General features: G+C 37.5%; 1 protein-coding gene, 1 long non-coding RNA gene and 1 other non-coding gene across 4 annotated transcripts; 1 reads left to right on the forward strand and 2 right to left on the reverse strand.

Moving 5' to 3' along the window:
* The first annotated feature begins 4,855 nt into the window (after positions 1 to 4,855).
* On the forward strand, positions 4,856 to 159,536 carry LOC137757134 (uncharacterized). 2 transcript variants are annotated; one of them, XR_011072299.1, is made up of 6 exons: positions 4,856 to 5,012; positions 16,469 to 16,568; positions 20,861 to 20,922; positions 158,144 to 158,292; positions 158,701 to 158,781; positions 159,214 to 159,536. It is a non-coding gene; the product is annotated as an uncharacterized lncRNA (long non-coding RNA). The 2 variants fall into 2 exon arrangements; XR_011072300.1 differs by having other exon boundaries at positions 16,469 to 16,554.
* LOC137760387 (U6 spliceosomal RNA) lies at positions 13,339 to 13,445 on the reverse strand. Its single transcript, XR_011073333.1, has one exon. It is a non-coding gene; the product is annotated as a U6 spliceosomal RNA (small nuclear RNA).
* On the reverse strand, positions 108,423 to 131,616 carry LOC137755198 (protein RER1-like). Its single transcript, XM_068531224.1, has 3 exons — positions 131,415 to 131,616; positions 116,719 to 116,827; positions 108,423 to 109,137 (listed from the first exon to the last, which is right to left on the reverse strand). The coding sequence occupies exons 1-3, from the start codon at positions 131,614 to 131,616 to the stop codon at positions 108,423 to 108,425; spliced, it is 1,026 nt and encodes a 341-aa protein (XP_068387325.1).
* Positions 159,537 to 288,358: the final 128,822 nt, after the last annotated feature.

The following is a 288,358-nucleotide window of genomic DNA, read 5'->3' on the forward strand; positions in this document are numbered from 1 at the left end:
AGGCTGGAGGGCTAGAAAGGGAGCCGAAACGCTTCTCAAGTGTTAGTAATGTACAAAATAATAAAAGGATTACCAGTATTTGAACTCTCGACTTCATCTCGGGGCCATGAACTTTCTAATCAGGTTGGAAATATTTACCGAGGCGGCAGCTTCCTCGGAGATTTCCCCCTCCCTTCTCCCACAGTATCTCTTCCACACCTTACTGGATTTTATCCAAGGCATTAACATGTAAACTAAACCAACTTCCCAAATGCATTAGGCTTCCCTATCCGATAGCTGATGACTTCACTTATCCTGAAGAGTTTCAGCTGCACAGGAAGCAGCAATAGAGACTGATGAGGAAGATACTTATATTAAGGTTTAAGCCCAGTAAATACTTTTCCTTATCAAAAAAAAAAAAAAAAGGTTAATATTCAAGATTTAGGAAAAGCTACTAGGGATTGAGCACCTCCCCTCCCTAGCCAATGACACCACGCCCAATAAAGCCAAAGATAAAATATACCAACTAGTACACAAACCATGAAAAGCTAAGATTACATGCCAGTAGAACTATAGACTATATAAAATGTTTAAACCAAGTTAAAAATTTTTAATATTGTGAAAAGAAGAAGAGAAAATACATTGGGGAGATAAAAATACTGAATGTACCAGAGTACACAATAGTAGTATACTGAAATATCTAGCTAATTAAAGATATTTCCTCACTTTAAAAAAATTCCTCTCAGCACTATGTGTTTGACTCAATGACTAGTTCCATTTCCCGTTAAATTCTGCACTGTGCCTCCAGACTATTTTAATGCATGAGGGCAGTGTGAATCAAAAAGCCTCCTTCTTCATTATAGGGGCTATTTGATCCGAGTAGCTTTTCTCAGAAGAGTGGGCTTAACATTTAGGTGTCTGCCCCAAGGCTTCACTTGAAAGGGGAAGGTTGATTTTACAGGCAAGTACAACTAGATCTGAATAATCTTCAGGCTTCTGGCTCATCACCATTGTGACTATCAGCCCAGAATCGATGAATCTTTTGCCATTGTTATAGGAGAGCATGGCAAACTGTCACAAAGCAAAAACTATCTGAAATACTACTATTTCTTGCAGATTAGTATCTACAATATATTTGTTTGCCTGTTTACTTTTCATCTGGTGAGTTTGCTACTACCATGAATTCATTTTAATAATATGGCAGAGATAATCTGTATCAGGTTTTCATTTAAAGTACAACTTCAAAAAAAAAATGCAAAAATTTAAAGGTGCATTGACATTTTGAATACTAAGATATGTCTATACAGGGTGGAAGTTAATTTTTCGAGATTCACAAACGTCCTGACAAAGCAAATTGTTTGTAGGAACATTTGTTTATTGCCATAATGTCTGAAATTAACATAATGAATTGTAACAGCTTATTTTACATGAGCAAATAAGACATAGGCAATACATGACTTTCACCACAGTACTCTTTAGTTTTATTTTCCTTCAAAAAGAAAACTGTTTTACCTGTTAACATTTTTAAGAATTATTTAATAATAAACATTATAACAAACCCATAACTACCAATGATAATACAAGCATTCTAATGTATGTATAACCCCACATTGTGGATAGTTTGAAAATAATTTAGATCTGGATTATACCACAGTTGGCCTTTTAAAATATAAGATATTCCCCTCAGCACATTTAGCTTCTTAATTATGTGTGACCTAAGTTAATATTAGCATTTGTTTCCCTCCCATGAGCCTTTATAGTTGAAGTGGAACAGAAGTGTGCAGAAATATACATTAGAAGAAAGCCACCTGAGACTTAAAATTATTCACTGGTAATCCACAAAGTGGTTAATCCAAGACATGCTTTGTGTTCATCTTTAAATACTTCTGAATTTTTTTTTATTTAAACCAAAATCATCCTGATCCTTGCCACCAAATGGTACTTGGCTAGGATGAGAGTATTTTCTGGTGTCAGGAGAAGCATGTACTAGGTGTTAGGAGGCCTGGATTCTCCGGTTCAAGATTTGTGCCTAACTAACGAGCGTGTCCTTTCTGGGCTTCAGTTTGCTTACGCGTTAAATGATTTCTCCAATCTATCCCAGTTCTATGATTGGAAAGTAGAAAATTCTTATACCCTTTAAGCCAATTGGAAGCTAGTGGCCTATCCTGTTAAATAAAAGGTGACACTTCCTGTAAGAGAAAATGATGTCTGGGACTGATGTACTATTTAAACCAGCTTTTTTTCTTCCCAATCACCAAATATTTCCTTCATTAAATAAGTATCATAAGTGCTTTATGAAACATGTAAATATATATTAACTTGTTTTTTCCCCCCAAAGAATCGTTTAGCAATACATGTAACTAAAGTGCCACAGAAGTTACAGAGAGCACGACTCTCAGGATTTAACTCCAGGGAAAGCTCATTTCTAATTTCTGTGCAGGGTTGCATATCATCTTACCCCACCCTCCACTTCTTACTACTTCCCTACATTAAATCAGCAGTCTACCTGTGCTCTGGGTCTGCCTGCTTTTAAGCTTGGCCCACGCTGGGTGTAGCTCTTGAAGTGAGCTTTAAAAAATTATTCTAAAGTAAGCTGGGGCGGTTGCCACAGCAACCCACCCTAAAATGAAGCAAGTCTATAGATTAATCTACCCCTCAATATTATTCAACTGTATAGTATCTGTTCTTCAGCCAGAATACTTTCAACACAAACATGATAACTGAACATGTAAGTTCTGATATAAAAAGTAGAAAGATACAAATTCCAAGAGCATAAAAAAATGTTGTATCTTTTTATAGTTATAGTAGAGATGACATACAAAACTTGCCCTGAAATGGATTAATTGTAAAACAGACTTGCAAAGGTATGCCCTGAAAGGTGACATGAGAGCTTTAAGCAAAGTGATGTAGTATCGCTATATAATAAATCACCTGATGGTTATGCAAGACTCTATCACTTTTATACATGTTAACATTATAAATACCTAATGACAAAGAGTTTGGCAGTTTTACCTTTATGAATTAACTTTGTGATGGGTGATAACAAACGTGAAGCACTTACCACATACACATACAGTCATTTGCCTTCCATTCTTCACTTCATCTCTTCATAGAAGTTACTTCACAGTTTGCAACTCTTCTTTGGCACCTTAAAATGCAGAAGTACAAGGTAAATAGTTAAAAAAGTTTTTTTAAAGAATGTTGATCTCAAAATACATTCAGATTAATTTATTTCTAAAACTTCTAATCTGAACTAACATTAATGTTAATTCCAATTTTAAACCAAATGAATGTGTATTGAATATAAAATAATTAAAATGATCATTAATTGCGATAATACCTATAACCTGCAATATAAATAGTGCCAAATAGTTAAATTTCAAAAATTCTTTAGGTACGGCCTCAGTCCATGCACAGTATACACCATATGGACTGCTTGTGATTGAGAATCTGCAATATGAAATGGATTTGTTATTCCAAGCCAAGGTTCAATCATATCCTTTATCTCATATCTAAAGATCCTATATCTACCTTTATTTTTGTATATTTTAATATCTGATGAAGAATTGTACGGAAGAAAGTCAAATCCATCATATTCCAGGCTAACAAAATTTGTCTAGTTGGGATACTGAAGTTGCAACTAAAGTTGCTGAAAGGGCTTTTTTATATGCTTAAAAGCCAATTTTAATACTTTGGGATTAATGATGTCAATTCAGTACACTTAATGAATTCTATTACCAATAATACCTGATTCCTCCAAGGAGTGTTTAACTGTTCTGAGCACAGACAAGTGCTCTTGTGTTCTAGTCTCCGTTTGAAGCCAGCTTTCAATGACTTTGAGCACACAAATGGACTTTTCCTTGGTTTCAGAATGGTCTAGTCCTCCCAACCTTGAGACATATCAGACCATGAAGGTCAATAACCATTTTCCCATTTGCATTAGCAAGAAGACTTTTCATAGTCAAGAGTCATTAAGACTTACAAAGCCTCTATATTTGGGTTGACATTCTTAAGTTTATTTTTATTTTTAAGTTGCTTCACAGTCAAGGAGAAATGAAGAATTTTGGCCACTTTTATTTTAGGGGTGTTAGCTGAGTTTAGTCTTTTAGACTCAGGCCCACAGTGAGTTAGTCTCAACTTGGTAGTCAGTACTAGGTGACCCGGTGAATTACCATTCTCCCAGCTCTGCTTGGTTTTACAGTCTATTAAGTAGGAATCATAATACACATCTCCCAGGGCCTTTTCACCTTACAGAAATGCAGTCTTCATGAAATAATGTCTGAAAGCTATGTTAAAGCTTTTTAAAATGCCACTACAAATTATGATACATTTATTCCTTTTCCTAGCTCAGTATGCCCAAATAAGGCTTGATCACTAATTTTCTTGCGAATGTGTAGCTCTTTAAAAAGTATCCATATGCATGGCTAAATTTAATAGACTTTACCTTTTATTTACAAAATTGTTAAATGTTCTTCAGAACATTGACTCTAACCCATTTCTTGAAATATCACAGAACCCTTCAATTCAAAGAAAGGATTTTCACACTTCCCCCTTTAACTGTTTTTTCTAGATACCTCTATGTGTGTGCCCTTTAATTTTAAAAGATCTTTACATGGGATCGGGGTAGGGATGGGGGTTAAAAATACCGCCCTGGGTTTTGGCGCCCACTCCTTTGTCTGGGAAGAACAAGGCTGGGATTCAGTCCGGACAGCCCCTTTTAAAGACCCAGACCCGGGACGCCTCTGGTTTCAGCAGCTCAGTCCGCTGAGTTATTGACTGCGGGCAGCAGCAGTCCCTCAGGTTGATTTGTGTGGAAAGTGAATCCTCGCTGGCTAGGCGTTCAGCAGAAGCGCAGCAGCCGCAAAGCCAGCCAATTATTGTCGGTCCTCCCCTCTAACACCGCTCTCACCACCTATACCCTCCTTTCTGTGTCGGTCTCCACTTACCCCCACCCACTTTTCCCCGCGCGGACGGAGCTGAGCGGGGGCTCCCTCCCGGGAGCGTGTCTAGAGCTCGGAGGCAGCTGGTAGGGGGTGAGTGCGCCACGTGCGAGCGCCCCAGGCGAGGAGGAAGCGGGCTCCGGCCCTTCTGGGGGCCTGCTGGGCCTGGGCGCGCGGAGGGGAGGCCGAGCTGTCTCGGCGGGGCGTGCACCGGGTGGCGTCTAGAGCGGGGAAGTCACCGCTTGGGAGCGGGTTGGCGGGGGAGGCAAACGGCCGGTGGCTTGGCGAGGAGGCCGCGTGGCGGGCTCCCGGGAACGGAGGAGGACGCAACGGTGGTGGGTGGGTTTTGGAAACGGGCGGTGGCGGCCTCAGGGGAGGTGCCTTACTGGTCTGGTGGGGGGACCTGGAGGATATTTACCCTCGGTTGGCGAAAGACGACCCCGCAGCTCTGGGCGCAAGCGCCGAGCCACGCACAGAGTGAGCCCACCCACGCACGTGCACAAAGCGCTGGCACGCGGTCGGCGGCCGGCGGCACAGGCGACCCGAGCGCTCCGCTGCAGCACTTCGCAAGCCTGGGAGAGCGAGGGGGTGGTGCGCGCAGGTCGGGCCGCCGCCCGGGTCCAGCGCCAGCCAGCCTGCTTTCTCACCTGGCACACCGGGAGGAAAGGACGGGGGTCCCCGAGCTGGATTTATTAGCCCAAGCTCTCGGGGGGTCCATAGGACTGTTTTAAAAAACCAGCAACCAACCGTTGGCTCTAGCAGTGAAGCTCCCTCAGTGGATATGTACGCATCTTGGCTAGAGAAAGGCCACAAACTACAAGGAGAAATGGGATACGAGGGAGAAAACACAAAAAATCCCCCAAATTTCCTTTCCTCTTCCATCTCTCTTTATTGGTTTGCACGTGAGAACAGTACGGGGATCTCTTGCCAAATTATCATCACGAAGTGGAAATGCCTGTGCTGTTTTTCTGTCTATGGAGCTCTGGGAAGATTAGTGCTCCAAAGGCGTAGTGCTGTACCTGGCTGAATAAATCAAAGATGTAGAATGTTTATCTTGTCATGTTCTTGAAGCTATAAGCTGCTACCAATATGGCAGTCCCTGGCCCCATTGTGGTTCTTTGAGTTAAATAAACTTAAATAAAATTTAAAATCGGTTCCTCAGATACACTAGTCACGTTTCAGGTGCTCAATAGCCACAGGCGGCTAGTGGCTACCTTATTTGACTGCCCGATTTTAACGTTTCCATCATTACATAGAGTTCTGGTGGCATGTGCTGCTATAGAGTTTTAAATGAATATGGTTAAAAAAAGAAAGAAAGAACCTGCTTTATGATACCAGTAAATTTTAGGACACTCTTGGCATTTGTATTTCTTGGCACTAGTGTGAAAAGTTGTAAAGTCAGAATTTCAGTATCTTCCTGCTGAAAGAGGTCTTAGGGAACACTTTATGCAGTAACTAATTTTTTACAAGGAAGGGAAGTTAAGAGATGTGCCCCCAAATCATGACATCGATTTGAAAAGAAGATAAGGTCACCTGACAGGGTATAGTACACTTTGTGCCAGCCCAGGGCAGTTGCCTGGAGTTAGTGAAGCAAATTAACTCTCCAGAAAGGTGACCTGACAGAAGATTTTAGACAACAGTACCCTTTTACAAGAGAAAAATATTTCTAAGTATTCTTCCAGGAAGAAATTCCATTTAATAAAGAATAAGGTGTATGGGGAATGATGCTATCTCCCAAACTAAAAATTTATTATTGGTAGTGCCATGGATTTGTATAATGCCGTTTTAAAGAGACTAATTGGTATAACATTGTACTTACTTCTATTTAAAAAATTCTGAGGGAATGGAATTATCCTTTTAAAGTAACAGCTGAAAGCACTCTTAAGGGCAGGGAAGAAAGGTGTTACATAAGGTGAGAATTGTTAGCAAAGCATAATCTTCCTCAAATTCGATGAAGGTGTTATCAGGTATATTGATTATGTCTTGGACTGATATCACTAGGGTGGCATTTGACTGGAAATGTTTATAACATGAACAAAACTTAATTACAAATTACACTATTTGAGACATGAAAGACAACAGCAGACATCATACAGATTTAGAGGCAAAGCACAAACTTTCTAACTTCAATGCTTTGGTTGGTTGGTTGGTTTTGCCATGATTATCCCCTATATTTCTTATTGCTATTTTGGGGTGAAATGTTGGTATTAATTCTGGCCATTTATGGTAATTAGCTTTTAAGTTAACCCTTAGTGAAGGACCCCTAAGTGTTCAGATAAGAGTACTCATGAATGGTAAATACTTTTTAAAAATAACAAGAAAATGTGTTTTAAAGCTTGAATTTCTCCTGAGCTGATGCATATTTGAATTAATGTCTTATTTCTCTTACAAATTTACCATTTGCATGTGGTTCATGGTAGAAAGCATTCTTCCCATTCTCCCTGAAATCTGATAGCCTAAGAGAAAATCTTTTAAATTCTTCAAGTGCTTGCAGTGTACTAGAAACCTCAACCTCTCCATGGCTGACTACTGAAAGGCTAGTCTGACTAGGGAGAATCTATGTGATCAAAAGCCAGTTGGCTCTATCCCGTGGTAACCATATGGTTATGCACAACTTACTGATCCTCCCTTTGCCTCAGTTTCCTCATGGATAAAATGTGGAACATAAAGTGCTTACCCTCAAAACTTTGTTATGAGGATTCAATGAGCTATTCAGTGTGAAGCACAGAGCTAGGAAAGTGGTAAACTGCAGTAAAAGTTAGCCATTCTTATTCTCCTGCAAAGGATTTCTACTTCTCCACCATTAAGTTCCATCTTCACCCATACTGGGCTGTCACAGTAGGAAAGGTTGGAGAAGTAGGTTGTAAGAGAGGTGGGGATTAGTTCTGGATGAGATCTGTTTGTGAGTTTTACCTTCAAGAGATAGAGATCTCTTTAAGCCTAAAATTTCCTGACTCAGTGGCTATAGGTTGCCTTATTTCCCTTTCACAGGAATGGTGCCTCTAGGATACTTTTGGGCTTCCTTTGTCTTTATTTATTTATTTGTTTTCCTGAGGTATGCTTCCTTATACTTGTTAGCTGCTTGGTTGTTGAAAAGGCTCTGGAAACTCCACGTCCATCCTTTTTTCACCCTGGTTGACCTTTTTATGCTGTTGTCAGCCAAGAAGACATTGATATCTCTGGTCTCCCGCTAGCTTGAATTCTTTAGGGCAGAGCTTGCTCAGATTATCTCCTGATGTCATTCCAAATGTCTGATGGCCATCTATGGCAACGGGGCTCAGCAGAGGCCTGCTGGAAAGCAGGGAACTACTAGAAGTAGTTCTGTGTTGGACACACAATCAACTTTACAGCTATGTCTAGGAGACTGTTTACCACTTCTTGAAAAACAGAAACCATAGCATTTTGCATTTTTTTGTTTATTTAATAAAGTCCCACTTGGGATGTGTATGATTCCTGTTGATGTCATGATAGGTATAAATATGCACTACAGGAAAAAAAACAGACTCAAAGATCGTTAATAAGCCTTTTATATGTGGTATTCATGTTAGCTCTCCTCACTAAGAACGCCAAGTTAAGACAAAAGATTCTTGAAAGGAGAGAATAAAGCTACCACATTACCTTGTTTCCTCTCTCTGGGTAATTTTCCAAATGATGGTTTCTTACTTAGCTGAGAACTTAAATATTATTTCTAAAATATATCATTTATAAGCTAAAATTTTAAACCAAACCAAACAATATAAAATTGTATTTTTTCAAGAAGGCAAGATCACGTATAGATTTATATGCTTCCAATACTCACTAGATTTAAAAACAAGGAGATACATAATTATATCTATATTCTAATTTACTAGGTAGAGAGAGAATTAATTTTCATTATTTGGGATAAAGTTTCTCTAAATTATTTTGGAATATGATGAGAACTAAAAGTAAAATGCCATAAAACTTTAAAATTTAAGTCAGTGATTAAAACCAGTTTGTTTTCCCAGTGGACACTAGTTCATTGGGTCAAAGACCCAAACCAAAGAGGTCTGATTTCTTATAGGAGGTTTTTAAAATAAATTGTAGCTAAATATTTCTATATAAATAATATTCACATTATTAATACAAATATATTTGCAGTGTATGTGCGAAAATAACACTATCTTATTAGAATGTGGGTTGAAATAAGTAAGTTCAAAGTGCATAATATTTAATGGCCACTCACTAATCAGTGTTGGATTAATACTGTATTAACTGCTTTATAAGCTTTATTTCTTTTTATCTAAACAACAACCTTTTAGAAGGTACTACTGTTCTCTCCATTTTATATAGGTTTAAAACTAAAACTTAGAGAGGTAACATTACCTGCCCCAGGTCACATAGCTCTTAAGTGCCAAAGGATGTGGAACTATGTTGGTTTGTTTCCAATAGATGCCTTTAGCTCCAATGCCATACTGATTCATTATACTCATAAACTTTGCTCACTTACAGGGATGATGAGAGCAGGAGATGATATAATCGATATTTTTTCCCCAACAGAAAAGATTTCACAAACATGTGTCTAACCCTGTGTCATCCTCTTCAAGGTAGATGCTTCAGGAGGTTATTTACTTATTTCAGTAATGACGTCTTTGCATTTAAGTCTCAACAGAAATATCCTTAGGAATTTGCTCTGCAGTCTTAACAGTCTGATTGTTGGCAAATCATTATCGTTAAGGATGAATTTGTTGCTGAAACTAAATCCAAACCAAATGTAATGAACAAGGTGCTTGATAGAAACTGTGATGTGATTATAAAGCAGCAGATTATTTGATATCTGCCTCATAAATTGATACTAATCGCAGATACAAAAGGGAAATTTCAAGGGTGTCCCTAATATGAATGTGGTGTAGCCTTTAAGGAGACATTTTAGTGAGTAACACTCATGAAAGGTCTGATCACTTTTTAAAAAGTCAGTTTCACTAATGAAAAGTTGTGCATCATTGTATGAACATTGTGGGAAATACCTTTTCAGAGAATGTACAACAGACAGGAAAGAGTAAATCAGAGACCCTGGGTTAAAATCCAGGCTCAGATGCTTAATAACTGTTTGACCTTAATTTTCTAAATGTCCTCATTGTAAAATGGGGAAAGTGGCGGAACCTCCCCTGGATGATAATTTTGCTGACAAGAGGACATGAAATTGTATTTCTGTAGCCGCTTAGTGCTTGGCATGTAGAAAATGCTCAATAAATGTTAGCTATCATTATACTATTTCATTTTCGAGGGCTATCACATATTCTTGAAAAACATCTCAATGTCAGTTATCTAACAAATTTTAGAAGCTGACTTCTTTTCTATCAGCTTTCGTGTTTCAAAGCAGTTTTATTTCATATTAGAGCATTTCATATTTGAAATAAATATAAAACATTTATGACAGTATGTTGATCAAACCAATATACATTATATCAAGAAGTCTTATGTTTTGGGGTGACCAATTTATATTATCCTCGTCAGTGTTCCATATAATATTCTTCTCAGAGAATTTTTTTTGTATTCATATTTGATTTTATCAGACTTATGAAAATAATTATATATCCATTTGCCCAGAATAAGGCTACATCAGACATCTTCTAAATTGCTTATTGATTACATAATCTTACTCTTAAATTTAAGGAAACTTAACATAAATGTAGAATTAGTGGCTTCCTATTAAATCTGAGTTTTTAAGTCCTTTCGAATCAACATTATCTCTGTGGTAAGGCTGCTGAGGCTTGCCTTTGTGTCACCATCTTCCCTCTACTCACCTTCAGCTTGTCCTCCTTTCACTCTGGCATGCTCCACTCACCCAGCAGCAATTCTTAAAATCAATAATAGCTCTTTACTGAGCACGGCCTTTCCCTGATGTGACCCACAAGGTCCTTTCCTTCCTCAGAAGTCTCTTTATGTTCCAGAATTCTCTTGGACTGTGTTCTACCAGAGGAGACAGGCACTCCAACCCCATTTACTTAGTGATGCAGTAGAAGTGTGTTACTCCTTTAAATGAACTTCTCTTCAAAAGTTTTCTGAAAAAAAGTTTATAATCCAAAGGAGTATCTGTGATTACACACAGATTCCCCAAATTCCCTGCTGTGTTGGTCAGGAGATGCTTTGGGGAGGAGACTCTCGGTATGTCTCAGCTCCCTCCTGCCCGCTGCCATTTCATTTGCTGACATAGGTATGTCCTGGGTGCAAATCAGTGGGAAGCCTGGCTCTTACTTGAGGAAGAAATTTCATTGTTCTTGAAAAGGTTGGGATTGGAAAACGTGTTCTCTATCAGCAAAATATCCTGATCCTTGAAAAGTTGTCTACTTATTATTTTAAAAAAAATTGGTGCTCTTTAGTACCTGTTGTTCTGGTCACCTTTTCTGTTCCCTCTTTGCATAGGAGGCACACAGTTACTGCAGGTCCCATGGGCCACAGCCTACCGTGTTGTCACTTGGTCTCACTCTGTGTGCACTCCCTTCAAGTATCCCCACTCCAAAAGCTACCAGAGGTGTAATTAGTGATTATTCTTCCAGAAACATCTTGAAGGGGGTATAAGAACCCTGTGATGAGAATAGTGTTACTACCTGGATGAGGGAAGAATTTGGAAGTGCTGGGGAGAGATACAAGCTTGGAGGGAAAAATGCATTCTGCCCTTTATCTCCTCCGTGAAATCACTGATAAAGCATCTTCCTATGTGCAAAGATGGGGCACATAAATATTTCCCAACCTTGTATACAAGGCATTAAACCTGTAAATATGGAGTATCCATATCAAATGGAATCACTTTATTCAGAAATGAAGAAATATGATTCTAAGTAAATAATTTTGAACGCTACTTAAAGAGGGATGCATAAGAAACATTCTACAATTTTTCTGTTCCTTTTGACCCCTTCAGATATAGTTAAATAGCTCATCAATAGATTTACTCCCATCTTTTCCATTTCCTTCCTCTTCCCCTTCTTTCGCCTTTCCTTCATCTTTTCTGCTCCATCTCTTTGCTTTCAGCTGTAAATCTTTTATTTTCAGTTGTAAACTCAGCAAAGCCCCCCTACCCCTGACACAACTGGTTATTAACAGTTAATCAGATTTTTTTCCATTGCTTTGGAAAGCTACATTTTTTTGTGTCACAACCATAGGGTTTCTTTAATAATATTTTTCTATTTCTCTGAATCACTTCAAAATAAAATACCACTAACAAAGGAGCTTACTTCTAAACAGTCGATGATGTATACTGTAGACAATATGGTCATAGAAGAGTTTCTATGATTATTTTTGTTATTAATCACTATAATTACTCTTTGATTACAATGGTGATTAACTCACAGTGAATAAAGCACATGCTTATCTTGTTTATCTAGTATTTGCGAAGGATTTGTGTTCATCCATCCATACATTCTCACCTCACCTTATGTAGCTGTGAGACTCTAGTTTGTGTAGCCTATGGCCACAAAAATGACTTGCACATGGGAGACTGAAGCCTGTGGTTTCCTTACATTATCACTAGGCTGTAACCTCTTAAACTCCATAGGTCAGCGATGATTAATTGAGTATTCCAAAACTTGAATGCGTATGCATACATACTTATAATAAGCACTATCTGTGCTGTTTTTACATGACTTCCCCGAAGCGTCAGTTCAAGCCATTTTTCAGATTTCAAGCTATACTATCTAGTGCCTGAAACTTAAGTAGAACTTGAGAATGATTTTTGGCTTATCACTAGTATTGGGAGAACCTTATCATTTGCCAATCCACATGCAAATAAGTAAAATAAATAAACTACTTAAGCACAATTATATCAGACAGTAAGTAACAGTGGACATATAACATCTGTAGCTGTATCCACATGTTCGCTTTGATCTTTCAGGACCTGAGATCCCTAGTTTCTAGTTTTCTTGCTACTGTAGAGCAGAACTGACCTCTTTTTTTTTTAACATCTTTATTGGAGTATAATTGCTTTACAATGGTGTGTTAGTTTCTGCTTTATAACAAAGTGAATCAGCTATACATATACATATACATATATCCCCATATCGCCTCCCTCTTGCGTCTCCCTCCCACCCCCCCATCCCACCCCTCCAGGTGGTCACAAAGCACCGAGCTGATCTCCCTGTGCTATGCAGCTGCTTCCCACTAGGTATCTATTTTACATTTGGTAGTGTATATATTATATGTCCATGCCACTCTCTTACTTCGTCCCAGCTTACCCTTCCCCCTCCCCGTGTCCTCAAGTCCATTCTCTAGTAGGTCTGCGTCTTTATTCCCGTCTTGCCCCTAGGTTCTTCATGACCTTTTTTTTTTTTTTTTTTTTTTTTTTACATTCCATATATATGTGTTAGCATACGGTATTTGTTTTTCTCTTTCTGACTTACTTCAACTCTGTATAACAGTCTCTATGTCCATCCACCTCACCACAAATAACTCAGTTTCGTTCCCTAAAAATATGGAACGCTTCACGAATTTGCGTGTCATCCTTGCGCAGGGGCCATGCTAATCTTCTCTGTATCGTTCCAATTTTAGTATATGTGCTGCCGAAGCGAGCACCAGAACTGCCCTCTTAAAGAAGAGAAGGCTCTAGTGAGGACTGAACAATCGAGCACAGAGAACAGTTTATCAGAGTGCCCAGATTTCTGGCCCCCACTGCAGGCCCGCTGAGCCTCAGCCGCAGGAATCTGCATTTTAACTAGCTCCTCTGCTGTCTCTTAATGTACGTTTTCTTTGCAAGCCACTGCCTTAATGTAAGGGTAAGCGTAAGATCTGTGAAGTCCTAATGCCATAACCTTCCCTTTTCTCCATTATTCGTTCCTGTTCTCCCAACTTATCTTAACAAGTTTTATGGAGCTTTTAAGTTAGTGAATGCCTGTCAAAATAGTAAGAATGAGAGTTCAAAATGGTACGAATCTTTCCATTGCCTGTCTTGGTTCATATTATAAACAAGCAAAAAAAAAGACGTGTGTCACATCTACTCTGCCCATGGTAATTAGAAAACTAATTAAACAGTGTGAGGGCCTAATTCTCTTAAATTTCTGTTCACTTCTTCATCTTCACTTATCTAAGGGGTAGTGCTTATCTTTTCTTGGGTGGAATATGCTCCTGGGATTCCAGAATCTCCGCAAAACCTGTAAAATGAGCTTTGGCTCCAGGAACCTCTACCTTTAGTGACAACTAGCCTACAAACACGTGCATGCTTCAGTGACTGCCAGCTGCTGTGAGCCTAGATTCCCTAAACCCAGAACTAGCATTGTTCTTGATCACTTAAGAAATGTGACTTTTCACGAAAGAGGCGTTCAATCAATACAAATGTTCCTTATGTCCTTGTAATTACCTCTGTCTGCCGAGTAATTACTAGGCATGAGGGGCCTTTACAACACAGGCATCCCAGGCAACACAGGGATCCACACTCCCAGCCTTTGAACCTCTCTTCATACCCAGCTGCTTCCAGCTTTCTCTTGGATCCAGATATTTATAACACTTCAGATTAGGGGTTCTCTGCCACGCCTGTTTCTTGTACCGATGTTTTTCTGACGTGAACAAACATATTCACATGCTGGCTTACAGCAGTGAGTGTAGTGAATGTTTTTTTGGTTAAAAAACGTCTCCCTACTGTATAGCACAGGGAACTATGTTCAATATCTTGTAATAACTTATAATGGAAAAGAATCTGAAAAAGAATATATATGTATGTATAACTGAATCACTTTGTTGTACACTTGTAACACAACATTGTAAGTCAACTATACTTCAATAAAAAAATTTTTAAAGTCTCCCATTTCATAAAACTGAAAACATTAAATGACCATTAAGTCCTTTGTGTCAACTCAGCCTTATAGAATACACTGAAAAGTTCAAAGCTATGAGTGATATTATCATTTTGAGGCGAAGACCTTTCATGTTCCATTTACCCAAGTGGGAAAAATATGGCCAGCCGAACAGTAGTGTATTACAAAGTGATTTTGTTTTGCCTGCTGATTTCATAGGTTAATACTGGTGTTTTAAGTATTTGGAATGCTGACATGGTGGGCTACTTACAGCAATAGGGAGAGGGCAGGGCATGCCATTGCAGGCAGAATCCCACCAGTATGTCCTAGAATACTTTTGGGACTTCACACCCAGCAGAGGAAACCCCTTCTATTGGATAACTAAAACTTCCTTTCCTATGATTTACACACAGCCGAGCAAAGAGTCTCATCTATTCAATAGCCTCACAGAGGTTACAGGAGTTGTTTCCAGTTACAAAATGACTTAAGTCGTGAAACAGAGACTGCAGTTTAGCTGCCTACTTCTGCTCTGGTGCTCTTTGGACAGCAGTCTTCAGCTCTAAGGGGAAAACATTTATGATCCTTCAAAGGCAGATGAGGGAAAAGTCATTCAGTTTCACTAACACCCCTTTGAGATGCAGGGAGATGATTGAATTTATTTGAAAGTCTTGTGATTTTGCATATTTTGCTATGACACCCCTGTCTTTCCCAGTTGTTAGAAATGGATATTATTGTACTGATTATTTTGCTTGCAATTGATTTGCATACTGTTATTGCATATTGTTAAATGGTTTGCTGATTAATGACTAATGTTGATTTGGACTAAATGTAATAGAATAAGCAAATTCATTTGTAAATTTAGATATATAATTTAGTTGCTAAATGGTATCATAGAGCTGTTGGAGATTATTTTAGATGAATTCCTTGCAGGGAAACCCTGCCCACATTTTCCTCCCGTATCCTATATCAATGTTTTAAGCTCCCCACTCCTTTTTAAAAAAATTCATTTCCAAGTCTGGATTTTAAGCAAACACTTCTCAAAGGCAAATATTTCTCCAAAGCCCGGGGTTAATATAAATTACTTTAAATTCAGAACGTGGTAGGTATCTCCTAAACAATTTCTTTTCTGAAGGGTCAGAAAAAATTCGAATATATTTTCATGACCTTGAATCAGTGTGTTGTGCAACATTATCAAAAAATTATAGCAATATAAATTTTTATTAATATAATTAATAATTATATGAATAAGTATCAGATACTTATATTAATACAGGATTATTGAGTTATAGAATTTCTTAGCTGTTAGGAAACACTTGCTGATGAAGCCTCTGGGGTCCAGAGAGGTTTAGTAATTAACACACATACATACACAAGCTAGTTAGTTGTTGAGTCAGTTATGTGAAGGTTTAATATATTCTGCACTTCAGTATTATACATATGCTTATACTTTGGTATATTTGGTATTTTTAATTATCCCCTAATATATAAAATAAATTTCAACCAGACTTTTCATTTCTGCATTCATCTTCTAAACATATATGTTGCCATTGATTATATTTTATTTCTGCTACTTCATATACACCATAAATATTTTCAGTTTGGAAATCAGTTTAAATGGTAAAGAGAAACTAAAAAAGAATTTATACCATAGATATTTTAACGTATTTTTGCTCTTTGTTAAAACTACATTTTAATATGCTCTGATAAAATTGTATCTCTCTAGTGAGGTATTAAATTTGGTAACTGAAAATGGTTCTCCAAAGAAATGTAACTCACATTAATTTTCCATGTGCTCTTTTTTACTTATAGTTTTACAGTCCACATGTTTTAAGTCTAACAGAAAAAAAAAATCATGAAGTTGTGAGACAGGTCCAAGTCTACATCTACATCCTCAGGTTGGTGACCTTGGGTAAATATCATTTTTGTGCTTCTGTTTCATTTTCTTTAAAATGAGTAGTTGAAAGCTTCAAAGACTCTTTCAAAGATTCCATGAGCTTAAAAGGAGATTTGATTGAAAGAAATGTGTGGCCATCATTACCTGGCTGCTTAGTATTTTCATGGACACATACTTGTTCTTACATCTGAAGTTTCCTTAAGGAAATTAACTCTTTGTAGGTGTGATATATGGACATTGAGAGAAATGGGATAATAAGAAAAAGAAGGGGAAACAAGTTAGTGACAAAGGAGGCATGGTAGGCAATTAAAATGATTCCTCTTTTACCTCTTTATATCTACAGTCTAGTTATTCCTATTTGAAAACCTACTGGCACCAGGTATTATCAACAGGGATGAGTAATATGTAATTTTTATCTTTACTGGGTTACATTTGGCCCACAGACAGTTGACAGCTGTCAGTCAGGTGGCTGGTCAATGAGGAGATACATATAAAGCTGCCAAAATATTTTTGTTTCTTTAAATACTTACAAGTAAACCATTTTAGCTGGAAACTTCTTTGTCCTGAAATTAAATAGATTGATATTCAGAATAAAATTTATTGACGTTAGTTGCCGGGAGAACCAAGATTTTCCCTATGAATATACAAGGTAAACAAAATGGTTTTCAAATGTCTTTCTGAAAGGGGAGAATAATTAATTTTTCTCCACTATAAGCTGTCCTTAAGATATGAAGATGTATTGCAAATCATGCTTAAAGTGCATGTGTTTTACAATTAAACTTTTAGTCATTGCAACTTTAAGCCAAGTTTCTAACTAAGGCTTATTAGAAGAAACCATTCCCATACATTGCGGGCGTTGGCATAGGTATTTTACTGACATGAAAGTCGAAAGTTTATCAGAAAGGACAAACATGTAGTTGCATGTCGAACTAGGAGTTAAAGCTTTTTCTCATAAGTAAAAGAAAATATCATAGAATTTTAGATTAAGCCAACAATTTAGGGCAGGGTTAAAATTATAAATTTTAGTTACTTAGAAATATTTGGGCTATACCTAACATTGTTTCTAATAGGTTCAGTCACACTTAAATAATTCACAAGAGTCATAAAAAATAATTTGGAAGAAGCTTTTGTATTGTTTATACTTAGTGTTAATGACAAACAGTATTTATAATTATAGCCAATTGTATTGCACACAAAAACTTAACAAATGTAATTTCGAAGTTGACTTAAAAGTGTATGTTCAGTTTTGCAGTACTTAGTCATCTTTAAAATCGAGTACTTTGATTCTTTCAGAATATAGTATTTAACAGACCAGGTAAATAAAAAAAATTATGAACTGCGTGGAATACATATTCATTCTTTAAGAGACTAATGAAGTTATCTAAAAATTTCAGTGACCATGGTTACTCAGGTGCCAGAATCAATAGAACAAGGATGACAAAATATCACATAAAAATAGTTTGAAACCACAATAAGTACACTCCTTTTTAAAAAATAAAATATGCTTTAATCTTCTGAACCATATTCTACATGTCATAATTTTAATGAAAATCAGATTTGAGTTTTGAGGTTTCAAAATATGGTTTCATTAAAATGTAGATAAGATTGTGTTTTAAAAATATTAGATTTTTTTGGTGGGGTGGATAATTTCTGGTAACTTTTTAAACCACAAATATTTCATAATTTTAAACAGCAATTAGGTTAGTCTGAAAGAGTATGATACGTATAAATTTGTGACATATCTGTGTCATCATTGATACAAAAGTTGTTTTAGATAACAGTGGTCATTAAAAAAAATCAGATCTTATTATTTTCCCACTATGCGACAATGTGTTAAGCATGTAGATTGAAAATTATTTATGGGATTGTCCGAATAAAACAATTGCCTCATAGCGTTAATTTATATTGGTAGGAACATTTCTCTTCTTAAGCACCAGTTTTGCCCCCCACAGCCCAGAAAATTGATTTTATGCATAATAATTTATAGCATCCTTAATCAAGGTATGCTGCGCATCCTTTACATTCATTAGTCCGTGTTACTTGTGAATATGGATTTTGGTTATTAAAATGGTTTCATATGTTTACTATGTATAGTCCCTAGCTTTAAGCTCCCTACTTGCTTAAATGTTTTCAATTTGCTATAATACAACAATTTGTAGAGAAATGCTGTGAAGCATAGTTAAAAGAATGAGTCCTTGAAATAGAATCACTTCTTAAAAATATGTCCTAACATGTGGTCTCATTTTTCCATATTTTGCATTAATTAAAATCCTATTCTGAAAAAAATATTTTTGCCTAGACTTTTGAATTCACAAAATAAAAATACCAATTATATAAATGTACTAATTTTGGAAATCAATGACGTAAAAACATGCTTTAGTAGTGTGTTGATTGTTTATTCTGAAGATTTTTCCCTGAAGAAACTCTTTGTAATGAGAAAATGTTGCCACTTCTAATTATTAAATATTCTGTGCAATACATGTTTTAAAATTGTATTAAAAATAAAATTAATTTCATATTCTCTCTAATCATATTCCTGTCACATGTATGCATAAAAAATTCTAGCCCATGAAACTTTTGAAAAGAGCATGTACCATTTCACATTTTTACTTGGAGATATATTGAAAAATAACATTTTATTTAGAATGAGTAGATTATGACAGAATTAGATAAAAAGGAGACGAAATGATATTTGTGTATTTATTTGAATAGTCTAGTATCATATATATAATTAATTCTTCATCTTTCAGATACTGAAGATAGTAATGAAAGAGACCAACATTTAAAATATGAAGTATTTTCTTTTAAAAAAAAATTTTTTTTTTTTTTTCCACTCTAAAAAATTGTCAAATGGTAACAGCCCTACTTTCTACACCAGGAAAACCCACTGTTGAGTTAGTTGGCTCTGATTCCAGTGGTCTCATCAGCTTTCTGAATGTAGGTACCTCAGCAGTGCCTCTTCCAACATAACAATATCAACTTTTAGAGATTAAAAAATATATTTTGGCAATTGAAACTCACCAGCGCCTTTCTGCTTCTCCAGGAAGTTGTACCCGTCAGCACCTGCTGAGGGCTTTGTTGTCCAAACTCTGACAGGTAAAAAAATTCCTGTAGAATAAAGCCAGACCAGCTGGCTTTGAAGAGAAACCCCCCAGTTTGGGCTTCCTTTGCCTCCTCTCCTTTTCTATGAGGACCCAGGCTTTCCCCCCTTGATCGTCAAGCCGTAAGATGCGTGATCCCTGTGCACAAGTGTCTGGCAGGCCGAGGTGCACCTGTTCCTGTCACTCTGGAGTAAATTTAGCTGTAAAGGTATCACTGACAACCAGACCTTTGTCAGTGCTGGCAAAAGAACACAGAATTGCTTTCCTCTCCTCCCCCCTTACTAGCCCCTTCGCTGCTAGCTCAAATGGAAAATATCAAATCGGAAGTCTATCCAAAAATCATTCCTGAAAAATGAGATTGCTTTCATATGGTAAAAAGTAAGGTTCTTATTTCACACAGACTTTAAAATTACATTTCCAAGAAAAATCTTGGAAGAAGATGAGTTTTTGTTCAATTAATTGTGGCTGGAAACTTTTTAATGGAAGCATAACACACATTTACTTCATTTCAGGTTATTAAATTGTGTTAAGCATTAAAGTTAGTTGCCATTCTTTGCTGTAGCTCATTTGTTCTTTTTGATCCAAAGAAATATTAGAAGGTTAAAACTCATCACATAGGGGGGATTAATCATGCTACCAAAATTAGAAAGCATGTAGTTCTGAGAGACTGAATGTCAAAATTGTATGCTCATAGCACTTAAACGATTGGGACTCGGGGATCCCACTACGACATTTAAAATGGCAGCTAATGTCTGTGGAAACTTGGGTGTTTAGGAGTGGGCTAAAGCTAGAGTTCTCTTACTCTTTGATTACGGTAAGGACATTTATCATTTATGTGAATTTTTTAGAGTAATTTCCTTATTGACGCTTTGAGAGCAATTCCTCTTGAAGGAAAAGAGAGAGGCAGGCAGTGTTCATTGATACATCTGACATAAATATAGTAGTCAAGATATATAAAGCAGCCCAAGGAGTAATGTGTTTAGCCATGGCATTCGGAGCTTTTGCTTTATTAATTATGATTCCTTAAGTGGTGTTAAAAAGAGTTGTGCAAAGTACCTGTTCTACCATATTTTTATTGCCGTTTACCAGGGTTGGGTGTGATGAGAAGAAGAAATCTGGGTCAAAATCAAAAGTGCTTTGTAAAATAAAGTTCTTATTTACTTGCTATGTGTAAACAGCCACTCACCAAGCCTAATTTCTCCACAGGGCCCCACTTTCAGATAAAAACATAGACCTGAATGGCATCATCCAGTATCCAAGGAAACCATGTAAGTACCTCTCTCACTGTGTACTTCTCTTATTCAGAGTTTAAAAGCTCGCTGAGTACTGCATAAGTGAGTGTTTTTATTTAATAATTATATGGGAGGTACTTTTTAGGAGCTTGCTAAAAAGAAGCAGGTTCTTGATTGTTACATGCATCATAACAAAACCCTTACGTTTTCATCATATTTGATAAAATTATGTGTGTAGTCCCAACTTCTCCATCAATTCTCATTCTTAGGTACAAAACAGCTACTCAAAGTCTTAATGAATTAAGAGTTTCAAACTTTTCCAAGACCCATTAGTGTCTGAGAAACAATGTTTCAGAGGCCTTGTGCCAGGAGTAGTTACCTAATTGTAATAAAACTTTTTAAATTTCAAAAATTAAGAAAAATGACTTGGAAAATAATACTTTGTTGGTAAACATTTATAGCAATTTATTTGGTTTTAGACTTGCTTGGGGAGTGAGCAAGTGAGCAAAGAGATGAGGTTAAGTATTTAAATGACCCAAAGAATCTTGAAAGCAAGTGTAATTTCTAAGATGCAAAAATCTGTTGGCAGAACGGTTTGGGAGGTTGGCATATTATTTTCATTCATTCTTTTTTTTTTGTCCCCAAACTAAGGTACATTTCTGTAGCTAATTTCAAGGCTCTAATTAATTTTCAGGAACTATGGAATCTACTATGGAAATTTAGTTTCGAAACAATATGCTATTCTGGAGAAAGATCCATTTCTAAAATAATTGGATTGTTCTTTCAAGTACTTCTTTACCTGGACTTTATTATGTTTTTCATATTTGACCTTTCTACTTTTAAAATCAAATTATTTTCAATGCTAAATGATTATTCATTATAGTTTACTTTTTAATGAAATACTTAAAAGTATACTCATGTAATTATAGATCTTTTTTACCATTTGCATCAGCTATGTGGTTTAACTAGTCTTTTAAACACAGACATATTACTTTTCATCAAGGTTTTCAGGAGTTGCATTTAAATGCAGCTGGTTTAGCCCTGTGGTTTGGGAGTTTTTCATATTATTTGTATTTACTTTTGTTACTGTTGTATTTCTGACTTTGCTCTGCAGCCTGGTTCCTTGCTAAGCATGAATGACAGAGATGATCTCACTCACAGTTTCTCTGCTAAATTAGACATACCCTTCACCTGGTCGGAGAACCTGGCTAGGCTGTGAGGGTTTTTTTTTTTTTTTTTTTTATGCTAGTTACAAACTTCAAAAGTGTGGAGTTGGAGGCCTGAAGTACTGCCCGCTAAACTAGGAATTCCTTTCCACAAAATAAAGGTAATTGGTGGCAATTGCTGGGTAAACTCGGAAGCAGTGCATGGTTAGAATAGATCATTATAAAGAAAGAAAATGCAAATAGGGAAAACTAGCTAATGTTATAATTCCTTATCTTGAGGAAATGGAATTTTAAAAAATTCCATTCTCCTTATAGCAAGAGGAAGAAGAAAATCTACACTGCAGTGCCTGTGGCACAGTTTTAAATATTTACATTAGAATATAGATTTTCCAGAAAAATCATTTAAATTTGATAGGTTTAATTCAACCTCCTATACCAAAGAGAAAATGACAATAGAAATAAATTGATATATGCACATCAGTTCATCAGTAGTGGCCTCTCTAACAAAGACCATCATTATTCAATAGAACTTTTCTGTGATGATGGACATGTTCTCTATCTGCACTGTCCAGTATGGTAACCAGTGGCCACATGTGTCCGTTGAGCACTTGAAATTGGCTTGTGCAATGGAGAAACTGAATTTTAAATTTTATTTAAATTTAATTACTTTAAATTTACATAGGTCATATGTGACTAGTGGTTACTGTACTATATTTTGCTTTTATCAGAAATTAAAATACCCTCTCGCAAAGAATTTTTAATCCTTTGGTATTCTATCACACAATATCATTTTTTATATTTGCTTTAATATTTAAATTATCATTGTAATGAAATTTTTTATAACATTTCCCAAAGATAAGTGTTTTTAATACAGTTGATGGGAAGACATTATAATATTGTTTTATAAGCTCAGACTAGCAACTTTTAAAATGGCCATTGTAAACAAGACTGTGTCTAAAAAGAAAAACACTTTAATAAAACTTCTAACTGTGGTGATAAATATTTTGAAAAGTTCACTTACAATTTCTGCAATACATCCTTGCAAATATTTCCCAAAATGTAACCAGCCTACACAAATGCTCACTGGCCTTGATCCCCCAAAGTTGATTCTGCTCCCAAAGCACACATCAGGTTTTAAGTCTGTTCCCAGGGCCTTTTCAGACATTTAATGAAGATAAACATTAGGATACATGATGATATTTTAATAATAGTACTACACTAGTATTATAGACAGAATAATTACCTAAAATACTGAGAATTTAAAAATTACATTTAAAAAAAATCAGTAAATCAACTCATTTCTTGCATATATGTAGCATATTGGTTATTTGTAGGATATTGAACTATAGACCATGAGGAATTTTTTTAAATGGAAGATATAAGACTCATCCTCTTAGGAGCTCCCTTTATTGGGCTCGGGCATATCCTTTTGGAGGGTAGGATTCAGATAAGGTAAGAAGAGAGAGGAGATTTCTTTTGGCAGAACCTTGGACAAGCTACTCAAAATATCCCTCCTACCGTCAAAAAAAAAAAAAAAGAAAAAGAAAAACAGTTTGTAGATAAAACATACTTTCTAATGAATTATTTGACTTGAGAAAGAATTTTGGACATCTCCAAAGATTCCTTTCCCCTCACCTCAAAACCCAGAAACTAAAAAGTGTGAGCAGTAAGTGGAGTTGTTAAGCAAACGGTAGACATGGGAATGGCCAAACTGAATGGAATGAGCTCTGTTGCAAGGATGCTGTAGGAAGGACAGCAGTCAACATACTCTATTAGACTTCTCACACACCTCACCTTATTGAAAGAACAGGAAGAAGTAACAGTCACATTTATAGACCCAGTTTTTTGGTCTCCTTTGATATCTTTTGGTGTCTTATATAGTCAACCACTTGTATACTGTCAGGTTTTCAGAGAGAAGGTCTACCCTTGCTTAAGAGACAGTGTTCTGTGTGGAGAACACATGGTCCTCCAGTAAGGAAATCCGACAAATCACAGTCTTTAGTGTCCTTGTAAAATATCGTCTCCGATCTCTCTGTGTCTGAGAAATTGTTTTCATTCAGACTGTGACCTCTGAGTCCTTAACTACCACCTCAATTATGTATTTATTTGTGTGTTTTTAAGTTTATTTATCTAAATTTGTTATATGAAAATTCCAAACATATTTAAAAGTAGAGAGAACGGTATGAACTTGCATACAATTACACCTACCTTCAACAATTATTGTCTTGTAGGCAACTTTGTTTCATCATATCCCCTTACCACCTCTCACCGCATCCCAAATTATTTTGAAGCCAATCCCAGACATGACATCACTTCATCCTTTAATATTTCAGTAGGTATCTTTAAAAGATTAGGACTTTTTTTTAAATTGAGAAAATGAGCCACATCTAAAAAATAAACCACACTGAAAAAGTCAATATTTCTTATTGTTGTCAAATAGGTACAATCAATATTCAAGTTTTTCCAATTGCCTCAAAATTTTTTCTAATTGCTTTGTACTGTTTGAAACAGAATACGTATAAGATCCATACTTCGCAATTGGTTGATATTTCTCTTCTCTTTTAATCTATAGGTTTCCCCCTCAGTGTATTTATTTTTCCTTATTTGTTGAGAAAACTGGATTGTGCTTGTAGAGCTTTCCATAGTTTGTATTTGCTGATGCATTCCTGTGGAGTTGTTTAATAAGCTCCTCTGTCCCATGTCTATCCTATTAGTTGGTAATTAAGACTAGGAACCTGACCAGATTCATTTGGAGAAGGCTGGGCAAAACTACTGGTTCTCGCTCTACTTGAGCTGTTAGCAGGTATTGATCATTGCTTAGATCCATTTATTCCTTAAGGTTAGGAATACCCAGCCTCGGGTAGTTTCCTTACACATTTGCCCAGATCAATACTCTGCTAAACTCCCGAGTGGGACTCTTTGCAGATCTTAGGAGAGCTTTCTCTGTGCAGCAGCTCTCTGCCACGTGCTCTGACCCGTGAACTGTAGCCACCCTGTTCTGCCATGCCTTCAGTTCTGTTTCCTCAACTCGGGGAGTTTGTGTCCCTTGAGTTACCCTCCCTGTGCCACTGCCAAGAAACCCTCAAGACAGTAAGCAGGACATTCGTAAGATTCACCTCCTTGTCTCCTCATCTCTCAGGGATAACTGTTCTTTGTTGCCCGATGTCCTGTGTCTTAAAAATCACTGTTTCATATAGTTTGTCAGAGTTTGGTGGTTGTTGTTGTTTTAGGAAGGAGGGTACATCCAGCCCCTCTTAATTCATCTTGGCTGGATAGGAAGTCTCTCCAATTGTTTCTTAAAAAAGTTTAACCATAGCTTATTAATTCAAACACTATCTTAACATGAAGCTCAATACTTGAAACAAAGTGAAAAATGTTGGAATTGAAGTGTGTGTGTGTGTGTGTGTGTGTGTATGTGTACTTTGGAACACTGCTAAAGTCTTTAAACTGTCTGTGCAACTTCCAGGACCTCTTGCTGATATTTTCCCTCCCAACTAATTACGTTTTTTCCACAAGATGAGCTCTGTTTTATTTCCTGCCATTTAGAGGCAATTTTGTGGTTCTTTCATTCATTCCTTCAGCAAGTACTTTGAGTACCTACTGTGTGTTCTATAAAGTGTTGGAGGTACAGTGATGAATATGACACAACCTATCCCCTTAAAAATCTTGCCATTTATTTTCACACTGAAACTTGTACATGAATATTCATAACAACTGTATTAGTTAATAGCCCCAAACTGGAAATACCTAAATGTCCATAATGGATGAATGGTTAAACAGACAGTGATATATCCATAGTATGTAATACTACTTAGCAATAACTAGTAATCAACTATTGCTATGGGCAACAACTTGGATGAACCTCAAGGAAATTGTGCTGCATGAAAAGAGTTTACCTTAAACAGATACATTATTGCTTGTTTCCATATATATAACATTCATAAAATAACATAATTACAGAGATGGAGGACAGATTAGTGGTTGCCAGGGGTGAGAGGGGAGGGGAGGGAGTAGGTGTGGACCTGAAAGGGTAGCACTGGGAGTCTGCGGTGATGGCACAGTTCAGTGTCTTGATTGTGGAAGTGGTTACTCAAAGCTACACATGTGATAAAGTTGCATACAGCTACACACATATACACACACATACAAATAAGTGCATGCATAACTGGTGAAATCTGAATAAGCTTTATGGATTGTACCAATGTTAGTTACCTGGTTTTGCTATTGTAGTTATGCAAGATGTTAACACTGGGAGTGGGGAGAGGGGCTGGGGGAAGGGTACACAGCACAGGCACAGGACATTTCTTTGCACCTTTTTGTGAATTTTTAATTATTTCAAAATCAAATGGTTTTTCTTAAAAATCTTGCAGTTTCGTGGAAGATACAAGGAACGAAATAGCCAGTTACAATACATTGTAATAATACTCAGCTAATGGAAAGTACTATGGGGTATATGTATGGAGGAGTACCTTATTCCCAAGTCCAGAGGCAATGTCTCTGCTGCTCCTTTGTCTCCTACAACTTCCCAGTCAGGCCCTGCTTCTATTTGAGAGGCATGTATTAGTGGTAATGGACTTGCAGAAGGCTTGTGAGTAACCCTCCTCCACCCTTACCACACAGAGCGATGTGCCCTACTCGTTAAGCCCTCAGTAAAATATCGTCACCATACAAGGCAAACATTTTATAAGGATGAGCCTCTATACAGTAACAGGAGTCTCATGTTCTCACGACATGTTCAGATGTAAGTTCAAAGACCTATTCCAAATTTAAGTATCAATGAGTTTTGGATTACACACAGTTTTGGCTCATCTCAGGTCCTGTCCTGCCATCAACCCCCATCAGCCAGAGCTTTACTCTGACCTGTTTAGAAATAGCCTTTGTGTGTGAGGACGAACACAGAGCTGCAGTGGGTTTTGTACATACATTGTCACTTGTTACTGTAATGTATTTTAATTCAGTGACAGATTGTCACATATTTTGAGTATTCTTAAGTTATAAAAGTTTTTCCCCCTTGAAACTAAGTAGAATATATATATTGTTTCTGATATGTTGGGAGACATATTTTGGTTCTATTCATATTTAGTAAGAAGCACTAGAAAAGCCATTCAATGTGAATTTATACTCTTGTCACATTGTGACAGCTCAGTTGTCTTAGAATTTTATTAGACTGTGTCTGTATTTCACAAATCCATGGCTAGGTGGGCTTACAGTGTATAAGCTGGAAATATTTTGATGTTATCTGTTGTTGTTCTTGTTGTTCCAGAAACTCACCCCTCCTCTCAGTGTGAGGAAGACCTCCTTGGAGTTGCCCTTGGACTAAGGAGGGTGTCTGAGTCTGTACCTGTGTGTGTTACTGGAATATTCACTGGGTAGCAAACATCCGTAGACTTTTTAATCCAATCTGAGTCTCCCTGAAATAGAGTCTCAAGGTGTATGATTAGACAGCTTTGTTTGTGTCATTTACCTTTATGAACATAGCAGCCGATATGAAATTGCCTATGTCTACTTTGTGAAATTCACACTTAGTTCTATCTTTTGAACTCATTCTTCTTTTTTAAAAAAAATTGATGAAGCGGTGGGGTCTTGATCCGTTTTTTTTCAAATTTTGCTAAGATAGAAATAATGTATTTTAGATTTAACAGAGAGTTTATTATTGATTAGATCCTGAGAATTTTTCTCTTCTTTTTTTGTGGTGTCCAGTTGTGTACTACTTTTTATTTTGACATTTTATTAATTTTGATTTTCTGAAATAAAAACTTGTTATTTGTGTGCTAAATCCTTTAAAACCATTTATGAAAACAAACCAGACCATGTCAATGATACAGCTGACTTAGAATATTTCTTTCTCATTTTCTGGTAATTTGTGCCAACTGGGTGGCCCTGATTTTTATATGACCATGATCTTTTCTGTATCCTATCCTATCTCTGTATATCTTAGAAAATTATTACTTATTTCTTCTTCTTCTTTTTTTTTAATGTATTTATTATAAGGACTCTTAAGGTTACATAACATTCCACATGTTGTGTACTTTTCCTACAACCTTAAGATTGTACCATGTGAGTCTGGTTCTGTTAATACTGTTAAATAACATTACAAGCATTTTTCTTGGAGAGGTATAGGGATTAACAGGAAGCAGTGGCTTTTTCATAGATTTGGGAAGCTCTGAAATGGTTTTTTCTAGGTAGCCTAAATATCCTTGAAACATTAATTTTGGAATAAGAGTTGAATAAGCACCAATGTAATTCCTCCACTTTGTAAGGAGAGAGGCACTGCCACCATCTGACTTCCTTGCCCTGTGTGTACCTGAACAAAATTGAGCTGAATGTACTTATGCTCCCACCTGTAGCCAATCCGATCAGTTCCTGGACCAAACCCAATGACAATAGAAAGCATATTTAGAGCCTCTGACTTTTTCTCCCTCCGTGGGTACATCTGGTGGCCCAACTAACAACTGCTAGGCCCACTGCTCATTCTCAGCTCGAGTCTCTGTAGTGCACTGGGTCTGGGAGGCCCTGACTCTGAGCCTAGCCCCAGAGGCCTGTGTGGCCTCACAGTCACAGAAATTATCCCCTTTTCTCTTTTTATGGGACTAGGTCTCTGCTAGGTCTCCTTGGATCTTTGGATGCTGTCTCTGTCTTTAGTCCGCACTGTGGTGGCTTACAGAATGGGATCAGATCTGATAATGACCACTCCTTTCCTGATTTCTAGGTATTCAGGTAGTCGCTCTTTCCTCTGCCTGATGTGAGACCATGTTACCTACAGCTGCATGGGACTGCAGAACTCACTGTGCCCTTCAAATGTTATGCCTGTCTATCTCACTGACCCTTGGGTTGGGTGACAGCCTTGGATGGGGCCCGCTCTGTATTTATGATCCCAAATGTGAGTACTGGCCTGGTACTGCTAAAGATCCATTCTGCCTCACACCTGTAACAGGGAGAAGGGCCACAGACATAGTGAGTCTCTGGAGAGTGGCCTCTCACTGATTACACCATAGTCAGAGGCTCACTCGCTTTCTTATTTGCTATTTAACTCTTCCTAGTTCCAAAAAGCTTTTTCATAACTTTCAGTAAGATGCATACAGTAAGGAGCAGAACCAAGCCAAGTAAGAAATAAGGGGTGGGATTAAACTGAACCAGAAATTCAAGGCCTTCCTGCAAAAAAGCCTGAAGTTGAGTAACTTGAATTTTAGACTCAAGTGTTCTGCCAGTCAGAGAAAAAGGGAGATGTAAAAACGGATGCCACTCACTATCAGATCAGAGTTGGGCAGGAGATTCAGTTCATCAAGAGAGACGCTCTTGTTTCCTAACTGTGGGTTTTGGGGAGGAATGTATTGAGTGGTTTGTTACATAAAATTTTTGTATCTGATCATCATATTAAAATGCCAGTGCATGTTGCTGAATCCTTTCTAGCATGAAACACTTCAAAAAATTATTCTTCTTCAAAATGCCTTTAGACTAGCACAGTTCAATAATTTTCTAGTATCCACAGTAAAAAGTAAAAAGATACATGTGGAAGTAATTTAATGATATACACATTCCACTCAATATATCCAAAAATATTATTATCTCAACAGGTAATGAGTATAAAAATTATTGGCACATTTTCTTTTGTAACTAAGTCTTTGAAGTCCAGTGTATATTTTTACCCTTACGGCACAACTCAGTTTGGACTAGTCACATTTCAAGTGCTCAATAGGCACATGTGGGTGAGTGGGGTAGTGGTGGAAGGGGCAAGTCTTGTTTATTGTAATATCCTTGTGATAATTTCAGTCTTGAGATTTCTCAGCTACAGCTATCATCAGGAAACTTTAAAGGCGAATTCTTCAGTGTTCCTTGTACTGAGTGGTTGATCATTAATCTAAAAGTTATCATTTTATGTCACCAAAACGAATTTGATGAGAAGAACAAATAGATTCAGTCATTATCAAGAAAGCAAATAACTTGCTCTGAAAACTGATGGACCCTTACTTTCAATCCTTGTCATTAGTGAATGTACTATAATTTACATTATCTGGGAGATTCTCTTGATCTATTTTTATGCCACCTGTTTCCTTAAGACTTCCATGATTTCACCAGCTTTCTCTTCTAGGGTTCCAGTGAGAATTAGTTTGTATTTTTTCAAAGATATTCATGACTTTTTGCTTGACATACAGTTACTGGTTCATTTCTTTGATAGCCCCTTGTTGAGAACTGAGACTTGTTGGCTGTCCTCCTCCCCTTCAGTGCCTTGCATGGAGTAAAGTGTAGTCGGTAGTGCTTGTTGAATGAACACGTGTGTGTCTTCTCCTCTGATTTATGGTCTGGAAAACAGGGGCATGTTTTGACTCCTTTGGTATATTTGTAGCATAGTGTGGGGAATGTACTTGATGCTTAATGAATTCTTGCTGACTGGACCCAGGACTTATAATTGGCCTTCCTAGTCTTGGTCCAAAACTGTATCCATCAAACTGTTAAATTACATCCCTGAAGAGAAAATCACTGTTTTCATTTGGAGGAAGAAGTACAAAAACACATCACCAACCTTCCTTGCTGGTTCCTAACTGACTCTATGAAAAAAGGAAAGAATTAATGGAGAAAGTGACACTAACTTTAGTTACATGCCAATAAAGTATAATACACGATTTTTGCCAGAAGGAAAAGTAGGACTATTTTCCTAGGTCCTAAACATTATGATGAAAGAATCTAGTCTGTGCATATTTGAATCATTCATTCTTTCATCCAATAAATACTGAACACCTGTGTTAGGCACAGGGGATTAAAAAAAATGAAGCATTTTGACCCTCAGTTTGCTCACATTTTAGTTGGAAAGCCAGAACATGTCAAAGACCTTTTTAAACCATTTGTAAGTTTAGAGCGAGCTAGCTACTAATGGGAAGAAGATTCAGTAAATCTAACTTTCACTCTGGTTTTCCTTCAGTGGTGTTGGCTAATAAGTATTTTTAGAATAAATGTGTATATAGTGGTTTGTTTTTAAAGACGTTACATTATTTGGCATTTATTACATTTTATTTATTTCTTTGATTGATTAATTGCAGTTAAATTACCTTAGCATGCTAGAACAGATTTTACAGATTTTGACATATGATTAAATAGCATAAAGCATAACTAATATGTTTTTTAGTGGCATGCTATGTATTAAAGCATAAAATTTAAACACACACTTCATCAGGAATTTTTGCAGTTACAGTGAATTAAGAAGATTTAGATATCGGAACTCTCCCCCACCACTGCATGCCTTAAGGGAGGGGCAAGAATTTTATAATTGAGATTATTATAGAAGAGTGTCCTGACATAATTGATTGACTTTAGTGATGTGCCTTGAAAGTTCAAATTCAAGGTGTGCACTTATTTCAGTCAGCTTATTCTGAATGTTTAAATAAGAAATACTATTTCTGGGTATTCTGAATAACTCGTTGTACATTTATTCCTAATAGTGAGCATTTGGACTAATGATGGATTACTAATGAGCATGTAAATGTACCACCTGATTACATTAATATATGATCTTCCATGACGAGGTCTGAAATGAACATTTCTAGTGTGTATTTCTTTTCCCCAAATGGCACTGTGGTGTATACCGAGCAGGACCGAGACAAGGGTGTTTTTCTTAAGAGCCACTGATTTAGTCAATTATCAGAAATCACATTATAATAAATGCTGTTCTAAGAATTTTGATTAACCTTTAAATAAATGTTACTCTGGAAAAAAAAATCTGCCAAATGTGTTAATGATAAATTGTGAAGTGGTAGTAATTGCAAGTATGGCTTCATAGATAACATAGTTAATTGATACCACCCTCTCAAACATATATAGCACATCAGCTGCTGTGAGGCTGCATGAATGATAGTAATGGTGTCTATGGCATTTTTGATGTATTGAGGATGATATGAGCAAAATGGAAACTTACAGTGCTCACCAGGGTCATTCTCTCAGGGACATCTGATGCCCATGGTCAAGTAAATTTTTAATGACACATAGTCACTACACACCTTTCAGCCTTCTGAAGAGGTAAGTGCACATTGATCTGTCCTAATTAGCCTTGCAGAGTACTTCAGACATCCTTGCATGAACACTGTTATTTAATAAAAATGGGAGCTGTTTTTTACACAAGCTCAGCACTTGCTCCTTGGATGGCTGTACTGTTGCTGTTTTTCTTTTTTTTTTTTTTCACTCAAGTCTCATGTTCATTCTTGTTTTTGTCTCGCTCTGTAGTATCAATGCAGCTGCATAAAAAAGTAAGCAAAAATTAAGGAGTGGGTCTGATTATGAAGGTTCATTGTTATTATAAGAAACCCATAAAGCACACATCCATTCCTTTCCTTATGTATAGGGTGCTGACTGCATAAAATTGCTTGGAAAGACATTAAGGATATACAAGCAATTCTGTTGAGGTGTGCAGTGGGATGCTTTTATGTTTGGCAATAAAGGTGACTCTGGAATATCTGATTTGCAAAATAAAAGGTAGCCAAAACAATTTGTAATTGTTCTAGGTTGGGACATTAGGGACATCTACTTTTTTTTTTAAGAGTTTACTTTTCATCTGAGTTTGGGGTCTGTAACCAAGAATCCTGAGTTTGCTCAGTGTTGGGGTAAATCAAGTATTGTTTATAATTACCTGATAGGACTTGGAGGTAGGGGAATTTCTAGTATAGATGCTTCTTATTATCATGGTGTTATTCAGTTCCAAATGTGATACAGACCAGATGGTGTTAAATCCCATCGCAGGGATAAAGTCTACAGCCAGAACTTCTTAGAGGCACGAATATCACTTGGTGGATGTGGTACACTGGTTACTGGATTATTTTGTTCTTAAGAAAATGGAACAAGAGTAGGTTCCTGTAGAGCTGTAGGGCTGGCCATTGATGACAATGTTTGGAGTTGCCCTTGTCTGCAAGGAAATCAGGCATCTCTTCCTGTTGTTTCATGACCACAGAGTTGGCTATTGGGCTCCACAAATGCCTCCTTTACCTGCTTGCTGATATCTGAGGTTGCATAGAGATTAAAATTTTTGGATTTTGCAGGTATCCCTAGAAATGATAACACTTTGTTTAAATCAGATCCATAGAACTCAGTGTGAGCGAGCTTACCAGCTTTTTCTGGAGAGCAGGTTTTGAAAGTGGGGTGGCTACAAAATACGAGGACCCTGGGTAACAAGGGTGTAAGAGGAACTGTCTTGTGAGCATAGTAGGGGCGACATAAACGGCTGTGAGTGAGGAGGATTAGAACGGCAGAGGACAAGATTTGCTTTCTCTACCATATAGGAAACCTCTGCAAGCGTCGTACTTTCTAATTACAGTGTTTTGGTTTTTAAAAAAAAATTAATTAATTTAATTTCGGCTGCTTTGGGTCTTTGTTGCTGCGTGTGGGCTTTCTCTAGTTGCGGCGAGCAGGGGCTACTCTTCATTGTGGTGCGCAGGCTTCTCATTGCGGTGGCTTCTCTTGTTGCCGAGCACAGGCTCTAGGCGCGTGGGCTTCAGTAGTTGCAGCACGTGGGCTCAGTAGTTGTGGCTCGCGGGCTCTAGAGCGCAGGCTCAGTGGTTGTAGCGCACGGGCTTCATTGCTCCGCGGCATGTGGGATCTTCCCGGACCAGGGCTTGAACCCGTGTTCCCTGCATTAGCAGGTGGATTCTTAACCACTTCGCCACCAGGGAAGTCCCTCTAATTACAGTTTTAAAACACTCTTAAAAATTCTGGTTGAAAACTGAATTTGTTTTCAGTTTTCTTAGGTACAAAATTTATGATTTCATTGCTGTCAGATGTTTTCTTTGAATTACCTAGTTCATTTATTTAAGAAGGATTTATTGAACAATTGCTATGGGCAAAATAGTATGTTGGATGCTAAGGAAAAAAGACAGGATTCTCATCTATAGTGTTTCTGTCAGTCACTATGCTTTAGGCTACAGGTAACAGAAAACCCAGCTTCAAATGTCTTTAGCAATAAGGAAGTTTGTTGGCTCCACCACTGAAAGTCCAGAGGGTGGAATTCAGGTACATTTTAATCCAGTAGTTTTGACTTAGTTTCCCTTTCATTCTTCTTCCTTACCTTCTTGGCGGAACAGCTTCATCAGTGGCTAGTAGCAAGATGGCTATCAAGTGAGAGGGGCTATTTCAGAGCCTTTCTAGAAGAGCTAGAAAGGCTTTCCCAGAAGCTTCAAAGAAACCTCTTCTTGGATTTTATTAGCCCAAGAGGCCAAGCCTATACAGGCAATTACAGGACTGGTGGATACAGATATGTATGGGTTCAGTGGGAGCATTGGTGGGGCGGAGGGGGACATTCATTCTAGATTGATGGAGATGGGGGATTCAGGAAAGAATTCCTTGAAGAGATGCTGCCCAAACTAAATCCAAGAGGCTGAGAAGGAATGAGGAGGTGGGAAGGGTATGCAGGGAATGAGGGAAATGGGTGCAACGACACAGAAGTGAGAGAGTATATTGCGTAAAAGCAGCTTCCTTACTCATTCCTCAAGTCTCAGCTTCACCTTATCTTGCCTGGGAGGTTTAACGGAGCCTTGTGTGGTCTCCTGGTTCCCTGTACTTATCCCGTCTTAACACTCACCACACTTCATTGTTACTCATTCACTGCCTGCTCTTCTCAACTAGACTCTGTGAGGGCAGAGTTCATGCCTGTCTAATTGCCCCTCTATTCCTGGTGCCTAGCACGCTGCCCAGCATCATAGGGAGCTAGTAAATTTTGTTAAAGGTAGAAATGAATGAATGATGTATTATTCTTTTACTAAATGACAGCATTTGGACCTGTTCATTTCTACATTGATAAGAATGGTAATAACTTTTATGGTCCTGACTAGACTTACAAATAGTCATAAAATGTGGGCACTGAAACTGAGTCTTGAGGATTCTAAGGAGTTTTTTGACTCTGATATGACCAACTATTTTGAATAGAATTTTCTCAAGCATAGTATGTGTATCTATACAATCCTAAAGTAGGATGAGACCTTAAAATTCATCAAGACTCATTCGTTGGATGGATGAGTCTTTGTCTGTTGGAAGACTGAGTCTTTCCTCACTACATTCTTCAAAAGATTAGCCCATATGATAAAACTCCAGCTCAAGTGACTTTCTTTCTTCCTTTCTTTTTTTAATATTTTATTTATTTATTTTGGCTGCTCCGGGTCTTGGTTGCGGCACGCAGGATCTTTTAGTTGTGGCATGCGGGCTCCTAGTTGTGGCATGTGTGTGGGATCTAGTTCACCGACCAGGGATCGAACCCAGGTCCCCTGCATTGGGAGGGTGGAGTCTTACCCACTGGACCACCAAGGGAGTCCCTCAGGTGACTTTCTGATGTTTCTTTTAGTTTTATGATTTTTGGAATTTCTAATTAAATAATTAATACATGATTTTATTGATATTAGTCAGAAATTACCTTTCTGTCTATTCTTTGATGTGTAATATACTAGTGATAGGCCATGGAGTTGGGGAAAGATTTTGCTAGATTCTGCTATGATGCATTTTCCATTTGAAGTTTTAAAGTAAGCTTCATATATTGAAATAAATTAATGAAAAGATGCTTTTGGATAGAGTTGTATATGGTACTTGCTGCTCATTATCATCAGTATTATAATATATAAATATAAAACATACCAAATATTAAAAATCTGAAATGTTTAACTTGAAGAAAAAGAATAACGAAAAAATATATAATGATGTCTCATAATGAAATCTGGCCCCAAATTCTATTTGTGATGTTAGAGACCTTTTGCAGCTGTCTAGTGAGTCTCTAAAGATCTCTAAGGCAAATCTAGATGTTTTCCCAGAGTATGTCCCAAGTCCATTTTGTGTAGTCTTTCTAAGTACTTTTTAATGTACCCTTACAAGTTTGAAATCTCTTAATTTAATGTATTCCTTATGATGTCATCTAGACAAAATTGTTTTATTAAGACCTCAAAATGTAAATATCACATTCCTGTAATAAGTTCTTCATTGTCATTAAGATGAACTTTTTGTGGTACATCGTGATTATACAGTTATATGTAAGAAATAGAAAGAACTTTATGATTAACCGACACTGCAAATCTACCTGTCATGATTACATAAGTTTCCCATGTAATCCTGACAGGTAGAAGGCATATTCTGTAACTGAAGGGAACAAAGGAGATGAATGACCTTTGCCATTACAAAGTATGGTTGATTGGGACATCCCCTGCTTTAAGAGCCTGGGAAAGAGAAGGAAATAACCTTTACTGAGAAGCTTTTTGGAGGTTCTGCTGTTTGGGGTAGAATCATGGGACTGCTGGAAATCTTTGGACAGTAGTGGTCCACTTCTCCTTCTGCCGAGAAGAGGACTGGGCTTAGCGAGGTTAAGCCACTTGCCCAGAGCCTTGCATGATTAATGAGCCAGCAGAGGAGCCCGGGCTAGTGCTGGTGTCTCCTGTTCTCAGACTTATGGATGCGCTGTGCACAACGTCATGCTGCTCTCTTGGACTCTTCATTGCTGAAGAAACTTAACCAGATGTGAGAAGTAAAGTCCTTTCGCATGAATTCATTAATAAAAATATTACAGTGGTTTTGCAGTTTTACAGAGTGGAGATTTACTGACTTCAGAAAGTTAAGGAGTGAAGCCCCCCAGATACTAAACGAAATCTACTCATAATTTAAAAAAAACAAAACTTATTTAGGAAACTTCTCTTAAGTTCACCAGAAGCCCTGTCTCCTCTAGGAAAGAAAGCAGGTCGAGGCTGTCGAAGCTCGGCTGTGCATTGTGTTTTTCTCCTCTGAGAGCGCAGGAGATTGGCATTACTCCGCAGTAGTGTCACAGCCCGCAGTCATTTAATGCCTCTTCTTGTGAGGCCAGGATTCCACGCCCAAGTGCATTTAGTAGGTCAGTACAGTAATTTTAAATGTCTTTCTTTCAATCTTTTGCCATCTTCAATTATACCTTTCCACCCTACTATTTGTGTAATTTTCTTCTGTCTGAAGTCTCTTTACTGTTGTTCTCTATTGCACAGCATGACAAATTACCCATCAAGCCATATCTTTTCAGCCCAGAAATGCACAATAACACGGAGTCATGGCATTATCGCATGTTGTGCACTTTATTTCCTCACAGTTCATTCAAGTGTGTCACTTTATTTTCCTGGCTTCCTTTTGTCATCATGGAGATTAACCATTTTATCCTTCTTAAACTTTAGAAACAATTAGAATTTCATTATAGTGGAAGCTGAGAGTGAATGCTTGCTCAGTACTATATGGAGTATACTTTTCATATTATCGGTGGCAAAATTAAAGCCATGAATCCTGAGTCCTTTTCGAAGGAGTGACCTTAGAAGTCATTATACAGCTGAGTAACCCTGGCTCTGGACAAGAGAATTATTTGAGCCTGTGGCCACCAAACACATTAACTGTAAGAAACCATTTAGCCTGACATTGAGTACCTGATTCTTCTGTTCTCCTGGGAATTATGAAACGCTCTGGGGCCCATGTGTTCTGTACACAAAATCTTTTTTTCCTCTTAGCTTTGGCTAAATACCAATAGTGTACAGTGTGCAATGAGATACAATAGACATTGCAAGTATGTGTTAGAAAATCAATTGGTATTGATGCTCTAATCAGCAGGGCTGCAGCTGGTATGTAGACACATCACTGGAAATGGTGATTAAGATCGTATTCAAAAGCATTAAAAAAAACCCCCACAACGTTTAGATCACTTTTCAGATAGATTGCTGTTTTACTGGGACAGATGAGTTGGGCAGCTAGCGATACTTCTAGATTCTGCTACTTTCTAAGATGTTTTATAACTTAATATATTTTATATGTTAAATTTATAATTTATTTTAAGTGTTATATTTATAGGATGCAGGATAGTGGTTGTTGGTAAACAAAAAGTTCAAAATTCTTTTGCCGCAGGCAACTTCCAGCCTGCCAGATACTAGGTACGAGCTGCTCTAGAGAAAGGGTAGGGGAGGAAAGGGCTGTGGTTACAGTGTGGCTTTAGGCTGAAAACACACCTAGTGAGGTGGCTGAGCGGGCAAGGGGAAGAGAGAGACAGAGGGAGGGAGGGAGGGAGGGAGAGACGGAGAGGACGAAAACGAATGTAACATGGTCTGGAGGGGAAAAGTCAGTAAGGATCATGGTATGGCAAAGGAGGTTTCCAGAATTTAAAGCAATGGAGCAGTGGGAATATGAGGTGAGGTTTCCTACCCAGGCATTTCCTACCCATGAGCAAGTAATTAGCTAAACATATTAGCTGAAAAATTCTTCTAGGAAAACTTAAGGATAAAAAGAGACTCGAACTAGAAAGGGTGGTTGCTTTCATAAAACTCTTCATTTTCTACTCTAAATCCATGTTTTCCTGTGAACACCTTTAGGTTGTACTAAGAATAGAGTGATTGAAATTTCAACCGCATATATAATTTTCAATCTTAACTGTTTTTATAAATAGAGAATAAGCTGGGTGTTTAAAATAAATCTTGGTATGGACGTCCTACCTTTTTACCTCTATATTATCTTTGACACTCAGCTAAACTCTAGTCTAGAAGTATCAAAGCCCAGCTAGAAGATGGAAGAAGGGTACCAGAACCAGGGAATGTAAGTGTCTTTTAGAAATAGTGATCATCATAGAAAAGGCAAGCTATTGATATTATCATAAGCTTGGGATTTCATGAAGGTAAACTGCTATGGGGTGGGGGAAGACTGATACTTTAAGCATTTGACAGTAGTTCTTTAAACCATAAAACACATCAAGGCTTATCATATATGATTTATAACTAGCAGCCAGTAAAAAAAAAAAAAAGAAAAAAGAAAAAAGGGAAGAGTGAGGGATTTCTAGGGAATGAAAGAGGAAGTAGCAACAAAAAATTAAAACTTGAGAGAACTTCCTAGCTTTCAAAATACTTTTGAATGTGTTTTTCCATGTGTTCATCACAAACTACCTGCAGATAAAATAGGACAGGAATTATTAAAGCTCTTTTAAGAGATGGAGAAAATGAGACTCAGTAGAAAAGAGACTTACCTGAAGTCACATAAGCAAGTGGACAAAATAGTACTGCTAGAACTGAGGTCTTTAGAACTCTGTTGTCCAACATGGTAGCCACTAGCCACTGGGGCTGTTGAGCACTTGAAAGGTGCCTGGTCCTATATGAGATGTGCTGTACATATAAAATACACACTAGATTTCAAAAAGTTACTGCAAAGAAACAGGAATATTTTACATAACATTATGGATATATTGGGTTAGATAAAAATATTATTAAAATTAATTCATCTGTTTCTATTTATTTTTTGATATGGCTACTGGAAAAATTTAAATTACCTATGTGACTTGCATCTATGGCTTGCATTATATTCCTGTTGCTACTGTTGGCACCTCATCCAGTACTCGTCCAGAAAAATAAAGGGAAGAGAAAAAGGAGGGTGAACTGGGTATCATGGAGTTTGAAGCATTCATTCTCCAACTGTGTCTCAGTTTTATTTATCATTTCAATTCAGTTAAAAAACCATTGAGTACCTAATATTTACCGAGGTGATTCTAGGCAATACGTTCAGCATATTTTGAGGAGAGGGGAAAAGAATCATAACGGGGGAGAGAATATCTTTTCTGGAATTCTCTAACCAGATAGACCCACATGAGAAGAAGCATACAAAAGATGCTCTCATTAGATTTTGTCAGATCTCTTCTAAAGGAACATAAGTAGTGTAGATGTGCAGAACCTGAGATTTTCCTGGCTGGGTGGGTACGTCGGTCTCAGGCACCCAAGGGCATTTTATGGCAGGTGCAGGGAGGAGGGTACGCCGTCTGTCATATGGCCTGTCCAAGTGAATTCCACCCACACGGGGGAGGACCTTGGCTGAGGACAAACGTGTGAAGCACATTAAGAAAGAGCTGTATGAAAAATGCAGCTCAGAGCAGGAATAAAGGAAATGTTGAAAAACTAATGAACCATAAGATCTCTGTAATCGTCTCTTAATAGGCACATTGTTGAGTAACAGTGGAGTGCGCTAGGTTAGTTATAACTTGTTACATCCGATTTCATGAGCTGCGTGGCAGTGCGCACCTAGTTCTGGAGGAAAGGACTGAACCCACTGTTGTCACTTAGAACATACCCCAGTAATTACTGCTACAGATTCCCGTCTCAGAAAATATTAATATTTTTACAGTAACAGTTTTCAAAACCTGGAGTGCAATGAAAGAAAATTGAACGACTATTGCAATTTTTCAAGGTTTGAGCGGAAGGGAGAAAAGAGACTTCTGTGATTTTTTTAAATGAAATTCCACTTTAAAAATTCTAGATCTATTTGAAATCTGTCATTTTAAAATTAATAACTGTTTTCCCTTAACGCAGTCTGTGTAAAGAAACCGAATCCACTTCTGAACAGTTCTCCTGCCTTCCCAGATACATGGAAATTCACTACTGTTGCTGACAAACAAAATGCCACAAGATTTGTCATACAAATCACATTATAAGAGGTTCCAAAAACTTGACAACGTTGACAGTTGTTTTCAGCAAATGGCTGCTTTACTCTGTACTGTCAATGTTGATGTCCTTGTGCACATGTAAAAGAGCAATGTGATTAAGGCAAGCTTGTCCACGCTATGTCTGAGCCAAGTTTTCCGTCTCCGCGTGGCACTGAAAGATTGCTCAGCTGTTGCAGATAAGGCAAGAATAGCTAGCAGATTTCTGCCATTTAAAAAAAAAAACATTCTCTGGGCATGCATTTCTGTAGGAATTTACCAACATCTGCTGCTGACCTAAAGTTTTCTATAGAAGTGGCATATTTAATTTACATAAGTAATTCACAATGGTGTTGGTCAAACCTGATTTCCTTCAGAAATAATGAGTTGTGTTCACCAAGAAGAGATGGGTTGACGTGTAATAACATTTATATTCTCTAAATTGTCATTGTAGTCTCAGGCCTCATACTTTTTTGGCCCATCTTACATTTATTTTCTGCATGTTCTCTAAATTATATTTCGGCAGGAAACTTTTTAGAAAGAATAAAGTGCTGAGAGATTTTGGTGATTCCACAGAAGGCCTACACTTCACACTTATCTTTTTTTTATAGGCTCTCTGAAAATGTTTGATTTTTGGAAGCTAATTTATTCTGGGAGAATTTTGTAGTTGAATTTTAGTGTGATTTAAAATGGTCATGTATGCTATCCTCAAAAGAACATATAGGATTTAGGTATTTCCCATTGTCAGGATAACTTTTGACTTGGGACATGATTTATTTACCATTTTGTTTACCACTGCTCATTTCTGAAATTTACTCTACGTCTGTTTATATTATTTTAACTCAGTTTCTTTTGAAATGTGAATGCTCTTCAGGTAAAAATACAAAACTTAACTTAGTCTTGGCAATTCAGACCTGTCTCGTAATGCATTTGTTATTTGATTCATCTATTCTTATTCTTGGTCACCTTCTAGTACAGCTGCATGCTTTAACTGTCTGACTGGTCTTTGAAAATCTTAAGCCACATTCTTTGGAACAGTTGCTTCATGTTGGTTGAAATTCTCTGTGGCACTTTTTTCCATTCACAGGAGCCAACAGCCACCATAGCAGACACATAGTTTCCAAGAACTTAGGCATGGTTCATGATTCCTGAATCTCAACAATTTCTTGTAGGAATTGGAATACCATTTACAGTGTCTAAAATCTTTGTGCTATAAATTTAAAAAAAAAAAAGGTATACATTTATATTGCAGTGTTAAATTAGCATACATAATTTTAAAATATTTTCATTCCTGTAACTAGCAAAGGGACACAATTTAAAAACTCACCATTAAAATTCATCCAATTAACTGAGTGAGTTATTAGCTAAAAATATTAGTGAAAAAATTATTTTAGGAAAAATTAAGAATGAAAAGAGACTTGAACTAGAAAGGGTAGTGGCTTTCATAACACATGTATGTATTTTCTAATCTAGATCCACGTTTTCCCGTGAACACCTTTAGGTTGTACTGAAAATATAACAATTGAAAGTTCAAATTTTAAGCCCCAAATTACTGCCTTTCAGATCCATTGAGGCATCTACAAAATAGGTCAAGGTAACAATGCATAATTTGAAAAGTTAACAAAAAGTTGCTAATGGAAACAAAATGAAAATCAATATAATTGTGGTAACCTTTAATACCTGTCTTATTTCTGTTGTCAATTAAACATTTTAGGAAGCAGAAATACTTGTGAAAAATTTGCCACAGCTAGCATCTTTATTTTCATGTAGCCAAGGGATAAGAAAGGAGAAGTTTTCCATAGAGTGTTTAGGTCCTCTGATTAAGCAACTGATAAAAAAACATGAGTGGTTTATAAAGAAGGAGATGAGTAAATAAAGAGAAGCAAAATGTGTATCAATAGAGGAGGGCATGCAGGCAGGAAAAACATGGGAGTGCTCTTTTTTTCCTGCAGATTTTCATTTTCACAATTTTTTATTTTGTAAAATTTCATTAGAATTATATTGATGATGACTTTTTGTACTTGAATAATGGTATCTCATTTATGAGATTTATGAAGTTCTGGTCTTAGCTTCTTCCTTAATTTTGATTTTGTGTGTAAGTCCAGAAGTGCATAATCTGTCTGGAACTCAGATCTTCTCACTGCCAATATGTTCCCAAGGCTTTGGTTCAATCCACTTATAGATATGTTATTGAAAGACAAAGCAAAGTGTGAGGAAAATAAAACCGTTACTTGTGCATACAGTATAAATAGAAATTCCTTTCTCTGAGTGAACACTTACAATCATATTCTTCAATACACATTTTGAGTTCATGTCCTGACACAATAGCTAGCAGGAGAGAAGTGAAGATAAGTTGTTCTTTAGGGACTTCTGTGAGATATCAGAAATATATCATGTAAGTAGCTCAAACAATTGCACTTCTCATTACCCTATCACTCCTGAAGGCCATAAAACTACTCTTTGCAAGGTGACTGGATTTTACTTGTGGATGAAGGAGGATATGACTGCTTCTCATTTGCTTTTGAACTTTCTCATGATACTGAGAATTTCATGAGACAAAAGTGATGTTATCAATCATGCTATAAATACTTGTATGAAAGTTTTATTGTGTTTTTCTGGGGCGTGCAAGATGAAATCCCTTTTACTGAACATTTCTAGCGTCCGGAAATATTTTACTGGTGGGTTGGATTCTATGTCTTTTGGGTATACTGCAAAATATTAGCCAGGGTTTGGGGATGAACTTAGGTTTAAAATAAATGGCCACCTGAGGACTGGCGAGGCTTTCTCTCCAGGGCCCAGATCCTCCAAAAGAGGCCCAGGGCCATTCTGCTCTGGCTGTATTTCTGGGGAGCGGTAATATGCAAAGACTTGTAAATGGGGTGAGGGTAGAGGGTAACTAAATACATCACAAAATTTAAAATGGTATGTTTTGTGTTTTTGACGGATTATCAATTATGATTAAAAAGATACCATGACCTGCTATCACCCCCAGGATAAAGTCTAGATTCCTCTGTTTGGCACAGAAAGACTTCATGCACTTCCACTTTTCAGACTCTTCTACATTGCTTCTTCATAGCTGCACCCAAGCTAAGAATGACTAAACATTACCATGTTCTGACCATATCTGGAATGTCTCTTGCCAGGAAACCATGTCAGTTTTATCCACCTTTGGAACATGTATTCACTCTTTCAAGATAGGGTTCAAATGACATCTCCTTGGTGAAACTTTCTCTGACCATCCAAGAAAGTCAGTAGGTCCTCTGCTTTGTGCCTATTTTGGCATTTATTCATGCTGTTATCACACCATACAGGACTTGAAAATATCTTTATCCCTCAGGCTAGACTGTGAGCCTTTTGAGCATAAGGACTATATCATATCCATTTTTGTATTCCTTTGATCTTGCGTAGTATGTGGCCTATGGTAGATGCCATATAAATATTTGTTGATGGTGATGTAGCTTTTTGCAGTATTTGTGCCTCAGCCTCTGATCGTTAGTGAGAGTTCACCTGTCGTCAGAATCTCTCATATACCAGACATGTTGGGAAATCTATCTACAAACGAAACACTCTCCATGCATATAATTGACATTCAAGAGCCCTTACTGGGTTCATTTACCTTAAATAATGTCCTTATTTTCATGTGCAGTTCATCATTGCTTTTAGCGTAACACTTCATACAGAAGAGCTAATTTAGATACACTGCAACTCATAAAGAAGTAACAGAACCACCTGTCCACCATTTTTAAAAGTATTCAGTACAGTTCAAAACTAAAGTTGGTAGAGAAAATTAACTATACAGCCTGAAATACTAATACCTCACGTAACAACTGGTCAATTTTAAACATTAAGACCATAGCTAGGAATTAAGAAATAAACAAAAGGGCATAGAAATGCAAAGGAAGTAAGTCCACAATGTCAATCATGGTAGAAGAGCTCTTCATTCTTCCACCCAGGCAGAGCCTACTCATTCTTATGTTACAGTTCTAACGAGCTTTCATTTGTTTCCGTGCCTTTAGGAGATTGGAAGGGACACGTTACTAAAATTGGGCTTATTGGACTTGTACTTCAGGTAAATGAAAGAAATGAGAAATGCCAGCTGATAATCTGATTCTGGAATGTTAGAGAAAGCAATATTAAAAAAGTAGAAGATGAAAAGACTTAATTACCTGTGGGACGTTTCAATATAGTTCTAGCTAATCTAGCCTCACCTCTGCAGAGGGCCAATCTTGTTTCCTGGCCTCCTTCACTACTCTGTCACCTATCTGTTTATCCCTTTCTGTTCTAAGGTCTTTTGCCCTGTTTCTGCTTGGTTAAATAGACACCATTCAATTTTCCAGAACCTTAGTGTGGGCCTTTAGAGTCGAGCACACATTCAAGCACAGGATCAATCTATGATCTAAACATCTGAGTACTTCACTACCAAGCCCCCCGCCCCGCCCACCCCACGTGACCCCACCCCACCCCCACCATGTAAAAACTTCTGCTTCTGAATCCCTGTAGCTCTTGCTAGTTCTTCACGGAGCTCCCAGCATGTGCCCAGTCTTCACCTGACTTCTTAGTGTACCTGCTCCTTAGATGCCTCCAGTACAGTGGTCTGTCTGGTCTAGGGACATGGCCTTCCACTGTTGACTAATTCTGAACAACTTGACTACGGAAGTTCGAGGTGATAACGTTTAAGCAACTCTGGATTTTGTAGCTGACTCACTGGAAATCTCCAGTGAGATGTACACAGCGGCAATGGCTTTAAGAAGCTCAGGGGAGCGGTAAAGATTGTTGCAGAAACAGTGGAATTTTCACAGCAGTATTGTCCATTAGGCCATGCACTACATGGATACAATCTCCCCTATCCAAAGGATAATTCTCCTCTAAAAACTGCCATGTTTTGAGTTTCTTTGCTTGCCTCGCTGGCTGTTATAAACCTCACAGACAGAATTCTTCAGCATGGATGTGTGATTCTGTACCACTGTGCTACCCAAGTAAAGCACATGCCTGGGGCTTTCATTTGTGTAGCGCTGCTTTGCTGACTATGAATTTTGAACTACTAGTGTTACTACCTTCCACTTAGTGATAATTTACTATTGTTATATGTTATTCCACGCTTGTGTTTTAGATCAAGTTCTTATGGTACAATTTAGGCGCTTTTATGTGCATTCCTGCTTGCTTAGATAAAATTACAACACATGGCTTAATTAGTAAGATGCGTATGTTCTTGCGGGAAGGCATACTTCCCATCGACCTCTTTTCCCATTCCCAGCAAATTGCATCATGAAAATGTTGTGGAGAAACATTTTTTCTTTTCCTGAGTGGTATTTAGTATTATTTAGCAGTTCTACGAAGTGAACAATTAATAATTGAGTAATTCTAACAAAACTCTCCCATTCATCTTGGTTGCAACCATCATCGCTATAATCCAGTAGCTTCCACCATCAGGACTGTCACAGGTATGTGACTAGATGGCCACCCCTGAGGACAAATTTGAAGCCCTTTGTGAACTAAACATTATTCTCATTATTTGTCAACTGTTTAAAATTCTTCTAGTCATTTCTTGGGGTCTTGAGAGCTTGTAGTCTTCAGTGGAAATACCTGTTGCAGGATTATCATGCTAAACTGCTACAGTTAACAGTTTAATTGGATCATTGATCAGTTTGGTGAATATAGGCCTAAGGAAATAGGATACAGAGGTGTTGCCTGGAAGAGACAACAAAAGGTGGAGAGAGAGGTTTTAAAAGTAGGAGCTGGAAGCTCTGAATTTGCCTATTATTCATTTTATCTAAGTTAGAAGAATCGCTAAACCCTAGTTATATAATTAATCTACTGAATCATGCTGGAACTACTTCTGATTTTTTTTAAAGGACCTATATTTTCAGAGTACTTTATTTGAACTTATATATTCATTAACTTTTTAATTATAAAAATGTTGTGGTTTCTTCAACTCTTATCTCATTCCATGAAAATAGCTGATTTCCCCACCAGTGACCCTAAAGTTCCCTTCAGCCCTCGCTTCCTATGATCTTTCTTTGTATTTTTGCCTTTGGGAATTTCTCAGGATGTTTGGTTCTGGTTCTCATTGGGTAGTGGTGCCGAGGTGGTGGCTTATCTCTCTGAGGTTGTCAGTTTGGGCACAGTCTTGATGGAGGGAGCTGATCCCACCAAGATAACCATTCAGTAAATTTTTGGCATGAGTCTAAGATTTCTAACTATATTTGTCTCAGCATATGGCATTGTACATAGATTTTCTTGCCTTTCTCTCTATTGTATTTCTAAATTTTTACAGATGATGGGAAGTACTGATACCTTTAAGAAGGATTTATGATACACTAACTGATGGTTTCCTGTTGTGTTTCTTAAAACCTGTGTCAGTAAATACATTGCCTAGAACTAGGCAGACTAGAGATTTTTAATTTTAAAGAACCTTGTGACTATTGGTAGATATATATATTTTTATGTTAGAGTAACTCAGAATGTCTCTGTTGGCTGGGAAACTTGCAGTAAACTTTTAGAAAAATGGAAATTCAATATTTAAGATGAAGAATTTTTTTAAATTTTTGAAAAATTTCCAGAAAAAATGGGTTGACTTTATAAAAGTTATTAATTTCATTGACATGAAGTAAAGTGTGTCATCAATAGTAGGTATTTTGTTATGCTTTTTTATTGATTTAAATAAAAAGGATGTGACTTAAGAAATCAGTTCATCAGATTTGAGGTACAAATAGAAATCATGAAACTTGCATCTCTTAAAAATTTAATAGGGCTTCCCTGGTGGCACAGTGGTTAAGAATCCACCTGCCAATGCAGGGGACACAGTTCGAGCCCTGGTCTGGGAAGATCCCACATGCCGCAGAGCAACTAAGCCCGTGCGCCACAACTACTGAGCCTGCACTCTAGAGCCCACGAGCCACAACTACTGAAGCCGCGAGCCACAACTACTGCAGCCCGCGAGCCTAGAGCCCATGCTCTGCAATGAAGAGTAGCCCCCGCTCGCCGCAACTAAAGAAAGCCCGTGCACAGCAATGAAGACCCAGTGCAGCCAAAGATAAATAAATAAATAAATTTATATTAAAAAAATTTAATAATTGGAGTAGAATGGAAGAGAAAAAGAAGGTGTTACTAAATGAATACATTATGTGTAAAATTACCGGTAAGACTGGTGGATTCTAATCAATAAAATCTTCATAATGATTTTCTAACAAATGAGCATTTACTAAATAACTATAAAATTGGTATAGTCGATGTGACTTTATGATATTAAAGGAAAACTGTCAAAGAGATAAGAAATTGTGGATATTTACTTTTGTTATAATAAGCACACAGAATCAGCTCTGCTATTTTGCAGAATTAATGGTTATGTATGAGAAAAAGTCACAAGAGATGTCCATCGAGGCAAATGTTAGAACTCTTAACTGAAATTAAAAATGTTTTACTATGAACTGCTTGCTGTGGGTCTACTGCCTTAACTCTATGGTGAAAGTCAGTAAGAGAGTATAATTTTATATAGAAACATTAACTTTAAACAAAACTTCCTCAGACTGTGCCAGGTACATAAAGTGAAGTCAAGCAGCTTGTCTTTCAGTCATACGCCAGTGGTACAGGTTCCCCGGAAGGAAGATGGGGAGCAAGTTTTCAAAGAAGTGAGCTTGTGCCTGCAGTGCTTAGATGACTCACTCTGTCACAGGGGATAATTTCACTGCGACCATTGAGATTTTTGCTATTTTCTTTCTGGGAGAAGGAATAGATGGGTTTATTTTAAGTCCTGGGCAAAGGGATCGTTAGTGGGAATTCTGCACGAAACGACCGAAGATGTGAGCTGGACAGGAATCATTCATACTCTTAAGATAAGTTACTTCAAAATATGAGTATAATTACCTTGAAATGTTACTTTTGAGTGTTTTTTTTTTAAAGCTCTTTCCTTTTTTTTTTTTTTCTTAGAGGGTGAAGGAAACACTTACAATAATGACTGGGGTTAGTGGTATTTATAGGCCAGAATTGTCTGGCAGTCCTTCTTTTCATCTTCAAATAAACAGATGACCGTATGTAAAATAACCATTATATACTCTGAGTATTTTAAATCTGCCTTTCATGTTTGGAATGCTCCTGACATCACCTGCAAAGACCAGTGCTGCTCTCCTCAAGTTTCTGCTTTGCTTGCGTGTCCACGGAAGGCATAGAAAACTAGGCTTCTTCATGTGCTCCTGCCTTCCCGTCAAGGAGCTCACCTCAGGCTAATGAATGCAGAGAGACTGGTCTGTACTGTGCCAAGGTTGTATGCAAACTGCTCAGGATCATTTGGGGCCCCACTGGCAGCTCTCAGAGCATTCCTGGGTTTACAGCCCCCAGAATATCTTGGGCAGCGCTTGTTTCCCTAGCTCTGACCTGTTGCTAAGAGTCAAGCCTCTATGTAAAAAGAAGTGCCTCATTTTCACAGGGGCTGCTCTGCAGAGTAAGTGGCCATGAATTCGCCTTTTCTGTGACCATGGTGCTGCTTGGGTTTACTCTCCATAAAAACGCATCAATACATTTGCAGCTGGCGGGGGCACTGCTTTATTGCCCATTGTGGAATGCATACCAAATAAAAACCACCACGATGTGTAATAGGCAATCTTATATGCTTTTCAGGTTACTCAGATGTTCAAACACGCAGAACCAACCATCAATATAAGAAATTCTCCTCTAAGCTGTTAGCATATTACAGTCTGTGATTTTTCAACTCGGGGAATGATACTCATTTCTCTATCTGTCCAATTCAGAACAACTTCTCCTTTATTGCATTTAGAACAGTGTAACTGAAAGGCAATAAGGAAAGGCAATATCACAGAATGGTTCACATTACGCTGAATTTTATTGTAGTCTGACATTGTGAGTGAACCTTTGGAATCCTTGAAAGCAGCATAGAAGCAAAACCTGCTTCTAATGGACTGGAGAAAAATATTCTGACATAGTGATAAGGGGGGTGACTTCTAGAAATCATGACTTGAAAACACTTTTTGAATAAGTGCTATTTCTGTTGTTCCAAATCACAAAATGATATTAAAACAGTCTGCCATTGGCCAGAACTACTAATTTTTTCCCTTTCATTTTTAGATATAAAGTGATCTACAACTCCTCCAAACTCCTGCTAAAAAATACTTGTCTTCCATTCTCCGCCAATTCTTCTCTCCAGTGATTATGTCAAAAGTATTAGACTTTAGGTGCTATGAAGTATTCACTTTAATTTGTTTATTTTTCTAATTGTAAAATGGACACATAGTGGTAGTTATAATTATGAAATTTATTTATTTTTTTACAAAAAGCAACAAATCATTTTATTATCTCCATTATTCTCTGCTCTTGAAATATATGGAGTTGTATATTCTTTAGGTCTGAATTATTTCAGAGAACTACCATAGATTTATTTTTTAACTACTATGGGAATTTCAGTGAGAATAATAAAGGCCCCATCAACATGGGGTCGTTTCCCTAGAATCTTATGGTTCAAATAGAAATGAATTTAATTAAGATGACTCACACGTTAGAGTCACAAGTTTTTACAGGATGTCAGGAAAAGAATCTCCCCTTTTATTAATACAAACACAAACTATTTTTTCCCCTTTCCTCCCTAGCTACCACTGCCATGTCCCTCATCTTTACTTTTCCCCACTTAACCTCTTCTTTTGTTGTGCCTGGCACATAGTAGGTACAGGGTAAATATTGGTGTGTGTGAATGAATGAATGAGAGACGCTCAGGACACAAGAGCTTCTCGGTTCCCTTGGGTCAGCTGGCTCTTTGCAGGGTTCAGTGTATAAACTGGACGTGTCGTCGACGACTTTCTTTGGTCTTTGTGTGCATAAGCTAAGGATAAACAGCGCTGGAGGGAGGGAGGGCTTCATTCATCGGAGGATTACACCATCATAAACTCACCAAAGTGTACCACACAGAGCCAGTGATCACAGAAGACAGGCAACCCAGGCCCCATCATTAAATATAGAAGCCTGTCTTCACTGTTTGTATCCAAACAGACTCTCTGTATTTTGGAAATTTCCACCACACTTCCTTTTGAGTTGCTTCTTTTCTCAAGACACCGAGACTGACGCTTTATAAAAGTAGACTTGGTCAGGGAAGCTGGTAAAACGATGGCTGTACCTTCCCTCATCCCCCTGAGGAGACTGTGGTGTTAATGCTTCTTTGCTGACTTTTATGTTCCTGACAAATCTCTATATTCTGGTTGAGATTTTTGGGTTTCTCTTCTAAAATAGCGGTCTCTCCTAAGTGAAAGCACCTCATATAAAGAGAACGCTCGGTTTGCACTCAAGACAACAAGCAGACTAGAAACTGACGTTTTAAGAGTTGAAGTTCAATAACTAAATGATTCCTCTTTCTCTGGACCAAATAAAAGCTATAACATCTCAGATCTGTATCTTTAACTGAACATCAACCATGTAAGGAAACTCAGGTAGAAATTGCCAAGTTATTTGTGGTTTACCAGAAAGGCTTCACACACAAAAGCTCAATATTTTTTCTTTTTACTAGTGAAACATTTTGTATGTGTGTGTGTGAGTGTTAAGTACCATCTTTATTTTTGGTTATTTAAAGTATGTAATATTCAATCCTTCATATAGTAATGAAAACATTTAAAATATTTTTATAGTTTTAAAATAGTTAATATTTTATACAGTATTTTTATTAAATTTAAAAATACTTTAAACACTAAAAATATTTTAAAAATATTTTATTAGGTTGTCTTGAATATTACTAAGAATTTACTAAAGTAAGAAAATAGGTGAGAATAATGGTGAAGTAAGTCACGGCAAAGGGAGAAACGTGCTCCTGCTGTTGAGGTGACAATGTGTTACTAGACTCTGTGGATTCACTGTACTTTGAACTGTTTTCCCATCTCTTAGTAAGATCCAGTAAGATCCAGTGTCCATTTGGCTTGTTTTAAAGATTCTGTAATGCCTTATACTAATTTAAGTTAGCTCGACTAGGTTTCTATTCCTTGTTGCCTGAAAAAGCCAAACCATACGTTATGAAGGTAAAATGGAATCCTACATTATGTGGAAGTTATTTGTAAGCTGTAAGCTAGTGTTCAAATATGAGGTGGGATTAGAGAAGTTTAGGATATAAATTAGCCTCAAAACTTAAATGCTTATTAAGGAAAAATTTATTTGGTCGTCAACTCAAGTTTCAGTTGTGTATGTATTCCTTGACTTTTTGAAATAGTCTAAAGGCAGTCAAAAATGCTACAGTAACTCCTTACCTGACTACTGAGCTTTTGGCAACGTAAGCTCTTTGGCAGAAAATTTAGTTGCAAACCTTCTAGGGAATTTCTATAGTAGATTTTTTTTTTTTTTAAATACATAGGATTTTAAATTAATTTATTTATTTTTGGCTATGTTGGGTCTTCATTTCTGTGCAAGGGCTTTCTCTAGTTGCGGCGAGCGGGGGCCACTCTTCATCGCGGTGCGCGGGCCTCTCACTATCGCGGCCTCTCTTGTTGCGGAGCACAGGCTCCAGACGCGCAGGCTCAGTACCTGTGGCTCACGGGCCCGGTTGCTCCGCGGCATGTGGGATCCTCCCAGACCAGGGCTCGAACCCGCGTCCCCTGCATTGGCAGGCAGATTCCCAACCACTGCGCCACCAGAGAAGCCCTATAGTAGATTTTTATCCAGAGTCATATTGATGATTAGTTAGCATAAATTGACAAATTTAGATCTGTTTTTCTATCTCAGAGCAGATTGGAAGAGAGAAGGTGAAATGATATTAGACATATCGTCTGTGAGAGGCACAGTAGTAGAAATGTCTTAATGGAGAACCTGGAATTGAAGGAGAAAGCAGCCAACTTTAAGGACAAACAGGACACACAGTTGTGTAATACAATATGGAGCTTCACAAGGATGACATATGACAAACAATTTTAACTTTGTATTCTAAAAGATTTTTTTTATGGAGGCAAGGGCATTTAGAAAACATTTTAGAAACTATTGAATAAAAATGGTTAAAATTAAAGTGTTTAGTTTATATACTCAACAAATATTTATTTGGAAAATGCATGTCTGGGGCCAGCTCATTAATGATGTGGTACTCTGTTTAGAATTGAAGTCAGTCCCCATCACTTCTCTCAAAAAATGACCTTCCTTTTTTGTCTTATAGCCCCTCCAAGACTAATTCTCAGAGGTTTTGATATAAATTAGAAACATTTCTTTGGTAGATTGTAGTATCTTTTTTTCATTGAAATACAGTTGATTTACAATATTATATTAGTTTCAGGTGTTCAGCATAGTATAGGCTGTAATATCTTAAAACAGTCTTGAAAAGCACAAGAATCTATATCTGTAATACCTGGAAAAAAGTTCAGTAAAATGTATATTTCTTTTACTCTTCCTTTGATGCTGATTTGTTCACTATTACACTGATGATGTAAATTATGCAGGTAAATCTGGGCGGCTAAAATTATATTAACGCCACTGCCACTGCAAAAAATGGCATCTGAAGAGTGAGGTTGGGGATCCTGTGGATGTGACAATAAAAACCCAGTTTTTTTGATATTATATTGAAAAAAGAATTCAATATATAAATCATGCTTTTTAGTAAATGCTTTATTTTATGCCTTCCGTGTAACAACGGCCCTCTGTAATGAAAGACCTTTTTTTTCAGTGTTTACAAGTTGAGAAGGGGACTAGAATTGGTCTGTGGAGGCCCCCAGCTTCTCATCATGTTTGACCATGAAGACTTGCTTACTCTCTGCTCCCCTCCCCCGACATACCAATCATTTCCACCTGGGAAATCTACCTTCAACATCAAATTACTCCTGAAAACAGAATAACACCACCAACATGCAGGGCTGTAGGCAGCTAGGAGGAGAGGGTTGAGAATGTTGAACACGTGGCTTCCTCCATTTCCTTTCCCCGGGTCTGGGCATGGATTGTCAGGTACCAGTTGGTTATAAAGCACCTCAATTTGAACCATTTCATTTTCTGCTCTCTCTTTCTGATTTGGAATTTATTTTCAGTGAAGGTCGTCATTATCACAAACCTCAACTGTATTATAGCAAAAATTTGGCTGATCCATGAAGAATATTGTAAGGAGAATCTACCCACGATCTTGAAAACTATGAGACCACTGCAGATTCAGTTCCACAGTTTTGTAATCTTAATGGGCTCTCCAGAGTGGCCGATCACCAATCTGACCGATTACGCCGAAACTGGTCATCAAGGTGCCTGCCTCTAACAAACTGGTGCTGTCCCTCCGTGTTACCCAGCTTGGCCTTAGAGACCAAAGGCCAAAAAGCATGTTGAGTTTTTATGGTAAAAAAGTGCATGAGGAGGGCACCTACATACTAGGTTACCCTCCCAGTTTGACCCCTGTCCTTAAGTTTTTATTGCCTGAACTGGCACCAAATAAACGCCTTGAAAATAACACATTCACTGTCCGTTCAGCGGTTAATGATGCTTAAAAAAAAAAATCACAGTTTGTGACTGTGACCTAAATTATGCCAGAAGCTGTAAAACCATGGTTTCTTTAAATTCAAATATGACCCACATGCTTTAAAACCACTACACTGACCCTATAGTACAGTTGCTGAGTGTGCGTGACCACACACACACTCACACTCACACTCACACAACACTTGACATTAAATGACTCGGTATAAGAAATGATATTTTTCAGACTTCCATGTTAAAGAAAAGGCTCATGAAAGAGATGTAAGTGAGCTTTAAGCCAAACATTTGTTTGGCTTTGCTGCAGCAGGCTGCAGGAATGTAAACTTTTTTTTTTTTTTTTCAATGACTTCAGCTCCTAATTTGAAAGCTAGGATTTTTAGGAGTGAGCAAGAGACTATATTTGGCCAAAAAATTCTGCTGGCTTTACTTAGCCACTCTGCACATTCAAAACAATACTTCTTTATCAAAAAAACAATAGTCTGTTTTATTCACAGCACATGTAGAAGTTGGAACATCGACTAAATTCCACTTTCTTCTCTTGCAGTGTGTCTGTAACCAGCTAATGAGCTGCAACAGAGCCTGGCCTTCATTTTCAGCAAATTAAGTTCATCCCTCATAGGAATTGTGGTCTGGCTGTGGCACCGCTCCTAGGTATGGGTGGGATTTGTTTCTTCTACCAGTTGTAGGTTGGCCACAGGGGTACGTGCTGTCGCACCACACAACAAAATCTTCTCTATAATAACCAGTCTAAGTAGCCTTTTACCCCACAAAAGTAGATCCCATTTAATTTACTTTGTGTTTATAGCACTCCCTCCCAAACCGCATCATTGGCACAGACTGATATTTATACAACTTTTTATTTTAAACTATTTATTTAGAGTTGAGACTTCAGTAGCACTCCCTGTCAGATTCATTGAGCATGCTTAAATTCAGGATACTGAAAATGTAAATTGGGAAGAGTGATGTGTGTTTTTGGAATTCATTTCTCCAGTGCGCAGACACCCACCCAACTCTCGCTGAAGTAAAAGGAGGTTACACATGTGTTGATAAAATTTGTGATACAGATGGCTGGTAGGAAACTTTCCATTGATGGGTGATTAAAAATAACTGCTTTTGCCTATTGGGTCCCCATATTTCTTTGACAATAGAGTCGATCAAACATACAGTTATGTAACATGGATCTAAAAATTTCTAGTTCAGAAGTATCAGTGTCATTAGGGATCTGTTTTCATACATAATACAATGTTTCATTACTCAATTATTCTAATGGAAGGCTCAGGTCAAATAGGTACTTGCCACAGAAGGGAAAGAAAATAAAGTTCTTGATTTTGTATCTGACCTCTGCTTTGGGGCCTTACCCAAGTTATATTTTTCTTAAATGAAATTTTTCAGTTTTTTAACTTTTGAAGTGAGGAAGGGATGTAAATTTAAAATGGACATTTAACCACATAAAATAAAGTGGCATATGGTCAAGTTTTTTACTCATGGTGGACATTTCATACTATTGATGATATTGAACCTTCATTTTCTGTGAGGTTCCACAAATTATTCTTAATTCCCATACTATTTAGTGATCTAAAAATACAGGTAAAGTCTTGCTCACATCTTTGATCCTCTTTTACTTTCTTCTTTTGGTGAACTCCAATCTTTTTTTCAAGTCCTGGCTAATATATTCTCTTCTTCATATATTGTGAAAAATGTCCCATCTTCTCAAAGGAAAACATAGCTGAATTGTAGTGGGATCAGTTTTTGAGATATTAACCAGTGCTTCTAGCCTCCTAGTATTTCCTATAACCCCTACCCTTCCTCTGTATTCCGGAAGCTAGGCTACTTTAGGAAGGAGACAAAAAGCAAAACAAGTGACAATAAAGGAGTCAACCTCATTGTGTTTGTAACTTAAAATTAAGGTCCCAATTTAGAAAATAGATTTGAAAGAATAAGGGGTTAGTTTCTGTTGTGCCCTCCTCAGCCCAGGGTAGGTAGGGGTTTCAGGAAGGGAAGAGAGTTGAGAAAGGAAAAAGGGAGGTTAGATGCTAGTGGGACCTGGCAAAGTCTTGCTTCTCGAATACAGAGGATGCCCCCGCCTCTTCCCCATCAGCTCAGAATAGATGTGGGCTTTTTCATAGTGTCTGGTGTGGCGGGATGATGCAGTGAGGACTGGATTTCTCAACCCCACTCTGTACTCTAGACTCCTTGGCACTTTTTAAGTCCCCTGGAAGTTAGAGACAACCCAGGGGAGAGGGGTTAGAGGAGGCCTTATTTCTACCACTGTGTTAGTGTGGGCTTGAAATAATAAATTGTTATAGAAAAAAATAGAATGATACCGTGTTTGCATGTGTGAGTTTGGTGGCTGCAGGTTTGTATGCCGCAAAAAAAGGAACTGTGCTGTTATGCTCCTTTGTCAGAGTATGTGACACATAGTAGGTACACAATGAACAGTTGGTAACAGAATGAATCATAGAGCCGGAGCTGCAGGCCAACTGCTCCATGCCTTTGATCTGGTTTCTCTGTTGGGTCAGGAAAAAAAAGTCTTATTTTTGCCTGCTGCAGGCCAGCTTGGCTTGTTTACTCCTGTGGTTTTCCAAATTCCAAAACAATGTGGCATGGCCTGAAATTACACTTCAGTGCTTTCTGGAGCATTTCTGCTGCCCACCCTTTTTGCAGTGACTCCACTTCAGCTCCTTGTGTGCCAGCTGCTGTGATAGCTTGCTGTCACTGAACCTCTACGTGCGTCTACCCCAGAGGAGTTAAGTGGGACCACATCAATGCTGGGGAACTGGCTGTCTTCCAGGACTGCACTGTGGGTCATTCTGTCTTGTGCTTTGGTGAGGTCTATTTTCTCCATGGCCTTTCAGTAGGAGAGGGGCCTGGGATAGGGCAGAGCCCAGAAAATAGAAACAGAATGCCCAGCGTGGGCGGAGAGCTTTTTTTTTTTTTTTTTTTTTAATCAGAGGTTTCCACAACCCCTTCCTTGGTTTTATTTATTTATTTATTTATGGCTGCATTGGGTCTTCCTTGCTGCGTGCAGGCTTCTCATTGTGGTGGCTTCTCTTGTTGTGGAGCACGGGCTCTAGGTGCGTGGGCTTCAGTAGTTGTGGCACATGGGCTCAGTAGTTGTGGCACGTGGGCTCTAGAGCGCAGGCTCAGTAGTTGTGGCACACGGGCTTAGTTGCTCCGTGGCATGTGGGATCTTCCCAGACCAGGGCTCGAACCCGTGTCCCCTGCATTGGCAGGTGGATTCCCAGCCACTGCGCCACCAGGGAAGTGCCCCACTTTCCCTCTTGAGTAGAGGAGATCCGATCAGAGGACGTTCCACTTATACATTCCCTTCTAGTCTAATTTTTCCTCAACTTTTTTTTTTGTTTCTGGCACCTGTAAACCAGATGGGATATCAACTGACATACTGAGTTGTGTAGGACGAGGGGGGCTGTTCTGTTTCCTCCTTCAGCTCTTGTAAAGGCATCTGCTGTTTCCCTCGTACACTGTTTAGACCTCAGTATCCACGTCTTGTGAGTCATGTTTGTGTGATCCACGAGGTTCTCAGGCACTTTTAAACTTTAATATATAAAGTGATGACTTTTACATAGAAGGCTGAAATTAGTGAGAAAGTGTAAACTGTCCTTCACTCCTACTTCTTTCCTGTATCAGTTCGTATATTTTTGGTTGCAAGAGGAAAAAACCCCAATTCAAGCTGGCTCGGCAGGAGTGGAAGGGCCTCTTTAATGAAAGGTGGTGTAGTGTAGGTGGCTCCATTTCATCAAGAAAACTGGGTATTTTTCTGTCTCTTACTTGGCCTTTTACTGCTTCCCTCATGGTCACAGGATGACCACCAGCAGCTGACACCGGGCTACGTGTTTTCGTATTCACGTCCTGCAGAGACATAGAGGAGTGTCTAAGGAACCTCCTTTCCCAGAAGAGCCCTCAGCAAATTGTCCTGAAGTCGTATCTGCCCAATTTTGAAACATACATCATACACATGCAGCATGTCACTCTCCTCCTTCTTCATTTATCCCCTCTACCATCTATTTGGTTAAAGTAGATAAAAGGAAATGAGGACAATATACCACATCAGAATGGGCCTGGATGAGACTACAGTGAAGAATATACTCTCAGTGACACAGGCTCCAGCTGCTTGTAATTAATCACTCTCGCTTAATTAATCAATCAATTGAAGCTGATTGGGGCTGTGAAAAGAGTTTAGCGAAGCTGTGTTCAAGCTCCGGCATTGCTGTTTACTAGATGTGTAAACCCAGTCAATTTGTTTCACCTCTGAGAAACCCAGTTTTCTTGTGAGTATCAAATGAGATGCTTGTAAAAGCTCACCGATAACTCCCATGTTCTCCAAGCGCCAGTTATTATTGTGGTTGTACTTGTTATTATTATTTTTCCTGTTTCAAATAAAATAAGGAGCTAGGTCCTCATTATAAGAGTTACTCCGGTTCTATATTGAAAGGTTTTGTTACATGTCAGAGTCTTCATTCACGCAAAAATAAAAGTTTATGGACAGTTTGAAATGGGCAAAGCACTGTGCTAGATGCTGGGGATATGGTGTGTATACATAAATATGAATATTAATTATCTCTACAGAGAAAATTAATATAAAATGATACAGAAAGTGGAGTTGCATCTTTCATAGCATACTAGAGAATTTATTTTGTTCTCCTTGTGTAACCAGCTCGTATTTGGTGACTTTTCCCCATTTATTTTCTTTTCCCTCATTTGAGTTAAGAAAGGAAAATTCAGCTAGCTAAGGATTTAAGTCAACCAGATTCCAATTGATTGAGTTTCTAGTATTTATGTATTATGCTAAGAAAATTGTATGCTAAGTATTTTTTGATTTACAGGTAATGTTGTAATATGTATTACTAATACATCAGCTTTTTTAAAAATCAGAATTTTTCAGCACTTCCTTAGAAAATCTTCTTATTCTGTAACTAATTTCAAAATGTAAAACACGAATATTAAATATAATGTAAATTGTTTTAAAATTTTGAGTTCATGACCATCAAAATAATACCTGTCTTTCTACTTGAACTGCCATAAAGCATGTACACACTGTTATATTTAAAATGGATAATCAACAGGGACCTACTGTATAACATAGAGAACTCTGCTCAATACTATGTAACAACCTAAATGGGAAAGGAATTTTAAAAAGAATAGATACATGTATATGTACAACCGAATCACTTTGCTGTACACCTGAAACTAGCACAACATTGTTAATCAACTATACTCCAATATAAAATAAAAAGTAAAAAACAAAAGCTCAGTGTCAAATGGAGACCTTAGCTGAGAAATGGTCTATCAGGTTCTTCTAATATTTGTCTCTTTGCTCCTTTTGCTTCATCTTTATTTGATTTAGTTTTAATTGATTCATGTTATATATTTCAACATTTTAAGTTTCTTCATATTTTTTATGGAAGTTAAAAAAAGAAAAAGAAAATATGCAGAGAGGGAGAAAAGAAAGGAGAAAAAATGGGATGAAAGAAAAATAGAGAGGGTCTTGGAGAAAGGAATGAGCAGCTCAGAGCTCAGCAGCAGTTTGCAAATGAGAGGGAATCAAACAAGAGACAGGTAGTTGGTTAGAAGGTACAGGTGCCAAAGAGAAGAAATGAGATCCAGACTGAAGGTCATGGCAGTGAGAACTATTCACTGAAGGTCAAGGGTGAGAACTATTTCAGGTGAAGAGCAAAGAAGACTTGCCAATTCAGTGACCAGAGTTTTGAAACGGTGGTGATGGAAAGTGGAATGGCAATGATGCTGAAGGTTTGAACCTGGCTGATCTCAGAAATGGTAAGAAGAGGGGGAGGGGATGGAGAGACCCGTGCCAGACACTGTGCTAGCCAATTACAGAAAGCCCTTAACGGCACATACATCATTGTATGTAATTCCAAATAACCATGCCAGGTATTAGTGGTCCCTTCCTACAGATGAGTAAACTAAGAAAGAGCAAGTTTTGTTTTTTTTTCTTTGTTTTTAAACTGGTAATTCTGACTAATACATACACAGAAAAACCGAAAAGGAAACCCAAATGGCTGTTTGGTCAGTTTGATTAACATAGTCACTCAATGGGGATAATTCAGGTCAAAAAGTCCGCCCCAGTCTCCCCAGTTACCAAATACCATATTGTGATCTTGTATGTGTGTAAGAATGTGTGTCTGGAGAGGGAATTATTTTTACTACAGAAACTTTCTTCTTTGGTTATGTAACGTTGACTTCACTCACACAGCAACTTGGATGTGCTTGGAAAATGTAGCTCCATTATTTTGTCTATAACTACTCTGGCTCTCATATAAATTTAAAGTCCTATACAGTTTAAAATTCAGGCCAATCCAATAATTAAAACCATCACCTCAGGTAATGCTGCCCCTTTAGGAAAACATGCTTAGTCTCCCAGATTTTCCAGCGTTCTGTCACTCCTAGTGGTGGAGTGGTGAGGGGAGCTGGCATCTTTGGGCGTGGAGTCTTCTGATCCTCTGGTTTTCAGGGTGATGTCCCTTGTCTGTTGTCTTGCTGGCACAGCTGATTTATCTTGGTCGACTTGCCCTCGCCTTGGCTTTCCCCAGGTGGCTCCCTGGTGGAAAGCCCAAACTGAACCTCTACCATGGAGGCACCTTGCTTGCTAGCTCTCAAATCAGCTGCCTCGTGAGTTCCCCATGGGCTGGGGTGGGGTGCTGTGGGAAGGCCTGGTTTCTATCCAGGCCACACTGAAACGAAGCAGAGTCTAGGAAAGCCATTCCTCAAAGCCAATAGATGAGCTCTCAGAAGTTTGATGTGGGCGGCCCTGGGATGGGGGGGAGGTTCATTCTAGAGTCAGATACGGAATTTGAGGTGGCTCTTCTCTTGGGCTTCCCACGCCTTGCCACTCAGAAGAGTGAAAGCCAGAATGGACAATTGGGAAGCAGTCTCAGATTGCTTTCCATGCTCCACCATCCTCAGCCCCCAGAAACAGAAGAGGTGGGCTTTTGCTCCCTTTTCTCTTTGTCCTAAGCCCTTCTACCATAAGGTAGCCAGCCGCATGGCCTGGAGAGTTCATAGGTGGAAGGTATACTCTCTTCATAATGAAAATTCTGCAATTGAGTCCTCCAGGCTTAGTGCTTGAAATGTTAAGTAGGAAATAAAAGAATTTAGCAAATCCATTTACTTTCCACAAAGCCTTGCTCTCAAACTGAATTCTTATCTTCTGATCTAGGGCAGTAAGTTTTCTGGCTCTGCCTAGAAGGTGAGAGACTGCAAAGAAACATGATTTAGGGGATGCCATGAAATGCATTGGTTTAATATTTGCAAAATACTATCTGTGATACACTTACATAGACACAGTCAAAAGTCCAGAAATCTGTGTAGCTGCATGTGCAGTTTGCACTGCCTAGCTTCCGGTAAAATTAACATGAGAATCACTTTCTGATCCATTGTGTCTAGCAAGTAGAAAAGGTGGAGAGCTGGTTTCATTGTGAGCTAAAAGTGGATAAAAACTAGTAGATTATATTTAGAATACAGCCTATAAAAAAATAATTACAGCCGTCATGACAAAAAAACAGGCAAACACTTCTTTTGTCAATAAATAAGGAATTAACAAAAAGGTGACTTTTACAGTGTAATATTCCTGAGCTGTTTTTAAACCGGCATTTTAAGAAATTGTTTTCTAAGTGTTTTGTCAGGGAAAAAAGACTTAGTAAATTTTATTTTATGAATGCTACAGTTTAGAGTTCTGTTTTACATGATAGCAAAATAAACTCACTCCTTTTATACTTTTTTTCCCCATTAGATTTCACTATTTGTAGCAGACCTTGTCAAACAGGTGAAAATGAAATTATGGTAACATGAAAAGTGTACCTAGAAAATCATGTGAATTCTTTAATGAAGGCTCAACATTTGCTGTACTCGAAGGAGTATTTCCTTCATGGTACAAACTGATAATTAGAAGTATTGAATTAGATATTTGTAAAAGAATAGTGGGAATTACCGACTATGGCACTGCATTGTATCTTTTAGTTTTGGTATGCCAAAATTTCTCCCAAATTCCAAATTCACCGTAAAGAGAAATGCATCTAATGACCACATCTCTTAAAATAATCTCTGAAATTACGAATACATTTATTTGTGTTAATGTGAGGTTTGCATTTTAATTTAGATGATGGCGCCGTGGATTGTTTTTCTGAATAATTTCATTTAAGGACAGTTTGTAAGAACAGATAAAACCAAAGGCAGTTGTGACATGAACCCTTCTTCTCTCCTGTATGCATGGAACAGAATCTTTTTCTTTATTGTGCTTGTCCAATTTTAATGTTTAAAAGGTTTTCTTTCAAATATGCATACATAAAATTACACATAATGGATGGAAGAATTATGGCAGGGCTCTTTATTTCTTCCTCTTCAATAATTATATGTGTATCTATCACTCATATGAAAGCGTAGATCTGTAACTGCTTTAGTCTTGTTTCTTGAGAGATGCCAGTTCTTTTTTTTTCTTACGAACGTAGAAGTATAGATGTAATGTAATATTCTCACCCATGCAATATTATTATAGGCTTTTTCTGCTGTTTTTGGTGACTTAATTATAAAAATGAAATTTGAAAAATGATTTCAAAAAGATGTCTTCTTCTGCACGCAGAACTTAGACAACACCTCTGGCATGCAATTTGATTTGAGGAAATGAGTCATGTTTTAATAGTGGGCAGAGGAAGATGCATATTTACATGGGATGCTTATAATCACTTTAATTTCAGGACTATAATTTGTCATGATTTCTGGAAAGTTTTATTTTTTTATTTTTGGAAAAGGGACTTTTGTTGACTGTGCACACTGCTTTTAAAGGAATATGTCTCTTAAACCTGAACATTCTGACAACCGAGCCGGGGCACTGATGGCATTCTTTAATTCTCCTTGTCCTCTGTGAGGTAATATAAATTTAGTATCTAAATTTATCTAAATTTAGTATCTAAAACTAGTTATGTATCATTGTCAAAAACTTTTTCTTAAATATATGAAGAAAAATACATTTTCAAATAATTATACCTTCATTTTGTAAAGTGTTACCTTAAAAGCAACACTGATATGAAAATGTGAAAATGAAGATCCCTCTTTTTTTTAATGTATTATTCTTTTGGTGGCCTAAGATTTTTAACATGATTTTTAATTTGTCTCGAGGGCTGTGGAAAGAAATTGGCTTTCTAGAATGTACATGGTTGAGCATTGTACAGAAATAAATATCTCCCCCTTGGAATTTAAATTGTATCTAGTAGTACTATTTTTATACCTCTTACTAGGAAACGAAATACCTCTAAATTTAGAGCTTTGGAATTTTATTTCCACTAAAAATTTCTTCAGATATGTGAGCACCATAGTAACAGCTTTGCAAGCTGATTCTTCATTACAGTTCCCCGATAAGAGCTTCACTCAAGACAGTTCCTTTGGGATGACTGAGACTAAAAATCAATTCTGATAACATTAGAACAAATTTAAAGATGGAAAAAAAAAACAATCAGAGAAAGCATGCATGCTGTGGATAAACAGAACTTCCCTTACTTTTTTTTTTAATCAAAAGCTAAAATGCGTTTTTTTTCAAAAGTTTTTATTTCTTGAATTATTTTATATCTAGGTAAGATTTTTTTGTCCCCTTTGGAAAAAAATAACTCTTTTACCAGAGATATGAAAGATTCAGCTGAATTTATTTATGGCATAGGTAAATGTCTTTTATATCTTTATAAAAACGTTTTTGCAAAACCTACAGGTAAGTAATATGGGGTGTGAAAAGATGAACACAATGAACCTATTTTAATAAAAAGTTATTAATCAATTCATTATTTTCAGGAAAATCATTGCATTTTAAAAACCGTGTAGTACACTAGACTGAGCTCTGATCATTTTAGAAAGAAGTCTGTCAAAATAAATCAGGTTGATAACTGATTAGCAGAACGTGTAGTCTGTCATTTTTAAATATGTGCCCAATTTCTTCACATAAATCTTACCTTTAAAATCTTCAAGGGGAAAATTTATTTTGGGCACATTGGCCATGAATATCAGTTGACATTTATACAGTGCACAGAATTTATACTGTGGGTTAGGATGTCGGCCATAATTCCAGGCTGATAGTTTGTAAAGGGAAGATTCCATTTTGTACTGTTTATAAAATGTTACTCTGAAGTTCCATGCTCCAAGACTAACAAAGTCTATCTAAGTATAGTCAAGCGCTGCAGTTTAACTTATTGCATTCATTAAACTAGGCTTAGATTGTCCTAATTATATGTTATCAGCAATTAAGAAATGGATCACATGCCACAGACTGGCTAAAACATTCTGTCTTCTTGGCTGGATGCCAGTGGAGGTGCCAAGTTCCATTCTACCTTGTCATCAGCTGTATCTCTGCTTTTGCAGTACAAGCAGCAGCTGTGCTAGACAAAATAATCTAAATTCTCACATGTACTTTTCCTTTAGGAAGTAGCTCACGCTGAATTGCATTTCTGTTGTGAATAGTACTACACCTGAGTGAGTTTGTGCTGAAAACGTATTTTATGCAAATATAATTTGTAACCAATATAATCTTTCATGACTTTCAAATGCATTTGTCCTATCAAAATAATGGTCTTACTTTCCATGCTGAAATTATTACCAAATGGATTCTGTGGGTAACAAAGTACTCTTTGCTCGTTCGGCAATGATTTTCCTATACCTCAAATTACATAATTTTATAGGTGCTCTGTTTCAAAGGAAAACAATCTTTATTGATCCAGGCAGTCAGAATTAATCATGGATCTCTGATCTCAAAACTCCTGGCAAAATCCTTTTATTCAGAACACTCGTGTGCCAGATGCTCAACACTTCACAAATCCTTGTGGGATGATGGGTTTTTCAAACAGTCTGATTGTTCAATCTAGTGTGGCTTCTGGAAGCGGAGATTCAGCAAGCCTTTTCCCTGAGCAGAGGCAGGCCCAGCCAATTTTATGAAGAGCAAAATTTGACCCAGCTTTTGCTTCCAACTGTCATCTTCTTGGTTACGTAAAAAACGGATGTCGGAAGTTGTTCTCCTTTCCACGTGTTCGATAGAGGTAGATCCTGGAATAGCAGGTGTGTCCCAGCAGGAGCAGAGGTTAATGGTGCCGGGGTGCCATGCTAGGTACATAAATCCCAGTAACCTAAGGTCCTGTACTGCTCAAACGGATCCTGTAACAGACAATCATGGAGAGCTAGTCCCCATAAGAAGAACTGACTTTCAAGTTCACCACAGAGCTTACATTTGAGTTGACATGTATTTTCAAGTTCCCAATTTACTCGGTTATTAAAAGCTTTACTATATCCTACATGAATCAAGGTGGAGGGGTCATGCTGAATTCTCAGTTAGAATGTGAAGATGTCAAAGAGATTCAAAAGATCCAGGCAAGGTCTCTAATTTACATACAACTTGTCCTGTGCCACTTTGTAATGGCATCTGCTGAGTCATTTCTTACTGGGCAGTGTAACTTTTCAAATTTTACTTCATACTAGGAAATCCTTTACAGTTCACAAAAATACGCCAAGAAATTCTTTTGCCAAAACCAACTTCCTGGAATAATTTCCTTTGATTTCACAAAAGATTTTCCCTTATTTTCCCCTTTAGTAGATGATCCTTCTAGAGATTCAGATGAGTGCCTCTCAGAGGAGAATCTATTCTGTTTGATCTGGATAATATATTAGCCTTCTCTGCTCAAGAGCCAACCAGTCTAATAGTCCCATTATCTATATGCATCCGCTCTCATCTCTTTGCTCTTGATCTAATGCTATGCACCAGGCTATAATATAAGAAATGCAAGTCTAAATAATATTCAGGTTTTTTCTGGCCCTTGGGGACAAAGTCTTGGTGAGGCAACGGGCTTGCCTGTTTTGGTCGTCACAGCCTCCCTGACACCTAGAGCAGTGTCTGCCCTGAGGCTCTCATCTGGTTGGCTTTCTGTTCATATAACCTATTGTCTAGGTGCATCTTTCACTCGTGATTTTTGACTCTTTGGGGCGTTACTCCAAAGATGTTCTCTCTTTTTTTTGAGTGGTTAAAATTCTCTGCCTTCTTCAGACTTAACTTTCCTTCTAATCTTTTGTTAGAAAGAACTTTTTTATTCTCCTGTACTTCTTTATTATCAGTTGCTCTTCTTACATCTTTTTTTTTTTGAAGCAGACTCTTTTGTTTTCCTTTGTCAATTTTTTTTTCTCCTTTACTCTCTTTCATGTTACCATTTAGGTTGAGGCTAAATTGCTGGGACAGCTGCTCTCTTTGACCTGCTCTAGACTTTGCCGACCACATCACCAACTGGCAGGGTGTGGTGCCTTGAGGTCTTCCAGGGGACAGGCTTCCAAATGGAAATAATGGAGTAACATTTCGGAGTTATAATTTATGCTCAGCATGAGAGAATCCCAGTCATCTTAAGCATTTTAAAGCACATTCACTGTATTACTGAAATGCTTATTAAAATTTCTGAATCTTAAAATCAGTCTGCCCTGTATTGAAACTGCGTGTGAATACATGATTCAGATAGTGGTCATTGGTTAATAACAGGACCAGAAGGAAGCCCTAGGGACTCATGTAGTATACTCATCTTCTAGGAAGCTATTCTTCGTAGAAGACTGTCTTTTCTTTTCCTTAAAAACGCAGAAGAATTTTTATTATATGCTGTCTGTTGTCTCATGGCTCGTACAGCTACTGAATTATTTGAGCTAAATCCTATTCTTTCACTAGCTTACTCCTTCTCAAACACATATGCTTACAAATATACATATGTTTACAACATAGTGTATATGCTTCCAACATAGTGGGAAAAATAGTTTTTTTTGGTTTATTTGTATCATTAGGAGGAAATTTTTTTCCTATCATAAGAGTAGAGAGAGGTTAGTTTGGTTTGGCTTCAAAATACTTAGGACTAGAACCAAAGTATACTTGGTTATTGCTGAGAAAGATTTCTTTTCTTTTTTTTTTTTTTGATTCAAGATCCCAGTGGGTCATTTTTGCCACTTCCATTCTTCTCCACTTCATCAGAACCGTCTCTTCAGCTGCTGTGCAGTAAAAATGTGTGCAAGTGGTGTCTGGTACTTACATGGAGGAAGCCAGACTGCTTCGGGGAAAGCATGGGACAAAGGGAGGCCCTTTACACTCTGTAGCCACCAGGACAAATCACTGAAATCCTCTTAGATATTAGAGGGGAATATCCTGAGCTATTCTGAAATCTCAAAAGGACTAACAAAGTTCATTCCATTTGTCATGGAAATGTGACAGTGATATAGAGCAAAACCTTTCCGCAGTGGGGGCTGACTGCACCGAATTCCTTTTGCAACAAGGAAATTAGGTCAGAAGAAATTTAGGTCAACACCTTACAGAAATGCCCCTATGCCTGAAAGGATCCAGGAGAACTTACACTGTTACAAACACAAAGGTTATTGTTTTTATATTTAATTTGAAAAATGGTACCTTCCAAAGCTTAGTGTGATATAAACTCAGTTATGATTCAGCAAAGAAAATTACCCCTTACATCACTGGCACTGCTCCTGCTAAATCAAGGGGTGATCCCGAATCGCTTCTAACCAAGCCCAGCCTGGCTGACCCGGTTTAATCATGCAATTCAAGAAATATTTATCAAGGCTTCATTATGTGCAATGAACCTATTAGGAAATTTAAAGGTTATAAAGATTAATAAGCACCCTACTCCCACTAACTCCGTCTTTGCCATTAAGAAGCTTAAAGCTTAGGGAGGAGGAATAGGTTAGGGAGCAGATGAAAGTGCAACATAACCTGTAATTCTTTGATTCACTTATCGTAAATGAGTTTCTGTTGTGTGCCAAAAACTATGAAAAGTGCCGTACAAGAGTTAAAGCAAAGTGACTGGTCGGAGAGGAGAAAGAGATAGGGTCAGTTTGGCATGGGCAGGAAGGAATAATGTCTTGAAAAGAGGGCATTTTAACTGAAATTTTAATGGGTGTAACTTCAACAGATGGTGATCTGTAAGAGGTGCCTGAGTGGAAGCCTTGGGAAGAAGGGCACAGTGGGCCAGGTGCCTGGAGGAGGGGAAGCAAATGGAAGCAGTGGCTGAGAGCTTCAGGAGGGGACAACAGTATGTGCAAAGGCAAAGGGGTAGAAAAAATTGAGTTGTATCTGGGGAACAACTAATGATCCATTTTAACAATTCTGAGCATAGAACACAGAAGGTGAAGTACAGTTGACCCTTGAACAATGTGGGGGTTAGGCGAATCGACCCTCCACATAGTCGAAAATCTGCCCATGACTTTATAGTTGGCCTTTGGTATACACAGTTCCACATCTGAGGATTCAACCAACCACGGGTTGCTTAGTACTGTAGTGTTTATTGAAAGGAATCCGAGCATAAGTGGACCCATGCAGTTCAAACCCATGTTGTTCAAGGGTCTGCTGCAGTTAGAAAAGGTGAATTGGAGTCCTATATAGACATACCTTGAGTGCCAGACTGAGGAGTGGCATACATAGGGCGAACCATCCCACAGCCCTGGATTCTGGTGACTTGGATGGCATATCTGACCAATGAGATGGCTGAATAAAGTCTAGCAATACTAAGCCATAAATCTTGATCCATTGTTCTAGAATGTCTCTAGATATTAGGTTACTTGATCAACATCTATACTATAAATGTAGAATATATATTTTCTAAAAGAAACAAGTGGAACTTTACTACATCCACTTTTTACCTGAAATCTAATTTGGTGTTTGGCCAGTTTAAATTAAAAAAATGTGTGAGAAATATAAAAAATGAGCCTGGTTTTTATTTTCATTGGTTATGTGACCACCTTCTCACTACATACGTCAGTTAGCAAAGTCTGCTTTCACCAGTGGAACTTTCATTATCACATCTAATTCTGGTTTGGTAGCACATTAAACTTTCAAACAGTTAATGACTGGGTTTTTTTCTGTTCAGCTTTACCTTTCATAAAAGCACCAGCAAGAGGAAAGAAATGACAGTTAGACTGAATTATGAACTTTAAAAAGTTGAGAACAAGTAACTGCTTGTCCTGTGAAAGCTGCTGTCTCTGCTCTTGATTACCTGTCTGCGATAGGTCAGTGGTGAGCGCTGTGTGCCTGCGATGACGGTTGTAGCAGATGGGCAGGTGAGGGACCCAGAGGGAGGAGTTTTTCTTAGGTTTCTGGTTAACACAGAGGCTGCCCAAACTCTGCCCTAATAAAATGGCTTATTTCCTAGACTTACTTCCAATATCTTCTGTAGGTCCTCACTTTAACGAAAAACAAAACAGCATTTTTAATGAAGGATGGATTAGTTTCCTAACTGCTCACCTCGAAGTTCTTGGGAAATTGGTGAGTGGGCACTTTCTGAATAAGGTTTTGATTCCAGAAATCAGCTTTGTGTGTATGTGGCAGGTGGGGTGGAGAGAGAGGTTGTGCATATGTGTATACGTAAATATAAACGTGTGTGTATACATATATATTTCTCTATAGATGAGATGTCTCTATAGGCACAGTTTCATCTGTAATATACACACGCACTCACACACATATGATTTAGATGTTGATGGGAATATCAGGAAGAACGAAATAAACTAACATTAATTGATCTCTTATGGTATTTTCTCCATTGAGGTAGGTACTAATATCCCTCCATTTTAGATGAATTTGAGGCTCAGAGCAGTTAAGTGAATTACAAGTTAAGCCATGTGCCCAAAGTCAAAAAGCTGGAAGGTAGTGGGCTTCCAGTCTGGGTGTGACTGAGCTCCACAGCCCAGAACACACACTCACTCTCTTCCTCTTTGTCCCCCTTGCTCCCTGCCTTCCTCTCATCCCCTCCTGGTCTTTTGTTGAAGAGTCAAATGGTTCACAAGCAAAATGCCATTAAGTAGGTAAAAATGACTTAAACCCATTACAAAAGATATCACATAGCCAAAGTGAAGACCAAAATAAGAAAACACAATGAGGCTAGATGCGAGTTTAGTGACAAAGGTGACTCTGATTTTCTTTTAGTGGCAAAGATGACTCATCTTTTCTTTTCTTGTGAGCCATTGAGCTTACAACCAGTTACTCAGAAGAGCCCAAAACAACAACGTCACAGTTTTTATACAGCTTGATTTTTATGATGTCCTTCGGTTACAAGTTTCGGGTGATGTGGCTTAATTTCTTTCTTTATCCTTATCACCTCATATATAGGTTTATGCTTGGTGTCCCCTCAGACGCCTTGGCACAAAGAAACAAAATACTGAGGGATGGGTTCACACCTCAGGATGAGTGTTCACCCTCGCTGGAGCTAGAAGCTGTCACCGCTAAGGGATAACTGTCCAGTATGGGGGCTGATCAGAGAGACTGTTGAGAATCCTTACCCGGCAGTCATGCCACAGGCATGCACGTGTGAGTGTGCCCACACACGTGTGTCTCTCACAATACCCTGTCCTACGTCTTTCTCTTACTTTGCTTGCCATCATTTGTTTATTATTCTTCTCACTGTTGTTCATGAAAAAGCCTTTCTACATACCTGCTATTATCTCACAATTCTACACAGTTTTCATCTAGACCTTTACACATTCTGGGAATGGAGTGCGTGCCCTGGGAACATTGTAATCACAAATGAATGCCATTTTGTGTCTTGGTTAGATGGGATGACTCAAAGAGCTGAGTGCTTTCAGGAAGCATTTGTGGACTAAAGACTGGCTATAGGGGGTAGAAAACGAAGGTATGAGGCCTGATGCAGACTCCAGAAGTTGTCAGGCTTGCTTTTAGTTTATAAAGAAAAAAGTGGACTTCAGGTTAATTTTGTGTGATTGTAATAGTGTTCCAAGAGAATATGATAAGATTATTTTCTCTCTTGTCTGCCTTCATATATATATATGTGTATATATATATATACACATATATATATATACATATATATATATATACACACACACACACACACGCACTCTATATAGAGAATAATAATTATAGAAAAAATTACTTTTCCTCTTTATTAAAATACAATTTAATAAAAACTTGCTATTTAGAAAAAGTACTGAAAAGGAGTTTTACTGGCCTGATTTGTTTTTACAGAAATACTGTCAATCCAATAGAACTGAAAGAGAGATCAAAATATTCTTACATCCGTTCTGAATCTAAGATTCTCCAGTAAATCAGAGTCAGGCTGCATAAAAACCACTAAGCAAACTAGGTCACAGATAACAAGGTAGCAATTAAAGTGACTGTATCAATTATTTGGTTAAGTTATTTCCTAATATTTCACTCTGTAGGATATTTTATATAGGACCCCCATTTAATACTCTGTTTTAAAGAGAAAACTATTTTTTTAACATGAAAAAACTATTTATAGAATCATTTAAAATATGATGAAGGGAAAAAGAGCACTCATTAAAAAAGAGGTGGGGGAAATTAGCAGAGAACTCTCATTTAGAAATCTCTTCAACTAAATTATAGTTGATGTGGTAAAGAACAAATTTAATATGTTACCTAAAGAATATAATTTGGAACATTCTAGTTTCCCTTATCTCTGTTCTAGAAAATATGCTTCCTCCAAGAGTTGATTTCCTGCTGCATTTTGCATCAGTGCTTTTTCCATTGTTGTATCTTCCTTTCTTAAGCCTAGATTAACCTATTAATTTAAAAAGCCGTATCTTTCACAATGTGCTAGGAAACCAAGCCTGAGCAACCAGAGACTTGCACAAACAATTTTATCAAGTGTGCTCTGTTTATTTAACTGCCCTACTTGCTCCTTATAATTAAATTCTTATACCTCCCCCAAAAGACAAAACTATGTACTTTGTATTGTACTACCATACATTAAAATGGGTTGTTCACAACATTTGCAGTATTACCAAACCTCTTTTTGGCCTTTTGGAGCCACTTCTCCTGAGCGTGTGGACATCTGTTTGGCCGTAGGATGGAAGTCAATAGGAGAAAGCGTTTCAAAATGCATTAAAGAGCTGAGTGAGATTCCACTGATTCAATATTTGTCCTCATTACACTAGGGTTCACTGGCATGTATTTTGTAAAAAGAAAGTGTTAGGGAGAGTATATTCTGCCAGGTCCGATGCTGCGCTCTGGGGCATACAGATTTGGCCCTTGCCCTTGGGGATTTCACTTTCTTTTGGGAGAGAGAAGGCATACCCAGATCACCAAGATCTGAGGTAGGTGTGTGGTGATGGTGGTGTGCACAATGTGCAGCCAGCAAAGGGGGAAGCTCCTTGCCTGGCCAGGGCCTGGGCATGGCAAGTGGGCACAGTCAGGGGCAGCTCTCTGGATGAGACCGTGTTGGGTCTTAAAGGCTGAGCTGCAGTTAGCTGGGTTAAAGGAGGGGAGCAGTTATAAGTGGGAGAAGGAAGGGCATCCTCACTGGGGTGGAGGAGGGAGGTCGAGATAAAAGACAAAGAAGGAAGGAGAACTGTAAGCAAGTGGTAGAAGTACTTTCTTCTTTCACTACTTAATAAAGTTCTTCCATTTGAGAAAGAATCCCATGTATAGTGAAAAGTTGAGAAATATCACTTCAGCTCCTCTTGCCTTTTTTTTGTCTTTTCCATTGAAAAATGAGAGGATAGGCTAGAGTATCATCAAGGTTTGTTCAAATTGTGGTACACACATACACAGAGGAATATTATTCAGCTATAAAAAAAGAGGAAATCCTATTATTTGCAACAACATGGATGGACCTTGAAGATATTATACTAAGTGAAATAAGTCAGACAGAGAAAGACAGATACTGTATGATTTCACTTATACGTGGAATCTAAAACAGAACAAAACAATCCCCCCCCCACACACACACACCAAACTCACAATAAAAGGAAACAGATTCATGGTTACCAGAGGCAGGGGCTGGGCGGGAGGGAAATTGGAGGAAGGTGGTCAAAAGGTACAAACTTCCAGTTATAAGATAAGCAACTACTAGAGATGTAATGTCCAACATGATGGCTATAGTTAACACTGCTGTACGATCATACAGGAAACTTAAGAGAGCAGCTTTTAAGAGTTCTCGTCATAAGGAGAAAAAAATTTTTTTCTTTTTATTGTATCTATATGAGATGATGGATATTAACTAAACCGATTGTAATCATTTCACAAAATATGTAAATCAAACCATCATGCTCTATACCTTAAGCTTATGCAGTAATGTATATCAATTATTTCTCAATAAAACATAGAAAAAAAGATTAAACATGAACAATATTTCTTCAGGGCTCTAATATTATGTGATTTATATATTTAATTAAGATAAGAGAACAAACCCTTAAAGTGTTTGCTATTAATAAATGGATATCGTCATCAGGAAAACAGTAAAACTGTGTTTCTTTTTAGATACAATTTAAAATCAAAATATTGGACTAGTACAGGACTTTCTCTTCAAGGAATCTGATTAAGATCAGTTACCGCACAGAGATTTGCTTTCACAGGAATTTCCCAGGAAAGCATTTTTCAACATAGCAAGCAAAGGCTGTAGTCCTACCGTCACATTCAGAATTTGAGATTCTTTTAAAAATGGGAGTAGAAGATTTAAACTCTGTTCCTACCAATGAATGATACATTTCTATTGAAAAAGCTTTACACATTTGGGGTGTTGTTTTCATGCTACTTTTAAACTGTGGGAGAAATTGAAGAATTTTTACCATATGTTTTTGTACCAAGGTGTAGGATTGTGATTTTTGTTCCAAAGGTAGGATTATGATTAACAGCAAACAACTGTGAGGAAAGCGCAAAGTTCCAGGGCTGGTGTGTTAGTGCCATGTTGTCACCGTGCCTAAGGATCCTTCTAGCTTTCTGCTCCACAGTTGTGATAGAGGAAGTTCTGTACAAAACATGACCATTTTAGGCAGAAAGAATAGGGAGGGGAAAGGACCAATGCATGTGCTGAATCAGCCCCACCCAACAGCATCTGCTTACATTTTATTGGCAGAATTTAGTCATAGGGCCACCCACCTGCAAGGGAGGCTGGAAAATAAAGTTTTTAGCTGAGCACGTTGCAGCCCCCAGCTAAACTGCGTCCTGTTAGTGTGGAATATAGAATAAATGAATATTGTATATAGTAACTAATCATATCAGCTACAAGTCTCAAAATTAAGAAGAATAGAAATCTGGCTCAGAGTTTCAAAATAAAACAAAAATCTAAGTGAACGAAAGAATAGGATGTCTAAGAGGAGAGTTAGGTTTATTGCCTAACTGTACTGTATCGTGGCAATCTCTTCCATATTTGTTGGCTGAATTATTTTGAGCTACTGTGAGGTAGATAAGGAAAACTTGGCTGAACAGTTAGGAGAAAGGGGGTCTACTCTCAAATCTCTTTATTACTTGTTGTAAATTTATCTTTCTGAGTTCCAGACAAGATTAGTATTTTTCAAATTTTTCTTAAAGCTGTGAAACACTTTGTTCAAAAAGATGGTACCTGTAAATAGTTAAGAGCAATACTCCTCCTCGGATTAAAGGGCATGTAGTGGTGGTAGATCAGAAATCCCAGTTGGTTCTCCTCCCAAGGCCTCCACGGGAAGAGACAGTTTCTGAGCCTCTTCCTGTGTCATTTGTAAGTAGGGACCAAACCCTAGTTGCCCTAAGAAGCCATGTAGTACCACTTGGAATACATCTAGGCATTGTTGTAACTGTACATAAAATATACTTTTCAAAACATTATCTTTTTCTTTTGTTTTCAACAAATGAATTACATTTCTCTGTCTTTCCACTATTTGTATCAGTTTCTGTTTTGTAAAACGTCTTACTACATTCTTTTCAAAATGTGGAAATGATGTGAAGGTCCTGGGAAATTCTCAGAAGTTTGCAATTTAGAGTTTTGCATTTTTCCCCAACTGGTTTGGCCTCCTACAAGGATATCTAGCCCTTTTTTTTTTTTTTTTTTTTTTTAAAAACCCGTCTGCCCAATACGTAATTCACATTTATAACATCATACATAGCCCATGGGGGGAGTAGTAATGTTTTTGCTTCAAAGGTCACCATAACAGGAGGTCAGTGAAAACTCAAACATGGCTTTAAAAACAGGAGAACAGAAAGACACCCACAAGCCTGGGCATGTGGATTGAGTGCTAGATGGGTGGTCAACCCAACCCAGACAAGCCAGCAATAGTCCAACCACATAACAGACTGGGAAACTCCAAAGTTGCTAACTAAGAAGCCAGTTTTGTGTTGTTTAATTTTTTTTCAAGAATTCTATTTCTAGTCACTACTATCAAGGGGTAGTAAATGTGCTGATTTCTTGTGCTACATCATATTCACCTTTTATATAAGGTGATTTTATGAAGATATAAAATGCATTTACATTTTGGAGTTTTATGAACAGGAAGCAGTATTTCACTCAGCATTTTCCTAGTACAGCAATTGAAATCACTATAAATATTCCTTATTTTTGCATAATACATGTTTAGAAATTAAAATAACACTTTTAATGAACTAGTGGTTAGTATAGTTTCTTTAGTTTAATTTTTAGTAGTCTGAGTAGAATCTTAGACTTTTAAAATCTTATCGCTTTAAATTTGCCTGTTAAATCAAGGTTTATGAAGTATTCCTTCTTTTGGGAGGGGTATGGAATCATAAGTTTGGAGTTAATCATATTTAAAACATTTCAAAGTTTTCAAAATTAATTTGGAAATTGGAATTTGTGAAGTGTCTGAATTGCTGAACTTTGTGCATCCATTCACCTAAGAAAATATTGCACAGTGACCGTTTGGCTTTTTTTCATTAAATAAAAACCCCAGCATGCTTGTTTAGTTACTAGAGCCCATTATTTAGAATATTTGGCACTCACATCCGTTAATTTTTTTTGGTCATTCATCTTTAAGATGGAGGCAGAGACAATACTTTTTTCATATGTAAAAAGTTAAAGAGTATTAAAAAAGTTCATTACTTTGTTTTCTTAAAAATTATATTTGAATATCTCTAGCTTAGATCTTTTTTCCTTATTTCTAGACACATATATAGTAACTCCTTGACATATGTGATGGAATTATTATTGGAGAAGGATGAATAATCCAAAAATGCATTTATCAAAAATAATTTTCCTGTAAGAAATCATGGCAAAACTTTGTGATATAATTTTCAAAGCTGTGTAGTTGCCTGTTAATTTTCTATACATTGCAAACCAAACCAAAACCCCAGGGACCACAGCACAGCTCTTCACCCCTGGGTACTGTTTCCTGCCCTTAGCTGGTTATGCTTGTGGAGCTCTGGCTAGTAAACATAGTTGTGGAGCAAGATTTCCATGCCTTTTTTTTTCATTCTCTCACCAGACTTCCCAGGAAGCAAGACGACTGGGATAGAGTTTTTCTGCTGTGGTTTAAGGCTAAATGAAAAGTGATTGAAATTCCAAAAGCAGATATCGCAGTGTGGGTAATTCAGGCGTAATACAAACTACATCAGCCAGGTACATTACTACAAAACTACACAGCAGAAAGTCTGGAGTTAGCAACAGGCTTATGATGCACGGGCTAGTTTACTACTTGCACTGAAAACATTCAGTTCAGACTGAAACTAGGGATGGCTAGAAGGGGAAACTATACAACTATAGAAACCAAGAAGTGTTTATTCTAGTCAATTTTCTAGCAGCTATCTCAGCTCACCCCAAGCTGACCTCAGCATCTTCCATCCCAAACAGCTCATTTCTCAGGATTCCCTATCTTACCTGAATTACTGCAATAACTCTCTCACTGGTTCTTCGTCCTCCTTTAGACTTCAGCCAGAATGACTTTTCTAAAACACCAATCTGATCCAGCCATTTGCCTGGTAAAATTTCTGAAGTGACTCCTCATCACTTTCAGGGGAAATCTAAACATGGCCCAAGAGGCTTTTGACCATCAAGGCCTGCCTGATAGTCCAGCTCTATCTCTCTCTCCACCGTCATGCACACACCAGCTCTAGCTAATTGAAAGACTGAAGCTTCTTTTTTTTTTTTTTCGTACTACTGAAATTTTTTTTTTTTTTCAAGAAATAGGATTTTATAATAATTTCTTTTGCTGTGTAATACAATTTTTACATTGTATGATGTTTTCTTCTTTTTTCTTTTTAACATCTTTATTAGAGTATAATTGCTTTACACTGGTGTGTTAGTTTCTGCTATATAACAAAGTGAATCACCTATACATATACATATATCCCCATATCTCCTCCCTCTTGCGTCTCCCTCCCACCGTCCCTATCCCACCTCTCTACGTGGTCACAAAGCACCGAGCTGATCTCTCTGTGCTATGCAGCTGCTTCCCACTAGCTATCTGTTTTACATTTGGTAGTGTATATATGTTCATGCCACTCTCTCACTTCGTCCCAGCTTAACCTTCCCCCTCCCCGTGTCCTCAAGTCCATTCTCTACGTCTGCGTCTTTATTCCTGTCCTGCCCCTAAGTTCTTCAGAACCTTTTTTTTTTTTTCTTAGATTCCATATATACGTGTTAGCATACGGTATTTTTTTTCTCTTTCTGACTTACTTCACTCTGTATGACAGACTCTAGGTCCATCCACCTCACTACAAATAACTCAATTTCATTTCTTTTTATGGCTGAGTAATATTCCATTGTATATATGTGCCACATCTTCTTTATCCACTCATCTGTCGATGGACCCTTAGGTTGCTTCCATGTCCTGGCTATTGTAAATAGAGCTGCAATGAACATTGTGGTACACAACTCTTTTTGAATTATGGTTTTCTCAGGGTATATGCCCAGTAGTGGGATTGCTGGGTCGTATGGGAGTTCTATTTTTAGTTTTTTAAGGAACCTCCATACTGTTCTCCATAGTGGCTGTATCAATTTACATTCCCACCAACAGTGCAAGAGGGTTCCCTTTTCTCCACACCCTCTCCAGCATTGATTGTTTGTAGATTTTTTGATGATGGCCATTCTGACTGGTGTGAGGGGATACCTCATTGTAGTTTTGATTTGCATTTCTCTAATGATTAGTGATGTTGAGCATCCTTTCATGTGTTTGCTGGCAATCTGTATATCTTCTTTGGAGAAATGTCTATGTAGGTCTTCTGCCCATTTTTTGATTGAGTTGTTTGTTTTTTTGATATAGAGCTGCATGAGCTGCTTGTAAATTTTGGAGATTAATCCTTTGTCAGTTGCTTCATTTGCAAATATTTTCTCCCATTCTGAGGGTTGTCTTTTTTTTTTTTTTTTAATTTAGGGAAGGCTCTTTTATTTATTTATTTTATTTTTATATTTATTTTTGGCTGTGTTGGGTCTTTGTCTCTGCGCGAGGGCTTCCTCTAGTTGCGGCAAGCGGGGGCCACTCTTCATCGTGGTGAGCGGGCCTCTTCACTCTCGCGGCCTCTCTTGTTGCGGAGCACAGGCTCCAGACGCGCAGGCTCAGTAGTTGTGGCTCACGGGCCTAGTTGCTCTGCGGCATGTGGGATCTTCCCAGACCAGGGCTCGAACCCGTGTCCCCTGCATTAGCAGGCAGATTCTCAACCACTGCGCCACCAGGGAAGCCCTGAGGGTTGTCTTTTTGTCTTGTTTATGGTTTCCTTTGCTGTGCAAAAGCTTTTAAGTTTCATTAGGTCCCATTTGTTTATTTTTGTTTTTATTTCCATTGCTCTAGGAAGTGGGTCAAAAAGGATCTTGCTGTGATTTATGTCATAGAATGTTCTGCGTATGTTTTCCTCTAAGAGTTTCATAGTGTCTGTCCTTACATTTAGGTCTTTAATCCATTTTGAGTTTGTTTTTGTGTATGGTGTTAGGAGTGTTCTAATTTCATTCTTTTACATGTAGCTGTCCAGTTTTCCCAGCACCGCTTATTGAAGAGTGTGTCTTTTCTCCATTGTATATTCTTGCCTCCTTTATCAAAAATAAGGTGACCAGATGTGCGTGGGTTTATCTCTGGGCTTCCTATCAAGTTCCATTGATCTATATTTCTGTTTTTGTACCAGTACCATACTCTCGTGATTACTGTAGCTTTGTAGTAGTCTGAAGTCCGGGAGCCTGACTCCTCCAGCTCCGTTTTTCTTTCTCAAGATTGCTTTGGCTATTCAGGGTCTTTTGTGTTTCCATACAAATTGTGAAATTTTTTGTTCTAGTTCTGTGAAAAATGCCAGTGGTAGTTTGATAGGGACTGCGTTGAATCTGTAGATTGCTTTGGGTAGTATAGTCATTTTCACAATGTTGATTCTTCCAATCCAAGAACATGGTATGTCTCTCCATCTGTTTGTATCATCTTTAATTTTTTTCATCAGTGTCTTATAGTTTTCTCCATACTGGTCTTTTGTCTTCTTAGGTAGGTTTATTCCTAGGTATTTTATTCTTTTTGTTGCAATGATAAACAGGAGTGTTTCCTTAATTCCTCTTTCAGATTTTTCATCATAAGTGTATAGGAATGCAAGAGATTTCTGTGCATTAATTTTGTATCCTGCTACTTTACCAGATTCATTGATTAGCTCTAGTAGTTTTCTGATAGCCTCTTTAGGATTCTCTGTGTATAGTATCATGTCATCTGCAAACAGTGACAGCTTTACTTCCTCATTTCTGATTTGGTTTCCTTTTATTTCTTTTTCTTCTCTGATGGCTGTGGCTAAAACTTCAAAACTATGTTGAATAATAGTGGTGAGAGTGGGCAACCTTGTCTTTTTCCTGATCTAGTGGAAATGGTTTCAGTTTTTCACCATTGAGGACGATGTTGGCTGTGGGTTTGTCATATATGGCCTTTATTATGTTGAGGAAAGTTCCCTCTATGCCTACTTTCTGCAGGGCTTTTATCATAAATGGGTGTTGAATTTTGTTGAAAGCTTTCTCTGCATCTATTGAGATGATCATGTGGTTTTTCTCCTTCAATTTGTTAATATGGTGTATCACGTTGATTGATTTGCGTATATTGAAGAATCCTTGCATTCCTGGAATAAACCCCACTTGATCATGGTGTATGATCCTTTTAATGTGCTGTTGGATTCTGTTTGCTAGTATTTTGTTGAGGATCTTTGCATCTATGTTCATCAGTGATATTGGCCTGTAGTTTTCTTTCTTTGTGACATCTTTGTCTGGTTTTGGTATCAGGGTGATGGTGGCCTCATAGAATGAGTTGGGGAGTGTTCCTCCCTCTGCTATATTTTGTAAAAGTTTGAGAAGGATAGGTGTTAGCTCTTCTCTAAATGATAGAATTCGCCTGTGAAGCCATCTGGTCCTGGGCTTTTGGTTGTTGGAAGATTTCTAATCACAGTCTCAATTTCAGTGCTTTGATTGGTCTGTTTATATTTTCTATTTCTTCCTGGTTCCGTCTTGGAAGGTTGTGCTTTTCTAAGAATTTGTCCATTTCTTCCAGGTTGTCCACTTTATTGGCATATAGTTGCTTGTAGTAATCTCTCACGATCCTTCGTATTTCTGCAGTATCAGTTGTTACTTCTCCTTTTTCATTTCTAATTCTGTTGATTTGAGTCTTCTCCCTTTTTTTTTGATGAGTCTGGCTAATGGTTTATCACTTTTGTTTATCTTCTCAAAGAACCAGCTTTTAGTTTTATTGATCTTTGCTATTGTTTCCTTCATTTCTTTTTCATTTATTTCTGATCTGATCTTTATGATTTATTTCCTTCTGCCAACTTTGGGGTTTTATTTGTTCTTCTTTCTCTAATTGCTTAGGTGTGAGATTAGGTTGTTTATTTGAGGTGTTTCTTATTTCTTGAGGTGGGACTGTATTGCCATAAACTTCCCTCTTAGAACTGCTTTTGCTGCATCCCATAGGTTTTCAGTCATCGTATTTCATTGTCATTTGCTTCTAGGTATTTTTTGATTTCCTCTTTGATTTCTTCAGTGATCTCTTGGTTTTTTAGTAGTGTATTGTTTAGCCTGCATGTGTTTGTATTTTTTACAGATTTTTTCCTGTAATTGATATCTCGTCTCATAGCGTTGTGGTCGGAAAAGATACTTGATACGATTTCAATTTTCTTAAATTTACCAAGGCTTGATTTGTGACCCAAGATATGCTCTATCCTGGAGAATGTTCCATGAGCACTTGAGAAAAATGTGTATTCTGTTGTTTTTGGATGGAATGTCCTGTCAATATCAATTAAGTCCATCTTGTTTAATGTATTATTTAAAGCTTGTGTTTCCTTATTTATTTTCATTTTGGATGATCTGTCCGTTGGTGAAAGTGGGGTGTTAAAGTCCCCTACTGTGATTGTGTTACTGTCGATTTCCCCTTTTATGGCTGTTAGCATTTGCCTTATGTATTGAGGTGCTCCTATGTTGGGTGCATAAATATTTACAATTGTTATATCTTCTTCTTGGATTGATCCCTTGATCATTATGTAGTGTCCTTCTTTGTCTCTTGTAATAGTCTTTATTTTAAAGTCTATTTTGTCTGATATGAGAATTGCTACTCCAGCTTTCTTTTGATTTCCATTTGCATGGAATATCTGTTTCCATACCCTCACTTTCAGTCTGTATATGTCCCTAGGTCTGAAGTAGGTCTCTTGTAGACAGCATATCAGCAAGTCTATGTCTTTTGGTTGGAGCATTTAATCCATTTACATTTAAGGTAGTTATTGAAATGTATGTTCCTATTACCATTTTCTTAATTGTTTTGGGTTTGTTATTGTAGGTCTTTTCCTTCTCTTGTGTTTCCTGCCTAGAGGAGTTCCATTAGCATTTGTTGTAGAGGTGGTTTGGTGGTGCTGAATTCTCTTAGCTTTTGCTTGTCTGTAAAGATTTTAATTTCTCCATCAAATCTGAATGAGGTCCTTGCTGGGTATAGTAATCCTGGTTGTAGGTTTTTCCCTTTCATCACTTTACATATGTCCTGCCACTCCCTTCTGGCTTGCAGAGTTTCTGCTGAAAGATCAGCTGTTAACCTTATGGGGATTCCTTTGTATGTTATTTGTTGTTTTTCCCTTGTTGCTTTTAATATTTTTTCTTTGTATTTAATTTTTGATAGTTTGATTAATATGTGTCTTGGCGTGTTTCTCTTTGGATTTATCCTGTATGGTACTCTCTGCACTTCCTGGACTTGATTGGCTTTCCTTTGCCATATTAGGGAAGTTTTCAGCTATAATCTCTTCAAATATTTTCTCAGTCCCTTTCTTTTTCTCTTCTTCTTCTGGCACCCATATATAATTAGAATGTCGGTGCATTTAATATTGTCCCAGAGGTCTCTGAGACTGTCCTCAATTCTTTTCATTGTTTTTTCTTTATTCGTCTCTGTGGTAGTTATTTCCACTATTTTATCTTCCAGGTTCCTTATCTGTTCCTCTGCCTCAGTTATTCTGCTATTGATTCCTTCTAGAGAATTTAAAATTTCATTTATTGTGTTGTTCATCATTGTTTCTTTGCTCTTTAGTTCTTCTAGGTCCTTGTTAAATGTTTCTTGTATTTTCTCCATTCTATTTCCAGGATTTTGGATCATCTTTACTATCATTACTCTGAATTCTTTTTCAGGTAGACTGCCTATTTCCTCTTCATTTGTTTGGTCTGGTGGGTTTTTACCTTGCTCCTTCATCTGCTGTGTGTTTCTCTGCCTTTTCATTTTGCTTAGCTTACTGTGTTTGGGGTCTCCTTTTTGCAGGCTGCCGGTTCATAGTTCATTGTTTTTGGTGTCTGACCCCAGTGGCTAAGCTTGTTTCAGTGGGTTGTGTAGGCTTCCTGGTGGAGGGGACTGGTGCCTGTGTTCTGGCGGATGAGGCTTTATCTTGTCTTTCTGGTGGGCAGGACTGTATCCAATAGTGTGTTTTGGGGTGTTTGTGACCTTATTATGATTTTAGGCAGCCTCTCTGCTAATGGGTGGGTGTGTTCCTGTCTTGCTAGTTGTCTTGCATAGGGTGTCCAGCACTGTGGCTTGCTGGTCGTTGAGTGGAGCTGGGTCTTAGCGTTGAGATGGAGATCTCTGGGAGGGCTTTTGCTGTTTGATATTACGTGGAGCCGGGAGGTCTCTAGTGGGCCAATGTCCTGAACTCGGGTCTCCCACCTCAGAGGCACAGGTCTGACACCCAGCGGGAGCACCAAGATCCTGTCAGACACACGGCTCAGAAGAAAAGGGAGAAAGAAAGAAAGAAAAAAATAAAATAAAATAAAGTTATTAAAATAAAAAATTTTAAAAATTATTAAAAATTTAAAAATCAAAAAGTAATAAAAATAAGAAAATAAAAAACGGACAGACAGAACCCTAGGACAAACGGTAAAAGCAAAGCTATACAGACAACATCACACAAAGAAGCATACATATACACAGTCACAAAAAGAGAAAAAGGAAAAAAAATATATATATATATATAAAAAAAGGAAGAGAGCAACCAAATCAATAAACAAATCTACTAATGATAATAAACTCTAAATACTAAACTAAGATAAACATAAAACCAGAAACAAATTAGATACAGAAAGCAAACCCCAAGTCTACAGTTGCTCCCAAAGTCCCCTGCCTCAATGTTGGGATGATTCATTGTCTATTCAGGTATTCCACAGATGCAGGGTACATCAAGTTGATTGTGGAGATTTAATCCGCTGCTCCTGAGGCTGCTGGGAGAGATTTCCCTTTCTCTTCTTTGTTCGCACAGCTCCTGGGGTTCAGCTTTGGATTTGGCTCCGCCTCTGCATGTAGGTCGCCTGAGGGCGTCTCTTCTTCACTCAGACAGGATGGGGTTAAAGGAGCAGCTGATTAGGGGGCTCTGGCTCACTCAGGCCAGGGGGAGGGAGGGGTACGGAGTGCGGGGCGAGCGTGCGGCGGCAGAGACCAGCGTGACGTTGAAACAGCCTGAGGCGCGCCGTGTGTTCTCCGGGGGCAGTTGTCCCTGGATCACGGGACCCTGGCGGTGACGGGCTGCACAGGCTCCCTGGAGGGGAGGTGTGGATAGTGACCTGTGCTCGCACACAGGCTTCTTGGTGGCTGCAGCAGCAGCAGCCTTAGCATCTCATTCCCGTCTCTGGTGTCCGTGCTGATAGCTATGGCTCACGCCCACCTCTGGAGCTCATTTAGGCCGTGCTTTTAATCCCCTCTCCTTGCACACCCCGAAACAATGGTCTCTTGCCTCTTAGGCAGATCCAGACTTTTTCCCGGACTCCCTCCCGGCTAGCTGTGGCGCACTAGCCCCCTTCAGGCTGTGTTCACGCCGCCAACCCCAGTCCTCTCCCTGGGATCCGACCGAAGCCCGAGCCTCAGCTCGCAGCCCTGACCTGCCCCGGTGGGTGAGCAGACAAGCCTCTCGGGCTGGTGAGTGCTGGTCGGCACCGGTCCTCTGTGTGGGAATCTCTCCGCTTTGCCCTCCGCACCTCTGTTGCTGCGCTCTCCTCCGTGGCTCCGGAGCTTCCCCCCTCCACCACCCGCAGTCTCTGCCCATGAAGGGGCTTCCTAGTGTGTGGAAACTTTTCCTCCTTCACAGCTCCCTCCCAGAGGTACAGGTCCCATCCCTATTCTTTCGTCTCTGTTTTTTCTTTTTTCTTTTGCCCTACCCAGGTACGTGGAGAGTTTCTTGCCTTTTGGGAGGTCTGAGGTCTTCTGCCGGCATTCAGTAGGTGTTCTGTAGGAGTTGTTCCACATGTAGATGTATTTCTGATGTATGTGTGGGGAGGAAGGTGATCTTCACGTCTTACTCCTCCACCATCTTGAAGGTCTCTCAACCCTGAAACTTCTTAATAAACACCAGGCTTATGCTTTTATGCTTTCGTATCTGTGGTTCCTGCTGCTTAGAATTCCCTTCCCCATTATCTGGCCTAATTCTTACTCATCCTTCAAAACTTACTTAAACACGAGATCTTCTAGGATACCTCCTAGGTGTTTTCCCTGGAGCCCCCTCTGAGTTCCTTAAGTATCTTCTAACATAGCTCTTTCCTCAGGTATTTGTCATTATCTGTGGATTCAGTGTGGAGCTCCCTGAAGGTAATGCATGTTCTATGTATGTTAGTATTTATAAAGTGTAGTTTAGTGCTTGACCCTCAGTAGAAGCTCACTAAGTATTTGTTGAATGAGTGAATGATCAGAAACTATAGTTAGCCTTCAGGCTCTCAGTTAGCTTGGAATAGGTTGCTTAGTAATTTGCCTCTTGGGATATGTAGAGCCAAGGTCATGGTCTATATCCAGATGGACTAGATTTCTCATCTGTGTATGTGAGCTGTAAAAACTAAGGTGCATGTATGTAAACTAACTTAAGTTGGTCTCTGGGATAAGTAGACCCTAAAAATGTTCTACTACTCATGATAGTGGTAGTGGTGGAGATGGGAAACCATTAATCACAATCACAGATGTTAAAATAAAGATATGATCGTGGTGCTATGGAAAAATTAATTTAGATATTTCCCATTCAGTTATATTCAGGAATAATAAAAATTAGGAGGAAAAGTCCAAGTCTTTAGTTTTTGTTTTTTAAAGTTGCGATCAAGGAAGAAATGAAAGATGCTAAGGAATTGTGTGTGGGGGGTGTGTTTGGTTAATAATTCTTCCTGACGTTTATACATTTATATAAATTGTGTGAATTTCCAATAAGTGAAAAGCAGCCATTGTTATTGTTTATCTAGTCTTTTTATTACAGGTTCTCTGAATATAAGTATGCCTTAGGGAAAGCTAGAGGAGCATGGAAGCCATATGAAAAAACAAATGGCATCTAAAACATGAGCAGAGTCAGATGAACAACATACCAGGCTGCCGGGATTTTTTTGTTTGACTTCTCAGTAGTGGTAGCTAATTGTTTCTTCCAATCCCCAAGTCCTTATAGGACCCGGACCTTCTGAACCTCTCAGGACTCTTCAGTGTCCATCCTGTGAATCCCGAACCTGATTCACAGAGTAAGCCAGGCGACTTTCCTCCAATCTGCCTCATTGTTTAGAATTATTCTTAAGAATCAATTGGGACTTCCCTGGTGGTCCAGTGATTAAGACTCCAGGCTACCACTGCAGGGGGCACAGATTCGATCCCTGGTTGGGGAACTAAGATTCTGCATGCCAGCACAGCGTGGCCAAAAAAATAATTAAACTAAATAAATGAAATAAATAAATCTTTTTAAAAAGAGTCGATTAAAAGAGCTTTTTAGCAACTTTCCATTTGAGTTCTGAGAAATGGCTCCTAATGTGGTCAATAACTATCATTATGATCATCCAACTGAGCCAAATTCAGCTTGGTTCAGTTACTTCATTTGTTCATTGGCTACAGTTTCCAGCCAGCACACCAGGCGCTTAGTGGTCTAGAGGTAAAGATAAGTGTCTGAGTAAATATTTTTCGACCAATAACATGTGTGCCATTTTAGAAGTATGGCTAAGAAATAGAATTAATATGAATGAGGATGTGATTAGTTTAGAAAAGAGGGGTGGGCAAGAAGGGTCTCACAGAAGAGGTGAATATCTTAGCAGGGTTTCAGAGAATGAACTGCGATTTTGGGGGCAGGTGAGAAAAGGAAGGAATTCCAGGGGGAAAACAGCATGGACCAAGGCTCAGAGGTGTTAAACAATGTGATATAGTTTGAGGCACTGGAGTATAATGTTAACAAAAGGGGAGTGTATAAAAGGGAGACTGGAGAAGTAGTTAGGGGGCAGATCATAAACACCATCCCAGATTCAGGTACTTGAACTTAACACTGAAGTTTACTAAAAGCTAGTAGAGCATTCAGTGCAAGTGTATGCTGTGGGCACATTATAGTTATTTTAGAAATCAATGTAGATGGGCACGAGGGGCGTGAGTCTAGAGGCAGGAAGCACAGTTAGGTGGCACCATAATAGTACAGATGTGATCTGACAAAAGTCTTCACTAGCCCAGTGGCTGGCATTTTTTGTCTGTGTGTTTGTTTTCCTTCTTGGCTGTGAACTTCTCAGTAACAAGGATGTGGTCTTGTTCATCTTTGTTTCCGCAGTGCCTACTACCATCCCTGACATGCAGTGAATTAAAATAGTAGAAAAAAATTTCTAAAAGTAGTGTTTTCTTAATCACTCCTTTGGACTATGAGAGTATCTTATATTGTATGACCATTTAAAATTCTTTATGAAGATAAGATTTTTTTGTGTGTCAGAATTGCTGCAGTGATTTAATTGTGAGTTTCAATCATGAAATTATATGTATATACACATATATATGATATGAACTAGGCAATTTACTCTGTTGACCTTTAAAATAACAATGATCCAATATTTCTCTCTGAGCCAAGCATGCATTTGAGGTTTTCCCCCCCAAATAGTGGCAATAAATGTATACTAATTAATACATATTTCTCTTTCCATTCTGTTGTGTAAAATAACATACACAAGCAGTTTGAGCAATTAGAACATGTTAAATTCAAACCTTCCTATGGATTAGCTCTTTCCCCACGTTGGGTTGAAATCTCAGGTGAGTTCTGTAGAGTTTTCATTCATTTTTGTACAATAAAAGAAGTACTCTAGTCATATATAGTCACACTAACAATCCCATTGCAGTAATTAAAATGAACTCCCAATTTCATGTGAAGTTCAAAGCTTCTCTCATCCTCGTTTTGGTCCTGTTGCCGAAGAGGAAACGTCCTGCCATCCCCCTAACCACCGGCTCTGGAGTTTCACCCTTCCTTGTTGGGGCGGGAGGCAGGAGACGGAGGGGACAGGTATGCTCGCCATCTGTGTTGCCTTGTGGTGTGTATACAGCTGACCTGTGGGATACTCTCGTGAGCACCTCAGAGGTTCTCCCACCGTAACCCCTCTCTTCTGCTTGGATGCTTTCACTGCTCCTCAACTTCAGCATCAATAAGGACCCATAGCTTCTCTATGCTAAGGTTACCTCATCTCTAGAAAACTCCTTTCAGAGGAACCCCTTAGCCAGCTTCCATCTAAAGGACCCTCATTGGGTCCACAGAAGCATGAAACCCTGCCCTGTTGTCAGGAGTGCTGCTGGCTCCCAGTATAGCTGTATCTCTTCTCTCTGCCACAGAGGAGACAGTTCTAGCGCTAGTCGTTTGCTTGACATTTCTCAAGAGTGGACTGACCCTTGTCCTCTCCGTCCTCCAAACTTTAAGGAATAAACATCAGCCTCTCTGAGAGGTGCTCTCAAAGCCTCTCTCGTGGGTGAGGGAGATGGAAAATTGTGAAAGCCTCCAGCAGCTTTCTCCAGAGAAATTCTGTTGTTTCGGTCCTCTCAATTTCAACTCTCTGAGACCTTTAACGTAGATGCTGAGTCACCAAGTGGTTGTGGCCCACCGCCCTTCAAGTCTTGTATAGGAGGAATAGTGCCTCATTTTAGAGTATGGGAGAACATGCTGCCTTTTGTTTTGTTCTTAACTGGGGGGCCTCCACCAAAACTTAGATAGAAAGGATGCCTCCCTAACATCTCATTACACAGGCAAGTGTGAGATATGTGTAAAACATGGCTATTAACCAAAATAAAACTAATTTATTTATGGGGACTTAAATGTTTAAACTTGGCACGCAATAAGCAAACAATATTGGGCATCATTTTAAAAATGAAGAATCACACAGAAACCAATCAATCAATTAATTCAACAAAAATTGCTTACCGTCGCCTAAATGCTGGGATTATCCTAGGTGCTTGATGTGAAAAAATTACGCAAATGGTACTTTTCCCCATGGAACTAATAATCTAGTGAGAGAATCATATGCTGAAATATGTCCAAAAGTAATCACAATATAATTTATATTTATATAAATTTATATAAATTATATTTATATATAATTTAGCATCACAGTAGAGGGATCTACAGAGACTTAAGGGAGTACGGAAGACAGAATATCTGAATTTAAGAAAGGCCTCACAAGGGACTTTTAAACTGGATCTTGAAGGGAGATAGGGATTTCCTTGGGAGAAAGGAGGAAAGGGCGTTCCAGATACATACTGGCTGTATAACGGTAAGAAGGGAATAGTTTGGATGGTGTGGTGTGGGAACAATGAAGAAGTGCAGCTGACACATAGGCTGGTGTGATTGTGAGATATGAACTTGGGGATTGGAAAGGCTCTGTTTTACGCCAAAGAGTTTTAATTTCTCCCTACAGATAATGGGAAGTTATAATTATTGTTTTTCTTTTCAAGCATTTATTTAAAAATATTACACACATATTGTATATCAATATGTATAGAGGTGATCATATACATACTGTTTTTTTTTTCCTTTTCCTCTTTTAATTGGATCTTCCCTCGCAGTCTTCTGTCTCTTCTCCATCTTCTCCCCCTTCCCTATTCACCTCTTTCCCTCCCCAACTCATATTAACACTTCTTTTGTATCCTTTATTTGTTTTCTCCTTAGTTATATAATCATATTCAAGTGTGTGTGAATATGTATATATATATATATTCAGTACCCATACACACAGCTTTTTTTGGCCATTGTTTTCTTTACGAAAGAATACTTTGCATATTTTTCTGCATCTTGCTTTTCTTACTCAACTATTCTTAAAGGAAATGTCTCCAAGTCCATAGGGTGAGCTCACTGCAGGGACTGACGTGACCAGAATTTTTTTTTTTAATTAATTAGGCTGCATAGGGTCTTAGTTGCAGCATGTGGGATCTTTGTTGCAATGCGCGGGCTCTTACTTGCGGTGCGCGGGCTTCTCTCTAGTTGTGGTGCGTGGGCTCTTTGTTGTGGTGCACGGGTTCTCTAGTTGTGGCATGTGGGCTCCAGAGTGCGCGGGCTCAGTAGTTGCAGCACCCGGGCTCTCTAGTTGTGGTGTGTGTGCTTAGTTGCCCTGCGGCATGTGGGATCTTAGTTCCCCGGCCAGGGATCAAACACACGTCCCCTGCATTGGAAGGCGGATTCTTAACCACTGAACCACCAGGGAAGTCCCAATGTGACCAGAATTTTTTATCAGAGATATCATGTTGGAGTGAACAATGAGCTAGAAAGAGGATAAGAACTGGAGGAGGGGGGTAAATTGATAGATAAGCAGGTAACAAATGATGGGGCCTGAGCTAATGCAGTCAGTTTTTTGGCAGGGACATATTCTTAGCACATACAAGCCTCAAGTAAAAAATGAATTACCATATAACATGTCTCAATAAAATGCCAATGGCCACTGTTATCTAGTTCTAAAATTTTGACAGTAGATCCTCTGAGTGTGCTGCTTAGAGAAGCATAGCTTCAAAATATTTACCACTAGCTTAGCTGGAGTTTTTAGAAAGGTGTATTATTCACTCACATAAATGCATGTTTCTCTACTTTCTCCTCTATTCTGCACATTTTTCTGTAAAATATCCTTGATCTCAAACTTGTTTTGGAATGCAAATGGCTAAATCCATTGGTGGTTTAGTTTAGAATTCATGCCTACATTGTCTTTGAATAAAAACATTTTCCATCTTCCAATCACACTATAATCTTCCCTTAGGTTGCTCAGTATTGGGTGTGATTACACTACTTTTTACCCATATTGCAATCAATGCAATCATGTAACACATTACTAATGCCAACCAGAGTGGCCTTAGCATATTATAGTATAAATTTTCACAGTTTTTTTTATATTTGAAAATGTCTTTTCAACATCCAAACTGGGTAAATATTTTATTGGAACATCCAATATATAATTACCAGTTCTGTTAAACAATTCTGGTTATCCTGCAAATATAAACCTCATTTATCATAACCATGCTAAAGATAACAAGACCTCCTCCAACCTTCCAAACCCTGGTGTAGTTAGTAATTTATTACAAAACACAAAGTACCTAGATTCTAACAATTTAATTGTTTAAAAAAATACTTTAAAATGTAAATATTTCAGAAAAATACATAGAATAATAGAACACACACTTTCATCATTAACAATTGTTAAAATTTTTCATATTTATTTACCATTAACCACCAGTGTCAGTCTTGTTCTACTCTTCTGGTCCCCACAGAGAATCTCTATCACGAATTTGGTGTGCATCTTTCTAGTTCATTTTTATCTTATATACATATATGTATCATAAATAATTTATAACTTCCTTGTTTAAAAATGTTTAATATTAGTTGCATCACTGCATTTATAATTTTTTACCTTCCTTTTTCTCTCAGTATTATTTTTTTGACAATTACTCAATTTAATTAAATCTATTTTGGCAGCACTGCAGGGATTAAGCATGTTTGTGTCTCCACTGACAAATATTCAAACGTGGTCCTTCATCAGTATTATGGCCTGAATGTTTGTACCCCCCACACCCCCAAATTATATGTTGAAACCCTAACAACCAATGTGATGGTATTAGGAAGTGGGGCCTTTGGAGGTAATTAAGTTCAGATTAAGTCATGAGGGTGGGACCTTCATGATGGGATTAGTGCCCTTATAAGAAGAGGGAGAGACACAGGAGCTCTTGCTGTCTCCTAGAGAACAAAGAAGAGGTCATGTGAGCACACAGCAAGATGGTGGCAGTTTATAAGCCAGAACAGGGTGCTCACCAAAAACAGAATCATGGTATCTCATTTTTTCCCCAGCTTTACTGAGGTATAATTCACATATAGCATTGTGTAAGTTTAAAGTGTGTAAAGTGTTGATTTGATACACGTATATAGCAAAATGATTACCACAGTGGCATTAGTTAATAACTCCATAACCTCACATAAAAATGGTATGTCATTATTGTTTAAATTGCATTTTCCTCATTACTGATGAATATTTATTCATTTATTTATTTATTTATCTGTGTTTATGGATTTATATATATATATGGATTTAAAATCTCAATCTTGACCTGAATTGATGCTATAAGAGGAAGAGAAAGTTAAAATTTACTATAGAATGAATCCACAAAGTTAGTATACCACCATTTATCCTCATAACATTTAAGTTTCTCAATTTGATGGATGGTAAGTATTATTAAGTCAAACTCTTACAGCCAGGATTTATCACAGCAGTAGTATTTCAGAGCTCAGCTTGGGGCAGAGAACCTGTATTTAAGGCAGAGGATTATTTGGTTATGAAACAGCAGAATCATAATCAAATTTAAAGGCAATGGAGAGAAGGTAAAGGCATATAAGGAGATTAACTTCTTTCCAGCAATTTGTTTGAATTTATATAAGTTTTTGATCCATCATACCTTCCAAATTTGAGTAACTCTTGGTGTGGTTATAAAGCAGAATTAAAACAAGAATGCAAAATACTAGTCTCAGGTGGTAACTGAGCACATCTGCACGAAGCCTTTGCTTTCCTGCTTACCACACAACTGACTGAAATGTGGACTGGAAAAAAGTGACCATTTTACAAATAGTCTATATTCTATGTAGAGTCCCTTGGTTATAAAGAAATAGGGTATGATTTGAAATGGCATTTAAACTGCCCCTTAAATAATGGTTAATTTTTCTTTTAAATGAAGCTTTTGTTTTAAGAGAAAAAAAGCTTTTGCTCCCGTGAAATAAAAAGAGGCTGGAGAGAATATAGGCAGTGCAGGGTGGTCCATATAAAATAATGGATCACTATAATACGAAATGGGACCCGTTTTTCATGTAACCAGCACAATAGTTGCAGATTTCCAAGACAGAGTATTTCTCCCATAACCTTGGTGGCGAGACTGTTGATTTCTTTTATTGATTCTGAATTTTAGAGAGGCATCATGAAGAGAAAGAAGGGACAGAAGGATGGAAGGGAAGAAGGAAGGAAGGAAGGAAGGGAGGGAGGGAGGAAGGGAGGGAGGAATCAGTTGATTAGTCCTGGGATTTTCGGCAATGGAATGACCTGATTCAGACTCTCCTACCATTAATTTTTTTTTTCAGTAAGTCAATTAAACACCCCAAGTTTTGTTTTCTTCATATAAAAGGGAGAGATAACAATACATGTAGAGTTCCTATGAAAATGAAGTGAGGGACATTATAAATTGAATAATTTATGCCTGCCACACATAGTAGCCCATTCCCTTCCAAATTTCCCATCTTTGGGAGTTTAAAAATACTTTTTCCACACCTATAGAATTAAAATGAACTATTTTTCATTGAATACATTATTTTGTACAAATTCCGGTGCCATATCTAACTGGCCCAAAACACTAGTGTTCACGCAAGTCATTAATAAAACTTTCTTTCAGAATACATTTCATTCTACACAGTTAAACTTGGCAGCATTCCTCCAGTGTATTCCCAGAATTTTAGTCTAATGAAATCTCCCTTACAAAGACAGTTTTCCTAATCCTATACATTTGGGAAATGCTGCACTCTATCCTGTTTCCTCTTTGCGAAGTCCTCCAGTCAAGGACGTTGTTTAAATGTTTTTAAGCCTGTGTTTTCCTACTTTATTTGGCCATGGAAATTCTTTTTAGGTAGCTTCCATTTATAGTCCATGGAATACATTTTGTGACATGTTCATGTCATTGATCCGATTTGCTCCGCCAACCCTATCTGCAAATATAGTCATACTTCTTTTTATTTTCAAAAAAATTTTTGAAGCCTTGATTTGCCATTATTAGCAGGAACTCTCTTGTGTTGGGCCAACGTCTCCATCACTCCCCATCCTGTCCACCGTCTCTTGAATTGTCTAAGAACTCTGATATTTACTTAGTCCTAAAGGAGGTTTTTCTTTTTCCATATGTAGAGCAGAGAATGAACTGTAATCCTGGTTCTCCTCTGCTGAAGGCTGGTTTTGCACAGACCAACAGAAGCTGATCCATATGCCTCTCTTTGCTAGCACCAGCACTGATCACTGGTGCCTTGACTGGAGCGCTAATGTTGGAATGCTATTTTATAATAATTTCTCAGTCACTGATCCACCAAGCAGAACACAGTTCAGTGTGTCTGACTCCAGATGCTTCCTAAGCACATAGGCTCTATGTCGAGTCTGAATCTCCAGCTCAGACTCCCCTTGCCCTCTTAGTGAGTTCCTGCTTGGGCACTTGGTGTTCTTTTGGACAAGGAGACCATGGGCAGAATCAGCTTAGTCTATTTAAACAGTGTTTCTAACCTCAAATTTGGGGAATAGGTGGTAGAGTCTTTGTAGCTTTCTTCCCTGAAGGCCTGTGGTCTCCCTATTCAAATTGGTTGAACCCATCCCTAGGGCTCTGAATGACAAAGAATGTCAGTGAGAAGCAGACTCATTAAGTCTGACCAAGGTCATAGTATAACTTTACCTGGGACAACAGTTTCTTCTTACCCTATATTTTCATAATTAAGAGGGGTCATTCAGCTGATTCTATAGAGATCTATTAAGCGTCAACCACATACCAGGAACTGTCCCAAGACTGGGATATGGCAATTCACACAAAAGATAATGTTTCTGTTCTCTTGGAGCTTATATTCTAAAGTAGAAAAAAAAAGACAACAAATAAATAATGTACATTAGTTAGTGATGAATCCTATGAAGGAAGGATAAGGGAATACAGAGTGATGGCGGTAGGACATTATTTTATATAGATTGGCCAAATTGGGCTTCTCAGCCAGAGTCCCATTTGAGCATAGAACTTGAAGTGATGGAGTAGCCGTGGAAACATTTTGAGGGAGCTTCTTCTAGGCAGAGGAAAATATAAATGCAGTGAGGGGAGGGTGCTTGGAATATCTGAGAAATAGCTAGAAGTCTAGTGTTATTGGTCAGAATTAGTTAAAAGAATGATAGGGGATGAAGTCAGAGAATCTGCAGGGTGGGTCAGAGGAGATGATTTAGAGTCTTGTATTTAAGAGTCTTTTTTAGTGTAAAATAGGCCCCCCATGGGGCAGAGCTATGCAGTCATAAAAAAAAGAGAGAAATCAGCGCCCCCCCCCCCCCCGCCCCCCCCGGGCAGCCTGGCTGTGATCTAAATTGCCCAGGGCCAGGACATGTGCCAAGGCTGCTGCTGCGGCTGCTGGATCCATTTTCTCCTGCGACTGTGCTTTCTTTCCCGAGTCCCTAATGCTCTGGGGTTGTAGCCATCAGAGGGGCTGGACGCAGTCCTCAGCGGCAAGGAGGCCCGGCTGGCAGTGCGGTTTGAGGATGACCTCTCTCACATATGCAGACACCCCCAAACACGTGCTCCCCCACTGACCTTAGCCCTACCAGAAAACTCAGGGCTTCCCTGGTCCCTCATTTAGAGCCTTTGGTCTCATTCTGAGTGATATGGGAAGCCAATGGATGGTTGTCAACAAAGTTTTGACATGATTCAATTTATATTTTATAAAGATTATTGGATACTATATGGAGAATAGACTGTAAGAGTGGCATGGTTAGAAACAGACACATTTAGGAGGCCTTGGCAATAGAATAGGTGACAGATGACAATGATTTCAACTAGGGTGTTAGAAGTATTAAGAAGTAGTTGGTTAGGAATAAGTATTGAAGGTAGAGCTTATGGGATTTATTGATGGATTAAATGTGGGATATGCAAGGAAGAGAACCTATTATGACAATAAATTTTGTAGCATAAACAACCGAAATCATGAACATGCCATTTATTGAAATGAAGAAGACTGGAGGAAGTCATAGGTTTTGAGGGTAGAAGAGGAATCAAGAGTTTGCATTTGGGCAAGTTAAATTTGAGATGCCTTTCAGATATCAGGGTGAACATGTTAAATAGGTATTGTATGTATGACTCTGGAGTTCAGGGGGAGATTAGTGATAGTGATTAAAATTTGAATAATTGTACATAGATGGTATTTAAAGCCATGGCATTGGATGAGATTACCTAGATGGTGAGTGTTAATAGAGAATAGAAGCAAAGAGCCTTGAAGAACACCCTAGAACCTTCCAATGATTCAAGTTTTGAAATCTAAGTAGGTACCAGTGAGAAAGGAAGAGAATAACAGATAAATGGTATCCCAAGAGTCGTACAAAGAAAGTGTTTCAAAACCATGTTGACCACTGACTTTGAAAACATGGAGATCATTGGTAATAGTAACAAAAGCAATTACAGTTTTAGAGATGTATGTCAAGAAATAATGGAAAGGGAGGAAGTGGAGACTACTTTTTCAAGAAGATTCATGTTAAAGGAAGCAGACAAATGAGAATAGAGCTGAAGGGAGCTATGGGGTCAAGGTATTTCTTTCAAGTTGATAGATATTAATGCGTAATTGTATGTGGATGGGAAGGACTTAGTGTAAATTGATGATGTAGGGGAAAGAAGGGAAATTTGTACCTTAAACAGGTGAGAACCTCACATTAAATAGATGAGAAAAGATGATACAATGCAAAAATGGTTGGGTTGGCATTAGATGGAATTTACATCCCCATTTAGGGTATGGGTGGAAGTCAGAGTACAAAAAGATAGGGGGATGTATTATATTGAGGGATGTATTCATTTACTCACTCATTCATTCATTTATTCATTTATTTATCTAACAAATATTTAATAGATGTTTATGTCTTAGGCACTTTTTCCAGGTGTTGGGGATGTAGTATTATAATAATCGTTACAAATTCTGCATTCTATTTCTTTTGAGTGGGGGCATAATAAAGGAAATAAATACATAAAATACATAGTATGGTATATTGTACAAATGACATGGATAAATTCTAACTTAAAAAACTTTTTGATTAATTAAATAAATTAATTTGTAGGCATATGTTTGGTTATGACCATTATTGTAATCTGTTTTTGAGATAATCATGTTAATTAAATAGGGAAAAAATTATAGTAAGCTTGTGGCAACCAAGGCAGTGCCCAGTCAATATTCAATCCATGGATAACGTACCTACAAATGGCCTCCTTCGTCCTGTATTTCCTAGTTTCACAGGACACTATTGGAGTCTCCAAGAGAATCTGAAGCTTTATATTTTTTTAGTTCAGAAGTGAAATAAAGGAAGAATCTGTGATGAGTAGGAATGGTTTAGGAGAACTGAGGACAGACTTTCAAAATAGCAGGTATGAGGTTTTTGACCTGACTAGCTGTTTGATGTTTTGGTTTTTATTTTGCTTTTTAATATGCCCGAATCTAATAAAGATTTGTTTGGGTTAAAAATGAAAATAACTCGTGTACATTAGTGAGGTCAGAACACCCAGTGAAAATTAGGCAAATTGAGAATACTGCATATTGGAACAGAAATATCTTTATGTCAGGAGCCACAAATCCTGGAATTTGTATCCAGTTCTGCTATTATCTGTCTATGTAACATTGCACAAATCCCTTCAATTCATTGAGCCTTACTTTCCCTATCTAAACAACATAAGTAAAGGTGTCTGCCTTGTTTAACTCAAAAGGCCGTTAACTTCTTTTAACCACAAAGATCAGTATATTATGCACATTTAAAAATATATGAGGAAATTGAGTCTTAGGTCAAACAACTCGTCTAAGATCACATAGCTCGTACGTTATGACAGATATTGAACCCAGCCTTCTCTGATTCTAAAACCTAAGCTATTAACATGTTCTGCGGTATCCAGCAAGCACAGACACTCAACTGAGATCAAGAGGCTTTGAAAATGCTTGGTAAATAGCTTTATTCTCATGTCTGCTTTAGCATTCACTGTTGGTTGGTTTCAGAAGAGGGGTAAAAGAAAAAAATCTCTTCAAACAATTTAACCAGGCGGCCAATATTTCCTTCTCCTCTGGAAGCTGCCTTGCCTTGCTTTGAATTGCTTCATTCGCCTGCTTTGCAGGCCACATGTAATGGGGGACTAACATCCAGTGGTTGATTACTAATTTCCTGTAAGTTAAACGGGAAAGCTGAGTAATAAGTATTTTTTCTTTTCTGATTATACAAACATGTATGGGTTTATGCTGGGTATAGATTAGGGCATAGCAGTGCACTTAAATTTTGCAAATATGCATTTACAAATCAGCTTGCCGCCAAAGTTGCTTGTATTTGTGACACATCTAATGCTCTTCTGCTCAGCAGCAATGTTACAGATGAACTTGAAAGACAGCAGTGGTATTTTTATGCAAATGTGCCATGAAATGTCTTTGCTAAATAGGCAATTCCTTCCGTAGCAAGGTTTATTTGCAGTGATATAATTTAGAAGTGTCCCCGATGACAAGCTTTTGAGCCATATTAGTTAAATGATAGAACATCTACAGTGTTAAATCTACAGCAATATATTATAATGGGAAAAAATGCCTGAGCAGCAGGGAGCCTTTAATACAGAACTCCATAGGCCACTTAAATAGTGTAATCTGGCTTTCAAGTGGAGCATTCTAAAGAATCTCTATGAACCTTGCTTTGGGGTTTCAGAGGATTGGAATGATATTGAGGACAAAGCTCTGTTCTGGATCTACCTGTCATTGAAACGCTCATGCTGCTCTTCTACAAAGCCAGGTGGGATCATTTTTCTAGGAAACATCAATTACTTCTGCTTTTGCTCAGAAATGGCACAGTTATTTTTAGATATATTTTCCACTGGTCTACAAAGTATTACAATTGCCATAAAATATTGGGTAGTATCATAATGGTGTAAGGATCCCTGAGCAAAATATGCCTCCCCATGATATTACCTTACTTATCTTTGAAAAACAGCAGGATTATATGTTTTATAACTCCCTGTGCAACTAGCAAGGCGTCAATATGGATGGCAAATGAATGAGTTAGAATTTTACAGATTTCCAATGTACTTAATTCAAAGATATTTTCTTCTCTGAGGGTCAGTTTGTGGAATTTATGATTTGAAATAGCCTTATTTGAATAAAATGAACCAGGTTCTTCTAGGGGCTAATCAAATTCTGGATAGTAAATGAGCTACCTTCAGAAGTTGCATTAACACAGCAGTAGCTTATTAAATTATACTCTGCTGACTTGACTTCCACTGGTACTTAATTTACAAGTGGAGATGATCCTGGTGTATGGAGAATCTAGCTTATCATGAACTAGTTACTTGTTCTGATGCACAGCATATATCCAGCCAAGAGATTTGAAATCTAGTTTTGTAAAAAATATAAACAGAGTTTTGTGAGGGTTAACTCTTGACTGAAGAATTAATACCTAGAATCATGACAGCTTTTCTTTCTTGGAATTTCTTCAGTTTACCTTCCATGATAATGTCTATGATATACAGGAAATGAATTGTTGTGTCATTATAGCCTCTTTTTTTAAAAAATTAATTAATTAATTAATTTATGGCTGTGTTGGGTCTTCGTTTCTGTGCGAGGGCTTTCTCTAGTTGTGGCAAGCGGGGGGCCACTCTTCATCGCGGTGCGCGGGCCTCTCACTATTGCGGCCTCTCTTGTTGCGGGGCACAGGCTCTAGACGCGCAGGCTCAGTAGTTGTGGCTCACGGGCCTAGTTGCTCCGCGGCATGTGGGATCTTCCCAGACCAGGGCTCGAACCCGTGTCGCCTGCATTGGCAGGGAGATTCTCAACCACTGCGCCACCAGGGAAGCCCTATAGCCTCTTTTTTAAAAAAAAATAAATTTATTTATTTATTTATTTTTGGCCGCGTTGGGTCTTCGTTGGCGTATGGGCTTTCTCTGGTTGCGGCGAGCGGGGGCTACTCTTTGTTGCGGGGCGCAGGTTTCCCATTGCAGTGGCTTCTCTTGTTGCGGATCACGGGCTGTAGACGTGCGGGCTTCAGTAGTTGTGGCACACGGGCTCAGTAGTTGTGGGTCGTGGGCTCTAGAGTGCAGGCTCAGTAGTTGTGGCTCATGAGCTTAGTTGCTCCGCGGCATGTGGGATCTTCCCGGACCAGGGCTCGAACCCATGTCCCCTGCACTGGCAGGCAGATTCTTAACCACTGCACCACCAGGGAAGTCCCATGTCATTATAGCCTCTTAAGGAAAAGTTTCCCCAGTTGCTCCCTCAGCCGTCTTCCATATACTGGGTACAGTTTAAGACCATATACTATAATAAGAAGTAAAACATTTTGGTCTTTTATTTAAATAAAAACTATATTATAAATTACAGTCTTTGAAATTTCATCTATTCATCCATCTATACATTCAGTCTCCACCAATCTATTAATCAATTTATTGTTTTATTCATTAAAGCAATAAAGAACTCTCACTTTAATATTTTTGTAGTCTCCTAGGCTTTGAAAATATTCAAACCAAAAGAGACATAGACCATAAAAGCTACTAAATCTCATCTTCAACAGACATATTTGCTAATAGTAACTTGCCTCAGTCAGCTAGACTTGGCCAGCTGTCCCTGCTGAATGCCTAGCTAAGGTGGGTTACTATTCTTCCCTAAAGATTCGTGTTGGCAAGCTCATGTAGGTACTCTACATTTGTATGGTGGCTGAGTGCACTGTCCCTAACCTTTGGATAAACAGAGGATTTTGGTTTCCAGGGCTGTCAGTGTTTCACCTGTTAAGTACACACATATCCTCTCTTTCTGAAAACTGTAGAATTTATGTTTAGAATTCAACACCAACAAACAAGGATAGAGTTCTCATGTCAAACTGAAAATATCGCTGACACACTTTGGCAGAGAGATGGTGACATTTAAGTCACTTTTTATTAGTCTTTTTAATAGGGCCTTCTAACCTCTATCCCTAAATCACTCTGACTCTCTTGGTGTCTCCATTTTTAATAGGAAAAGACATTGCAAGAAATGTAAAATTAATTCTAATTCTCCAACTTAGGTTGTGACTAGCATTTAAGTGTATGGATGCAATTTACTATATCAATTCACTTATATACTTCAGTTCACTGAGTGGGGGATTTTAAAGTCCTTTTAGTTTTATTTAAGTGCACCAGGATACATGAGTCAAAAGTCTGAATCCAAGATTCTAAAGATGGTACTAGGAGAAAGCAGATGTTGATATCAATTGCTCTTTAATTTCAGGAGACAGTTTTCCTTTCAGCTGATGTGAAGCAGCTCATGTTCACTAATGGGTCTGGTTTAGACCCTTCAAGAGATGTTTATTATCATTGTCTGGGCTTAGGAAATGATTTGAGACAGTTGATTTCAAAGCTCCATCAAGTTCTCATGCTGCAGAGTAACATCTGATCATTTGATGTGGTCCTTTCAGGCAAAGGACAAATAAAGTGAAAAAAAGAGATTTTATTTCATCTACCCATATGATGTGTGAACTTCAACGTGCTATCATACTGAATTGTGTTCCTTCAGTATGAAGGAACTTGACAAAAGCTTTTAAATTCAGGTGACCTGAGGGGGGGATATGCCTTAATTTGCAAATTGGTTGAACAGATAGTGAATGAGAATCATGGAAGTGTTTTGGATATTTTATATGTTTTTAATTAAGGGGAATTCTTCATAGATGTAGATGTTACAAGCCAGCTGGTATAGTGTAGAATGGTGGATTTCTGTATTCGGCCTGGAACTTCATGTTTCAGTTGGTGCAAAACTCCAGGATATCCACCAGAAATGTTTAGCAATTCACTGCTTCTGGAGGCCAAATAATTTTCCAGAGGATTAATACCTCAAACATCTTGAATTGATGACTTGGACTTTTTAGAGATGAAGATCTTATTTCTTTTAGCTGTTGATTTTCAAAGGCACGTTCTTTCTGGCTCTGGATAATTTTTCAATAACAAGGAAGACTTACATATATGGAAGTCTATAGAAGACTTACACATAATCTTTAAAAAGTTGGGCCATTTAGAAACATGATCATTTGCATTTTTTCTTTTTTGAACGCTTAACCCCTAAATTATTGTTTTTCACAGAGAAGGGCTTTGGGATTTATGATTTTTTTCTTTTCCTTCAAAACTGAAACGCACTCTTGTTTTTAGCATATAGCTTCTAAGGTAATGAAGAACACACCAGTACATTAAAGCAAATGTGTGTCAAACTCCAGGGAAAACAGATGTCATGCATGCAGTATTTCCTCGAGACATCTGAAATCCAGCATAATTGTTCTTCAGTCTGTTTTCTAAGTATATGAAACAATGAGGAGTGTACATAAATCCTTCTATATTAGAATTTAAGAAATATTTCAACTGGAGAAGTTCAAAGTTGGCATTTGATAAATCAAGATACCAAGAGCTTAAAATTAGGAAACCCAGAATTGTAAATGTGTATATTCCCACTGGTCATTCCACAACTCTACATTCCCCCACTGATTTTCATAATCTGTGATGAAGTATAAGCCTGAAGCTCATTTGTAAGTCAAGTCCATCATTTTGTGAACATTTTAAACAGTATGCTCAAATGTGAAAGATCATAAACTTAATGCAGCTTTTCTAATCTTAAGTAAAATTTATTAGCTGTTATCATAAATTAAGAAGGCTTGGCAGTCAGCAATAAATCTGGGCCCGTGAAAGGTCCAAATATAAGAAAATCATTCATAGTATATTTACAAAAGTGTGTTAGCATGTGTGCGTATGTGTCAGTCCTTCTGTGTGTGTGTAGAATTTAGCATTTGTTGGATAGAAAAAAATGTAAATGCCCACGTGGAGGTAGATTCACAACTTCTCTAGCCTCATTTAAATTTAGATACCGAAAACCTTTAACTTGTAGGCTCATTTCTGTCCAGGTTTGAGCAGAGAGAACTAAGACTGAAAGAGAAATATGAGCTAGCTCTCTGCCATCGGGGGAACTTGGCACTAGTCTTACTGTCCTGAGTCAGTCCCATGCACTACCTACCAAGCTGCAGCCACATCTCCTGATCTGGTTGTGCTGCTTCCATGACTGTGCTTACTTTCCCAGGTGTCACTCAGTTCTGTTTGCTGGAATAGGGTCCTGCCACAAACCCCAGGCCAATTGGCTGTAGGCTTACCTCTTGGATAGCTCTTACCATTCCTCTTCCTGTCTCTCCTGTTGAGCATAAGCTACGGCATGCTTCCCATGCATGGCCTCCTGTATATAAACACCAGTCCCGAATACATCTGAGATCGTGATGCTCTCCTAGGCATAACATTTTGGTTCCTCAAGGGCTTACAGCTAAATGAATCTTCGTAAGCTTGACTCAACACAGTTCCCGTTTACATAACTTTTCATGTGAACCCATCATTGAGCTCCCAGCATGCCTTGTGGCAAGGCTACACAGGTGTGACAAAACCCACATTAAATAGGAAAGCTTACAAACATTTGGCTTCCAAAGCAAAATTATTACTAGGGTTATTGGGATCAATATTCCTCTATCAAGCCTTTGTTCTGTGTATAAAGTTTAGTTGAGATATACTACTCAGAAAGCCTTTTAGTAATGAACATTTGCTCTCCGCTCTTTGGGCACTGAAAAGATCAGATAATGGGCGAGAAGCAGGTGTTTTTCTAGCATCTGGAAAAAAAGCAAATAGTGAGTATTTCATGATGCAACGTCTCTAATTAAAACAGCAGAGATTTTAACAAGGTTTTGCTCTTTTTCTCTCTCAAAGTAAGTCAGGTGTTATCTAGTCTAAAATGCCTAGACCTGCATGTCTTCTACACGTCTCTTGTCTGGCCAAATACCAACTAGATAACTAATTATTTTTCATTATTAACCTGCTTACATTGTACCAGATTGACTTAACGTTTTAAGGTGCTAATAATGCTTAATACTTATAACTGGTTCACTTTTGTTTTGCATATATATATGAAAGAATGAATCATCTGATGCTGTAAAATTAGTTCCTTTTAATATAAGCTGCTAGTAATCGGTACATTTATTTAAATGGAGATACATCTCTTTCACTGTAGACATTTATGATATTTTATATGTAAAAATGAAAATCCAGCAAAAACAAAAAAGCATATCCTATGATATTGTAAATGAAAGATACTTTTTGAAACCCATTTATATGGTTCTTTACCAGAAAAAAAAAAAAAAAGGGAAATACAAGTTTGAGGGATAATACTTTTATTTCAGTAAAACTGACCACTTTTTTTGTGGAAATAAAGCTGTAAAATAATTCTTCTAATTTAGGGTCATGTATTTGACACCTCTGAAATAGTCTACTGGACAGTATTCAATTAACTTGGGTCCTCAAACTTGCTGTCTGATGAACATTGAGAACAAGTAATTTAATACTTTTTTTTTCCCTGCAGCGGTTTTAGAAATTTATCACTAATGCTGGAGAGTGGGAATATATGCTCTTTGAAAGCAGTGTCTTCTTTTTAAGTGTGGACAAAATTGGCTCAGGTAACATAAGAGCCCAAAGAGCAATAGCCTAGAATTCAGAAGTTGACCTGTGCTTGAAAAGTCCCAAGACATAAGTTTATGCTTCTTTTTACAAGAGTTCAGTGTTGCAATTTCGTCGTAACCTTGTGTATGTTCTCCCTGTCACTGACTGGTGTTGAGGATCTGACTTACTGCAGAGAGATGCAATTTATGGATTCTCTTGGTATTCTCATGGTTTTCAATTCTTACTTATTACTTGTGAATTTTATCTTCCTTTAGCTTGTCTGTAAACTCTGTTACTCTCTGTATAGTCCTGTTGCCAGTGTAGGGTAGAGAACATCATGTGTGAGTTGGCATTATGATTCTCCACACTGATGGTGTAAGTGATTTTCATATTCTAGGAGAATCGGATCAGAAAACGTGAATTCATTTGATCAAAGCAACAGACGTCCTTTCTCCTAAGTGTCCATCCCCTCCTTACTCCCTATTCCCACACCAGAAGTTGAATGGCCTTAAGCAAAGTGGCGAGGAAGGTGGGAAGAGTGCCTTCCCAGTATCCAGTTATTTCTCTCTTGTATGTGACCTCTAGTTCTACTCAGTTTTCCACAGTTCTTTATACAGAAGTATATTTTACTTTATTTAAATTTTTTAAAAACTGTCAACATTGCTTATCTTAATTTTTTCCTGAAGGACACCCTAGACAAATAGGACAATGGAAACCCCCTTTAATTTTCTTCTGAGGTTGCTATATTTGTATACAGTGACCTTGGAGGATGGCCCAGCTTGACTGAGGAAAGCTTTCTAAGAGGACTTTGTATGGAGAGGGGGCTGGCATAAAGAGTGGGGAGGGCAAAAGCAACATCGAACTCCCTATTTTCCCTTTTCTCCATTCTTGCGCCCCCTTGATGGTCTTTCCTGCCTGCAGAGCAGCCAGACACCCATCCCTACAGATGTGTTCATGTTTGGGATTGGGCTTGGAGGAGGATGGGAGGTATGACATGAGAGAAGGTGAGTGAAAGGAGGACTTTTTAATATGCAGATTGCTTGAATGCCGTCATGCTACCCTTTTTTACTGGCCTCTACCAAATTGTCTGGTCAGCAAGTATATTGAGGAAAGCAGTTTAACAAATTAATCTGCAGAACTTTTTTTTTTTTTTTGGTCACTGCCTCTAGATCAAGCCACACTGTAGCCTAGAAGCAAGAACGTGGAGATACTTCTGATGAGGCCTGGAGATGCCCTGGTGGGCTTTCTCTAGTTGCGGCAAGTGGGGGCTACTCTTCATTGTGATGCGTGGGCTTCTCATTGCAGTGGCTTCTCTTGTTGTGGAGCACGGGCTCTAGGCATGCGGGCTTCAGTAGTTGTGGCACGTGGGCTCAGCAGTTGTGGCTCGCGGGCTCCGGAGTACAGGCTCAGCAGTTGTGGCACACGGACTTAGTTGCTCCACGGCCCGTTTGATCTTCTCGGACCAGGGCTTGAACCCGTGTCTCCCGCATTGGCAGGTGGATTCCTAACCACTGCGCCACCAGAGAAGCCCCCCTGGTGGTCTCTTAACTCAGGCTGAGTCTACATGAAGCCAGTGAATTAGCTATATAATGTGGTTGCCTTTCTTTCGTATTTGTTATTTAAACACAGTGCAAAAACCATCCTGGGTAACATATATTTTAGTATATGTGAAGAGCATATAGATATTTCAATCCATGCTCTAAAGATACGCACTCTTAAAGTATTGCTGTCCTCTAAAATGAGGCCAAAAGGTACCCCAATAACAAGTTTCAGAGCACATATTCCTCTCATACTTATTCAGTTAGATTTTTGTTGGGGGTCATTTAAGGCAACCACAAAATTAGGCAAAGAAGAAAGAGGACCGTAGACAGACCAAGTGTTAGGAATTTTACGGTGACTTCAAAAGCCAGAAATCTTGGATGTTTGATTTTTAATTTGTTGAACATTTTATCACTTTGATTTAACGTGCCAATGCTTTGTATTATTTTCATTTAATAGTTTAGTGTGATTTCATAGTATAATTCTCTCAATACATCTATTATAAGTTCTCATTCCTAATACAGAATTCGGTCTTTGTCATTAGTGTGGCTGTTCACTTGGAGAGGGTCTCCTGATTCACTCACTGTGTAGGAAAGGTTTTGTTTTCAGTCTATTGGCTGCTTACAGGAACTGTCCGGGCTCATTGATATCCTAGCAAAACACACCTTGTTGGCTCTTATTGCTTAAATATTCCCACTTCTAAAATTACCACTACACCACTGGGGGGTGAATGAATACACGATTACAATTGCAATTTGACAGTTTTAAAGGAAATGGCATAGGGATTTAATTAGACCCTCTCCATGTGCTTCATTGATTCTCAGATGGGCTTTCATTCTAGCATAAGCAGATGTGGGTTCTAACGTAGAACTTAGATTCTCTTGTACCTTATGGGTTATTCAAACCAGTAAAACAGCCAACAGTTAGTTGCCTGAATATGCAAAATCCAAAAGCAAACTGGTTTGGGAATGTTGAGGGGTAGTTTTCTTTCACTTCCTTTCCTTTATGAAATAGGAAGATTGAAGTCATCAGGAAAATAATGATTTTTGTGGCTCCTGATCTTTATGCTGTATAATGAAGAAGGAAGTTAGGCTACGGTGAAATATTTTCACTTGGGCAATAACAGAAACTTCTTGACATTATTAGAAAAGAAATATTATAATTATTTCTCTTTTTTTTTGAGCTAAACAAAATGCCCAACTGGAGAAAGATATGAAAACCATTGTTAAAATTAGTTACTGGAGATTTTAAGAGGGAAACTTATTATAACCCTTTGAAGATTTTCTTTGAAATGTATTTTTTCTTAAAATGAGTATAATATGCATTCTCGGTTTAGAAATCCCAATGTTTCTCCCAACAGATGCATTGTTAAATTTTCTAAAAATTCAGTTTGGATAGAAATTTACAGTAGCAAGAAAATAATTGAAGTCGACCACAGACGTCTGAGAGGGCATGCCACCACCCATTGGCATGGCTGTATAGTAGAGAGTGCCATCATAGACTCCATGGTGTATCAGTTGAGAAATACGTGTCGGTAACTGTCTGGTTTCCTATGGCATCAGGCACGCCACACCAGGACCCTCATAGAGGCAGGGCTGTGACTCCTTCGTGTAGTCTTGAACCTATTTTCACCAAGCCTTCCAGTCTTCATCCTTCCAGCCTCTGACCTTATGTTTAGTCTTCCTCATGTGGACCCCATTATCATTTTGTCTGCCTTTTCAAATCACTCCTCTTGCCTCAACTTTTCTTCTCCATTTCCTTTGGCCTCACTGTGTTAGGTAACCCTGGGTCCTGTCAAGCTCTAGGCTACTACCGACCATGTATAATTCCTCACCCATGGTGCCCCACAGAGTTTGTCCATTAGTTTTATTTCCCGAGGGGAACCTAGTGAGAAAGTGGTGTCATTTATTTTCATATAGAAAGTGTCATGTCATATTGTGCTGAGGTGGAAGACACAGAGAGGAGAGAGAAAATTATCAGGCAGAAATGATATATACCTACTAGCAGGTTGTATATGTAGATATATGTTATATTTATTTAAATGTTTACAGCATTTAATGCTTAAACTTTTCTGTTTTTATTTTTTATTTATTTTTTAAAGTCTCTATTGAATTTGTTACAATATTGCTTCTGTTTTATGTCTTGGTTTTTTGGCCGCAAGCCATGTGGGATCTTAGCTCCCCGACCAGAGATTGAATCAGCACCCCCTGCATTGGAAGGTGAAGTCCTAACCACTGGACTGCCAGGGAAGTCCCTTCTCTCTCTTTTTAAATTTCACTGGCATGCATGCAGTAATTGAGTTTTATAGAAAAAGTTTAAAATTATAATACTTATAGTAGGATCTCCAAATTTTAACTATTTGCTTCTTAATCTATCCATTAGAGCTTATGGTGTGCTTTCTGAAAACTATTAAAGAAATTTTGTCTCTTTGTATTCTATTTTCTAAAAAGTTGGACAACAATTAACAATTAAAAATGAACCTCTTGATTATAACTTGCGATCTGTGTTACATGTATTACCTTAGATTAAATATATACATGTAAGGATGGGATAAAGTATATATGAATGAATATATGAAATGGATATGTGAAACATTTCATTTGTTATCTGGAAGTCCTGTTTTTCTTTTTCTTTTTTTTTTTATGAGTATTGGCTTTTATCACATCAAAAAAGTTGACATGCAGGTCAGAGTTGTTTCCCCGTAGAAAGTGGGAAGCCATGTGTTAAAAGCCACGGAACTGGCTGCTCCTGCCAGGTGTCTCTGAAAAGGGGCTGCTGCATGAGAACACGTTTAAGTTAAAACAACCCTTCACGTATCAAAGAAATGTGTCAAAATAACCTCAAACAATTAAAATATAATATATATTTATAATTCCAGGCCCTCAGAAGCAATCATGGTAGTTAAGAACAAAGTTTTGAGTCATTATGCTAGAGGCCAACTCAACACATCTCTAGTGAGATGAAATTCGGAAACTGGCCTTACAGCCCTGAGTTACTGCAGAATCTCTTCCACACGCCGGACTGACGGGCGAGCGTCCTCCGTGTGGCCGGCGGGGCCAGGCGAGCGTCCTGGGAGGCGGCAGCTGGGCGTCCTGGCTCCTTCCGCGGGCCTGGCCCTGCCGACCCCACCGCCGCCCCCCAGCCCACCCGGCTGTCCGCCCGGCCTTCGCCCTGCAGGGCCAGCGTCTGGATGCCTGACCGGCACTGGAAAATAAATCAACGCGATTCTGTTTAAATGTAAGTTTCTTCAAGAACCTGATATCTCAGTTACAAATAATTGAAGCTCCTTTTTAAAAAGAAAATAACTCCCTTGTAATCAACTACTTTATGTGAGGAAAGAAGGCGCCGTCACAGCAACTCGTGGCCGTCCAGGGCCACATCTAGCTGGGGAACGTCTTGCCCGTGTCCTCCTTCCCCTTGTATGTCTTCTTGCCGTGCGTGAACGGGATGTACCGGTACTCGATCATGTGCTTTATTTGCCTCTTCATCGTGATACAGAAGAGCATGATGAAGTACATCACCAGGATGGGCCAGAACATCGGGACGTTGAATGCCTCAAAGAAGGTGCAGACCATGGCCACGAGGATGCCCTTGGTCACCACGTGCCAGGATTTAAACTCTGGGAGCCTTCGAATGGAGGACTGGAACTCATTCTGTTTGGTTGGTAGCGAGGGGCCATCGTCTGAATCTTCCATTAAGGAAGGATCCACTTTTGGAGAAAGGAAAGCTATAAGGAGATTTAGATGGTGGATTCCCAAGGCATAGGTCACGATGTACCAACCTGGCAGCAGGTAAACTCGGATCATGTAGATGAAGCTCAGGCCCAGCGTCACCACCCATCGCACAGCCGTGTATGGAGTAGACTTGTCCAGCCAGGCCTGATAGACCTGTCCAAGACTTGTGAAAAATCTGTACACCACGGAAGGTCTCCCATGGACGGAATCTCCCACGCTGTCGCCTTCGGACCTGCTGGGGGTCCACTGCCGCCAAGCGCGGTTTCCTGAGGGCCGCGGGAAGGAGGACGCGGGTGGCGGCCAGGCGGGCGCTTCGCTCGGTCTGGGAAGAGGCAGCCGAGCACCTGGAAGTCCTGTTTTTCTTTTTTTAATAAATTTATTTATTTTATTTATTTATTTTTGGCTGTGTTGGGTCTTCATTGCTGGGCGTGGGCTTTCTCTAGTTGCGGCGAGCAGGGGCTACTCTCCGTTGCGGTGCCCGGGCTTCTCACTGCGGTGGCCTCTCCTGTTGCGGAGCACGGGCTCTAGGCACGCGGGCTTCAGTAGTTGTGGCACGCGGGCTCAGTAGTTACGGCTCGCGGGCTGTAGAGCTCAGGCTCAGTAGTTGTGGCGCACAGGCTTAGTTGCTCCGCGGCATGTGGGATCTTCCCGGACCAGGGCTCGAACCCGTGTCCCCCGCATTGGCGGGCGGATTCTTAACCACTGTGCCACCAAAGAAGCCCCTGTTTTTCTTAATCCTTGATATATCTTATATATTGAGTAGTTCTAAGGTAGAAATTGCTGACATTATGTACTCTACTGTTTTAAACTTTTTTTCCTAGAAAATATTTTATTAAAAAATATATGTTATGTCCTATCGTGAGGTTTTGAGACTTATGCATTCATGTGTAGGTATGTTCTACCTTTGTTTGGTGGCATCTACTTGAAGTAGGTAGAAGGTATGATTCTATTTATATAGCAGTGGTCTTTGCAACTAATGTTAAACATAAGGAGGCATTAGGATATGTCATTGGGATAAGCCACTCTGACTTGTCACTTGTAAGGTGTGCCCTCCAAGTATCACAGTTTAGGAAAAAAAAAAGGAAAGAAGTAACAAAGGCCAAACAGTACAGTAGCACATTCATATTATAAAGCAATGATAACAATCACAGCTACAGAATATTTTACAATATAAAAGGCTTTTTTTCCTTTACATCCATCAAGTGAGGTGGGTCACACAACTATTAATCGTCATCAATATAAGTGAGAAGTTGAGGTACAAATATAGTGATTTGTCCAAGACCATTTGATCAGTTGTTAAATTCTGCAGAGCCTTGAACCTGGCTCTTTGACTCTTAGATGATGGACCATAGGTAATCTAAGAAGATGCAGAAAATGACATTAGAATGATCCAGAAGGCCTTCAGACCTTTGGATCCTTGAATGACTCACTTGAATTAACTTAAAAGAATGTGCCAGTCCTCCTCCTTTTCCCTCCCCTGTGAGCTTCTGTATTCTGGTCCTACCTCTCCCTCCCCTCCTCTGCCATCTCATATAGACAGAACCACAAACGGGGAGGAACTTGATGAAGTCTCCAGGAACAGGGCTTGACTCCATGGCTAGGCCTCCCTGGAAACGCTTCGTAGAACCTAAAAGCCTTAGCCAAATCTAGGGAATTAACCCAAAGATACTGCAAATGAAATCTCTAAAACCTGCATTCTGGCTCTAGGTTTGCCTGCCCCGGTCTCCACTGGGCAACCACTGACCAGGACATTTTAAACCAAATTTTGTGACTATCCACCTCGGGCACTTGATGCTCTCTGAGCTAACTGTTTGGAAACTGAGGGAAGGAACCACTTCTGGACTTCATGGAATATTCTGCCTGTGGTATTTGGGCAGAAACAGGGTTGATAATTTTCCTGCATCATGAAAAGTCCTCTCTGAAATAATCATAGAACTATTTTATCATGAGTTTGTAACTGCTAAGCTCTGAAAAGGCCAACATGGAATTTTAGGGCACCTTTATCTTCTTCTGCCAAATTTCTCACCCTGCTGGAAGATGCCTGAAATTCCAATTTATTTCTTCAGTTTAAGATTTTGTTTCCCGTTCACATGCAAACGGAAAGATAGCAAGTTCAAATGCTATTCATCACAACTTAGTCTTAATAGGTCTCCTCTCCCTCCCTCCCTCCCTCCCTCCTTTCTTCCTTCCTTCTTTCCTTCCTTCCTCCTTTATTTTCATGTAGCTCACATTTATTGTACACATACTGTGTTCTAGATACAGTGCTGAATTAGCAATGTTTAAAGAAAAGTGCTAAAATCCTGACACTTCTGGGCTTGAATCCTTGCTTGCCGCTTACAAAACTGTAGAGCCACGGAGAAATAACTCAATCCTCAAGCACCTTTCACTTTCACATCTTAAAATGGCAATGTTAATACTAATGCCTACCAAATACAGTTGCTAAGAATATATAAGATAGCTTGTGAAACCTTTCCTAAAAAGTATATTTTGATAGCAAGAGAGGGGAGAACCCATGAGGGAGGACACTGACCACTGAGAGGGACAAGGATAGAGAAGTAGCCAGGCCCGAGGACAAATATCACCAATTTCATCATTTGCTTGAGAAATCTCTCATAGAAAGCTGTCTTTGGTTATTTCACCTTTGCATCTTTCCATTTCCTGGGCATAATTCATGGTAAAGCTGTGTGGTGTCATGAAAAAGCAGTGAACAAGGAAATTTGTGTTCCAGTCCTGACCCTGCACCCATCAGCCTGTGATAGGCCATGTTACTTTCCCAGATGTTATCTTCCTCCTCTATAAATTGAGGGAATAAAATGAAATGTATTGCACAGAGCTCTTCCAATTCTCAAAATGATGTATGATTCTAACTTATTAAAGACTTCCTCGACCACTTAAAATACTGTTTGAATGCAAGCATTCCCAGATCCACTACAAAAATCCTATAGACCTTATATCTCTGCATAGTGGCCAGAGAAGTACAGAGAACCACTTGAAATATTGTGATAGAATTGAGCTGTGCTTTCTCAAAACTTCTCTGAGACCTGGGCTCAATTTGTAGGTTCTGGCAGAGCCTCCCAGAACCACAGTATTCTATCATGTTTATGGAAGGAGATACTCTTCTCCACTGAAAAAAAGCATTACACTGGCAAAAAGAAGTACTGGGTTCTACCCATGGTTTTGGCACTAATTAATTAGGCAACCTTGGGCAAAGCAAATGACTCTGGACTTCATTTTTCTTGTTTGTGAAATGAGCTAAGTGTTCTAGATAATCTTTAAGTCTCCTTGTATTGACAAAATGCTCAATGACAGTCTCAGAACTACTTGATTGACTCACGAGTTAAGAAAAAATTTCAGATTGGAAGCTCCCCTTAATGTGTCAAAACAGGTCAAACTACAACTTTTCAATGAAAAAAATTTCTTTTGCTAGCACCACTCTTAAATGTAATCATTTATCTTTCATGAAAACAATAATTGTCATTTTGTAGATAGGGTGTTAAGGTCTCTAGTGTGCTTTGAATTACTTGGAAACCACACACACACACACACACACACACACACACACATACACACACACACACACACACAGTGCACTTATAAATAACAAGTAAATTCTCTCCCCCACAAGGATACTAAATTTAGGCTGGAGAAGCATTCCACATGCTTTTAAACATAGATCTGGTGTCTAATAGCAAAGATCCCTACCACAGTACAGAATTTTTCCTTTTCTGTTTTTCTTCATTTGCTGAGGTTTAACATATCAGGGCAAATATTGGTCCTCTCATAAGGTTTTACTCTTCTTATTCTTGATCTTGTATCTATTTGTTGGAATACCTATTTTCTTGAGTTTAAAGAACCACTGATCATTAGATTCACCATTGATTAAATAATAAGTTTCCAAAAAAGGAAAAAAATCACAATATTAAAAGTATACCTTGATTAAAAGTTGCTTCTTGATTTTGAAAACCATAGTTGTGAAAAATGGGTATCTTGAATCAAGGAAATAGGATCAGTCATTCAGGTAAGGAGTAGGCATATTTGAACTATTATCCAGAAGTCCCTGACTTTTCTGGGAAGCCTTTTCTAGTGGATCTTCCCTTTGAACTCTGGATATCCTGGATACTAACAGGCAACACTGCATCATATGCAATGTTTTGACATTTGTATCCCAAGCTTCTGTGATAAGTTCTTCTGATTAAATACAGTTGTATGATCCTACCCTCTGAAAACTACTGGTGGATATATTGAAACAATTGCTCAGTTTCTCATGTTACAGATCCCTAGATCTTGTTGCACTGTGCAAACAAATTTCTTTTCTCCTGCAAGAAGTAAAAGCAGAGCTCCTAGAAACAGAGCTGGGTTGCAAAATTATTGAGAGGCAAAAAATAAATTAAGAAGAGTCATGATTTTGCCAATTCACTGGCAGAAACTTATTGATACCCTGTTGGAGAAAAATAAATGCTAATGGTTATAAGTATAAAATTAAACTTTGGAATCTGTGTTATCTTGGGTGAAAGGACCAGACAGTGAAACTAAAGATACATTCTGCCATTAGGACCATATTGCAGATTTGAATTCACTGAAAAGTGCAAAATTGGCTTAATCTTATACTTGGTAGTGATTGTTCAAGTTGCTAACCAATAGCTCTATTTTTTAGCTAAAGCCAATGGCTAAATTGTCCCATGGATTCATGATACAAAAGGGAAATTTTGTTATTCTGTTTTATTTAAATAATATGAAAATTATACTTACAAGCTACCTAGATATGTGAAAAAATTTCTGTAAAGAATTCTAGATGTCAGTTTAACCTTCATGGGTTTCTAAAATGAATTATCAGCTATATAACACGATTGAATTTTATACTTGTGGAAGGAGAGGCATATCTCTGGGTAGTATTTATACAACATCTCCTGTTTCCTCACCTCTACTTTGTTTCAAGTATCCAAACATGGATATGGGTACTCTCCTTACGTCTTTTTGCAGCCTCTGTTCATTTCTTCCCCTGGGCCTCAAACTTTCCCTTGAGTTTCAGCTACAAAGCGTTACCCTTTGACAGGGTCCCAGAGGTAAAGTCTGTTGCTCTCTGTTCAAGTTGATTCAACTCCACAGATATTCACTGGATTATTATTATGGCTGGGGTGTTTTAGTAGATGACTTTTCTTTTTCCTATCCTCTTTAAATCCAACTGCTCTGGCTCCTATTTTGCTAGGGACTCATTAGAAGGCCACAATTTATCTTTCAGAACTAATCTTATGTGATAATGACTTTACTTATTACCCCTGCTGGATAACTTCTGCCTTTAAGTGGTGGTTGCCAATGCCTTTAAAGTTAAGTCTTGAAGTCTTAGTCACCGGGATTAAGCAAGGCCAGTTGAAGGTGCTCAGTGCTTCTCAAATTACACCATGTAGAAATTTCTCTATTCACTCAATAGGAATGCAGAGGTAGATCAGGAGCTAAAGCTGGCTTTGCTTTTATGTTTAAATATAATAAAAATCAATAAGAATGTGCTTTTAAAATGAGCTTTTTTTCCTCTTAATAATTCTACCTTTTCTCTAGTCTGTTGAAATTATTATTTTTACCAAATGACCACAATAAACTTATCACAAATTTTTCAAAAATCACCCTTGGCACAATCAAAAAGTGTCTGGAAATGTTGCTTATCACGTCAAACTTCCAAATTAGACTTACATTTGTATAACCATATTAATCTTCTCAAGCTGGAAACAATATATACAGAAACATTTTTCTATAAGTATTTACCAACATGCTGTGTTGAAAATCAGATAGGGTGAAATATTGGCATTTGGTTGAATTGATCTAGTTAATATATGTACTCTAAAAAGTATGTCAATCCACTTACAGGCATTTAGTTGACACAACAAATTTTAAAATTGAGAATGAGAGATTCATCAATAAGAATTGGAGAAGTATAAAATACTTCTCTTTTAAACAACGTTGTCATTTAACTGATTGAAGATTTGTTTAAGGGGAAGAGTTTGAAGAATTCTCTTCCATGCATGAAGTGAGCTGATTGTTTGTTTCAACTGCTACTCTTAAAAAAGACTAGCTAGATAACCCAACAGTTCTTTTCTAAACCATGAATTATTGTATAGATTTGTAAAGTCTAAAATAATACAACTCCTTTCAAAAATCCCAATGTCTTGCTCTTTAGTGTTCAAACAACAAATGAGACAACCAGAGCTGATTTGTTTTTATTTATTTTCAAAAAGTACCTGGGGAAATCACTGACTTTGTTTATAGGATTGTTTACCTGTTTTTAAAATTAAATCTGAATTCCTATAGATGGATTTCTTCTCTGAACATAAATATTGCTTATAGCTTGCCCTTAAAAATGATATAAAATATTTTTATAGGCAAAGAAGCAAGTAAGCTGAAAGGAAACCCCAGAAAACTTATCAAAGCATTTTCCTTTCATTGTGAGAACTGAGTTTACCTTACAATTGCCTCAGTAAATCCTTGAAGATTTTCCTAAATCAACATGGTTATGAGTTGTCTTGCTGAGAATAATAACACTTTTTAGTACCCTTATTTTTTTTTAAGTCCCTTTACATTTTGTGAGAAATCTTAACTTCTTGGTAAAAGATATTTTCATTAGAATAAAAATGGGACTTTCAGATGCCTGTCATTTTCTAAAATGCTTTGAAGTTTGAATTTTTTATGTATATCAAGAGAGTAACTCTCTCTGAATAGAGTGTACTAATGATAAATTTAGGATTTCAAGAATCAACCTACATTACAGTTACAAAAACTATACCTGCTATTGACATCACAGCTTTTGTGCAAATTTCATTTGTGACAACTATTTATTATGCTTATCAAATGGCAGGAAAAAGCTCCAACACTGAGATTTTAAAACTAGAGACAGGCACTGAATATAGATGGGCATTGGACCAATCAGATAATGTGATAAGATAGTGCCAAGAGGTCAAAGCGGTTGTAGAAAATGAAAGGAAGTTAAAGTATTCATGACTATTCAGCAGCTCATTTTTTAAGAGTGCTATATTTCTGTGGGAAGCTTGAGAGAAGGGTAGGGTAGGCAGAATTCCAAGATGGCCACCAAGATCCCCCTTCCCCTTTTGCATTAATCCCCTCCAACTTGAGTAGGAAGGAGACTTGGGAAAGAGATGTATGTTACTCTGATGAGTATGTTACATTATGGGGCAGAAGGGATTATGCAGATGTAGTTAAGGTCACTAATCATTTCACTTTGACCTAATCAAGAGGGAGGTAGATAATCCTGGATGAACCTGACCTTCTCAGCTGAGCTTCTAAAAGAGGTAAGACAGATTTGAAGCATTAGATTCTCCTGCTAAGCTTGAAGAAGTAAGCTTTCTATGTGGTGAGAGGGTCTGTGGAGGAGGCTACAGGGCCAGGATGCGAGGTTAGCCTCTAGAAGCTGAGAATAGTCCCTAACAGCCAGCAAAAAAATAGGGTTGTTGGTCATACAACCACAAGAAAACAAATTGTACCATCGGTCAGTGAGTTTGGAAGAGGACTCTAGAGTCACAGATGTGATTATAGCGCCTGCCAACACCTCGAGTTTTGCCAGGTGACACCTGAGCACAGGACCCAGCCAACTCCAGTTCAACCTCCTGAGTTAGGAGAACAGTGAGGTAATGAATTTGTATTGTTTTAGGCTACTAAATTTGTGGTAATCTTTCATGTAACACTAGAAAATGAATATAGTTAAGAATGAAGCTTTTAAGCTTCATTTAAAAATTTAGAGGAGCTCTCAGCATGGCAGTGGTGGGCTGGAGTTGAGAATCTCACTGAGATGGGATGTGAGCCTTCCAGCTGGCCAGTCCTGTCTCTCCCGATGTCCACCTGACACTGAGATGGAGTATCCTCTGCAATCATTGCTCTACTCTCATTCTCACAGAATGTTACAGATGTTATTATTAAACATTTTTTTTTCTGAACTCACTTCTCTATCAAAGTGGAAAATGAAAGATGGAGCTCCGAGGGCTCCTTGTTTCTCAAGCCCGATCTGCTCTCTTCATTTTTGAACTTGTTGGCATTTGCGATTGTGACCCCTGGAGATTAAAGCAATAATTGATTGAAAGCACCTTGTATAACCCAAACCAGATGCTTAGCAAATGTTAGTTTCCTTCCATCCAGGCTTTCTGGTAGTTGTTTTGAAACGTTTGGACACAGAATAAAGTGATTGTAATATTCCTGGTGACTGTAAGTGGAGTACCACAACAAAATGTTGGAATCAAGCAGGAAAGACTAAGATTATATTTTGAGTAAAGTCGAGAATATAAAGAGGGAAGACAGTATGATAACCATGTAGGTGACCCCAATTTTTCCTTTCCATCTCTACTAAAATCAATGAAATTTCTCCCCAGAGCCAGGAAGGGGAGAATATCATCCCCTGTTGCAGTGTTCGCTTTCAGTTGCCTATATATTCCTGGCCTCTGGGTGAGGTTAACTGTTCAAAGGAAAGTCACACTTTCAGAACAGTTAGATATTTTTCCTCGCTAAACTACACTGAAGACACTAATTCCGTTTTTTCCCTGGCTGTAGATAGGTGAATTAGCAAGAAACCACTCCTGCGTTGTCTTCTAGTCTTCAAATGAAGCCTAATTAAAGAAATATATAGTTTTTATTGAGCTGCAAGAAAAAGGGACATGGGGCACAATTAAGTTTGCATCAATAATTAAAGCCATAAAATTATTAATGTAGCAAATATTACACATTAGTAAGAAATATATTTTGTCACCAACTGCTGCATAAAATCCCTCTTTCATAATCTATAATCCAAAAGGAGAAATAGAGAAGGAATATACAAAAAACATTAGGCTTCAGCGTCAAGTTTATTGCTCCTGCAAGTAAGATGTTTGCCATATTTCAACACTATCATTTCTAAGATTCAGTTGTTCTCAATCGATTTTTTAAAAGTGAGAAAAAGATATAATTGTGATAATAATAGCTTGTATGTAACATGAAGTTTTATTAGGGTAATGGAAATATTTATCAATCTTCCCAATATTTTCCTCTGATAAGGACTACAAGTTCAATATGCAGAGAGGGAAGGGTCTTCTTCTTGCCTTTGCCCCGTGTCTCTTGTCCGGCTGAACTTGAATCATTCTGCTCCCACCCTCTTTGGAGAGAGAGGGTTGGTGTCAAAGCCAGCTTTCTGATGCATGGATCACCTATTGAGAAAACTCTTTTTTTTTAGTCATTAAATGTCCACTGGAGAGCGTTAAGGAATGAGTTTGTATCTCCTCCCCGCCCCCAGGCGTCCCATCCTGTACTTCTTCTAGGAAAGCCCTATCATCTGCTTCCGCAATCAGCTGTTTCCCTGCATGTATCCCATAGGCTTACATATCCTAGGCGCCAATACCTATTTAAGGAGTAAATGAACGAGGTAGCATGGAGTTGTTTTGTTCAAATCAAGATTAAGATTGCATGATTTAATAAGCATCTCAGTCAGGTTCCATTAGTAAATATAATTTTCAAAAAGTGAGTTAATACCTACTATGAACAAGTTGTTGGTGATACAAGGTGAAGGAGGTTAAGTTTCCTCTCTTATAATCCAAGAGGGAAAAGATAATGTGTAAGTAGACTGTATAGACTGCCACTAACAAAATGAAATGGGGGTTTCAAAAGTGGAAAATGAATATGTAGTTAATTTGAAGACTTAGGAAAGCTTCATGGAGAAAGTGACCATTAGGATGTGTGGTAATGAATGGAAGAGATTTAAAAAGGGGGAAAGATTCTGGGTAGCCGAGTGATTAGATGTGCAAAGAAAGAGCATGAGCAAACAGAGGGAAAGTTCAGCACATGTTTGGGGATAGCTTGTGTTTCAACTTGGCTGAAGCAGTTCCCAAGCAAGACTTGAGAAATGAGGCTTTCAGAGGTGGCTTAGAGCTCTGTTGAGGTGGCCTTTGAGTGATAGCCCTGGGAGGTTAATGGCCAAACTCTGTGTATCATCACTCTGTACAGAATGTTCTGTGTTTTCACAGTTGGCACTATGTTCATTTAGTTTTGTGCCCTGTTTAAGTGAATTGCAGTCTCATTGGTGACTAGTTCTTCTTGATTGGGTTCTCTGGCTCCGATTTCTTTTGTGTCTTTCATGGTTCTTTGCTTATGGTAAACAACAAGTACCAATGCAGTATCCACTGATTTTTTTTTTCTTTGATTACTGAATTGTTTGGCTGATCAACTCCAAGGTATTGATGTTTTGGAAACCATCTTGATTTTCTCAAGAGCATTGGGGAGCAGGTATGCCCATTTTACATTGGATCAAAACAAGGGGCAGAGGTTAAGATATTTGCTTACTTTCTTCCAATGAGACCAGAACCCACATATGCTTGTTTGAAATCCTGGGCTCTTTCCTTTGTACCACATTGTTGTAATTTCTAGAACATGGAAGCTTTAATGCTTTATAAGATGTTAAAGGAAGGAAAAAGGATGCATTTCTGGGATAAGAGAGAAGTCAAACAGTAGTCCTCTTCCTGCACTGATCCAGATTTCACTTGCAGCCAAGTACTCAGTGGGACCCAGTTAATCTTTCTCACAAATTTTAATTTTGCCTACAATTTTTTATGTCTCATTTCATCTGGGATTTGCAGGCAAAAATATATTAGAAGTCTTTTTTTTTCAAGGAATACTGGGCCATCATAATAACAGCTATTATTTGCCAAGCACTTACTGTATGCTAGTCACTGTATAGCTGCTTTACACATATTACATTTATTCCTATTGGAATTCTGTGAGCCCATTTTACAGAGGAGTGATTGAACTAACTTCCAAATCTAGCTCTGCCTTCAGATTCTGAGATCTTTCCTCCTGTCTCTAAAACTACTGGTTTCTAACCAGGAATATGCTTAGTAGGTCTAGTCTGCTATTTCTTTCTGAATACATGATTCAGGTCAAGCTCTAGCCCTAGGCAAGAAGTCTTCTCCAAAAGTAGTTCCATTTGTTGCCTGATTCTAGTCTAACTACTTAGAAGCTATTAAGAGACAACAATGTAAGGTATGTTTTTTATCTTGAAGGGACTTATACTTCAGTTAAATCAATCAAATACAAAAACAGAGGGATGACAAGTCAATGGTACATATACATCAAAAACTATGCATTCTAGAAGGCTGGTAGAGGGAGAAAGGACATGAGGGTAGAATTCAGCCCTGAAAATTGCATAAAATGTGAATAGAAAGAAGAAATGTATACTTGGTGGGGGTGATAGAAAGCACCATGAGAAAAGGTGCTGGCTTTTGAATGTGTTTGTTTATTAAAATGCTTCCCATTCATCTCTGAATTCTCTCTTGGTTCTTCCTAATGACCTATCACAGAACTATTTTTGAGCCACTTCACATGGCCATGGTATGGAAAACTGTATAGCTCAGAGTAAGACTTAGAACCATTTAAATGCAGTTTAATGTCAGAAATCCAGCAAAGCACGAATAAGCCTAAAGGTAAAAGTGATAGTTATGGGCAATGCAAGGAAAGACTTTCTCCAGATAGTCATTATAACCTAAAACGCTAACCTCCATCTGGTTTGGACTACTAATTTAATATGTGGGTGGAGGTGTGAAATTTAAAATCTTTTGAAGAGAGTAGGGCAGTATTTAACCTCAAGAGAGTGTGATTTCTGTTGCATAATTTGAAAAAAAATGTGGTAACACCACAAACACATACATCACCTCTGATTCGAATGTTGCTTGATGATGTTATCATGGATTTGTTTTCTGCCCTGATACAGATATCTAATGCTAAATCACCTGGGAAAAATCTGCTATGAAAGTGTTGAATTGCTTCAAAAATTTTCGCTTCTATCAGGTGGTTTTCTCTAAGGCAGTGGAGCATCCAGAGACATTAGACTCACCAGTCCTGAAAAACCCCAGCCTGCCCCCCTTTTCTTAGCTGCTTGTATATTGTGCCTCTGAATCCTTTCTACTAATTTGTCTTACATTATTTACTTCAGCATTTAAAACAATGCCAGCAGGGTTAGGATTTCAACTTACTGTTCATTCAGGGTTGAGAACCATTGATTTAGAGTCTTCATATTAAAAAAGATGGATGTAGTGGGTTTTAGTCATAATATAAATATCATAATGGAAAAGCTCATCAAGTTGAACCAGGCTCAACCCTTTTAAGGAGAATGAGAGCTGTCCCCAGTGGGATACCAATTCTGTGCTAAAAGGTAGAAGGCTTTCAGGAACTTGCCTAAAGACTTTTAAGAAATTAGAACTTGAGTCTTCTGTCTCCAAATCCTGTGTCCTTTCTACCAGGTTATTTAATATCTGTAATTGTGTATGATTTGCTCAAATATCACAGCCTTGGGAGAGGTTTTCTTGGACTGTTCAATCGAAAATAATCTCTCTCTAGCAAATTACCCTGTTTCGTATTATCTTTTCATAATAATACACTATTTGAAATCATAGAAAGTAGTTCCATGGGAGCAGGGACCTTCGCCATCTTGTTCACTGCCACATCTCCAGCATCTAGAGCAGTGATTTGTATACAGTTGTTGAATGAATGAATCAGTGAGAATTTTGCATTCCTACAAATATGTCAATTTCATCATGTGCCCTATGTCTAGATAGAGGTGGAACAAGGACACTTTTAATAGGATACGAGGTTTCTCAGAGCAGCAGCTGCATTTGAGGCAGAAAATCAATTTCTACCCTGGATGACATTTTCAAAAGAGGTGTATCTGGTAGCATGGAATCTTCTATCTGACAGGGCTTATGTCAAAATACTAGGATGTCTAGATGAGTGGCCCACATTCTATAGAGAGGGTGTGCCATTCAAAGATGCCCTGAACTGTGCATGCAGTTTAGCCCTTGTTCTAACAGACTTTCTGGCTGCACAAATAAGAGAGTGACAGCGATTTTGTGAGCGTACTTAACGTTCAGCAAGAAAGTTTGCATGCAAATGCAAATATGCACAGACATTTTATAAGCTTTGTGGGGAACAAATATGGGATGCAGATTCCCCAAGTTAGCTAGTTTTTGCAATATTTTTGGTAATAAGGTGGAGGGTACCTGTCTGGTATGTTCTCAAATATTTAAAACACAGCCATTGTTTAAGACTTGAAATTCACAATAAGATGGAGACAATATCAGGAAAAATGTAGACTATTTATCACAATTTATGCAAAGCATGTTAAATAAATGAACCCAACCAGTTGTCATGTACACACCATTGTGCTAAGGAATGCTTTTCCTCCTGGTATTTGTTAGTGAGGAAAATCATTACCAAAGCGATTTAGCTAATTCATTACCATGTTTGGAATTAAGCATTTTTAACAGTTATCTACTTCCCATTGTCTGCCTGGGACAAACCTTGTCTTGTCAGTAAAGTACTTAGCTCTCTGCTGCCAGAATTGAGATAGGGTCATCAGAATCCTCTTGTAAACTCAGGAAGATAAAGACAGGGAAGCTGGCTCCTGCCCAGGAGTCAGGTTGGTGAGGGGTTGGAGGGGCTGGGGGCTGGGGGTCATGGAGGAGGGAGTGGGGAGAACAAAAGGGCAGATTTGGTTTTATTTCTGGGCAGAATGAGGCAACTGCTTACTTTGTGCCATTCAGCATCCTAGGAAGTATTTGTATTTCTTTCATTCCGCTTCTTCCTCTCCCACTTCTCATGCAAACACATACATATGCGTGCGCGTGCACACACACATACACACACACACACACTCCTTCTTTAATAAGGAGACATGGCTTTTATTTTATAACTAGAGAAGAGACAATACTGCAGGTAGAAGAAAATTATTGATTAATGTTCTCATGCATTTGGAAATAACTTTTAATAGGTCTTTTCCTGAGCTAGAAAAAGAAGGTGGCTATAAATTTGGGGCTTCTACTATGTACCTGGTTTCATCTTAGAAGAATTAAATACACTTTCAAAATTTCATTTAATGTAAAACTTAGATGAGACTTTGGTAGGAGGAAGATCTTAGGCTCTTAAAATTAGGTAAGCAATAGGAAACCTTCCTAAATGGGAAGCCAGCTTTTTTGCAGACAAGTGTGTCCACTTCAGAATTTTCCTTGGGGCTGGATTTTTTTTTTTAAATGGGAACACAGGATTAAAAAGGGTATGGGTTTTTATCCTTGACTCCCAAGAAAGTTTACAGTTTAAAAACATTTAAAAAACTAAAACTGATAAAAATAAGCTAAAGTAATGAGAAGGCCATCAATAAGTTGACTATTGCAATTATAAATTAATAGAGGTGGCTCCTTTTGACCTGCCCCAGATGTCATGTCAATTGATTAAATGTTCTGAGACAACGAAATGGAAAAAGACAACTTTATTATAATGCTTCAGGCAGGGAATATTTTTATTTTGCTATTAGGAGCACATCCACATGTCAGTGACCAATTCCATTTGGAAAAAAGACACTTTGGGGGATATGTACGATTAGAAAAAATCTCCAAGGTGAATCTTAGGTCTGAACTAACCACCTCTGTTATTTTTAGTTGACATTAGGAATCATAAAAGATAGCATTTTAGGCTTTATTTTGACTCAGGGCAGAAGAATTGTTGGTTCCATCTCTCCTAGGTATCATGGGCTGGCAAGGCCCTGCTGGGCTGGTAACCTCAGCAGACATTGCCAGGGGCATGGCCTGCATTGGGGTCTCTGCATGGCCTGCATTGGGGTCTCTGCACGTCTATGACAGGGACTATATTGGAAAAGGTGTCAAGGAACTAACAGATTTTCAGCTGCATTCTCCTACTAGCCATTCTGAGTGTGCTGAGGATGCTATATTTTTGTGGGTGATTTGGCAGCTATGGGTTTGCCTTCTGAGGCATCTGTTTGAGCCTCAGCTTCTCTGTAGTGATGGGGTGAATCTGAGAGGAAAAAAGATCATTTCCCTTTTTTTTCTACTAGAAAAATGTCTTGCTGTAAAAAATAATAGAACCTATCTTTATAACTTCTCAATAGGAGATGAGAAACCCTGGTTGAAAGAGAGGTATATTTGATATTTGGGAATAGTTGATAAACTAAGATTGACCATGTGCCTGTAATTTTATCAGCTATACCAAAACTGGTTGTCTGGCAGGCAGAACTAAATCCCTAATCATTTGAAAAATGGTCTGTTGAGTGGACCCATAGACACATAATCTCACATCTCCTAGCCTCTTAGGTCAGGAAGCTGTTACTTATGGGGGCCTAAACACCATTGCAATGGGCCCTGGCTCTGTCCCTTCAAGAAACAGGCAGTAGTCCCTTTGTGTCCCCAGAGACCTTGATTAATGTAATATTTAGCACATCTGTTTCAGGTCAAACAATCATATTTCTCTGACCTTCTCCCCTGGATTTCTATTCTAGTCATTTCTTATTTTTACTGTTTTCGCTATCACCTTTTTTTATTATAACATGTCCCTTTTAAAATGTGGAACATCTAAACAGAGCATAATGTTTAAAAGTACTTATAATGCTGGTCATAAGAAAGGAGTAAAGAAAGTCATGACTTTTGACTCTTCAACTTTTTAAAATACACACTTATTCACTGTCAATTTTAGTGACCAAATTTATTGCTGATTCATACAACTTGAATGATTTATTCTCGCTTACATTAACAACAGGCTCTGGAAACCAAGAACATCATTCAGTTACAAATACAATATGTCCCAGGCATTGTGTTCAACTCCAGAGTGAGAAAATGGTGGTCCTCACTGTGCTGGAGCTCATGGTCAATGAGGGGATGGAACGCTAATTAGGCAGTAGAATTTGTTACAACCCAGCAGTATTTGTTTTTGTGGTAAGAGGAAGAATAGGATGGTAAGAAGGCATATAAAAGGGATACCAGTGGTCAGGGGAGCCTTCCTGGAGGAAGTGTTATCTAATTTGAGGACTTCAGGAGCCCCTCTGTAGATCAATGGATAAATGAAATGTAGCTGATCTGATGGCAGTATATATACAGTCACCCAGTTCTGTCCACCCAGTGTGCTGTATTTTGCTATAACTTGAAAACAGAAACAGCAGTAAGACACCAAGTGGGAAGAGACAATATGATTTCCTGGGTGTCACCTACTTTAAATTCTGTTCTTTAAGAAATTACATTTGGGGCTTCCCTGGTGGCACAGTGGTTGAGAGTCTCCCTGCCAATGCAGGGGACACGGGTTCGAGCCCTGGTCTGGGAGGATCCCACATGCCGCGGAGCAACTGGGCCCGTGAGCCACAATTGCTGAGCCTGCGCGTCTGGAGCCTGTGCTCCGCAACAAGAGAGGCCGCGATAGTGAGAGGCCCGCGCACCGCGATGAAGAGTGGTCCCCGCTTGCTGCAACTAGAGAAAGCCCTCGCACAGAAACGAAGACCCAGCACAGCCATAAATAAATAAATAAATAAATTTAAAAATGGTCCACATCAAAAAAATCTTAAAAAAAAAAAAAAAGAAAGAAATTACATTTGGATATTAGCTTTTTTATCTTATTTGTAATTTAGAAAAAGTATTACTCTTTCAAAACTCATTACAATAGCTGCATTGTTCTTTTAGGGATAAATCAGTTTCTTTTCAACAAATACTTAGGATGGTTAATAAACAATTTGCTGTTTCTTTATTCTCGTTTGTGCTAGTATGAAGAATCCTTAGGAGATCTTTGAAAAATTATTTTTATCTAGAGATAACAATGCAGAAGGGTAAATTGTTTGGCAAAGAATATGAAGCATATGGGCAGAGATACAGGAATTTACTGCATTTATAAGTCTCATTATGACTCTATAAAATGCAGCATCATTTGTCAGTAAATCAAAGCTTATAAAAGTAGCAATTGTGAATGCAGTTGGTTGTAGTATCAAGAGAATGAGGATTAGGAGTGTAACTGAGATTCCTTTTATGATAAATTATCTAGCTCCTGGCTACCGTGTATGAGCTCTATTAACTGCCTATAAATTGTTCATCATAAAATCTAGTTCATTCTTGTTAATTAGGCCAAGGCTTTTATGAAGATTTTTCCTCTTCTCTCTGAAAGCCTAGGCTGACAGGAGAGTAGCTACTACCCAGAATACTGAGGAAGAAAAGGACCCTCTGCTAAGTATAATGCTGTGTTCTTTAAAAACTAATAATTAAAAGAGAAATTCCTGAATTAAAATTACTTTGGCTTCTTACTAGTGAAAATGGAATCGTTCTTTGTCGTCACAGAAGGTTAAATACAGCCAAAATAATTGCGTCTTCCAACTTTAAATTCTCTCAATCAATAATGCAAGAAAGGAAGGGTGTATGTATAACAAAGACTGGATATACCCATTACAAATGACTAATACCAAGCAAGTTCTAGAAAAACAAATAGACATAACAAATGTTTCTGGCATATCATTCCACGTCATTTTATTATGCATTTTTTCCCATGAAACTGAACTTTTATGCAAAATTATCTTGGAGGAAATCTTGTATTTGTTACTCATCTCCAATTTTTTTTCTGTTGTATTTTGCTTTTCATGGTGCTCACATAAGTGATCAACTGGCAGTGAATGTTATGTTTATATTATCTCATATTTTGCATTGCTAACTGGGTCCCTTGATACCATTTAAGGTGCATCCCTAATCAGCTCTCGCGTTTCACACTTCCCTTGCAATCTCTGGATTTTATGAAGAGTAGACACGCCGTGCCCCAGTTCTGGACGCCAAAGTGGTTGTGACTTCAGGAAGTCCCAATAGTCAGAGCCACAGGCTGAGTCAAGCTGTGTGATTGCTCCCCTGAGATGCAGTTAGCAAGCCTCTCTGACAGAAGCCAGAGGCAAGGAACAGTCAAAGACTAGAAAAGTCAAGTCTGTTTGCACACTCTCCTGTGCTTAACACCCATTATGGTGCAATTAAGAATGGTCAGAAGCACTGTTATATTTGGAAACCCCAAATAACAGCCTAACTTGGGGGGAAATGGGAAAATCAGTTCAAAGCAAGGAAAAGTAGTTCTTAAATTTTTTTTTTTTTAAATGGGATTTTTGCTTAAGCTACTTCTCATTTAACTTTGTAAATGCTAATTAGCTAACAGTGAAAGAAATTGTAGGACTGTTAGGTAAACTGTGTTTCCTTTCTAAGATCTTATGGACACTTAGGGTTTGTCTCACGCCTTTGCACTTCACAGGACCCTACTTTCTATTTTTCCTGGTCCAGTTTCTGGGTAATGTTGCTGGCTCCACAAGACTATAGTGCAGATAAGAGCTCATCTAAATTCATTCTAAAGTAGATGGTTAGGAAGACAATGTAGTTCCTTGCACTGAGTAATAGTAGGGGCTCTGCAGGGGGCTTACTTGGATGGACTATAGCTTGAATCAGTTAACTTTAACACTATGGCTATAGTAATGCCCTAGAGGTCTTACCAATGAATACGTTGGGGGCAATAAATTGCAACAGGCTTAAACATAATTATAGAGAGACTTCTTAAGCTTTGACTAGTTCAGTTTTAATTGAAAGAAATTATTTTTCCCTTGAAAGACTAAAAAGAAAAAGCCTTTAGAACATGAAATTTATTTCAACAAATTGTTGTAAAGAATCTTTTTTTAAAAACAAACAAAAAACTGTTCACTTTTTATTATAATCATCACCATCATTATTTTTATTATAATCAAATATTGAATTATAATTCATGGACAGTGGTCCCAGTTTTCCCCAAATAATTGGGCTCTTTTCTGAACCTCTTTTCAAGCTTTGAATAGGTAAATAGAAATGAATAAATATCAGATTTGGGTGTAGAAATCTTACTCTTATGGACTGAATGTTTGTGTCCCCCCACCAACCCCGCAAATTCATATGTTGAAGTCCTAACCCCCAATGTGACGGTAGTAGGAGGTATTATTAGGGGTTTTTGGGAGGTGAATTGGTTGAGATGAAGTCATGAGGGTGGAGCCCCTGTGATGGGATTAGTGTCCTTATAACAGGAGGAAGAGACATTAGAGCTTCCTCTCTCCACCATGTGAGGATACAGCAAGATGGTCGACTTCTGCAAGCCAGGAAGAAGACCTTTGCCAAGAGTTACATCTGTGGGCACCTTGATCTTGGACTTCCTAACCTCCAGAACTGTGAAAAATAAATGTCTTTGTTTAACCCACCCAGTCTATGGTATTTTTTTGTTATAGCAGCCTGAGCTGACTAATACTCTTAGCTTATGGCAAAATTTCTCCCAACCACAAGGACCAATATGTAGCAATGGTGAAAGCATGCAAAGAAGTGCCTGGGCAGATAGGGGAAGAGGAATCATGGTGAAGGCACAAATAGATTTTAGGAAATCATCCCCCAAATAGCCCATACCACTTAGGCTTTTTTTTTTTTTTTTTTTTTTTGATGAGAACTAGTCAGATGGTTTCACCTAAATGCAAAGGGGCTGGGAAATGGAGTTTCTGGCAGAATAGGCACTTTCCAGTAACAACTCTACACTATGGAGAGGAGCTCATGTCTTTGGCGGACAGCTGATGGTCTGCGACACCACATTTTGTATGTTACTTTAAGCTTAGAAGATGCTTTTTACAGCTATATACTCTTTGAATTTTAAGGCCACTTTAGTTACAAGCAAAGTTTTTTAATGCCTGCACATTCGATCAGTTCAGTTGACTGGCCAATTAACTGAGTGAAGTCAATCCACTTCGTTGTCTGACTGAATTTCCAATTGTTTGGCTGAATGGAATGGTTACTTTGGCATACAGTTTGTGCAGTAGTCCTATGTAGATATAATCACACTGCAGCTGGTGTAAAATTTGTCTTTGTCACTACATTTATTTTTCTAGACACTGTCACCTTCCCTAATTTCCTTTCCCAAGTTCTTTTTAGAATGCTCCATTGTCCTAGCTTATTCAGAAGAGTGCTTCTTTCAGAGCTTAGCTGAGAGTATACAGACCAAGTTTGTCTCAGTATTTTCAACACAATCTAGTTTGTATGTTTTATTTTTGCTGTCAATACCCGATGGGGTCAGTCCTACAGACCTCTTGTTTTTGGGAAAAAAAAACTCTCTTGTAGTACTGTGTTGATGGTCAGACTATTAGCTATATCGAAAAGATATCTTAAAAACCAGAGCACGGGGGCTTCCCTGGTGGCGCAGTGGTTGAGAATCTGCCTGCTAATGCAGGGGGGCACGAGTTCGAGCCCTGGTCTGGGAAGATCCCATATGCCGCGGAGCAACTGGGCCCGTGAGCCACAACTACTGAGCTTGCGTGTCTGGAGCCTGTGCTCCGCAACAAGAGAGGCCACGATAGTGAGAGGCCCGCGTACCGCGATGAAGAGTAGCCCCCGCTTGCCATAACTAGAGAAAGGCCTCGCACAGAAACGAAGACCCAACACAGCCAAAAATAAATAAAATAAATAAATAAATTTATAAAAAAAAAAAAAAAACCAGAGCACGTTACTGCAGATTTTTAAAGGAAATTTTTTATTTTATCTCTACTTTACTTCTTAGGCTTTCAATCTGTATTTTTCTATCTTTGATTTTAGGGTGTTATCTCAGGCTTACGTTAATGCCTAGCAATATGCTTTTATAAAGCCAGCCTCAACATGGCAAAAGTCTCTACAGTTGGAGAAATTTGGAGTCAAACACTTAACATCGATTATGCACTTATATTTAAAGTGCAGGAATTCAATAAAATGATCCATTGACAAATCATGAGTGCCTTTTCTAAGCCCTATGAAGGCTGCACATAGAAATGAGTGATTGCCTCCAAGGAACTTACACTCTGGGACTTAATCACAGCACCTGGCACAGAAGAATTTGGTGGAGAGGACGGGGCATGCGAAAAAAATGTTAACTAGTAACCAAAGATAGCCCACAATAAAAGCCTAATGAGTATTGTGAGAGATCAGTTCTCTGGATGATCAGCAGAGAGAGGGAATCATCATGGTCTAGAGCAACTGGGAAGAGAACACAGCGTGAGCCTTTAGGATGGATGTAAAGGGAGGATGTTGTTCAGATAAACTGAGAAGTGAGGCAGCCGTCTCAAAAAGGGATACGTGTAAACGAAATTGCAGCCCCTGGAATCCATATAATGTTTTTAAGTAACAGCGAATAGATTTTTCTACAGGGAACTGAGGGTTCGTGAATGAAAATAGCAGCTTAAATGTTGGAAAGATAGGCTGCTATCAGATTGTGGAGAGCTCTAAATGTCAGTTTGATAAGTGTGGCCTTTATTTTATATTCAGTTGGGAACCATTGGAGATTTGGGGATGATCTATTTATTGACAACAACCTGGAGCCTAAATTTGTCCCTAGCTTCAGATTTATCTCCCAAGCCTGGATTTCGAAAGTTATTACAATTTAAAGCACAGTGATGTTGGTCACTCCCTGGACTCCACCTCCTGTTTCACCTCCAACACACAGAGTGAAGAAGAAATAAGCTGCCACAGGGACATTGCTTTCTCTACTTTACCAAGACAGAGGGATGTACATTCATTCACTTTTTCTTTTGGGGCATCTGTCTAAGAAGAAGCTGTGTCCTATTGCAGAATTGAGTCTGAGGGGTGTGAGGAGTATACGTATATCTCTCCTTTGAACTTTGAAGGAGATTGTTTACTGTTAACATAAAAATAAGACTCCTCACAAGTCATTAGCTTTTAAGCAGAATAACCTACACGTTGTGAGGTACTCTGCCTCTTGGACAAATATAGAAAGAATTGATTGTGGCATAGCCCTTGACTACAGAGCATCAACGAATAACCACCTGCATAGCTTTTTATACTTCTGAGTTTTGTATGTAATGGTTTGCAGTTGCGACCATGTGGCAAATGCAACAAGTTGACCATACTAGTACCGAGTTTATCTACACCATCTGCTGTTATATTGACATCTGCTTCCTTCAACATAGCACCCTCCTTTTTCTTAGATATGTTCTGTTATTTCTTCTTTTCCTTCTTTATTTCAAGTCATATTCACTGATATCTGTACCATTTCATGATATCAAAAAAGGAGGCTTTCAGTGAGGGAGTAGTGGAAGGCAGGGACAGACAAGTGGTCAAAGGGCTCAGTAGGAAAAAAGTCATAATTCCTGGGCCCTGAAAACCATGTAAAAAGGTGAGAAAGTATCCAGAGGAAGTATGAGAGAGAAATGAGGGTTTAATTTGGGATTAACAAAAGCACCAGAAATAGCTGAGGGGAGACAGGAGAATGAGGACCATGGATGTACGGGGTGATGGCAGAGCATCTCACAGAGATTAAGGTGGAATTAATCTGTTCATTGGAAAGATACTTCAAATTTTTGACAACACATTCCAACAGCAGTAACTCCAAGTAGCCTTCTGAAATCAGGGATCAACAGGTGAAGGCTTACTTTAACTTTATTCTTAAAATACAGTCAAGATTAACTTGTACAAACCACTTTTTTTTTTTGTTTGGTGTTTTAGTTTGTTTCCAACACACCGCTCCACTTCATTTTTTCACTTATCCTCACAAGGTAGCTGTGAGTTAGCTTACCATCATCAGGCAAATCTCCTGGCTCCCAACGCTTAGCTAATTCTATTAGAAAACACTGACTTTAATTGTGTATAGAAGGTGAAAATTTTTTCTGTTAAACGGTCACCAGATTTTTAGAACGAAAGCTAAATTTCAGGAAGCGCTTGGAATTCCAAAGAATAGAAAGGTATAGAAAAGAGCAAGTGTGTAGTCAGTCTGAATCAACGGGATTCACCTGGGCATTATTTGAGTTTTTGGCCCCGGAAGCCATGGGTCAATGGTACAAAAATAGACACTCACCTCTGACAAAGAGAAGCATGGATGCTGGCATGGGAGGACATAGCTCCTTTTCTTTCAATCCCAGATCAAATTTAAACCTGCGATTTTGGAGCTTACTCATCAGAGGAGAAATATCATGAGCTATTTGCTCTCTCTGCTGTAACACAGCTCTGGCAAGCCTGGAAGTTATGTTGAGATCGTCAAATCTATAGTCAAGGACCATCTTTGTGAATCATGAAACCATATGCCACTGGTTGTCTGAATCGAAAAAAAAAAAAAAACAAAAAACCCAACAACAAAAACAAAAAACCCAACTCTACACCAAGGAAATCAGTGATGTGATCAGACAGTGCCAGCGCCCTTTGACCATCTTACACCTTCTCAATCTATACATTAAAAAAAAAAAAAAAAAACTTTGCTACTGCCTGAACCATGTAAAATACCAGAACTCCTGTAGTGTTAACAAGGAATAAAGATCTTGCACCAGATGGTGCCTCTTGTCTCCATCTATCTCTAGCCCAAACAATCTGCCAGAGTTTTGAAGAAAAATGCAATGTGATCATGTTGCAAAGTATATGAAGAAACAGTATGAAAAGTAATCTGGCTCTAGCAATGGAACCCAGAAGGAAGGGGATTATTATGACTCTTTGAGCCTAGGAATCAGGGTACTGCTAGCTCTGCATTTTAGTCCGTAATACAAATGCTATGCCCAGGCACGGCTGGAGGGTGAACATCGCACCTGAGATATCTCTGTATCTCTGCATCTCTGCAACATATTGATATCAGTCAATATGGTTGAAATTTCAGGAATTCATCTGGATATTTTGTTTCTATAAAACAGAATAAACTGTTTGATGACTTTTAAAAAACTAACAAGCTAAGAAGGGAGAGTTCACAGGAGAACTTATTATTTAATGTTTATTTCTGTATTTGCCCTGCAGTTCTGAATCTGGCCATCTTGGTGATGAGATCTTGGGTACAGTTTGTGCATCTCCTTTGCAGAACATTCTTAAAAATGTTTAAAATAAGCTTGGATAGTTTTTTTTTTGGTTATTTCTCTGCTTTTCCATATGACTTTTGCGGCCACAATATTTTCAGGTATCTTCCTGCCCTCTCGTACTTTGATCATGGTATTGTTACCTCTTTGCCATAAGATCTTTGATCTTTTATTATCTTTAGATTTTATCTAACACCTATAGAGTTCTAAAGTGTTTTATGATCAGAGATTATTTAATGGGAAAGAAAATAGCTTTTCAGGTCTTTTCTAGATACAACTCATTTGAACAGATAACTTTGGTTTTTTAAAATAAATTTACTTATTTTATTTATTTATTTTTGGCTGCATTGGGTCTTCGTTGCCGCACGTGAGTTTTCTCTGGTTGCGGTGAGGGGGGCTGCTCTTCCTTGTGATTCACGGGTTTCTCACTGCAGTGGCTTCTCTTGTTGCGGAGCACAGGCTCTAGGCACGCGGGCTTCAGTAGTTGTGGCTCGCGGGCTCTAGAGCGCAGGCTCAGTAGTTGTGGCGCACAAGCTTCGTTGCTCCGCGGTATGTGGGATCTTCCCGGTCCAGGGCTTGAACCTGTGTTCCCTGCACTGGCAGGCGGATTCTTAACCACTGCGCCACCAGGGAAGCCCTGAACAGATAACTTAGTTTTATATTTACTTTTGGTGCTTGGACTGGAAGTATCTAAATGGCAAGCCTAGAAAATAATGGTGATTTGATAGAAGGTAGCTCATTGTTGCTACTCAGAGTGTGGTCTGAAGACTGACTTAGATGAGCAAACTGGTAAAGGTCTATGATGAGACATACAGAAATTGAGTCATCATTTAGAAACTTCCAGAGCAATTTGACATAGCTGTGACATCCAAGCATGTGATCACTTTTCCAGAAATTCCTTTTATTTTAGCTTACCAAAGTTTCAGTCCATTATGGATTGGAGGAAATAAGAACTGTGTTCACTACCACAGATAGTTTAACAAGCACCACTTTTTTTTTTTTTATAAGTATTTAAATTAATTAATTAATTAATTTTATTTTTGGCTGTGTTGGGTCTTGGGTTCTGTGCGAGGGCTTTCCCTAGTTGCGGCAAGCGGGGGCCACCCTTCACCGCGGTGCACGGGCCTCTCACCATCGCGGCCTCTCCCGCTGCGGAGCACGGGCTCCAGACGCGCACGCTCAGCAGTTGTGACCCACGGGGCTAGTTGCTCCGTGGCATGTGGGATCCTCCCAGACCAGGGCTCGAACCCGTGTCCTCTGCATTGGCAGGCAGACTCTCAACCACTGCGCCACCAGGGAAGCCCGAAGCACCACTTTTTTATTTATTTATTTATTTAATTGAAGTATAGTTGATTTACAATGTTGTGTAAGTTTCTGGTGTACAGCAAAGTGATCCAGTATCTATCTGTCTATTCTTTCTCATATTCTTTTCCATTATGGTTTATTACAGGATATTGAATATAGTTCCCTGTGCTATACAGTAGGTCCTAGTTGTTTATCTATTTTATATATAGTAGTTTGTATCTGCTAATCCCAAACTCCTAATATATCCCTCCCCCACTCCCTTTTCCGCTTTGGTAACCATAGTTTGTTTTCTATGTCTGTGAGAAGCACCACTTTAGAGTCCGTAATTCCATCATTTTATGTAAGATGGATCAAAATAGAGACAATGGATCCACCCATGACAAGGAGTTTAGAGCAGTCATCTAGTTATGTGTTAACCATTACTCAGGAGCTTTAATGGTAGTTGTGGAAGGAAGGGAATACATCCATCTTGGAAATACTATCCAGGAGAAGGAACAGGATGAAGTCCTGAATTGAACCGGCCGTGTGACAAGGAGGCACATGCTGCCCCAATATTAGCCTGCATGGTGTTGCTCCCAATAGATATGGAAAAACTTCATTGGCAATAGAGCCTTGAAAACACCAGGAATTCTGACTTTTTAGTTTTAAGTTAGTGATGGCAAAACATCTATTTAGAAATTTATAGTGAACCATGAAAGACTGTGGACCACAGCTGAAGAGTTCAATGTTAGAAACTTAGAACAGATGGGAAATTCTTCCTGATAGTTTTACTGAGAAAGAGAGGTTCCCGCTTCACATTTTCTGATGTTTGAAATAACATTATTTGCAACTTTCCTTCTTTTTCCTTACAAGGTAGATTCCATACATGGGAATGGATGAAGGACACATGCTCAGACCACTCCTACCTTTGCAGGACGTGTTGGCATATTCCAAGCACTGAAAAATACCATAGCTGATAGCCCATAATAAAAGTAGCAAAGCCTGCTTAATGATGATGTATGTCAATGATGTTCTAAGGAAAATATTTTTTGGTATCTCAGATTTGAATTTTGTCAAAGAAATAATATTAGAAATAAATAATGGTTAACTCTTTCCAGGTTATTTCCATAAAACCTGTTCTTTTTTTCTTTAACCCTTGAATAGAGTTGAAATAATGTTATTAGTGCTAACAACAGTATTACTATGATTTCTGATTTCTAATTGTACTATTATTAATGATGTTAATTTATTTAAAACTTTTTGTAAGTTTATAGGGTTTTTATAGACTGTAATAATGATCCATATGGACAACCATTTATATTGTTTCTTCTGTGGAAATTCTATTTCAGAGTTGTGGCTAGAGGAATGAGTGGCACTTCATCTGATTCACAGTACACACACACACACACACACACACACACACACGCAACCCCAGACACACATAACTACCAGATAGTCTCTTTTGACTTATTGGTGCTGGTAGCAAAGGAAATGTTGGGACTCATTTAAAGATTCATCCCTCTAGGTTTAGGAAATATAGGAGTTCACCCAAAATATAATGTGGGTTGTTTGTTTTTAAGGTATATATTATAGCTGTATTGGCTTCACATTTGGAAAGAAGTTCATGTCATTTTATGTTCTTTTATCAAATACCTAACCCACTCCCATTGCAGCTCTGCTACCCAAAGAAGAGGCACAATTCCACTTGCTACTGGGCTCCTAGGGGAATGAAGAGTAGAATGATATCTCTCCCTAAGCTTTGGGAGGCTTGCTGAGTATGAACCTGACACTGAACAAATGGCAGAGGCCAAGACAGTGTCAGCTAAATAATCTCCCTTTCAGGTTATTAACGCATAGAAAATGTATAGGCAAAGTTATAATTTCTGTTTTTTCTGTTTTTCTTTCTTGACCATCCTTCTAAAACTTGCCATTGCCTCTCCTTTTCATGTGTGTGTGTTCTCCCCTCTGTGTGGGCATCTTTGATGAGCAAGGAGGGCCTGCTTACACATTGCACATCATTCGGGCTGTCGTCTGGTGTGCCGGGTATTTCAATGCGATTGCATCTCTATTCATCTCCTGACAGAAGTGGCAATGGTGCAGACAGGGGTATTTGTTATTGAAACAAACAAAGCATGTGGTGTTAGAGATTTGTATGCAAAACCTTCACAACAAAACTAAGTAGCTATTTACTTTAAATATGCCAATTAACTGTTACTAATGTACAGTGCACTTCTAGGTTAAGGATGATTGATAGTAACACGCAGTGAAATGTTCTTCAACTACAGTCAGGAAATGTAAATGTACAAAATGGAAAGAACCAGCAGGCTGACAGCACTAGTTACATGTTTCAAAACAACACTTTCAAATTGTTCCCTTATTGTTCTTTCATCCTTTCTCGGTTCTGCACTTCCACAGCCTGGTAGCCAACAGTGTACTAAGAAAGTTTCGGAAAAAAAAATGTTTTAGTATGAAGTAAACATCACGGGCCTAATCTCATTTGTTTCACTCAGGCAGAACTCTTAGGAACCATAGTGGGAGTTTTGCTTGACTGAAGAGAATAGTCTTGTCTCTTTTAAATGTCTGACATTGAATCTGTTGCTATTACCAAACTAATTAAAAGGAGAGATGACTTCTCCTTTAGTTTCTATGTCCTGTCTCAGCAGTCACTTCTTCATTTGCTCTAGACCAGCACCACCCAAAAGTAATACAATGAAAGGCACAAATGCAAGCCACATATATATTTTTAAATTTTCTAGGGGCCAAATTTTAAAAAGCAAAAAGAAACAGGTGACATTAATTTTAATAACATTTTATTGAATGCAGTCTATCTAGATTATCATTTTAACATGAAATTGATATAAAATAAGGTATTTTGCATTTTTTTCTTCATACTAAGTCTTTGAAATTTGGTATATTTTATGCTTATTCAGAAGAATTGGCTTTTGCCATTTCAGAAGAACCACATCTCACGTTTCTGGTAGCTTTCCATGGTCAGTGTCTACTATATGGAAGAGCACAGCTCTAAATGTCACCATTTGAAGATCAGTGTAGTGTCCTTTATTAAAATGTTTACTTTGGACAGTCAGGAAAAGCTTGATATGCATCCTGAATCAACACAACGATGCAATTACTGTTCAATTCTGCCAATTACTGTTAAAGCCCATTGTTTTGTCGTGGAAAGATTAGTGAAATTCATAAATTCAGTCAGCTGACTGACGATTTTATAAAGCTACCTGGCTGTTAAAATGCTAAAATGTTTGTGCCATGGATACTGTGTATATATTGTTTTAGTAAAATTTCAAAAGAAAAAAGGGGATTACTTTAAAAATGAAAATATAATATCAAAGACCTTTTGATGTACATCATTTAAATGTCAGTTGAACACTTTTATGATACATTTTATGTTCCTCATAACAATGAAAGTTGGGTGTGTATTGTTAGAAAAACAATCAGTAAGTGCAGATGTTTTCAAGTGAGCCCTCCAAGAAAGAAAAATTAGATTGACTTAATTCCAGTTAGTTATTTATTAATACCAGCTATAAACTAAAAAACGTAGTGCAAACATGATTAAGCAGAAGTTGAACATCAAGCAAGAGACAAGATAATAAATGAGGAGCTATTTTGAGGGAATAATCGATTTTTCCAAAATCAGACAAATTGTATTAATTTCGTGTCTCCTGTGTGCTACACACTGGTAAATGCTGTGGAGGTAAATGACGACAACAATAACAACAATAGCAACACAGTTATGTCATACTTATTCAAAAGTACTGGAATATTCTTTAAGTATGTAGTTTTTGAAAAATCATGGAGAATGGTGGAAAGGCACCCATTTCTGCCCCTCCCCTGCTCGCTGCATTTCCCAGATTTCCATGTCAGCTGACTCCCCAGTGGGTTCAGCCAGTGGGAAACCCCAATGGGAGAGTAAAGGGCTGGAGGAAGGGGAAAGCCAGGGTTATTTTCTCTGTGCCTCAGGTGATATCTCCGGAAATGTCCCGTGGCTTCTCTGTATCTGCAACTCCGCTCTACCTTCCTGTCCCAGTTCCATCTTCCTCTGGGTGACCCTAAGTCCTGGCCCTGGTCTCATAGGCTCCTCCCTTTTCTCCTCTAGCCTAGAAGTCCCAGTGACTTCCTGCTATTTCTAATCTCTGGGTTGCCTCACCAATCCCTGTTCAGTGAGCCTTTCTGCTTCTTTTGTAACCAGTTCCCTGTGTTAAATCTATCCCCTTCCTCCATTTCAAATACTTAGAGTCTACCCCTGCCTCCACCCCATGCCCACCAGTTGAATTGTGACAGAATGTAATAGAGATTCTGGAAACAAAATGAGCCAGTTTCCAAATGATTTACTAAGCATATTGCTATGTGCACCCAAAAGTAGACAGTGATCATTAAGAGCCACCACGAGTTTCTTAAGAGCAATCGTGACCAATTCACTTTGCTTATTTAATTGGTGGTTGAAAAAATACTGGCATCGGTACATGAGCAAGGCCTTTGAAGTGATCTCTCATGATGTCCTTGTGGTTAATAGACACATGTGTGCTGGATGATACAGATTTATTCAGATTTATAAGTTGTACTGGAAAATACCTAGAGGGAAGCATGGCTGCCTTTCAGTATTTGAAGAGGGATTAGATTAGATCTTTGAAACACTAGAGGCTAGAGCCAGGATCAGTGTTTGAAGTTCAGGGAATCTGATTTTGGCTAAGTAAAGGGAAGTGCATTCTAAGAATCAGAGTTCTTCAGAAATGGAATAGCCTGTCGATGTGGAAGACAATTTCTGCCCCTGGTTATAGCCACAGATTTTAGTGGTGTGGAAGTGGGGGGAAGGGATTCTTGCATTGAACTTGAAACAGAGTATTCCTGAAGTCTCTTTCAACTGTGAAAGCTTAAGAAGTTATGGTATGGTCATCTATGCTTGATACTAACATGGCACCAAATGTAATTTTGTCACTTGATGAGACTACAGAAGGAGCCCCAAAACTTGCACTGCCTCTGGGTGATCATTGTTAATGTTAAGTGATCACTGTTCTGGTGAAGAACCAATTAATCAAATTCCTGGTTTATAAAAGCATAAAAATATTAGTTTTTAGTTCAAAGAGAAAATGTTTTTCTCTAATTCTGAGAAAATCAGCATATTAAAAAAGGGCACCAAGTATCAGCAAATACTGTATAAGTATACTCATGATGATAAATATTTAGAGTATAAAGATATACAAACAAGAAATTTTAAAGGTTTTAGTAAGGAATGGCATCAGTCTTGTGTGGGTTAATAGTTAGGACAAAACTTTATAAGAAAGTTTTTGTAGAAGATGACATTTTTAGCAGATGTTATTATCGCCTGCTTGGACAGAAAACAGTTGAACCTCAACTGTAATCAATTAATCCGTCATTCAAAAAGCCTTCACCAAGCACATGCTATATGTTTAGTATCAGAGATAGCCATAAGCAAAATTGTTAATCAGGAGAAGTTGTATTCTTGTCTCTTTTTCTCTGCACTTGTCCACTACATGATGTCATCCATTTGAAAGATTTCCAGGGACCTCCATTTCTCTACCCTCTGCTTTTCAGTAATGGATCTGAAAATATTTTGCAGTAAGACACAAAATATGTTCTAAGTAACACTACTTGTTGAATAGAGGTAGGAATGAGTGAAAGCATGAGTATACTTCTATTAAGAGAATTTCATTCACTTGTTCTGATGAATATCTTTTGGGTACCTATTATAAACAAAGCACTAAATGAATAACATATTGTCCCCACTTTCAGAAATCTCCAGGATCGTGATGATAGATCCATGCACACAGAGTTAATTATAATACAACATGATAAGTACTGTGCTACAGGTATTAACACAGTGCTATGGTAACACAGAGGAGCATGTGATTGATCTATTAATTCAGCTGCCGTGGTGGTTGGGTGAAAGGAAGGAGCTGATGGGGGAAAATCTTCAGATAAGGAATGTCCTTGAAATTGAGACTAAAGGAAAAAATATTTCTTCCCAAAGAAAGGAGTAAGGGGAAGGATCCTGTAAGTAGCAGAAAGAGTTTGCATGGAGCCTTAAAGGTGTTTGCTTTTTGACAGCTACAGGTTTCCATTGGCATTAACCAGGGACTGAAGCACCACTGTGGGAATTTAGGGAGACATTGTCTCTAACAGGCTTTTCACGGGAAGTTGCTTACTCTCCCGTGGGGGGCCAGCCTGGTCCATTACTCTGCTATATACTTGTATATTAACAGGGCTTAATAATTACTCCTAATGAGTAATGCACATTGAGTTTTTAGGTTTCAAAAAGAAGTATTCAGTTGAAGCCTTCTGCATTAATTCTTCCTATCAAAAGTAATCTCTGCTGGCTCATTTTTTCAGCAAGGGGTTCACTTTGTAGAAGTAAACTCATCTACAGCATGACATACAATAATATTAATGTACTACTCACAAGCTTTTTTTAAAACATGTATTTATAACTTTAGTGGTCTCCTAGCACTCCAGTCTCTTAGCACCTGCCAACTTTTATGGCAGCTCACAAAGCAATGGTACCTCCCACCTCTCTAGATTTTCCTTTCCTCTCGTGGGGCAGGAAATATTGAAAGGAAAAACTTTTAGGCCAAAAGAAACAAGGCCAACAGACTGGATAGTCAGGCCCATGGGGATTTGCTACCCAAAATCTACTTGAAGGATCAACTGCAGATTTCAATAGCTATAGCCTGAAGAATTTCTCTAATAAACTGGAAACAATCAGTGAAAGCAAACACTTAGGAAAAGAACAGCTTCAGCTAGGAAGATGTTATAGTCAGAATCTTCCTAGGATTATTACGTTTGCAAATAATGTACACAAAGTTTTAATTTAGCTTTCAATTTTACTAGTGTTGAAATCTTGTTCTACTTTGGATTTACTGATTTTTCCATTCCAGAGTCAATGCCATTTTTAAAGCGTGGTTTAAAAACCAATAATTTAATCCACATTCTGCTACAACTATTAGTATAAGTTTCTTACTCATATGTATTTTTTTCTTGCTTAAAAAAATCTGATTTTAATTGTCAAACTCATTTAAAAAAATCAATTCAATGAAAAAATGCTATGATTTTCCACTGTTTTTTTTTCTTTCTTAAACCCAGGGGAAAACATGGATGAACAAAAGAAAAAGTGCCCTGTATAGAGTATTCTTTAATGTCTCACTTTGGTGATGTATGAAATCAAAACCAAATTGTTTGAGCCAGCTAAAAGGCTTCATTTGAATTATCCAGAGTGCTTGTGTTTTGCAGTCATTTCTTGTGATGATTTTATTTTGTTCCTCTGGTATGCACCATCATATTAACACATGCTAAGTAAGGGGCAGTTTTTAAATATACATGCTTTGGGTTCTAAATCTGCTTCTACATTCGTCTGGGCCAAAAATTATTCTGGAGTTTCCAGTAAGAATGGTTAAGACAGGATGAATAGGAGCTAAGTGAGATGAATAGGTGTTTGTTTGATAAATGAAGCCTTTTTTTTTTTTTTTTTTTTTGTGGTTTTGGGAAGAATGTGATATTTTCTCATTTGAATGTCTTTATGATGCAAAAATATTTAGACAATTTAATGAAACCCATCAAAGAACTTGAGTCATTTATCTGCATATTGAATGTATACATTACAATTTGGTTTAAATGGACTGGCTTCTAGAACTAACTGAAATCATCTCTAATATGGTCACTACCAGTAAATGATCAGAAGAAACTGAATGGTTCAAGGTTACTCAAAGGAAAATTTTTAAGGAGAAATTTCTTTCCAACATTGCGACTATATTACTTAACACCCTTATGGTTATAATAACAGAGATCCGTGTCAGACTAGCTTAATTGAAACATAAGAATTTATTGTAAGGATACTTCACAGAGCACAAGGGCAGGAGGGGCTCATGAGGGACTCACACTCCTTGAGATACTCTTCTTTATTCAAAATTTTCTAGCTAGAGGCCAAGTGTTAAATTTTCTGTTGTGTAATATAGTCTCTTTCTCTGTCTCTCTCTCTCTCTCTCATCTCAAGGCCTTGTTCTCCAGTTCTAGGTACACCTCTGCTTCAGTCTTCCCTCTCTGCTTCTCTACACCCTCTACTGTTCACAGCTCCCCAATTTACATGTCCTCTGTTTAGCAAAGTAGTCCTCAGTCCAGATTTGCAGGAAAGAAAATCAATCAGAGCAACTCTGACTTAGGAAAGATGTTGATTCCTAGCGGGCCAGGACCAGCTAGGGTCTCATATGCGAATACGGTTGCCAGGTTTTGATCTCCATGGGAAGAACGGAGTGTTGGCTTCATTGAAAAGGAGATATAATAAGGTGCCCGGCACTTTGGAAGTAACCCATTTACAAATATAATCAATTCAGTTCACATAAAGACACATACAGATATAGCCTATAGTTCTTCTACAACTTCAGTATTCTCACTGCAACTTTACTATGTAAGACATTTAAAAATATTTGGCCGTATAGTTTAGGAAATTTAGTACAGAGAGGCAATGTGTATTGGGGAAAGAACAAAGACTTAAGGGAATAACAGATTTGAGTTCCATTTTTGGTTCCTACATTTATCATGTTAGGGGGCTATAGGTAATTATTCACTTTCACAGTTTGCACACCTATAAATTGGGGATAATGATACCTACCCCACAGGAGTTCTGATAATTAACAACACTATATGTACAATGACTAAACCAGTGTATAATTCATGCTAATAGTCAATAAATGAAGCTATTATTACTATCTTTGTATTTAGTGTGATTTGGAATCACATAATCAGCTGCATAATTTCAAGTGAAGTACAGATATGTTGTTGGTTCAAGAGGGACTACTTTGAGGCAGCTGCTGAAGAACTTGAAAATAGAGAAACGAATATTTTTTCTTAAAGTTAAATTATAAAAGCAACTCAAGATGAAACAGAGAGGTATGCAAAGTCAATTTAAACCAGTCTTCCCCAAACTGCCCTTATTACTCCTTTCACAAGTTGGTGATATCTGCACAATACCTAAACTATTATTTAATGTTTTTCATTAAATTAACTTTATATCAACTCACCATTTAAAATTATTTAACCTCATCTTTGTAATACTATTTTTGAAATTAGGATTGGTATACTGGTTATACATTTTTTTCTAATAACCATATCATAAATACATAATTATTCATATAAAAAAGTGCTCATCTTTTTACCACATAATATGAACTTGTGGAAACACTGACTTTACAAGACGAAATAACTCCAAGGCTATAAAACTGACCTAAACCTGAATGAAGACTTTACCATATTTAAAGAAATAAATACCTCAATCAAAAAAAAAAAATGGAGTTGGTCAGCCATAGAACAGAGCACAAGGGAGTCAGTTACTCAGGGACTGTTGGCAGCAGATTCATGGCTCTCTGGGTGCAGGATGCCCTGTCAGGCCCACGTGATCAGCCCAACCCTTTGATGGGTCTTTTCCTCTTGTGGAGACAGACAAATCAGACTGTGATTTAGTTTATTCATTTGTAAAGTAGGGATATAATATAGTACTAAATGTATTGACATGAGAAAGCATTAAAATAATGTCCATAATAAAAGTTCTTTTTTTTTTTTTAATTAAAACAAAATCTCCTTACTCTTAACTCTGATCCATTTTGGGTAGTCAGCCTGACTTGTCAGGCTACCTGAGTTATTTTTCTCTTGGAAAATTGAATAAATAGGCAAGGAGGCCTTACATGTCCACCTTAATAAGCTTTGTTAGACAGCAAACAACAGTTTAATTAATCAACTCTGATAGTTGATTAACCTTCAAATCCTAGGGACGACCCTGGTCCAAGGTAAATTCTACATTGATGTGGACTCCTGTTGGCTAATTAACTTTCTCTATGTATCAGGGTGCAAATGCTTCCGAATCTTGTGCTGTATAGTACATTAAACAACTATTTACTGAAATCCAGCTATAAATATGACATTACCAATAAGGAAAGTACAATAAAGAGATTCCTGGGTCTCAAAGATTTTATCATCTAACTAGGGAATTCACAAGTACACGTGTGAATAGTTTTTTATATCTATGAGTACTTTTGCATATACTATTTCACAATAATCCTATGTTACAGTTGGAAAAACTTGAGTCCAGAGATTAAATGACTGGCTGAAAGTCTACAGTGAATGGTGAATAGTGGAACTAAGACTATAGTTGGAGTCCAGGATTCTTTACACTGTGGATCCAAACCACAGGATTTTCTCTAACATTGCAGATACCCAGGCCTCTCGCATAGATGTTCCACATTCCAGGCAGGGGCCCAGGAATCTGCATTTTAAAAAGACGCCAGGTGGGCTTCCCTGGTGGCACAGTGGTTAAGAATCTGCCTGCCAATGCAGGGGACACGGGTTTGAGCCCTGGTCCGGGAAGATCCCACATGCAGCAGAGCAACTAAGCCCACGAGCCACAGCTACTGAGCCTGCGTGCCACAACTACTGAAGCCCGCGCACCTAGAGCCCGTGCTCCACAACAAGAGAAGCCACCACAATAAGAAGCCCGCACACTGCAACAAATAATAGCCCCCCCGCCACTGCAACTAGAGAAAGCCTGTGGGCAGCAAAGAAGACACAATGCAGTCAAAAATAAATACATTTATTAAAAAAAAAAACAAAAACGCCAGGTGATTCTGTTGCAGATCATCTGCTTTGATAAGCATTGCATTCGATTATTAAATGCTCCCACGAAATAATGTGAGAGCAATTTCAAAATAACACACCAGCATGTTTGAAATGCTAGGGTAGTGAAATATGTCAGAGTTCAGGGAGTGTGGATGCAGCTGGGGAAGGGGTGAGATCTTGTTTGCAGGCTGTTGCTGGCTGGGCACACAGAGGGAACATTTAGGTTATCTAGGGTTCCTGCAATGACTTAGACAGTGTCTGCTCATCACTACGTTCAGCTCACGCAAGAAATCCCAGGAGCATTTGTCCTGGAATTTGTCTTATTCCTTTAAAAAAATAAATAAATAAAAACTGGACTCAAAATGTCTTAAATTAGGAAAGAATTCAGCATCAAATGTTTCTTTTTGTCCTTATATAGAGTTTTCTGAAAGCTCTGTCTAAAATATCATGTTCTTTCTATGTCATATTCATTGTGAACACAGGCAACAGGATTCTGCCCTTGGATGGCTTTCAGGGGAAGAGACAGAACAAAACAACAAAACACTTTATGTTTCTTTTCAACGGCACAGATTTTTATCACGTTAGGGTCAGGGTTGAGTTCAAAATGTTGCTCATTTGGGAGTGAGGAATTTCTGTTTCTTAGATGGTATGAAAAATCATAGGGTCAACGAAGTATAGAAAAACACTCACGGCTACTTTGCAATGGTTGTGAATTGAAAATTGTACAGATTGCATTATGTTTGAGTGGACATTTAAGCATGAATACTTATCTTTAATTCATCTCTAAACCCCAAAGTAGAGGCCAGTGACTCTGGCAGGCAGGCATTTGTTCAGAAGCCTGGCTTTCAACATAGCCATCCCTGTGTACCAGAGCCAGCATGGGATTTCCCCTCAGGGATATGGAAAGTGGCAGGAAGTGACCTTTCAATCAGGCCATTGTCTAAGGAAATGTTCCAACCATCTTTCCCTCAGCCTAGTTGGAGTCACATAATCAACACATTTGTGCAGGGAGGCGGGAGCCCCAGTCAGGGCCCATTCTTCTCCAAACAGCATCTCTTCATTTGTTATTCCCTCTTGCCTAGCACTTGCCCAAGCTTGGGGAAATCTCTGTGATTCAGCACTTATGTGAATGGTTATTCCTGTCCCCCAAGTCATACTTTTATTCACCCGACTGGCAGCATATATAAGACTATTACTGGCTTGGTACAAGGCAGGGATATTTGCTATATAGGGTCTATGCCATCTCTTGCTGTATTCCTTAATTTTAATAAACGTGTTTTTTCTTCTAGGAAGGGTATATGGTTTTGTAGGCTATATGTCATTCCTATACTTTTGAAATTGTTTTTAATTCAGAGCTTCATATAGAGTGGTCCCTCAGTAAAATAACAAATAAATACATTTTTCAGTGTCAGTGATTATAAACAGTATTCCTTCTTTCCCTCTGCCCTATCCTCCAGGAGGCTTTTAGAGACTTGTCCTTAAAATGAGATCTGGCTTTACTTCTGGCATAACTGCCATGATGTAACCTTGTACAAGTGCATACAAGATGGAGAGACAAAAGTGGGTGACTAAGGCAGGGCCAGAGCTGTTGGTCAAAATTATGAAGAAGGCAAGATTATGTTTAGTATCTTCCAACACCTCTGCCCAAGGTCATTGACTCCCTCTAGGTGGCCTCTGCTTCACCAGGAAAAAGCTTTTACCATATTTACCAAAATACTCACTGATGTTAGAAATACACCTCATCCAAATTTTTCCTTAGCTATTATTTGTCAGAATTCACCTGTACTATATTTCAAATACCCTCTTACTTTGCTGTCTGCTAGGTGACAAGGCTTGGTACTGGATGAATGAAATAAAACAAATCTTTGCTATTGGAAGAACTAGACAAAATGACACCCTTCTCAAGAATCAAAACGCCTTAACTCTGCTCCACATCATATGTCATCAGGGAAATGCAAATTAAAACAACAGTGAGAAACCACTACATGCCTATTAAAATGGCCAAAATCCAGAATACTGACCACAAATGCTGGATAAGATGTGAAACAATAGGAACTTGCATTCATTACTGGTTGGAATGCAAAATGGTAGTCACTTTGGAAGATAAGTTGTCAGTTTCTTGCATAACTAAACATACTCTTACCATATAATCCAGCAATTGGGCTCCTTCATAATTTACCCCAAAGAGTTAAAAACTTATGTCCACACAAAAAATTGCACATGGATGTTTATAGCAGCTTTATTCATAACTGCCAAAACTTGGAAGCAACCAAGGTGTCCTTTAGTAAATGGATAAATAAATTTTTGTACACCCAGACAATGGATATTATTCAGCACTAAAAAAGAAATGAGCTATCAAGCTCATTCTAATGGAGAAAAATTAAGTGCATATTACTAAGTGAAAGATGCCGACCTGAAAATCTATGTACTATATGACTGAAACTATATGACATTCTGGAAAAGGTGAAACTGTGGAGACAGTGAAAAGATCAATGGTTGCCAGGGGCTAGTGGGGAGGGAATAGGCAGAGCACAGAGGAGTTTTAGGGCAGTGAAACCACACTGTATGATACTATAATGGTGGATACACGTCATTAAACATTTGTGCAAACGCATAGAATGTGTAGCTCCAAGAGTGAACCCTAATGTGCACTGTGGACTTTGGGTGACTGTGATGTGTCAGTGTAGGTTCATCAATTGTAACAAATGTGCCACTGTGGTAGGGGAATGTTGATAATGGGGAGGCTTATGCATGTGTTGGGGTCAAGAGGTGTGGGGAAATCTCTGTACCTTCTGTTCCATATTACTGTGAACCCAAAACTGCTCTAAAACATCAAGTCTATTAAAAAATGCCCTCACTCAGTTTAAAGGCTCTGTAGAAGTCAGGCTAAGTATATTGACTTGTTCTTAAAGTCTCTTAAATGTATTCCTTCTTTTATGTTTGCACGGTTGCTGTCCTGGTTTTGGGAGAAGTTTCCAAAGTGGTTTCCTTACCTCCTCTCTTCTCTCAGCAGCCTGTCCTATGATCTGTTGCCAAATTAATCTCTTTAAAACCTCTCTTTTATCATGTCACTCTTTGGCTAAAATAGCCCTCCTTGACCTCGATTGTTTACATTGCCTCGATGGCAGACATAAAGCATGTAGGCTACTTCTTTCTCCTTCCTCATGGCAGACATTAATAATCAGTCATGCTTTGTTTCCCTAAGAGCCAGTGGCCTCAGAATCCCCAACACAGAGTCCTAATGAACCATTGTCAATTGCTAGGAGATAGTTCTCCAGATGAAATTTCGTTGTTACACAGGGACCAAAACAGCAGATTCAAAGTGAAAGCCCACACCCTGTGAACCCAACGTAAGCTGATCCCGCTCTGTCTTCCATTAGGTGCAGGTATGAAATGTTCCTGCTCTGCTCTGGCAGAATTCAGAACCTGTCTGCTGAATGTGCTCTAGTCTGTCCAGACTCTGGAGCCTCTGTTTCTGAAACTTCCCTGCTAGTTATGTTCACCTTACTTCTTTTATTTGGTCCCAATAGGCCCATGTTTCAAGGTTCAGCTTTAATTCTCCTCACTCCCTGCATCCTTCCTAGACCTTGTCAGGCAGGAGTTGTCTTAACTCTCAAAGAACTGTCTGTGCCACTCATTTAATCAATGACTAATACAGGTTTGTGAGATGGCTCTTGTGTGGCTGTTAGTTTCTTGTAGAGTGTGTGTCCTCTCCTCCAGCTGGATTTCAGAGGGCAGGAACTATGTTTCCTACCTCTTCCTAGCTTTCACAGTGCTGGTTGACAGCATGTCATGAAAAGTAGGCATTTACTGCATGAGGCAGGTCAGTAAAAGAGAAGTTTAAAGAATACATGTACAAATATGTACATATATACATATATATGTGTATATATATACACACACATACATATATGCATACCTTTCCATGTTCCTCATACTACAGAATAAAATGTTCCTGCAAATAGGGCGGTACAGTAGGATAATACTTCTCAAACTGCAATTGGGGACTGATGTAACCTTCAGTTAAAACAATGTTGTATGTTTTTGTTTTGTAGTTAACATTTATTAAGAATTTATTTTCCACCCGGCACTGTGCTAAGGGTTTACACACAGGATCTCGTTTAATCTCTACAACTACCCTGTGAAGTAGAGACAATTCTACCTTCAGTTTGCAGGTGGGAAAAAAGGAGGCACAGAGAGCTTATACAATGTGCCCAAGGACACCCAGGTGGTACACAGCAGAACTGAGATTTCTACCTGGCTGTCTGCTGCTGACTTTGGGGCCTTTATTCCTCATCACCACAAGCATAGCCTTCTGCCTGGAAATGCTTTTTGTCCCCCCCAAGACTGATTTGGTGACTGCTTTTAGACTTTCAGTAAGTAACATGAAACTGAAGGAAAGTGATAAATGTCAGGATGCTTCAGAAGAAGAAATGTGATTGTTTGTTTGTCATAAGCGAGCAGATCATGCTCAGTGATTGGATTGGTATTTTATTGCAGAAATATGAAGTAATAGCAACAGACTGAAGGGGTCCAGTGTAGAAAGGAAGAGAGAGTCTTGGAGGCTCCAATGTGGTAGATCTGAGGAAAATAAGGGGAAGGGGCTCAAAGCCTTCTAGAATATGCTATCAGAGAGGAAAAAAAGGAAGAAAGATAGAGTATATAGCCTGTTTTGAGTGAGAACATGCTAAAGAGAGCCCACGATGAGAAAATGGGTGATGTGAAGTGACCTCAGGTAGCTTACCTAAACAGAGTGTAGTTTATACCCCATGTCTCTTACACTAATAAAACTGCTATTCCCTAAACTGTGTTTGCTAAATGGCAATGACTAAGAAGCCAGAGAGAGTTGGGGGAAAATTGGAAGCCATGAGCACTTTCTTTGTGGGAGAGAGCCTTTCAGTTTTAATTTTTAGGTGTTTGCACTTATGAGAGAAACTTGAGATGAACCAGCAGTTGTCAAATGAGTGAGAGCTGGGTTGAACTTCCAAGTTTTGTCTCATACCATAAGCCCTCAAAAGTCCTCCTATATAGGATTGGTCCTGGAAACAGATCTTACTGGGGAGGAAAAGGTGAGGACATGCCTCTTCTTCTCTGTGCCCCGTAGTTTTAATTGAGCCTCAAGTGAATTTCCTTAGAAGTCAATGGCGGCTCCGTGTCCCAGAAGGGACAGGGGAAGTGTGTGAAACAAGATGAGAGGTGGGACCATTATTCCCAGAACTCTTCTGAGTTCTTTTTAGACCCTGGTCAAGGATAGAGCTGTTTGTTGTAATAAAATATCCAGTAGCAGGAAGTTGAAATGGAGGTTGTACTAAAAAAAACCCCCAAAACAACAACAAAAATGCTAATTTTAGCTCCATTCAAAACCCAGGGAAAAAAATCAATGTTTACAAAATTAAGATTAATAGGCTGCCAAAATTCAGCTCATTAGTTAGCAACACTACAAAGTAGTGATGAAGTTTGTGCTGGTTGGACTTATAGGGAATTAAAACTATATAATTGGGAATGCCTGTCCCCTTGTATCTAGCTTAATGATTACGGACTTTTCCACTGAAAGAGCTAGTAGGCAAGGAGTGAGTCTAAAAATCCCTACCTAAGAATTTACCCACTTCAGTTGACATAGAGGGTGGTCTTGTCGGAATATATTGAGTGCTGAAGATCATGGTTTTTATAGCTTAAAAGGTTTTACAGATATTGATCCAGACACCAGAGTGTTCCTCCTTGTGTAGATAAAATACTCCCAGAAACTTGAAGGAAGTGCACCTGGAAAAGGCAGACAAACACTGAGACTTTTCTTTTTGACAAATATGGAGCTCTTTTCCTCCCACTAGGAAGTAATGCATTGAGATTAAGGCTGTGGAAGTCCTCAGGGTGGATTTGGACTGGTCTGGTGTGCTTGTGTATAAAGGTCTTGCCTTATTCCACATCTCTGTGCAGGAGGTGGGCATATGGCAGGCCGGCCTGGGGGGATAATTGGAGAACAGAATGAGCGGACAGAGCGTGTTTATAATGCTCAGCTGAGATAACACATGCAGAAATCCCTAGCTCAGTGTCTGGCAGAAAATAAGGACTAAAATGTTCATTTGGTGTTTCTATTGTTGTAGTCATATTTATTCATTTTAGTTCAACTTTTAGAGCTGTTTTCTTGCTTTACCAGGAAATCTCAGTTTAACCTTCTGACTGGTGATCAATGTATCAGAAAAATGATATTTTGTTTCATGTAGGTCTTATAACCAGCATTGGCCTGCGAGCTCTCTGGATTTTAGAAAAGAGTGGTAAACATGTATCTTTAAAAATTCCCCTTAAGGTCCTATGATATGTAAATCTGGGTTTCCTTGAGGCTGATTCCTCCACCTTATATCTGCACAGAAGCTAGCAGTTGGCCTTCAGAAGGGCAGGTGGGAGCACACATCACAGAACCTTTACAGATGGAAGGCTTAAGATTCTGGGGAGCAAAGTGCGAGTTCTGGCAATACTCTTCCCTTTCTTTGCCTATCTTCTGTCTGCCCTTGCTTCTGAGGATGCTAAATTCAGGATGTGAAAGAAAGATTATTCCCTCCATGTACCCCCTGTGTGTATGTTTGCACATGTGTGGGGAGCAGAGGGAGTGATGCTGGTTTCATGAAATTCCTGTGTTTTAAGCAGAGATTGGAGGATTTAAATGGGAGAAAGGGAAGAATACATAAATGGAAGAATAAATAAGAACTAGAGCTAAAAATAACTTCGGGTTGTTAATCATTATAAAGCTGATTAATTTAAAAGAAGTTAAAAGAGCAGATAAGATCTTGAGTGGCTACATCATCACAGAATATTTGCGACCACAGTTTCTAGTCACTAGATGTTACCAGAAGAGTTAATTAGCCCAAACTGTGGCTTCTGGTTGCTTTAGCTGTCTTCGACTTGAAGTTTTTCTAAAATAAGTTTTAAAGCTAATTAGAAAGCACCTGGGATTCATGGCTAAAGCCAATAGAGTTTCCCCCAGGGGATTATTTTTTTATATATCAAAATTTTTAAAAAGGAAAAATGTCAGAGGAAAAACATAATCTTTAGATTCAGAGAAAAAAAAAATAGCATAACCATTTCAACTCAGCAGACCACAGGCCAAACAAGCTTTGGCTAGAATTGAATGCTGTGTGCTTCTGTTCAGAGAAGAGGACGCTTCCCAGATGTGTCTGGGGGACTACCTGCCTCACTCTTTTTTATCATCAGCTCCAACACAGGATGTGGTGTCGCTGGCTGGTAATCTGGAAATGGCCTGTTTATTTTTACAGATCTGTAGAAGAGATTCAATAGTTGTAAAGGATGGAAAGGTGTAAGCAGCTTGGAACTCACAACAAAGGAAACCAGGAGGGAAAAAATTAGATAAAATAATTTATGATCATGGGATCTTTTCCTTGTGTCTGTTGGACAAAGGTGGCAAATGGATTTTCTAGTTTCAAAGAAAAGCCAGTTCTTCCTCCCTACTCTGTAGCCCGTGGTCTTGGAACATCCAGAGGCCATTTTTTTTTTTTTTTAGTTTAAAAAACCTTAGTATTCTTTCAGATCCTAGGACCGATTCCTTTGTGAGTTTCATAAAGAAAAGAAACTCCCCCCAGAGCTGCATAGGCTCGTGGTTCTCTGTTTCTCCCAGGCTTTTCCAGATAATGTCCCTCAGATTAAAGCCCCATAACAGGCTGGAGAAAGAGGATTCTCCAATGTACGGCAGGGATAATGTCACTGCTCAGTTCCTGATTCCCCTGAAAAGTCATCCCAAGTGTAAAAACCTTCTGTTCTCTCTCCACAGAAGAGATATGCCTGAGGTGAGCTTAGGTCCTCCCTGAAACCTCCTGTCTGCTCTCTGAAAGATGCGAAAGCTGATTTCCAGCTGAATTCTCTTGAGGACTGAAACTTGCTTGCTGCAAATCAGTGCTTTCCAGTAGAGTCAGGGGCTGAGGAAATTTGGGAGAAATATTTTATATTTTTCCCATCATCAGGAAACAAACTAATAAGCCCCAGTGCCCAATACCCGGAGGAGTATCAGATGTGGGCATAGAACGCTGGGAATCTGGGCTTGTGAATGATAGCTGGAGTCAGAACTTGGGCTTCTTTCCTTCCAGTTTTATGATCTTCCCACCAATGAGTGCCACGTGGCCTCCCGTGTCGCAGCACGGTAGTCAGGAAGCAACACACCGGGAGTGCGGGACAGTGCTGTACTGTGGAAAAGCTTTGCCTTGTGTGAGCACAGTCGGCTTGTATATAGTTGACCTTCCCCAGGGGGGAGTTGGGGGGAAGGCAGAGTGTATTTCTCAGCTCTGTCTTTTTCTCCCCTGCCTTCCCCACCCCAGAACGATGCATGTGGTTGCTCTGCAGCTCGGCTTGGGGAATGCTTGGGTTGGGGGGACCACCCAGGCTGCGCGGCCTGTGACCACTGCAGAGTTACCGCAGCGGCAGCGGCAGTGGCGGCAGCAAGGAGAAGGGGCTGGCTTTGAAGTTCAGGGATGGGAGGACCAGGGCTATTTTGGGTTTGGCCTGAGGTAACTCACACAGTGTGTAACCCCTCCCCCAGTATTTGCATACAGGAGACCTCATACTCCATTGACTACATTAAAAAAGAAATTAAAAAATCACTAATCACAAAAAATAATCCGCAGTGTGGGTGTGCAGCAGTCCTAATTTTTTCTTGCTGCTGATGGAGGTGCTGGTGGCAGAGGGAGGGGGGTTAGTAATTGATTGCATGTTTGTGAACATTAGACCTCTGTACTAACTGAAGGTGAGCAGTTTATTTCCCAGACTGCCCAGGAAATGCTGGCCAGTCTTCACATGATGAAGCAATGTGAGGCTTTCCAAATTTCCAGAAGCGGCGATCCTAATTTGTCAGGAAATTTGCCTCAAAGTATAGCGGAACAACAGCCTGTGAACCTGCAGCAGTTTGAATGTAACGGACGGAATCAAGGTCCCACCATTTGCGAACTCTGTGAACTTGGCAAAGTCTTAACCTCCCAGCCTCAATTCCCTTATCTGTTAAATGGGGCTAATGCTACCTACCTCAGCATCTTGTGAGGGTTAAGTGACACACTGTGGTAAGGCTCCATGCACGGTGCCTGGCTCACAGGACTAATCGGGAAATGCTGATTCTTATTAGTTGTTGGGTAGGTGGCTTCATTATTATATTAAGCCTTTTGTGAGAGTGGGCTCTTAATATGTGGAAGTCATTGAAAGTCCAGCCAAGCTTAAGACCAACCAAAGGGATATGGTTTGGCTCCACTATCTATGCTCTGAGCCAAGCCGTCAAAAAGGATTGAACACATTTTAGGAGAAAAAATATATTAAGTGATGAGGTGGGTGTGACTGAGACCATAAAGAATCAATGCCACAATATTATTATTGGTTTGGCTCTTCCTCATTTATAAACCTTGAGCCTGGTTTGAGTGGTTCAATTTCAGCCTCATTGACAGGTTCTTCATTTTACTTTTAAAATCTTGAGCATATTAGGGAAAAGATATACATGTTTTGTGCTCTAATTTTGTCACTCTGCACTATGCTCATACATACTCTGTATATCTTTGTCCTGTATTTTATGAATCACCTCCAGGTTTTTGATCTAATAAGCATTGTGCTTTTCAAATCAAATACAGCTTGAAATTGAATTAGACGACAAATAATGAAGTGGCTTTATCACCAAGTCTCGGGAACTCAGAGAATGGAAGCTTTGCCCTGTTCTTCTTTCTGTTCTCTAGATCTGCTCCCTGAGGTTAGTGGTGGCCACGAGCAAAGCTGTCCTCTGCACTCATTTCGGTTCTTTGAGAAAGCACAATATTCTGATGAAAGAAATCCCAAAACATTCCTTAGGGAAGAAGCATTGTGATTGTGTTATTCTAGGCTATCTTCTTTGGGTCAATAGTTAGGAAGAAGAGAAGTAACAATGATCCTGACCTTGTAGGAAACTGAGGCAGTGTCTCTGACCAATGAAGCAATCTGACAAGGCGGAGAGCAGCAAGAAAGTGAAGACCCAGTATCACACTGAGAAATTTGAAAAAAATTTGTGAATGTTTCTCTAGAATATTTATTTTTCGTCTTAATGCCTATAGTTTTTCTAATTTTCTTTAGTTTTTAGTGCTTATCTGTTGCTATCCAGAGGGTTTATACCTTATATCTGTGAATAGAGTTTTGTGGGGGCAGTCTCTTTTTATATTTGTGTTTGTTTAGTGCCTATGGTCTGTGCCTGATATTTACTGAACTCTGTAATAAATTACTGGATAAGAGAAATTTTTGATTGATTACAGATAAATGCTCTCTGGATTATTGTGAGAGTTTGTTCAGACCCCTCGGTCCTTGAATTCTAAACACACTAGAACATCTTAGGTGTTCACAATTCTATATTTTAGTCTCCTCTACTCGTGCATCTCAACACGCTTTAAAATTATTTTTTTTTAACAGGCAAAGAGCTTGTCTAACCATCCTTCTCCTTTCATAAGATTCACACCTTTCTTCAAATCTTTTGTTTTTATTTTTAGAGGTGATTTAATGTATCATATAACTTGTAAGTATCAGGCCAAATCATCCGTCTTCTTTCAGTTTAGAAAAATGTTAGCACCTAGCTCCCTTGCCGCCAAAGCATAGATTTCATGCTGTTCCATAGTTGTTCCTACCAAGGGGAGAATATGCGCTCAATTGCCAACACTCCACCGGGACTCTTGATAAAGGGATTTTATTGTGCCCACTTCCAACTGGATGCAGTGAAACTCTTCCCATGAGCATGGCAGTGGCTACGGCTCATGCTCCAGAGTTGCTGTGTGGTCAGCTCAGGACTTCTTTCTTAATACTTGCTGGGTCAGACTTTCTTGTGGGTTTGTGTGTGGGAGGCAAGGCAGACACCGTGTGTCAAGGAGAGGCCCTCTGCCTCTTATGTAGGGAAATTACTGCCACATGAAGGTAGGGCAGGAAGCCAGGGGCTGTCCCCGGAGCCTTCACCATCAGATAACTTGCCCCCTCTCCTGTGTGCAAGTACGCTTGTGCTAGAGCAAGAGAATTGTGTTTCTGGAACACACGCTCCCGACTGCGCATTATATATTCACAAGTTCAAAGTCAGGCATCTTTGGATGCGGCATTAAGTCATGTATTGTAACCAGATTGCCTGAAGGAACCCAAACAGTGAAAAGACTGCTTAACTTACCTGTGTATTAAAGGTTACCAATTTAAGTTAGGAGTGAATGTTCCACCAAATCTACTCATCCTTTCGTGGGCATACGGAATCATTTTAGTAGGAATTTTAATTAATACTACTAATTCAGTGTGAATTGCATGTTCCTGTCAAAACGCAAAAGAACCCAGTGCTACTGTTTGTGTCCTTCGAGGGATGGTAAAAGTGCAAATTCATGACAGAAATACCCCATACATGTGGTGAAGACTGACCAGATCAGAGATCTTTGATTCCAATTTCGAAGGGCTGGCCATGTTAAATATAGGCTTAATACCTGAAAGTAGATTAAATACGGAGATAATTATACATAATAATTATAGCTGAGGGTTACATTTTACAGAATAGCTAGTTAATAAACTAAGCAGTTTAATTGGATCAAACTCGCCAACTATTTATCTGTGAAAATAATTGCCCTCCTGGTTGGAAAATCAAAACTTTTAGTTTGGGAATTTATTTCTTCAGCAAAGAAATCAGACAATTCTCACTGTCCTTGTGACCAGTGCTTCCATCCTTAGGTGATTTGATTTTAAAAAGATAGAGTACTAATAATCAGACAGACTCTGCTTCACTAGAAGAATCTTGAAATTAAGAGGGAGCTGTGTAGAGGATTTCTGCTGCTAGTAGAGAATAATTTCCTCTGCCTTTGCATTATTCATTTCATGTAAATTTTGATAAAGTTCATCACTGTGATTATTATTTCATTTACCACATTTTAGGTGTTTATAGCACAATTTCCACAGTAGGATCTTTTTTTCTTTTCCATATTAACATAAGTGTATGTATTCTTGATGGAAAAAGGAGCCTTTTAAGAAGTAGGTAATTGACACACATCACCCTAGCTCGCTGCCTTCAGGACTTATTGCCATATGAGCATCCTCTCCCATGATGTCTAGAAGTGGGCTTTTTAGGCCACAATATTTATGTACCATATAATTATGCACCTGCAGCAATTAACACCTACTACATACACCAGGCAGTATACAGATGATTTTCTATTCTCACAACTACCCTTTGAGATGGGAATAATAATCCTCAGTTTTATGACTGAGATTCTTAGGTTCCTTGCCTTCCTCCAATGTACACAACTAGTATAATGGAAGAGTCAAGGTTCTCAATCAGGGAATCTCTGATTGTAGAACCCATGTTCTTTTTACAGTCACATTCACTGCAGGGAATTCATCCTCCTTGAAAGAAATCCTGGGCTTAGAAAAGACCAAAACAAGGATATGCCTAGTTGGTATGTGTTGGGCTGCACCCCACAGACCTGCAAGCCCTGTGCTTGCCCAGCATTGAGAGCAAAGAGCCCAGAGACAGTGACAGAGACGTCAATGGTTTACTGGATAGGGTATCTTACACTTCTGAAACAATGGGTCCTGGAGCAACACCCCACCGTGCACGGCAGACAGCAGGCAGGACATGACAATAACCTTCGCCACTCAAGAAAGGAGGAGACTACCATTTATAGTGGGAATTGACATCAGGTTGGCTCATCAGTTACCAGGAAACCAGCAGCTGGGGCACAGCCCATCAGATTAATGACCATCACGAGGGCAGATGTTTCCCTTTAATAAACTAGCAGGTGGAAGCGTTCTGGCCTAAGCATTAGAACAAGCACTAAGTGGGGCAGGTTGTAGGTGAAGCAGGTGCTGGTCGACTAGGGGATGACAATGAGCAAGAGGACAGCCATCTTGAATGGCCTGACCGTATCGCCTGACTCTCACATTATCCTCCAACTGCCCCATGAGCACCTTTGGACCTCCCACAAGTGGTTTGGTTTTGTAGATTCATACAACTTCAGCACTGGAAAGAGGCTGAAAGGTCAGTACCCAAATTTCCAAGGGGCCATCTAGCCTGTGCCTGGATGCTGCCTAAATTCTGCTGAGGCAGTGAGTCTTCCTTTTTGGGACAGGGCAACTCATAGAAACTTCTATATATTCAGCCAGACTCTATCCCATGAGGCTTCCATACAGAATAAGCCTAATGCACCTTTTGCATAGCAGAGATATTTGAAGGGGATTTCAAATTCCCTCTATTTTTTTTCTAAGCAGTCCCAGTGTTTTTAGCTGAGCTCTATAAGATATGGTTGTATTTCCCCTATGAAGCTATATTCTCTTCCCTGAATGCTGTGCTGTCTTACAAGGTAGCATTAAGTTCTAAGCACAATACATCCAGGACTGATTCAACAGTACAGACTAGAGCGGGACTGCCACCTAGGAATTGTGAAGACTGTATGTGTAAGATTACATTTGGCAGCCACGTGAAGCCTTGTGATTTAATTCTAGCTGAGCCCCCTTCACACTCTCCCTTCACCTCAACAAATGCTGGTCTCAGTTTCCAGCAAAACTTAAGAATTCTGAAATCTTGTCACAGTTTCAGGAAAGAACCCTCAGGGAAGAGAGTCAAAGTGCACATCTTTGTTTCCAGGAAAGCAGGCAAGGAGATGGGGCAATTTTTAGCATAGCAGGTGTTCGTCCTTCCTCTGGCACTCCATACTTGTGCCTGAGTCTTAGTGGGGATAAGGTGTAGAGTGACTGGTCAGAAGTCAATGAATAGAAGTCGTATTTCCCAAATGTCTGTGAGATATTAAGAGACAGAAGGCAGTGCTTCTTCTAACAGACTCAGATTCGAATGCGAGGGTCAGTGATTTTGCTCATCTGTTAGTTCTTGCAGTACCCTGGAACATCATTCACCATGGCCAGGATGAATTTGCTGTACACAGGAGTGATCCTTCCCACCTGCCATGTCCCTAGGTGTGTGAGGATCTACAATGGAGCCGAAAGAATTACATCTTCCTGGTTCATACTCAGAAGGTGGGGAATATATTGTGTCCTTTGGAACATATGTGTGGGCATTATTCGCATGACAGTGGATTTATTATTCCTTTTGTGAAAATGTAAGATGATAAAGAATAATTTTCAAAAGTGTAAACTGAATACACAAATAGTACGTTATGCTCCATGTCAATTAGCAGAGTAGGTATAAAAGTTGTATGGAACTATAATCAGATATTTATTTGTTGCATTCATTTTAGATACTCATAATAGACAGCTGTAGGGTATGTAGTATTCTCTGGATCACATCTGAATTCGTGACCTAGTTGCAAAACCCCTCGTTCCGTGTTCATCAAGCATATCATTGTATTTAAATTTCTAGTACATTCAAAGGTAAAACAAATCATAATTTTATTTTTAAAAGATTGTTTTAATCTTTTATAACAGGATGCATCTTTCAACATTTTGAGAATAAATGGAAGAAAAAGACTTAAAAGTAAAGTACCTTAAAACATCTGAATTTAAGAGGTAAACGTTTTCACACCTATTTTAAAAATATGTATATTATATATATAAACTTTATCTCTTCTGAGCTGCATTTAGAGATGAGATAGGAAGGCATGTAAGCACCTGTTTTGCACTGACAAATTTCAACAGGCATTTTATGTGGGGGTAAAATAATTGGGCCCATTAAAAAATTTGTATGTTTCTATCCTGAAAAAAGCCTGCAATGTTTCCATATCTGAACTTGCCCAAAATGCCCACATTTCCCACCTCCTCAACATGAATCAAACTCATACATTCTGTGCACAGGCACCCATACACAGAAAGATCCTGAAAGAGAAAATTTTTGAAACATGTAGAACAAAGAGGAGTCTCCTTTAAATGCAAGGCTGTAATTTATTAAGTGTCTTTAGAATTCATATAAGGGGCTTCTCTCCTTTTGTTCTTCTCTTGTAGGTCTCTAAGTCCACTGATGACAGGAAAATCTTTAGTGGTTCCAGAGGCAAGCTGCTGGAAATCCTGCACATTTATTTTCTAGAAGGAAGTGAGCTGATGAGGAGAGTGATCTCTTCTGAGAGATCCTCCCTTTAAAAATCTGTAAAGGACTCCAAATTAAGCCATATCCATTTCTGGGACCCTAAAATGGCTCACAAAAGGTAACGTCAGTTGCTCAATGTTAGGTGATTTCAAAAGCCTTAATAAGGGGAGAGAGCAAATGTGGGGAGAAGGATAGTGAATAAATTGTGAGAACCTACCAAGTAACGAGACATCTCTTTAATTCCAAGCACCATGTGTTATTTCACTTTGTATTTCAATTAAAAAAAAAAAAAGAAAAATGTGTCTTTTTAAAAAAGATATATTTTTGCTATTAATATTCAGTACTTAATATCTGAGTACAGATCCATCCTTCGTTAGGTCTAGGGTAGATCACAACCTAATTTACAAATTCAGAATCATAAGTCAGATCAACTCAATTGCTCAAGGCCATGTATATGCAAGTTAGAGTATGCACTGAAAATTTCCTGTCCTTGAACTGGTGTACTGGGCAATGCTGTTTTTCTATAAGAATTTGATCGTATCTTAGATTTAACACAGTTTTGCTTATGAGTTGAAAAATGTTTAACCTACATCCACTCATGTAATATAAAGTGTAAATTTAAGCAGTGATCTAGAAAATTCAGGGCAAAGTAGTTTAAATCATTTGGATCTTCCTAGAGGTTCTGTTTTTGTTGTTTTTTTTTTTAACCTGAAAAAATAGGTAATTACTCGATAGCCTTAGCTCTAAAATATATCTGACAGGTTATTTTTATTTGTCTGGTTTTCAGAAATCATATCCATGTTTTCTACTCTCTGTAGTCTTTAGCAAAATGAATCAAAGCCACTCTGTACCCAAAGCTAACACCAGTGTTGTCTTTTTTTTTTTTTTAACATCGCAAGGCTTTACCTCAAGTGCTATGCAGTAAATTTACAGGGAAAGGAAAATTTTATTAAATTATAACTGAGAGGAGATGATTTTTTTTACATAGCAAACAAAAAATTCCTTCATGAAAGGCTATAAAACCCATATTATTTACCAGAGAGACCGTTCCTGTCTCCCAGGTAAACACTTACAGTGTGTAGACTTGTGTAAATACATATTTAGGAGTGGCTAAATATGGCGAGGTATTTTTAAAGGCATATTTACAAAGCTGAATACATATATGGGCATTTTGGTATGTGTAAGCTGTGTCTGCTGCTCTGCTGTGTATTCAGAATCCTAGCAGGACACTGGTAGATACACCTCTGATATAGGGACCGAGTGTTAGAACATTCACCTTTAATCAGAATTACTAAGGACAGGTCCTTAAATCATTTGAAAAGGGTGAAATTTTTCAACTGATGGAGTTCAAGTCTTTCTCACCAGTTTGACTTGAGGAAAATTGTTTCAGAAATACAGGCATCATTCACGAAAGTAAATCTCCTTTCTGAACATCTTTGTGTATAATCTAATCATCATTTCACGTTCAGCTCAGAATATGAGAAAATATTCAAAGATACAGTCCATTCGATGAATGGATCAACTAGAAAATTTTAGTTAAGGCAGAAAATGCCATTAAGATATTTTAAAAAATACTTTAGAAACACATGTGAATGTAAGTGATAAAATCTTTTGCTAATTCCATGGCCGGAAGCTTCCTATGATAATGTGGTGAAACTCCATCTAGAGGATTACGATGTCTATGTGCTGCTCGGCTTCTTGGGAATGTGTTCTCTATGAGGAAAAGAATGAGATGGGAACAGAGAGGTTGTAGACGCATGAAAGAACACTAACTGTGCCTCCACTGTCTGCTGTCCCTCAGAGTGAATAAGGATCCCATTTGTGTAAAACCCCTTTTTAGGATGGAGAAGTTGAGAGTCTAAATAACTCCAGAGCTTGGGCTGTCTCGGGGGCCTTTTGCTAAGGAGTCTAAACAATGCTTCTATTTCATTTCTAATGCAATATGCAGCTATTTCTAAATACTCTCACCATCCTGCAGTAGGATTATTGAAAATCTTATTATGGCAAACCATATGGGGGACAAAGACTATTTATTCAGGAAAATCATTTCTGCAATGAAATTTGCACTGAGCTGAGTTTTTTAACTTTACAAAAATATACATCACATGTACATATTTTTTCCCAAGGTACAAACACCACAGAATTTTATTAAACATTCTGGGTTCTAAAACTTTAAATATCATTTTAACGTAAAATATTATCCCAGTGCTATAAGGCCTCTGCAATGTAGAAGCTTTTAATATAAGTGCTGACACAATTTTAGCTTTAACTCTATTCATATTACTTATACCAGAATTTTAGACATGGAAAACAAGCTTTCCCGGCTAAAGACAATCCTCATTTACATTTTTTTTTTTAAAGATACGACCAGGCACAAACACCTTTGCATTACAATTTTTATTAGTTTTATCCCATCTTTAATTTTATTCTGTGGCTAAGTATCTCATTTCCATGTAAACTTCCATTAGGAACACAAATTGCTGACACCACATCTACTGACAGAAATGCCACAACATAAATTATACCCAGAAAATGCCCCTTTGGGTGGGGGGGCATGGCAGAGGGAACTAAGCTAGATAAAAAGCCACTGTGCTTCTGCCCAGCCTGCAGTCCTGTCCCGCTGACCACTGATAAAATTTATCACAGGGCCACATACGGGAAGGCAGCTTAAAGAAGAGTCGTCTGTGGTAAAACATGTAACAGCAAAACAGCTAATGGAGCATTATTTATTGGAAAGCAATATCTCTGGATGCTTCACTTTTCTAGCTTTAGCAAGAGTATGAATTGTTCCTCCATACGCAGAAAAGCTGATATGAAAAAGAGGTTGACAGAACTCTGCATGTTGGCAACAGGCACCTCCTAGACTCTCCACTTCACCACTCTCTGCCCAGGACGCGTAACTAGCAGAGGGGCGAATGAGTTCCAACGAAGTTAAAACCAATCTGAATCTTCCTTCTTAAAAAAATGATGAGCTATAATGTTAACGGTCTCCTTGTAAAGACACAGTCTTGTAAATTCGGGCTAATTATTGTTGTCATAATTCAGTTCTGGCATTAGTAGAAGGTAGAAATACCCAACTTCCACCAATAAAGGGAATCTCATTTACCAAGAAATTTAAAAACTCTGTCATTGGATAGGGCTTATGTTGTAGGGGCTGAAAGGAAAGCAGCTGGGTAAAACTTGCACAAGCACTGGACAGCCACAGTCCATTGGATAGAATGGTTGCAAGTAAAAATGACCAGGTGGTGTGGTGTCTTAAGTGCCAATGAAGACAGCATTTCAAACAAACGAAGGCGCTCGGTGGATCACCTGCAGCTGGGAGAGCCAGAGGGTGACGTCATCAAGATGGCGACGAGGTGGGTCTTGCCTTGGCGTTCTGTCGCCGCAAGAGCTAACTATCCCTGAACAGGACATCGCTGAGAGAGTCCTAGAACACGGGGGTGAGGCCGAAGAACCCGCTGCACCACAGGCACCAAGACAGACTGCATTAGAAGGTAAGAGACACGGCTCCGCGTCGGCGGGTTGCCCCTCCCCTGAGCCTCTGGGGCCTTCAGTGGGAACAATGATTAGCATACGGAGGATTTTGCTGTTCCTATCATCTTTGCTATCCATAATCCGCGTCTTAAAACATATATAATTGGACATGCATGGTGCAGCTGTGTTCTGCCCCTGCTCCACCACATCATCCAGGTCTCTGAGCTCTGTCCCTTCCTACCTGTTCCTTAAAGAAGTCAGGGATTTTGAATCGGCGGCTTCTAGTTTATGGAAGAAAAACTGCATTGCTATCTAATGGAGTCACTTTAGGCTCAATCTGATAACTGCAAAGGACCTTATAAGAGAGTAAAGTTCTCATTTCTAACGCTCAATCTCAGAAGCCAGCTATTTCTCATCAACCTTCTTTCCTATTTGTCCGAACCAATTGTTAATGCCATATTATATAACACCTTTATGAAGCTGCTTGTGTACCTAGTCTCTACTATTCCTTAGGTTAGTATTTCATGTTTATTACCTGCAGTTTAAAGCGGTACCTTATCTTGTTTTTCCTAAATATATCTCATTCAAGCTGTTGGGGAAATTTAAATATCTAACTCACCAGGATTTAATGAATAATAATAGCTACTGTTTATGTATGCTAGGCTGATTTCTATATGTTAACTTATTTAGTCCTCAAAGAACTCTATGAAAACAGTTATGATTTTCTTCATTTTATGAAAACAGAGCTTGAGGTTTAAAGAATTTGGTACAATTTAATCCAGGTCAGGTAGCTGGTAGATTTGTTCACTGGAATGTAATATTTTGGGTTTTATGTGTAGATGATGGATTTTTTTCAAGATTGGAAGCTTATGGACAGTATGAAACAGGCCTTTTTACTTTGTCCTTCCTGGGCATAATGAACAGCATACAGTACCATGCATGAGAGTGCATGGAGGTGTGGGCTACATAGTGCCTTTTATTAACAGACATATTCAGCAAGTCCCTTAACCTCTTTGAGCCTCAATTACCTCAAATACAAATGTGAAAAATAATCCTTTAACAGTATGAAGACAGAGGGATGGATCAGTTGGTCTTTACGGATTCCTTCTAGGTTTTAAGATGCTGCTGATACAATAACAGAAGAAAAAAAAAGTCATATCTGTGTCAGGATGCAGAGCCAACCCACCAGAAATCTACCTGTCTCTGGCATTGATCTTGGTACTGTAGTCAACAATATAATGTAATTGGTTGAAAAACAGCTGTTTTATATAAATTGACAAAGCAGCCTGGCGGGGGGCAGTGGGGGAAGAAACAGGTAATGAGCCTGCAAAGAACACCCATTAAGATAGAGTCACCATCAGCTGATTCTGGAGTCAGTCAGTGCGCTCACCAAGTATCTTTAAGAGTGTTTAAAAAATGGAAGAAGAAATTGTTGATGGAAGATTTAGCTTCTGTGAGCCAAAATGGATTATTAATTGTCTTTAATGAGTGAAAAATGTAGACATCGGGGTACCTCGTTTCTAGTTGCGTATATCGTTCTGGGAAAAAAAAAAGAGTCTTCATGCCAACTTTTATTGCAAAAACTGAAGCTAATTTGGGACTCTGAAGAAAGGTTCTGATAGATAAGATTGATGGTTTTTACTGAGAAAGCAAAAAGGAGATAGCTCCTTCACTAACATAAAAAGAGGCAGATGAGACTAGAAGGCAAGAAAGCTAGATAGCAATTACTCATTCATCAAAAACTAACATGTACACATGTTTTTCCTTCTTTTTTCCCCATTCTCATATTCATTGTGTTCTTTTACATTCCTTGGCCTGAGACCCAGAACTTCAGTCTTTCTTTTATCAGCCACAAGAGAAAGAGAATGGGAGTAGAGTGGAAACATGTGTGTTCAGTGAGGATTCCTGATTGTAGAATGAAAATGATGTAGGAGGTAATTTTTCTCTAGTCCTAGTAATAACCCAGGAAGGGCAGTACAAGTAGATTCTCTGTGTGTCCCACGTAGGTGAGTGGTAGGAGTGAGAGTTCAGATAAGGCAGATGTCCACTGGATCATTATGCTTGAATATAATGGTAATTGTTTGAATCAGAGTATTTATTACAGATATCACTGGATCATATAACCACAGTGGCAATTAGGAGTATTTTACATTTAAGAGGAGATAGATTAAGACAAATAGGAAGGCGGTTAAAAGCAACGAAAAAAGTACAAAAAAATACTTAGTAGTAGCGAAATAAAAAGAAATCACAGAGGTGTTTCCCAGTTGTTAAATTCACACTTTTCTAATACTTCATGGCTTTATTTCTTTCTTTAGACCAGAATCTTGTGAGTATCCCAGTTATACCACATTCTGGAAATAGAAAGCAAGCAAGCCTCCCTCTCTCCCAGCCTCCCTCCCACACTTTCAATATTCTGTGAATTTGACCCATTTATCACCTGGAAGTATGGTTTCTTATTGAGAAACTTAAAGGATCTTATGTAAGCAAACTGCAGTCAGCACAGGGAAGCCCTCACATTATCTGTCTCATTCTACCTTTAATTTGGGAAAGGTAACCTTTGAAAATCAGGTGTCCACTGCTAAAATAAGACCTGAAGCCAAGCGCAGGGCTCCAGCCCCTAATGTGTCTCTTGTCAGTGGAGGAGGGCACCATAACCTCTCTCTTAGGGGAATAACAGACCAGGTTTAGTAGAATGTGAGGTTTGGGGGGTGACTCTCAGGAATATCAGGGTTGTCCTAGGGACAAAGTAACCTCATTTTGACATGGCCAATGTAACATTTCAGAATATTGGAAAAGAACTTATTTTCTTCCAAAATTTTGGCCCAACTAAGTATTATTATTATGCCTTTCTGTGGTTAAAAACAAGTCATTGTCTTTCCCAATTTCATGTTAGTTGTGTTTAACATCCCTTAAATTCTTCATCTTGGGAGGGGAGAAGAGAGTGTTTTTGGCTAGTCAACCTGACAGTAAAGTTCATGGGACTGTCATTGGGAAATTCAATTACGGAAAATAGGCAATTGTGGCCAAAGAAAAATCTTGAGGCAACTGAAAACGTTATTGGTATTCCTTTTTGGAAATGAAACTTTCTTTTTTCAAATGAAGAGACAGAAAACAGACTACCAAATTGAAAATTGGAATTATAAGTATAATTGAATAGATGGTTTCCTAAATTTTCAAAAAATCGATGATCTGTCATAATTTTAACAATTTTACCTAAGTATCCTTTTTCGTATTTACTTTACTACAGAGATGACTTTGTGTTTCTAAATCTGTTTAAAAATAGATTTTCTAATTATAAACATACTCTCACTCATACCATTTAGAACTTACATATACTAGAGCAGTAAATCATGTAAATAGCAAATACTTTAGTATGGTTTCTCATCCAACAGTGGTTTATAATGAGGTACTAGTAGATGATGAGTGTGGTTACACAATAGTCTCAAAGTTTTTGGAAATGAAAAGAAAATTATTGAGGAATTTCTTCTTTTCTTCTTCACAAATCAGTGGTGTTTCACCCATACTAAAAAAACTCTCCTTGTTTGACAATTTATCAACTCATTTCTCATGGTGGAGCAGATTGGCCAGCCAGTTTAACATATCCTGGCTTCATAAAGATGTTTCTGGATGGACAGTGCTCTAAACAGACAATGCATACACATGGTAGATACTTCATAAAGACATACTAAGAATTGAAAACTCAGTGTTCAAGATTCTAGTTACTTTGGTGGATCCTTTTGGAGAACTTTGTTGGAATGATTCTTGAAGTAGCTTCAGGCAGGGTTACACTTAAATTTTTGGTTTAAGGAGCAACAATAGTGCCTTGTTTTCATGGTACGTTGGGAAAAAGATTCTGTGTTGTTACCACTGCCGTTCGAACACACTGGATTTTTAAAAGGATTTCTCCATTTGCTACCCTTTAAGAGTTAGTCTGCTGTTTGGGTAGTATTTACCAGATATGCAGACAGTCTTCCCAGGTGAAGCTGTATGAGAAAATCACAGTGATACTGCTGGAAAGAGTTATGTGCACTCCCAAATCTTTACTTCTTCCCCTCCCACTCAAGCCCTCAACCTATTTCAATTTCTGGCTCTACTGCTTACTGGCTGTGTGACCTTAGACAAATTGTCACTTCTTTGTGCCTCCATTTTCTCATCTTGAAAAGAGCATAATAATAGTACCTACCCTATAATGTTGTTATGATGATCGAATGAGTGTGTGTATGTATGTGAAGACACACATACCTACATATATATGTATATACACATATATGTATTTGTGTATACACTAATAACGATAGTCCATCTTCTGTGTCACCCAGTGGCCTGTACAAGGAGAATGGACACCTCTTAGTCTTTGTATTGCTTGACTTCTCAGCCATAGTGGACACTGTTGAGTCTCTTTCTGAAATTCTCCCTACTCTTATTTTCATCAGGTTTTCTCTGTCATCTCTTCCACAGTTCTTTTTGACTGCTCCTCTTCCTCTTATTCCTTAAATAGTAGACTTCATCAGAGCTCAGCCTTTGGCACTTTGCTCTTCTCACTCCATCCAGTCCCCTTGGCTAATCTCATCTAGTTTCAGAATTTGAATCACTGTTGTAAAATCTATAAGCTGATGACTTCCAGATTTCTATTTATAGCCTAGACCTCACAACTGAGCATCAGACCTCTATATCTGCTGGTCTGCTAGGCATTCCCTATCTGATGGCCCAAATGTACTCATGCTCAACACATTCGAAATTGTCCGCTTCCCTGTCCCACACCCCCCACTCCCATTAAATGGTACCACCATTTACCTAGTTTCTCATCAAACTGAGGTTTATATTTGTTCCTTCCATTCCTCTCCCTGACTCACCCACATGCAGTATGAATCCTGTATATTCTTCATCTTAAATATTTCCTTAATCTCATTTTGTCCTAACTGTCCCTACTCTAATCGCCTCTTGCCTGATCTATTACAACAACCTTATAGTTGGTCTCCCCACCTCTAGTCCTGTCTTCGATTCTCTACATAGAAGATAAAAGATGGTTCTACAAAGCAAATCTAATTATGTTCTTCCCTAGCTTAAAAATATTCAGTCTTCTTGACGCAGCGTATAAGGCCCTGTGTGAACTGATCTTTGCTTATCTCTCCAGTTTCCCAATCTGCACAGAATCCCTGCTTTCCTACCTCTGGCATTTTGCACATGCTGTTTCCTCTGGCTAAAACACTTCCCTGATTTCCCCACCCTTCTCTGGCTCAGTTGACAATTATACTTTAGGTCTCAGCTTAGACTTCACTTCCTCTAGGAAGCCTTCCCAGGCATTGATTCCTCCAAGTCATCTCTCTTGACATTTCTCATGACCCCTTTAGTTTTTCCTTCATAAAATGTGTTATGTCGCTTTGCAATTGTCCACTTACCTCTTTGTCCTTATTAGACTTAAATTCAAACAGAGAAAAGTTCATGTCTGTATTTTTCAAGGTTAGATCCTCTGCATCTAGCTTAATGTTGATTATTTAGAATGTACAGGATAAAAATATTTTATATGAGCGCGTATATTGCTTTGGCCAAAAAGTTTGTTCGGGTTTTTCCATACCGTCTTATGGAGAAACCCGAACGAACCTTTTGGCCAACCCAATATATTAGGCTATGACTTTCAAACAAGAATAACTGAGAAATGGGCCAAAGCTCATAATTTGCTTTTTTTTTTATCCAAGGAAATACAGAATTTTATTAAAACATCAGTACAAATAAACTGAGGGTACTCTACTAGGAGTAAGATTTTAAAGCACAGAATTATGTGGCCTTGGGGTGATCTCCCATTTAATGACATACAAGATAACTTAATCCTGGTGTCATTCTCAGCACAAATATCTAGGCATTGGGAAGCAACCCAAGTCTTGTCTGGCCACAGTTATGCATGTTGTGTTTTATTCAGCAAATTTATTTTAGTAAACATAGGTCTAAAGACTTCACATCATTATAGTTTGAAAAGGAGAGTTTTTCTCAGTTCTCTGTGCCTTTTTTCATATTAACTTTTTGGTACGTTATGGCTGAACTTTTTTCAGCCTGTATTTTAAAATACCTGTTCATCCTTTTTTTCTACTGCTTCATGAGATGAACTCATTTATATGATAAACTCCCAATTCCATAATATTTCATTTCCATTTAGAGCAAGCGTTCTCAGATGACATAGCTTTGAACTAGTGATACCATTGTTCTGTTTGGTTGGTTTACCTGTTCTGTTTAGTTGGTTTAATTCTCAGTACCCCTGTTTCTAACCACTAACTAATGTAGAACAGCATCTTCACTTGAGCATTTTAAAAGATACTTAATTCAGAGACCCCTCTACCTAGCTATTTGTTTTATCTTCCCCTTCTATCAAACTAAGTTATTAAAGGAGACGGACTATTTTTAACATGGTAAATATTTTGAAGCGAACTACTTAAAAACAGTTACAGGGTAAATTCGCCCCCCCCACATGCACTTTTATGGATTGTTTCACCTTCAAAGCTTTCTATTTAATCTTAAAAGCATTTTTTGGTCAAATTTTTGTCCAAATTTTTAAATGGGAAATATAGAATTTGGTCATTTTTTTGGTGGACATTTTACACAATCTCAGAAGAAATTTTAAGGTTATGGACGTAAAGTATGTACATAATCCCTGTCTTGGTTATATATATATGTATATATATTTTTTGTTTAATTTATGCATATAATATATACACACATCTACATACACAGAAATACACTCTGTATTAATATTTTTGTCTGTACTATATTTATGGTATATATACTATGCATACATTATATGATGAATATTTTGTACTGTATGTATCATATAAACTATAAATACTATGTTTATATGTGCATATATATAGTATAGTCCTAAATAATTGATAAATACTTGTTGATGTTTTAATATTCTGAATTAAAGAGTGTAGTTAGTTCCTTTAGGAAAATTGGCAATTAAAAATAGTGTCTGAAAAAAGAACATTAATTATCATTTGAATTATGCTTTAGGAAAAAACCAAGCCATTATGTTCAGTAAATAAACAGAAACAGTATAATATATATTAAAATTGCCTTCAGATAAGGGAAAACATGTACCTTGAAAAGACATTGAATTGTAAGTAGTCTCCATCCTTATCTTCTTATCATGCTGCCAAAATATGCTTCCTAAGTCACACAATACTACTTGATAGTTCTTGGACATCACACATTTTTGTAGCTCAATAGTTTTGTAAATGATGGTTTTGTTACCTGGTGAGATCCTGCTTCTATCCCAAGGTTTTCCTCAAATTTCCTTTGTTCTGTGAAGTGATAACCTTTGGCTCCCATAACACTTTGCACATATCTCTATTATTACCACACTGTGTCACTTTCCTAGTTTTCTATCTTCCCCATTAGGCCCAATGTACTTTTAGGCATTATTGGCGGAGAACTTGAGCAAAAATATCTGAAACTCTGACAAATACATATTGGCTGTAAGTTATGAAAAAAATACATCAGTATCAATGAATATTAAAATGCCTGTAAAATAATCACAAGCAAATGTAACTCAGCTCATATGCAGCTCTATTTAATGTGAGATGTGAGTGTATTTTAATGTTTTATATGACGTCAGGTGGATCTAGAAAACTGAGTGACTAGAGCCTGATAAGGTCTTAAGTTGGCTCTGTGACCCCACTACATTTTGAGAGCAAGAATTGTGTTTTACTCACTTTTATAGTTCCAAAGGTCAATGGCAGTGACTGGGATATAGCATGTATGTAAATATGGTGATGAAATTCCTGGAAGTTATAAATAATCTGTAAGTATTACCTAGCTGAATAAAAGTCTGTATTAAATAGATATAACCCAAGAGGCAGTATATCATAGTGGTTAAGAGTGTGACTTTAAAGACCTGGATTTGAGATGCACTTCTGTCTCTTATTGGAGGGGTGACTCAGGGTGTCATGTATCTCCCTAAACATTAATTCTCTCCTCCATCAAAGGGTAATAGTAGTAACTATCTCTTAGGATTGTCATGAGGATTAAATGAGATAATACATGTTGAACACTTAGAATGGCATGGCATGAGGAAAGGTTCCAATAAAATTTGACTTATTGTTATTATTATTACCGTAAACTAGGCAGAGGTAGCTTTAACGTAAATGACTACATCTATAATATTTAAATCTTGAAATAGCTTTCAGTCTTAGCCAAATTTAAGGAGAGTAGAGATAAAAGAAGAGGTCACAGTGTACAACTTTCTCTAAATTCTCAATTCTTAGAAGCAACAGATTGTAAAAAAAAAAAAAATGCTGGAATAAGTCAGATTTTGAGGCTCTATGTAAATTTTAAAAAAGTGATGGTGATAAAAGCTTTCTTATTCTCAAGATAACATGCATGAAAACAATTTGTGATTCAGGATAGCAATACGGGTATGTCTTTAAGCCAACTAACTCTTTGTGACACATTGTCCTTGCTTTCTAAAGTAGGCCTCATCTCACTTTTAATGTGTGAAAGGAGAGATTATTCAACACAGTGGTAGACACGTTTTTGTTCTCAAGAACACTGCGATATCATTAATCTTCTGGCACGCCTGCAAAGGCGGGTTATGTGAATGCTAGTCTTTTGCAAGGCTATAAATAAAGTTTAAAGACAGAAAGAGACAGAAAGAAAAGATGTTTTCCTGAAGCCTCTATTGCCACAGTACGGACCACATTAAGGGTGCAATAACTTACCAGTAATAACACTTTTAACATTCTCTTTATGGGTTTTCAACATCTATCTAGAAAAATCCAGCCTAAAAATAGAATCTGATCTTGTAACACAGCCTTCTCAAATTGGGTTATCCTAAACACTGTCCTCACAGAATAGTCACATATCATTATGTTAGAGCCATATTTCTGGGTATATCAATGCTTTATCATGTATATCACATGCTTAGCCCTCCTGGGGGATACCGCTACAAACATTCATGTAATAGGGTGTGTGTGTATGAATGAAATGTTTCCTCATAGATGGAAATGCTTCAGTAAAAATAATGGTTTTTGCCTCTTTGGCTTTTGAAATGTAAAGTAAAACAAAGAAAACTTTCCCTCATTTTTAATGTTAAGAATTTTATTCTACTTGATAGTCTAAATAGACCCAAGTTTCATAATTATCCATGTTTAAAAGTTGAGTCACATTTGTTTTTATTTGAAAGTACTCTCAGTAATAATGTTTGCATGCTAAACGATGATAGAGCATCATGGATTATTATTGCACATAATATGAACTTAATTTTCCCATCAAATTGGAATAGGTAGTAGCATTTTTTGGTCCTGGCAAAGGCCTCTTTCTGACGGTTCTTAACACTCCTACTGGCTTCATGAGAACATCAGGTAGAAATCAATTAACATGCCAAAGATTGTTGTTTAGAGCTGTTTTTATTCTAACCTGTAGAGCTAAAAAGAAAAAAACCTAATAAAAAACCCCACTTTGCTTGTACCCTAATTATCTCTTGCCATACACACTTGGAAGATTTTTTTTTCATAATGTTTTGGAACTTGGGCCTTCCAAACGGTTTGTATGTGACAAACCAAAGACACTCAGTTAGAACCTCTTTGCTATTCAGTTTTCAAGAGATACGTGTTGCTAATTAAGAATCAACATCTCTGGCAGTTTTTCAGGTTGAGTAAACCTTTAGATTCAGGGCAGCCAGCTGACTCTGCACACGCATAACTGGGCTTCTTGTGGCTCTTTGCTCAGCCCTCTGAATTTTAGAGGCCTCATCTGGGAACTGGTGCTGGGAGTCATTTCTCTACTGGTCTTTGCATGTGGTTCCACTCTCACAGAACTCACATCTGGGGAGCTCATTACATTCTGTAACAGATTAGTATGTTCCGTGTTCCAGGAAGTTGGAATTAGTCATCCAAGAAGCATATAAGTGGAGTGGCCATGCCATTTTCTCAGAGAGCTAGAAAACAGAACTGGATCGTCTCAAGACAGAAAATAGAATCCTCAGGAACCAGCATGGCCTTTGGGGACCAAGTCTCGAACATCATGAGGGCAATGATGTTGTTAACTATCTTCATTAAGGTTTCAGAACTCATTGCAAATTTGGATTTAGGGGATGGTAATCAAATATTTTTTTATCGAAGTATAGTTGACTTACAATATTGTGTTAGTTTCAGGTGTACAGCAAAGTGATTCAGTTTTATACATATATTTTTTCAGATTATTTTCCATTATATGTTATTATAAGATATTGAATGTACTTCCCTGTGCTATACAGTAAATCCTTGTTTCTTATCTATTTTATGTACAGTAGTTTGTATCTGTTAATCCCATACTCCTAATTTATCCCTCCCTTCCCCTTTTTCCCTTTGGTAATCATGAATTTGTTTTCTTTCTTTCTTTTTTTTTTTAAATTAATTTTTTATTGGAGTGTAGTTGCTTTACAATGTTGTGTTAGTTTCTACTGTGCAGCAAAACGAATCAGCTATGCATATACATATATCCCCTCTTTTGGATTTCCTTCCCACTTAGGTCACCACAGTGCATTAAGTAGAGTTCCCTGTGCTATATAGTATGTTCTCATTAGTTGTCTATTTTATACATAGTATCAATAGTGTATATGTGTCAATCCCAATCTCCCAGTTCCTCCCACCTCTCCCTCTTTCGCCCTTGGTATCCATACATTTGTTCTCTACGTCTGTGTCTCTTTTTCTGCTTTGCAAATGAGATCATCTATACCATTTTTCTAGATTCCACATATATGCGTTAATATATGATATTTGTTTTTCTCTTTCTGACTTACTTCACTTTGTATGACACTCTCTAGGTCCATCGATGTCTCTGCAAATGACCCAATTTCATTCCTTTTTATGGCTGAGTAATATTCCATGGTATATATGTACAACATCTCCTTTATCCATTCCTCTGTTGATGGACATTTAGGTTGCTTCCATGTCCTGGCTATTGTAAATAGTCCTGCGATGAAGCTTGGGGTGCATGTGTTTTTTGAATTACGATTTTCTCTGGGTATATGCCCAGTAGTGGGATTGCTGGGTCGTATGGTAGTTCTATTTTTAGTTTTTTAAGGAACCTCCATACTGTTTTCAATAGTGGCTGTATCAATTTACATTCCCACCAACAGTGCATGAGGGTTTCCTTTTATGCACACCCTCTCCAGCATTTATTGTTTGTAGATTTTTTGGTGATTGCCATTCTGACTGGTTTGAGGTAATGCCTCATTGCAGATTTTTAAAAATAAATTTATTTATTTATATTTTATTTTTGGCTGCGTTGGGTCTTCATTGCTGTGCACAGGCTTTCTCTAGTTGCAGCGAGTGGGGGGCTACTCTTCGTTGCGGTGCGCGGGCTTCTCACTGCGGTGGCATCTCATTGTGGAACATGTGCTCGAGGCATGCGGGCTTCAGTAGTTGCGACATGCAGGCTCAGTAGTTGCGACATGCAGGCTCTAGAGTTCGAGCTTAGGAATTGTGGCGCACGGGCTTAGTTGCTCCGCGGCATGTGGGATCTTCCTGGACCAGGGCTCGAACCCATGTCCCCTGCATTGGCAGGCGGATTCCTAACCACTGTGCCACCAGGGAAGTCTTCATTGTAGTTTTGATTTGCATTTCTGTAATAATTAGTGATGTTGAGCATCTTTTCATGTGTTTGTTGGCCATATGTGTGTCTCCTTTGGAGAAATGTCTATTTAGATCTTCCTCCCATTTTTTGATTGGGTTGTTTGTTCTTTTTGTTATTGAGCTGCATGAGCTGCTTGTATATTTTGGAGGTTAATCCTTTGTCAGTTGCTTCCTTTGCAAATATTTTCTGCTATTCTGAGGGCTGCCTTTTCGTCTTCTTTATGGTTTCCTTTGCTGTGCAAAAACTTTTAAGTTTAATTAGGTCCCATTTGTTTATTTCTGTTTTTGTTTTCATTACTTTAGGTGGTGGGTCAAAAAAGATCTTGCTGCGATTTATGTCAAAGAGTGTTCTGCCTATGTTTTCCTCTAAGAGTTTTATAGTGTCTGGCCTTACATTTAGGTCTTTAATCCATTTTGAGTTTATTTTTCTGTATTGTGTTAGGGAGTGTTCTAATTTCATTCTTTTACATGTAGTGATTCAGTTTTCGCAGCACCACTTAATGAAGATGCTGTCTTTTCTCCATTGTATATTTTTGCCTCTTTTGTCATAGATTAGGTGACCATAGGTGCATGGGTTTATCTCTGGGCTTTTTATCCTGTTCCATTGATCTATATTTCTGTTTTTGTGTCAGTACCATACTGTCTTGATTACTGTAGACTTGTAATATAGCCTGATTTCTCCAGCTCAGTTTTTCTTTCTGAAGATTGCTTTGGCTGTTCGGGGTCTTTTGTGTTTCCTTATACAAAATGTAAAATTTTTTGTTCTAGTTCTGTGAAAAATGCCAGTGGTACTTTGATAGGGATTGCATTGAATCTGTAGATTGCTTTGGGTAGTATAGTCATTTTCACAATGTTGATTCTTCCAATCCAAGAACGTGGTATATCTCTCCATCTGTTTGTGTCGTCTTTGATTTCTTGCATCAGTATCTTACAGTTTTCTGCTTACAGGTCTTTTGCCTCCTTAGGTTGGTTTATTCCTAGGTATTTTAACTTTTTGTTGCATTGGTAGATGGGATTGTTTCCTTAATTTCTTTTTCTGATCTTTCATTGTTAGTGTATAGGAATGCAAGAGATTTCTGTGTATTAATTTTGTATCCTGCGATTTTAAATTCAATGATTATCTCTAGTAGTTTTCTGGTGTCATTTTTAGGATTTTCTAGGTATAGTATCATGTCATCTGCAAACAGTGACAGTTTTACTTCTTTTCCAATTTGGATTCCTTTTATTTCTTTTTCTTCTCTGATTGCCATGGTTAGGACTTCCAAAACTATGTTGAATCAACGTGGCAAGAGTGGATGCCCTTGTTTTGTTCCTGATCTTAGAAGAAATATTTTCAGTTTTTCACCATTGAGAATTATGTTTGCTGTGGGTTTGTCAAATATGGCCTTTATTATGTCTTTGCCCACTTTCTGGAGAGTTTTTATCATAAATGGGTGTTGAACTTTTGTGAAAGCTTTTTCTGCATCTCTTGAGGTGATCATATGGTTTTTATTCTTCAGTTAGTTAATATGGTGTTTCACATTGACTGATTTGCGTATATTGAAGAATCCTTGCATCCCTGGGATAAATCCCACTTGATCATGGTGTATGATCCTTTTAATGTGTTGTTGGATTCAGTTTGCTAGCATTTTGTTGAGGATTTTTGCGTCTATGTTCATTAGTGATATTGCCCTGTAATTTTCTTTTCTTGTGATATCTTTGTTTGGTTTTGGTATCAGGGTGATGGTCACCTCATAGACTGAGTTTGGGAGTGTTCCACGTCTACAATTTTTGGAAGAGTTTGAGAAGGATAGGTGTTAGCTCTTCTCTAAATGTTTGATAGAATTCGCCTGTGAAGCCATCTGGTCTGGAACTTCTGTTTGTTGGAAGGTTTTTAATCACAGTTTCAATTTCATTACTTGTGATTGGTCTGTTCATATTTTCATTTTTTCCTGGTTTAGTCTTGGAAGGTTGTACTTTTCTAAGAATTTGTCCATTTCTTCCAGGTTGTCCATTTTATTGGCATAGAGTTGCTTGTAGTAGTCTCTTATGATCCTTTGTATTTCTGTGGTGTCAGTTCTAATTTCTCCTTTTTCATTTCAATTTTATTGATTTGAGCCCTCTCCCTTTTTTTCTTGATGAGTCTGGCTAAAGGTTTATCAATTTTGTTTATCTTCTCAAAGAACCAACTTTTAGTTTTATTGATCTTTGGTATTGCTTTCTTTGTTTCTGTTTCTTTTATTTCTGCTCTGATGTTTATGATTTCTTTCCTTCTACTAACTTTGGGTTTTGTTTGTTCTTCTTTGTCTAGTTGCCTTAGGTGTAAGGTTAGATTGTTCATTTGGGATTTTTCTTGTTTCTTGAGGTAGGATTGTATTGCTATAAACTTCCCTCTAAGAACTGCTTTTGCTGCATCCCATAGGTTTTGGGTTGTTGTGTTTTCGTTGTCATTTGTTTCTAGATTTTTTTGATTTCCTCTTTGATTTCTTCAGTGATCTCTTGGTCATTTAGTAGTGTATTGTTTAGCCTCCATGTGTTTGTATTTTTATAGTTTTTTTTCCTGTAATTGAGTTCTAATCTCAGAGTGTTGTGGGAAGCAACACTATGAGATTAGAAAAGATGCTTGATATGATTTCAATTTTTTAAAATTTACCAAGGCTTGATTTGTGATCCAAGATGTGATCTATCCTGGAGAATGTTCTGTGAGCACTTGAGAAGAAAGTATATTCTTCTGCTTTCAGGTGGGATGTCCTATAAATATCAATTAAGTCTATTTGGTCTGTTGTGTCATTTAAAGCTTGTGTTTCCTTATTTATTTTTTCTGTCTGGATGATCTGTCCATTGGTGTAAGTGGGGTGTTAAAGTCCCCCACTATTCTTGTGTTACTGTCGATTTCCCCTTTTATGGCTGTTAGCATTCGCCTTATGTATTGAGGTGCTCCTATTTTGGGTGCATAAATATTTACAATTGTTATATCTTCTTGGATTGATCCCTTGATCATTATGTAGTGTTCTTCCTTCTCTTTTTAATAGTCTTTATTTTAAAGTCTATCTTATCTGACATGAGTATTGCTACTTCAGCTTTCTTTTGATTTCCATTTGCATGGAATATCTTTTTCCATCCCCTCACTTTCAGTCTGTACATGTCCCTAGGTCTGAAGCGGGTCTCTCGTAGACAGCATATATATGTGTCTTGTTTCTGTAACCATTCAGCTAGTCTGTGTCTTTTGGTTGGAGCATTTAATCCATTTACATTTAAGGTAATTATAGATACGTGTGTTCCTATTACCATTTTCTTAATTGTTTTGGGTTTGTTATTGTAGGTCTTTTTCTTCTCTTGTGTTTCCCATCTAGAGACGTTCCTTTAGCATTTGTTGTAAAGCTGGTTTGGTGATTCTGAATTCTCTTAGCTTTTGCTTGTCTGTAAAGCTTTTGATTTCTCTGTCAAATCTGAATGAGATCCTTGCTGGGTAGAGTTATATTGGTTGTAGGTTTTTCCCTTTCATCACTTTAAATATGTCCTGTCACTCCCTCTGGCCTGCAGAGTTTCTGCTGAAAAATCAGCTGATAACCTTATGGGGATTCCCTTGTAGGTTGTTGATTTTCCCTTGCTGCTTTTAATATTTTTTCTTTGTATTTAATTCTTTTTTTTTTTTTTTAATTTATTTATTTATTTATGGCTGTGTTGGGTCTTTGTTTCTGTGCGAGGGCTTTCTCTAGTTGTGGCAAGCGGGGGCCATTCTTCATTGCGGTGCGCGGGCCTCTTAATATCGCGGCCTCTCTTGTTGCGGAGCACAGGCTCCAGACGCGCAAGCTCAGTAATTGTGGCTCATGGGCCTAGTCACTCCGCGGCATGTGGGATCCCCCCAGACCAGGGCTCGAACCCGCGTCCCCCGCGTCGGCAGGCAGACTCCCAACCACTGCGCCACCAGGGAAGCCCCTAATTCTTGTTAGTTTAATTAATATGTGTCTCGGTGTGTTTCTCCTTGGGTTTATCCTGTATGGGACCCTCTGAGCTTCCTGGACTTGATTGACTATTTCCCATGTTAAGGAAGTTTTTGACTATAATTTACTCAAATATTTTCTCAGGCCCTTTCCCTTTCTTTTCTTCTTCTGGGACCCCTATAATTTGAATGTTGGTGCATTTAATGTTGTCCCAGAGGCCTCTGAGACTGTCCTCGTTTCTTTTCATTCTTTTTTCTTTTTTCTGTTTCTCGGCAGTTATTTCCACCATTCTATCTTCCAGCACACTTATCCTTTCTTCTGCCTCAGTTATTTTGCTATTGATTACTTCTAGTGTATTCTTCATTTCAGTTATTGTGTTGTTCATCTCTGATTGTTTATTCTTTAGTTCTTCTAGGCCCTTGTTAAGCATTTCTTATATCTTCTTGATCCGTGCCTCCATTCTTTGTCCAAGATCTTGGATCATCTTTACTTTCATTACTCTGAATTCTTTTTCAGGTAGATTGCCTATTTCCTCTTCATTTATTTGGTCTTGTGGGATTTTACCCTACTCCTTCATCTGCAACATATTTCTCTGTCATCTAGTTTTGTCTTACCTTCTGTGTTTATGGTCTCCTTTCTGCAGGCTGCAGGGTTGTAGTTCCTCTTGCTTCTGTTGTCTTCCCTCTGGTGAGTGAGGTTGATACAGGGTCTTGTGTAGGCTTCCTGGTGGGAGGGACTGGTGCCTGTGCTCTGGTGGGTGGAGCTGAATCTTTTCCCTCTGGGGCAGGGACGTGTCAGGTTGTGTGTTTTGGGTGTCTGTGAGCTTAATACGAGTTTATGCAGCCTGTCTGCTGATGGGTGGGGCTGTGTTTCTGTCTTGAATGGTTATTTGGTGTGAGGTGTCCAGCACTGGAGCCTGCAGGCAGTTGTGTGGAGCCAGGTCTTGTTGTTGATATGGATACCTCTGGGAGCATGCATGACAGTTAATATTCCCTGGGCCTGGGAATTCTCTGGACGTCCAGTGTCCTGGTCTTGGCACTCCCACCCTGGAGGCCCAGCCAGACCCCTGGCTGGGGAACCAAGAGCCTGCAAGCTGCACAGTGCAGCCAGAGAAAAAAGAAAGAAAAGAAAGAAAAAAAAAAGAGAAAAGAAAACAAACAGACAAAATCCAAGACAAATAGCAAAAACAACAGCAAACAAACAGCAGCAACAGCACAGCACACACACACACAGAAAAAAGAAAAAAAATCAAGGAAAAAAGAAAAAAACCAAGAGAACAAACAAAAGAATTTTAACATGAGAACAGTCAATAAGGACTAAACTAACAAAGAAAAAAAGAAAAATAAAACAAAAACAGCAAGCAAACAAACAACAAAAAAAGAGAATAAAACATAAAATATACACATAAAAACAATAAAAAAAAGAAAAAACATAAAAACCAAAGAACGAAAATGAGAAAAAAACCCACAAAACAACAAAAAGCAAGTAAAAATAGAAAAATAAAAATATATATATTCAAAAATAAAAATAAATAAAAATTAAAAATAAAAGATAAAAAAACAGAGCAACAACACCAACAACTGAACAAAACAAAGCAAACAAAAACAGAATAATAGTAATAAGAACATTTTCCGCGGCCTCTTCTGTCAGTGTCCTTGCTCCCCCAGTAAGCCAGAGCCAATTCCCGCCTCCCCAGGAGGCCTTCCAATACCTCTTGGTAGGTCTCTGGACCTGCTGTGGGCTCTGTGGGGCCAACTCAGACTCTGACCTGGCCCGATTTCCACGTGTACTTGCCCCCAAAGTCCACTGCTGCAAAGGCTAGACCGGTCTCAACTGTGGGGACACTTTTCTATTCAGGTATTCCACAGATGCAGGATTTTCCAAGCCAATCTCAGGGATTTAATTCGTGGCTTGTGCAGCTGCACGGAAAGATTTCCATTCCTCTTCCTTAGTTGCAGGGCCCCTGGGACTCTGCTTTGGTTTTGACCCCACTTCTGCGTGTGTGCCACCCTCAGGCATCTGCTCCTTGCCCAGGCGAGAGGAGCAAAAGCAGTGGCTGCTTGGGGCACACTTACTCACTAAGGCTGGGGAGGGGTATGGCGGGCACAGTTGGGGTGTGTGTGAGTTGCCTGTGGCAGCAGGGACCAGCAGGCAGTTGCAACAGACTGTGGTGTGCTCACTTAGGTGGGAGTCCCTCCCAGTGCCTGCAGAGGCAGGAGCTGATGTGTGGGGCTGGTGGTGGTCCCGCCCCCCATGCACCTCTCAACAATGGCGCCTTGCTTTCTGGGTATGCTTCCTCTAGGTGTATTCCTGGTCATGCATCCCCTCGCTCCTGTCCCCTCTGCTGTATCCGTGCAACCAACAGTGCTCTTCTCCCTGGATTCATTCTCCCAGCCCCACACTTTAGTACTCAGCCCCCACCAGCATCTGTGGGCTCTCGTTCCCAGGCAGGGGCACCCAGGGCTGATTCACAGGGAGGCTTTGGGATGGGCAGAGGAGACCCTGGCCCAAGGGGCGGATGGGCCCGCTCAGATGGGAGCCCCTCCCAGTGCCCAAAGAAGCTGGTGGATGGGGAAAGGGGTTGTAATGGCGGCTCCACTCTTTGTGCACCACTCAGCAATGATGCCTTGCTTCTATGGTGTCCCGAGCTTTTTCTGCAGATTTTCTCGGTTGTGGAACTCCTTACTCCTGTCCCTTCTGGCTGTCTTTTCACAGCCAACAGCTGTCCCCTCCCTGGGTCCATGCTCCAAACCCCACTTTCCAGCACCCAGGCCCCCTTTGCAACAGGTGACTCACAACTCAGGCTGGAATGCACAGAGCTGTGGTGTAGACCCTGCATGCAGTTCTTACTTTGTCCTGCCTCCCACAGACTTTTGATCCCCCAAAGGTCCTTTTTCTGTCCCAGATGATTTCCCCACCGTGAGGGAGTTTTTCTGAGTGTGGGGACCTCCTCTCACCTTCAGCTTCCCACCAGGGTTGCTGGTCCCTTTTTTGATTCCTCTTTTCTTTTTTTTCTTCTTTCTTTCATCCTACCCAGGTGTGAGGGGATCTTCTTGTGCTTTTAGGTGTCCGAAGTCTTCCGCTAATGTTCAGCAGCTGCTCTATGAGAATTGTTCCATCTGTAGATGTATTCTTGGTGTACTTGTGAGGAGTGACAAATTCTGCATCCTCCTATTCCGCCATCTTGACTACTCTGCCCCATGAATTTGTTTTCTATGTCTGTGAGTCTGTTTCTCTCTTATATATAGGTTCATTTGTATTATTTTTTAGATTTCACGTATAAGTGATATCATATGATATCTGTCTGACTTACTTCACTCAGTATGATATTCTCTAGGTCCATCCATGTTGCTGCAAATGGCATTATTCATTCTTTTCTATGGCTGAGTAATATTCCATTGTGTGTGTGTGTGTGTGTGTGTGTGTGTGTGTATACCACATAATCTTAAAGCAGTTGTCTGTTGATGGACACTTGGGTTGTTTTCATGTATTGGCTATTGTAAATAGTGCTGCTCTGAACATTGGGATGCATGTATTTTTTCGAATTAGAGTTTTCATCTTTTCCAGATATATGTCCAGCGGTGGAATTGCTGGATCATATGGTAGATACTTTATTGTGGTTTTGATTTGCATTTCTTTAATAATTAGTGAAGTAGAGTGTCTTTTCATGTGCCTGTTGGACATCTGTATGTCTTCTTTGGAGAAATGTCTATTTAGGTCTTCTGCCTATTTTTTGATTGCATTGTTTGTATTTTTGAGTTATCTGAGCTGTTTGTATATTTTGGAAATAAACCCCTTGTCAGTTGCATTGTTTGCGAATATTTTCTCCCATTCTGTAGGTTGTCTTTTCATTTTGGTTATGGTTTCTTTTGCTGTGTAGAAGCTCTTGAGTTTGATTAGGTCGCATTTGTTTATTTGTAATCAAATATTTTTAATGAAGTTTCAAAGCTCATTGCAAATATGGATTTAGGGAACAAATCCCTAATTTGCGGAAGAAACTAAAAGGGAAAATAAAGTGGGTAGTTATTAACATTTGTGAAGTTCTTATTTGATTATGGTTAAATATATAATTACCTCATTTATTACTTAAAATATTTTCATGAAGTATATATTACTTTCCCTATTGGACAGTAAAGGAAGCACACTACTGAGACAGTTTAGGTAACTTGTTTATGACCTCAGGATTAGTAAGTGGTAGAGAAGGGATTGAATCCAAGTTGGTCACATTCTTAAGCTCGCATTCTTACTCAACCAGGATCAACAGGATTGACCAAGGATCAAATGGTGAATGAAGCAAAATTTTATTTGTAGGGTTCTTTCCTTCCTTTTCTGTAAACTTCCTCTCCCTTTAGGTGGTCCCTATTCCTATCTACTGTCCCATTCTCACAGGTCTTATTTTGCCCATATCCTTGTCCCTTTCCAAATTAATGTTAACTGAAAATGATGCCAGGTAATTATAATTCTCTGATAGCTGCGTCTTAAAGCCCAATATGCCAAAATTCCTTCGGGATAAAAAAGAATGTACTTCTCACATCACGACAGTTGGAGAACATTGGGGCACATATATGGCTAAAGACCTGTCTTCTCAGTAAAGGGCTGGGAGCCTGGGGACACTCAGTGTTTCCCCCTTAAATATTTTTATACACGTAAAATAAGTAAAAAATGAACCCCAAGAGCAGATCTGAAGGTAAAAGAAGTCACAAACTATAGCCTAAGGGGAGAAATGTGGTCAGGGTGGGGCAAATCACTCCTTTGTTTGGTGACATCAGGGTGTTCTGTGAAGTTGTGAACTGATTACATAAATTTTAGATTCTTCCCATCTCCACTTTATACCATTGCACTGGAAGGTCTTGAGTACCAAGACAAAGCCTCAGAACACTTACCCAGGATTACATTTCTTCTCACTACCTTTGAGCTGCATCCTGCTCAAGAGGCTGGCACCTGCTGCCCACAATAGGGTAGTTGCAGGTTGGCTTGAGATGACATCTTCCCTGCTGGTGATGATACAGAACTCTTTTAAAGCTAATATTTGCTGACATAGAGTGTTAGGAAATCTTCATGTAAACTTGCTGAGCTTTCACACGTGTAGAGGAAAAAATATGTCAAGAAATAATAAAACAATTTTTGAAAACAATTCACAAGACAGAGCAGAAAAAGTTATTGTCCATAAACTCACTACTCTAACATGCCAATTGTTACACTTTATAAACTTTCAACCATTTTTCCTGTGAATATTTCACATGCTTAGAGTCATAACTCATATTTTTAAATTTTGCTTTCTTTTCCCTAATTTATGACATGGTCATTTTCTTATGCTACTAAGCATTCTTCATTAGTTAGGCTGATTTTTTTGCAGGGAGGTTGGGGCTGCCTCTTCATTTTTGAATGGCATAGATAATGTTCCATGGTACATCTAAGTGTGTGAATTACCTTCTTGGAGACATTGGATAAATTTCAATGTAGTTCGGCCACAGATTTTAAATATTACTTAGTTATATAGATGCTGCATTGTAGCTCTCAGGGGATTGTTAACATCGCCACATTTTTAAATGCATCACAATTTTGCCATTTAATTATACTTAAACATCAGTTTATCAACACTCTTGTTAGAAAGAAGAAAACATACGTAAAACATCCAAGTAAATAATCATTGAGTTTAGATTTTTTTGAAGGTTGCTTAGATTCTTGTTCTACATATTTTCTGAGACTTTTTTTTTTTTTTTTATGCTAAAGAATGTCTTTGGGCTATTTGCAGCTGTTGTGGCCTGGCCTTACCCCATTAGAGGCGATCTGTGGGAAGAGAAGGAGACAAATTGTGACACTGTCCCTTATCAAAGGACCACACAGTTGTTCGCCACTTTGACTCCATGATGGATAGTTATCTTGAGGTTTGACGGATGTAAGGCTAAAAGTTTAGAGGAAAACAGTGCAGAAGCCTAGTAGCTTCTTGCTATTGACACTTACTTGATAACGTGGGGTTAATCAATCTTCTCTATTGTTTTTAGCTTCAATTTTGTTTTCTGTTCAGGCTTCATTTTTCCCACCTCATCAGATTGACGTGCCAAAAAAAATTCTTGAGGGAGAAAAGTCAATAAGTAACTCTTTTCCATACTATTGATCTCATCAAACAAACTTCTGTTGCTCTGAGTGCATATACTGGGGACAAACACATACCTATTTTCTGTGCATAACATGTGCATATATATATATATATATATATATATATATATATATATATATATATATATATATATATAAATTTTTTTTTAAGTTTTAATCTAATGAATGGTTGGAGAAAGAAAATAGATTTTTATGATCAAAAGTTGAATAATAATTTTTATCTTGTAGAATGACATTATCCTCAAAGTATTTTGTTTGTTTTCTGAGAAGCAGCAACTTATTGATTATTAATCATTTCACTTTCCATGTTTCCTCAATATTTGCCTTAGTTTAGTGATGTGCAACTATTACATACTCCACTGAAATAATTGTTTATTGCAGTATCTAAATATGGTACGTTTTTATCTCATTGCAAAAGACTGATGAATTGTTATAAGACCAGCTGGTTCTGTTGTGCCTGAAACAGAGATGAATAGAGGGGGAAAGTCCTTGTGCTTTGCATGAAATTTTATCACTCCAATTAGTGCATGGGATGGCAGAATCAAAATTCTTACAAAAAAATTTTTTTTAATATTTAAAAATTTGTTCGCTTTAGTGAGATATAACTTACATGCAATAAAATTTACCAATTTTAAGGCTGCAATTCGGTGAGTTTTGACAAATGTATACTGTTGTATTACCACTACTGCAATCATGATATAAAACATTTTTATTCCTACTCAGAAGTTCCATTGTGGCCCTTTGTGGTCATTACCGCCACCCTCCCCTTACATCCCCTGGTCCCTGGTAATCACTGGAAAATACAGATCATTTCATAAGTTTAAATGTCCTCAGTGTGCACAGGCCACACTAATCTTTTCTATGTTGTCCCCATTGCAGTATGTGTGCTGCCAAAGTGAGCCCTTACACAGATTTCAGAGGTAAGGTATGACGATGTATTAGTTTGTAAACGTTTTACAGGATTCACTTAATAAACTTTTTAAGATATTATTTCTAATAGTGGATTAGAAATAAACTGTCAGCCCCTTGGAGAAGAAAAGTCAGCAATCCCCAGTTTTGTGCCATGCACAGCATAACACAATACTTGAGATCCTATCCTGGTTTCATGTCCAACTCGTAACTGTTCTTGAGGCACTGAGGTGTTAATTGATAATTAGCTTTCTTTAGTCATTTTGTGTTTTGTTACCTTAGGAATACTTTTGTTGCTGAGCTTTTGGAACAAGAAGTTGACTAATTCTTTGCCTTAGTTAACCACTTTGTTATACGAAAGCAATAAAGTTCTAAGGCTCAAAGAATTGTTGAAGTACAGTTTTTAAGTGTGGAAGAGAAAAGCAAAGCAATTTAATATACTCTTTGGTTTGGCAAATGACTAAAAAGGAGGAAACGATAAGTGTGTGAAAACTTCTATATATACCCTTGGCTGACAGTTCTTTTCCATTATATGTGAAGAGACATTAAGTGTAAGAACATTGTTCATTGTGTACGCATACAAAGCATTCTTATTGCTGGGCAGTATCAGTACACATACACTGTGTGGGTAATTTTAGCCATAATAGATAACCCATTTCAGTTATTAGATTGAGGTGTTTTTCTTTTTTTAACTAAAAATGGGTAAGCATAAATGAAGCTAGAATACATGTATGTGCCCAAAGAAGTTGGAGATGAATGAGAATCTGTTATAAATATTATGTTGTGCTCATGTCTTAAAGTCTAATATCATTTAGTTATTCACAGTCATTTGTATTTGGTTGTTTTAAAGCGGTTTTCTACTAAGATAATATTTTAATATTAATATATCAGTATTAAAATATTAATAAGACATGGATATTTTACGGTATGGACTTCACAACAAATCTAAAAATGCATCACTTGCAAAACTCAAGTTATTTAGTTAAAGATGTGAAGGAGCTGCGGAGTAGAAGCAATGATTTTTGGAGAAAATATGTTTTTTAACTTCTATACATTTTAAATTTTATCTCTGCTTCTTTACCTCTCTCTATTTATAACTTACATCTTCCAAAGAACCCCTAGAAATCTACATTCTCTCCTTGGCAAGCACAAATAGAAGATGTCAGTTAAACAAGAGTGAAAATCTTTCCTGGAGTTATTTGGGAAGGGAATGAAATTTAATTTGCGTTACTTTTTTTTTTACCTATTTTAAAAAAGGTTGCTCCCTGAACCTTGAATCTCTAAACTCATGGTTCCTAGTGATTTGAGACTAAGAAGAAGCTCAAAGAGTGTTTGAGAACTCCAGAGAAAGCCTATTCCTATTATTTTCCCATTAAAATACACGAGCCCCAAGGGACATGGTTTTATGCAGATAAATGTTGGATAAATATCTGAACTTCTGGGCATATTTGAACCCATGTTATGAATCATGCACAGTTCTGTCAACCCTGTTAGCAACCAAAGTATTTAGCTTTTCATCCATATGCCTGTCTCTTCCAGAGTTTCTTTGTCTTTGCTTTAAGCTCATCTAAGCTCAGTGGCACACATTGTAATCAAGCTCAGTGTTGTAAGGGATGAAAAATCTTGAAAGGTGAACGTAACTGCTAATGTTTCATGCAACACTTGGCCTTCGTAGTAGCACTCAGCCATCCAGATCAGCAGGATGGGTGTGAACTGCATCTGTTCTGTCGCAGTGTCTTTCCTAAACCCAGGGGGTGTGCCTGTGGTTCACTGATACCACTTGGCTGGCATGGTTGTTTCGTAACCTAAAGCCCTTTCTTATTTCCCTCTTTGCTCCTGAAACCTTTGCTCCTGTGTATCTTCTTTCCTTTTACCCTGACTTTCTAACAGCTGAACTGCATAAATGCCAAGTAGCGACATGAATTCCTAAACAGAAGCTGCCATAAAACATTGCGGCTTCAACCAAGAAACACACATGTAGAGGCACATGACTGACAGGACTCAAAAGGCAGGTTTTAGTAAATGACAAGTGTGAAGTGCTTATTGTTGCTCCAGTCGATGGAAGCTCATATTTACACAAAAAAATCATTCACATTTCAGAACAATTCAGTGTAACTGGCAGCTTGGGAAGGAAAAGACTTAAAATCTCTTAAAGATGAAGAAGACAGGAGGAGTACAGAATCCAAAGCATTCTTTCACTTTGGAATATGTTGGCATCTTTTGATTGGGTTTTAAAACTGGGATTTTGGAGTAGCAGCAGGAAAAGTTGAAATTATAAATTATTTTTGTTAGGAACAAGAGAGAATAAGAGAATGAAAAGAAAGCTGTTCGTCTTTTATTTATTCTAAGCATAATTCCATTCAGTGTTAATTAGAGTCTAAAGAAGCACGTTATCCTTTTGTATGTACTCATTGTCATTACTACAGAAAGATCTATGGTTATCTAGAAATATAGGAAGGAAATATCGTGTGATATCAATCCATTGTGTGTGATCAGTGTTATGATAATTGCTAATAAGATGTCATAAATACATAATTTGAATATTGCTTTTATCAGTTAAAATGATGTTATAAGGTGTTGTCCTAAGAAAGGACATGACATTATTCTGTATATGTCTTATAATAAATTAAGAGTAGAAATATTCTGGCTTCTATTGTATTTTTTTCCACCACTTAAATAACAAAAAACTTAATAAAGATTGATAGGAATTGCAGAAAGTACAAATTTCAGACCTTTCACTTTATAGTTGTAAAAATAGGCTCAAAGAGAATAAAGACCCATTCCTTTTGTCTGACAACTTGGTTAGTTATTTATCAAATTCCTTTCTTCTTTCTTTCTTGTAGTTGGTATGGCTTTGTGACTAAGTTCTACTCAGTAAAATGTGGGCAGGTGTGATGTGCTTTACTCCAAGACTAGGCCCATCAAAAACTCCCTGCTTGATTCTCCAGGCTCTTTACCTGTTTGCTGACTCAAAGTGAAGGATTCCGAGGCCCTGTGATGTGGTGTAGTTTTAATAGAGGGAAGTCTAGAGCTCTGAATCATTGTGGGAAAGGCAGCTGCCCCACAGCTGTATAGAACTGTTATGTGAGTGAGCAATGAACTTATTTCTTAGGCCATTGAAATTTTGAAGTATATCCATTATATTAATTAGTGTTACTTTAATACTTGCAACGCTACCAACAGCCTAATTGTCAACCTGTCTTGGAACGGCATGTTCCATTCTTCATCCTTTCTGTTACCACCACATCTTCAAGTGTTCCTTCCATTTTGGTCTCACTATCATGACTCTGTACTGGACTTGCATCATTTGAACTTCGATTGTATCAAGAGCCTCTCTTAACTGGTCTCTGAGTCCTTAGTTTGACCCTCTTCTAATTCTCACCATGTACTGACAGAAGAACAATCCTGTTCTGAAAACCTCTGTTGGCTCTTAATTGTCTAAAGCTGTGGTAAAGAATTGGCAGCCTTGGGATGCATATGACCTGTAGACAGATTTTGCTTGGCTGATGCGATGTGCTTTTTTTTCCCCTTAAACTGTATTGTTAGTATTTAAAAACTGAGAGAATAAAAAACCCCCACATTCCTGTCTTCTCTTGGCAAATAAATGATCCGGCAGTGTTGGGTCCCCATTTTCACATGGAAGCCATCAGCTGGAGCAAGTTATGCACTTTACAGTTTGCCCTCATCCCCACCTGTATTAGTAAAGATTATCCAAAGAAACAGAACCAGTAGGATATATATATATATATATATCTCCTATTGGTTATGTATATATATACAGAGATTTATTATAAGGAATTGGCTCATGCAATTACAAAGGCTGACAAGTCCCAAGATCTGCAGTTGGCACAGTGGAAACTCAGGAGAGCTGACGGTGTAGATCCATTCCCAAAACCAACAGGTTTGAGACCCAGGAAGAACCAGTGTTTCAGTTTGAATCTGAAGGCAGGAAAAAACCCATGTCCCAGTTCTAAGGCAGTCAAGCAGCAGGAGTTCCCTCTTACTCAGACTTTTTGTTCTATTCAGGTCCTCATCACCCACATTAGGAAGAACAGTCTACTCAGTCTGTGGATTCAAATGTTAATCTCATCAAGAAACAGCCTCACAGACACACCCAGAATGGTGTTTGACCAAATATTTGGCTACCCTGTGGCTCAGTCAAGTTGACAAACAGAACTGACCATCACCTCGTGCCATGGTCCCTAGTGACTTATCCTGCCTGCTTTGCTTACTTCTGTTACCTGTTGCACCACGGGGCATTTGGGTGTGAGAATGGAAAGTAAATTTCATAAAGACAGGGATTTTTTTCACTGTTGTATCCCTAGCACTTAGAACAAAACATAGTAGGCACTTTATGTGTATTTATTGACTAAATCAATAAATTAATGTGACTGTTGTTCTATAATTTAATGTTTAAGTTCTTCAACCAGGCACCCCAAGTTCTCTACCATGGAGCCTCAATGTACTTCTCCAACCTGATCTTCCAGTAGAGGAAGAATAATCAAATCAGGCCATAGAATATTCTGGGAAAGGCCATACTCTCTCTGTTTTTGTCATTTGGTTCTGTTGTTTACCATGAAGGTTCCAGTTGTCTTGGCCATTGTCTAATTCATATCTTTCCTGCTAAGTTCAGCCCATTCTTTTTTCATCTTCAGTGAAAACTTTTTGACCATTCAGACTAGAGTGAGTTCTCCCTTCTCTGAAATCTCATGATACTTTCTATCTGGATCACTCTTACTGCATTTTAGTCATACACTCTTTTATATTGCTATTTAACTTCCAAATGAGTATTCAAGTTCCACCAAGGAAGAGTGACAATTATTTGTAATCCCTTGTATAAGGCAATGTCCTGAAGGAAAGAGGGAGGCATACTAATTAAGCCATAGCCATCAAGATAATAAGCGAATTTAGGAAGAATGTAATCCATTTACCATATTAATTTCATTGGGATAGTATTTACCACTCCATGTACTCTACACCAGGTAGTATGCTAAGAGTTTTGTGTACATTATCTCATTCAATTTCAAAGCAATCTCTGAAGAAGTTATTATCATTAGCCCCATTTTGCTGTTGAGAAAACAGAGGCTTAGAGAGGTTAAATGATTTGCCTAGGGTCCCAAAGCTAGGATATCACTGAGTTAAAATTCAAACTTCATAGCCAAGATCTTACTTAAACGTCATGAATATTTTTCAGCCAAAAATGAATGAAATCTTGCCATTTGTGACAATGTGGATGGACCTAGAGGGCATTGTGCTAAGTGAATTAAGTCAGATAGAGAAAAATCCTACATGATCTAACTTATATGTGGAATCAAATCAAAACAAAACAAGAAAACAGAGCTCATAGATATAGAGAGCAGATTGGTGGGGGCCAGAGGTGAGGAGTGAGGGGATAGGGAGTGAGTGAAACGGGTGGAGGCAGTCAAAAGATACAACTTTTCAGTTACAAAATAAGTCCTGGGGATGTAAATGTATAGCATGGTGATGATAGTAACAATATATAGTAATACCATACTGCATATTTGGAAGTTGCTAAGAGAGTAGGTCTTAAAAGTTCTCATCACAAGGAAAAAAAATTTTGTAACCATGTACGATTGTGGATGTTCACTAGATTTATTGTGATGATCATTTTGCAATATATATAAATATCAAATTATTATATTGTACACCTGAAACTAATATAATGTTATATGTTAATTATACCTCAATAAAAACCAAAAAAATGAAACATCATGATAAACTATCTTCCCAGATTCATGTATAGTTTATAAGAATGGCAGTAGATAAGTAAGTCAAAATTTAAGTGACAGCAATAAAAACAGCAAAGCAAGAAAAAGTAAACTATTTGCAAAGTGAAGAGTCAGTGTTGTTAAATGAGTGGAATTGAGTGAAAATTAGGAAATTACTCAATACAAAAATAGCACACAGTACAGGAGATATTAAAAAAATACAGCATACAATCATCAGTACAGAAATTGGGACACAAAAGAAAAGATAGCTGAGACGGGGGGAAAGTTCCTAATTACAGGGAATCAGCTATTACTGTCTTGGATAATTATGTATTATAGATGCAATTTCTGTTGCATTGGTTCCCAAAGATTCTTTAGTCACTTCTATGGATTAAAAAAGCCAAACACATTGAGGCATAATACCATGCTATGAGATACTACAGTACTCAGTATCTGGTACCTGGTAGTTACTCAAAAAATATTTGTGGAAAGAAGGAAGGAAAGAAAGAAGAAAAGCAAGCAAGCAAACAAGCAAGCAAGCCAGTGTGACTTCACAGAAAAACGAAGGTGGTAATATCAGTTTTTTTTTCATATAAATTTCCTCAAATATAAAGGGAAAAGTATGAGAAGAGCCTGAGTTTAAATTCATTGAGGTCCTATTACTGACAGTCTGAACATTAAAGAATCTAAATGTTGGCTGCTTGATATTTGGTAATATCTGGCTGGCTGGATGTGACTGATATTTTGCTCTTTCACAAATGTAGTTTATGCATCCCGCTCCAAAATCCATACTTGACCTAATGTGGACATGTGCGGGAAGGAATTTTATTATGTTGGCTGGCAGATGAGAGCTAAAAAGTGCAGAGAGCTATGGTATATTTTAAAAGGGCACTTTTTTTTTTTCACCAGGAATGTTGTCTTTCTTTAGTCCCGGGGGAGGAGTAATGTCTCTAGCTAATTACAGTGTCTTTTTAAAACCTTTCTTGGCAAATATCCCTCCCCCTTAGCATCTGTCCCACAAAATGATGCACTTAAGAGATCGAAGAGTTAAATATCATAGTCCTGTCTTTCCTGAATAATACAGTGTAGTGGGATGCTCAGTGATAAGGTCAGAGATTGGGGTGGATGGAAATCTGGCCTCTGAGCTGTAAGAAACCAGAACTTGACTAGTTTTAGTGACTAAAGTTATATCACTATCTCACTAGAGAGAAAAACCAACTAAAGTTCTCAGTTCAAGACCATATTATACTCTATATTATTCAAAACCATGATGACGAAAGTCAAACTCTCTGTTTATCATGTATGTGTATATATACCTATATACATGTATGTGTATACATATATATGTATGTATATTATAAAAATCTGTTTTGTTTCTGATTCAGATAATGGAAAATTATAGTCTTGATTTTCTATAAACAAACCAGGGTGAAAGTGGGTGGGCATTTTATCTCCTTCCTAAGACACTGGCTATATAGTAATAGCTTTTCTTAATTAATAGTTCCTTCAATATGCTGAATGATATTGAATTAATTAAATCAATTATTCTCACTCTCTCTCTTTTTCTGTAGTTTTAATTGTGTGGTCTGTGGATCCCTGGGAATCCCATTTACCCTTTCAGCCAGATTGCAAAGTCTAAGCTATTTCCACAGTAATAGTAAGATGTTATTGCCTTTTTCATAGTCTTGACATTTGCACTGATAAAATGATGGGAAAAACTGTTGAAATCTTAGCAGCAAGGCAGTAGCCTCCACCGTTGAGTATATATGTTTTTAATATTTTGTGTGACAAGATGGGAAGTGCACATAACGCACTTCTGCTACATCCTGAAGTATCATAATTGTCTTGAGGAAACGTACTTGTGCTATTGTTTGAATTGCAGGTTAATGGAAGATCACTGTTACTTGAAAGAATGACTGACAAACACAATATAATTATTTAGACTTGGGTATTTTGCATATATTTTCTCATAAATAAATGACTGTTGATTCAAGGATAGCATTTGTTGCCAATAATACAATTTGAAATTTCAAGTGAAAATTAGAATATTTGAAAATTTGCAGTTGCCACCATGAACTTGAAAGCTTCCCAATACATAAAGACTTTTCTGATGTCATCCGCAGTGGTATTAAATGTTAGGTAGTTCTTTAGATATCGTAGCTTCTTCTTTATCTTTTTCTTTTTTTTTAAAATTAATTAATTTATTTTTCGGCTGTGTTGGGTCTTCTTTGCTGGGCCTGGGCTTTCTCTGGTTGTGGCGAGCAAGGGCTACTCTTTGTTGCCGTGTGCGGGCTTCTGATTGTGGTGGCTTCTCTTTGTTGCAGAGCACAGGCTCTAGGCACGCGGGCTGCAGTAGTTGTGGCACGCGGACTCAGTATTTGTGGCTCATGGGTTCTAGAGTGCAGGCTCAGTAGTCGTGGCACACGGACTTAGTTGCTCTGCGGCATGTGGGATCTTCCTGGACCAGGGATCGAACTTGTGTCCCTGCATTGGCAGGCGGATTCTTAACCACTGCGCCACCAGGGAAGTCCCTTTATCTTTTTCAGTACTATCATCTTTAGAGGCCAGGTCTCCCTGGAAGATCACTTAGAATAACAGAACCTTTGCTGTCAGGTAGCTCTTCTAATCCTCTGTCATTCAGAAGATGGTGTTGTCTGTGTAGCCATGACATGATTTTTTGATCTTGTGTTATGAAATGTGTCAATATTTGGAAGATCTACATAATTCAGCAAACCAAGATTTTCCATGTGACCAATGTACGATGTTACAAAATCATTCATAGTTAAAAGATCCATTCAAATTGCGTTGTAGACCAATTGATTTTAATGAGACAGGGTACAAAAAAATCATTGATACTGCTTATGGTTCCACATTGCAACTAACCTTTAAGAAATTACCACTTGTTGAGTTTGGGTATAGTATCAAAGAATATTCCCAACTATCTAAAAATATTATTAAAACACTCCTCTTTCTAACTACATATCTATAGTTAGGAACAGACATACCTGAATGAGGCTAAGTTTTCTTCCTATCATTCAACCAAAACAGCACGTCACAAAAGATTGCATACAGAATAAGATTTGAAACTCCAACTGTTGTTTATTAAGCCAGACAAATTTCTTCTCCCTGTTAGGTTCTAGGTAGCATTATGGTTCTACTTCTCAGCCCACACTAAGATTTGATTTGACCTCTAACCAACAGATGTGTCAGTATTACTATTACACGATTATAAACCACCATATTTATTAGGAAACGACCTTTAATCCTTACCTGCCCTTTCTCATAAGACATCATCCTGCTGGTTTTGCAAACAATATTTTAGGTATATTGTCAAGATAGCAATAATAATTACTGCCAGGCCAATTATATTCATTCCTCTGCTAAAGTTTAAAGTTTAAAACTAAGTTTTGAAGTTTAGGAAACTGAAGTACTCTCAAACAGACATAAATAGAGAAGATGAATGTTGGAAAGATTCCTTAGGGTTATCTGGACTAATGTAGCTTACGGTGTCCCTAGCAAGTAGTCAACTTGATGATTATTGATTATCTCCAGCAATGGGGAATTACCTCCTCATTCCATTTTGGGATATAAATGGAATTATACAATCTGTGATATTCTGTGTCTGGCATTTTTTCCTCAATGTGATGTCTGCAAGATTTAGTCGTGTTGTTGTGGTTATCAGTAATTGGTTTGTTTTTATTGCTGAGTAGTATTCCATTGTATAAACATATTACAGTGTGGTTATCCATTTTTATCTTAGACATTTGAGTTGTTTCTAGTTTTGGCTACACTTTTCTACAAGTATTTTTGTTGACATATGTTCTCATTCCTCTTAGATAAATACCTAGAAGTGGAAATGCTGGGCCAAAGGGTAGGTGTCTAACTTTGTAAGAAACTGTCAAACAATTTTCCAAGGTGGTAGTACAATTTTACCTACCCACTGGCAGTGTATAGGTGTTTCTCCACCTTCACACCAACACTTGTTATGGTCATTTATTAATTTTAGCCATTCTAAGGGTATGTGTAGTTGTGATTTTAACTTACATTTCCCTGATGATACACTTTTTCATGTGTATATTGGTCATTTATACATCTTTCTTTGTAAAGTATTTGTTCAAGCCTTTTGCTTATGTGGTAAACTTGGGTTGTTTGTCTTTTAATAAGTTGTAGGTAGCTCTTTGTATATTCTGGATGCAAATTATTTGTCAGATACGTATTTTTTGGGAATATTTTCTCCCTTTATCCCAATTGTGGTTGCTTATTCATTTTCTTAATGACCTCTTTTGATAAGATGTTTTTAATTTTGATAAAGTCTAATTTATAAATTTCTCTGTCTTTTATTGTTGCTTTTTGTGTCCTCTCTAAGAAATATTTTCCTGCCATTCAGATCACAAAGGTACTGTCATATGTTTTCTTTTAAAAACTTTATAGTTTTAGCTTTCTCATTTAAATCTATGATTCATTTCAAAATAATTCTATGCATGGTGTGAGGTAGGTGTCAAAGTTCATTTTTTTTTTCCATATGGATGGAAGTTCTAGCATAATTTGCTAGTTCTAGCATAATTTGTTAAAAAGACTTTCCTTGCCCGCATTGGGTTGCTTTGTGTGGTAGCTTTGTTGATGTTTAAAATATTTAACCTTTGTTACTACAGGAGAGTATAACTGATAATCTTTCAAAAAAGTCAGAATGATTCTAAAATGGCAACTCTGAAGGGGAAACTCTCATTTTGATCTTTTTAAAAATTATTAGTTTTACCCTCTTGTAGTAACAAAGGTTAAATATTTGGAAAAGCAAAAGAAGTTGTTGTCCCCAACAACTGGCTCAAAAAATACTTTTAAGAAATAGTGGTTCTCAAGAAGAATGTGTGTACACTTGAGAGTATATGCATGCATATGTGCACACAAACTATTTGGCTGTTTTCTTCTCTCCATTTCAAGTAAAAAATGTCAATGTAATGCCGGTGAAATTTGCATATGACAAAGGTCGAAGAGACAGCTCATATGTTAGGTGTTAAGCAAACACCTCAAAGAATCCTGAGTTTAGTGCTGATAACAGTCAAAGTGAATGGGATCCGGCATATAAATCGTTGACAACTGTTACATTATGTCTATGTGGGACTTCCATGCTGAACGGTCATTAAAAGTTAAAATTAATTACGTTGGTCCAATGTGCTATCAAGTCTATATCTTTTATTTCTGAGTCTTAACTTTTGGTTCAATTAATAACTGCTAAATATTTAAAACAACATTTTTCTACTGCATTTTGTAGCACTGGAGGTGGATTAGATTAAAATAGAGATCTTTTTAAAAATACCAGTTTCCTTGTCTTAAAAATACTCAGCCTGCATGAGTAACCACAGTAAATATCTAGTATTTGGAGCATATCTTTCTGAACAAAGACAAGACAACTTGTAAGAAAGGTAAAGAGAAGAGTGTCTCAGTGGTGCTTTACATTGGATTGTGAAAACACGGGGAAGGGGAAAAAGAGAAAAACTAGGGCACTGATAGAGGTCACAATACAAATTTGCCTTCCATGTGGTGGTGGGGTGATCAGTTTGCTAGAATAATGGCCTAGGTGAGGAAGAGTCATGCTGTTTCCCAGCAGTTTCCTGCAGCCTTCGTCATGTTACCGGCCATATAATCTACGCCAGAGCTTATATGAAACTTTGAACTTTGTTTTCCTGGATGGATCATAGCACCGAAATCCTGACAAAGATAAAAATAATGTGGTCCTAAGTCCATCTTATGTATTAGCAACCATGAAAAGAAAGCTTTGGAACCCAGGCATGCTTCTCTCCTCTGAGTGATTTGATGATCTCTTTGGCAGTTGTGAATGTGACTTAAATATCACGATGTATACAGAAAATTCATCTAGTTATATCCAAGGGATATCAGAAAAATTTATATTAACTTAATGGAGACCTATAGAATAATTTAATGGATCCCCTTTCCTGAAAAATTTAATTGAATTGTAACAACTAATCGCATTGATAATTTATTAATTAATTTTCAAATTAATATTCACCATACTAGTTGAGTCTTTTGGCCTCTCTAGTTCAGGTTTTTTTTTAAGCTTGCTCTTTCTCAGGAGGAAAGAATACAATTGAAACAAGATGAGTTCATGTTTAATGGCATACCTACTAGAGTGCAGAGGGTAGTGCTTTACAGAAAGCATTTGCACTTTTTTCTTTAAAAAATTGATTTTTCAGTTATCCTATATATTAATAAAATCAAGAAAATACTACAATAAAATGGCACCAATGGAAATACTTTTTTTCCCCCCAGAAACCTTACATATCAAAACTGGAAAAGTGTTCCTTTGGTAAAAAGAACATCTAATAACGAGATGCGGTAATATGTATTTTCCTTTTTCATATGGTAGGACTTTCATTGATTCAGACTCTTATAGCACTATGAATTTGAGGTAGCAAAACATTTGTGGTGGCATTTAAGACTCATATTAACAATATCTACAAAGATTGTTCTCCATATGCTTTATGCTCATTCTGTGTATCACATGCCTAATTATATGGTGATTTATAATGGTGCAGTTCTTTAAAGTGATTTTTCAGCCGTATTTTTCAGCCAAGCTAGCCTTTAATTTGTAGAGTCCCTCTCCTCCGTATATCAATAGATCCTGCACAAAACACCATTTCTCATTAAAGGTTCCCATTCCCTTTGGCAGTCAGGATAAAATCTCTAATCAAGCTTGAGGAAAGAGACAGAGTTCAAAGATGTCATTGGGTCCCCAGGCTGGTCTTGTGTGGCTTGCTAAAAGTTCCCTGGCTTAACATTTGGTCTCTGAAGAGAACTGTCAGGGTCGAATACTCCAATCAGCAGTCAAATAAAGAACATTAAATGAGCAAAAAAAGAGAGTGAGTTTTATAAAGGAGAACATAAACTTCAGTACTTGTTTCAGAGTCTTACAATGTTAGCAACTGCTCCCCATGAACTTTCTGTTGCGTTCATCAGGATATGCGAACCTCGGAATCCCATTGCTTTTGGAAACATCCAGTATTTATTCCTAGTGACCTCTTCTTTTCATGACATTTTATTCTTCATCATCCTCCCCTCTTCATCTTCCTCCTTCTGCTTTCTTTTCCTATAAATTGTACAAAGTTTATGCATGTATGTGTAGGGTTAAGTGATCTTAATTGGCATATTCCTACAGGATTAATGCTTTCAGAGGCTATCTTTCAGAAAATTCATGTTTTTTGAGAATGTACAATGACAAACTCTTTCCTAAGAACTCAGGAGGACAATATACAACAACAGGCTTTTGTTTTGTTTTGGGACAATATTCAGTAAAGATATATATTGCAGATGTCAAATTCAATATTTTGCTCCTGATAACTATGTAGGACTCCTAGGAGCCTGTCTCGTAGGAGGAAAGAATAACAGGCTTAAGTCCCATGATGCAAATGTGAGAAAAGAATTTTGCCCATAATTTTAGCTTAACATTTGGGGAAGGAAGTTTCAATTTAATCTTAGAAAGTGGATTCTGTCTGCTGTCTTTTCACAAAACAGCAGTACCACTGTGAATTAACATTTGACTTCAGAATGTCCACAGTGAAGTTTCTTGTTTTTGATATGCTCAAATAAAAAACAAAAGAAATACTTTGCATTTTAGCACATTTGAGTTTTACACTCCTGAATGACAGCTAATGCCCTTTTACAGATAACGTGTGGCCACAGTTCATGAGTGTATAATTCATTATAATGTTCACCATCAACACATACTTTGTCAGAGTGGTCTTGGCTGCATAAATTGGCCAGATTACACGTTTCTCAAAAGGTAAAATATTAAGGCTATCCTTGTCCACATGTTTCTTTGCTTTAGTAAATGGCCCAGAATTATTCATCCCAGAATGACATCAGGAAGCACTTGACCCTTGCTGTCATGATTTCTGACGTCAGAATCTTCAATGAAAGTATTCCTTTGTAAATCAGTAGTCCATCTATTACCCATAGTATTTGGATGAGTCAAATGGCTTGTTTATGACATGTTTAATGTTTTGCGAATCCTGCCTCCTGATTCACTTCAAGTACTTTATAATTATATTCCTTGAAAACAGATGCTTTTAATATTCAGCTTGAGTGTTTTATAAGCTATACAAATATTTTGTTTGCGGTATTTTCTGGTGCTCACAGCCAAAATATGCTAGTCAACTTTTCAGAAGATCATTTAATTATGCAGGAACCTGGGGCGATTCAGCTTCTGAAGATTTTCCCCCAAAATGGGATCTGTCAACTTCATATATGTTCTACTACAAAGGACCAGGTCCCAGCATTTTAATTCTTTGACTACATCGTGAAAATATTTTGTCAGATCCTGACCAGCAATTTCATAAAGTGGTAATATGGCTCTTTTCCTTGTAGCTCTTGTCCTGGTTCCCCCTTCCTTCTGTTGTTGGGCTGAAGAGTTTTCCTCAAGCCTTCCGAGGAAGAAGCCCCAATTAAAACAACTCATTCTTGCACCACTAAAACCCCACACAATGATTTGAAAAAATACCCCTAATTTGAAGCTGTTAATACAACTGTAATTTTGTTTCTTGAACATTGCTTGTTGTGGGGTACTGCCAATCTATGAAAACAAACCAGTAATAGCACAATTTGAGAACCACCCAGGGTCAATTCTCCTCTTTTCTTTTTTCTAAATAACCTATTAAAAGACCCCTAGCAGCTACAACAATAACTAAAGAAACTGGCAGTGCCAATTATGCCTGGGTAGTAGTAGTGGTAGCACAGCACCAGTCCCAGAAATACTCCAAACCAATAGTCTAACAATTTTCCATGCCCAGGCTACTCAGTATGAGAAATAGGTTGGCTGTTCTTTTGAGGAAGAAGTGTAAGGTTTTCGTATCTATGATTTTTTAGGATGTGAAACCTTAAAGACCATGTCTGTATAATACAGTAAGCCTTATAGTTTTGTGCTGAAATTGAACTGAGTGAGTTTTAAAACATACTGGAGTGGCATGCATACATTTAGATGTCATTTGTGAGTTGCCGCAATTTATAATAAGTATTGTTGATTTGAAAACAGTAATGCTGCTAGTTTTGAAACAATAAGATTCAACTTTTTTCCTCTTCTTCCTGGATCAAAGTCTCTATATGCTGATCTCTTACTGTTTATTTTGCCTAGGTGTCATGTTTTAGTCTTTAAGTGTACATTCTGTAGTATGTCTTTCTCTAGTCCTTCATGTGAAAATCTGATCTATGTTGTAAATTTCTTGAGGAAAGAAACAATGACTGCCATGTGTTGCTTGGATACCCTTTAATACTTGATATATTACAACACACATAGTAGACACCAGTTAAATGAATTAATTAAATTACTCCATATTTCTAAGGCTTTACATATTTTTTTAAATTCAAGTATAGTTGATTTATAATGTTATATTAGTTTCAAATGTACAACATAGTGATTTGATATTTTTACAGCTTATAATCCATTTAAAGTTATTATAAAATATGAGTTATATTCCTTGTGCTATACATTGCATTCTTGTATCTTATTTATTTTATACCTAGTAGTTGTACCCCTTAATCCACTTCCCCTTTCTCCTCCACCTACCCCTCTCCCAACTGGTATAAGGTTTTACATATTAATGTCTGTGCACATAATTTTAGAATTTAGCTATTCTTGATATTAGAATTCTTACAGATTCTAATATTACCATCTGTCTTTTTAGTGCATTATTACAGAAAAATGTATTGTCTGGAATGGTTGTGCTATGCATTATACTGTTTAATCAAGCATTCTGACTAATAAATATTTATTCTGAATATTATTCATGGATTAATAATTTTCAAGAAATTTTCCTGCTATGACATGTATTTTTTTTCTTTTATTTTTTAGCATCTTTATTGGAGTATAATTGCTTTACAATGGTGTGTTAGTTTCTGCTGTATAACAAAGTGAATCAGCTATATGTATACATATATCCTCATATCTCCTCCCTCTTGCGTCTCCCTCCCACTCTCTCTATCCCACCCCTCTAGGTGGTCACAAAGCACCAAGCTGATCTCTCTGTGCTATGCGGCTGCTTCTCACTAGCTATCTATTTTACATTTGGTAGTGTATATATGTCCATGCCACTCTCTCACTTCATCGCAGCTTACCCTTCCCCCTCCCTGTGTCCTCAAGTCCATTCTCTATGTCTGCGTCTTGATTCCTGTCCTACCTCTAGGTTCTTCAGAACCATTTTTTCTTTTTCTTTTTTTTTGGATTCCATATATATGTGTTAGCATACGGTATTTGTTTTTCTTTTTCTGACTTACTTCACTCTGTATGACAGACTCTAGGTCCATCCACCTCACTACAAATAACTCAATTTCTTCTTTTTTTATGGCTGAGTAATATTCCATTGTATGTATGTGCCCCATCTTCTTTATCCATTCATCTGTCGATGGACACTTAGGTTGCTTCCATGTATGACATGTATTTTAATGCTAAACCTAAATTAAACTAAGTAAAACCTTAGTGGTTCAAGAGATACGTCTTAGGTCTAGGTCTACCAAACTAGAAAAAGCAAGAAATATCTGCTGATGGAAAGTTCTGGTTTGTAGAATAACAGATAAATAAGCTTCTAATTGTATGACTTTATTAAAAAAGCTAAGATATCTAGAAGAGAAAACGTCTAAAGGAATATGGTCATATTTGTGTTTATAGATGAATTTATTCTGGAAAATATTCTCAAGGCCAAGAATCTCAAACTGATCATCATTTAAAATATTGTTCTAGAGTAAACAAGTAGCCAAAACAAAATCTAGGAGTTGCCGCATCCTATTGTGGAAGATAAATCTTCATATATATATTTTTTAGTTTCTCCTCATATCACCCTCTATTTTACAGAGCACATCACTCACCTATAATCTCTGCTTCATGCTTAATTTAAGAAGAGAAGGCAAGCGGTGGAAAAATATCGTCTAGTAACTTAGTTCCCAGGGACAGTCAGTAAGTCACTTTCTCCTCAAGTCTAGAAAGAGCCTTCCTCTGAATGTAGACATTCCCATTGAACCTGACCTCCTGTAAAATAGTTCACCCTCTGGGAAAAGAGGCTCCTGAGTCCCCTGCACATTCACTCTCCATCCACATTCAAACTGTCCTGAGTCTCCTGACTGACAAGGGAGAAGCAAACTGACTTGAGAAGTTGTCCAAAAGGGCTAAAAGTTATCTTAAATATCTTTTCCTGACCCTCCACCTTACTCCTATGGGAACCCTTTGTGAATGGAATTATCCCTGGAATTACTACCTCTGAAAGTGGATATAGCACGAGGGGTATTACAATGCAGACACACACAGATTATTATCTATAACATTGGCAGGCTAAGTCAAGGTTTTCTTCCTTTAAAGCATAGAGGGGGATGGATGTGTAATCTCATTCTGTCAAAAAGGCTGAAAATTTTCATGCATCACTGTGTTTCAAAATAAATTACGTGCATAGTAGTGCTACATTAAACCAACTTCCAGCACTGAAATGTTTCTTCACCGAGTTATGATGCTTTTTTATCTCTTGAAATAAGAAACATATTTAACTTGGTTTCTATGATCATCCTGAAAATAATGCTCTCTTGTTTTGGAATAAAGTAGAAACATACATTTTAAATCAAGAAGTATGCTTTTCATTGAGAGAGGGGGAAGCCGGCACCTCGTGCTGACTTTAAAGCGGTTTTGTAGAGTTGTGGAGGGCGGACATGGCCCACTTCATCCACAGCTCAGCATGCTCACTACTGACAATCAGGGCTGGTTCAGACGAATATTATGGAGTGAGGTTTCACTCACTTCTGTCAAGCCTCCTCTCCCATCTCAGGATGAAAAAGAGAAGTGGCATTTCTTTTAAGCTTGGATGCCATATTCAGACTTATCCCACAGGCTTTATTTTTGACTTTTACCTCCTTCACTGCTAGTGGGAAATTGCCAAGAGTGTGTTGACTCTCTTTCCTACCCCATCAAATTTTCTTTTTTAGCTAAATATGTACAAAAAGTTTTGTTGAAATGTGTCACACCTCAGCTCGGTATTCCCTGATACTACACAAAGTGAGTTGCAATACATTTTGCACTGAAAATCTGAAATTAGTGTATGCACCCATTTCTGTAGTTAAATACCATGGAAGTCATAAGGGAATTTACAGTATGCTTTAAAGGAGGTGGGGGACACCTCCTCCCAGTCTAATAAAATTTGGTAGCTCAGGGTTACTTCCTAATAGGTGCTATTTCCTCTATTTTAATAAAGGTATTTTAACACCTGAATTCTATGCCAGATACCATTGTCATCTTTTCCACTGACTGGCTCAACTAAATGCTGGTGGGGGCCAGACGCTCTTCAAACACTGCTGCTGAATGCCAAACACAACTAACATGCATATGGAAGAAGCCAGGGAAAGCAGCACCCCCCTAATTATAGCCAGAGGCGCGCAGTCCAGAAAGCTCACAGGAACTTCTGGGGTGGATGGGGGTCAGGAAGCTCCTCGACCACGGATCCCTGAATTGGCAGCTCTCCGTTCCCACCCCATCAACACACAGTCATTTTTTGCCTGCCAAATCCTCGTCCAACCCCAATTCAAATCTATTTATACTCGCCTTTCCTATTTCTGGGCTCAGATGCTAGCCCATACGGTGTGTTGACCGGCACTAAATGTTACTGTGAGGGACCAGCGTTTGCCAGCTTCCTTGGTTGCTGACAGCAGGGAGACAAAAGTTCTGAATATCCGAAGGGACCTTAATCTTCCTAGCATAATCCACGCCTCAAAGTGGTGGCAGTGAGGTTCAACTTAAAAGCACCGAGTCTCCTAAAATGGAAGAATTTAACAGGTTAAGATGCCAGCTGGACTTCTTCAGCAACAATGATAAGTCCCCAGCAGTGGTTCTCAAACTGTAGCGTGTGCAGGTATCACCTGGGGAACGTGTCAGAGATGCGGGTTTGGGGCCCTGTGTGCAAGGATTCTGATTTAGTTGGAGATGGAAGGGCCCAGGAATGTGTTTTCAGTAAACACCGCAGGTGATTGTGATGCAAATATTCTGAGGCCCCTACCTCTTTGAGAAGCAATATCAGGTCTACACTATTCTTCCCAAAACACTAGGCCTTGTTTCAAGAGTAAGGGATTAGCAATCTGATTTGAACACTTCAGTGTTGGAGTGCTGCTTTAATTCAGATTTATTTAAAGCTTTGGAACACTGAACTTTGTTGTAGAAGCTTTATTTAAAATTCTGAGGTAGAATAACCTTCTTTTCTGAGTTCAGTTTTAACAAGGAATGCTATTTGAAGATTGTGGTCCTCGGTTTGTGAGGTCTGAGCTTAAAAAGAAAATAAAACCCTACAAGTTGGACCTTCTTATGTAAAACTAGACCTCATTCTTTTTAAGAGGTGTGACCTTGGATCATTAAAATTTTTCTGAAGAGAAGAAATCTGGGATAGATAGCTTTCCTGATAAAATGTGCAGTAGAAATTGTAAGCAGCTTATATAGTGCTCTATCCTTTATGCTGTTTTAAGGGAGTACTTAAATGAAAAGGAATGTTTTAAAGTTAACTCAGCTGAATTCTATGTAGAACAGAGTAAGCAATCCCCAAGGTGCATAGCTTTTGATGTGTTCTCTTACTTCACTATTTATGGATAATTTAAGAAAACATTGCCACCTTCCTTTTTTGGGAGAGTGGGGTAGGTGGGCTGGGCGATTCTGTGCTGTGCAGTCATGGGACAAAAGACACAGCACATTTAAATAAATATAAAGCAAGTTTTATTCATACAGCAGTACCAAGGAAAGTGAGTTCAAGTTGTCAGTTTGTGGGTTTGGGTGTTCAGAGTAGAAAAACACAAAAATAAACACTTAAAAAAAGGAGGTAAATGTTGATTGGATTGAGAGGAAGATGTGTGAGGGTGCAAGCAGGGCAGTAAGTAATGAGATACTAAAGAAAATCCTGTGTTTGGATTAATAGTTAAACCTGATGGTTGCTTTAGGAGCTTTTGTGATTGCGGAAGACTGAGTAGGATTAAGTAAAATTATTTCTTTCAGAGAAAATGTGTCGCTATTAGTGGAGATATAAACTTACATGATGTGAATTTTCTTTTTCAGATATATGCAAAATGTTAGCTCTTAAGCAATTGTGTATTACAGGAAAAAGGGTTTTCAGAATAAACAATACTCAAGTGTCTATACCAATCCTTAACTCTGTGCAATTCCCCCATCTTATTCTTTACAGACTCACTGAGTTTACAAAACAATGGAAAGTACCAGTCTATCAATACATGTATTACCTTGTGTGATGGAATTTGGTCAGAGACCAAGGGGCATTTGGGTAAAGAAAGCTGTTGGATGAAACAATAATACACTTATTAGCCATAAAAATATTGTGTCTTTTCTTAGTATGGTTATATCGACTGGAGTTACTAAACTGAGGACTTCTAAATATATTTATTGACAGAAATGCCACCTACTCTCCACCCCGGGGTGTGGAAAGAAATGAAAATAAATGACCTCCAGACTTCTTAGTCGTTTCGAAGAAATATTTTTGGATGATATACTATATTATATGTGATAAAATCTTCTTATACTTGACTGTATAAGAAGGCAATACCAAAGGCAATATACGTATAGCCGTTAACAGGGTTTGTCCACCAGTTTACAGGTGTCAGTAAACTTTCCATTTTACGAAGGGAGTTTATGAAGTCGGCAGTTCCTGGTCATTGCTGTGATGTTGTGTGTGGCACCTCGTATGCCATGTGCTTGCAGTAATGAGCCCATTCTGCAACTTACTCTGACAGAACTCTGTTATGGGCTATCACAGATATATCAAATATTTAAAGACACCCATTTCTTCCTCCATTTAGTGTGTATTATAAGATAGTTGGATACTCTACTAAAAGCATATCTCTCTGCTTTCATAAAGAGTTCTGGAAAAAAAGCAAAAGACATTTAAAGCATCAAAGAGGCTGATGAATAGGGATGCCAGGATATTCAAATACATTTAGAGACAGTATTGTCAAGCTTGTTTTCTGAGCCATGATACTAAAGATAGTAGAAGCCAGCAAAGAAAAGAACTCTGTAGAAATGCAAATCTCTTCAATGTTGAATCTATTAATCCATTGCACACTTTCTTCCGAATCATACTTACTCAGATGTACAGGCAACAAAAAGTATTTAGAATATTTGCATAATTTCAAACACCCAGTTCATAAATTATTTATTGGTTGTGGTCAAATGAATGTTAGCTATTTCATAATTATCTTTTGTGTAAAAGGTTGCATGGTTTACAGAAATATTTCAATGGCAATTGAATATCTGTAGCTTGCTTAAACAGTGCAAAAAATAAATGGTACTTAATTATGTAGCACTGATGTACGTTTTTCTCATGTTCAAAAACTCTAAGAAAAATTACACTTAATTTGTAGATTTATTTTAAATGAACATTGTATATTTACAGTAAAAAAAAAAAAAAAAAAATCACGTGTTACACTCTAGGATTAGGCCGAAGCATTAACAAATAACATGACAGGGTGTTTTATAAACCAAATAATCAGGCAACTGTATGTCCTGGGACTTAAGAGTTATAATGTCATAAAACCTTAGAACAAGAAATGGCTTCAGGAATCACTAGTTCAACATTTCACTTTGACAGTTGAGAAAATCATGGAAAATAGAATTTCATTGCTTTACCCAAGATTGAAGAGACAGGATCCTAACTATGGTGACTGAGTTCCTAATGCAAAGCATTTTCCCTTCTACCACATCAGCTCTACCATTTGAACAATCGTATTCCTTTTCTTAATAATGATTAAATTCTTAGGAAAATCTTGAAGGCTAAACAGCCATATTTGAATCTACCAGGTAAATCGCTAAGACCAACATGCTGGAGGAAAAGGTTAGGTCTTAAGGTTTACAGAAAGGTAATGTAAAGTGAGGTTGTATCCCTAGAAGTATGGTTCAGAAAAAGACGACAGTTCAAAACCCAAATACAAATTTAAATGAGTCCTTTAAGGGATATGATTTTCATTGTATGACTAGTGGGCAGGTACTTTTTCTTTGCATGAGGAATTTTGGAATCTTATAAATATTACTTAAAGATAAGGTATACTTCATGCTGAGAGGAAGGATGGCAATTTCTTATTTAACAAGATTTGTGTGTGTTAAGTGTCATGCTAGGTATGTGTATTAGTTGACTAGGGTTGCCATAACAAAATACCACAGACCAGCTTATACAAAAGAAGTTTTGTTTTGTTTTTTTTTTCGCAGTTCTAGATCTTGAGGCAAGAAGTTCCACATCAGATACGAGAAAATTCCATTTCTGGTAAGACCTCTCTTCCTGAATTGCAGACAGCCACCTTCTCGTACCTTAAATTTTAATCCCTAGACAGCTTACTTGTCTTAGTATAGACCTAGCCCTGGTCTGGGGCCAAAGCTGGGAAGTCAGTAGCTAACCTGTAAAATGTTCTTCTCGTGGCAAAAGTCAGAAGCTGTTATAGGGATGAATAGAAATACAGGAGGCCCCTTAAAGCCTATGCTAGAACTAGCACTGTCATCTCTACACACGTTAAGTTGGTTCAGCAAGACCGTGGTAGGCATAGAAATATAAAGATGCAAGACACAGGGCCAAGTTGAAGACTGATGAGGTGGGAAAGCATAGTTCTCTCATGGAGACGGTGCTTCAGTTATCCAGTGGTGTATAACAAACCATGGTGACTTATTGCTTACAATCCTGTGTTGACTGGGCTCAGTTGGGTAGTTTTGCTGCTCCATGCTGTATAGCTGCAATCGTGTATATGGCTACATTCAGCTGTGAGCTCACTAGGACTAAATCATCTAAGACGGTCTCTCATCTTAACAGAACCTCTCACCACATGGTTCTCATATTCATGGTTCTCATAGTTTAGCATGAACTTCTTCCAAGAGGAAGTGTTCTAAGGTCACAAGCAGCAAAGGATAAGTGCCTATCAAATTTCTGCTTGCATCACACTTGGTAATGTCCCATTGGCCACAGTAGGTCACATGGCCAAGATGAGGGTCAGTATGGTAGAGGATTTTACAGGTGCATGGAGAAACGGAGAAAAAATGCAGTTGTGGTTTATAGGGGACCACCAATGTAATGGTGTACCACAGATTGCCCTCTGGCCCCTAATGATTCACATCCCTTCCACTTGTAAAACTCAATAACTTCTAAGACTCCTAAATCCTAATCCCATTTTGGCGTCAAACTCAGGCTTGAACTTCTGAATTTTATCATTTAAATCAGGTACAGGTATAATGAGGTATCTTGCTATGGTTCCTCATATGTAGCTCCTTGGATATTATTCCTCAGGCATGGCTTCTTGGGTAGCAAAGACTTGTAAACTAAGACAGGCTATCTGTTCCACACACACCCAATATTCAATGGTGAAACAGGGACAGGATAAACACAATAGAGGCTCCTATTTAAAAGGCGGAGGAATTGAAAGCACATAATAATTACTGTCCATTTTGTAATCCTTCTGGGCACATGCCCTCAATTCCCCTTGTTCTGGGTTCAGGGATTTTTCCTTGACTAGGGTCCAATTATGCTTCTTGGGACGGGGTCTTCAATCCATGGCTCATATCTGCACACTCTTGACTCGTAGCTTTACCCATTCAGCTCTTGGCTTTGCTCTATGACTCATCCTTCTTTTTCCAAGAAATGGCATATGTTTGCAGCTGAGTAAATTTCCCAGCCTGTTTCCTGCCTGCAAAGGTGAGGGCCCAGGGACATCTTTTAATTTTGAACTGTTTTTGCCTCAAGTTGATTCAACTCCTTTAAAAAAAAGTATGGGTTTTCTATATATCAAACTATAATTTACTCCATTTAGGAAAAAAACGACATTCATAAATCTCTTTAAGACCAATTCCTCTCTACTTGAGGCTGCCTGCTGTAGAACAATGCCCTGAGAATTCTTAGAAGTCATTATTATCTAGCTGATAGGGTCTATAAAGCATTTCCTTACATCTTTTAAGGTCTTAACAAAGGGTATTACACGTTCATCTTTTATTTGATCTTGACCCCAAAGTCATGTTTTGTGGTAGCACTCTGGATTTTATCTTTGCCTTGAGATCATTTCTTACTTGAGAATTTTTTGCTATCTGGAGAGACTGAAACTAAGAAGGAGTTTCATTTTCCCACCCATCAAGTTTTGGGTTGGAAATATCCTTTCTAAATTCTGCTTGGAAATTGACCAATTCTATCTATAGTTCATCTCTCTCTTGCACTACTTTATCAGGAGAGTCAACTGACATGTTCAACATTCTACGAAGAAATAGCCTCAAGCTCCTTCAGTACATTTTTTGTCTTCAAAGTTATCACAGGCAACAATTTCATTTACCTTTCCACCAATAAAAGGTACCCCTTTATCCAGCCTTCAATGGCAATTTTCTTTGTGCTTTTCAAGCTTCCACTAACAGTCTCTTTGCCATCCTTCAAGCCTCTGCTCACTTCCTATCCCCAAGGTCAATGCTATATATTTTAGGTGTTTGTTATGTAGAATTCTGTGTCTGGCACCAATTTCTGTGTCTGGCACCAATTTCTGTGTCTGGCACCAATTTCTGTGTCAGCTATGTATTGATACAAAACAAACTACCTGAATTTAGTAGCTTAAACAACTATGCTTTATTATTTCTCATGATTTTATGGATAGTTCTACTTCACATGGTATAACTGAATTACTTAAATGTCTGTTTTAAAAGGAGACTTCAGTTAGTGCCAGAAAATCTAAGATAGCTTCTTTTCCTCCAGGGTTTTGCATTTAGTAGTTTTGTCTGAGTTTCTTTGTGGTATGGTGTATGGTGTCTGCCTTCATGGGATAGAATTCTAAAAGAATATGCCCCAATGTGCAAATGTTTATCAAGCTTTTGCTTGAATCATGGTTGGTAATGTCCCATTGGCCAAAGCAAGTTGCAGAGCCATTACACAGGAGTATTGAACATCTGAAAATATGATTCATTAGAGGCTACTGATATAACAGTCTACCATAGGTGTGGAGAGAGAAGGGAGTAATTGCCAATCAATAATCTCATCTGTCACAATTTACAAGCTGTCTTGGATTTTTTTCTAATTTCTCTCTGCTGTGTACATTTTGACCATTTTACTGCCTATTATCATTTTCATTTGGGCTACTTTATCAAAGAAGACCAAATAGTTTCTAATAATTAAGACCACCAGTCTATGCTCAGGGGCAAGAAGCCTTAGCTAATCCCTTCCTCTCCAACATAAACATAGTCAAGGATATCATTGCTTAATCACTTTTTGATTGAAGCCTGAATTTAAAATTTTAACAACAGCAAAGCTTGTAAAAAAGTGTTTTTGAAAAATAACTTAATTCTTATCGCAGTGGCTATTTTTTGTCTCCCTTGTCACATCCCTCAGCTACCTGTGATTGAAGTTGCATTTGCATTGTGTGGTTCCTTGTGACTTCTCTCAGAATGGTGACATCCGCCTCAAGCACATGGTGTGCATCTTTCAGCTTTTATCCTCTGGGCTTTCACTGAGCTGTGGCCTGAAGTGAGCACTGCTGAGAAGTATGGGGTCTTTAAGGGTGGGGTGTGTGTTGCCCTTGGGGACAACCCTTAAACAATGAGAAGTAAGAGCTGTCAGTTCCTCTTCTTCGGGTAGATAGTGTTGGAAGGCATTCTGTATGCTTCCCAGAGGTCCCAGAAAAATTGAGTCATGACAGATGCAAACTCAATAATAAGCTCTTATATTTGCATTTTTTACTTCCCTGCCCCTCCCCACTCCCTCACTTCTGCTTATTGGGCTGACCTTCCAATTAAGCTACATGCTCTCACATCCTTGTCTGAGGCTCTGCTTTCAGTGGAACCAAATTAAGATACATATTTTCTCCAAATACATAAAAAGATTCAAATTAGGTGTTTTTTAGGTTTAATTTTTAAAACAATGCTATCCTTAATTCTGTTGCTATCATTTTTATCATCACCAACAAATCTTTATCATTCATAGTAAAAGTGAATAAAATATATGAACATATTTAAGGGTCACATGTAAAGAATTTCATAAAAGTCTACAAATATAAGACTTACGGGTTTAGCAAAGTTACCTTTTATTTGGAAGAGAAATGAAGGAACAATATTGGGACATGAGATTGAAGCTGATGTCTGATTCTGACTGGGAGAGATGAGGAAAAGGGAAACAATTATATAGAGACCATTTTCCCAGTTAATTGCTTTGTCTTCTGATTATGCGTAGTCTCCTAGTATTTTAGGAAAAAATTAGGGCAATTCTAAAAGGATACCTAGATACTCAGTATTTAAAGCTCACTAATCACAATACACTCATTTAAAAAACTGAACTCCTAGAAGTGTGATGGTAAAATGTATGTTATAGAATTCTCTCCCCTTACGTTGTGGCTAAATTTTTTCACCTAATTCTCACCTAGATAAATTACCAGATATACATCAAGATTTGGGCCTCTTTATAGTCTTTGCTTCTCCTGAGGCGAAAATAGCTCTGGAGTTGAAATCCTTTCTCTACTGTGGCCTATTGCTCATCTAGGATATGTGATCATATATGAATATAATATTATAAACTAACAAAGATTCATTGTGATCTGTCTTCAGTGTTAGAACCTGTGAATGAAAAGTACTGAGGTATAAATGGTTAATTTTGACTGATGTACTTCAAAATCAACCTTTGTGCTATAATGGAAGAATGTATGAGGTCTCAAGAATATTTTGTCAATAGATTTAATATTACATTTCTTTTGAACACCCCAACTGCTTTCTCATGGTAAATAGCTACTTGAACAAATATAGTTTCTGTTCCCCTTAAGGTATGAGTCATATCAAAATTTAATCAAGTAAGTGAAAGGTAAAAATGTCATTACACTTCTAAAACTTGCTGTCAGTATTTCACACCTGTATGGAAAGCAGATAGATGTCTAAGCAGCAGCTTGATAACATTCCAAACTGCAACCCGTAATTAACTCACCTTTTGAATTATGAGCTAGGCTCCATTTTGACCCATGCAGCCTATTGGCAGGGAGCCTGACAACAAAATGCATGTTTAAAATACCAAGTAGGGAGAGAAATGCTATATTATTTGGCACAAATACTGCCATCCACCTGTGCAGAGGGAATACGCTTTTCCACTTCGCTCATTATAGATAATCTATTAGTTGTATGCTCTTGGCATCATCCCAATAAATTATATAGTAATCTCTTAGCCCAAGGAATAATAGTAAAGCTATATTGCAGTGGACTCAGTATAGTAAGTTAATTAAATTAGATTAAAAAATCAACAATATTTAAATGCTCTCAAGAGTCTGAGTCTGAAATTTGTATAGAGAAGTCGTATAGTTTGTATCATGAGGTTAAAACTGACTTGGACACATTTCAGACTTGGAACAGAGAAAGCTCATGCCATGTAAGACTTGAATAATGCAAGTATTTGAGAATTTAGTCTGTCTCTTTGTAAATGAATGAGGAGGCTTCGCTATAAATACAGAGTGAGAAAGTGGTGGTCATTAAAGTTTTATGAGGCTGATTATTTTAAACAGCTTGGAATGATAAAATCACTCACTTGAGGCTGTGAACATCATGTAAGTCATCATATAGTAATAGTTTTTTTTTTTTCCCCAAAAGCGACTAGAATTTATTTTTCTTTTTCTACCAGTACTTACTCTTATATTAATCAATCCATTAAAGGAAGTCTAACCGCATTTGTTGTATTGAGCAAATGTTTTCCATGAATATTGGAGATTCAGTCATTATATATCAAATACTCTAGTAGCAAAATGTTGTACTAATATAAATGAACGTGGTCAGAATGACACACTAGAGAACACTAGCAAGGTGTTTCTTTGATAAATTTTTCTGAGAGAAGGGAATGATGAAACATGATACATTTTGTAAGAAATGATACAAACTAAAATTATATTTTTCTTCCCTTTTTCCCACCCCTCTTTCATTTTGTTGTCTTTATAACAATAATAACTATTTCTCTTATTATTTCTGTCTCCTGGCTTCAGAAAAAGAAGAGAAAGTCCTTTTTTAGTTACATAATCAAAACCAAAAATTAATGAATTGAGGGGAGGAGGGCAGGAGGATCACCATAAAATATTGTACTGTGAGATGTGATTTCAAAATTTCCTTTTAATGAAAACCTTTTTCCCCTAGCTCAATCGTAAGCTTATATAGATACTTGTGGCATCTGCTCTAGGATAATCTCTTCAGAAGTCTCTCTCCCTGATCAGTCAAATCTACAGATACGTGGTTTTAATCCACTGCTTTGAACTGGGGCTGCCTGGCTTGGCCCTTGAATCTCTTTGGGTTCTTCCAGTTGCTCTATCATTTTCTCTCCATGGACCCAACACATTTCATGTAGCCTGTATTTCACTATTTCTTTTTCCAGAGCACTAGCAGATATCTGCCATTTCACACTGAAAAGATTGTCACAAATTCAAAAATGTCTGGTACGAACATGTCAGTTGAAGAACATGATTTATTTAACGATGTTTAAGAACATAGCATCTATTTTTATGGGCGAAAAAAGATTTTACTACCGGGTCTGTGTATTAATCTGGAATTTAAAAGCATTATACTTCATTGAGTTTTCCTCTTTTTCAGAAGAGAATTGACTGACTTTTCCCAAAGAGCCACATTGAGTTCTAAATCTTGTGCCTTTAAATGGCATTATACCCATGTTATGGCTTCTGAACCAAAGAATTTCTCTTTTCTGCTAACCTCTTGAGGTCACAGTGGTGGTTTGAAGTCTAAGCAGCAATTCTGTTCAAAGAGTCACTCACAGCAGGGTGTGTGCAGTAAGGATATTCGTGATTCCAGTCTTCTCATATATTCTACTTTACTTTTTAGAAAATTTGTTTCTGAGGCTACTACAAAGCAACACCCTTAAAACACGTCATTTTCTATATCTCCCTGAACCAAAAGCCTTATATAATGACATTGGAGATATATTACTAGAATTTTCATTGCACAAATGCCATTTTAAAAATACCCAGCAGAGTCCTTGATCCCTCATATGCTTTTTGCTCTAGAGTGCTCTCCATTCACCCTTGAGGAAGGTTTCAAGGGTTACCATCTGGAGCAAGCCAGAAGATGTTGTGCCCTTCAAGCCAGGGATCATCCCTTCTACTTGGGCCTTCTTCTGAGTGATGGGTGGGAATATGTATTTTGCTGAGTGGCATTAAGAGCATGGACTCTGGGTCCTGACTGCATGGAGTTGAATCCTGACTCTGCCACTTACTAGCTATGTGAATTCGGGCAGATTCCTTAAGCTCTTTGTCCCTCAGTTTCTTCTTTTGTAATGACATCACAGGTGTGTTGTGAGAATTAAATGAGTTAGTGTATATAAAGATCAGTGTTGGGCACATCATAAGTGCTATGTATGTATAACTATTATTATTATCATCATCCAAATGTGTGTTTGCCTTTATTAGGATTTCCCAGATACTGGATGACAGATTTATTGCCATATCTGATTGGGTTCTTAGAAAGCTATGACAGGAATATATACAATTGGAGAGGGAGAAGAAGAATTACTTTGTTAAAGTTGCATTTACTGCTGAGGTACCAGGTCATCAAAAAAATTTACATAAGCCATAGATTTAAAAAACTTAAAAAGTTTAAAATTTGTTATTTTAACAAACATGTATTGTGTTCATTGTGTACAAGACAACTGTTGTAGGAGAGGCATACTAAGGTGACATAGATAGAAATTGTCAAGGAACTGGCAGAAAAGTAGGAGGGTATGATGTATAAGAGCAACAATAATATAAGGGGGGAATTATTGAATAGTTCAGAAAGGGTTCTGTTTTACCTTGAACTTGCAAAGGAGAGAGAAGGAGGGAGGGAGGTTTTCTTCCTACTGAGGTGTGGGATTTCTTGGAGGAAATAGCATTCAAGATAGTCCATGAGGGCTGAGTATGACTTAGACGTATAGAGAATTGAAAAAAATAATTTTGGTCACTGAGAAGAGTTCTAGGATAATGGCTGGAAACCTGAACTTTGTACTTGAAACATTAGTTAAGTTTTGCTGGAGCCAAGAATCTATGATGAGAAATAAGTTTGAAGCAGTAAACTGGAATTAGATCATGGAAAACCTGAATGTTAGGCTAAACAAAATAATGTTATTTTGTTTTGTTTTGTTTTGTCACCAACATAAAGGTATTGATTTTTTAAAACAACCCAGTGCTGTGTAAGATATAGCTATGGAAATGATCATCTTTGCTTTCAAGAATCCTATAGCTGGGAGTCATATCAAAGATATTCGCCAAATCATTCTCATGGGCACCACCCCTCCCAGTGTCCATTAAAGAGCAGCATCTCAGGGCAAAGCCAGATGTTTCCACAAGGCTGAAGAGAGAGATTTAGTTATAATAGCCCTGTCACTGAGGTTGGTTGCTCATCTCTTGCTCTCTGGTTGGCTGTAGCCTATGAAGCCTCTATGGTTTCCCGTCTCTTTCTTTCAAGGTGTTGAACCCTTGGCATTATCCTGAATCTGGCATTTGTCTTGACTCTGCCTTATTCCCTTAAAGTTCTACATTCTTTGTGTATGGCTTACTGCTTTTGGGCTGCATCAATAACACAGCTACCTCACAATTTGGATTGACTTAATGATGGCCAGCACCTCCAAATGGAGAAAGAAATTGGGCATATTTATTTGGTGGGAAATGTTTTCCATGGGCTATTGGTTATTCGTTTCTTTTCCTCTTAAGATCTTTGTATGACTTCTTCAGGAAAATAATTCCAGAATCATAAGGAAAATGGATGAAGGGGAAGAGCCTAGAATAAGATAAACCAGTTAGAAGGTTCTTAAAGTTCCTTAGCCAGAGGAAATTACCTGGGGCTTGAACCAAAGTGTGAATGACAGAGGAAGAGGGATGATGGAGGAGAGGGAACAGATGCCAGAGATGCTGCAGATGAAAATGTGCCAGGATTCACCAACCAATTGTGTATAAAAAGAGAGAAAGTGAAGAGTGAATGAGATTTTGAGTTGGGATAATCAGGATGGGAGTTTGTGTTATTTAACAGAATAAGGAAAATAAGACATGGTGTAGTTTTCAGAAGTAAAAATAGTTCAGTTTTGAACATATTGAGGTATCTGGTGAATAATCAGATGGAGATCACTATTAAGACCTTGGAAAGGAGGAGCTGTTATTTCAGAGATATATATTTGAGAATCATTTGTAGGTACTAGTTCAAGTTGATGTGAAATGAAATCATCAAGAAAGAGAGTTTTACAGGGAAAGAATTCTTTGGTGAATATCATGAATTTAGGAACTAGGAGCACAGCCGGATAGCAGAAAGAGAGAGACAGAAACAGAGAGACAGAGATTGAATAACTCAAGAGTTAGGAGAAGGACCAAGAAAGACATGTTCATTTGGTCATGAAAAAAAAGTTAGTTTACCCAATATATTAGTCAGAATTCTCCAGAGAAACAGAATCAATAGGATGTGTGTGTGTATATGAAAAAAAAAGAGATTTATTACAAGAAATTGGCTCACATAAATGTGGAGGCTGGCAAGTCCAGAATCTGCATAGTGGGCCAGTAGGCTGGAGACCCAGAAGAGCTAATGTTCCAGTTTGAGTCTGAGGGCCATTTGATCTACTGATAGAATCAGAAAGGGCCAGTGTTGCAGGTGAAGTCTGCTGGCAATCTGTTGGCAAAGTCTCTCTCACTTGCAGGAGTCTGGTCTTTTTGTTCTGTTCAAGCCTTCAACTGATTGGAAGAGGTCCACCCACATTATGGAGGACAGTCTGCTTTACTCAAAGTCCACCACTTTAAATGTTAATCTCATCCAAAAACACCCTCACAGAAATACCCAGAATAATGTTTGATCAAATATCTGGGCATCCCATGGCCCAGCCAAGTTAACACATAAAATTAACCATCACAAGTACACCCATTGTTGACTTGGCATCCATACACATCTCCTTAAACCATGCTTATCTCCAAATAAAGATGATAACAAAGTTATACTTCCACCAAACATGATACAACCATCCTGCGTACAACCTAAAATGCACTAACCCTTTCCTCAGAAGAGGATGCAAAGTCCTTGAATGATGTTTACTCTTCTTCTTGATATCCTATAACTTGAATACCATGATATAGAGTCCATACATCTTATGTTACAGTATGTATATACTATACACACACACAAACATATAACAATTAAAGAAGAACTGCTCATGACAATTACAGTACTCATTTCTGTAACTGCCTGTGTGGTTGTAACTGGTGTTTATAACTACCTTTTTTCTACCCATTTTGTTTTCCCTTTGCCTTCAGCAAGCTCCTCAGCTGGTTATGGTACTTCACCTGGTGAGGTGGCCCAAACCTTCATTCCTGAAAGGTCTGGGCTGTTAGTAGTCCTGCCTGAATTGGGCTATAGTTTACCACTGACATTAATCACAAGGCATATGATTAAAATTCACATGGCTAAAATTCCATTGAAATTTTGAACACTGGGTCATATAGGACTTGAGTATTAAAATTTATGTTAAATGTCCATATACTATAAAAACTAGGATGGAGCAACCTTTGGGCAGTGACAATTGAATCCTGCCTGTGTTTTTGGCCAGATGATTTTTTATGTGTAGATTTTGAAGAACTGCATTCATATAGGGCTTTGTTTAAGCAATATCATGCGTTTGTATAAGATATGCAACTGGTATATTTGCATATTTAAAATTTGAAAGGACTTAGTGATTTTTTGATCACTGGTGGCTTTTAGTTAAGTGGCATTAGATACAAAAATAATACTAATTTTTAAAAACGCTAGAAAAATCTACACTAAAACCTGCCAACTCCTTCTGTACCCTTTTAGATAATAATAAAACTATAAATCATCTAGATCATAGTGGAAGATAAAGAAAATTTCCTGTTGCTTTTTTTATTTGTAAAGGAAAAAAAGCAAAAAAGGAAGGGGCCTGAGAATTCTTCTAAAGACATAAATGTATACTGCATACCTCCTGTCACTACCACCATTGCCCTTCTGAAGCTGAATAGTCTGGAAAATGTTTTCAAGCAAAGAATTCTTTTCACCAGTCCTTTTCCCACACCATGTTCTGTTTCAGTTTTGGGACTTGTTTGAGTCAGAGCTGGGAACAACTGTAATTAATTTGCATATCTTATAAAAGACAGCATAAGAAAATTAAAAATGACCCCACACAAAAGAATATTTCAATTATCTCTTCCTGGCGACCTTTAGAGAATTTTGGAGCATGAGTAGGGACCATTCTCACTCCGTATCCCTCACCAGGATGTATGTGATCTCCCATCTTTCCCCCAGCTGGTCTTCATCATATGTTTTAAAGTGTCTTCCTAGAGTGACATCTTTAAACAAACTCCTAAAGGCTACTTAAGTACCGACAGTTTCAACAAATGTCAAAGCTAGATTTCAAGGAACTCTGCTCTAAGCTGTCCTAAAGCAAGTTGTGAATTTTACTGATACTTGTGTTCACGATTAAAAAAAAATTAGATATTTCTATCAAGCGTACTCATTTGTTTAAATCATCCCTAATGACAAACAGAAGCTGTTTTTTTTCTTATTCCCAATCTCTCTGACTTTAAAAAGCTAATAAAACTTCCTTCACTAAAAGGTTAACTAATCACTAGGTAAAAAATGGTACCAAAATTAGTAAGGTGACCATAACAACCGTGATCCAAAGCTTCAGGAAAATATTCATATTATTTGATATACTGTTTAAGATATTAACATTACTTGTCCTTTTAGATATTTGCTTATCATTTCAGTGCACAAAAGTATTTGAAATAGAAACTATTTAAAATAATTTTGAAAATGTTGTATTGCTATTGACCAGCTAGATTATGTAATAATCTATTAGGTATTCACATATATTACTTAATTTAGCTTCTGAGGAAATGATTTGATTATGATGATGATAATGATGATAGTAAATCATTTGTATAGTGACTACTATATGCCAGACTCATTTTGAATGCTTTATACTTACTGACCTGTTTCATCATCCCGAGACTTGTATTATGCCCAGTTTATAGATAAAGAAACTGAAGATTATGTAACTTTTCCAGGGTTACTGGTGAAACTGATATTCTAACTGAGGTAGTTAGTCTGATATAAAGTCTATGCTTTTATCGACTGTATTTTGCTGCCAGATTTTATAGATATGATCCTTACAGGCCCTCTTTGACTTTAGTGACTATGGTCTGCTTATAGTGATTTTTGAGAGTGGAACAATAAGAAATCTGACCAACACACAAAAAATTGGCTAAAGCCTAGAAGTGCTCTGCCTCGTAAAGAAAACGTTGAAAAGTCTTGTACAAAGGTTGCATTTCTCCTCTCAAAGCAGGCATATTTTGGTGAATCATCCAAGCCACAAATGTCCACCTCTGAACCAGATGTAACACCTCCCTGGAGTGAAGATGTTACTGAGAACATCGAGCAAACTAGTTGTCACTCTCCACCCAGCTAAATGTTTTCTCAAAGCTCTCCTTTCTGATTTCTCCTATCAAAAAGAGGAATAGAAATTAGAGGAAGCAGCCAACATGTGTCCTTTTTGTCATTTCTGACTAGGCAACACTTAGACCCATTTTCTTCTGCACCTCAAGCAAACCTTAAGTTGGAGTCATGGCTTTAAAAAATTTGGGGGACATTGTTTTTCTGACCAAATGACTGTCTCTAAGCAGTACAATGACTACCACAGTCTGAGAGAATGAAAGTCGGCAAAGGAGCTGTAAGTAATAACTAAATCCTAATGTCTTGCAGGACTGTAGCAGGAAGTAAATGAAGACATTTCTGACTATTCTGTCATAACTTCTACTTTTCTGAAGATATACTTACTATTCTGCCTTGAATGCCTGGCTGAAAATTACCCCTAACTCCGGAAAAATTTAAGGAATCCATACCTGTTAGGGACTTCTCTAATTGAGAACCTCTAATCAGAGGTAGGACTTAAACTCATGCAGCTGACCCTTCCTAGATCTGAACCAGGTTCTGATACATGGATTTTTAGAGAAATGGATTAACTCAGGGGTCAAACTTCCCTTGGCCATATATCTCAAAGTTCTAGGAAATGAAAAGTTCAAGTCCAATTCAAATTTAAATTATTTATACATTAAGTAATTAAATATGCAGTCTATAATGTGAAGTAGAAAGATGTTCATTCACATTGCTCTTTTATAAAATTCAACTTCTGAATAGAAATATAATTTCTTTTCCTATGTCTATGAAGAAGCATTACAACAAGTGGATATGATGAATCATATGTTTCTTAAATGAAGTGTGTTTACTGATTAGGATTTTATCTGATGCTGTTTTATATTTTGATACAAATTTATTCTGGTCCATGTAATTTAAAAGTATTGTCTCATAGGACTCCTAAATCTTCATTCCTAAGAATTCAATATCTTGCTATGTTCCTTTCACATAACTACAAACACCTTATTAAAAATGTGTACCAAATATTAAAAGATAGGCTGTCTTGGAATAATTTCATATCACACCAGATTGCAAACAAATGAGTCCTTGTACCAAGGGGCATTGGTAATTCCTGGATATGAATGACATTAAAATGAAAGTATTTATTGAGAAGGCAGACCCATTGAATTCTCAAGGCTGGATATACAGCTTGCTTCAGTGTTAATGGCACTTGTGTGTTCACACAGTTGGAGAAACAGACTTCGGTTCGTTTGTTGCTTTCAGTATGGAATACTTTATACCAGTAAATTTTAAAATGTTTTTTATTTTGCCTACTTTGACAAAATTCTTTAAATGGACACTCTTTTATTATCTAAAGCATATAGTTATTTTCTGACAAAAGAGAGCACAATTTACATGTTAAAAACTTTATGTTGATAAATTTAACATTATAGCAAGCACCACCAAAATAGAGCAGATTTTGCTTTTTGATTGCAATGATTTTGTATTTCTGAAAAGGAAAGCAACAGGGATGACAGTAACGTTTAATGTTTGGAGACTGCTGAAGCATTCATATATTTTCATTGTTTATGGTCTCGAAAAATGCATGTGCATGGGAAGTGATTCTTATCTTTACTTAGATTTGGAATATCTAAGTAATATATCTTTAGACAGCTTTAACTCCTAATGCTCAAAAGAAAGAAGTGCTTAATAAATATATATGCAGCACATAAACCCATATGGTAGCTCAGAATAGTCATGTTATATTTCTTGGAGATGAAGTAGTTGAAAATGAGAGGTTTTAGAGCCTTTCCAACGTGAACAATTTTTGCTAGTTTATTACTTGTCTTGAGCTTACATTTGTAAGATTCGGACTCTATTAATTCATGTGTATTGTCTTATTCCAGAAAGGTCTAAATTTGTTTTTATGGTCAGTTCCTGTGTTATCGATATTTTTCCGATAAAAATCTTGGATTTCTGTAAAGGAAAAAACAATATCTCGTGTAATGTTATGAAACAGTAATTTGAAAGAAATTAATTCTCCCTGAGCATCATAAGAGATATAGACTGTTGTTGCCAGTGTCTCATGAAGAGTAGTTTTGCTTCTTTATTTCTTTGCTTATTCCCCATATTTTAAATATAATTTAAAAAGTAATATTCAGATATTATATAATGGATATTTCTAAATTTCATATTTTAAAATTTCAGAATATTTATAAAACCCATTAATACTAATGAAACATAGCTAAGTTTGAATAATACATACTTCCAGTTTGTATCATAAGTTGATTTTGATCCAACAGTATTCAAATTTGTCTTATTAGACCACCTTTGTAACTTTTCTGGAATTGCATCACAATTAGGTTTTATTTCAACCTAGAAGGCTAGATGTTATGAGTTCTTGTAGAGTTTGCAAGGAGGTTAAATTCATCCTTCCTACAAACAATTTTAACAGACATTATTAGGGGTAAAGAGAGTTCTTTTGCTGTAGCAAAATACCTTTAAAGCTTAACTATATAAAAAACGGAACATTGGGCATGAGAAAAAATTGATTGTTTTACAAAGGTTGATCAAGTAGACAGTGTGCTCTAATGGATTTTACTGAGATAGAGATTATTAAACACTATTTTCCGGAGATCTGGGGTTATACTCTCCATTGACAGTGATACAATTTGATGCATAAGTAAAACATATTTTGGAACTGAAATCAGTGTGTAATGGAATAGCGATAGAAAAAAATTAGTTGTCATGTGCCCTATGTAATCAAGCCTCAGATGAGGCCATGTTGTTTAAAAAATATTTTAAAACTTTTCCTGAACACATAACCTGTAAACATATATTGATCATAATAAAATTTTTATTTAATATGTCATAAATAATTTTGGCAAAAAAATACAAAAATATTTACAAAAAAATATAAAATCCATTGGTGCAAAAATTATTGATAAGTCCTGTTAAGTAATTGTTATTAAAGAGTTAGTGACCTTTGAGACATTAGCAAGTGATTTTTCTAAAATAGTAGCTATTCTGCTTGTTATTTTTTATACTTTCCAAATTCTTACAACCAATTGGTAGAAATATATAAAAAGATTTGCAATGCAGTGCAGTCAACTATTATTTATTTAGAGAATGCTGTCCAATTTGTGAATTATTTACCCACCACGCTCTGGTTTGCCCCCTTGTTGACATTTTACCCACCATAGAGAAAGTGAAGAAATAAAATCAGCCACGAATGGCTTAGTTTAGTTAATATTTAGTTGCTTTAAGAAAATGTTTGATTTGGAAAGATAGAAACTGGGATTTGGGGATTATTTCTGGATTTTAATTATCTCAGACTTTTGTTGATGTTATGGGGATAGTATAGGAAATTATTGATGGATTTGTGTGTGTGTGTGTGTGTGTAACCCAAAACAGTGCCAAACAAATAAAGCTAAAATAGGAAAAATAATAGAGCATGAACAGGTACTCCCCTCAAAATTAACACATTAAAACTGATCAGCAACTGTAGTGATGGAAAGAGGCAGTCACTCTTCTCTATGACTTATAAGGAAAAGGAACCAAGATGGATTTATTGTCAGATTTAAAACACATTTTAAGACAGCATCATCTTTTGAGTTTCTTTTCCTATCAGGTTAGCCTTGAGTAACAGGCTTGGCCTAGGGACTCAACTGTTATAGTCCCCATCTTTGTGTTGGAATTGTTTGGAACCTTTGGGAGGACCTTAGAAGAGAAGATCTGCAAAGTACACGTGTGTCCTTTACAGCAGCGGTCCCCAACCTTTTTGGCACCAGGGACCGGTTTTGTGGAAGACAATTTTTCCACTGATGGGGGTTGGGGGGGGCAGGGGGCGGGGGATGGTTCAGGCGGTCATGTGAGCGATGGGGAGCGGCTCACCTGCCGCTCACCTCCTGCTCTGCGGCCCGGTTCCTAATAGGTCGCGGACCGGTAGCGGTCTGCAGCCCAGTAGCGGTCCGCGGCCCCGGGGGTTCAGCTCAACAGTGAATCATTAAGGTTTCACTATTTCACCTCTTTGTTATCACTCTTTTGATTTGAACATCGAGAGTAATTTGTTCTCCTAAATGAATTATTCGTTTATTTTTAAAAATCTGTGTATTCTTCTTTTACTGATTCTCCTAAGATAGCTATAAAAGAAGAATCACAAAATACTTTAATTTTCTTGAATTGTTTGGACCTGAGTTATGCAACTTAGTTTACAAGAATGTCTGTAAGTTTTCAAAAGGATTCATGGTTTGTCTTTTTTACCTTCTAATAAAACTTTCAGCATGACATTTGGCTCTGTAAAGCCATTGAACTAACAGTTTTAAATTGATCAGTATGTAAGTAGCTACCTCTGATTCATTGTGGGGAAAAGGAAAGAGTATAATCTTTGGCTTCAAAATCATGGCATATGAAATGATACTTTTAGACTTGATATAAAAGAGGCAAATGTTCTTAGACCCAAACTTTTCTAAAGTGCTTGGACTAAATATATACATATTTTTAAATTGATTGTCTGTATAGTGGGTATGAAGAATAAGGCATTGTAACAAAATTATTCATACTTTTTTTTTTCTTTCCTGGAAAATTCTTTGTTTGGCAGGAACTACCAAAAAACAAAATTTGAGGTAAAATGAAAGAGGAAAAGAATTAATTTGATTTAGCTCACATCTGGGCACAGTTGTGTGTTCCTGTTGTAGGGACACAGCTCTTGTAAGATATATTTGTCTTGGCTAATTTCTCAATATTTTAATTGTGTTATTCATATTATTTATATAAATGGAAAAATAATCTACCTCTTCTAGAAAAACTGTTCTTCACAGCAAAATATTATAATACCATTATTCAACTTTTATAAAACAGTATTATGCTGTACAACTGTTTGTTTCAGTTAATGTCTAATTTATAAATCTCTTTGAAATATTTATGTTGCTTAATGAATAGATTACAGAAAGGTTTACTGAAACACCTTCCATTGATTTTTAACTTATTTCGTATTTTGTTTTGGATAATCTCCAAGTACAAATTCATTTGTAAGTTATGTTTTATAAAAGAATTTAATCGTGGCATTTAACTTAATTCAGAGTTCAGTTAAGCTTATTCTATATGTGAAGGACAAAGCACATTGACATGACAACTACAACTTTTGCAGAAGATTTGAAGGATCTATCCTTAGAATAAATTCTGAATCTTTATAGGTATAGAAAATGAGAGCTGCTAAGAAATTCCTCTGGATCTTATAAAACCAAAACACCTTCCTCTACTTATGACTGTTATGTATAAAATTTAGTACAGCATTTAGAAGAGTATGAAATCTAGTACAGCATTTGGAAGAGAAATGGCGTAACAGCAAATTGATCTTATTTTCAATCTCTTAATAGTAAAGAAAGCAGAATTACAAACACACATAGCTGTACAACATCCAGGAGAAGAAAAGGAGACGTTTTCTTCTCTGTTATCCATTTACACATTCACCCAGTTTTATATGACTCAAGAAAAAAAAAAGAAAAAGAAAGTAAAGCCTCATGGTAATTTGAGTTGCTGATCATAGTTTTAACTGCAGAGTGGTGGAAGGGTGTGGGGCCTGGGGGTGGATGGCATCTTGTGGTTGCCTTTACCACAGTCAGCTTCGGGGGCAGGGCAGGATGGTACATAGACCCTGGAAGCTAGCCAGTCGTGGCCATTAATTAACTTGAATGACTACGTTTCAGAATTTGTGAGGGACAAAGTACTTCAAGCCTCTGAGAAAATGAAGACTTCAAGTGAAAATCTTCTGTAGTTTTCCAATCAGCTCTTCAAGTATTCACATTTATAGGCATTTCAACCCTGTCCTTGAAAGGGGGGCATTTTCTAAAAATTGCAAAGTGGTTTGGTGTTAGTGAAACTGTAATACATAGTAAAGACCACATATGCATACTTTAAAATGACCGAAAAGAGAAATGAAAAAATTCAACCTCTGACTCTAACCAGATTGAGTGGATATTATCTTATAAGAAAGGAAATGAATTTGCATATGACTTTGAAACACACTGGATTATAGAGTGTCTGACAAATCTCTTACGCAGGTAAATGAGGTAAAGGGAGTGATTACAGTGACTGATATTTCTGTTTATCATTGAAGGAAGTTGTTCCTGAGTCGAAAACAAAATCATCTGGCAGAAGAGGGTGATGGTCTTGCTTTAAGACAACAGAATTCAATGTGGTGCTGCTATTTAAAAATGTAGAATGGACTTAATACCTCAAATGGAATGAATTGCATGGTATTAATTATCTTTGTCTGTATTATATTAGAGCCTATGAGGAGAAATGGTCTCTTTAGACAGGCTGATTGGAATATGAAAAGAGAAGAAATCTAAAGCGATTAGGCTGCTGATTAATTGATATGACTCCTGATATATGAGGTAAGTAAAACTGTCGAAGTCAAAGCCACTTTGGCTGCTTCTCCAGCTGTAAAAGTCATCAAAACAAAATCATCTCAAGACCAGATTACTACATGGGTGTTTTCTAACGGTTATTGTTTTGTTTAATTGGCTTATTGTAGTTAAAAGCTTGCCAAATAGCTCTTTTAAAAAGTGTCTTGACGTTTTCCTTACACTTGGGTGATTCCATAATAGAGGTTCTTTGTAGATAGATGCTTATCTACAAATGACCATTCTCTAGCTTATAGATCAATACCAATGGGGAGAAAAAGGTTCTATTTCTAATTTGTTTAGAAGGAAATTTTAAATACCAGTGAGAAATAGCAAATAATTAACATGCAGTTTACGTCGTTATAGAGGAAGAAATCTCAGGGCAAAATAAAGGAAACTGGAAAATATTTCAGGACCTTGAGAATAGTATTCAGCCAGGAAAGCTTGGTGGTGGTGAAACATACTTCCAGGGGCCATGTTCTAGGAGAGGTGGGAGACAGTTGGGGTGAAGGAGGTGAAGAGGGTGAGAATTTCAAAGATCAGTTTTCTTATGTACAAAAACATCATAATTCTTAAAAATGGATTTTATTTTCTATTTATTCCAAAATTTTTAATTTAACATTTACTACGTACCAGAGATTCATAAGCAGTATAATCCAAAGGTGATTTAGACAGATGTTGTAACTTTGAAGAACTCTTCCTCTTGAGGGGGAATAAACAGTTGTTTGCAATTCAATAAATATAATAGTAGGTGTATGAATAAAGTAATCATTGATCAAATAAAGCAGTTTGAGGGAGGTGGGTGCATTTCGGACAATGGATAAAATAGAAGAGTGTGCTGTACCTCTCTAGAAAGGGAAGAGAAAGGGTGAGGGGAGGGGCAGTGGGAGAGGAGTCTCATTAGATGTGGATCTGAAAAGATGTAAAGGCTGGATTGCTAAGGATGGTGTTTCTGAGGAGATTCGATTTCTGAAGAGATTCAGTTGGCCCTATAGGCAATTGGAAACCATCAGAAAATTTTAACTTTGGGTGACATGATTAGAATTCTGTTTCGATAAAACCCCTCCCATAGCAGTATAGAATATGGGTAGAGGCTGGAACAAGGAATTCTGTTAGGAGTCTTTGCCAGGCCTGATGGAGAAACATTGGAAAGAAATGAAAAGTTAAGAGTGAAATTATGGTGATAGACATAAAAATTTAACTGTTGCTTATAGGGTAGGGTTGAGAGTAGAGATAAAAGAGGGTCCCAAGGTTTTTAGCAAGGGAATTGGATGGGTAATGGTGACTAACTTTTTGCATGTACAAACAAAAAACTCTCTTCAGGTATGTATACCCCCTTTTGTTTCCTCTAGCCTGGATTATATCTCAAAGATATTCTAGAGCAGTATGTATTCTTGGAGAGATTTACTCTGATATATGTTTGAAAGACAGTTGTCAAAATAAAAAAAAAATTGCAGGCAAGTTATTGCAGCTATACTGTAGTTTATCAACTTTCTCCAATCTGCAAATCAACTCTCTCTCTCTCTCTTGCTCTCTCACTCTGTTATTTTCTTTCACTCTCTGGGAAATATAACTATGAGTACTTAATGGCACTATGCCTTTTGTGTCAGGGAAAAATACATTTAACTTGTTAAGGATTTTAGATGCCTTATGTGTCCTTAAGATGCTTTTTGGGAGAATAGAGCTGTGTAAACCTTATTATATTATTCCATTACAAATTATGAGTCAACAGGGCAGAATGTATTCTATAATTTATGGCTTCCTGTGAACATTAGAACAAATCTCCCAGGTCAGGGTTTGGTGGTGGAGTGTGGGAATTTTCCTTGCCTTTTAGCATTGATGTCAATGACTTTTAGTCCAAGCTATCAGTTCAAAATGAATAGAGGCCATTTGCTATTCATTCTGCGAAGTGTGGACAGTGGTTTGATAAATGAACAAGGCTTTGGATAATTTGAGCAAAATCCTTTTCTAGGTAACACCTTGTGCACTACAGAGACTAAAGAGAATGACATTTTAGATAAAGGAAAAATGTGCACTTGAAGCCTATTGATGGAAATTCTTTCCTATATGTTCTGGATCTAAATCTCTAATCATGATCAGTTTAGGAAAGGAAGGAAGGAGTCTGTAATCATGTAGGTCTAGGAAAGGGGGAAAGAAATGAAAGACGAGAAAGCCATGATGAGTGCTATAGGCAGCATAGCAATTAGTTTACTGATGAGAGATTTTTACAGAAAAGCAAGATGTTCCAACGAAAGTTATAAATATAACTATAGAAAAGAGAAAGAATACACACACACACACACACACATTTCCCCACTATATTCCCTAAAGTCACTACATATTAAAGAGGAAAATATAAGAGAAAGCTGGACTAAAACTTATTATTCTTTGCATGGGAAATATTTTATTTTAAAAACTAAAAGAAAATATGTCCAAAGAATCACCATTCCAGAAAACACCTATAGAATGGACGTGTTTAGAGATCTTCATTAGAGTTTAATATGCATAGATGTTTTGGGGAACACTAGGACTCTGAGTGTGTCCCTAGGATTTTATTTGCAGAAATGAAGAGAAATATGAATAGACTTTTCTCAAGTCTCTTAAATTCTGGATTTCAGAGTGTATCTGGAAAACACACTCTGGGAGAACGTCAACAGAGATTGTGAGATTTTACCCATAGTCAAGGGAGAGACAGGACTGAACTCTGACTTAGGGAATGGGAAAAGAGTGCTTGTTTCTCCAATGTGGCCATAAAGGATTTGGCCAAGTTCAGCTTGCTGGCAGAACTGTTACCCTGTAAAGAATTAGGTGGGTTCGATGGAGCCATGACTCTGAACAACCTTTACGGCAAAATACCCCAAACTTACTTGACTGCTGAAACATGTTAAGTTATAATATAATATATGAATAGAATACCAATAGGAAGTTATAAGATATATTGTATACCTTGATCCAAGAAGGCCTCAGAAATGGTCTCATATCTGATTTAAAAGCTGCAAAAATGACCAAAACTAATTCGTATGTGTGCTTTAACTTTGTAGCATCACAAAAAAATTAGATAATTTATTTTATTTCATTAATACCAAGAAACCCAACCATTTCAAGCTAAAGTAAAATATGAAAACGTATATTTTAAGATCGTGGGGCAAGCGAAATGAACCACCACACCAACCACACCAAAGGCCGGGCTTCATCCAAAGAAGGTGATGTTGTGTATATACGGTGGGACTGGAAGGGAGTCCTCTAGTATGAGCTCCTTCTGGAAAACGAAACGATTAATTCCAACAAGCACTGCTCCCAGTTAGACCAACTGAAAATAGCACTCAACGAAAAGCATCCAGAATTAGTCTACAGAAAACGCATAATCTTCCATCGGGATAATGCAAGACCACATGTTTCTTTGATGACCAGGCAAAAACTGTTACAGCTTGGCTGGGAAGTTCTGCTTCATCTGCCGTTTTCACCAGACATTGCACCTTCGGATTTCCATTTATTTTGGTCTTTACAAAATTCTCTTAATGGAAAAAATTTCAATTCTCTGGAAGACTGTAAAAGGTACCTGGAACAGTTCTTTGCTCAAAAAGATAAAAAGTTTTGGGAAGACGGAGTTATGAAGTTGCCTGAAAAATGGGAGAAGGTTGTGGAACAAAAGGGTGAATACGTTGTTCAATAAAGTTCTTGGTGAAAATGAAAAATGTGTCTCTTATTGTTACTTTAAAACCGAAGGAACTTTTTGGCCAACCCAATATATAAGATTAAATGCAGAGGCAGCAGTACTGCTGGCAGAGTGTGTGTGTGTGTGTGTGTGTGTGTGTGTGTGCACGCATGCATGTGTTAACCCTGAGGAAGAGTTTGGGAATCCGTGCTAGTAGTCATTGTAGAGAGCAGTATAAAACTGTCCATTATCCAGTGAATTAAAGAAGGTTTCAAGGATGCTATAAAGTAAGAATCAGATAGATTCTTTGGGAATAGACACTAGAAGTTGCTACTGTTTCCTGAAGGCCCACCTGTTGGTGCTGCCTGTTCAAGGGTTGCTGCTGAAAGCCATCATAGAGATAGAAGCAGCCACCATGGAGGGGGATAGTTCTTGGGCATCTCACACTAAGTGCATCCTTTGGGGGCATAAGATAAAATTGTGGAGGGTCTCTGCTCTTCTTTCTTGAATCATGACAGCTCCCTCAGGAGAGGTGCACTTAATATTTGGGTGGTATGGGGACATCAGGAGACGGAGCAGTGAGATGATGATTATGTTGATGGCGACGATGATGATGTGATAATGATTTTATTGCTCCTTACTGAGGTGAAAGAATAAATATTTCACATGAAGAGATCCCGTGTGGGTAAAGACAAGATAACTCTGTGTAAAAATTTAATTTCTTTATAGCAACAATAACCCTGCTCTTAGATTCCTGCTAGAGTAGTACATGAAAAAAAGTTAATATTTACATAAACCAATAATGAATTTAATAGCAAGATATAGGTTGACTCAGTGAGTCTTCCAAGATTAGAATGTGTAAGCGGAATTAGTCATTTGAGTAGAAGCTAAGAACAACCATAGGTTTAGAGGCAAAATTAGCCTGAAGGTTTTAGTCATTCTTTTCCTGTCTTTTTAAGACTGGGAAGCCCACCTAGGCAAAAGTCCTTCTGGTTGTCAAGAACAGCTACTAATACAAATAACATTCTAGGCACTCCTACTTTCCTCACCTCATTCAGTGGCTCCCAAATCCAATAGTCACTTTCTCATCAAACTGACCTCTGCGTGCCTTACTTCTGGTCTCTGATGTCATTGTTTGAAAAACCTTTTGAACTTTTCTTCTAGCTTTTTTTTTTTTTTTTACCTTACCTTTCCTATATGGCTTTTGGCTCTTTCCTCTTTCCTGATTCAGTGTGGAGTACAGCTTCTCAGAAGCTAACCCTGGTCCCTGGCCACCTAGTGAGCATGCAGATGGTTCGTCTTCAGTCCTAGTAGGCAGTGAGTGGGAAACTCATACAATATATTATTTGGCATGGTCTAAAGGCATCTGAGTGGTAGAAACCAAACACATGAAAACTCAGCCATTTGTGAGAATCCCTGTAAAAGGGCTATATGATACATATGATCAATATGAAAATCTGAGAGATTACTGTAGAGACTCTGCTCATTGTATCACATAATTCCTGTATATTGAAACAAGCTATACACAGACTGTATTTAATTTTTGACCAGTAATGTTGCATTATATTGTGTAATCCTAAGAGCCTAATTTTTTTTTTAGGTGTTTTGGTTAAGAAAAAAATATTAGAAGGGAATGAAATTAACAGCTTTAGCTAAATGGCTTAGGAAGACAGTGTCCTCTGGTAGGGACAGGAGATACTTATTGTGGCTGTTTAAACTCAAAGGTTAGATGACTGATAACAGGGCATTGTGTGGGGACTTTTGCAGTTCAGGTTCATGCTATCAGACTCTCTAAATGACACCAATATGCAGCTGATAAGGAACCTTAATGGACCTTTCATATCTGTATGGTAACTAGGACATACACCATGTATGGTTATGAGATTATTACCTATAAGACTTCATTCTGATAACTTAACTTCCTGTCAAGTGATGTATTGCAGGGACTGCTTTCAGCTTCTCATCTCTTTTACTACAAGATTTTCCATGAAAAATATCACAGTTTAAAAAATTCACAATTTAAAACCTTCAGGGTTGTTTTAATGGAGGTTACATATCACTATATTGATTATTTTTATCCTATAGATTATATGTACGCACATATACATATCTGCAATGATCTTATATGTTATCTATATATATATATATATTGTATAATATATTGTGTATATATATATATATATATATATATGCCTAATTACATTTATCCAATATTGGGGCTTCTCAGAAAAGTTACGATATAGATTGTAGAGAATGCAGGGGCTCACATATGAAACAAGAATTACTTTTAGAACAAATAGCTAGTATATCTTGAATGCGTTTGTAGTGCTGTTTTTCAAATATGTACACAAGCATTTGTGGTTACAAAACATACATTTTTTTAAGGCAAATTAGATTTTATTTTTTTATGATCCTCTTGCTCTAAATAATGGTCTCGTCAATTTGAGGCCAAATAAAAGGACATACACAGACTTGCAGGTGATTGACTTAAGTGTTCGGTTTGGCAAAGACATTTCCAAAAGGCATAAAGATCTAGTAGCAATGTGATACAATCTCGAGAATTCTTGTATATCCTTTGATTAAATAGATTTTTGGGGCCAAATTCTTCTTATATTTCTTTTGAATTTTAACTTGAGATTGAAAAAATCATTTAATGAAAAATAAGGCAAAACATAGTTGAAGTCTCCCTATGCGTCCTTCAGGAGACCTCTCTAAGTGCCAGCTCTCTAACCTTGGGAGTCATCTGTGACTCCTTTACCTCATACCCTACATCCAGTTCATCAGCAAATTCTGTTGGAAATACTGCATATCCAGTGCATCTATGTCACTTTCCTTCCTCACTTGACTATGTCAGTAGCCTCCTACCAGTTTCCCTGCTTCCATCCTTGCCCTGCTATGGTTTATTCTGTACACAGCAGCCAGGGTGATTTTTTAACAACTTGCCTCACATATTCTAAAAACATATATTCTGTTAAAACTATTACTGGATTAATTATATTTTCTTATCATTGTGCTTTTTTCTAATCAATGAATAATGTACCATAAAGGTCTATTATCTTGTGGGCGGAGATGCTTGAATATTTTTGCCATTAAAATGGAGTCCTAGTAGTTGAAACACTTGGGAACAACAGCTGTACTACTCAGAAATCCGAAAGCAACCAGTCTTCAGTATTGGAAAAAAATTTATGAGCTATTAACGTATAATAGATTGATAAATCTGCTATTTTTTGTTACGAAAAGACTATAAAGAAAGCATTTACTTTCATAATGGTATATATGTCCCATGACCACTAAAGTCAAGCTGAAATAATTCATTTCTCCAAAAAAAAAAAAAAATCTTACAAAGTAAATATACAAATAAAAGAAAAAATGCAATTAAAATCTCAGCCTCTATTGAATTACTTTAGAAATAAATGTTGGCTAAGAAACTGGTGCATTATAAGAAGCTGCTGGTCTGCACATGCAAAGGAAAAATTATTATATTAAAAGTTACAGTTTCTAACATTTGTTTCTCATCTGGCATCAAATAAAGTTTAATTGCAAGTTGTTTTATGTCATTTTCTCTTGGGGATATGTTTTCAAAAAGATACACAGGAGGTTCATATGTATACACATCTCATTATTTCTCAGTAGGATTCATGTTTGTGCCACCTACTCATGATTGGAAGCACATACTCTAATGTCTCTGATTTAGGCTTGTACTGGGCTTTTATAACAATATAATTCTTATTTTGCTACATGGTTCTGTAGGCTGTTTCAAAATGAGATTCCAAATTGCCAAAAAAACAAACCACCCAACCCAAAACCCCAATGACTCTCAACAGTTTCTTTGACATATTTAAGCAAAATATTCTGTTCCCTTCAACAAAAAGGCACAAAATTTTGGGTTTGGGTTCGAATTACATTTGGCCAGCAGCTGTTTATAAAATTGAGCAGCAGACAGTGCACTAAAAACAGATTATGTGTGGATTCTGTTTCTTTCCTGGACAGCCTGTCTTGTAAATATTTGCTTTTACCATCAGCATACGAGAGGAAAGCATTAGCCTCTCTCCACAACTTAGAAATGGCTTAAGAGAAATTGTAAAATAATCATGCAGGGACCCACACAAAGTGCCCCTTTTGGTTTCTCTGATTATTGTTATGAAAAAAAATATTGAAAAATTCACTACATTTGGTGTTTAAAATAATCTTGTTTAGATCCTTTCTTAATGTGCTGAACAGAAGGCGAAATGAGCTCTGCTTCAGGTCCACTGGGCTGCAGGTCTCTGTTGAATTTTCTTTAATTGAGATCGGAACTTGAATTAGAGCAAAGAGTATCTGAAAATATGTATAATGCCATGATTCCTGAAAAAAAAGGGGGGGGGGCGTTTTTGAAGTGTAGACAAAGGCGGCAACATGGAATCATATTTCCTGGGATTTTCCGATGAGTTGAAATATATCAGTGGCTTTCTATTGCTCTTTGGAGTTTCATCCTTAACAGAACTTACAAGGCTGGGAAGCTCCGCTCCCTTCCCAGCTCTCCTCACCCACTTCCTGGGGGTACCCTGCCTGCTTCTCACCCTCTACCTGGGCAGGCTTTGGCAGGCTTCCTTTTGGTTAGTCTTCCTGCCAGAGCTGCTTTTCAATGTAGGACTAGTGCACAGGCCACGTCCTCTACTTGGAAGCCCTCCTCAACCTCCTCCTCTTCTCCTCAGCCTCCTCCTTCCTCACTTAGGCCTTCTCCTACCTTCCTATCTTAGTCAGTCCCCCGCATTACTCTCCTCTTATCACCGTGCACCTCTTTTGTAGCACTTACCACAACTGTAATTCTTGGTCACCATATTTCTTTTCCAATATACTGGAAGTTCATGAGGCTAGGAACTTTGTTATTGTTCACCATGGTAATATACCAACAGCATGCCTGGCACATGGTAGGCACCCAGATATTTGCTGAATGACTGAAAGGGCTCCCACTCCACCACTTTTTATTCCAGACCCCAGGAAATTTTTTTTTTAATTTGTTTATTTATTTTTTTGGCTGCATTGGGTCTTCATTGCTGCACGTGGGCTTTCTCTAGTTGTGGCGAGCGGGGGCTACTCTTTGTTGCGGTGCGCAGGCTTCTCATTGCGGTGGCTTCTCTTGTTGCGGAGCACAGGCTCTAGGCGCACGGGCTTCAGTAGTTGTGGCACACGTGCTCAGTAGTTGTGGCTCGCGGGCTCTAGAGCGCAGGCTCAGTAGTTGTGGCGCACGGGCTTAGTTGCTCCGCGGCACGTGGGATCTTCCCGGACCAGGGCTCAAACCCGTGTCCCCTGCATTGGCAGGTGGATTCTTTTTTTTTTTTTTTTTTAATTAATTAATTAATTTATTTTTGCCTGTGTTGGGTCTTTGTTTCTGTGCGAGGGCTTTCTCTAGTTGTGGCAAGCGGGGGCCACTCTTCATCGCGGTGCGCGGGCCTCTCACTATCGCGGCCTCTCCTGTTGCAGAGCACAGGCTCCAGACGCGCAGGCTCAGTAGTTGTGGCTCACGGGCCCAGTTGCTCCGCGGCATGTGGGATCTTCCCAGACCAGGGCTCGAACCCGTGTCCCCTGCATTGGCAGGCAGACTCTCAACCACTGCGCCACCAGGGAAGCCCCAGGTGGATTCTTAACCACTCTGCCACCAGGGAAGTCCCAACCCCAAGAAATTTAACAAAAACAAATCTCACTTTCTGGTCAACATTTCCCTTCCTTGCAACTCAGACTACATCAAGTTATTCTTGGATGTGTACTACATTGTATTTGTCTACCCAGCACATACAAGAACAATATATTACTGATTTATAATGTCCTGTAAATGTGCCTGTCTAACAAAGTTGGTATACAAAAATCAAATATTTTCTATTCTACTTCAGTATTCCATTTTGTATAAAATAATCATAAACAGTCCCCTCTGAAGGTCATTTTTCCTCAAGGTGATTTGGCAAACAAGTCAGTAGCAACAGGAAAACCCTGCCTCAGTTTTTTTAGGCGCCTTCCCTTCATTTCTCCAAGTAGCTATGTTGTCCTAAATTCTTGGTGCCTCAAGGGGCCCTCTGCCAGCTAGAAACCAGTGATTACAACCTGATACTGTGCAAATGCTATCAGAAAAGTTCTGTCAATCCACTTCTCCTAAGTACTTACCTTGGTTGCTTAGCAAAGGCCATCTATTTAAAATAAATAAATAAAGTGAAATGAAGCACGAATGCAATGATCTAATCTAGTTGAGAGATTGCCTAAGTAATCATTATTTTGGAAAGGGCTCATTTTGTTCTGGCTTAGAATGGACTTGCATTTCCACATGTCACTCTATCAGCCTTCCTCATTATTGCCACTGCAGTTATCAGTGTGGTCCAAGCATTTCTATCTTATCTCTTACCTCCCCCTCCCTGTCCTTATCCATTTGGAACCACTACCTAGGAGCTCTGGCCCTAGAGTGGACTGAGTCCCTGCTCTTCTGAAACCAGCTGGATACAATCAAGAGAACAGAACAGGAGCCCTTTGCGTTTCTCACTTTGGAGAAGGCTCTTGGAAACTTCCCAAGTCCCAATTCTCAGGTTATTGTAAATTCCTTGTGTTGTCAAAGGGGCCAGTCCCAAACACAGAGACAAAATTGTCTGTTAAGATATTTGCAAAAATAAACATGGGCTGATAGCTTTTATTGCTAAGTAAACTGTAACATCTTTAATTTCGTAGTCTAAGCAACAGAACCCTCCCCACTTAACAGGTATAAATGAGGTCAAATGGACTGTCATTAAATCACATTGAACTTCAGAGATGAATAATTCTTTTATTGTTTGATTTTGTTTTCACATTGCTTCTGTGCTTGCAGAAAATGGAAACAAAGCTGTTGGTATGTTTAGAAAATTTCAAGATGGCCACTGTCATCTAAATTAGAATTTTGGCGTGTTTCCAGTTCATGTAGAGCCCTGGTCCTTTCTATAATAACAATAATAACAAATGCAAACCTAAAACAGTTTTGGTCCTGAGTTTGCATTCCATCCATCTTCTTTGAAATGTTAAAACATCTGGTTTTAAGGAAAAAAAAAAAATCAACTTCAACATGTTTGGAGAGAAAAAGGCAGCCCACAAAATAAATCAGGGTCAAGTGTTGTTATTTCATGGGTAATTATAAAGCAGTCCAATTTATTAGTAAATCTTGCATCATGCTTACTTATAGTCACAACCATTGAAATTGTTCTTAGATTCTTATTGGAAAGTGGCTAAATTACAGGTTTTAGGAATATATGGGGGCCAACTATCATGGCAAAGAATGACATGTGGTCTTATCATACCTTGCTTCCCTAAGTTTTCCATCCTGCAAGTGAAATTGTCTTTGTTTAGTTCATTTTCCCAATTAATTCATGAATTTTTACCAACGGTTACTTGGAAACAAAAAAGACGCCTACAATAAATTATTGAAAAGAAGATGCTTGCTAGTTTAATTGAAGAGCAGATGGTTGACTCAAAGGGTCTTCTTACTGTGTTTCAATAGCACAGCAAGGAAGAGGGGGCCAGGTTGCAGTGGCCCTGTTATGCTAACACAAACAACTTGGAGGAGGGTGAGGCTCAGCATCTTGAGAAAGCCAACTACTTGAGACTTCAATTACAGTTCAGGAAGACTCTGCAGCCTCTCTTTCCAAGCAAAAGGTCTGACAAGGTATCTTTAAGCAAGTCTTCAAGAGAACATAGACCCAGGGTCAAAAACATGGAGTCCAAAGGTTTTAGAACAGGCAATACCAAGACTTAAAGCAAAACCAGCTTCACGTTTTCTCTGACATCATTACAAACTAATAGTGGCCTTACACTGATGGCTGAATGTTTGTCTGCTTCTCCAAAGGACCAGAAATCTCAGTTTTTATGGACTATGAAACAGGTCCATCTCCTAGTGCTCTAAGTTACTTTCTTCTCCTGTTTTTACCAGGTCACCCAGATTAAGGTTGAAGACTGATACCCAGATAAAACAGAATCGGCTTGATTGTGAAATTTAGCAATTAGATTAGGAAAGCACATTTAATGGTTTTCTCTTTGGGAAATTTGTGTGTGTGTGTGTGTGTGTGTATACGTATATGTATATTTTAACCTTTTTTCTCTCAAGTACATTAAACTCAGCCTCAAATACTATTTAGTCCCACTATAATTTTTTAAAAAAAGGAATTTAGGCAGTGATGTCAAATATCTGGATGGGAATTAGAGTATTTGGTAAAATACAAAAACCAAACCAAACCTGGGTGCATTGTCCAACTCCGAACTTCTGATTATGTTAGAACAAATTATCTGACATTTATCTGGATAACTGCCAAAAAAATCTACAAGTGAGTAAAATCTGGATAGATACTACAAAATCCTTAAATAAAAAATGCGTATAGTTTTACTCATGGGTGTGGTCTCTGATCATCAACCAGAGCCTACATATTCTTATTTCACTTAGAATTCTAACAGACTTGGCTAACTTGGTTCCTACATTGCAGTAATTTATACATTGTGATTAGAAGGAAAAAAAACTACTTGAGACAGGAATGTCAGTAGCAAAAAGAAGTGATAGTTGATAACAAGGAAAATGGCAGAAGAGCTCTTAAAGAACTCAAGAGACATTGTAAACTAGATCTATTTAATGTGAGATCAAAGACTACAAACCCTAAGGCTATTTATTGTTTCTCAAACATCCCTGGTAATAAGAATCACCAGGGAGGCTTGTTTAAACACTCAGCTTTTCCACTTCTTCTCTTGGAGATTCTGATTCAGTGTGTCTGGGATAGGACCCAGGAATCCATACTTAACAAATAATACAAACAGTTTTCAACAATGTTTGGCAAACACTGCTTCAGAAGTATCAGAGCTTATACAAGTGATAGCCCTAAGACATTAAGAAGAGGCTTAATCATATGCTTCATTCTCTGTTTAAATGGTTAGAGGATAGTTTAACCATATTATTTAAATATTTCTATTAATGATGGGATATTTAAAGGGGTGAGTTCTAGTAGGTGTAAGATTCACTTCTCTGTTACTGATCATTCCTTGACAGATTGCTTGTTGAGACAAAGAAGTGTGTAGAGAGCCATCCTCAGTGAAGAGCCTGTGGGGATTGTGAATGATAGGATTTGGATTAAGCTTGAGCTCCTCATGAATAGCATTCTACATCGTTATCATCATCAAGTAGGAAACAAGTATCTGTAGAAAACGTATTATTTCATTATTTTCGTTGGAATTTCAGTTGAAATTGTGTTTATTTGTGTGACTGTGGAATTACTGAAAACATCTTTCAGGATTTTATTTCCTCTTTCAGTAAAGATTTTAGCACTGACTTCTCGCAATCTCAAATACTGCTATCCTTCTAGGGGACTTCAGTATCCATTTGGATGACCTTCCTAACAACCTAGACTTTCAGTCCCTTGTCCTCAATGTCAGTATGATGTTTGTTTCTAAGGCACTTTAGCTGTCCTATTCCATTGCTGTACACCAGATTTTGTTATAAGCCCAGTCTTCTTCCAAAGCATAGAATTCAACCATCCTGCTCCATGGTGTTTGAGTTTTATGCATTCTGTTCTTACATTTACTTTTTTCTACCACACAGTTTCTGGGAAGTGTGGGAACTTCTGACTCCGTGTCTCTTCTTCCTGTCCCTCTAAACAAGTCTGCTTTTATCTTCACATCTTTCCCAACCCAACTTGGATATGCTGTCAATATCCTTAACTGTCTTGCCCCCCTTGTCCTTCTATCATAACTTTTCAGAAGTCCCAATGCTGGATAAATCTAATGGGGCCAATCTTAGATCGGTGCAGTTCCACAGCTTATGGAAATCAAACAAACTTGAAGATAGATGCCACTGTATATATATTACATGACCTCCAAAATCAATGTCCCTCAACAGGGCCCAGCTACACTTCTACGTATCCTTAGTTGGCTCCCTCCATTGTCTTCCATCGTGGTACTTTCAACACTTCTCTATGTTCCTTGAACCTCTTATCTTTCCTTCTCCCTTGCTCTCAACAGATAATCTTGTCTCTAGCTTCAAAGAGAGAATGTGAGCCATCATAAAGAAACTCTGTCAACAATGTGCCATCTTTCAACTGTGACAGTACTTTCTTTTGTCTGTGATTAATGCTGCTACCCATGGCCTGGAACATTCTTATCTCTCTTTTCACTTTATTCTGTCCTTACTGATCAGTTTTCACAGTTCAAATATTTCTCAGTAAAAAAAAAAAAAAAACCTATGTACAAACCTTCTTTCTCCCTCGGAGCCCCTCTACCTTGACATGTATCTCTTCTGCGATTCATGGTTAAAGTTATTTACTGAGTTGTATACTCAACTGCCTTTATTTCTCACCTTTACTTACACTTGAACCTAAATAACTTGGCTTCTCCTTCTAGGACTCTGATGAATTTGTTCTTGCCAAGTTTACACATCTATGCCTTTATTATTAGGTCCAAAGAACCGTTCTTAATCCATACTTGACTTGATTTTTAAGAAACATTGGATACTGTAGACCATAAACTTTTTGAAATATTCTCTTTTCTTGGCTTTTGAAACCTCATATCCTTCTTGCTTTTCTATTACTTCTCTTTATCTCTTTTGAAGCATCTTTTAACTACCCGTTAAGTTTGGTTTTCCTATGGTCCAAATTATTGGTCCTTTACTTTTCTCACTTGGTATACTAATTTGTGCTATAGTTTCTGTAGCATCTATGTTTCAATGACTCTCAACTCACATCTTCAAACCCTATCCCTCTGTTAAGATTTCTGAGTTGATTAAACCAGGCTGCATATCACTTCTAGGCTATTTTATATGGTGTATTCTTGGCCTGGGGTATTTTGATGACCCCAACTCCATCCCCCCCCCCCACTCTTTAGGTCTTAGCCTGGGTGTCTCTTTCTCCAGAATGTCTTCCTGATCACTCAAGTTGGGCTAGAGGACTGTGCTCTGTGCTCCCGTAGCAACTTATAGTTCTCCTCTTTTATTCATCATCCTATTTGTACTCCCCATTAAACCAGCTGCTCCTTGGGAAGAGGGTCTGTGAATCTTGGTCACCACTGGGGCAGAGTTCCTAGGGCAAAATATGTGCTCACTTAAGAATAAGTTAGTGAGTGAGTATATGTCCAGATGTAGGAAACTTCATTATGCAAGATTGGAGTAAGACATGAGAAGTAAAACTTTTTAAGATGAGATAGTAACAGATACAGTCTTTGTCAAAAAGGAAAGTACTGTTTCTTTCCTGGACTTTCTGCCCTGAGAGATTTTTCACAGGGCTTGTAAGCATAGCTGCATTTTACTAACATCGAGATAAAATAGTATCAAAATATTGAGTTCATTAAGCAGTTATTTTTTATTGGTCTCTGATGACACTTCTCTCTAGTTCCCTTTTCTATAACTATCCTAAATTACAACATTTCTCCAACTTTAAACACCTTGATCATACCTCTCTCCATACCTTTCAATTCTTCCTCCCAAGGGGGAGGGTGGAACATGTGTTTGAAAGAATTTTATCCCTAACACAATCCATGTGACCTCCATGTCTTCTAAAATGATTTCTGGTGGGAATGCTAGTGATTGTGAGGATCACATGTAATTTCCTGCTGAGCTGTTTAGCATGTGCAAATTACCATTTGACCTCCATAGTGACATATTTGTCATAGCAATTTTCACTTCTAGTGAAACGAGTTAAACTGCCTCAGTAAAAGTGATTTTAAGCAGTAATTCTTCATACAAAACTTTCACATGGATCTGCCACTATGTGTTTTACAGATTGATACCTGGGCTTCAGATATTTCTTTTCATGTTGTTTTTAATAAGAAGCACAATATTTCCATAACTCATATTTGGAATGGTTCCTGGTTTTGAAAGCAGATTATTAAAACTGAGCATATGGAGGTCTTAAAGTAGAACCTTATGGAGGAAAAACAGTTGATCAAGTCTATTTTGCAGCATTGGAAAATTAAATGCTTGCAAAATCTTGGTAAAGCAAGGTTTATTCTTTGTAACTTTTATAAATCTTGAATTAGTGAACTATCTGTGTTAGGTAAGTTAATAACCACATTGAAAACTCTTTTGTCCTGATTATTTTTAAACAATCAGATTGTTCCTTTGCCTACATTTTTTTCTCCAGATGATTGTATTGCTTGGAAGCAGTCAATGAACTTTTTTTTTTTTTAATTTGTTGTATTTTATTTATTTATTTATTTATTTATTTTTGGCTGTGTTGGGTCTTCGTTTCTGTGAAAGGGCCTTCTCCAGTTGCGGCGAGTGGGGGCCACTCCTCATCGCTGTGCGCAGGCCTCTCACTGTCGCGGCCTCTCCCGTTGCGGAGCACAGGCTCCAGACGCGCAGGCTCAGTAGTTGTGGCTCACGGGCCCAGTTGCTCCGCGGCATGTGGGATCCTCCCAGACCAGGGCTCGAACCCGTGTCCCCTGCATTGGCAGGCAGATTCTCAACCACTGCGCCACCAGGGAAGCCCAGTCAATGAACTTTTAAGAGAGAATCTTGAAAAGGAAGTTGAATTTCCAGTGATAGACTTTGCAGATGAAATATTAGAGAATAAGGTGAGGTTAACCCCAAATAAATAGAGTGATAAAATGAAAATCTAATTGAAAGAACTTGTTCCTTGCATGACAAAAATACAGTACCATAGCAAAATTTGTTCTTGATTCAAATTCAGTACATACATACATTCACCTCTCTCCTCCATGGACTTGCTATTTTCTCAAAGGAATATAATCAGAATTTTATACTATCCAAATGTACATAGTGATTGCCTTTATTTCTTCACCAAAATTTCCTAAGTATAAAATGTCCGCACTCTGCTATGCACTTGATACGCAAAGACAAATAAGATATTATGCCTTAAACAACTTTAGCAGGAAAAAAAAAGGAAAATTGCAGTGGTATATGAGACATGTACCCCTGGAAGTGTATTTAAGGGGCAGTGGGAATACTGAACTAATTAGGTGTACATTAGATGGACACAGGTAGGAAGAAATAAGTGCATTTGCAAAAACAGGGAGCCATTAAGAATGTATGTGTTAAAAGAATTGTGCTTAGTTTAGTAGGGTTAGATTTCAGGATGCAAGTGAGGGAGTAGCAAATGATGGCTCTGCGAAGACAAGCAGAGCATATTTTTATGGCCAGTAGGAAGCTGATCACAGTTTTAAGCAGAGATGTACAACAGTTTCAGGCAGATTTGCTCTTGGAAAGATGTTTCTGGCATGGAACATGGATTGAAGGATGGTCAAATTGTATTGAGACCTCTTAGAAGACTGTTGCACCCAAAGATGATGAGGGCTTTGAATGCCAGCCATGCATTGAGAAAAGAAAGGTGGGGCGTATTTGATATATTTTGAAGGAAAGCATAACTGACGGGATTTAATGAGCTTTTGAATGTGGGAAAAGAGAAATCATAGATGGCTCTTGAGCTTCTGAGTGGGGTGGATGGGCTGATCTTGGTGCTGTTAACCAAGAGAGGATTTTAAGGGAGTGATCAGCTTGGGAAGAGAAGAAATTGGAATTCAGTTTTGGATTTGTTGATTTAAAGGAACCGGTAAGACATCTATGTAGACGTGTCTAGTAAACTTTTAAAAATATAAGCCCTAAAGGTCAAAGACAGGGGAAGTCTGAGGAATAGATTGTAAATCATCATCATTCAGAGATGATGTTTAGTAAGATTAGATTACATTTTGACTTGATTAGTTTGATGTTTCCGTTTTTACCCATGGGATACTTGGATGAAACCATTTTGTTGTATCCACTTGGTATTCAGGAGGATTAGAATTAGTAATTTTTAAAAAAGCTAACTAACATTTAATAGGTGTTTTCGAGGAATTAGTAAAAATATTAATGACATTGAAACCATGGAGTTGAGGAAGCTGCGTCAAAGGACGTCTCCAAAACATGTCCATCAGAATATCTTGCCCCTCAGAGAGTGCATGGAATGAGAAGAGGATCAAATTTTGGGAAGTTCCAGCATTTAGGAGGCAGACAAAGGAGGAGTAGCAAAAAATAGAAGGAAAATAGAGACTTAGAGGAAGAGTTAGAAGAAAGTACTAGTCTAATGAATGTTAAGGGATGGAGAATTTGTGAGGAAGAAGAAAGAGAGCTGATGCGGATTGGCCAGCTAGGAGGCTATTTCTAACCTTGGTGGTATCAGGAGGTGTCAAATCGTGGGGCAAAAGTCTAAGGATAATGGGCTGAGGCAATGGAAGCAAGAAAGATGTCAGAAAATCTGTTGCAGGAATTTTATCATGAAAATAAGAAGGGAAATGCAGTAGTAGTGTGAAAAAGATTTAGGATCAAGATGAGGGTCTTTTGTTCTTTGTTTTGTTTTATTTTGTTGATTTGTTTGTTTGCAGGGGTGTAGGGGTGAAGGATGGGATATCTCAAGAGTATTTGAAATGGGAGGAAAGGAGCTAGTAGAGAGGGAGGGCTTGAGCATACAGGAAAAGATGATGATTCTTTGTAAGGTAGAAGGAAAGGTAATTACTGCTGTAGGAGAGGGGAGGGAACCACATCTTCCCCTCTGAGACCAGGAAAAGTTTAGTAAAATACAGGTACCAAAATAGGTAAGTTTATATGTGTGTATGTTTATGGGGGAACACGTTGAGGAAACAACTTCATTTCATACGGCTGCCGTTTCTTCTTTGAAGTCTGAGTTACTGAAGTTATTCATTGAGGTGAAGGGGGTAATGGTGAGCAGAGAGGGTAAAGGATGTGGGTAAATGTTTAAAAGAACTGCCCTAATGAGTATAAGCTTATTAGAGGAAAGCAAACGTGTATGCAGAAATGCTAAGGGACAGTGCAATATTTTATGAGGAGCCAATCTGAGATTTGAAGAAAGGAAAGAAGGAGGGAGGAAGGGAGAGAGAGGGAGAGAGTACCAGTGTAGATAAATTTACAGATGTGTGTTTCAGGTAGGAGGGGGCTGTGAAGAGAAGGGAGATACTGAGTAGAGGGAGTTTAGCCTTAAGAGACTCTAATTTCTGGGTTTAGCTGGAAGCAGGCAATTGAAGGGTGGAGTGAGAGGCCATTGATATGGGTGAGTTTGATAATGGTTTTGAGTGGCTGCTTTGAGGGTTGGAAAGGGCTTTGATTAGCAGCATGTAAAATGATTGTAGAATTAGGATGCTAAAAATGCCTCAGATTGGAAAGTGTAAATGTATAATGCCATCAATCTGCCTGGGGTGTGTGTGTGTGTGTGTGTGTGTGTGCGTGTGTGTGTTTAAAAATGATAAGCACATCTTTGTGGAGGAGTGGAGAAGGGTTGGGGATTTTTAGGGGGGCCATGAGAAGGACAAAGGGGTAAGAAATGTGAAGGCTCTGGTGAGGAAGCAAAGAAGTAAAGATGAGTTTAAAAATTTAATCTATTAAAGCCAAAAGGATGAAAGTAACTAAATATTCTCCATAAATCTTAACTTTTGATTGTCTATTCAATTTACTGTAATTTGGAGGAACTTTATTTCTTCTATTAATGACTGCTTTGTAGTTCAGTTATACTTGAGAGCAGAGGTCATGTGTTTTGGTTTCTACTAAAGTGCCTAGAATAGTCATATGCAAGTAGCAGATGCTAGCCAATGTTTTTAGACAAGTGTTATCCAAAAGAGATTCCTGTTGTCTAATTAAATTCTAGGAAGAAACAATGAAAATAATGTTGTATATTTGATTATTTTACATTTTAATTTCTTAATTTTTCACAGAAGTATAGTTGATGGGGATGGGTTTATAGAGAACTCATGATATTGCTGGACAGTTTTAGATAAAAAGTTTATCTAGTATATAGTATTGTCTGTAAAGGCAAGGAAGGGAGAAGGAGAATCAAAGCTCAAACATAGCTGGAATTAAAGGCTTTGGATGCAAGAGGACACTAAATAAGAAGCCAGGCTAATGTAAACTCTTCTACAGAAATATAAATAATTTTATTTTGTATTAAAAACGATGAGTTGGAAATATGACGATGAGGAGACAAGGAATGAGGGATATCAAGTTAAAGAAGATAATTTAATATTTGCAGTGCTTTTAAAATAATCAAAAGACTAAACTCTCCTGAATGAACATGAACCAACATTCAGTTCTTCAGACCAAGACGAGCTTTACAGTTACAAGCAGGACACTCAGCCTTAGATCTTTCTTAGAATTCTGTAATTATATGACCGTATCCTCTTTGCTCATGGGACAAAATAAGAAACAGAAGATCCGAAGTAAGAAATTATTTTATTCCTTATTTCCTCTCACTTGATATATAATAAGGTCCACTAAACTAGAAAAGCATTTGTATCTTATAAATATTTGTTTCTGTGAACAAAACATAAGATCTTTTATGTTGTTTCCTTGAAGGAATTTTAGTTAATGCCCTGTGGTACCCCCTTAGATTTTCTGAACCCTCCAGAGCCTCGTCTCCACTAATGTGATCTCCATCCTGCCCAGAGGAGCAGGTCTAACTTTGCTATAGTGCTTAACAGGATGAGGGAAGTGGCAGTGGAGAAACCAAACAATGCATTGACTCTAATTAAGGCTGCTTTTAAACATGTGCTACAAAGGTAAAGACATATGGTATGTTATAAGAGATTATGTCTCTGATTCATGGGTAAGCCTTTTTAAAAAAAGAAATTTAAATAAAAATAGAATTTGTTGTGCAGGATTTGTCATCATTAAGCTGTATACCTATAACCATGCGTTTCCTGTAATAAAATCCTTGTAGCATGTTTCAGAATTACACGGTCAATTAAGCTCTTAAGTATCTAAAGCTTGGTCAAATTTTATTTTTTTATTTAATTTTTTTTTTTTTTTAAAAAGGGGCTTGTGGTTAGAAGAGGGGGAAAAAAAGAGCAAGACTAATAATAGTAAAGAGGAGATTTATACTATAGAGCAAAATAAGACCAGAAATAAAATATTTGACTAGAGCACAGTATCAAGAACAAACTTTTACATAATTAGGCCCTTAATAGTATGTATTAAATAAGGACTGACTGAATGAATGAATGAATGACTTTTCTTTCAATTTGCATGTTCTAAAGATATACCCTGACAAACTTGAGAGACAAAATCTCTCTGCCCCTTACTGACTGTCTGACTAGAAAAACAATGAGGGGGATAGAATTGGGAAGAGAGGGGTTATAACGGGGAAAAAAATCACATAAAGAGAACAAGAAAATATCCTCAGGAGGAAAGAAAAATTTTAAAAATTGCTATGATATTTTTTGAATGTTTTCTTCAGGTCAGTGTATTACTTCCACTTATTATAATGATGTAGTTTAAGCACAGCAAAGCTTAAAGCTTTAGCTCAACAAAGGTGAAATGTTTGACAGAGTGTATTTTTACTTATATAAAGGTATACTTTATTATTATTCCCATCTTTTACTTTTGTTATTTTGATTATATCAAGAAAACTAATGTGTGATATCCTATTGTTTTAAAAAAGTAGTTATTATATTAGCCACTACTGATCTCTAGAGATTTCTCCTAATTGAGTAACCTAGCAGGCTTAAACTGTCTATTGCTAAGTCTCTCACACATTTAAATGATTTATCTTTACCTGGTTTTGGCACTTCTTAACTTTTTAATCATAAATCGTTTTATAATGCAGTTTCCAATCTCCATTTGTTATGTTCAGCAACTTGATTCCTGTCTCTGGAAATATTCACAATATGTATACATCAATCATCAATAAAATAGTTTAAAAAACAGCACATATTATTATGACAATTATCTTTAAAGTTTTGTAGTAAAATATGCATATCAAATTCACCATTTTAACCATTTTTAGAAGTATACAGTTCTGTGGCATTAAGTACATTCATATTGTTATGCAACTATCACCACTATCCGTCTCCAGAATTTTTCATCTTCTCCACTAAAACTCTATACCCATTAAAAACTAACTCCCCATTACCCCCTACCCCCTGCCCTTGGCAACCGCTATTCTACTATCAGATATATGATTCACAGATATTTTCTCATCTGTCTCTATATATTTGGCTACTCTAGGTACCTCATATAAGTGGAATCATACGGTATTTGTACTGTTGTGACTGGCTTATTTCACTAAGCATAATGTCTTCAAGGTTCATCCATGTTGTAGCAAGTGTCAGAATTTTAAGGCTGAATAATATTCCATTTAATGTATATACCATATATTGTTTATCCATATTCTCACCAATATTTGTTATTTTCTGTTTGTTTTTTGTTTGTTTTTGATAATTGCCATCCTGTTTCATGTGTAGTGTTATGTCATTATAGTTTTGGTTGATACTTCCATAACAATTAGTGACTTGAGCATCTTTTCATATGCTTATTGGCCATTTGTGTATCTTCTTTGGAGAAATGTCTATTTAAGTCCTTACCCATTTTTAAATTGGGTTATTTGTTGTTGTTGTTGAGTTGTAGGAGTTCTTTATATATTCTGGATATCAACCCCTTATCAGATATATGATTCACAAATATTTTTGCTCATTCTGTAGATTGCCTTTCCATTCTGTTGCTATTGTTCTTTGATGCAAAAACATTTTTTTAATTTTAATGAAGTCCAACTTATCTATTTTTTCTTTTGTTGCCTGTCTTTTGGTGTAATATTCAAAAATCATTGCCAAATCCACTGTCATGAGACTTTTCCCCTATGTTTTCTTCTAAGTGTTTTATAGTTTTAGCTCTTATGTTTAGGTCTTTGATCCATTTTGAATTAATTATTGTATATGATGTAAGGTCAGGGTCCAAATTCATTCTTTTGCAGGTGGATATCAGTTTTGCTAACATCATTTGTTGAAATGATGTCCTTTCCCCATTGAATGGTCTTGACACCCTTTTTGAAAATTGTTTGACCATATACAAGTGTTTATTTCTGGGCTCTCTATTTTTGAAAGTTTTTCTGCAAGTGAACAATACTCTGCTTTTTATAAATTTATTTATTTATTTTTGGCTGCGTTGGGTCTTCGTTGCTGTGTCTGGGCCTTCTCCAGTTGCGGCAAGTGGGGACCACTCTTCATTGTGGTGCATGGGCCTCTCATTGCGGTGGCTTCTCTTGTTGCAGAGCATGGGCTCTAGTTGAGTGGGTTTCAGTAGTCATGGCACGTGGGCTCAGGAGCTGTGGCTCACGGGCTCTAGAGTGCAGGCTCAGTAGCTGTGGCGCACGGGCTCAGTTGCTCTGTGGCATGTGGGATCCACCCGGACCAGGGCTCGAACCCGTGTCCCCTGCATTGGCAGGCAGATTCCCAGCCACTGTGCCACCAGGGAAGTCCCTACTCTTTTTATTTTAATTAAAACTTAATTTTTTTAGAACAGTTTAAAGTTCATAGCAAAATTGAGGGTGAGGTACAGAAATTTTCCATGTACCCCTTGACCCAATTGCAACAGTTATTTTTTAAAGAAGTTTTTGTTTGGGGATATATTAGATTTACAGAAAAGTAAGAAAGATAGTGCAGAGAGTTTCTATATACCCCTCATGTAGTTTTCCCCATTATTAACATCTTATATCACCATGCTACCTTTCTTGAAATGAAGAAACCTACTAACTAAACTCCAAACTACTCAAATATCACCAAATTTTCCATTAATGTTCCAGGATCTAATGCAGAATAACACATTGTATCTATTTGCCATATTTCCTCAGTCTCCTCTGATCTTTGATAGTTTCTCAGTCTTTCCTTGTTGGTCATGACCTTGAATGTCTTGAGGAGTACTAGCCATGCCTTCTATTGAATATCCCCCGATCTGGGTTTGTCTGATGTTTTTATCATCATTATACTGGAATTATGAGTTTTCTAAAGAATATTACAGAGGTTAAGTACCCTTCCATCTACTACATCAGAGGGCCCATTATACCCATGTGACATCACTGATGATGTTAATCTTTATTGCTTATTAAAATAGTGTTTTCAGGGTTTCTCCATTGTAAGCTTACAATTTTTCCTATTCCATACTCTATTCATTAGAAGTGATCACTAATTCCAGACTGTACTCAAGAGGAGGGGAATTAAGCTCCACCTCCAGGAGGGGAGAATCTACAGATATAGTTAGAATTCTTTAAGGATTTGTCTCTTCTTCCCATAAACAAATGATAAATAAATATATTCATTTATTTATATTAGTGTGGACACATGGATATTTATTTTATACTTTGGGCTGTAACCCAGTACTCCATTATTTATTTTGTTGATCAAATTGTTCCAGCTTTGGCTTTTAGGGGGCTCCTTTAGGTTGACTTCTGTGTCCTTTGGGCACATGCTCCAATCCTTTATTTCTTGTGCTAGTACTACAAGATGCTCCAGTCTTATCTTGTATTTTCCTTACCTCAGCTCTAGAGTCAGCCATATTTTCATTTCTCCAGTCATCTGGTTCCTTTTTTTTTTTTCTTTTTTTTTTTTGAGAATGGTATTTAAAAACCAAGAACTGACACAAGTTAATTTTTCAATGCTATATATTGCTTTTTGTTTCAAGATGAGTTGTACTGGCTTTCTGTTGAGTTAATTAAAATTTGAAATGTATTTAATATAAAGGGAATTATTTATATCAATTTCCATATACAAAGTTGATACTACCAACGTGGAATTAACATGGAATGTGCTTTGTATTACTTTTCCAGTAGTGGTAATGAATTGTTAGTGATTCATCCATATCCTTTGGCTGGAGAAATAGAAGTGGAAACCTTGAATTCACCACACCATCTTCTCAACAAAACCAAAGCCATGCAAACAGTGTGATAAACATACATGTCCAGTGGTTTTCTTAAACAAAGAGTTTACTTTATGATTCATCCACATTATAGAAACTATCTTAAAGTTATGTATAATTCTTGGAAAATTCACCACCAAGGGAGTTCCAAATTTTCCAGAAGAACTTGCCATGAGGACAGATCCATGGAGAATAATTGCCCATTGGAGACTTTTTTACTTCTTTTGGTTGGAAAACATTGAATCAAGTATTCTTTACTTTGTAAAAGATGGCAGCTTAAGGGAAATTAAAAAAAAATCTTTTCCATTGGTATTTGAAAAGCCTTTGACATACAGAAAGCAGTAAGTGTTCATATCTTTTAGCTTTAGGAAAATTAACCAGTGATTCTTATTCAACTTTAATTCCATGTCTTCGAAAAGAAACACAATTATTTTTATTTTAAATGAAAATGGTAATAATGCACTGTTTAGCAGATTTAGTAGTCTTTATTAATAAAAAATTGAGAGAAAGAAAAGGATCTTATGATACATGTGAATCTTTTCATCTAAAATATAGTACTTATTGCTGTTAGTACATATGAACTATTCTGTGTATCTGTGAAACTCCACTTTTAATAATTTTTAAATTTTTAAAAAAAGAAACAAAAAAGAAATGTACTTACTTTTAGGATTACTGAAAATAATACTGAACACAGTAGGTGAGAAGTTATAATTCTTCCTAGGTACTATACAAGGTCCAAATCCCTTACTTTCTCTATGTGAAGAATGAATGAAGACTTAGACTATTTATACCTTCCTAATTATCAATGATTTATGTACACTATGTATTCTTATAGCCCTGACTATAGAGTAGGATTTTTTTTATAGTTGGAGTCTTCAATCTAAAAAAAAAATTCTAGCCAAATGATTTTGATTGAGATTGTCTAAAAATAAAAATCTGCCATGGTTACCATGGGTTTATCATTCCTCCTGTGGACCACATTCAGTCCTGTTTTTGTGCGTAGAATTCTCATTATTGTCCCTCAGTCTGCACTGCTTTTTGCATTGGACTTTTAAATATATACAGTTGCTTTCAATTGCGAGATTAAACAAGATTTATAGTAAAGATGATTACATGGCATGTATATATCCATTGCGATTGCTACAGGTTTATTTGTATTTTTGTAACACAAAGGTGGCCTTGAGGATTGAATACCATATGTGCAAAACTAAACTAGTCTTCATACACTCCTTATGTGCTTATCGATTCATTATATAAATAAATTTCCTGCCCTACAGGTACTTAAAAATTTGCATTAAGGATATCTTAGGAACATTCTGTACATTCTAAGCTCAGTTCTAAGCTCTAAGCAGCGCACAACTAAATTTTGCCTTGACTAAGTGAAACAAAACAAAACAAAACACTCTGCCTCATTTAAGGTAGTGATTAACGTGGGTACGGCTTATGTAACCAGGTCTGTCCTTGTATTTCTAGGTGCTTCTTGATATCAGGATCAGCAGATGACCTCACTGACCCTATTATAAATCTGTTTTAGTAGAAATAAGCATATTTGTAAGCAAAGTTTTACTCGCAGCCTGTTTTTTTTTTTTTTTTTTTATCCTGTAAGATAGCTGTCTGAAATACCCCATCTGATGTGCAGTCCAGGGTACCCTGAAGAAATGAATTGAGATTACATTTGTTTTAAACTCCCTTGTGAGCTGTTGATTTTATTACTTTATGTAGTTGTCAGCTATGGTGTTCTTCTGATCTCTAGTTGTGGTCAAAACATCAGCCAACAAAGCTGTGAAAAGCTTGAACAATAACTCAGGTAATTTTCCAATTAAAGAGAATATAATCCTCAAATCCCACTTTAATTGAGAACCTGCTAGGGTAAAGAAAATCATCCCCCTTGTCCCATCAACAACCCAGGGTAAATGGAAAATAGTAATGAGTTGTTAGCAAGAGGAATGTTTGTGTAAAAACCATAAAACTAGGTGAAACAGATAAATGTAGAAATGTATTGTCAGTATTATGCTGTACTTAATCTAAACCGGTAATATGAGGATTCAGTAGTAATACTAAGGCAACTAACTCCATAGAGTAGGAGATCCATTATGGTCAGTTTGACAGATAAGGCAGCTGTAGGTATACTCTCAATTTCGGTTCTATTAGTCTATGTAGACTATATACTATGTAATGGAAAGTTTCCTATTGTATTTGTACTAAAAAGTAACAACAATTTCAGTGCTCGTTTTAACATGATTGTATTGTAATCAGCAGGGTTTTAAAAATTGACTCAAAGGTTAATCTTGGTGATCATCACATTATACTCACTCTTATTCTTATCAGTTATATTTAGTGGCAGATTGCAAGCTTTCCTTATTATCTTGTTAAATCAAGAGGTGAAAGCCTTTCAGTGCTTCTCTTTTTAAACAGCTTTTATTAATGCTAATATGCCAGATGGGAGAAATTAAAATGGTTCTGTTCTTTATGCTGCCGCTACCCACAATTTTACCACATCATTTGCTGGTTAAGGAAGCATATGAAAATGATAGGTAAAGCACACAGTTGTAAAAGTTCAGAAATGATGGAATTCCTTGTCTGAGAGAAACCTTTATTTTTATTTGACTGGAAAAAAAATGCCATCACTCTCTGAACATTGACAACGCAAGAATTAATATACTTGGAACTCATACACAGTGTAATATTTCCCTGTTATTTATGTTTACTTTACTCTTAAATTCCAGACAATAGTTGGCAAGATGATTATTCAAGAATAATCCCCTTTGATCCATTGGTTTAATTGTCCAGAGCAACAAAGTTCATTTAAATGTTGCTTCTTTCCCGTTTTCTCATCCTTAGGGAAATCAGTGGCTCAGGTGGGTGCCTACTTACTTTTCTTTACAGGTCTTAGGAAATAGGTATAAAATATTTGATCAGGTTAGACCTATCTGTCTAGGAGAGTATTTTTAAGCCTTCAACTTTTCCATAGGTTCACCCAGATAAGCTTTGGATCCTAAGCAATTCACAGAGTCTCAACGGTTATTCCACCCCATCTTTAAGTTTTGAGAAGCAATATTGAGATGCACATAACGTGCTTTTATTATAGGGATAAGCTTGAATTGACTCTAAATTTTGCTTAAGTTAAATCATTTGAAGCTTAAGTTTATAATATTTAATACTAATTGAAAACAATTTGAAACAGGTTACTTTCTACCCATCCCTTAACAGATCAGGTCGTTGAGAACTCTGGGTTCAGGAAAGGTCCAAAGCTTTTCTGTTCTTTAAGGGGGAAAACCAAGATTACTTATGGTATCATTGCTTTTAGTGGAATCCAGTATGAATTGAAGATGAGTGCAGTATTCTTTGGTTCTGCTCTTAAATCAGGAAGTGCTCTCTGTTTTCTTTTCTGATTTTGATTTGACTGCACTACTCTCTATGCATCTCTTCCCCAGTATGGTCTCCCAGATTTGTATGTCCAGATTTGTCCAGAGATCAAAAAGCAAATGCTATAAATTAATGGCCATATATTAGTTTATAAACTTGAAAATTGCATTAGACTTAACTTGCCCAGGATATCTTAGATCTACAGCAGAAGAGAAGAGTAGATGAAAGTCACTGTCAGTTGTTGGAAAGAGAATAATGGGAAGTCAAAAGCACAATGAAACTAGAGTAAAAATACCTGTGTTCAAGGCCAGGATCTTAAAATTTATTAATGTGCCATCTCTAGTGAGTCAGTTTCTCTGAGCTTTAATTCTTTACTGGCAGTCATTCAGTCATATAGCGTTGCATCCATTCACTAAAACGTGTATTTTTTGAGGGCGCATGATATGTCTGAAGCTTTATTTTCTTTACAAGATTGTTGATGTTGATGTGGGAAACACATGAAATATAAAATATGTCATAAATTATGATCACTTTGTTTCTATGTCTTATTTTGCAAAGACACACATAAAGATTTTTAATATCTCTTATGGGTATAGTTTTCCCTTTGTATTGACTTTACTACATTTAATTCAATTTTTAGATTATTTAAAGTATCAGTGGTATGTTTACATAATTATACATCTGGAAAGATAACCAAAAAGTTATTTCAATCTGTAAAGAAGACATATGTTTGGAATTGAGTTTTCCATCTAGTTCTGCTGCACATTCATGTCAAATGAAAAAACAAAAACAAAAATTACCTCCCCGTTACTACCAACGTGGACAACACTACCACCACCAAGGACACAACATAACACTGTCAGTTTCTTGCCAGCAGCTAGGAAGGTTTATCCATTTTTCCTAATGTATAGGTCCTCCAGACTACGTATGGAATCTAATGACAATGGAAATCCCTCACCATTTCTATAATTGAATGTTAAAGTAATAATGAACTATACATAACTGCCAAAATTTAAGATTACAGTGTTAGGACTTCTCTGTTTTAAGATATATCTGCATGTTACAAATTGTTCTCAGCAATTTGTATTTTCATAAAAACAACATACAGTGTTGTTCAACTTCTGCCCCTGTAATTTTCAGGCTGTTTTCCCATTGCCGCAGTCTGCTAAACCTCTATCCCTTTTTAACAATTTCTGAGTAAGCAATATACATAACTGATAGAACCGTAATAAGACAGAGCTCTGTAAAGCAGAGGCTAATGGTGGGAGAGACACCATGATGGCAGGGTAGCTGACTTCATTTTTAAGTAGGAAAAGGACAGCTTTCAGACACCAGACCAAATCAGAAGCACGTGGTCAATAAGAGCAGAGTGGCAGGCCCTGGAACTGAGAATAAGGTGGGAAAGTCCCAGATGTCAGAGAGCTCTATCTTTTGGTCCTCTTGTCTTTTCTAAATCCATTAGAGTTACAAAAATTGCCTAAAAAGGGAATTATATTTCAGTTTCTGTAATTCATTTTCAAAAACAACAAAAGAATATATTTGCTCCATAAAAATTGTATTAGTTGGCATTCGCTAGTGCCAGCTCTGGTCTGCTAGCTATCCCAACCATCTTCCACGGCTTTCTATGTTTTTATTTTAGGAGAATTCCAAAATCTGCTTGAAGGAAATATGCTCAAAGATTTATCTCACAAACAATTTTTTTTTATGCTGTCATAAATAAGGAGACTAAAGATACATAAAATACAACTACATGTTTGAACTGGTTAGAGAAGTTATTAAAGCAGGTGTCTGGTAGTGCTGATATATATAGACAAGTTGACTTCTAAGAGGAAAATTTGGCCCATAATAACTGATTGTATTGCAAAGTCTGGCTTGGTATGAGGCTGCAGGACATTAATGTAAAACCTTCCTTATTTATTAGGACACAGTCAAAGAAGTTGGGTTAAAAAATAACTTGGAGGAAATTGACTGATAGATTGTCTTCCAATGAGAATCTTGACCAAAAGGACTTTAATTTTGCCCATAGAGAAGGTTCATTCAACCATTGTTTTGAAGGCCTGCCAGGCACTATCCAAAGGGAGGTGTTTTTATACTGCTCTTATTTTGGCCAAGTGCATTCATCTTCTGTACTCTTTGGCAACAAGGAATTTATCAATGTCAAGGATACTCAGTATGAGTCTGTGCAGTATGACTTTGTTTAGATCTGGGAGCATCCAAGTCAGTGCAGATAACCTAACACCCGATCAGAAAGCTTGTCAAAAACACTTACCTTGTTTGATTTTGGAATTTTTAAAACGTTTTCCATAATAAAGAATGAATTTTAAAGATTATGGAAATATAATAACAAGCATATATGGGACACTCTACACATAGCTCCTTAGATATTTTCACTGCAGTCAGTTAAGTTATACCAGCATGTGCATTCTTATCCCTGTGTGCTGACAAAGAAACTGAGGGTTCTGAGACCCTCAGAGACAGGAAATGAGTTTCCCAAGATTGCACAAGTAGTAAATGATGGATCTAGGACTCAAAGCTGGGAGTTTTGGTTCAAAATTCTGTGCTCACTATTTCCCATACTGCCGCCTTTCCTTCTCTACACAGTAAAGCAAAGAAACAATGCATAAACAACTCTTCTTAAGATTAGCTTATTTTATCAAGAAGCAGAAAGTATAGTACAGAAATGATGTTTTGATTGTGAGGGCAGGGAATATTTTGTTTCAAAAATTCTTAAGTGGTTTATGATAAATTTTGTGCCACAAGCACATTAAATTGGCAGACAGATGATCAATGTGGTTCATATTACACCAAATTAAAGGTGACTATCGCTTAAAAGTAAATATAATGTCAAAAATAAGTAGATTGTTTTTATATATTTATATCAACTATTCACTGATTGTTTTCACTTAAAAGGTCCATTTTATAACTGAAGAAACTGATATTAATGAAGTCATTGATTTGCTTAATGGAAGTCTTTCGTAGATCAGGGTTTAAAACTGCAATTGCCCATTCTTGAGTTGCCTAAGGAGCCACTTTAGCTGTGCAGTACATGTTCTTCCAAAACAAATGGTGAAACTGAAGGTCAGTACAGTCTCCTTGTTAAAGAAGGACAAGACAGGCTGTTTCCTGTATAGACTCCATTAGTTTTTCTGAGTGACCTTGTCCCAGTGCAAAATAAAAGACTGTAGTACACACTAGATAGAATCGAAACTTCTCTCAATTTCCTGCTTCTGTTTCAAGTATTAAATATATGGATAATTCCAAATGAGGCACCATGTACATTTATATTTTCAAATGCCCTCACTACAGAGGGCTTATATGTTAAGGACCTACCCAGTCAAACAAATGGAGTTCAGAGTTTAGAGTTCCGACTATGACGATACATGTAATTTAGCTTGCTGCAAGTTAAAAAAAGACAAGTCTTAATAAAGATAAAAATAATAAATGGCCTAAATATTGAACACATGTATGAGAATATATTAAATCAATGACTAATACATGGTTTTGAAATCTGGATAAATGTTTAAAATGTTTCTTCAATTAAATCCTGCAAAAGATATAACCTAAGAATATAACTGTTGGAACTGGCTTTATTTTTGTTACTATGAATATGATGTATTTGATGTGCTGCTAATACTTTATTCTGCCAACTACATTCACTTGGTGAACCATATCCAGATTTTCAAATGGTGGGCAGTACATTAGATGCTGCTCACCCCACTGCTTGGTGGGGAGGGGTGGTGCAGAGTAGGAAGGAGGCTGGCTTGCTTTTCCTCCTCTTCTTCCCTCCCTTTCTCCTTTCCTTCCTCCTGTGTTCTCTTCCTTACCTTCTTTATTTTTTCTTTCAAAAATCATTTATTGAGCCCTTTGCATGATTTAAGTACTTTGCCAGAACCTGGGGATAAAATGGTGAGTAAGATATCCATATACTGCCCTTTTAGAACTTTCAGACAATGAAAAAATCAAACTGGTAAACTGGCAATTACAGTTCAATGTAATAGATTCTCTATTGGGAAGTGAGTGATACTATGGGGTCCCCTAACCAATATGGTGAGGGAAGGAGACCTCAGCCTGCTGGAGGAGATCACATCTAAACAGAGGACTAATTCATCATTTATTCCTCTTCTTTAAGAGCTTCTCAGGCTTCCCTGGTGGTCCAGTGGTTAAGACTCCACACTTCAAATGTGATCGGGGAAGTTCCGCGTGCTGCGTGGCCAAAAAACAAAGAGAAAAAAAAAAGGAAAGAATTTCTCATTTTCTGCAAAATTAAGATGTTGCTCAAATATTCCCCATCTTCAGCTTTACTTTTCATTTATCCTTGCCCGTGTCTTGGACTTTGGCCCACCTTCACTAATCAGTCTCCATCTCTGATCTTAATTCTCATCCTCCAGTTGTATTTATTTCACCCTATTTTGTATTATAGTTTATTGTTTTCATGCATTTCTCCAGCCTAGAAGTCAAGAATTGATTCTCATTTTCCTTCTCAGTCCTCCACTTACAGATGCTATGCCCTATAATAACCTAGAGTGTATCATTGTGTCTAGAAGAGAAGTCTCTGATGGAATTAAAATGATTTATGCACTTTAAAATTCATTTACTCAAAGAATTGATTAATTATTTACCATGTGCAGGAAGAAGAGAACAAAAGTAAACATCCGTCACGAATAAACTTATCTAGTAGTAGAGATCAGACATATTCCCAAATAGGTTCGGTTAAAAGAATTAGCTTATGGCATCGATTCTTCTGTTCAGCAGGTGTTTATTGAATGCCTACTATATGCCAATCCCTATTGTCATAGAGTTTACATTCTAATTGGGGGATATTGACAAGTAAACAAAAAAATGAATATGATGATTTCAGATAATGATAAAAAATAAAATCAAGTAATGTAGTAGAAGGTATATGAAAGGGTTGTGACAGATTGAGGCATCACGGAAGGCCTCTGTGAATAGGTGTCATTTGAAGTGAGATCAGTACAGTTAACAAAGAGCCGGTTATGGGATGATCAGAGAGAAGGGAGTTCCAGGTGGAGATGACAGCAAGTGCAAGGAATGCATCTGACTTATTTGAGGAAAGTAAAGAAGTATAGTTAGGCTGATGACCAGCATCTAGGGAAGGAGTGGTTTGAAAGTTAAATTGGAGAGGAAGGAATGGGTCAGATCATTATCACATCTCGTAGGTCATTGTAAGGAGTCTCAGTTTTATTTTAAATGTAATGAGTGTATAGCTATGGTCTCCTTTTCCGTCACATCCCAGGGATCCGTCATTTGCTCCAAAAAGGTGACCAGGTCGGGCTTAGAGACAACAAGAGCCATGGAGTCCAGGTTCCTATAGTTCTCTAAAATCACATCCAAGCTATTATGTATATAGAATGGATGAGCAACAAGGGCCTACTGTATAGCACAGGGAACTATATTCAATATCCTGTGATAAACCATAATGGAAAAGAATATGAAAAAGACTGTATATATATGTATAACTGAATCACTTTGCTGTGCAGCAGAAATTAACACATTGTAAATCAACTATACTTGAATAAAAAAAAATTGTCACAAAGACAACAACAACAAAATAAATAAATGTAATGAGAAATCACTAAAGAACCTTAAACAGGTAAGCGACAAGATGTGATCAACACATCAAAGAGAAAACTCCAAATTCTCTGCGGAAAGAATGTATTTTAAGGGGAGGAAAATGAAGGCATGGATCCCTGGTTGGCAGCTGTTAACTGTGGCCCATTAAAACGATAATAGTGCCTTGAACAGGGAAGGTGGGAGAGAAAACAGAGAAATGGAAAAATTGGAGATGTTCTAGGGAGGTAGATTCAGCAGGACTTCCTGATGGATTAAGTGACAAAAAGAGGGTAATAGATGAATTCATCAATGGCTCTTCATGTCATTAGTATTCAAAATGGGAGAGAGTTATGGACACTGGGGTGTGGAGGCAAAACTGGGTTCCCTAACATAATAGTTCATGATATGAATCCTTAGAGATCCTAGGGTGAGCCTTTTCATTGTTTCAGTACACCTGGGAGGAAGTATATATTAACCCTTGTTAAGGCTATGGAGAATAATTAGGGTCTTTGTTTTTGCCTGGAATTATATCAACTCAATGCTCTAAGACAACTCATATTAATTAAAAACTTATTTAGTGTAATTTGTGCCATGAACTAGATCTCTCAAAATGTAGGTCCCTTGATGGAGAATATTTAAATATTGATATCCTTTGTGGCAAAAAGTTTAGAACACTTCTACTTAGATTTTTGGATATTCATGTAATTGAATTAGCTGAGCCACCTTTCTTTCCTACTCATCTGATTTGCTTACCAGTAGCTCTTCACTCTGTTAGCCTTTGTCTAAAGTAGCAAGGAATTCCAGTGACTCTAAATTAGTCATATGTGGGGTTTTTTTTGGAAGTCCAAAACAAATAGCTTTTATAAAATAATATTTTATCATCCACGTTCCAACTTTCAACATTAAAAGTTTCTTTTAAAAATGACCCTTTAATGGAGAATCAATATGATTCCATGGAGGATAATTGAAATATGTGATTTCTCCCATCAAAGTTAGTGTACCACCTTTAAAGTCTCATATATACATATATTTAATATGAATATATATTTAATATAAATATATATATTTTCAGCAGTGTAAGAATTACTAGGGGAGCGAATAGTACAACACAGTGGTCTGAAGTGGTAATGAAGATTCTGATGCTGAATTCTAGTGCATTGGCAACTCTGTCATGAATTTACTATTTGATCCTATTCAAGTCATTTGAAGTCTCTTTCTTTAATTTCACACCTGCAGGAGGGTGCAGCAAAGAAGTACTGGTGAAATAGGACAAATATTAGGTCACACAAAACAGATAAAAAGGAAAGTGAATAACTTGAAATGCTAAATTAGGACTTTATATTAAAGATGAAGCAATGAAACTGGAGACAAAGTCTTGTATTTTCTTTGAACATATTTCTCAGTCACTATATTGATTTTTAATCATTTGTTTTACATTTGTTGGCTACTTATTATGTGGCAGGAATTGGTGGTATGAAAATTATTTTACTAAATTTTCTTTTTATGTAAAGAACGCTCAGTTTTGCTGAGGGAATTTTCTTTATTACTGAACGGGATAATTTTATCCACGTCCATTGACTTTATTTTGTCTTGTTGGTCTTCTGTTACTATGATATTTTATATACTATTTGAGTGATCCAGAAACTGATAGATCCTGGTCAATAGCTTTTGGAATTTTTACCTAGCTAAAAAAATAATTTTTATCATTCTTAAAAAAAACCAAAAAAATCATTATTAACGTATATGCAATGTTAGAATATAGGCAGCTATGCTGCCTTTGAAGTAGATTTCTTTTTGTACATAAAGCAAAAAAGACTATTTTTCTAGTGTTTGCTGGAATTGTGGATTTTTTCTTGTTTGTTTGAAAATAGAGTTTGTGTTCGTGCAAACTGTCCTTAAAATGCAGTGATCTTGTGGATGCATTGGGGAACCTTATTTAGAAAGTCTACAACTTGATAATCATTTTTATTTGTTTACTTGCATTCCTTTTAACACACACTTCCACCACAGAATGCACTTCATTCAATGAGAGATAAGAAACATAAACGAAAAAGACTAGGAACTTTTTCATGAGGAAGCCAGGGCCTAGTAGATTATGGCCTTGGTCGTAGCACTGAATTCAGAGAGAAATGTGGATCCCATCAATTCAGAACACAATGCCCTTCAATATGAAATGACTACCTCACAGAGGGATTTTCATCTTTAGACTGACTCCTGTTGTCAATACTGATGCAAAATCATACAAAACACCTTACATTTATATGGTGCTTTACTTTTTAAAAGCAATATTTCACTTCGCAAACATGTATTGTGATCCTACAGTAATTGGAATATAAAGAAAAAAGGCACAGTACCTACATTAGAAGAATGTATAGTGTAGTGGGAAATAAAACATATATAAATAGGTTAAAATACAGTAACCCATTATGAATTCTAATAAATAATTCTGAATAGGAAAGATGAAGAGGAAAGATGCTAGTGTTGTTATGTTATTTGAGTCCTCTTGTAATTCCTTGAGATCAGTAAGAAAAGCTGTCTGCATCTGATGAGTGAGGAAACAGCTTAACTTCTCTGTTGGGTGAAGGGCTTTGCCTGAGGTCACAAAGCTACTTGTTGGTATAGTTGGAGTCCTCTGATTCCTCAGCTGGCGCTCCTTGTACAACCTAGTATTCTGGCATAAAATTGCTCTGCTTCCTTCACTAATACACGGATGGTGCAAAGAAGATGTTAGTTGACAAAAGTTGGCCTGTTAGGAGCTTTCTGTGATGTGAATTCAGATCATATTTTGGAAGGCACTTTTCAGGCAGTCTCCAAATAAGGCACCCTTGGGTTTTTGCCTTTTTATTAGAAAGGGACTCTGGTTTTCTGTACGGAAATTTAATGAGGTTTTATTCATATTTAAATATTTGAATAATTATATTTGCTTATATGGTAAAAGCAGATTTGAGGCATGTGGCTTTTTGGCCAAAAAACAGAACAATAAAAAATCCTGGTTCAATCAAACTATAGTTGGATTCAGTAAAGAAGATAACTGGCAAGTCTAGTTTCTGCTTTTCTAGACAGAAACAGCAGATTTTGATCATTTTCTAATTTTTGTAATAGTTCTTGTTGCCTCAGAAAGTTGAAAATGTGTTTTCTCATTTAGTATTCTTAAAAGAGCGTTTAGGATTAGGTTCCTACCTCCTGAAACAGCAGAATGAGTAAGAATGAACTTAAATTACACAATGATAACTATTGTATGGACCATGTTGGAAACCTCCTGGGTACTGGCAGCCCATGCAACCTAAATTATGGAGAATAAAGATTTATTTCTAAGCTACTCTCTGACAAACTTTGAGAGTGTGAAAAGGAAGCTAATTGTTTTAGTCTTTTCTGTATTGATTATGTTCGAAGTCTAATTGAATCAGATAGACATATTATGTACATAAGGTGCTGAACCACCGGGATCATGCAATTGGACTTGTTGCAAACACTGATACAATTAAGGATTTGTTCACACTTGTATAATAAACCGCTATTATCAAGGACTTTTAACTAAGTATTAAAAATTCACTCTCAGCTGCAACTTGCCATTCATGGTCTCAGCAAGGAAGCAATTTTCTTTTTACAAATTTTCTTAAAAAAAAAAAGTCTTCTTCTGTAAAGCTTTGTAACTAATTTTCCTTTGATAAAAAGTTTCAGGCATGAGTCTCCCTTCTGAAATGGAAAATTCCTGATACATGAGAAGTAAAAGAGGAAACAGTTCATTTCTACATTTAATGTCCTTTCTCATCAGGTAGAAGACTCCTTTGTTAAAAGAGGAACACATCCTTGTTTTAGGAGGTTAAATAATAGCTTATAAGGAAAACATTAAAAACCTGCCCTTTTCTTTCTTAATCCCACCTAAATGGTATCTACGTTTGTTGTATATTCTCCTACACATTTCCATGTATTTGTACAAACACATATATCTTTTTTTTTTCACCACATTTTTAAAAGTCAAATTTGTAGTTACTTCTTCTAAATCGCATCCCAGTAGTGGAGTCGGATTTTTTTTCTGTCAAGACCAATAGATGGGCCAAGCAGTGCTCATTCTTCTAACCTTTCCTTTGAGAAATTACTTACATACATATACATCATGAATTTAGAGTTAAGTAATAAAAATAATGGCCTGCCGTCTTGAATTATTTACCCTCAAATAACTTCTATCAAATCCATTTACACTCAACACCAGCTTCTTCGAGTCCTGGCACGGGAGATCTTGAAGGCTGTGTGGGGCCCGTGATGGATGCACAGCGACCCTACCAGCAAGGAACTGATGCTGAATGCTCCATTCTCTTGCAGAGGAAAACCGCTGAGACTCACTGCTCCCTCCATTTTAACTTCAGTGGTTTCTCCTGAACTCCTCCACATCCCCAGAATAACAATCATTGAATGTTTTGATGACTAGATAGAAATCTTCTTCTAGATTCTCCTCCCTACTCTTTGTAGGAAGAAATAGGTGTCACAGAATCCAGTTGAGCACAGGTAGAGAAAAGTTTTGTTGAAGAAGACACATGTTTGATGAGCCCATCATTTCAAATTTTTCAGTATTTAGTGATGCTGGAATAAACAGCAAGAGAAATAATAATACTGACCTCAACAAATAAATGGTAATCAGTTTGATGATCTTTATGATTCATTCCTTTTACGGTTAATTTATTGTATTAATTTTCTCTTGCTGCATGACAAACATTTTCTGCTCGTTCCTATACATGAACATTGAAAGACTTGGAAATAGTTTCATGTATTCATGATTCCCACAGTGAAATATGTTCAATAATACATCAAAATTCTTAAGCTTAGGAAAAACAAATGCGGAATTAGGATATTGGGTAGCACATTAAAGCCCCAATGGATCAATTCCTTTCTTACCTTTTTGATAGTCATTTCACTTCTAGTTAACTTAGAATAGATAGAAAAACCTAGAAGAGGAGGTTGTGTGGGAGCAATCTGGCTGAAACAGTCACCAAATGATCATCAAGTTTTATTGAAGTAGTTTATTTAGCTAGGGGAATCCAGCTTTCTTTATCCCACCTTTGTTCCTCATTTGTTTCTGACATTCAAATATGTATTGAATAGGTGAAACCTCTATTTCACCCTAGTTGAATCATCTCAGAAATTTTCAACTTTACTAATGATCTGAGCTAGGCTTTGGCCTAAACAACTTGGCTATATTTAGACATATTTGGAATAAGCACTAATAATTTAATCAGTAGATGACTAGGAAATATCTATTTCTGTGACCAATAAAGAACTTTCCAACATACTCAATGTGCAACTAAGCTGAATACTTAACGGCCTTTTCAAGCTGAGGCGTTGGGGGATGGGTAAAATAAGGGAAGGGGATTAAGAGGTACAGACTTCTAGTTATAAAATAAATATACAGTGTAGGGAATATAGTCAATAATATTGTAATAACTTTGTATGGTGGCAGATGTTAACTAGACTTTTCATAATGATAATTTCATAAAGTATAAAAACACCGGGGAATTCCCTGGAGGCCCAGTGGTTAGGACTCAGCGCTTTCACTGCCAAGGGCACAGGTTCAGTCCCTGGTCAGGGAACTAAGATCCCGCAAGCCACACAGTGCAAAAAAAAAAAAAAAAAAACCACCACCACCACCGCCACCACCAAATCACTATGTTGTACACCTGAAGCTAATATAATATTGTAAGTCAATTATACATCAATAATTTTTTTCAAAAGATTCAATGGTTTGGGGAATTACCTAGGATGGGTCTTTCTTTATGCTTAGTGTTGATGAACATAAATTTTCCAGAAGTGTCTACCTACGTGCTACATATCAACTAAAATCTCTGCAGTCTTTTATTAGATACTCTACTAAAAAACTTCATTTGAATAGATTCGATGTTTATAATATTGTTGGTTGAGCTACTTAGAAAAGTAGGAGCCTGAGCAGTTCATAGGTTTAAATAAAACTTCTGCGTGGTCAAATGCTAATTTAATGTAGGTCCAAATGATGAAGATGGTGTGGTAATGGGCATGGGAGGAAAGAATTCTACGTGGGATCACCATGTTCTTTCTCTTTGAAATATATGATGCTCTAAATAGACACTTCCGAAATCCTTCAACATGTTCAAATTTGAGTATAGATTAACCTTATATTGACAAGTTTTAACAATAAGTTGAAAATAATCAAATTATATGCATCTTTTCTTTCCTTACTTTGTAGATAAGGACATACTGAAAGAGTGTTAGCAAGACATTGCTTTTCACATACATTCATTAGTAATTCAAAGATTTAGTAGCTGATGGTGATGTTAGTGTAATTAGCAGGAAAAAAAATGGAAGAAATGCATGTTGCTATAGCAATATGTTCATCATGAATGATCTACAGCATAAACACCCAGATTAATTTACAAGATGCCAGGTAGAAAGCTGCATGGCCGACTAGGCTACTCTCAGATGCCACAGTATTTGTTTTTATTAAGTATAAACATTGCAGTGGAGCTTTCAAGGTATGTGTGCTTGTCACTGTCAATCACACAGGGGTTGCATTCCCAAAGAGTTTTCAATTCACTTTAAATTTTTAACAGATGAAGAGAAACATTTTTTTTCAGAGAATTAAAAAAATATATACCAGCACAGATGACATTTTGACACTGAAACAAGCTAACAATCTCCTTGTTCATGGGCAGAGTATGTTTCTGTTTCATCTGCATACTTGCTTTTGATACCAGAAGTATGGGGGTTTTTATGTGCAAGCGGATTTAAAAATACCGAAATTGGAAGCCATGGTGTCAGGAAACCTCTTAAGAAAGCACTTGTGGATATGACCATAATCTGGATGACATTTTAGCCCACCATAGTTTAGGTTATTACTAGAAACTCGAGACAAAAAAGGTATCCTTACTTCATCGGGCAGGGAAATGTGATATGTGGGTGTATATATAGGTGTGTGTTTATGAGCAAGTCTGAAAGATACAGTCGCCAACTGGATGCTTGTTGCTGATGGTATTTCGGGGCCTGGAGCCAGACACATGGGAAGGTACTAGGGACTCACATTCCTCAGCTTGGCCAGTGGGGTGGTTCGGCAGCCTTGGCACAAACATAGATCATGTTCATGATCTGACTTTCTCATTCTCTATTGCCTGAATAGGCCAACTTCAGAGCTGCAAAAGTGAGAAGGGGTTAGAATGGGGTGGAAGGTATGAGAAAGGCTCAGGAATTTTAGAGATAATGAAGCTTGGATGATCCCATCTTCATTCTCTTACCATTGACACTTACGGCTCACAGGGTAATTTAGAGGTTTATATGACCTGTGTGGAGTGTGTGTAATTGACAAGATTTTCATTAATTTATTCAGCATGTAAAAATAGGAGTAAAAGCTGTGGTGAAGTTGGCCATTGCATTTTACTCAAAATGCTGTATGATAAGAGTCAAGAAATGGAGATGGCATGTTCTAGTGGGACACTGCATAGTGTTGTAGTATCCACTTGGGACAAAAGTCAAGTCACCATATGCTTCTAGGTCCCTTAATGTAACTAAGGCAAACTCATTGTCCCTGGGCAGCATACAACTTATAAGGATGCCCAGTACTGAATTTTTGATAGAATGCCAACATGTTGAGGGCAGGACCTTCAAGGACATCAGGAAGAGTAGGAGAGTTGTGGCTGTGTTTTTTCTCTAGTCTAGAGAAGGATTGGTTCTCTGGGACTAATTCCCAACATCTGGTTAAACCATGTATGTTATGAGATTTGGCCAAGGGAATTTTAAAATTTTATGCCAAGCCTGGCATTCACCAGTACTATCCCTATGGGATTTAGCCTGGAGGCTAGAGGTTGCCAAACCCAAGTTTGGACCCTGCATTACTTAGGCTGGATAGACAGCCGCTATGTAGAGGAAATGAACAATAAACATTATGTCCTTTGGGGTTCCACAAAGGAAAACAATAAACCTGCATCAGTCACGGTTCCAATAAAGGATGGGTTGCTTCAGGCTACTGCCCAAATAAAGGCTGTTGTAGGTAGTCAGCCCCAGAAAAGAACAAGTAACTTTCTTTTCTTGCCCCACCCTGTTAGGGAGCCAGTTGCTGGCCACCAGCAAAGCTGGTGCTAATCTAATCAGGATGTTTTGCTTTAATTTCTGGTGTGGCTTTTTGTCTGAGTTGAGGAGGAAAAAAGGATTTTTAAAAATACTACATTTCGAAGTTGTTTGTATTGGTTTAAGTCTCTGTTATTTTCCCAGTACAAATTTTGCATCAGTAAAACTGGTTAGGCATTTTGACTTTTAATCATATTACTTAAGGTATATAGTACAGTGCTGTTTTGCTTGGTTCAGCATAATTTTCTTAAACAAAAATTCCCACTCACAATAGGAATGGGGCAGGAGTGGTACCAGAGTGGTACCAGGTGTTTTTTGTAATTAGTGGCCTTTTAAAAATTGCTACCCACTCTGGTCTTTAGATCTCACTTAACTCTGCTCTACTTTTTTTTTTTTTCTATATGATTTTTTTACCATTATTGCTTACTGTCTGTATTCCCTCAAGAGCATATATGCCCCCCGCTGATTTTTTCCAAGTGCCTAGAGTTGTACCCAACACATAGCAGACTTTCAATACTTGGTGAAGATGTGAATGGAGACAATTTGGATATTTTGTTTGTTGGGACATTTCCTTAGGCCAAATTCTGAACTTTTTTTTCTTATTTGGCTTTATTCAGCTAGAAGTCATGAAAAAGAAAATAGTTTTTTAAATAAATTTTAAATTCTTTAAAGAAGTTTTACTTCAATAAGCCTTATATTTTGCATAACACCACATCTTATTTTATCTGAAAAGTACTGGAGAGCAAAGATAGAGTAGGTATTATATGTTGGAGATTGTTATAGATTATAATATTCAGAGGTTTTCTGGTTTCCTTCTAGTATACACTATAAGAGTCAATGAATATTAGTAAGAGAACTGCATTATTTGTGTGTACCAATGAGAATATATTATCTTCCGTCAGATGTTATCAACTAAAAAGAATTATTTAATGGTCATCCGTGGTTTGTTTCTGTTTGAGAATTGTAAAATGAAAATGTTACTAAAGAGAAATACATCTAAGTTTAAACCATAAGATAGTTCATACTTAGAAATTACAGGATATTTTTAAAATTTAAAGACCTTAAATATTTTATTTTATTTGGTACACATGAGTATGAGTTCTACGTAAACAAAATTAGAAAATTATCAATTGAGGCATGAGCATGAATTTTTTGATTAAAAAAGAAACATGTATACTATAATTTTGATGATGTGTGACTGAAATTGTGTTTGTGCCATGCAGTGTTCTTAAATGCAAGTACTGCAAATCCTCAGTGAAGATGCAACCAAAAAAAAAAATCAACTTTTTTTTCAGATATTGAAATAGGCAACTTACCTATCTGTTCATATTCTCAAGGAGGTTAAAAGTATAGTCAAAGTCACTTGTGTAGTAAAAAAAAAAAAAAAAAAAAAAAAAATGGGGTATGTATGAAGTCGAAGTATGTGTACATCTCAAACTCTAAGCTCTTTTCCCTAGAATGTCGCTTTTTACCTACTTTAGGGGGTTTTTATGATGGAGTAAAAAAAAATGCCCTGGATATTATAGGGGTCATAGAAAACTGAATCTGTCAAACAATAGGGAAATGCATGACTAGATATTATTATATATGTTCCTAAGATGTCATAACAATGTAGTAATAAAGTACAGTCTTTCGGTGTGGTCTCTTTATATCAGGTGGGCAAATAAATTGAAAGATTCTGATATAGTAAGAAACTTGGATGAACCTGATTATCTGTTTGACTGAACCATATTACAAGCTCATCTAGAGTACAGTCTATGCTGACACTTACTTTCTATTTTTTCCATTGTATCAAGTATCTTGCCTGAACATATCTTAAAATGTAGTTGTTGGTAGATAGGTATTAATGAAGGGCAAAAGGTGTTATGCAAGGGTCTGCGGAACAGCAATATTTAAGTTCTGCAATGAGGAAAAAGAGGCAATTAAAGAGAACAAAAGCATCCAGGGAATTGGGAAGAAAATCATAAAAGCACACAAGAACGGTGTCACGGAAACCAAGGAAAGGGTGCATCAAGAAGAAAGGTGTGGTCAAGAATGCTGCAGAAGCCCTTGGAGCAAATACTCTTTCTGCAGTTGTCGCAGCTGCCATTTCATCTTGACAAGTTGATGTTTAGACAGTGGTATCACTGAGGACATTCTGAAAATGCACCAGATTGAAACCTCTGTAGTTTTGTATAAGTGAAATGCTCTGCAGATAAGTTTAACAAGGTAGACGCTAGACTAGTGATGATGGAAAAGACTAGAAAATGAACATTTCTGTGGTCTGTAACTAATCTCTATGTCTTCATCTAAATCTGTACAGTTTGGTGCGGTAAAGACAAACAAGATTTTAGAGAAAAGCAGGATTGAAACCATGACTCAATTACACTCACACATATGTGGGTGTATTTATGTGTATATATACGTATATATTTCCCTTAATTCGCTGGGAACCAATATTTTAAAATAAAATTCTTAAAAAAATATTTTGACGGGGCCTTCAAATAGAGACAATTTTGTGGGTTTTGCTGTGTCAAGATGACAAACATCAATCTGCACCTATATTTAGATACTGTTATAATTGATCAAGTTGATTATCCCTCAATAATGCATTCACTAAACATTGATAACATTTTTGATGAATTTTATAATCGATACACGTTCAATGCAATACACAATATATGGTGAAATAGTCTTTTTTTTTTTTCCATAATGGCATCCAAGTTCATGATATTCAGCTCTCTTTAAGAAAATGTATTGCTTAATTGAGAAGGTGCTTGAAAGGATTCCAGTGAAAACAGAGCAGGTGCTGTTAAATTCCAAAATAAAATTACATCACATTTTAAACTACATTCCATCCTTTACGCAATCCAAAATGTGTAGTCTGCCTCAGATAGCAAAGGAAATATTAAAATTTACTTAAGCAAGACTTTTGCTACTTGCTTTGGTTGAAAAATTTAATATTTTGAAAAGATAACATGTTTTCAATTTCTAAGGCAATGCATTTAATTTCAAACCAATTCATAGTTTCCTTATAATAAACAACAGTACGATTAACCTGATTCTGAAAGTCAAATGAGAATCTTCTTAAGGCTTTATGCATAAGAACTGTGGAGAAGGGAGCTTAGCTGTTATTTCTGTTTATTATATGTGAAAATGAGAGAAAGTCTGACCTGTGAAACTACAAAAGACATTGACATAGAGTCAGCAGGGAGCTTTCGGTGATCATTCTATCTAAAACACTGCCCACTGACTCCACCCCTTGCCAGATCACTCTCTCAGCCTTTACCTATCTTCTTTTGTTTGTTTGTTTGTTTGTTTTGAGGATCTTATTAGAATGTATTTTTTTGTGGTTTTCTTTTTTTTTTAATTGGAGTATAATTGCTTTAAAGTGTTCTGTTAGTTTCTGCTGTACAATGAAGTGAATCAGCTATATGTATACATATATACCCTCCTTTCCACTCCCCCCACCCCCCCCCGCCCCATCCCACCCAATAGGTCATCACAGGACACTGAGCTGAGTTCCTGTGCTTTATAGCAGGTTCCACTAGCTATCTGTTTTACACATGGTAGTGTATATATGTCAATTCTAATCTCCCAATTCAGCCCACCTTCCCCTTCCCACCCCTGTGTCCACATGTCCATTCTCTACATCTGCATCTCTATTCCTGCCCTGGAAATAGGTTCATCTGTACCATTTTTCTAGATTCCACATATATGCATTAACATATGATATTTGTTTTTCTCTTTCTGACTTACTTCACTCTATGACAGACTCTAGGTCCATCTACTTCTCTACAAATGACCCAATTTCATTTTTTTTATGGCTGAGTAATAGTCCATTGTATATATGTACCACATCTTCTTTATGCATTCATCTGTCATTGGACTTTTAAGTTTTTTCCACGTCCTGGCTATTGTAAATAGTGCTGCAATTAACATTGTAGTTGTGTCCTTTTGAATTATGGTTTTCTCAGAGTATATGCCCAGTAGTGGAATTGCTGGGTCATATGGTAGTTCTATTTTTAGTTTTTTAAGAAACGTCCATACTGTTCTCTACAGTAGTTGTATCAACTTATATTCCCACCAACAACGCAAGAGGGTTCCCTTTTCTCCACACCCTCTCCAGCATTTATTGTTTGTAGATTTTTTGATGGTGGCCATTCTGACTGGTATGAGGTGATACCTCATTGTAGTTTTGATTTGATTTCTCTAATAATTAGTGACGTTGAGCATCTTTTCATGTGTTTGTTGGTCATCTATGTGTCTTCTTTGGAGAGATGTCTACTTAGGTCTTCTGCTCATTTTTTGATTGGGTTGTTTGTTTTGTTAATATTGAGCTGCATGAGCTGTTTGTATATTTTGGAGATTAATCCTTTGTTGATTCGTTTGCAAATATTTTCTCCCATTCTGAGCATTGTCTTTTCGTCTTGTTTATGGTTTCCTTTGCTGTGCAAAAACTTTTAAGTTTAAATAGGTCCCATTTGTTTATTTTTGTTTTTATTTTCATTACTCTAGGAGGTGGGTCAGAAAAGATCTTGCTGTGGTTTATGTCAAAGAGTGTTTTTCCTATGTTTTCCTCTAAGGGTTTTATAGTTTCTGGTCTTACATTTAGGTCTTTAATGCATTTTGTGTTTATTTTTGTGTATGGTGTTTGAGAATGTTCTAATTTCATTCTTTTACATGTAGCTGTCCAGTTTTCCCAGCACAACTTATTGAAGAAGCTGTCTTTTCTCCATTTTATATTCTTGCCTCCTTTGTCATAGATTAGTTGACCATAGGTGCGTGGGTTTATCTCTGGACTTTCTATTCTGTACCATTGATCTATATTTCTGTTTTTGTGCCAGTACCATACTGTCTTGATTACTGTAGCTTTATAGTATAGTCTGAAGTCAGGGAGCCTGATTCCTCCAGCTCTGTTTTTCTTTCTTAAGATTACTTTTGGCTATTTGAGGTCTTTTGTGTTTCCATACAAATTGTAAAATTTTTTGTTCTAGTTCTGTGAAAAATGCCAGTGGTACTTTGATAGGGATTGCATTGAATCTGTAGATTGCTTTGGGTAGTATAGTCATTTTCACAATGTTGATTCTTCCAATCCAAGAACATGGTATATCTCTCCATCTGTTTGTATCATCTTTAATTTCTTTCATCAGTGTCTTATAGTTTTCTGCATACAGGTCTTTTGTCTCCTTAGGTAGGTTTATTCCTAGGTATTTTATTCTTTTTGTTGCATTGGTAAATGGGAGTGTTTCCTTAATTTCTCTTTCTGATCTTTCATTATTAGTGTATAGGAATGCAATGATTTCTGTGCATTAATTTTGTATCCTGCAACTTTACCAGACTCACTGATTAGCTCTAGTAGTTTTCTGGTGGCATCTTTAGGCTTTTCTGTGTATAGTATCGTGTCATCTGCAAACAGTGACAGTTTTACTTCTTTTCCAATTTAGATTCCTTTTATTTCTTTTTCTTCTCTGATTGCCATGGTTAGGACTTCCAAAACTATGTTGAATAAGAGTGGTGAGAGTGGACATCCTTGTCTTGTTCCTGATCTTAGTGGAAATGCTTTCAGTTTTTCACCATTGAGAATGATGTTTGCTGTGGGTTTGTCATATATGAGCTTTATTGTGTTGAGGTAGGTTCCCTCTATGACCATTTTCTGGAGAGTTTTCATCATAAATGGGTGTTGAATTTTGTCAAAGGCTTTTTCTACATCTACTGAGATGATCATATGGTTTTTATTTTTTAATTTGTTAATATGGTGTATCACATTGACTAATTTGCGTATATTGAAGAATCCTTCCATTCCTGCAATAAATCCCACTTGATCATGATGTATGATCCTTTTAATGTGTTGTTAGATTCTGTTTGCTAGTATTTTGTTGAGGATTTTTGTGTCTGTGTTCATCAGTGACATTGGCCTGTAATTTTCTTTTTTGTGATATCTTTGGTTTTGGTATCTGGGTGATGGTGGCCTTCTAGAACGAGTTTGGGAGTGTTCTGCCCTCTGCAGTTTTTTGGAAGAGTTTGAGAAGAATAGGTGTTACCTCTTCTCTAAATGTTTGATAGAATTTGCCTGTGAAGCCATCTGGTCCTGGACTTTTGCTTGTTGGAAGATTTTTTAATTACAGTTTCAGTTTCATTACTTGTGATTGTTCTGTTTATATTTTCTAATTCTTCCTGGTTGAGTCTTGAAAAATTGTACCTTTCAAAGAATTTGTCCATTTTTTCCAGGTTGTACAACTTATTGGCATCTAGTTGCTTGTAGTAGTCTCTTACTATCCTTTGTATTTCCATGGTGTCAGTTGTAAGTTCTCCTTTTTCATTTCTAATTTTATTGATTTGTCCTCTCCCTTTTTAAAAATATATTTATTTATTTATTTTTGGCTGCATTGGGTCTTTGTTGCTGTGTGCAGGCTTTCTCTAGTTCTGGCAGGAGGGGGCTACTCTTCGTTGTGGTGCGCAGGCTTCTCATTGCGGTGGCCCACCTTGTTGCAGAGCATGGGTTCTAGGTGCGCGGGCTTCAGTAGTTGTGGCACGTGGGCTCAGTAGTTGTGGCTCACTGGCTCTAGAGTGGAGGCTCAGTAGCTGTGGCACACAGGCTTAGCTGCTTCACAGCATGTGGGATATTTCCGGACCAGGGATCAAATCCTCGTCCCCTGCATTGGCAGGCGGATTCTTAACCACTGTGCCACCAGGGAAGTCCATCCCTTTTTTTCTTGATGAGTCTGGCTAAAGGTTTATTATTTTGTTTATCTTCTCAAAGAACCAACTTTTAGTTTTATTGATCTTTGCTATTGTTTTCTTCATTTCTATTTCATTTATTTTGCTCTGATCTTTATGACTTCTTTCCTTCTACTGACTTCAGGTTTTCTTTGTTCTTCTTTCTTTACTTGCTTTAGGTGTAAGTTTAGATTGTTTATTTGAGATTTTTCTTGTTTCTTGAAGTGAGATTGAATTGCTATAAACTTCCCTCTTAGAAATGCTTTTGCTGCGTCCCATACGTTTTGGGTTGTTATGTTTTCATTGTCATTTGTTTCTATGTATTGTTAACTTTCCTCTTTGAATTCTTCACTGATCTCTTGCTTATTTAGCAGCACACTGTTTAGCCTCCATGTGTTTGTGTTTTTTACAGCTTTTTTCCTGTAATTGATTTCTAATCTCATAGCATTGTGGTTGGAAAGGATACTTGATATGATTTCAGTTTTCTTCAATTTTCCGAGGCTTGATTTGTGACCCCAGATGTGATCTATGCTGGAGAATGTTCTGTGTGCACTTGGGAAGAAAGTGTATTCTGCTGCTTTCATGTGGAATGTCCTATAAATATCACTTAAATCTATCTGGTCTATTCTGTCATTTAAAGCTTCTGTTTCCTTATTTATTTTCTGTCTGGATGATCTGTCCATTGGTGTAAGTGAGGTGTTAAAGTCCCCTACTATTATTGTGTCACTGTTGATTTCTCCTTTTATGGCTGTTAGTATTTGCCTTATGTATTGAGGCGCTCCTATGTTGGGTGCATAAATATTTATAATTGTTATATCTTCTTGGATTGATCCCATGATCATTATGTAGAGTCCTTCCTTGTCTCTTGTAACAGTTTTTATTTTAAAGTCTATTTTGTCTGATTCGAGTATTGCTACTCCAGCTTTCTTTTGATTTCCATTTGCGTGGAATATCTTTTTCCATCATCTCACTTTCAGTCTGTATGTTTACCTAGGTCTGAAGTGGGTCTCTTGTAGACAGCATCTATATGGGTCTTGTTTTTGTATCTATTCAGCCAGTCTGTGTCTCTTGGTTGGAGCACTTAATCCATTTACATTTAAGGTAATTATTGATATGTATGTTCGTATTACCATATTCCTAATTGTGGGTCTTTTTCTTCTCTTGTGTTTCTCGCCTAGGGATGTTCCTTTAGCATTTGCTGTAACTCTGGTTTGGTGGTGCTGAATTCTCTTAGCTTTTGCTTGTCTGAAAAGCTTTTGATTTCTCCATCGAATCTGAATGAGATCCTTGCTGGGTAGTCTTGGTTGTAGGTTTTTCCCTTTCATCACTTTAAATGTATCCTGTCACTCCCTTCTGGCCTACAGAGTTTCTGCTGAAAAATCAGCTGATAACCTTATGGATATTCCTTTGTATGTTATTTTTTGCTTTTCCCTTGCTGCTTATTAATATTTTTTCCTTGAATTTAATTTTTGTTAGTTTGATTATCATGTGTCTTGGTGTGTTTCTCCTAGGGTTTATCCTGTATGGGACTCTCTGCGCTTGCTGGACTTAGGTGGCTATTTCCTTTCCCATATTAGGGAGGTTTTCAACTATAATATCTTAGAATATTTTCTCAGACCCTTCCTTTTTCTCATCTTCTTCCGGGACCCTTATAATTCGAATGTTTTGGAGTTTAGTGTTGTTGCAGAGGTCTCTGAGACTGTCTTCAATTCTTTTCATTCTTTTTTCTTTGTTCTGCTCCTTGGCAGTTATTTCCACCATTCTGTCTTCCTGCTCACTTTTTTGTTCTTCTGCCTCAGTTATTCTACTATTGATTCCTTCTAGTGTATTTTTCATTTCAGTTATTGTGTTGTTCATCTCTGTTTGTTTGTTCTTTAGTTCTTCTAGGTCATTGTTAAACATTTCTTGTATTTTCTCAATCTGTGCCTCTGTTCTTTTTCTGAGATCTTGGATCATCTTTACTATCATTACTCTGCATTCTTTTTTAGGTAAGTTGCCTGTTTCCTCTTCATTTATTTGGTCTTGTAGGGTTTTACCTTGCTCTTTCATCTGTAACATATTTTTTTGTCATCTCATTTTTTTTGATGCATGGGACTGTGTTCCTGTCTTACTGGTTGTTTGGCCTGAGGCTTCCAGCCCTGGAGTTTGCAGGCAGTTGGGTAGAGCTGGGTCTTGGTGGCAAGATGAGGACCTCCAGGAGACCTCACTCCAGTTAATATTCCCTGGGGTCTGAGGTTCTCTGTTAGTCCAGAGGTTCGGACTCAGTGCTCCCACTACAGGAGCTCAGGCCCAATCCCCGGCCTGTGAACCAAGGTCCCGCAGGTCGGTCGCTCAGGGGTTCCTCCCATCCACTGTGTGTCGAGGTCCCCCACCAGCATCTTGTATGTGCCCTAGTTGTGAGGAGATGCACACTCCGTGTCCTCCTACTCTGCCATCTTGTTATTAGAGTCTGTCACCGTATCTCTTACTTTTCATCATACTTAACCACTGTCTGAAGATACATGATTATTTATTTGCTTGTTTGTTTATCAGTTATACCAAGATCATAAGCTCTACGAGGGCAGGGGATTTTTCTTGTTCAATCCTGTATCTGAGGGCCTTGTACAGTACCTAATACATATTAGGTACTTAATAAATCTTTTTGAATGATCAATGAATATGTTCTTTCCCCTCAATTAGACATCTTAAGTAATCATTTACCTACCTTTAAAACATTCCTAGTTCTTTAATAAGCCGTATAAGATGTTTTTAAAAAACCTTACTGTTTTTATGTTATAAACCCTACAAAGGTGTTTACTAAACTTTTACTCTGTATACAGTACATTAAGTATACTTGGGTTTGTTGTATAGTTGTCAACCAGCAAATGAAGATCACAATGGGCCAGGCCCATTATATTTGTTATAATCTCTAATCTTTCCTCTTGTTTCATGAGCTGTGTGTTATTGATTCCATTTTATAGATGATGACACTGATATCCAGAGCTATAATTAACATACGTGATATACTTAAGGTCATATAGTTAGTAAATGACATAACTGGGATTTGACCCATCTGGCTGACCCCACATATCTTTCCCTATTAAATCCTCTAAACACTAGTCTACAAAGTACCAGATGAACAAGTAGGTTTGAGTCTTGTTAACCAGTGAATTTCATTTAATGATACCTTATTGTTATATTGGCATGGAACCATCTTTAAAAATTAACACAGTAGCTAATCTCTGTATTTTTACTTATAGTAAGTAATAGCAAATTCACACATATGTCAGATTTAAATAAGAATTTTAAACATATTTTGTGTTTTGTAATGGCAAATTCATTGTATATCCCCTGGATAAGTGTAATTCCAATAGAAGTCTGCAAGTTAGTTATAAATCTACCAAAAAAAAAAGGAAAATAGAAAATAGTAGAAAAGTTACCTTCCTAGTCTGTGCATGAGGAACATATATTAAAGCATTCTTTAAAATGGAGATTGTTAATTGATTTATTCCTGAATAGTTAGGAATAATATTTCGGAAGAAATATAGACTTTATCAAATTACATAATTCTCTAGTTGATGTTCCAAGATATCATATTTTCAAGAAAGATATACATACAAATACCTGTCATCTATCTCAGCTAGGAAACTACAAGTTACTGAATAGTGTTATTCTACAGGAACAGGAAGGAAATAAAGCAGTTACTTCTTCAGGCTGGAAATTGCTTGTTGAAATTAGTCTTGATGACTTGCTAACATAGTAATATGTGTAAATAGTGATTTCATTCTGCATATTAGTGGGCATTGCATTGTCTCCCCCACATATATTCTTCTCTCAAGTCAATTGTGTGGCAGACATGAGTTTTTATTGGAATTGATATGATTCCTAGCCCCATAGGTGGGACCAGCTAAGTCTAAATTAGGATAATTCTGTCTCCCTTGACATAGTGATTGCTTCTGGAAACCTTGGCCTGAGCCAATAAGCAAATGACATTCTTACTGCCGCAAATACTGTTCCAGGGTGGGCAAAGACCTAAGCCAGTCCAATGATAACAAAGTTCAGGTTGTAAGAGATACTAACTCTCTCCTGTGTATTAACCAGAAAGCACGTGGCTCAGGTAGGATTGGCAGCCCCTCTCCCTGCCATGAGGAGGGCCAGCCTAGCAAAAAGCCTGTCAGGTGGAAGTGAACAGTGCAGGAGAGTCATAAAGAAGCAGGTCTGCCCTGATGAAACTCTGTGGCTCTTCCAACCTCTGCACACTTTACTTGTATGACTCGTTATTTTGGCTGTTTTGAGCTGGGCGTCCCATCACTTGAAGCTAAAAGCCTCATTAGAGGTTATTGAAATTACCTCTGATTCTGCTTTCTCTCTCAGCCTCCTCAACTGTTCAGGTGCCTAAGACTTCTGATTATCTTTCCCCTATTTTTCCTGGTTTTGTCCCCTTGTCTCCATTCCTACTGGCTTACTTTGGGTCCTTCTGTTTTCCTATCTATACTGCTGCACCAGCTTGCTAATAGGTCTCTCTAATTTTAATATACTTAATAATTTAAAGTTTTTTAAAGGTTCCCTACTGCTTGCAGGTTAATACTCAAATTCCTCAGAAATCATCAGGAAAATTTGGCTCACTTCTGCTTTTAAAATTCATCTTGAAATCGAACATAAACTGCTCTGGTTGTCTGAATGTAATACGTTTTATTCTCTTTAGGCCTTTGCCTGTTTATTTTCTGAAATACTCTGCCCCATTTTGATCAAACAACTCAGCTAAAATACCACCTTTTTGGTAAGGTGTTTCTTAATTGATTTTTTTTTTTTTTTTTTACTTCCTGCATGGCTAGTTGCTCATTCTTCAGTGTTCTTATGGCACTTTACACATACACATATCAACACTTCCCACATTGTGTTGTAATGATTTGTTTATAGTTTGATCTTCCTTCCGGACTGTGACTCATTGAAGGCCAGGTCTGGACGAAGACATTGTTTTCCTCCCAACTCAGCCTAAGGCTCTACACATAGTACACATTTAATAAATGTTTGCTGATTATGTGAATAAAGGACTGAATTAGTCTTTGTGGTTATTATTTCAAAACATGCTGTCAGAATACACATCTACAGGTACTGTCCTAAAAATGAAAACATTTCAAAAGGACATGGTAACTAATGTCTTGTATTTTACCGGTTATTCTTCATGGACTTTAAAACAGCTGTATGCAGAATTATTGCTTATTAGCTCTCTTAAATTTAGACTCATCTTAAGAACTATAACTTTCATTTTTTTTCCAGAAAGACTTCTCTTAGTTTAGACTGAAGCAGAGCCAAAAGACAAGGGGAGCTCTAAGGTCTACTTGTCTGTGTTTACTTGGTCTAAAATAGCACTGGACTTTTGTTATGTGAGGTTTTCATATGATTTGAGAAAAAAAGTTTTAACCTGCTGTTTTGTTTGAACAGTGATGGCAAAAACTAAAAATAAAACAAGATTCCAAATGTGTGTATGGAAATTAAAACACAGTTTTAGGCAATTGCTGTAAAAACTTCCACTCTCTTTATACACCTTAGACTTAGCCGGAGCCAGATCTGCCCACAAAGGAGACGTTTAACTGATAGGTCCTCTTTATGAAAGGCCTTTTCCAGGGCCCACATCTTGGGGGGTTTGGGGAAGGGAAGTGTGTGGTTCTGTCTAAATTTCATCCAGGACTTCTCTCCCTATCTGACCCTGGAAATTGCTGCAATTTTAGCTTCCTGTGGTAGGCAGTAAAAAAAAAACTAAATCAGAAATGGTAGAAATACATTTAACCAAGTACAGGGAGTTTCTAAGATTCCTATGCTAGAGCCAACTATGTATTCATAAGCAACACAACATAATTCTAACTTACACGAGGCATCAACCATAGTAATTCAAACTTCTCTCTGGATGAGCCTTGAAAATAGCTTACCATCAGGATCTACTATTGGTGAGATATATTTTTATTGTTCATTTTTAAAAATAAGAGAAGAAAACAACATTTATTTGTAGAACACTATTCAAAAAACATTTCTTCTAAGGAGATCTGTGAAATAAGGGGTTGTAGAACAACAGTGTGAATGGGAGGTATAGGGCAAGTGAAGCCATTTGAATAGGTTGCCATAAAAAGAAAGGTCACGGTGATTCAGCCGACTAAGTAGGCCCTAACTAAGAATACCACAGAACTGCTTGTCTGGCTGAGATGGCTTTGATGGAAAATGACAAATGAGATTGACAGGGGCATCTGAACCCTTGCAGCTGTTTCATTTCAGGCATTCTTCTCCAGGATGGCTACCGTGTGGATTTAAGAAGCTGTAGACAGCAGTGATTTAAGGAAATGGACACCAAGGCGAAATCATCTTAGAATGCAATCTAGAGTAGAGGGTTAGTTTGGCCAGAATATGCAGATCCCAGCCATTCACCAGCTGAGTCCTTATCCTCTCCACTGGTTTGCCTTAACACACTTTACTGCTCTGGTTCACCCCTTACCTGCACAGAAAGGTAGTTTCCTAAGTACAGGTTGTTTAACTGTCTTACCTGCTAAAAATCCCACACTGATGTAAAGCAGTATAATATAATATAAAAACCATAGGTATTGGAATCAAAATGGTTTTAATCATGGCTCTGATGTTTTCTGACTTTGTGGCTGTAGGCAAATTCTATGAGGCTCACATTCCTCATCTGTAAAATGGGAATAAAAATAATAATGTAAAATTTACAGAATTATTATAAGACATACTTGATAATGCATATAAATGACTAGGTACACTTTGAATTCTTAATTTGACTAATGGCAACTAATATTATGTTGGCTTTCAACCTTATTTAGCAGTTAGACCTTTTTATTCAAATACAATGTTATATTATACACACACATATATACATATATACACACACATATATACATATACACAAACATATATACACACATACATGTACATATATACATGCATACATGTACATGTATACACGTATATAACAGTTAAAAGCAGTATATTACTATAATAAGTATATTTTGTAATTTCAAATCAAATTATTTTTAAAATAAGCAAGGAGAAAAGTAAGCTATGATGAAAATAAAAATTGGATAAAAATAGCAATAATAACAAACAGTTATTGAGGATGTGTGATGCATCAGGGGTGAATTATCTCATTAGATCTCCACATAATCTTAAAAGACAGTTACTGTTACCACCATCATTCCCATTTTACAGAAAAGGCAATGGGGCCAGGGCAAGCAAATTCATTTCTCTAGATCCCATAGTGAAGTGGGGAGTCAGGATTCCAACCAAAGTAGTATGCCACTAGAGCCTACGTCTTCAGAATCTCATTGCCTCTGCAGCCAAACTATTTTATATTTTGTTTTATATTCAGAGTATTGATAATCTTGACACAGAGATAAGTAGTGGCAAATTGTCGAAAAAATTTTAATAGTTTCCATGAAATCTCTGAAGACTAACTATATTAATGTATACAGTTTAAAGGAGATTATTAGGTTATTTCCTTTTCAAAGTTAAATCACTACTTTCTAATAACTTTTCACCTCCCTTGAATGGTGAAGGTTAAATTTGCATGAATTGGTATATGGGTTTCCTAGCCAATCATTAACTCATTAGTTCATCCAAAAATGTTTTTTGAAGATATGTTAGGTGGCATGTCAATTTAAATCTTTATTGCTTGATGAAAACTTATTTTCAAATATAGCTTGAACTATAATGGTATTTTGAATGAAATTATTAAATTATTTGCTAAATATGTCCAAAGGTAAAGGTATAATTTTATTACTAATGTTCTGTATGAATCTTAAGCATAGTAATATGGTGACTCTTCATTACTTAGTTAAGCTCATTATAATTTGAGAGATGTTTAGCTTATTGGGTTTTTAGATCAGGGATATTTCGGGAGTGATATTTTTTACTTCATATAGTATTTTTAAACCATTACCTGATCATGGGGCAGCTGGTAAACCTCTATATTAAAAACTAAAGTTTAGAATTCAGTACTCAAATCATTACATATAACACAAAAGTTTGCCTTAATAAAATTAACAGTTTTTATAACAAGATCCCACGATGTCTGCAAAATACTGGCAATTGTATAATGAAAATTAAAATAATGTGCATGCTATATAAGCAAGTCATTGGAAGAGGAAATGCATCCCAGTTTATAAAAATGTTTTTTCCTTAGGTATTTGTTGGCACTGATGTATCAGGAGAATCTGTCTATCTTTCTATTTATGTATGTATGTGTCTGTTTATCTGTTTATCTATCTACTTATCTATCTTTCTATCTCTTATCTGAACTTGAGTTTTACCTCTGTTAGCCCTGATTTATGCTCTCTCCACTACTTTGAATTACTTTTATGTACTCTTTTTCTTGTTTTGTTATACATATTCATAACATTAGCTTTTGTTTCCCTCCATTTTCTCATTTCTAATGACCCTTGAATACCTGTTATAAGAGATGCTCAAAATGGAATACCTATAAGAATCATCTGGGGAACTTGTAAAACATGTTGACTTCCAGATCCCATCTGCCAAGCTTCTGACTCTGCAGGGTTGGGCTTGAACCCCAGAATCTGCATTTTCCAAATGTGCCCCATTAATTCTGATGCAGGTGGTCTTCTGAGCACACTTTTGGGAAATTCCTGCTGGAGTGAATGTGTAGAAATGGCATGAAAATGTAGGTTGACATATTACAGACATGGATATGGTGGATTTCCAACACTAGAAAATATTGAAAGACTGCGATTTCAAACTCTTACAAAGATAAAATGAATGGTTTCTTATATGGGCAAATTGCTTCTAATTTACATACCTTGTAAAATGGAGGAGAAGGCAGAAAAAAGTTGAATATGATTGTGCAGGCTGGTTGCTGTAAATTAGTTATAAATGTAGATGTTGTATCTTTTTATCCAAAGAAACTTAAAATGATTGGACTGTGGCCTAGTAATTTTTCTCTCCTGTTTATCCCCATCCTTCTTTGCATGCGCCACCCCACGCCCCATGCCCAAATATTATAAATAGTGAATAGAGGCTATGACCCCAATAAAGGAAAAATATATATAGATGAGAACACTTAATTATAATTCAATGGAGATTTCTAGATTCTACCTTATTTAAAGTATTGATTCTATTAGGTTTTCAAAATTGGTATAAATTTAGAATATAATTTTCTTGGGATCAGTTAAATATTATTTTTTTTCCCTAGGATTTGAAATCCCCTTTTGTTTCTTTCCACAGATTTTTTTTTTTTGTAGTTTAAAACATTTCCAATCTGATTTAAAATATCAGACTGCTTAGGTGATATCAAACTAAGATCACTGACAATTTTTCTGAAATATCTATATTTCCAAGGGCCATTGGCATAAAGATTCATTTAGAATTAAAATAAAGACAAAGGATCTGTAAGTATAAAAATCAAAATGTTTTTCTAAACAGAAAAAAAATTCATATATTATGCCTATTCTTAGGCAATTTTATTACATGTTGCATTGATATATGGCAGTGAAACTATGAGGAAGATTTTGGAATTTATGAATTAGATAAGATTCTAATGACCAAATACTTCTGCCTTCTCAAATAATAGAGAAAATGTTAAATAATATTTAAATCAAACTGACAAGGTTGAGTTCATCTGCCCAGTGAGGAACATTTCTCTTGCCATAATTTAGCTTGAATTATTTTTATAGAGACTGGATTTTCTTCACAACCACAATGCCTTTTTTTTATATTGGCTTTTGGCTTTTATTCTGAGGCAGACCCTTTTAAATTTAAACATGATCTGTTGTATTTACTTTGAATGCCAATATACTGTGTATTACCCACCAAGTGACTCTTTCTTTCTGCTATTCAGAATTAAATAAACCAAGACGCAACACATGTCTTAAAACCACAATAGTTTATTTATAAGAAGAAAGACAGCCCATCAAACTTTCCACAGGAATTTAAAAAATCCATCAGGGACTCAAAGCCTTTACTTTCTTTCCATTCATATAATTTTGGTTTTGGCTTAACACTTAGCACAATATTCACTTCAAAAGAATATCCCTTGCATTTAAAGTAAACAATCATTGTTCTACACAGACTTTTAATTTTTCCCTTCTGCCCTTTGCCACTTTTCTTCTCTCGGTCCAGTTCTTTGCTAGCATTATGTTAGAGTATGCCAGATATAAAATCCCTTTTTAGTTTATATTTTGATATGAAGACTAAATCGTGAAAGATCAAATTGTTATATTTTGTTTCATTTCCAATTACTCTTGACATCTATAGTTTCTTAACATTTTAAAATGATACTTTGATTATAGGGGATGAGATAGGACAAAATAACTGCAATTAGAATGAAATAGATTCTGGCTTCAGAAAGGAAAATTCAGTTTGAACATGATGCAAGGCAATGAGGTTTCATTTTGGGTTCAAATTCTTTGGGACTGGATAAGCCAAAACATATGATTTGGGTGGCCTTAGTCTCATCCAAAGTAGATCTCATAAAATAACTTCAAACTTCACTGCAAGAGACATGGTTACTAATGACCAAATGAGGCTCAACAGCAAATATCCATAAATTGCAAAGTCCTATTTCTCGATTTTCTGTCTCAAGAAGTTTACAAATTGTGAATCTATGTATGCTTTGATCGCTGAGGCTGTCTGGAATACATACAGGTTCTTTCTTTTTCTGGCCCATTGGAGTCATGAACAATTGAAAATGTACTTCAATTTCACAGTTACACTGGAAGTCCTGAAATCCTACATTTCATATCAAGAAGTCATACTCAGCCACACAATGTATGTGATATAGATAACATCTTTTACCAAAACACAAGGACTTGCCAAATGAACAAAGAGTTTGCTTTTATGATGAAAGTGTTAGAAGTCACGCATTTGCTTCAAGAAAAGAAAAAAAAAAACAGCACACCTTATTGACTTGTGGAAGTTACTGTGCTAAGTGCTAGATAACATACAGTCTTGGCCCTTAGGCAGTTTACAGCTTTGCAGTTTATTCTTCCTTGCAGGTAATAACCTAAGTCAGATACTCCCTATATTAATATTCTGTTCCCAACGGCCTTTTGCAAAGAGAATCTTATATGCATTAAAATATGTAATTTATAAATATATACCTTATTACAGAATATAAATATATAAGTACATGCATTAAAATATGTAATTTATAAATATATACCTTATTACAGAATATAAATATATAAGTACATGCCTTGCCACTTAAAATATTATAAATTCTAGTGTTGCATTTATCCGTGCATGCTATGTGGAAGTCTTGTATGTATGGTACTTATTACTATTTCCCCAATGTGTTCTAAATTAACACACACTTATGGACTGGCCTTGCTCTCTTGCTCTCGTTGATCTCTCTCAAGTCATGATTATAATGCAATAAAAGGGAGGTATGAATAACCTGAATACCACTGAAATAAAAGGAGCTTATACAGAAAGAATCACAGAACACAGGAAGAAAAAGACTCCTTTGAGGCAGCTACTATATTTCCTGTGACTTTGCTTCCTGCTGTTTGTGCCTGCAGCCAACACTTTTGTGTTTCTTAGTAAATCCAGTATGTTACTCCCAATTTTCTATTATATGCAGTGAAGCTCAGTGTTTAGGGTTGCGGACTCTAAAGTCAGACTATTTTGCCACTTTTTATCTAAGTGACCTTAGGGAAAAAATTTTACCTATTTGCCCTCTGATTTTCTCACTTAAAAAATGACGTTAATACCCATCATTAATTGAATCTAAGCAGTACGAATTTTTACAGTTAACTACTCTGAAGTCAGGTTGACTCTTACAACTGACGGAATGTCATGATTTAATTGGTAACACATTTTTTTTTCCCTTTCTTGGTGGTACATAACATGATGGCACGTCTAACCATGGATATAGTGATGAAGTATGATAATCGGAACTTCCTTATAGGGTTCTGTGTAGGATTAAATGAGTTAATGCAAATAAAGCACTAGCACAGTGCCTTGCAATAATTGTCAATTATCATATAATGTGCCTGATGGAATGTGTTACTTAAGGTTGAGTCTCTGAGAGGGCGATGTGTGTGTGTTCTTAGGAAAAACAGATAGACTGTGGTCTTTATTATTATAAAACTCAATTTGGGTGGGGGCAGTTATTCTCTCTAATTTATTCAGTAGATTCTAAGCTTCCTAAAAGTAGAAATTGAGTCTTTTACTTTTAGCAACTATTAGACTCTCATGAATGTGGTTTATATTCAGTAAATGTTTGTGAAGCATAGAACTCCTTCCTTGTTTACTTACTTTCTTTTATATTGGCAAAATAAGTATTAAAGGGTCTTATATTTAGTAGTTGAAAAATAATTGCTGGCTTAAATGTGTGGCCCCTAATAAATAAAATGATTTCTACTCAGTCATGCTTTCCTCAGACTTATACAAAAGTTCTCCCTTTAGCAAACACAGTTAAAATTTCCTTCCATTTGTTTGATATCTGTAAAACTATAACCTAAAGGGGGAATTGATTAGCAAATAGATTTACTTATACGTTTACTGAGGGATTTTCAATAGATCTCAAGCATAGAATCAGATCCATCTTAATGATTCATAGATTTCTTACATTTGTTATAAATCTTCAGCATATATGTATACTCATGTTCCTTTTCCTCTCAGCTTCACCAAAGACCTGGGAATGCTGAGTAATCTCATATTCTTATTTTACCATGCATATTTTACCATTGTATCTATTGTTTCCCCATGATTCTTCAAAGAAATTGCTCCATTTAAAAATTCTCCTTTAGAAGGCAGCAATTCCATCAATTTATGCAAGAGAGCATAAAAAATGGGCTTTCTGCAGACTCCTCCTGGACCTGAGGGGTGATAAATTTCAGCAAGCCAGGGCCTGCAAAAAGAAAGCAGAGAGTATTTGAAGGCAACCCCAACCCTGGAATAATGAAGAAAAATATATTGGAACGGGAGGGAACACTCTGGTAGGTTTGGCAATGAGAATGGGAGAGTTTCTAATTCTTATATCTAGGGTTAATAAACTTTTTCAATAGAAGGCCAGATAGCAACTACTTTAGGTTTTGTTGGTCATTTGGTCTCCATAGTGACAACTCAACTCTACCCTTTAGCTCAAATGCAGCCACAGGCTATGTAAAAAAACTGAGCATGGCTGTGTTCCAATAAAACTTTATTTATAAAACTAGTGAGAGGCAGGGGCCTAGACTTGGCCTTTGGATCATAGTTTGCTGACTCCTATTATACAGGAAGACATTATCTCCATATTTAATGTATTTTTAAAAATATATTGAGCACCTATTATTTGCTTGGTATTATGATATTTAAAAAATTCTAAACTACTTTTGTTTTCCCATATGGCAGACTCCAGCTTTTGCTCATCTTTCCACTTGGCTCACATTTGTATGTCTTGTTTTGTGCTCAGGTTGTCTCTTTTTCCCTATGACAAGCATTTTTAGACAAGAGCTAGTCCCCATTGTCTCATACATGCATTTGAGCCTTAGGTAGGTCTTGAGATAGTAAACTTCATATCTGATGAGCTCTTTGGAAAAGTTGGACTTAACAGAGTGAGGAGAGTGAAAACAGATGGTGTCTTTGTGATAAAGCACACTTTTCATATGTAAGTTGAATTTCCTTCCTCTCCACCTACACAGTTGCTGCCAGAAGAGGAGTTGTGTCCTGCAAGATACTTGGAGACTAAAAGTAGGTTTTAAATTGGGATACCTGGGACCCTGTATCACTCATTATTATTATTTTTCTTTTCTTTGGCAGAGGTCGTTATGTCTATAATGAAATAAATACTTTTTATTTGATATACCTTTGATACCTTTCTGAGATCCTTTAATTTGCTTTATAATTCATAACATTCCACATGTGGCCCAGAATAAGTAGTCAACAATGTTTGTTAAAATAACACTGTTGTATTATGCAAGGCCTCTGAGCTTTGCCCTTGCCACTTACATGTAACTAATGTAATACCACGACACTAGATATGAATTCCACTTTTTAAAAAAAGCAATTTTCAACATGTTCACTGCACTGATTTGTCCTTCCAGGTGGGCTGGAGAGGTAGAGACAAATTTCATGGGGTACTTTCTATTACATTCCTAGAGAATGTATAAGTACTTATGGCTTCAAGTTTTCCACAGACTTGTAAATCATTATTTCTGTCTTTGAACTAGCTATTGGCACTCCTGCAAACTTCTTAGACAATACAAAAATTCTTTAAAAGTCAAAAAAATTTTTATTCATGTAATACACAGCTAAGCATTATGTATATTTTTGCTCTTTTTCTGCCTACTACTGTTTATGTATTAGATACTAGTATTGTTTCTATGATTAGATGCTTCTCAGGCATTTGTCTTAAATTAAATTTCCATATGTTTAAGGCAGTGACTTACTAACGCATAATTTTGGCATTTGTATGTATTTTATTCCATTGCAAAATTCTATAGCATCTGTAATTATTTAATGATCAAAACAGTTACTTGATCTTGTCAATATTGCTAATTCTAACTAACATATGAAAATGGAGTTG

The sequence above is a fragment of the Eschrichtius robustus genome, chromosome 2, assembly GCF_028021215.1.
Source record: "Eschrichtius robustus isolate mEscRob2 chromosome 2, mEscRob2.pri, whole genome shotgun sequence".
Classification (NCBI taxonomy): domain Eukaryota; kingdom Metazoa; phylum Chordata; class Mammalia; order Artiodactyla; family Eschrichtiidae; genus Eschrichtius; species Eschrichtius robustus.

Coding starts and splice junctions, on each gene's coding strand:
- LOC137755198 (XM_068531224.1), bottom strand. CDS start 131,616: ATGGTCCTTGACTATAGATTTGACGATCTCAACATAACTTCCAGGCTT. Junction 116,828..131,414: donor CATGCTTCTCTTTGTCAGAG/GTGAGTGTCTAT, acceptor TTTAATCTCCAG/GGGTCACAATCGCAAATGCC. Junction 109,138..116,718: donor TTTTCCACTTTGATAGAGAA/GTGAGTTCAGAA, acceptor TATTAAAAAAAG/AAAAACAGGACTTCCAGGTG.